The sequence below is a fragment of the Homo sapiens genome, chromosome 21 (genome assembly GCF_000001405.40).
Source record: "Homo sapiens chromosome 21, GRCh38.p14 Primary Assembly".
NCBI lineage: Eukaryota > Metazoa > Chordata > Mammalia > Primates > Hominidae > Homo > Homo sapiens.
Genome location: NC_000021.9, coordinates 39,091,841 through 39,335,800, shown reverse-complemented (window position 1 = coordinate 39,335,800; position 243,960 = coordinate 39,091,841). Strand labels below are relative to the sequence as shown.

The 243,960-nt window shown below is 41.3% G+C and overlaps 2 protein-coding genes, 2 long non-coding RNA genes and 4 pseudogenes across 17 annotated transcripts, besides 15 other annotated features; 4 read left to right on the top strand and 4 right to left on the bottom strand.

Moving 5' to 3' along the window:
- Positions 3,117-3,617: an enhancer, noted in NCBI's record as "H3K4me1 hESC enhancer chr21:40704110-40704610 (GRCh37/hg19 assembly coordinates)". NCBI's record gives its function as "activates a minimal SCP1, AML or CMV promoter by ChIP-STARR-seq in primed H9 embryonic stem cells {active_cell/tissue: H9 hESC(primed)}" and the evidence as "EXISTENCE:reporter gene assay evidence [ECO:0000049][PMID:30033119]".
- BRWD1-AS1 (BRWD1 antisense RNA 1) lies at positions 12,583-20,094 on the bottom strand. The gene is made up of 3 exons (NR_046655.1): positions 19,986-20,094; positions 18,592-18,756; positions 12,583-12,999 (listed from the first exon to the last, which is right to left on the bottom strand). It is a non-coding gene; the product is annotated as a BRWD1 antisense RNA 1 (long non-coding RNA).
- On the top strand, positions 14,589-151,625 carry BRWD1 (bromodomain and WD repeat domain containing 1). 9 transcript variants are annotated; one of them, XM_017028373.2, is made up of 42 exons: positions 14,589-14,775; positions 22,502-22,560; positions 22,700-22,729; positions 22,901-22,960; positions 37,219-37,369; positions 39,438-39,536; positions 39,898-40,058; positions 41,769-41,990; positions 55,553-55,653; positions 56,988-57,058; positions 58,450-58,550; positions 59,588-59,628; positions 61,329-61,427; positions 65,368-65,518; positions 65,768-65,902; positions 70,782-70,910; positions 71,116-71,341; positions 77,129-77,314; positions 79,973-80,156; positions 84,912-85,005; positions 87,969-88,100; positions 97,228-97,322; positions 99,017-99,206; positions 103,303-103,428; positions 103,517-103,624; positions 106,365-106,489; positions 107,219-107,301; positions 110,604-110,715; positions 111,332-111,393; positions 117,141-117,296; positions 117,529-117,649; positions 120,439-120,564; positions 122,248-122,320; positions 123,094-123,135; positions 124,872-125,015; positions 125,654-125,806; positions 129,527-129,693; positions 133,256-133,476; positions 135,415-135,582; positions 136,139-137,038; positions 138,386-139,303; positions 148,384-151,625. In XM_017028373.2, exons 5-42 carry the CDS (start codon positions 37,282-37,284, stop codon positions 148,773-148,775), a joined length of 6,702 nt encoding a protein of 2,233 aa, XP_016883862.1. In that variant the 5' UTR covers positions 14,589-14,775; positions 22,502-22,560; positions 22,700-22,729; positions 22,901-22,960; positions 37,219-37,281; the 3' UTR covers positions 148,776-151,625. The 9 variants fall into 9 exon arrangements, with proteins under 9 accessions (XP_016883862.1, NP_061836.2, XP_011527913.1 ...); NM_018963.5 differs by lacking the exon at positions 14,589-14,775 and adding an exon at positions 22,169-22,358; XM_011529611.2 differs by lacking the exons at positions 14,589-14,775; positions 124,872-125,015 and adding an exon at positions 22,169-22,358.
- Positions 19,986-20,680: an enhancer, noted in NCBI's record as "H3K4me1 hESC enhancer chr21:40687047-40687741 (GRCh37/hg19 assembly coordinates)". NCBI's record gives its function as "activates a minimal SCP1, AML or CMV promoter by ChIP-STARR-seq in primed H9 embryonic stem cells {active_cell/tissue: H9 hESC(primed)}" and the evidence as "EXISTENCE:reporter gene assay evidence [ECO:0000049][PMID:30033119]".
- Positions 20,681-21,376: an enhancer, noted in NCBI's record as "NANOG-H3K27ac-H3K4me1 hESC enhancer chr21:40686351-40687046 (GRCh37/hg19 assembly coordinates)". NCBI's record gives its function as "activates a minimal SCP1, AML or CMV promoter by ChIP-STARR-seq in primed H9 embryonic stem cells {active_cell/tissue: H9 hESC(primed)}" and the evidence as "EXISTENCE:reporter gene assay evidence [ECO:0000049][PMID:30033119]".
- Positions 20,886-21,894, bottom strand: BRWD1-AS2 (BRWD1 antisense RNA 2). The gene has a single exon (NR_111942.1). It is a non-coding gene; the product is annotated as a BRWD1 antisense RNA 2 (long non-coding RNA).
- Positions 21,686-21,855: a silencer, noted in NCBI's record as "silent region_13326". NCBI's record gives its function as "represses an Ori minimal core promoter by ATAC-STARR-seq in GM12878 lymphoblastoid cells {active_cell/tissue: GM12878}" and the evidence as "EXISTENCE:reporter gene assay evidence [ECO:0000049][PMID:35858748]".
- Positions 22,106-22,215: a silencer, noted in NCBI's record as "silent region_13325". NCBI's record gives its function as "represses an Ori minimal core promoter by ATAC-STARR-seq in GM12878 lymphoblastoid cells {active_cell/tissue: GM12878}" and the evidence as "EXISTENCE:reporter gene assay evidence [ECO:0000049][PMID:35858748]".
- Positions 22,286-22,345: a silencer, noted in NCBI's record as "silent region_13324". NCBI's record gives its function as "represses an Ori minimal core promoter by ATAC-STARR-seq in GM12878 lymphoblastoid cells {active_cell/tissue: GM12878}" and the evidence as "EXISTENCE:reporter gene assay evidence [ECO:0000049][PMID:35858748]".
- Positions 22,456-22,705: a silencer, noted in NCBI's record as "silent region_13323". NCBI's record gives its function as "represses an Ori minimal core promoter by ATAC-STARR-seq in GM12878 lymphoblastoid cells {active_cell/tissue: GM12878}" and the evidence as "EXISTENCE:reporter gene assay evidence [ECO:0000049][PMID:35858748]".
- Positions 22,896-22,975: a silencer, noted in NCBI's record as "silent region_13322". NCBI's record gives its function as "represses an Ori minimal core promoter by ATAC-STARR-seq in GM12878 lymphoblastoid cells {active_cell/tissue: GM12878}" and the evidence as "EXISTENCE:reporter gene assay evidence [ECO:0000049][PMID:35858748]".
- Positions 22,996-23,395: a silencer, noted in NCBI's record as "silent region_13321". NCBI's record gives its function as "represses an Ori minimal core promoter by ATAC-STARR-seq in GM12878 lymphoblastoid cells {active_cell/tissue: GM12878}" and the evidence as "EXISTENCE:reporter gene assay evidence [ECO:0000049][PMID:35858748]".
- METTL21AP1 (methyltransferase like 21A pseudogene 1) lies at positions 99,751-100,473 on the top strand (annotated as a pseudogene).
- Positions 119,013-119,147, bottom strand: TIMM9P2 (TIMM9 pseudogene 2; annotated as a pseudogene).
- Positions 146,897-146,946: an enhancer, noted in NCBI's record as "active region_18466". NCBI's record gives its function as "activates an Ori minimal core promoter by ATAC-STARR-seq in GM12878 lymphoblastoid cells {active_cell/tissue: GM12878}" and the evidence as "EXISTENCE:reporter gene assay evidence [ECO:0000049][PMID:35858748]".
- Positions 152,175-152,394: a silencer, noted in NCBI's record as "silent region_13320". NCBI's record gives its function as "represses an Ori minimal core promoter by ATAC-STARR-seq in GM12878 lymphoblastoid cells {active_cell/tissue: GM12878}" and the evidence as "EXISTENCE:reporter gene assay evidence [ECO:0000049][PMID:35858748]".
- Positions 152,287-161,032, top strand: PSMG1 (proteasome assembly chaperone 1). 6 transcript variants are annotated; one of them, XM_024452135.2, is made up of 7 exons: positions 152,287-152,549; positions 153,900-154,029; positions 155,365-155,516; positions 155,815-155,877; positions 157,154-157,352; positions 158,230-158,366; positions 160,137-161,032. In XM_024452135.2, the coding sequence occupies exons 3-7, from the start codon at positions 155,385-155,387 to the stop codon at positions 160,209-160,211; spliced, it is 606 nt and encodes a 201-aa protein (XP_024307903.1). In that variant the 5' UTR covers positions 152,287-152,549; positions 153,900-154,029; positions 155,365-155,384; the 3' UTR covers positions 160,212-161,032. The 6 variants fall into 6 exon arrangements, 5 of the variants coding, with proteins under 5 accessions (XP_024307903.1, NP_001248753.1, NP_001307724.1 ...); NM_001261824.1 differs by having other exon boundaries at positions 153,923-154,029; positions 155,830-155,877; positions 160,137-160,355; NM_001320795.1 differs by having other exon boundaries at positions 152,287-152,737; positions 153,923-154,029; positions 160,137-160,343.
- Positions 152,595-152,674: a silencer, noted in NCBI's record as "silent region_13319". NCBI's record gives its function as "represses an Ori minimal core promoter by ATAC-STARR-seq in GM12878 lymphoblastoid cells {active_cell/tissue: GM12878}" and the evidence as "EXISTENCE:reporter gene assay evidence [ECO:0000049][PMID:35858748]".
- Positions 163,433-165,518, top strand: PCBP2P1 (PCBP2 pseudogene 1; annotated as a pseudogene).
- Positions 177,513-178,308: an enhancer, noted in NCBI's record as "NANOG-H3K27ac hESC enhancer chr21:40529419-40530214 (GRCh37/hg19 assembly coordinates)". NCBI's record gives its function as "activates a minimal SCP1, AML or CMV promoter by ChIP-STARR-seq in naive H9 embryonic stem cells {active_cell/tissue: H9 hESC(naive)}" and the evidence as "EXISTENCE:reporter gene assay evidence [ECO:0000049][PMID:30033119]".
- Positions 197,653-198,560: an enhancer, noted in NCBI's record as "H3K27ac-H3K4me1 hESC enhancer chr21:40509167-40510074 (GRCh37/hg19 assembly coordinates)". NCBI's record gives its function as "activates a minimal SCP1, AML or CMV promoter by ChIP-STARR-seq in naive H9 embryonic stem cells {active_cell/tissue: H9 hESC(naive)}" and the evidence as "EXISTENCE:reporter gene assay evidence [ECO:0000049][PMID:30033119]".
- RPL23AP12 (ribosomal protein L23a pseudogene 12) lies at positions 207,712-208,246 on the bottom strand (annotated as a pseudogene).
- Positions 209,719-209,778: a silencer, noted in NCBI's record as "silent region_13318". NCBI's record gives its function as "represses an Ori minimal core promoter by ATAC-STARR-seq in GM12878 lymphoblastoid cells {active_cell/tissue: GM12878}" and the evidence as "EXISTENCE:reporter gene assay evidence [ECO:0000049][PMID:35858748]".

The window sequence follows — 243,960 nt, the reverse complement described above, 5'->3', positions numbered from 1 at the left end:
ATCCCAGCACTTTGGGAGGCCGAGGTGGGTGGATCACGAGGTCAGGAGATCGAGACCATCCTGGCTAACACGGAGAAACCCCACCTCTACTAAAAATACAACAAATTAGCCGGGGGTGATGGCGGGCGCCTGTAGTCCCAACAACTCGGGAGGCTGAGGCAGGAGAATGGCATGAACCCGGGAGGTGGAACTTGCAGTGAGCCGAGATCCTGCCACTGCACTCCAGCTTGGGCGACAGAGCGAGACTCCGTCTCAAAAAAAAAAAAAAAAAAAAGAGCATTTTTCTCTTCCAAGAAAAATATAAGATGTGACTGAAGTCTTTGACATAAAAAAGATCAGAACAAATGAGAAACACACAATGTTCCTAAAGAAAAGTTAATATTTATTTTTATTTTTATAGTATTATTATTATTTTGCAACGGAGTCTCGCTCTGTCACCAGACTGGAGTGCAGTGGCGCGATCTCGGTTCACTGCAACCTCTGTCTCCCAGGTTCAAGTGATTCTCCTGCCTCAGCCTCCCAAGTAGCTGGGATTACAGGTACTTGCCACCACACCTGGCTACTTTTTGTATTTTTAGTAGACACGGGGTTTCGCCATGTTGGTCAGGCTGGTCTCAAACTCCTGACCTCGTGATTCGCCTGCCTCGGCCTCTGAAAGTGCTGGAATTACAGGCATGAGCCACCTCGCCTGGCCCTATATATTTTTTTAATCTTTGTAAATTCAGGGAGTACATGTGCAGATTTGTTACAGGAATGTACTGGGTAATGGTGAGGTTTAGGCTTCTAGTGTGTGCCCATCACCAGAACAGTGGATGTTATACCTGTTGTGCCCTCCCCTCTTTTGGTGTCCCCAGTGTCCATATGTACCCAAGTTTGGCTCCCACTTATAAGTGAGAACACGAATTATTTGATTTTCTGTTTCTGAGTTATTTCACTTAGGATAATGGACACCAGCTTCATCCACGTTGCTGCAAAAGACATGATTTCATCCTTTTTTATGGCTGTGCAATATTCCACAATGTATGTGTACCACATTTTCTTTATCCAGACATCTGCTGATGGGCACTTAGGTTGATTCCATGACTCTGCTATTGGGAAAGGAGTAACGATTTGAGGGTGTCCGTTTTTTTCTGTGTAAGATGTAATGCAATACCAATCACAATCCCAGTAGAATTTCCATTGGAAATAGGAAAAATTGTGAGACTAGCCAAAAATTTAATATACAATAAAGGTAGCATTTCAGCTTGTTGAGGAAGAGACCACTCAAAAAAGTTTCAGGTCGGGCACGGCAGCTCATGCCTGTAATTCCAGCACTTTGGGAGGTTGAGGCAGGTGGCTCACCTGAGGTCAGGAGTTCGAGACCAGCCTGATCAACATGGTGACACCCTATCTCTACTAAAAATACAAAAATTAGCCGAGCATGGTGGTGTCCACCTGTAATCCCAGCTACGGGGGAGGCTGAGGCAGGAGAATTGCTTGAACCCGGGAGGCAGAGGTTGCAGTGAGCCGAGATCGTGCCATTGCACTCCAGCCTGGGCAACAAGAGTGAAACTCTGTCTGGAAAAAATAAAATAAAATAAAATGTTTCAGTTCAATTGGATATTCATTTTGGAAAATATAAATTAGTTCTCTACTTCACACCACACATAGAAATAAATTCCAGACAGATTTAACAATCCAAATGTAGAAAAACTCTAAAAGCACCAGAGGAAAGTATAGGAGAATAGTTTTATGATTATGAATTGAAGAAGGCCTTCTTTCCTCTGCCAGATAATAAATTCAGAAGCCATAAAGAAAAGGTAGGAGTATTTGACCTCATAACAATTTAAACTTTTATATGGTTTGTTTCTATTTTAGAGAATGGGGTCTTACTCTGTCACCCAGGCTGGAGTACAGTGGGGCAATCATATAGCTCAATACAGTCTCCAATTCCTGGGCTTAAGGAGCCTCAGCCTCTTTCATCCCCAGTAGCTAGGACTAATGGTGCTCACCTGGCTTGATATGATCTTATGTAAACAAATACCTGAGAAATGTTAGATTGGGAGAAAATTTTTGTGACACACATAACAAAGGGCTAGATGTCAAACTATAGAAAGAATTCCTGTCGTCGACCAGGCGCTGTGGCTCACGCCTGTAATCCCAGCACTTTGGGAGGCCGAGGCAGGCGGATCACCTGAGGTCAGGAGTTTGAGACCAGCCTGACCAACATGGAGAAACCCCCGTCTCTACTAAAAATACAAAAATTAGCTGGGCGTGGTGGCAGATGCCTGTAATCCCAGCTACTCAGGAGGCTGAGGCTGGAGAATTGCTTGAACCTGGGAGGTGGAGATTGCAGTGAGCAGAGATCGTACCATTGCACTCCAGCCTGGGCAGAGAAGAGCAAAACTCCATCTCAAAAAAAAAAAAAAAAAGAATTCCTATCGTCAATATGAAAAAGAAAAAATCCAATAGAAATATGACCATCAATATGAAAAAAACCAATAGAAATATTAGCAAATGATATGAAAAGATAATTCACAAAAGAAATATAAATATAAATCCCAATATTTTTGGAGGCCAAGGCGAGAGGATTGCTTGAGCCCAAGAGTTTGAGAATAGCCTGAACAACATGGTGAGATCCCCCCATATCTATGTTTTGAAAAATTTAAATAAATATTTTTCTATTGTGGTAAAATATACATAAAATAAATTGTACCATTTTGGCAGGGCATGGTGGCTCACGCCTATAATCCCGGCACTTTGGGAGGCTGAGGCGGGAGGATCACACAAGGCCAGGAGTTTGAGAGCACCCTGGGTAACATGGCAAAACCCCATCTCTACTAAAAATACAACAATTAGCTGGGTGTGGTGGCAGGCGCGTGTAATCCTAGCTACTCTAGAGGCTGACACACAAGAATTGCTTGAACCCAAGAGGCAGAGGTTGCAGTGAGCCGAGATCATATGTCTGCACTCAAGCCTAGGCGACAGAGCGAGACTGTCTCAAAAATAAAAAAGTTTTAAAAGTACCATTTTAGCCATTTTCAAGTGTGCAGTTAATTGGCATTAAGTACATTTACATTTTGTACAACCATCACCACTATCCATCTCCAGAAGCTCGGGGAGGCTGAGGCAGGAGAATCGCTTGAACCCGGGAGGCAGAGGCTGTAGTGAGCCAAGATCGCACCTTTGCACCCCAGCCTGGGCGACAGAGTGAGACTTCATCTCAAAAAACAAATAAAAACAAAACAAAACAAAACAAATGTGGGGTACTTGGCATGAATGGCAGGCAGGGAAGGGAGAAAGCAGGTGCGGGTACTACGTGACTCATTTCAGTGTCTTATCTACCGGGTGGTCTAGCTGGCGCCATTGGGCAGAGCTAGGTTGTAAAGTAGCCATTGTCTCGAGATGCTCTCCAGGTGGGAGACGGTTCTGTTGCAGGCACATGTTACGTTGTAAATTGACTGTTGTCTCTCAAGGCAATCTCCCAGTGGGAGAAAGTTCCTGCTCTGGAGCTTCTAAGTAAGCACACAGTTAGATAAGCTCGCCCTGTAGGGAGTGTCTGGTGAAGGGAAGGTCAAGGTTATAACTGCATTCCTAAAGACATAAGTAGGAAGTGGGGAACAGGGGAAAAGGAGGAAAGAGAAAAGAAAATAACATTTTAAAAATAACTCATGTTCTTTATCAGAAAAATGGGGGTACTCTGTTACATCACTAATCTGCTGATAATTTGCAAGGTTTCTAAAAAACATTTTTCAGTCAACTCTTGACAATCCATGCCTTTGCAGGCAAGGGGAACAGTATGTCACAAAAAAAGTTTGTAATTAAACCGCAATGTGGCCTCTGCATTTGAATATGGACATCTCACTGTCGGCTGAGTAGCAACTCCTTTTGGATTAAAGGTTCTAGGAAAAGATCTTCAAGTTGCCAAAAAAATGTTGTAAAGGATGAATTGGGAGGCATTCAAGGAGATGGAGGCCACTAGACAAGAATCTGTTGCAATCCCTTGCTGTCATATGCTCACTCTCTCTCCTTTACTCTTTCCTAAATCCCTCCAAGAAATTCCCTTTTTTTTAACCGACAAAAAGCTCTGGGCCGGGTGCGGTGGCTCACACTTGTAATACCAGCACTTTGGGAGGCCGAGGCGGGCAGATCACGAGGTCAGGAGTTCGAGACCAGCCTGGCCAACACAGTGAAACCCCGTCTGTACTAAAAATACAAAAATTAGCTGGATGTGGTGGTGGGCACCTGTAATCCCAGCTACTCGGGAGGCTGAGGCAGGAGAATGGCGTGAACCCGGGAGGCAAAGGTTGCAGTGAGCCAAGATAGTGCCACTGCACACCAGCCTGGGCGACAGAGCTAGACTCTGTCTCCTCTCCAAAAAAAAAAAAAAAAAAAGCTCTGAACTGGCTTCACATGGCTGAGGATGACATGACTTGAGGCTTTTGATCTCCAAAGATTCTTTCTTTTTTTTTTTTTTTGAGATAGAGTCTTGCTCTTGTCACCCAGGTTGGAGTACAATGATGCAATCTCAGCTCACTGCAACCTCACTCTCCCAGGTTCCAGTGATTCTCCTGCCTCAGCTTCTGGAGTAGCTGGAATTACAGGCATCCGCCACCACACCTGGCTAATTTTTTGTGCATTTTTAGTAGAGATGGGGTTTCACTATGTTGGCCAGGCTGGTCTCAAACTCCTGAAATTAAGTGATTCATCCACTTTGGCCTCCCAAAGTGCTGGGATTACAGGTGTGAGCCACTGTGCCTGGCCAAAAGATCCTTTTTTAAATAGAGACACCAGCTAGATTTTACAATTTGTTTTTACTATAGTGGCTTTGTTCCATATATTTCTATCCATCTGCCCATTCCTCATCAATTCACCTATTATTATTATTATTTTTTGAGGAGTCTCGCTCTGTTGCCCAGGCTGGAGTGCAGTGGTGCAATCTCGGCTTACTGCAACCTCTGCCTCCCAGGTTCAAGTGATTCTCCTGCCTCAGCCTCCCGAGTAGCTGGGATTACAGGCACCCACCACCACGTCCAGCTAATGTTCGTATTTTTAGTAGAGACAGGGTTTCACCATCTTGGCCAGGCTGGTCTTGAACTCTTGACCTCATGATCCACCTGCCTTGGCCTCTCAAAGTGCTGGGATTACAAGCGTGAGCCACCGCACCCGGCCCACCTTATTTTTCATTTATTTATCTATTTAATTTTGACATGGAGTCTCACTCTGTCACCCAGGCTGGAGTGCAATGGTGAGATCTTGGCTCACTGCAACCTCCACCTCCCAGGTTCTAGCAATCCTCCTGCCTCAGCCTCCCAAGTAGCTGGGATTACAGGCATCCGCCACCATGCCCAGCTAATTTTTGTATTTTTAGTAGAGACGGGGTTTTCACCATATTGGTCAGGCTGGTCTCAAACTCCTGACCTCAGGTGATCTACCCACCTCAGCATCCCAAAGTGCTGGGATTACAAGGGTGAGCCACTGTGCCTGGCCTATTTTTCATTTATTTTAAAGTAAATCGCAGGCATCAGTACACTTCCCCCTAATAATTCAGCATACACATTATTATTTAAAGCTCGATATTTGTTTATGGTTCTATTTTTTTTCCTTCAGATGTAAAATTTGCATTTGATAAAATGTAAAATCTCAAGCTTCCTGTTTGATAAGATGCACCTGTGGCCGGGCGTGGTAGCTCATGCCTGTAATCCTAGCACTTTGGGAGGCCAAGTCGAGCAGATTACTTGAGGTCAGCAGTTCCAGACCAGCCTGGCCAACATGGCGAAACCCCATCTCTATTAAAAATACAAAAATTAGCCAGGTGTGGTGGGGCATGCCTGTAACCAGCTACTCGGGAGGCTGAGGCAGGAGAATCACTTGAACCCAGGAGGCGGAGGTTGCAGTGAGCTGTGATTGTGTCACTACACTCCAGCCTGGGCAGGAGTGAGACTCTGTCTCAAAAAAAAAAAAAAAAGATGCACCTGTGTACCCAACACCTCATCAAGATAAACTGCCATCACCCTCAGAAGGTCTCCCATGCCCCTACCCACTCGATTCTTGCCCCCATCCCTTGTGGCTTCACGTTTTCCCACCATAGATTAGTTGTGCCTGTTCTAGTCGGGTCTGCATATAGATGGAATCATGATGCAGTGTGTACTCTTCTTTCACTCAGAAGAATGTTTCTGAGACTCACTTATGCCATTTGCTTGCATCAGTGGCTCATTCCTTTTCATTGGTGAATATGCCACAACTTGTTTATCCATTCTCCTATTGATGGATATCTCGGCTGGGGTGTTTTTTTTTTTTTTTTTGGCTATTAGAAATAAAGCTGCAATGAACACTACATTCTGGTACAAAGAGGTTTTTTTGTGAATATGTTTTTATTTCTCTTGGATAAATATGGCACAATTTTGAGCTCCTGAGTTAACATAATTATGGACAAAATTGGACATGGCATATTTTGATGGAAAGTTAAAAATTTGGCTACTATTAATACAAACTATTTGTTATAGCCAAAAAACCAAGAAAGATGATCTTTTTCCAAGCAAGACCAGCATGAATGCATGAACACTGTGTTCCTATTATGGATCAGACACACTTGAGAACAGCCTGAGGTGAAACAGTGAGAATACACCTTCCCGACTAGATTGGAGGGACTTGTCTCCTCTTCCCACTTCTTCATCCTCAGAGCTTGGAACAGCCCTAGCACATAATAGACATTCAATAAACACTTGTTGAGTGAATTAAAGATCTGTGTACCAGTAACTCGAGCAGGCCTGGGAGAGACATAACCTAAATGACGTATTTTAGGAACACCTATCCAAACATGTTTTTAGATCTTCTGGGCCCTAGACAGTGACTGAGACATTGAGATCTTGATCTAAGCATTCCAGAAGTTTTCAGAATCGACAGGGAAATTTGGCAGTACCTATTAAATTAAATGTGGTATTTCCTATGTCCTGGCAATGCCATTCTTCAGTGTTTACCCTAAAGAAGTACAAGAGTTCAAGGAGACACAGACAAAGATGTTAATGGCAGAATTGTTTGTAATGATGGAAATTGAAAATAGTCAAATGTCTCTCAATTGGGGACTGATAAAATTGGCATCATCAACTTCTGCTTCCTAGGCCCAAGACCTCCTTTCCATTCACTATATCTTTAATGCTTTGGGGACTCCTTGGAAAAAAAACATGAAAATAAAAACTTGTACTCTCATTCTCAAGTGAATTCCACAAGAACTGTGAATGCCTTTCTTATAAATAAATCAAGAGGTTGTGACAAGTGGAGCATATTATGTATGTAAAATTCCAGGGAGCGATCTTGGTTTAAAAATCATGCCAGTGGCTGGGCGTGGTGACTTACGCCTATAATCCCAGCACTTTGGGAGACTGAGGTGGGCAGATCATCCGAGGTTGGGAGTTTGAGACCAGCCTGGCCAACATGGCGAAACCTCATCTCTACTAAAAATACAAAAAGTAGCCAGGTGTGGTGGCAAGTACCCGTAATCCCAGCTACTTGGGAGGCTGAGGCAGGAGAATCACTTGAACCTAGGAGGCAGAGGTTGCAGTGAGCCGAGATCACGCCATTGCACTCCAGCCTGGGCAACAGAGCAAGACTCCGTCTCAAAAAAAAAAAAGTATACCAGCTTGCTACTGGTTCAGTTTCACTACTAGAAAAACAGCTGTCCTGGGAATATACTTAATGCCACTGAATCATACACTAGAAATTGTTAAAATGGTAAATGTCTATGTTATGTATACTTAACCATAATAAAAAACAAGATCCGTTGCCTTGTCAATTAATCCTACCTAGAGCAAGGTGAGGTGGCTAGGTCATCTCTGACTGAGGAAAAGCACGAGATATCTCCCACTTTATTTAATTTTATTTATTTATTTATTTATTCATTTATTTATTTATTTATTAAGAGACAGGCTCTTGCTCTGTAGCAAAGGCCGGAGTGCAGTGGCGCGATCATAGCTCACTGCAGCCTTGAACTCCTAGCCTCAAGTCATCCTCCTGCCTCAGTCTCCCAAGGAGACTGGGATTAGAGGCGCATGTTACCATGCCCGGCTAAGTTTTAAAATGTTTTTGTAGAAACAGAGTTTTGGTAGGCTACCTAGGCTGACCTCAAACTCTTGGCCTCAAATGATCCTGCTGCCTCAGCCTCCCAAAATGCTGGGGTTGCAGGCATATACCATATGCCCATCTCTCCCACCTTTGATGGCACTCTTGGTTGTGGGCAAAGGCCTCTTTCCGTTATCTCAGAAACCTTCATACAGTATTCATTTTCATAATTGTAAAAACTAAAAAAAAAAAACAAAAAAAACCCAAAAAGCTAGAAACAACCCAGACATCCAACCACAAGAGAATGGATTAATACATTGTGGTCTTTGTACCCAGTGGCATATTAAACTACTTAAAAATGAATGAATCACAGCCATGCTCAACAGGAATGAACGTTTGAAACAATTCTGTATTGAGTGAGAAAATTTTGAGAAAAGATGCTTCCAACCCCTTCCCTGATCACACTCCGTCCTTTGCTCTGTGCTATGTTCCAACAGTCTGAATCCAACAGACTGCTGCACTAGGGTCTTCCTGCAGCTGAGCTCCAGCCAGATTCTCCCAACAGGAGACACCAGCAGGGCAAAAGAGAGCCTGGAGTATCTCTCCCCTGCTAGAGCTGTGCCGGCAGTGGCTGCACGGCTGTGGCTCCCAGTGGACCTCCTCAGCCAGTGACCTAGTGACCCAGCTCTCAGGGCACAGGTGTTCTCCCTGGCTCCATCAGGCCTAGGGTGGTCATGGCTTTCCACAGCTGCTCATCCCTGGGAGCTTCAATTGCACCTGGTTGGTTTCCTTAACTTTGGCCACAACTTGCAGTTTCTTCAATACAATCTCTTCCTTTGAAGCATAAGAATGAACTTTTGTTTTCAAGCTGACACAATCTACATATGAATGATCCCCAGTACAGTGGCACCATCATAGCTCACCGCAGCCTCGACCTCCCAGGCTCAAGTGATCCTCCTGTCTCAGCCTCCCGAGTAGCTGGCACTGCAGGTGCAGGTCACCAGCCTGGATACATTTTTTGTTTTGTTTTTAATTTTTTGTGTAGATGGGCTCTTGCTATGTTGCCCAGGTTGGTCTCCAAATCCTGACCTCAAGCAGTCCTCCTCCTGCCTTGCTCTCCCAATGCGCTGCAAATACAGGCTTGAGCCACTGCACCTAGCTGATTCCATTTTTACCAAACTCAAAACCAAGGAAGCTAAACAATGTTATAAGGGAATCCTACATATCTAGTAAAACTACTCATAAAAAGCAAAGCGAGATTCTGATATACATAAAGTTCAGGCCAGTGGATGCCTCTGGGGACCAGCAGGGGAGTGCTATAGAAAGGGCAGCTTCAGTCGGGCGAGTGGCTCACGCTTGTAATCCCAGCACTTTGGGAGGCGGAGGTGGGCAGATCACCTGAGGTCAGGAGTTCAAGACCAGCCTAGCCAACATGGTGAAACCCTGTCTCTACTAAAAATACAAAAATTAGCTGGGTGTGGTGGCACACACCTGTCATCCCAGCTACTTGGGAGGCTGAGGCATGAAAACTGCTTGAACCCAGGAGGCGGAGGTTGCAGTGAGCCAAGATCACGCCACTGCACTCCAGCCTGGGTGACTGAGCGAGACTCCGTCTCAAAAAACAAAAAACAAAAGAAAGGGCAGAAGGGCAGCTTCAATGATGTTGATGATGTTTTAATTCTTACATCAGATGCTGGCTTCAAAGCAATTTATTTTAATATTGAGTGTAATACCTTACATCTACATTACATATATTATTTTGGCCAGGAGTGGTGGCTCACACCTGTAATCCCAGCACTTTGGGAGGCAGAGGCTGGAGGATCACTTGAGGCCAAGAGTTTGAAACCAGACTGGTCAACATAGCAAGACCCCTTCTCCTCAAAAGAAAAATTAATAAATTAACCAGGTGTGGTGGCACACACTTGTAGCCCCAGCTGCTTGGGAGGCTGAGGTGGGAGGATGGCAAAAGCCCAGGAGTTTGAGGCTGCAAAGAGCTGTGATCACACCACTGCACTCTAGCCTAGGTGACAGAGCAAGACCGTCTCAAACAAACAAATAAAAAATAAATACATTACAAAATACTAAATACATTACAAAATAATACATGTAAAAAAATACATTACAAAATAATAAACAAAAACAAAATTAAAAATACATTACACATATGCTTTTATATGAATGAATTTTAAAAGTTAAAAAAGTATGAGGGGGTCCAGGCGCGGTGGCTTATGCCTATAATCCCAGTACTTTGGGAGGCCGAGATGGGTGGATCACCTGAGGTCAGGAGTTTGAGACCAGCCTGGCCAACATGGTGAAACCCCATCTCTGTTAAAATTACAAAAATTAGCCGGGCGTGGTGGTGGGCGCCTGCAATCCCAGCTACTCGGGAGGCTGAGGCAGGAGAATCACTTGAACCCAGGAGGTATAGGTTGTAGTGAGCCGAGATCAGCGAAACTCTGTCTCAAAAAAAAAAAAAAAAAAAAAAAACAATCTCACAAGCACAGGACTGAAATGAACCTCATAGCATAATGCTAGGCAATAAAGCATTTGGTAAAGCTGAGAGGCAGGAGAAAAGCCCTTTGACAAATCTCTAGGTTATTTGATTCCTGAAATTTCCAACTCATTGCTATTTTAAAGTCAGGTTTACCGAAGTGTAATTTACATACAATAAAATTCTCTCTTTTTAGTAAACAGGTCGATGAGTTTTGACAAACACATCGATGTCATCACAGTCAAGATATGGAATATTTCAATTACCCCAAAACATTATTTGAAACTACTTTGTACTCAGCCCCTCCTTCCACCTCCAGCCCCTGGCCAGCACTGGTCCGTTCTCTGTCCCTAGAGTTTCGCCTTTGTAAAAATGTCACGTATATGGAATGATTATGTGTGTAGCCTGCTGAGCCTGGCTTCTGTGACATAGCATGCTGCTTTTGAGAGTCATCCAAGTTGCTGTGTGTATCATGGGTTCATTCTATTATAGAGCAGCATTGCCTTATGTGGATGTACCACAATTTATTTATCCATTCACAAGTTAAAGAACATTTTGATTGCTTCCAATTTTTGATGATTTCATGACTAAGACCCTTACAAATAAATATTCATATATAGGTTTTTGTTAAAAGACGTATTTTCATATTTTCCCACTTAGAAGTGAACTATGTATGGGTCCTGTTTCATGTAGGAAATATGGGCCCACCTGTATGAGTGAAGTATATGTGAAACCCCGTCTGTACTAAAAATACAAAAATTAGCCAGGCTTGTAATCCCAGCTACTCGGGAGGCTGAGGCAGGAGAATCGCTTGAGCCCGGGAGGCAGAGGTTGCAGTGAGGCGAGATCGTGCCACTGTATTCCAGCCCAGCCAACAGAGCAAGACTCTGTCTCAAAAAAAAAAAAAAAAAAAAAAAAAAGAGAGAGAGATAAGGATCCACCTCCTGTGATCCAATTACCTCCCACCAGGCTCCACCTGCAACACTGGGGATTACAACTGAACATGAAATTTGGGTGGGAGGCTGGGTGCAGTGGCTCACACCTGTAATCCCAGCACTGTGGGAGGCTGAGGCAGGTGGATCACCTGAGGTCAGGAGCTGACCAACTCCTGAGCCTGACCAATATGGTGAAACCCCGTCTCTACTAAAAATACAAAATTAGCCAGGCGTGGTGGTGCATGTCTGTAATCCCAGCTACTCGGGAGGCTGAGGCAGGAGAATCGCTTGAACCCGGGAGGCGGAGGTTGCAGTGAGCTGAGATCGCGCCATTGCACTACAGCCTGGGCAACAAGAGTGAAACTCCATCTCAAAAAAAGAAAGAAAGAATGAAAGAAAGAAAGAAAGAAAAGAAAAACTAACTGTTGGGTACTATGCTCAGTACCTGGGTGATGGGATCATTCATACCCCAAACCTTAGAATCATGCAATATACTCAGGTAACAAACCTGCACATGTACCCCTGAACCTAAAATAAAAATTAAAAAAAGATTTGTGAATCTGGATTCTCAAGCCAAAAATCATCTTAATCTCATCTAATTACCAATATTCATATATTAACCTTTGGTGGCTTCAATATTTTAACTTTTTAAAAGCTTTTTAATTTTTATTTTTTGAGACAGGGTCTCTCTCAGTCGCCCAGGCTGGAGTGCAACGGCACAAGCTCGGTTCACTGCAACCTCCAGCTCCTGGGCTCAAGCTGTCCTCCCCACCTCAGCCTCCTGAGTGGGTGGGACTATAGGCACGCACCACCATGCCTGGCTAATTTTTGTATTTTTTGTAGAGGTGGGGTTTTTGTATGTGTTCCCAGGCTGGTCTCGAACTTCTGGACTCAAGTGATCCTCCCACCCTGGCTTCCCAGAGTGTTGAGATTACAGATGTGAGCCACTGTTCCTTGCCCTAATTTTTTAATGATAAGGTGGTTTTGTGTTGTAATCACAGCACTTTGGGAGGCTGAAGTGGGAGGACTGCTTGAGGCCAGGCGTTTGAGACCAGTGTAGGCAACACAGTAAGACCCTGTCTCTACAATTAAAAAAATAAAAATAAAAAATGTGGTTTTGTGTTAGACTATGGGTTTCTTCACCCTGCTCTTGGCCAGACTTACCCACAAGTGAAAAAGAGGGGCCAGGAAGCTTTCTCCAGGTGGAAAAGAGGGGTTATTGCTGCAATTAGGTGTTAAATGTCATGGCCAGAATAAGGGCAATCCTTGCCTTAGGTACCCAGATTGCATCTGCCCATTGCATAAGTCTCAAGGCCACAAGGGGACTATCTCCTGGTGGGGTGACCCAGTGACCTGAAGCTCTTCCTTCTTCCCCAGCCTCCTGCTTAGAATTTCTCTCCACGCTTCTGTCCTTTCTTCTGTAGCCTTCCTCTTGGGTCTGCTGGAATTTTTCCCTCCCTCACCACAGATCCGAAGTCTCACCTTGGGGGCAAGCAAGGCCGGTTTTGTCTCTTCATCTTTGGGATCAGCGAGACCCTGAGGAAACCAGAGGGTACTGAGCCAGTCTGAGAGAGAGGCTGGGGGAAGCCAGGGGTGACTGCTGTGTTCTGCGGGGGCTCAGGGAGATGGAGCCTGTGAAACAGGCTGCTGACAGTGGGTTGAAGCAGGCTGGCCACGGAGGGCACGGGGCACCTGGGAAATATATGGACACGATGCCCCGTTCCTGTAGCATGGGGATCCTCTCCTAAAGCAGCCTCCATTGCTCCTCCTGAAAGTGTTTCCTTCCACTCACCCTTCCGCTCCAGAGACTTTGACTATCCTGCTGCCTTTGAGGGGAGCCTTGAGCCAAGGAGGCCGTATCTCCAGGTATGTTATGGGTCAACGAGTTTCTGCAGATTGTCTTCTGATCTTTTTTTTGAGAGAGTCTCGCTCTGTCACCCAGGCTGGAGTGCAGTGGTGCGATCTGGGCTCACTGCAACCTCTGCCTCCCAAGTTCAAGTGATTCTCCTGCCTCATCCTCCTGAGTAGCTGGGATTACAGGTGCCTGTCACCAAGCTCGGCTAATTTTTTTTTGTATTTTTAGTGGAGACAGGAGTTTCACCATGTGGTCAGGCTGGTCTTGAACTCCTGACCTCAAGTGATCGGCCCGCCTCGGCCTCTCAAAGTGCTGGGATTACAGGTGTGAGCCACCGCGCCCAGGCTTGTCTTCAGATCTAACCACCACAGTGGCTGAAAGATTTGAGGAAATGTTGAAAGCATAACTATCTCATATTTGAGGGACTGTCTAGTTGAGCAATTTTTCATTAAACATCCAACAAATATTTATTGCATACCTACCATAAGTATGTCAGGACTCATCATAGCCCTGCAGATGTGTCAGAGAGCAAAACAGACACAGATCTCTGTCTGCCTTCATAGAAGGTCAAGAGATAGACAATAAACAAAATAGACGGGGACATGTTACAGTAGGTTAGAAGATCAACAGTGCTATGGAGGAAAAGAACACAGGAAGAGTAAAAGAGAAATGGGCACAGAGTGAGGATAAGTTTAAATTGTACTTAGGGTGGTTAGGGAAGGTCTCACTGAAAATGTGACATTTGAGCCAAGACTTGAAGGAGGGGAGGGACTCAGCCATGCAGTTTTTCCAGGAGAAGAGCATTCCTGCAGAACAAACAGCAAGTACAAATACCCTGAGGCAGCCGTGGGCCAGGTCACGCCACAGTGAGGCTGGAGCACTATGAGAAGGGGAGCAGTCAGGTGAGAGGTAAGACAAACCAGAGAGAGGCCAGATCGTGTGGACTTGGCCTTTTCCTCTGGGTCTGATGGGAGCCTCTGGAGGATTTTGAGAGAGGAAGGACAAGTCCGTCTTTAGTTTGTTTTTTTTTTTTTCTTGAGATGGAGTTTCGCTCTCGTTGCCCAGGCTGGAGTACAATGGCTCGATCTCGGCTCACTGCAACCTCCACCTCCTGGGTTCAGGCAATTCTCCTGCCTCAGCCTCCTGAGTAGCTGGGATTACAAGCACACGCCACCATACCCGGCTAATTTTTGTATTTTTAGTAGAGACAGGGTTTCACTGTGTTGGTCAGGCTGGTCTCAAACTCCTGACCTCAGGTAATCCACCTGCCCCGGCCTCCCAAAGTGCTGGGATTACAGGCATGAGCCACTACGCCTGGCCCTGTCTTAAGTTTTAACAGGATCCCTCCAGCTGCCTGAGAATACACAGAAATAGGATGAAGGTAGAAGCAGTAAGACATAAGAGGTTGTGGTGCTCTTCCGGATGAGAAGTGCTTAGATTCTGGATACATTTTGAAGGTAAGCTAATTGGATGGTTTACTGATGAGTTGCATGTATGATATAAAAGTTATGACTCTGGCCAGGCATGTGGCTCACGCCTGTAATCCCAGCACTTTGGGAGGCCAAAGCAAGTGGATCACCTGAGGTCAGGAGTTCGAGACCAGCCTGGCCAACATGGTAAAACCCTGTCTTTACTAAAAATACAAAAATTAGCTGGATGTGGTGGTGTGCACCTGTAGTCCCAGCTACTGGGGAGGCTGAGGCAGAATTGCTTGAACCTGGGAGGCGGAGGGTGTAGTGAGCCGAGATCATGCCATTGCACTCCAGCCTGGGCAAGAGAGCAAGATTCTGTCTCAAAAAAAAAAAAAAAAAAAAAGATATGACTCTAAGGTTTTTGAAAAGAGATTAACGGCTTGGGTATGGTAGTCACACCTATAATCCTAGCACTTTGGGAAGCTGAGCCAGAGGATTGCTTGAGCCCAGGAGTTCGAGACCAACCTGGACAACATGGTGAATCCCCGTCTGTAGAAAAAATGCAAAAACTAGCCAGTTGTGGTGGTGGGTGCCTGTAGTCCCAGTTACCTGGGAGGCAGAGGTGGGAGGATCAATTGTGCCTGAAAGATCGAGGCTGCAGTGAGACGTGATTGCACTACTGCACTCCACCCTGGATGACAGACTGAGACACTGTTTCAACAAGAAAAAAAAGGGAAGCCCAACTCCTTAAGGGGCAGGGGAGGCAGTGGTCTTAAAGCCCAGAGAGGGTCTCTATGTGCAAAGAGAGGGTCTCTATATGCACACAAATAGCAGTTACTATCAACCTGTGGCTTGGCAGGAAAGGAGCTGGGAAAATGGAAACTCCAACCTCACTCTCCTCCCACCCTTCCATCTCTGGCTGAGGCCTCTTACCAGATGAATCCCATTGGAAACTCAAGGGCAAGCGAGCCATGGCTTTACTGCACAGTCATCTTTCCTGGGTGTGGAGCAGGGAGGGAGGAGAGTAGAATGTCCTCCACAGTGTTAAAAGCAAGCCAAGGAGTTTGGGTTTGAGGTGACAGCGAATGAGAAAGACGTGAACAGGGAAGCAATATGTTAAGTTGCACTTAAGGTTTTTAAAAGTAGTGACAGGATTATCTCCAAAGAAGATACAGAAGTGGCAAAGAAAATAAAAATAAATAAATGAAAAGAAAAAAATAAAATGACAGGATTAATTAGGTGGAGAGTCAGGGAGAACTTTAAGGAGGATGCTTGTTGATGATTGAGGGCCTGAACTAAGTGGGAATGGAGAGAAAAAGAATTATTCTTATATAACAGGGTCATGTTGAGAGCTGGGCATTGTTCAGCGAGCTTCACAGGCATGCTCTCTGGAAATGCTCACAAACACCTCTAGCTGTCTCATGATCCTTAAATAATGCATGGAAATGATTTAGGACAGTGTCCAGCATACAAACATATCCAATAAATGTTATTAGTTGTCATGCTTATTTTAAAGATTATTAAACAAAACGAACAGAAAAATATCCGAGCCAAGAGGTTGCCCAACTCCGACATCCAAACACAGACACATTCTGATCCCAGCTCCCATGTTCCCAAGGTCTTGTCCAACCACACTGTGTTTTCTCTAGTGCTGTGAGAAATGTTTCAAAGTAAGAACGAGTAAGACTTGGAGACAGACATGGGCCAGCGCCTGCAAGCTGGGAACAAATAGGACAGAAGCCAATGGCAAGGGAGAGGCAGAAGTTGGAGAGGGAAGAGATAAATGTGGAAACAATTTGCTGAGGAAGGCAGGGACAAGTAGCATTAAGGGGACAGCTGGTTGGGTTAGACTTAAAAGGAAGAAAAGGTCCTGTGGGAAAGATGACACCACTAGTAGGTGGAGGAAGGGCATCAGGAATTAAATGCAATATAATATCTACTAGTGACTAAGGGCTTATCAAAAGATCAGATACCTTCTTCATTTTTACTTTGAAAGTCCTCCAAAAATCGATCAAAGTCCAGGTGTGGTGGCTCACGCCTGTAATCCCAGCACTTTGGAAGGCCAAGACAGGAGGGTCACTTAAGGCCAGGCAATGCAGTGAGACCCTGTCTCTAAAAAATAAATAAATAAATAAAATCTATCGAAGTGTTAACTCTCCTCTTCCTAGGGAATTTATCCAACAGAAGTCCAGGAAGATCAAGGCGGGAGGATCACTTGAGGCCAGGAGTTTGAGACCAGCCTGGGCAACAGAGCAAGACCCGCATCTCTAAAAAACAGTAAAAAATTAGCCAGGCATGGTGGTGCACACCTGTAGTCTCAAGTACTCAGCGGTAGGACTGCGAGGCTGCAGTGAGCTCTGACTGTACCACTGCACTCCTGCCTGTGTGACAGAATGACATACTGTCTCTAAAGCGGAAAAAAACAAAACAAAAAACAGCCCAGGAGCCAGGGAAGACTTTTAACACATATTTTGTTGAATGAATGAATGAAGTGATCCAGGTTTTTGTGTGCATTTAATTTCACCTCTAGGTGCTGATCCAGTTTGTGGTATAGTGTTCTGGAGGTCCAACGTCATCTACTTCCTGCCCTTCAGAGGTATGCTGATGTTGTGTGTACATCAACATCAGCACAGCCTCCTGAATGAACCTAAATTCAGTTAACACAAATTTGCATTAAAACTAATATTAGGCTTTGGATTAGGTATCTGAGTTGTTTTGCATGTTCTCCATTGCTCACAGATTTCCTTATCTCATTTTTCAGAGTCTTTTGAAATGGACTCTAATCTACTAATTCATTCCATTTTGACCACTCTCTTATGTGAATTGTTGGAACCAGACTTCTTTGGTCACCATTTTCTAGATATGCATTCATATTTAACGTTGTTGGGCTTCCTAAGTGGTGATTTGGAAGGCCTTACTGAATTTTATTTTCCTCTCATTCACAGACAGATTAAAAAAAAAAGCTTTCCATTTTTAGGCAAATTCTTAAACTTTATTAGCCTTAGTTCCTCATTCTTTTTTGAGACAGGGTCTCGCTCTGTTGCCCAGGCTGGAGCACAGTGGTACCACCATAGCTTGTGACAGCCTTAAACTCCTGGGCTCAAGTGATCTCCTGCCTCAGTCTCCCCAAATAGCTCAAACTACAGTCACCCAACACCATGCATGGACTAAGTTTTTAATTTTTTGTAGAGAGAGGGTCTCACTATGTTTAAGACCAGCCTTGAACTCCTGGGCTCATGCGGTCCTCCTGCCTTGGTCTTCCAAAGTGCTGATAGCACAGACGAGAGCCACTACGCCCAGACTAGTTTCCTCATTCTTAAAATGGGAATAACAGAATCTAAGAGTTGCCTGCGGTAAATGAGATTACACACGTACTTATCACGTGGGCTTCCAAATGTCAGCTCTCTGATGCGCTAGCTGTGCAATCCTGTGTAAGTCTCCTAATTTTCAGGTCCCATTTCCTCTTTTGTGAAACGTGGCCAAGGGAGAATGGACTTTGCAGTGTTTGTGTTTCAGTCTAAGATAATACTGTCTACTTGGGATTGCAGTCCAGCCACCACTTACCAGCTATATGCCCTTGGGCCATACTTCCTCTGCGCCTCAGCTTGAGCCTATCAATGACATCTAAGAGCTGTTTATCCAGTCAGGAGTTGCTTGCCACGGCATAAGATGTTGGTTCCCTTGAAAATGCAACCCTATAGCTTAATGTCACCCACTGTTAAGATTTTCCAACACTTGCTTACCATGTAGCTTTCTTGTGGTGAAACTCTAAAGTTATTTCCATTTACCCAAAAGCAAACCTCAGTGTGTACATATGGAATGGCTGGGATTGAATTGTGTGAGGAATACACAGATTCTTGCCTTGTTTGGAGACCACTTCTGGTGGGTACCCACTAAGGAGTTGCTCCTGGACAGTGTATTTCTTTTTCCTCCTCCTGGCAGGCAAATATGAGTCACATCTGAGTCTCTTGACATATGGGAGTCGAATCGGGAAGATATTCTCTCTCTTGTTAGAAATCTTTGTTCCTATTCAAAATTTAGAAAGAATATTTGTCATGAATGTGATAGTAAGTTGTAAAAGGACTCCCAAGGCTCTTGTAAAGGAAAACTCATGTCATCGTGTCTTTTTTTTGAGACAGGGTCTTGCTCTGCTGCCTAGGCTGGAGAGCAGTGCTGTGATCATGGGTCACTGCAGCGTCAATCCCCCCCGGCTCTAGCCATTCTCATGCCTCAGCCTCTTAAGTAGCTGGGGCTACAGGTACACACCTACCACCCCTGGCTATTTTTTATTTCTTGTAGAGATGGGGTCTTACTATGTTACTCAGGCTGGTCTCGAACTCCTGGGCTCAAGCAGTCCTCTGGCCTTGGCCTCCCAAAGCGCTGGGATTACAGGTGTGAGCCACTGTGTCTGGGCTCGTGTCATCATTTCTGATCTCTTGTAATGGTTATCATGGTGCCAGTATCAGAACGATAATTTTGGACAATGACCAGAGCTTGGGATATAAATTCTTGTAATATCTTTAGGGGGTTTTTAATCTTACGCCCTTGTTACAAAATGAAATGCACAACTCCTTGGTCAATCATTGAAAGTTTAAATTCTCCCCTCTTGATGTCTTTGTCATTTGGTAACACTGGTAATCTTGCAGCATCAGATCACTGTCCCACAGTCATCTATGCACTGTAACTTCAAATAATCAAGTTGTTGCAAGCAGTTACTCATCTTAACAATCTAGCTACCAGCCTGTATGCCCTACCTTATTTGTTGGCACAACCTTGGAAAGCCCCAAACGAGATTTTTGTGGTTTTTATTTCACCCCAACTTCATCTTGCAGATTTACTGTCCTACATACTTCTGATCTTGTCTCTTCTCTATCCTTATGACCAACGCCCTCATGCATCATTTCTTTTCTATTTCAGGGGTATGTTAAGTGCCTCTTGGTCTTAACTTTCTCAAATCCATCCTAAAATAGAAAATGATTCCTTCCTGGCTTAGAATCTTTCAATTGCTCCCAATTTCAACTTCTGACATCATGGTCCCATCCTCTCCAAAGTCACCCCAAGTAGTCATACTAAACTTCTGGTTCCTTAAACTAGAAATCATATTCATGTCTTGGCCCTCTGTTGTTTGTATGTGCGAAATCCCTTTCCACACATTGTAGCCTGGATAACCCAAACTTCCCTAACATTTCCCCCACGCACAGGCAAGCTGATCTTCTGATATATCTCTGCCCTAAATCGTGTCATTATTTGCTTACATCTGTTTCCCCTAAGAGACGCTGAAGTCTTTGATGGCAAAGCTGTGGCTCATTCCTTTTTTTTTTTTAATCTCCATCACTTGTTAGTGCTTGCTGAATTAACAGATGTAAGGAGTTAACTTACTGTTGCACTAGCTCAAACATATTTAGATTGTTACCTCACAAATAGCTTTTTTTTTTTGGAGACGGAGTCTCGCCTTGTCGCCCAGGCTGGAGTGCAGTGGCGCGATCTCGGTTCACTGCAGCCTCCGCCTCCGGGGTTCAAGCGATTCTCCTGCCTCAGCCTCTCAAGTAGCTGGGACTAGAGGCGCGCACTGCCACACCTGGCTAATTTTTTTATTTTTAGTAGAGACGGGGGTTTCACTATGTTGGCCAGGATGGTCTTGATTTCCTGACCTCGTGATCCGCCTGCCTCGGCCTCCCAAAGTGCTTGGGACTACAGGCGTGAGCCACCATACCCGACAGCCTCACAGATATCTATGTCCATTTATAAATATATATAAAAGCTTTTGGCCAGGCGCAGTGGCTCATGCATGTAATCCCCAGCACTTCGGGAGGCCAAGGCGGGTGGATCACCTGAGGCCAGGAGTTCGAGACCAGCCTGGCCAACATGGTGAAACCCGTCCCTACTAAAAATATAAAAATATAAAAATTAGCCGGACGTGGTGGCGCTTGCCTGCAATTCCAGCTACTCGGGAGGCTGAGGCACAAGAATCGCTGGAACCCGGGAGGCAGAGGTTGCAGTGAGGTGAGATCGCGCCACTGCACTCCAGCCTGAGAGCAAGACCCTGTCTCAAAATAAATAAAAGCTTTTGCTATTTGGTGTAAATAAAAGCCAACTTGTACACGGTGCTTACTGTATACCAGGAACACAAATTCATTAAATCCTCACAACTTTGAGACAGGCACAAATATTATCTGTTTACTAGTGAGGAATTACCTACGGTTTACTAGTAAGGAACACTGAGACCCACAGGTTGTGACTTGCTCAAGGTCAAGCTGGTGGAGCCAAGACAAGGTGCAGGCAGTGAGTCCTGCCCTAGAGTCTGACCCGAACCACATTTAACGTCTATGTGGTGTGTAGGTTATTGCCATGAGTAAGAATCAGAATTGTTAACGCGCATTCCAGGAAGGCAGGGACACCACTGAGTGTTACTGCTGTACTTTAGGGGCCAGAGCAGGGCAGGCTGGATGCGCGGAGGAAACTCATAGTTAGGTCAGAAGCCTGGCAAGACAAGGGAATTTTCTGGTCGTCGTCCACCTCTCCAACCTCACATCCTACTAGTCTTCCAAGAGGATTCTAACTGCACATGACTCCCTAGTTTCCGGCTTCTCTTCCTAAGGAGGGTCTGCGGCCCGTCTGCACCACCCTCTCCCCACAGTCCCGTTTTCCTGTCCATGCTTGGATGGATCCAGCCGAGCCGTCAGCCGCAGCTGCGCGCTGCTCCCCCGACTCGCACCCCCTCGGCGAAGCGCTGCATTTTATGTAATTTTCTGCCGGGCTGCTGGCTTGTGGGGGATGTGGCTGGGTCTCGGCAGCCTTCAGCGCCGCAGACGCTCCGGCAACGCCAGCATACGAGGCCCCCGCCCCAGGAGCGCGGGTCCGGGCGGCGTTCCCCTCTGCGGGAGGCGCGGCGAGCCAATCCTCACTTTAAAAGCTTTCCTGTCCTCGAAGCGAGGGGTCTTCCGTGCGGGGCAAGACGCACTGGCCCCAGACGACCGGTCCGTGAAATGACCCTTCCGAGCGACCCGGAGCGGGCGACCTTGCCCAACCCGCGACTCGGGGCCCCTGCGGTCCCGCGTAGAGGACCCAGGTCCCACGGGGGGCGGCGGTGAATCGCCCCCTCTTGTGGCCGCGCTTCCGCCCCCGGCACCCGCCCGCTGCTGGGCCACCCGGCGTCGCGCTGCCGCCTCACAAAGCCCGGGCAGCCGCCTCATTGCGCGCAGGGATTCGGACCACGCGCCCTCCCCTCCCCCACTCGCTGCTGCGGCGCCCAGGTCTTTGCCTCCGCGTCACTTTCTCCTCATCGAGTCCCCGGAGGCAGAGAGCTGAGCGAGGTTCGCCTCCCCGGGCGGGACACGAGCTCCGGTCCTCTCTTGGCGCAAACCCCCGCCCCCCGCGGAGGGACTACTTTTCGTCTCCCGCGGAGGAACTACTTCCTCCCCCGCGGAGGCGTCGGTCCAGGCGGCGCGCACGGTATGGCGGCGGCGGCGGCGGCGGCGGCGCGCGCCTGAGAAGAGGGGACGCCAGCCCGGTCAGGCCTCGGCGCGGCCTACACGCTCCGCTCGCTCGCTCGCTCCCGCCTCCCGCCCCGCGCCCGGCCATGGCGGAGCCGTCGTCCGCCCGACGCCCGGTGCCTCTCATCGAGTCGGGTAAGACGCGAGGCCGTGCCACCCCCGCCCTGGCGCTCCCGGCTGCTTCGGCTTCCCCGGCTCCCCGGGCTCCCCCGGCTCCCCTGGCCCCGTCCCCCTCCCCTCCCCGCCGGGGCTTGACCTGACTCCTTGTCTTCCCGCAGAGCTGTACTTCCTTATCGCCCGGTACCTATCGGCGGGCCCGTGTCGGAGAGCGGCCCAGGTGAGTGCGGGCCCGCGGGCGGCTGCGGACTTGGCGTCCCCAGTGTCCCCGCCGCCGGGGGTCGCGGGTGGTGGGCGGGGGTGAAACGGGAGCGCCCCGGGCCCGACCCCACCCCTGACCGCGCGTCTCTCGGCCGCAGGTGCTGGTGCAGGAGCTGGAGCAGTACCAGGTCTGTGCGCGCCCGTCCCCGCGCTCCCTCGGGTTCCTCCTGCCGACCTTGCCCTGAGGGATGCTCGCCCGCGCCCCCCGCCCGCCGCCCGCCGCCCGCCCCCGGCCCCCCGCCCCCCGCCCCCCCCGCGCCGGAGGGGTGGTCACTCGTGTGCGTTTCGTGTCTTTCCAGTTGTTGCCGAAGAGATTGGACTGGGAGGGCAACGAGCACAACAGGAGCTACGAGGAGTTGGTGAGCATTGGGCACGTTTGCTCCCCGGGTTTTCCGTGCACCGCCCCCCGCCCCCGCCCCTTCCCCTCGCGGGGACCCCGGCCCGTGGGGTGCAAAGTGTGACCCGCACTGGGGGGCGGCCCGGGGATAGCTGCGTTCCCGGCTGAAGATTTTGTTTTGTTTTTGAGGCGGCCAGGTTTGTTTTGGCAGGAAACAGTCATTGGGGGCGGCGCGGGGCGGAGCGGTGGGGGCGACTCGCGGAGGTCCTGCGGCAGGGGTGGGGCTCCAGGTGCGGCCGCCTCTGCGGGGGTGTGGCGTGCGCAGCCAGCCATTCAACTGGGCGGTTTCATTCGCTTCCCCGCTCCACCGCGCTTGTAACTCGCGCTCTGATTGGCCTCGCTGCTCTTGCCCCGCCCGGGTCTGTCCCCCCACTTGTTCCCTAGGAATAGAATCATTGGTCTCTGAAGGTGGAGAAATGTTCTTGTGTTGAGCTTTTTATTTTTTGTTTTGTCAGCAGCGTCATAAAAATCTTGCAGCTGTATGAATATGCCACTGTAGTGCTTGTGCTCCTTTCTACTGTACAATATTTGTTGAACGCAGTAGTTGATTGATGAGTTTCACACTGATCTTGTAGATAACACAATAAAGTGCTTTAAATAGGCACTTTTCTTTTGAGCTCGGTTAATCTTGCATTACAGTCTCATTTCTTTTGTGAACTTGGTTAATGTTTCTATATAACTTGCTTTTATCTATAGTTACAGCAGTTGCAGGGATTCGTTTGTTTTTACTGGAGACATTTTTCAGGAATATATTTTTGCCGTTTCGTTATTAGGATAAAGGAATTCATTAATTGCCAGGCCATATTCAGCATCTTGTATAAGGAAAACAATTGAGAAAGAAAAGAGCTTCTGAGTGATCTTTTACCACAGTTGGAAGACCTGTAACACTTGAGTGGTAGAGTATGGTGGCAAGTGAAAAGAAGAAAAAAAAGTGGTAGAAGATTACTGGTTTTGAATTAGACAACAGAAGAGACCAGAGGATGTGTTATTTCCATGAACAGTTAACACTTGAAGCCTGGTGCAAGTAATAAATAATTTTAATATTTGCTTTCTTAGATTTTGAAGTAAACACTTTAACAGTGGATGTTTTCAAGGGAATGAGTTCTAAAAATTCTGATGGCAATGTGTTGAGTTTGACATTTTGAGATAGTTTATTTTTGTAAACGTTGAGGAAACATTTAAAGGATGCCCTCTTTTAGTTTTCTTCACGGATAATATAGCCTTATCGGTGAAGCGGAAAAGCATTACTGGTTATGACGCTGTTGTCGTGCTACCTGAGAGAAAATAACTTGAAACAAATGTAGTGCTGTAACTACTGGAAAAGTTACTTTTAAAATACATTTATAGGGGCTGGGTGCAGTGGCTCATGGCTGCAATCTCAGCACATTAGGAGGCCGAGGTGGGAGGATCACTTGAGGCCAGGAGTTCAGACCAACTCTTGTCTCCACAAAGAATAAGTAACAGAAAATTAGGCGGCTGTGGTGGTGCGTGCCTGTAGTCCCAGCTATTTCGGAGGCTGAGGCGGAAGGATCACTTGACTCTGGGAGTTTGAGGCTGCATTGAACTATCCTCCTGCCACTGCATTCCAGCCTGGGAGATGGAGCAAGGCCTAGTTTCTTTTTTTTAAAAAAAAAATTTATATAAATTTTTTGGCTTTTGTTGGTAGAATTGCTTAAAACCCTACTTACTATTGTTTAAAATCACTTAAATTCTGTGATAATATGGCTGTGATTTGGCTATGACATATGGCATCTATCATTGCCTCCCTGATTTGGTCTGTCTGGTGGGTGTCCTTTCTTTTTTTACCTTCCTCTCTGCCCTCCAGTCCCCCAGGACTGAGTGATGATGAGCCTCATGTGTAGAGAATTATTCTTTTGTTAATGGTATATGTATCGTTTCTAAACTTTCAAAGTCTTTTAAAAATACCTTATTAAGAAGTATTCCAGGCCAGCTGCGGTGCTAACACCTGTAATCCCAGCACTTTGGCAGGACGCTTGAGGCCAGGAGTTCTAGACCTGCCTAAAGTGAGGTTGAGGATGTAGTGAGCCCTGATCAAGCCACTGTGCTCCAGCCTAGGTGAGCGAGACCCTGTCTCGAAACGCAACAACAAAAAAGAAGTATTTCAGATGTACACAAATGAGAATAATGTAATGCACCGCTGTATATCATCAAATTTGAATAATAATAATTTTTTTTTTTGAGACAGTCTGTTTTGAGGAGCAGCCTCGGCTCACTGCAACCTCTGCCTCCTGGGTTCAAGTGATCCTCCTGCCTCAGCCTCCTCAGTAGCTGGGATTACAGGCACCTGGCTAATTTTTGTATTTTTAGTAGAGATGGGGTTTCACCCTGTTGGCCAGGCTGGTCTCGAACTCCTGACTTCAGGTGATCTGCCTGCCTCTGTGTCCCAAAGTGCTGGGATTACAGGCACCTGGCTAATTTTTATATTTTTAGTGGAGAAGGGGTTTCACCATGTTGGCCAGGCTGGTCTTGAACTCCTAACTTCAGGTGATCTGCCCGCCTCTGTGTCCCAAAGTGCTGGGATTACAGGCGTGAGCCACTGCGCCTGGCCAACAAATTTGAATTTTGAAAGTTACTAACTTGCTATATTTACTTTGGTTTCTGTTTGAGGTATACATATGTTTTAAGAAACTATCAATGGACATCTTCAAACAAAAATAATAGAATAAATGACCCACCCACTAGGTGCCCATTTTCCAACTTCAGTGATTATCAGAGAATGTTGCATATTGTCTGCTCCCTTGTTTTTAAGCAAATTCCAGAAAGCCATTCATTTCACTGGTTAATGTGTTGGAATGTTTTAAGGCAGATTCCAGACACTACATTTCATCTCTAAGTTTGTCAGAGTTCATCTCTAAAAAATAAGGACTGCTTATTATATCATCAAGTGCCAATATCACAGAGTCCATATCCAGATTTTCTTTTTGTTCCCTGGGTGTCTTTTTTTTTTTTTTTTTTTTGAGACGGAGTCTCGCTCTGTCGCCCAGGCTGGAGTGCAGCGGTGCGATCTCGGCTCACTGCAAGCTCCGCCTCCCGGATTCACGCCATTCTCCAGCCTCAGCCTCCCGAGTAGCTGGGACTACAGGCGTCCGCCACCACGCCCGGCTAATTTTTCTGTATTTTTAGTAGAGGCGGGGTTTCACTGTGTTAGCCAGGATGGTCTCGATCTCCTGACCTCATGATCCGCCTGCCTCTGCCTCCCAAAGTGCTGGGATTACAGGCGTGAGCCACCGCGCCCGGCCTCCCTGGGTGTCTTTTTACAATTAGTTTGATTTGGTCTTGAGAAAGGTCCATACATGCATTGACTGATTGATTCTCTCCCCGCCCCACCCTGGGTCTCACTCTATTACCCAGGCTGGGGTGCAGTGGTGTGATCACAGCTCACTGAAGCCTCCATTTCCCAGGCTCAAGCAATCTTCCCACCTCAGCCCTCCACCTCCTGAGTAGCTGGGACCACAGGCATGTGCCACCACACCTGGCTAAGTTTTTTTTTTTTCCCCTAGAGAAAAAGACTCGCTATGTTGTCCAGGCTGGTCTCAAATGCTCCTCCCAAAGTTGGAATTACAGGTGTGAGCCACCACACCTTCCCTGATTTTTGTTTTGTTTTTTTTTGAGATGGAGTCTCACTCTGTCGCCAGGCTGGAGTGCAGTGGTGTGATCTCGGCTCACTGCAACCTCTGCCTCCCGGGTTCAAGCGATTTGCCTGCTTCAGCCTCCCAAGTAGCTGGGACTACAGGCGCACACCACTATGCCCAGCTAATTTTCGTAGTTTTAGTAGAGACGGCTGTTCACCATGTGGGCCAGGATGGTCTCCATCTCTTGACCTTGTGACCTGCCCGCCTCGGCCTCCCAAAGTGCTGGGATTATAGGTGTGACTCACCGCATCCTGCCCCTTCCCTGATTATCTTAAATCTCTTTTTATCTTGAATAGTCTTGTTTCTATGCCATTGATTTACTGGAGACCAAATCATTTATCCTGTAGAATGTTTTACATTCTGTATTTGTCTTATTGTTCCTTATGATGGTAACTTGTTCCTTTTTCTTAGTGGTTTTCATCTTCAGATGAGAATCATCTGGGGAGCTTTATAAAATCTGGTTGCCCAGAGTATGCCCCAAACCAGTTAAATCAGAATCTTTGTGGTGGGACTGGACATCAGTATTTTAAAAAGCTTTTTAGATGATTCTAGTATTAGTGTTTGTAAAGCCACAATTTATCTTAAACTTGTGACCATGCTGTTATTCCAACCTGTATTTGGGGGCAAGAGTATTTTTGGTACTTTTGCTTTTTTTTTTTTTTTTTTTTGAGACAAGGTGTCATTCTGTTGCCCAGGCTGGAGTGCAGTGGTATAATCTTGGCTGACTGCAACCTCTGCCTCACAGGTTCATGCAGTTCTCCTGCCTCAGCCTCCTGAGTAGCTGGGATTACAGACATGTACCACTATGCCTGGCTACTTTTTGTGTTTTTAGTAGAGACGGGGTTTCACCATGTTGGCCCGGCTAGTCTCGAACTCCTGACCTTCAGTGATCCACCTGCATTGGCCTCCCAAAGTGCTGGGATTACAGGCATGAGTCACCTTGCCAGGCCTACTTTTGCTTCTTATAAGAATTGAAGCCAAGTGTGGTGGCTAAGGCTACACAGAGACTTGAGAGTCTGAGGTGGGAGGATCACTTGGTGCCAGGGGTTTGAGAGCAGCCTGGGCAACATAAGCAACACCTCATCTGTAGAAAAAAAGTTTACAAAACCTTGGTTTACAGGTGTGAGCCTCCGTGTCCAGCTCCCAAGTTTCTAGTCTCTACCTGCACTGCTATATTGCTAGACTGTAGCTCATCAATCACACTACCATGATCATTAAGTGTCCCCAAGTTACAAATGAAATACCTATAGAATGATAGATCTCTATAGTCAAGGACAATACAGAATCTATAGAGGAAAGAAATTAGCTACCCTCAGGATGGAAGGGTCTTTTAGAGTTCCACTGTGAAAATTAAATGATAATGGGATTAGTTTCAAGACTTGTGGGAAATACAAAATTGTAAAAGAGGTTTTTGTTTTAAAGGGGTTTTACTATTAAAAAAGGCTCAGCCTAAGACTTAAAGTATCTGGCAGTGCACCCAAGTTCCAAGTCATAGCCTATAATCTTCTATCATAACCTGATTCCTTAATCCTGTAGAGTACTTAAAATGGTAATACCAGTCTCCTCCCAGTTTGGGTAATTAAGTCATAACCCAGGAAGGTTAACAAGCGAAGATGAAGAAAAAGGAAAGTACAAATGTATTCACACAAGTATATATACATATAATATGTGCAATATATACATACAAACATATATACATAAAATATATACATATAATACATTGATATTCATACAAGTACATATTCTGATGTAGTAACAAGTTTTGTAATTACTGAGTTACATTTATTTGTTTGATAGAGTAAAAAAAATTACAAAATAAATTTGAAATCTATTTACAAGTTTAGTCTTAGAAAATTCATGGTTAGGTTTGTCTAAGTTAACCCTGCTGAGGTGATTAAAATAACTGTACGCTTCTAAGTGTAGTGAAAAATGCCCAAGGAAATTTGATTAAATGTGTAAGTGGTATAAAATATTTTATGATTAAATTTTCAATTATAACCAGGCTCAGTGGCTCACACCTGTCATCCCAGCACTTTAGGAGGCTGAGGCAGGTGGATCACCTGAGGTCAGGAGTTCAAGACCAGCCTGGCCAACAGGGTGAAACCCCGTCTCTACTAAAAATACAAAACTTAGCCGGGCGTGGTGGCAGGTGCCTGTAATCCCAGCTACTTGGGAGGCTGAGGCAGGAGAATCACTTGAACCCAGGAGGCAGAGGTTGCAATGGTCTGAGATCAAGCCATTGCACTCCGGCCTAGGCAACAAGAGCAAAACTCCATCTCAAAATAAATAAACAAATTTTCAATTATCAATTAAACAGTAACCAAAGAATAAAAGTAACTATTTGTTTCTGGATTTATAAATAAGATTTGTACTTGAAGGTTTAAGAAAAATGACTACTTGCAATTCTAATAAACCAAATTCTGATTTCAGTATAAATAACTTTTAAGTCTGTTCCTCACACAAAAGGACTACTCCAATATATTTCTTTAAATCTTAATGAGTTTTCTAATGATACACTAAATATAAGGATCTTCTGGTATTTTTTCCGGTCAAAGAAAATGGCCCACAAAAATGTAACACATTATTCAATTATTAAGTCTCTTAATCTCTTTCCCTTTAAATAAACCCCTCTACAAACCTAGTCCTTCCGAATTCTTAGGCTCAGTTCTGTAGTTATATTTCCTTCCTCCTCTGTCTTTACCACTCGTATACATGAAAATTACAATTAAATAACATGGATTTGACAGGCCCAATGCAGGGTGAGATATTTAAAGATATCTAGGCCAGGTGCGGTGGCTCACACTTGTAATCCCAGCACTTGGGGAGGCTGAGGCGGGTGGATCACAAGGTCAAGAGATCGAGACCATCCTGGCCAACATGGTGAAACCTCATCTCTACTAAAAATACAAAAAATTAGCCAGACGTGGTGGCGGGCGCCTGTAGTCCCAGCTACTCGGGAGGCTGAGGCAGGAGAATCACTTGAACCCGGGAAGCAGAGGTTGCAGTGAGCCAAGATTGCACCACTGCACTCCAGCCTGGTGACAGAGTGAGACTCGGTCTCAAAAAAAAAAAAAAAAGATACTTAAAGATAACTAGTCTCAATTCTTTGTTTTTTGAGTTTGGGTCTCTTGTTGTCCAGGCTGGACTGCAGTGACCCAATAATGAATGGCTCACTGCAGCGTCAAACTCCTGGGCACAGGTGATCCTCCCGATTCAGTGTCCCAAGTAGCTGGGACTACAGGAGGGCGCAGCCACACCCCGATAAGGTTTTTTTTTTTTTTTTCTTTTTGAGACAGTCTTGCACCGTCGCCAGGCTGGAGTGCAGTGGCGCAGTCTTGGCTCACTGCAACCTCCGCCTCCTGGGTTCAAGTGATTCTCCTGCCTCAGCCCTCCTGAGTAGCTGGGACTACAGGCACATGCCACCATGCCCAGCTAATTCTTGAATTTTTAGTAGAGACAGGGTTTCACCGTGTTGGCCAGGATGGTCTCTATCTCTTGACCTTGTGATCCACCCACCTCAGCCTCCCAAAGTGCTGGAATTACAGGTGTGAGCCACTGCACCAGGCCTAATTTTTGTATTTTTAGTAGAGATGGGATTTCACCATAATGGTCAGGCTGGTGTCTCAAACTCCTGACCTCAGGTGATCCACCGACCTTGGCCTCCCAAAGTGCTGGGATTACAGGTGTGAACTACTGTGCCTGGCTGGCTGTGCTACCTTAAAAGAGAGTAGTTACTAGTTTCCATAGGCTCACCCAACAAGAAGAAGTTATTTGTATCTAAGGGATAAAAGTTGAGTGACTTGTTTATTTTCAGATCATATGTATCCTTATGGATTTTTGCAAGCTTACTGTATTGATTCCTGAGAAAGATTTGTTAAAATCTCCAACTACGGCCAGATGTGGTGGCTCACGCATGTAATCCCAACACTTTAGGGGGCCAAGGCGGGCAGATCACTTGAGGTCAGGAGTTCAAGACCAGCCTGATCAACCTTGTGAAACCCGTCTCTACTATAAATAGAAAAATTAGCCAGGCATGGTGGTACATGCCTGTAGTCCCAGCTACTTGGGAGGTTGAGGCAGGAGAATTGCTTGAATCCAAGAGGCGGAGGTTACAGTGAGCGGAGATTGTGCCACTGCACTCCAGCCTGGGCGACAGAGCAAGACTCCATCTCAAAAAAAAAAAAAAAAAAAATCTCCAAATATGACTGTGGATTTGTTGCTCTTTTTGTCCTTTTTTGAAGCTGTTATTAGGTACATTCAAATTTAGGATTTTTGTTTTCCTATTGAATTGACCTTAAATATTAGAAAATGCTTTATTCATTATAATCTTCTTGTCTTCCCATCTGCTTTGCCTTACATTAATATAGCCACACCAACTTCTTTTGGTTAGCAATGGCACAGTGTATCTTTTTCTGTCCTTTTCCTTTCAACCTTTTTGTGTTCACATGTTTAAAGTTTATCTCCCGTAAACAGCGTGTAGTTTTATGTGCATTCTTTTAGTGATGTTTTGGTCATTTGTATTTTTTTTTTGTTTTCCAGACAAGTTCTCACTTTGTTGCCCAGGGTGGAGTGCAGTGGCATGATCATGGCACACTGCAGCTTTGACCTCCTGGGTTCAAGGGATCCTCCTGCCTCAGCCTCCTGAGTAGCTGAGTCTATACGTGTATGCCATCATGGCCGGCTAATTAAAAAAAATTTTTTTTTCTAGAGACTGTCTCACTATATGGCCTAGGCTCATCTTGAACTCTTGGACTCAGGCAGTCCTCCCGCCTTGGCTTCCCAAAGTGCTGGGATTATAGGTGTGAGCCACTGTGCCTTGCTCATTTGTATTTAACATAATTAAACATAATTGGGTTTAAGTCTACCTGTTCTTTATCTCATTTTTTCTTTATTCTTTCTCTCACTTTTTTTTTTTGATTAATCAAGTATTAAGATGACAGCAGGATTTCAAAAAGGTAAAAAGTATTCTACTTATTCTGTATTTCTCTTTTTTTTTTTTTTTTTTTTTGAGAAAGAGTTTCACTCTGGTTGCCCAGGCTGGAGTGCAATGGCGAAATCTCGGCTCACTGCAACCTCCGCCTCCCGGGTTCAAGCGATTCTCCTGCCTAAGCCTCCTGAGTAGCTGGGATTACAGGCGCCCGCCACCACGCCTGGCTCATTTTGTATTTTTAATAGAAACAGGGTTTAACCACGTTGGCCAGGCTGGTCTAGAGCTGCTGACCTCAGGTGATCCACCCGCCTCAGGATCCCATAGTGCTGGGATTACAGGTGTGAGCCACTGCGCCTGGCAACTACTCTGTATTTCTTTTCTTTTTCTTTTTTTTTTTGAGACAGGGTCTCACTCTGTCACCCAGGCTGAAGTACAGTGGCATGATCACAGCTCACTGCAGCCTCAGCCTCCTGGGCTCAAGCCGTCTTCCAACCTTAGTCTCCTGAGTAGCTGGAACCACAGGCATGCACCACCACACCTGGCTATTTTTTTTGTAGAGATGGGGTTTTGCCATGTTGCCCAGGCTGGTCTGGAACTCCTGAGCTCAAATGATCTGCCGTCAGTCTCCCAAAGTGGACCTCGCCTGGCCTAACTATTCCTTTTCTTCATTTTTTTAATAATTTTTTTTTTTTTTTTTTTTGGAGATGGAGTCTCGCTCTGTTGCCCAGGCTGGGGCGCAGTTGTGTGATCTTGGCTTACTGCAACCTCTGCCTCCTGGGCTCAAGCGATTCTCCTGCCTCAGCCTCTCAAGTAGCTGAGATTACAGTCACCTGCTACCATGCCCGGCTAATCTTTGTAGTTTTAGTACAAATGGGGTTTCACCACATTTGCCAGGCTGGTCTTGAACTCCTGACCATTAGTGATCCACCTGTCTTGGCCTCTCAAAGTGCTGGGATTACAGGTGTGAGTCACTGCACCCGGCCTCTTTATTTCTTTTTAGTTATATATCCTTTTATTATTCTTTTGGTGGTTTCCCTAGAGGTTTCAATATACATTACCAATATACATTACTTTACATTAGTTCCTTTACCACTTCCCAAATAAATAAAGTTATAACTGTTAGTTGTCACCATCCTGTCGCTTTGAGCTAGTAATCTTTTTTTTTGAGACGGAGTCTCTGTTGTGCAGGATGGAGTGTGGTGGTGTGATCTCGGCTCACTGCAACCTTTGTCTCCTGGGTTCAAGCAGTTCTCTGCCTCAGCCTCCCAAGTAGCTGGAATTGCAGGAGCATGCCACCACACCCAGCTACTTTCTGTATTTTTAGTAGAGATGAGGTTTTGCCATGTTGCCCAGGCTGGTCTTGAACTCTTGGCCTCAAGTGATCCGCCTGTCTGGGCCTCCCAAAGTGCTGGGATTACAGGCATGAGCCACCATGCCTGGCCTTACTTTTTTTTTTTTTTTTTTTAAGACGGAGTCTCACTCTGTCACCTAGGAGTGAGTGCAGTGGTGTGACCTTGGCTCACTGCAACTTTTACCTCCCAGATTCGTGATTCTTGTGCCTCAGCCTCCCAAGTAGCTGGGATTACAAGCATGTGCCACCATGCCTGGCTAATTTTTGTATTTTTAGTAGAGGTGGGGTTTCACCATGTTAGCCAGGCTGGTCTTGAACTCCTGACCTCAGGTGATCTGCCCACTTCAGCTTTCCAAAGTGCTGAGATTACAAGTCTGAGCCACTGCTCTCAGCCCGGCCTTACCACATATTATAAAAGTTTCAAGATGTTGTTACTGTTGTTTTAAAGTCAATAATCACTTGCTTACCTACCTATACATCTTTTCTGGTATTTTAAATTTTTTCCTCCACTTCCATGGGACCTATTTGTGGTAATTTTTCTTCTGTCTGCAGAACTTATTTTGTTATTTCTTTTAATGAAGGTTTGGCTGGGCTTGGTGGCTCACGCCTGTAATCCCAGCACTTTGGGAGGCTGAGGCGGGTGGATTACCTGAGGTCAGGAGTTCGAGACCAGCCTGGCCAACATGGTGAAACCCCTTCTCTACTAAAAATACAAAAATTAGCTGGGTGTGGTGGCGTGTGCTTGTAATCCCAGCTACTTGGGAGGCTGAGGCAGGAGAATCACTTCAACCTGGGAGGTGGAGGTTGCAGTGATCCAGCATTGGGGCCACTACACTCCAGCCTGGACCACGGAGCAAGACTGTCTCAAAAAAAAAAAAAAAAAAAAAAAACACACAAAGCTTTTTAACAAAGGTTTGTTGACAGTGACTTCAGTAGCTATGGAATTCTGATTCATAGTCCTTTTTTTTTTTTTTTCGGCACAGTAAAGATGTTCTACTGCCTTATGCCTTCCTAATGTTGGAAATTTAGCAGTCTTATTGCTCCTTTGAAAATAATGTTGTTTTTGGTCTGGTTGCTTTTAGGATTTTTATTTTGTCTTTGATTTTCAGCAGTTTTACTATGTTGTCCTGTAGTCATGATCTATTGCTGTATAACAAATTACCCCAAAATTTAGCAGCTTAAAACTACACTAATTTGTTGTTATCTGCCAGTTTCTGTAAGTCAGCGGTCCAGACACAGCTCAGATGGGTTCCCTGTCTCCTTTTCTCTGAAGGTGCAGTCAAAATATTGGCAGAACTGGGGTTTTAGCTGAAGGCTTGACGGGAGGAATAGGCTTCCAAGCTCATGTAGTTTTGGCAGGATTCGGTTCCTGGAGGGTTGTTTGACTGAGGGCCTCAGTTTCTACCTGACTATTGGCCACTCTCAGTTCCTCGCCCTTTTGGTCTTTCCAGTGTGATAGCTTGAGTTATCAAAAGATGAAAGCTGACGAGGCAGTAGAGTCTTAGCAAGACAGAAGTCACAATTGTAACCTAATCATAGAAGTAGTATCCTCTCAATGTTACTGTTTTCTGAAGTAAATGAGGAGGGGATTTCACAAGTCTGACTACCAAGAGGTTTGGGCACTATTAGCGGGCATGTCAGAAGCTGCCTTTCACATGTGCACCTAGGTGGTTTCCTTTTTTTTTTTTTTTTGTGGGAGCCTTGCTCTGTCACCCAGGCTGGAGTGCAGTGGCGCCATCTTGGCTCACTGCAAGCTCTGCCTCCTGGGTTCACGCCATTCTCCTGCCTCAGTCTCCCCAGCAGCTGGGACTACAGGCACCTGCCACCACGCCTGGCTAATTTTTTTGTATTTTTAGTAGAGACAGGGTTTTACCGTGTTAGCCAGGATGGTCTCGATCTCCTGACCTCGTAATCTGCCCGCCTTGGCCTCCCAAAGTGGGTTTTCTTTGCATTTATTTTTCTTGGGTTCTCTGAGCTTTTTGAATAAGTGGTATGATATCAAATAGTTTAATGTGTAATTAAAGTCCCAAGTGGAAAGGATAGAGGGGAGAAGTAGTTTGAAGAAATAACAGCTAAGCATTTTTGAACATCTGGGCCATCTCTAGGTCTGCTTCTATTGACCATTTCCCCTCTTGACCATGGGTCATATATCTAGCTTTGTTGTGTATCTCATCATTTTTTTGAGGTATGCTGTAACTTTTTGTGTAAAGAGTAGAGGCTGCAGTAATGTATTTACCTCTGGTAAAGATGTGCTCTTTTCTCAAGCAGTTAGTGTGTGAGACAGGGTCAATCTAATTTGTAATTGATCATCTCTGAGCTTTGTTACATTCAGTAAATCACTGGCTTTCCATGCTTTGAGGGTGGCATCAATACTTTCCCTTCCAGCAGAGTTTGACATTTGGCCCTCATGAAATTTCTGAGATGTCTTATTTTTTACACTGGAGTTGCCACCTTTCCAAACTTTGTGAGATCTTTTTCTACTTTGTACCTGACTGCCAACTTTTTAGGTTGCTACAGAGTTCGCTCTGCCTTGCCGTCCTGCTCTAGGCTTTCCATGTCAGAAGAGATCATTCTCCACCCTGTTGTCCTATCTCTAGCCTTAGGAGGGCCACTACAGTGCATTTCTTCCAGGGCTGCCCTGGCTTTAGTGTTTGGGCCCTATGCAGTTGGTGAAGGCCTATGGGAAAAAATTGTGGTAGGTGTGCAGACTCACTGTAACTGAGGCGCCTTAGGATTCTAATCAGTCATGCCGGCCACAAGTAGCCATTAAGTTTGTTAGAGGTTTGAGTGGTTTTTTCTTATTCTTTTCTGAGGTCAGTTCTTCCTGCCTCTCTGCTAGGGGTGTAAGCAGCTATGAGTCCCTTTTCTTTAACTTTATTTTTTTTAGATGGAGTTTCACTCTTGTCGCCCAGGCTGTGGAGTGCTATAGCATGATCTTGGTTCACTGCAACCTCCGCCTCCCAGGTTCAAGTGATTTCATACCTCAGCCTCCTAAGTAGCTGGGATTACAGGCGCCTACCACCACACCCAGCTAATTTTTGTGTTTTTTTTTTTTTAGTAGAGATGGGATGTCACCATTTCCGCCAGGCTGGTCTCGAGCTCTTGACCTCTAGTGATCCACCTGCCTCGGCCTCCCAAAGTGTTGGGATTACAAGCGTGAGCCACCGTGCCCAGCCTGAGTCCCTTTTCTGTTCCCAGAAAAGCTTGTACTTTGTGGGATTAGTTAATGTAGATTTTTCTTTGTTTCTTCAGCTGTGATGGGTTTATACATTTTTTAAAGTTTATCCAGCCTATTCTCATTGTCGAGATGAGAGCAATATCTTTTATCTCTTACGTTGGAGTAAATAAATGATTATTTTTCATTTAAAATTATAACAGACATATATTTGTCTATAGTAATCCATAGGTATATCCACTTATGGCTCCTGGCACCTAATAGGCTGTCAGTACTTACTGAAAGAATTAATGTTTTTTACTGCCTAGTATGTTGTTGAGAACCAGTTATCCATGATTTAGATACTAAATGATGTCTTATAGGATCTTTGATATCTTAACATCTCTCTCAAAGATGTATGCTTCACTTACAGGCCAGTTAGCATATATATATATTTTTTTTTTTTTGAGACAGGCGAGTTAGCGTAATATGTATATATATTTTTTTCTTGTTGCCCAGGCTAGAGTGCAATGGCACGATCCCAGCTCACTGCAACCTCCACCTCCTGGGTTCAAGTGATTCTCCTGCCTCAGCCTCCCAAGTAGCTGGGACTACAGGTGTGCACCACCATGCCTGGCTAATTTTGTATTTTTAGTAAAGATGGGGTTTCACCATGTTGGTCAGGCTGGTCTCGAACTCCTGATCTCAAGTGATCCACCTGCCTTGGCCTTACAAAGTGCTGAGATTACAGGTGTGAGTCACCATCCCTGGCCCAGTTAGTGCAATTTTGAGTAAAGTCTTGATTTCAAGTCTTGAGATTAAGTTTTGTTAGCTCTGCAACCTTTTTTCTTTTTCAGAGGTGCTTTTCCAGGTCATTTGCATATAAATTTTAGAACAAAATTGTCAATTTCTACAAAAAAAAATGTTGCTGAAGTTTTGAGTGTTACAGGTTTGAATCTGTAGCTCAAATCTGTAGATCAGCTTATTGTTTATTTAAGTCGTCTTTAATTTCTCTCAGCATGTTTTACAGTTTTCAGTGTATGTTTTTCACATTTTGCCAGACTTATCCCTAAGTATTTAATAGTTTTTGATATTATTAAGCTGTTGTCATTAAAACTTGCTCTCCAACTAGGTCTTGTCCAATAAGCATGTGGCTCCTGATCATCTTTTGCAAATCTGCCAGCGCATCGGTCCTATGTTGGATAAAGAAATTCCACCCAGTATTTCAAGAGTCACTTCTTTACTTGGTGCAGGAAGGCAGTCTTTGCTACGTACAGCAAAAGGTACCTTAATTTGAAGAAGTGTTCTGCTTTGTATTAATAGCCTAATAATTATTATAATTGTGAAGTAATGTAAGCATTGTGGAAGAAAGGTGATAATGTAACTATAAATCATGCTGTGGACTATAAAATTCTCTGCATTTAGCATAGAACATTGAATTTTATTACATAAGTGTTTAATGGGTCCTTCTGCATTAAAAAGTTGATAAAGATATAGATGTTAAGCTAAAAAGCTTGAATTTATTCTGAGATGTTGTTTGAGGTTTTATCAATGTGAGTTCTTAATTTTCCATTTTGTAGCTCACTCATAACTTCATTGAATGTAATTGTATGTGTCTAATAAACTCTTTAAATGCTAGAGGTATTTCATTTGATATTTAGCTTCTGAAAGCCCTTTGTTATAAAGGGAAGTGATTTTCTAAATTTGGTAGCAGCTTGAAAACAAGCACCACAAATGTAAAACTGCATGGTTCTTTTTTTACTAATTTAATTTTTTTGCCAAGTTATGTGCTAGCAAAATGTTTGAAATTGCTATTCTTTTTCTGTTAGCTTGGTATATATGACTTAGACTAAGTATATGTATGTGATATAATATATGTGTACATGTGGCTAAACTGCTAATGGGCAAAGATTGTTGGTTCTTCTGATGCTGAGTATACATCAAGTTCATCCCATGATTATTTTTTATTACGAGCTATTGCTGATGTGATGCTACTCTTAGCTGCACCACCAGTATAAAGCTTAACTGAGAAAGAACACCCCTCCCTCTTAGTTCCGTGCCAGACTGGTTTGTTAGCTTTAGTTGTTTCTTAGTGCTCTAGCCATGTCACCCTGTGGCACTAATCAGGACACTGTTTATATTCTTCCTCTTCTGTGTCCCTATTCACTTTGTAATTATTCTATTTTAGCTGGTTATATGGTAGTTAATTGGTAGCCTGTTTTCCTTTGTTTTCTTTACTTGTGTCAAGCTCCATGTCGTTGTTTTGTGATGAGCAGTGATTTAGAACTGGCCAGACCTTAGAAGAGTCTTCAGCAAGCTGCCCTAGGGTAGGGGCGTATTCTCTGTTTGTTTTGTACTGGTACCCCAGGAGGATGCCTTGTAACTGCTCTTTGGTCATGATAGTGGTAATGAATCCATTCATGTAAAATGCAATATGTCTGTTAGTTTGGGGCACCCGAGGCTCAGTAGAGGTTTAGTATGATGCCTTCCCTTTCTTCTTTGAGTTATGAAGAAACTAATTTCTGGCACAGTGTGACTGCTTCAAACCTATGTTCTGCTGCTATCTCCTATAGAGGAGGGCAGACTTTTTTTTCTTAGTGCATTTGCTGGTAGGTCAAGGAGGGATGGACTTTGAATTAGTGTTCAGAGTCACAGATCCTACGTATGTGCTCTTCAGTAGAGGATTTTCTGTGATCCTACAATGAAGGGAAAGCTATATAATTTATTGGTACTTCCTAAAGATAGAGACTAAAGTCATGGTAGTATTGGCCAAATTAATTTTAAAACTGAACAAGTCATGAATTTTCATATAAATCAAAGAACTTTTTCCTTATAAAAGCTTCCATTTTTGAAAAGTTGGATCAGTTGTAAGACCTTTCATCTTTAGTATTGTATGATATAATTCTACATTGAAAAATAAACACTTGGCATTAAATGGGACTTGGAGTCAAAAGATCTGGTTTTATGGTCCATCTTTTACCAATCATTTGCTGTGGATCTCTTTAAAGGTCCTGGAACCTTTGAGCCTCAGTTACCTCACTTGTAAATTGGCAAAAATACCTACCTCACAGGGTTGTTGTGAGGATTCAATGAGCTAATGTATGTTGAAAGCACTTTGTGAATTGTAAAGTGCTACACAAATGTTAGTTGTTGTTGCTGCTGTATCTGAGATGTCTTAATTTTCTTTTTCTTCAGAAATAGTCTAATAAACCTCCAGGGCTTTTCTGTTAAAGTATACTAGTTGGTAAAATGTTGAATAAACAGTTTATTACAATATACGTAAGTATTCTATAAAATCTTTCTTGGGGTTAACTTTCAAGATTTTATGTGTATCTAAAATTCATTTTAAAGACTGCAGGCACACAGTTTGGAAGGGCTCTGCCTTTGCTGCTCTTCATAGAGGAAGACCTCCTGAAATGCCAGTGAATTATGGTTCCCCACCAAATCTTGGTAAGTAAGGTTGGCCTTTGAGATGCCTGAAATAATTGTTTTTAAATTTCTCAACAACCTTTATAAATGCTGTATTAAAATTTAAAAGGAAATACTGGTTGAAATGTTGTTTTAATAGTAATAAGTATCAAATGTCAAATTATTGTTAAAATAATTACTAAAAATAAAATTAATAAAAAATCTTTTTATAGTAAGAAGTCTATGTTACTGAATACAGAAGAATAGAATTGGGAAGAAATTGTGTCATTAGGGCTTCTTGAACATAGATTTTTGTGACCCTCTAGAAATTGTTATTTGAGTTTTTCTTAGATTTTTCCTTATTGGCTCTCCCTTAACCATTTTCATTGTTTTTATTTCCTAGTGGAGATACATCGAGGAAAACAACTCACAGGGTGTTCCACTTTTAGTACAGCATTTCCAGGAACTATGTATCAGCATATAAAAATGCACAGAAGGATTCTCGGACATCTATCTGCTGTTTACTGTGTAGCATTTGATAGGACAGGACATAGAATCTTTACAGTGAGTAAAAATTTTAAACTTGATTTGATGTCATCTAGAGTACTTTAGTGTGCTTCAGAATCATCTAGGAAATCTTAGTTTCTGTTTCCCATCCTCAGAGATTTTGACTCAGTAGGTATGGTGTGGGTCTCACGAATTTGTATTTTTAATAAGTGCTTCAGCTGAAGATAGGACTCTGTGCTGTTTTGAAAGACAGTGATTTAGAGTAGTCGTTCTTAAATGTGATATTTAAGGATGCTTAAAAATAGACATACCTGGCCGGGCGCGGTGGCTCACGCCTGTAATCCCAGCACTTTGGGCGGCCGAGACAGGCGGATCACGAGGTCAGGAGATCGAGACCATCCTGGCTAACACGGTGAAACCCCATCTCTACTAAAAATACAGAAAAATTAGCCGGGTGTGGTGGTGGGCGCCTGTAGTCCCAGCTACTCGGGAGGCTGAGGTAGGAGAATGGCGTGAACCTGGGAGGTGGAGCTTGCAGTGTGCAGAAATCGCCCCACTGCTCTCCAGCCTGGGCGACAGAGCGAGATTCCGTCTCAAAAAAAAAAAAAAAAAAAAAAAAAAAAACATAGACATACCTAACACTTTCCCTCTAGCACATTCTAGACTTACTGAATTAGATTACATTGTAATTAAATATATGTATTAACTGTAAACCCCCCAAAATAAAAAGCTCCTCAGACCTCTACAAGTGATTCATGTTCACATTAATCACTGGTTCAGGAAAATGGGTTGATTATAAAATAACCCATTAGTGTTCAAGTAAGTATTAAAAACCTATCTGAAAAAATTTGGAATTTATCATTTTAATGTTTTAAGCGTAAGTTAGGAGAGGTGAGAAGTTTAACTTTCATTTTGTGGGTGTAAAATTCAAGAGTAGATAATCAAATGTTTCTTGAATGGGTGCTGGCTAGTACTGTAAACTTGAGACTGTGTTCGTGAGGAGGCTATTCCCACCACTTTTGTTTGTTTTTGGGATTGCCACTTAGTCCTGTTTCTCACACTATGAAGTATAGATCTGTTCCAACATTCATCACATTCATCACATTATATAGCTTGATGTGAATAGACTTTTTTTTTTTTTTTTTGAGACGGAGTCTCACTCTGTCACCTAGGCTGGAGTGCAGTGGCGCAATCTCCGCTCACTGCAAGCTCTGTCTCCTGGGTTCACACAATTCTCCTGCCTCAGCCTCTTCAGTAGTTGGGACTACAGGTGCCAGCCACCACGCCCGGCTAATTTTTTGTATTTTTTAGTAGAAAGGTTTCACTGCCTTAGCCAGGATGGTCTCGATCTCCTGACCTTGTGATCCGCCCACCTGGGCCTCCCAAAGTGTTGGGATTACAGGCGTGAGCCACTGTGCCTGGCCTAGACTAACATTTAACCATTGTTAGTTGATATAAGAGAGCCGTGAACTTTGAGTTGGACTTACTACTTTGCAGAGAACTTGGGGGAAAATAGTATTGGTAATGGAGTCTGACCCGTAGAAATGATAACTCGGCAGTATCTTTATGTAGACTGTCTTTGCCTTAAAGAAAAATACTATTATTCCATAGGTGTTCTGACCATAGTCATAATTTATTACATAAATAAGAGAGTATTCTATAGTTGGAAAGAGTTAAAGTTAATTTGGATGGCATATAAAAGGTATTCTTTTAATATTTAAAAGATTTGCTGTACTAACATTAATTTTTGGATATATTTTTTCTTAGGGTTCAGATGACTGTTTGGTAAAGATTTGGTCAACACATAATGGCCGCTTGTTATCTACATTAAGAGGTCATTCTGCAGAAATTTCAGATATGGCAGTAAACTATGAGAATACAATGATTGCTGCGGGGAGCTGTGATAAAATTATTAGAGTGTGGTGCTTGAGAACTTGTGCCCCAGTTGCTGTGCTCCAAGGACACACAGGATCAATTACATCTTTACAGGTAAACTTGTAGCTTAGTGGGCACATTCCTATATGTATTTTCACCTTTTTCTTTAAAACAGTTTCTTTGGAATTGAGAAATAGTAAGATGTGTATTAGTTATGTTTTAAGTAAGAGAAGTGATAATCATTCATACAAATCATACAAATCATGGAAGGCTGATGAAATGAAGATCTAATGCATATTTACATGAAGGCTTATTGATATTTTGGGGTTTATGGTTGAACTGGATGAGTGTCAATTAGAAACTGGTGATAGATTAATTATTTTTCAACTTTAAAACTTGTGGATTTTGCTAAGTTGATTTTTTTTTTTTTTTGAGACTGAGTCTTGTTCTGTTGCCCAGGCTGGAGTGCAGTGGTGTGATCTCAGCTCGCTGCAACCTCTGCCTCCTGGGTTCAAGCGATTCTTGTGCCTCAGCCTCCCGAGTAGCTAGAATTACAGGTGTCCACCACCACACCCGGCTAATTTTTGTATTTTTAGTAGAGACAGGGTTTCACCATGTTGGGCAGGCTGGTCTCGAACTCCTGACCAAGTAACCTGCCCGGCTCAGCCTCCCAAAGTGCTGGGATTACAGGCGTGAGCCACCGTGCCGCTTAGTTGATTTAATTTACCAAAATATTTAAAGTTTTTTTCACAATAAGCAGAGGATAATTTTGAACCTATACAGAGTAGACAGAATTGTATAAACCCCTATGTATCTGTCAACCCATGGCCAATTCTTTCCTAACTGCTTCATCTTGTACCTAAAGCGAATCCTAGGTTTTATATAATTTCTTCTGCAAATATTTCATTCTGTATTTCTAAAAGATAAGGATTCCCCTCCCCACTTTTTTTCATAGTGACGGTTATGATGGAAGGAAAAGATTCCTTTTTAAAAAAACTGCAACACCATTATCACACTATTTATTGATGTTCAAGTTTCCAGTTGTCTCATAATGGTATTTTATTTAGGTTGTTTGAATCAGGAGCAAAACGAAGCCTGCATGTTACAATTGGTTGCTGTAGAATAAAAGAAACTTAAAATATAAATTTCACCTATCTATGCAGTTTAAAAAAAATTCGCTTGCAGTTTCTTCGTTGAAGGACCTAGGTTATCTATAGTTTCCCCACAGTTTGGATGTTGCCCATTGTATCCTGTTGGAGTAGTTTAATATGTTCCTCTGTATTTCTGTTAAGTTGGTTATTGGATGTAGAGCAGTGGTTCTCTTTAATGTGCATGAGAATCACCTGGAGGGCTTGATTAAAACATTGTTAGGCACTACTCCCAAAGTTTCTGATTTCAAAACGTCTGGGGCGAGGGTATGAGTATTTCATCACTGATAGAGAATTGATCATCTTGGGATGTAAGTTCTTCCATCAGAAGGCACAAAATGTCTAGTGTTTTTTGTATTACTCACTGATGATCATTGCCTTACATCCGTTAGTTATTAGGGACAGAAAATGTTACTCTTACTAGTGCACGGTTCTTGGCTGTCAGTGTAACAGAAATTAATAGGAGGCTAGGCAGACTTCCCAGACAAGATTTATTAAGACTTATGCTGAGATTTATTAAGACTTGTGCCTAGCGATGGCTCATGCCTATAATCCCAGCACTTTAGGGAGGCTGAGGTGGGAGGATCACTTGAGCTCACAGGTTTGAGACCCGGCCTGGGCAACTTAGTGAGACCCCCCCCCCCACCCCCACCCACCCCCCACAAAAAATAGTTTGGCAAGGTAGCACACGCCTGTAGTCTCGGTACTCCTGAGGTTGAGGGAGGATTGCTTGAGCCAGGAGGTTGAGGCTGCAGTGAGCCGTTATCGCACCAGTGCATTCCAGCCTGGGTGACAAAGTGAGACTGCCTCAAAAAATAAAAATAAAAAAAGAGACTTATGCCTGAAACATTGGGAATAAGTGAGACAGTGAAGGAAGAAGGGTTCTCTGGCTGGCTCCCCAGGGGAATGCCTTGCCGTGTCTTAAGGAGGGTAATGTGCATAACTCATCAGGTAGGTGAACGTTATTACATGTGTGGGATGGAGCACAGGGTGTGCAGATGCACTAAGGAATCATGCTGACACATATGTCACGTGATGAGAGGGGCAGATAAGCCCCTCTGGGCGAAGGTTTTAGTATTACAATGAGGCTCAGGGTTAGGATTGGTCCTTCTCCTGGCCTTGTGCACATATGGGCGGATAGAGTTAACTCTCCTTAGTAGGATTCATGGTGGAATGCTGCTTGTTTTAGTTTTTTTAGACAACTTACAAGGTCTGGTCAGCGAGTATAGGCCAGTGGGGGTGGTACCAAAATGTCTGGTGGTCAGTGGTCACATATGGAAAAACATGTTGGTGGGGTTGGGCCAAGTGCTGTCCCTACTACCCTGTTTCAGTGCTTTTCTATCATGTTTTGAAACTTAACGTTTGGTTAGACTGAAGTAAATTGTTAGATGATTTGTAAGGCTTTTATTTTATGTTTGATTTATAAGGCTTTTAAAGGTACATTGGTATCTCTCATTAGAATTTGGTGAAAACTGGTGGTGGTTCAATTTTTTTATGCACATTCACCTAGGCTGTGTATTACTGGTCACTTAAATAGATTTGGTGTGAAATTTTATGATAAAAGGTGACTTTTGTTCTAGTCAGTATTCTCAAAGAAAAGAGAGTGAGTAGCTATTTTGGGATGAAGATAGTTATAACTGAGATAGCGGTTTTTGTTTTTGTTTTTTGTTTTTGGCCCAGGCGGAGTGCTGTGGTGCAGTCATGGCTCACTGTAACCTCAGCCTGGGGTCAAGGTCTGCCCATCTCAACCTCTCGAGTAGCTAGGGCCACAGGTGTGTGCTTACCAACCCCGGCTTTTTAAATTCTTTATAGGGATGGAATCTAGCCATGTTGTCCAGGCTGTTCTTGAATTCCTAGGATCAAGCAGTCCTTCTTCCTCCACCTCCCAAAGTGCTGGAATTATAAGCCTGAGCCACCGTGCCTTGCTGAGATAGTGTTTTATTTTGGAAGTTTAAGCAAGATTTTTGGTTTGTGTACTTACTTTTAGTTAAGTATATTGTTCTCTGGAAGATTTTATAGTTTGAAAATTAATTCAAATTCTTGCTAGGTTTCACAGTTAACATTTTATAGTTTGATATGAATGTGTTGACAATATAGCAGCAAATAAGAAAATTTATACTTTGAGAGAGTGCCTGTTTTAAAATCATCTTGGAATTCTTTGAAAGTGGAGTTCTAGTCTTCCCTGAAATGATTCTTCTTGTAACGGGGGCTCACATGCGTTTATCACCTACTGAATATATCTGAACAATCTAATTGGGTAGTAGTACATTTTTTTTTTTTTTTTTTGAGACGGAGTCTTGCTCTGTTGCCCAGGCTGGAGTGCAGTGGCGCAATCTCAGCTCACTGCAATCTCTGCCTCATGGGTTCAAGTGGTTCTTCTGCGCCTCAGCCTCCCGAGTAGCTGGGGCTACAGGCACGTGCCACCACGCCCGGCTAATTTTTTGTATTTTTAGTAGAGATGGGGTTTCACTGTGTTAGCCAGGATTGTCTCGATCTCCTGACCTCGTGATCCACCTGCCTTGGCCTCCCAAAGTGCTGGGATTACAGGTGTGAGCCACCTCGCCCAACCTCAGTGGGTGATTTTAACAGCATCTGAACACAACTGATGAAACTGAAGAGAGAATTAGTGAAGTGGAATTGAGGCCAGAAGAAAATAGATAGAATGGAGTACAATGAGTAATCATTGCAGCCCTAGGGAAAAATTAGAGGACTAATAAGAAGACTGATTGCTAGCTTCTTTTTTTTTTTTTTTGAGATGGAGTCTCACTCTGTCACCCAGGCTGGAGTGCAGTGGCGCGATCTCGGCTCACTGCAAGCTCTGGCTCCCGGGTTCACGCCATTCTCCTGCCTCAGCCTCCCAAGTAGCTGGGACTACAGGCGGCTGCCACCACGTCCGGCTAATTTTTTGTATTTTTTAGTAGAGACGAGGTTTCACCGTGTTAGCCAAGATGGTCTCGATCTCCTGACCTCATGATCCGCCCGCCTCGGCCTCGCAAAGTGCTGGGATTACAGGCGTGAGCCACCGTGCCCGGCCTGATTGCTAGCTTCTTAATAGAAGTAACGGAAGTTGATAGACAAAGAAGTAATATTTTTAAATTGCTAATAGAAAATGCCAGTCAATAATTCTGAACCTATTAAAATATATCATTGAAGAATGAAAGTATATTAAATGCATATTTAGACAAGCTGAGAACTTCTTAGCAATGGAACAACATTAAAGGGAATTCTAAATAATATTCTTTAGGTGGGGATGTGATCCCAGGTGGAAACTTGGAGATGCAAGAAGGAATGAAGACTTAAGACAAAAAAAAAAATGAATGTGTGGGTAAATGGAAATAAACATTGGCTGTATAAGATAAGTAAATTCTGGGCTTCAAAATACATATGGAATTAAAGAATGAATAGTGTGTGTATCAGGAGGCGGTAACTTCAGTATTCTGAGATCTTTGCATTGTTCAAGAAGTGGAAAATAATACAAATTTACATTAGACTTTAAGATGAAGATGCATTTTGAAATCTCTAGAATAACAGCCAAAAGTATAGCAAGAGATTGCATAACTACTAGGCTTAATAGAGGTGGGGAAATATGTACTAATAAAGAAAGTAAAACAAGAAAGGAGAAAAAAACAGTACTAAGATGATACTGGGATAGTAAATGTCAATGTAAACATAATTATATTACTTGCAAGTACATTAAATGGTCTAAAGCAAGTCTCAACTGAAATAATTCTAAGTATATTCTCTGACAACAGTGTAATTAAGCCAGAAATTACTAACAGCCAGAATTAATAACAGATAATCCTCACTTTTTGTAAATTTTATGTATAGTTGACCCTTGAACAATATGGGTTTGAATTGCATGGGTCGACTTATATATAGATTTTCTTCCACCTCTGTCACCCCTGAGATAGCAAGACCAACTCCTCTTATTCCTCCTCCTCCTCTTCAGCCTATTCAACATGAAGACAATGAGGATGAAGACCTTTAAGATGATCACTTCTACTTAATAGTAAATATATTTTCTCTTCCTTACGATTTTCTTGATAACATTTTCTTTTCTCTAGCTTTATTATAAGAATACATTATATAAAACATATACAAAAATATGTGTTAATTGACTGTTCATGCAATTGGTGAGGCTTTATCAATAGTTAAGTTTTTTGGGAGTCAGAAGTTACGTGTGGATTTTCAACTGCCTGGGGGGGTTTGGTACCCTAACCCCTGCGTTGTTCAAGGGTCAACTAACTGTACTTCTAAATAATCCATACATCAAAGAAGAAAAATCACAATAGACATTTAAGAATATTTCAAACTGATTAATAATGAAAACATTACATATTAAAACTTGGGGGAGGTACTCTTTGGGAGCCAGCCTTCAAGGCAGTGCCCAGTGATTCTTGCCTTCTGGCACTTAGGCCACTGTAGTCTCCTTGCTGAATAGGGTTGACCTGTGAACTTGAAGATATTGAGAAAATGGTATAATGTGACTTTCAGTGTTTCTGAAGTTACACTACAACATAATGAAATATCTTTTGTCTTATTCTCTTTAATCACTGGTCTTGGGGGAAGCCAGTTGTTAGGTAGATTGCACACTCAAACTGCCCTATGGAAAGGTCTTCATGGTAATAACTGATGTCTTCTGCTATAGCCATGTGAATAAGCCATTTTGGAAGCAGATCCCCCTATTCCCAGTTAAGCCTTTATGTGACTGTGGCTCAGGTCGACATCTTGACTGCATCTCTCAGCCTTGAGACACTGAGCCAGACCTATCTAGCTAAGCTGCTGTTGAATTCTTGGACCATAGAGACTATGAGATAATGAATATTTATTGTTGTCCAGTGCAGCTAAAAATTTTGGGGTAAGTTGTTTCATAGCAGTATATAATTCTCTTCTGAAGTTGTGCTGAAGGGGAAATTTACACCCAATTCATGTATTAGAAAGAAGCTGAAATTCAGTGATCACAAGTGTATTTCTCAAGAAGTTAGGAGAAGAACAAACAAGAAGAAAGAAATTATGAAGATAAGTACAGAAATTAAGGATAGAAAAAATGTGCATAACGGTAGTGAGGATCAACAAAGCCAGAAGTTCTTTGAAAGACTAAAAATACTGGTAAAAAACACATTGTTCAGGGAACAAAAAAGAAACGTGACAAATAACCATTATCAGATTTGAAAAAGGGGTATCACTACATATCCTTCAGATAATAAAAAGAGGATATTTTAAGCAGCTTTATAAAGGAAAATTGAAGGTTAATACAGAGAAAAACAAGACACAAAAAGAAAATCTGAATTGACTTGTAACTATGAAATGCATTGTATCTGTAGTTAAACATTTTCTCTACCTACTTATTATTTAGGTAAAAAATGTTTGGCGCTAATCTCCCAAGGAAGCAATCAGACAAATCCAAATTGAGAAACAGTCTGTGAAACAAATCTCTTATTCCTCAAAAGTTTGGTTTCAAGAAAGATAGAAAGGTGGAGAGCTTTTCAATAAGGAACCTCAGGAAAAGGGACAAACGTTAGTGTAATGTGTGAGCCTTGATTTGGGTTCTAGATTTAGGAGAGAAAAAAGCTGTAAAGGATGCTTGAGAAATTTGGAAAATTTGAATATGGATTATATAATAATGTTTTATCAATAGTAAGTTTTCGAAGTATTGATAATCATAGTTATGTAGGAGAATGTCATTGTTAGGAGATACACACTAAGGATTTTAGGGTTGAAGTGATGATGTCAGCAAGGTAGATTTGGATGGTTCATGTCAGTGTGATATCTACATCAGGAAGCAAGTGTTGCAAACTATTAACCATTGGTGAATCTTGATGACCAGTGTATGGGTGCTCATGGTACTATTACGACTTTTATCTAGATTAAAAATATTACAAAATTAAGTATTTGCAGAAAATGAACACTATACTATTACTACAACTGTTCATTTTTAGTATTGCTAGGCAAGAACAAAAATGGGCCGGGCGCAGTGGCTCACGTCTGCAATCCTAGCACTTTGGGAGGCCGAGGTGGGCGGATCACGAGGTCAGGAGTTTCAGACCAGCCTGACCAACATAATGAAACCCTGTCTGTATTAAAAATACAAAAAATTAGCCGGGCATGGTGGCGGGCACCTGTAATCCCAGCTACTTGGGAGGCTGAGGCAGGAGAATCGCTTGAAGCCGGGAGGTGGAGGTTGCAGTGAGCAGAGATTGCGCCACTGCACTTCCCACCAGGTGACAGTGTGAGACTCTGTCTCAAAAAAAAAAAAGTACAAATACTGGAAATAAAAAACTTTTATTTTCCAGAAGTTTGGTTGCCTACTTAAAATCCAAGAGAATTGAAAAATGCCTTGACAGGTTGCAGTTTATCTTGTGAAATAGTAGCTATTGACCTTAGGTAGTGGCGATGGCTGCACAGCATTGTGCATGTACTAAATGCCACTGAATTGTTGACTTTAAAATGGTTCATATGGGCCGGGCGCGGTGGCTTACGCCTGTAATCCCAGCACTTTGGGAGGCCGAGGCGGGCAGATCACGAGGTCAGCAGATGGAGACCATCCTGGCTAACATGGTGAAACCCCATCTCTACTAATAATATAAAAACAACATTAGCCGAGCATGGTGGCCAGCGCCTGTAGTCCCAGCTACTCGGGAGACCGAGGCAGGAGAATGGCGTGAACCTGGGAGACGGAGCTTGCAGTGAGCCGAGATCGCACCACTGCACTCTAGCCTGGGCGACAGAGCGAGACTCTTGACTCAAAAAAAAAAAAAAAGTTCATATGGTGAGTTTTATGTTATGTGAATTTTTATCTCCCCTAGGATGCATGAGTGAGCATACAGGAAGAGATTTCATTTTAACAGTTCAGGACAGCTAACTACCTTTGACGAATACATTCTTTTTTTTTTTTTTTTTTTTTTGTTGACTGGGCTCAAGTGATGCTCCCCCCTCACCCTCCTGAGTAGCTGGGAGTAGCTGGGACTACAGGTGTGTGTCACCACACCTGGCTAAGTTTTTTTGTGTGTGTTTTTTGAGTAGAGATGGGGTTTTGCCATGTTGCCTGAACTGGTCACACTCCTAGGCTCGAGCAGTCCTCCTGCCTTGGCCTCCCAAAGTGCTGGGATTATGTGTGTGAGCCACCACACCTAGCCTACATTCTTTTTAAATTTTTTGTTTTTAGTTGACCTATAATACTTGTAGAAAGACAAAGAATACAGTGTGATGTTTCAGTGCATATATGCATTGTATAAGGATCAAATGAGGGTAATTATATCCATCACTAAGCATTTATCATTTATTTGTTGTGGTAATATTCAAAATCTTCTCTTCTAGCTGTCTTGAAATGTCTATCACATTGTTATTTGCTGTACTCACCTTACTGTGTAATGGAACACCAGAACTTATTCTTCCTGTCTGATTGTAACTTAATACCCATTGAAACAACTTCTCATGGTCCCCCCCTTCCCCCATACTCCCCAGCCATAGGTAACCACTGTTCTATTCTCTGCTTCTGTGAAATCAACTTTTAAAATTCAAGGGTGAAATTACACAGTGTTTGCCTTTCTGTGCCTTGCTATTTCACTTAACATAATGGCCTTTAGGTTCATCCATATTACCACAAACGACGGAAGAATATTCTGTTTATAATGTTCCATTTTGTGTGTGTGTATACACGGACACACGGCATTTTCTTTGTTCATTCATCTGTAGATGGGTGTTTAGGTTGATTCATGTCTTGACTATTGTGAATGGCACTGCAGTAAACATGGGAGTGCAATTATCTCTTCAATATACTGATTTCATTTCCCTTTGGATATACACCCAAAAGCATAGGGAACAAAAGCAAAAACAGACAAATGGGATTACATCAAACTACAAAGCTTCTGCACAGCAAAGGAAACAAACAATATAGATCGAAGAGACAACCTGAAGAATAGGAGAAAGTACTTGTAAACTTTATGCATCTGACAAAGAGTTAATATCCAGAACATATAAGGAACTCAACTCAATAGAAAAAAAATTCAGTTAAAAAATGGGCAAAAGACCTGCGTAGACATTTCTAAAAAGAACACATACAAATGGCTGACAGATATATGAAAATATGCTTAACATCACTAATTATCAGGAAAATGCAAATCAAAACCACAGTGAGATACTACCTCACCCCAGTCAGAATGGCTGTTCTCAAAAAGACAAAGGATAACAAATGTTGGGAAGGATGTGGAGAAAGGGGAACTCTTATGCACTTTTGGTGAGAATGTAAATTAGTACAACTATTATGGGAAACAGTATGGAGGTTCTCCCGCCTCCCCCAGAGGCAGGTTCTCTCTCTGTTGCCCAGGCTGGAGTGCAGTGGTGTAATCATAGCTCGCTTGGCCTCAAACTTATGAGCTCAAGTCATCCTCCTGCCTCAGCCTTCTGAGTAGCTGGGACTATAGGTGTGTGCCACGTCATCTAGTTAGTTCTTAATTTTTTGTAGAGACAGTGTCTTGCTATGTTTCACAAGCTGGTCTTGAACTTCTGGCCTCAAGCAATCCTCCTCCATTGGCCTCCCAAAGCACTGGGCTTTATAAGCATGAGCCACCCTACCCAGCTGGAGGTTCTTCACAAAAAAAGATTGGCTATATATCCAAAGAAAATAAATAATACATTCTTTCATAGCAAAAGAGAGGATCAGCATATATTAAAGAGTGCTTATTTTACCACTGAACAAGTTGTAAAAGTAGACGTTCTTAAGCTCATGAGCCTGTGGTAAATACTAGGTAGTCACTCAAAATGTGTAGATTTCAAGCATACTTTGGACTTTGGAAGTAGACACATGAGATTGTAGCACGGAATCCTAAAATCCTAGGCCAAAGAAGACTTTTAGAAATCATAGTTCATACTGTTTCTTTTATGCAGGATTTAGCTAATCCATCTTAGAAAAAAAAAGCAAGACTATTTTTAATATCCAGAAATACATATTATAGTCATTGGCGACTGGCCTTGAGGGGGCATAACAAAACATGGTTGTATGTCAGTGATACTGCAATTGATGAAATGTTGCTATTTAGAAACAGTAAAAGGAAGCCCCCAGAAGTTAAAAATACCTGTTGGACACTAAAAAAACAAAAACAAATCGCAACTCTTAAAACTTCAAGCTTAGAGGCTTCATTAGTGAATTCTGTTAAAACTTGTTAGAACTGCTGAGAGCTTAATACGATGGTTAAATATATATAGGACCCATGTCTTAAAACCAGAACTTTATTGTACACCAGCAATAAAGAAGTAATAAATACAATGGAAGAAGAGTATAATTTGTAATAGCAACAAAACCCCTCAAACACATAGGAATGAATTTAACAGGAAATGTGAAATATGTTTATGAAGAAAGGTCTTAAAAATACTGACCGGAGTCTTGGGTTGGGGAAGGAAATAGTCTAAGTAAGTGAAAATACCTCTACCATGTTCCTGAATCAGAAGATTCAGTATTGTAAATATGTCAGATCTTTCCTGATTATGCTATAAAATCAGCGTATTTACATTTGAAATTCCAATGATTTTGTTTTTATGGAACTGTGCCAGCCAATCAAGCTCATTTAAAAGAGAATTATATAAGCACGGACAGCGAAAGAAGAGCAAAGAATTGTTTAGCCATGCTGGAGATATAAAAATGTTTTAGAGCTGTTATAAAGAAAACAGTATATATCAGTCCATGAATAGATGAAGATATAAGTGGGACAGAAATAGCTACAAATTGCTTATCTGTCTGGAAATTTGATTTAGAACAGGTGACTTAAACATATTCTTTCATGGACAGTTAGGTTTAGAATTCCTTTTTTTTTTTTTTTTTGTGACGGAGTTCCGCTCTTGTTGCCCAGGCTGGAGTACAGTGGTGCGATCTCAGCTCACTGAAATCTCTGCCTTCCAGGTTCAAGCGATTCTCCTGCCTCAGCCTCCCGAGTAGTTGGGATTACAGGCGCCCACCACCATGCATGGCTAATTTTTTGTATTTTTAGTAGAGACAGGGTTTCACCATGTTGATCAGGCTGGTCTTGAACTCCTGACCTCAGGTGATCCACCTGCCTTGGCCTTCCAAAGTGCTGGGATTACAGGCATGAGCAACTGTGCTTGGCCTCTAGAATTCTCAAAGTACTCTGCAAGGTTGCGAGTTTTACTCTGATGTTTTAATTAAAAAAAAATTTTTTTGTCCAATTAGCAATTCAGTGTGGAAGGTGTTTAAATTTTTTTTAAAGTGAAAGCAAGTTTATTAAGAAAGCAAAGGAATAAAAGAATCTTCAATTTTAATTAACAAAAATATCCAACTACTAATATAACTTTAATTATACTACTTTTTCTCATTACTTTTAATGAGATAGCCTGCAAAGCTCAATGTTAGGCCACATTCTGGAACATATCTACTTAGATATAAACAATCACTTTCAACATTAAAAAAAATCCATAATTTCTTCCTTACTTTGCTTTCTGTTAATGGCACTATTAGTCTTTCTTTTCTAAGCTCCTTCTTTGTCTTGAATGTTTCTTGAGTCAGCAAGTTTGTTTGCTTTTTGAGACAGAGTCTCACTCTGTTGCCCAGGCTGAAATGCAGTGGTGTGATCTTGGCTCTTTGCAACCTCAGCCTCCTGGGTAGCTGGGACTACAAGCATGCGCCACCATGCCTGGCTAATTTTTTATTTTATTTTATATATATGTTTATATACGTATGTGTATATGTCCATATATACGTATACGTGTATATATACATATGTACATACATATACTTATACATAGACGTATATGTTGACATATGTGTATATATACATATTTATATACATGTATTTATATGTATACATATATGTCTACATATATACACATGTATATGTATGTATACGTATATATATACATGTATACATACATACATATATATATATATTTTTTTTGGTAGGTGAAGGAGTCTTGCTGTGTTGTCCCGGCTGGAGTGCAGTGGCGCCATCTCAGCCTGCTGCAACCTTTGCCTCCCGGATTCAAGCGATTCTCCTGCCTCAGCCTCCTGAGTAGCTGGGATTATGGGCATCCGCCACCACTCCTGCCTACTTTTTATGTTACAGGCATCCAACATCATGCCCGGCTAATTTTTGTATTTTTAGTAGAGGTGGTGTTTCACCATGTTGGCCAGGCTGGCCTCAAACTTCTGACCTCAAGTGATCTGCCTGCCTTGGCCTCCCATAGTACTGGGATCACAGCCGTGTGTCATCACGCCTGGACAATTTTGTATTTTTTTGTAGAGACAGGGTTTCGCCATGTCACCTAGGCTGGTCTTGAACTCTTGGACTCAAGCAATTCTCACTCCTCGGCCCCACAAAGCGCTGGGATTACAGGCATGAGCCACAGCACTCGGGCGAGTCAGCAAGTTTTGATGCTCCTCTCTTTTGGTCTTTCCTCCCCATTCTAGGGGGAGAAGGGTGGAGCTGTATTCCAGTTAAGCTTCTTGCTTCTTAGATTAACTGGGTTCCCTCTTGGCTTTTTATTACATCTTGCCTCTTCTTTTTCAATCAATACTGTATATTGCTGTAAGACAAATCGTTTGGCTGCTTCTGGTGTTTTTACTTGAAAAGTACAGTTACCCTTTAAGCTGCTTTGATTACATCCAGATTCTCTATTCATTTACCCCATTGCCGCATGACTTTGAGAAATGAACACTTTGTTCATATAGATCTTTGTTTCTATCATATACCATATTCCCCCTCGCTTTTGAACTTGTGCTGATATTATTCCTTTGCTTAGTGTGTGTTTGTTTTCCTTGCATTTTCCTACTATTTAATCCTTCCTAGATGTCTCTAGCTAGTTCATCTTCCTTTCTGTAGCTTGCTTGTTTAGCACTTTTGGTATTTTATTAAGTACAGATGTTAGCCTTATTCTGAAGTTGCGCTGCAGTATAGTTCCTGTGTTTCCTTATTTTATGGCTTTGTTTTCAAAATATTTAAATCATTGACCCATTTCGAATGTATCCTGATGTAGTCTGAAGAATGGACTTAGTTTTTTTCCAGATTACTGCACAATTGTAATACCATTTATGCAGTGATCCATTGTTCGCCCAACAGATTTGAGATAATACCTTAATTGTACTTAAGTCTTAGATTAGGATTCATGTTTTCTCCCATTTTTCCTTCCAGTTTTTCAGTCAGCTTTCCCAGGTTGAATAGGGTCTAGTTTTGGATTGTATTTTTTCCATTGGTCATTCTATCAGTGTACCCTGTTTTGTCTGATCATTTTAATTATTAACACTCTGTGATATGCTTTAATATCTAGTAGGACTAGATCTCCACCTTGTTAAAGTTTTTCTGGCCAGTCTTGTTCATTCTGAAAATAGGCTTATTGAGATCATATTACATATAAATGAATGTGGAGAGGTTATGATTTTTTCACTACGGTAGTATTACCTATATTTTGGATTTCATGTGTTTATTTCCTGAAACTGTCAATTGAAGTTAAGTTTGCAAGACTATTAAACTGTAACTTAAGTAGAAGTTCTGGAAACTGAATTGTATATGTTTTACTTTTTAGTTTAGCCCGATGGCCAAAGGCTCTCAAAGATACATGGTTTCCACTGGTGCTGATGGGACAGTTTGCTTTTGGCAATGGGATTTAGAATCCTTAAAATTTAGGTAAGTGGCTTTAATTATGTAACAGGTTTTGTTTTTTAATGTAGTTACAGTTTAATCTAATGAAATGAAGTTTTATTGTTATGAGAAATTGTGTATTGTTGCTTTTTTTTAACCTTTGAACTTAATTTTTATTATATACAGCATATGTGCCATATTGACTATTTCCTATTTATAATTATGTAGATAGCAGGATTTGTAAAAGAAGCATAGCTTTTCTATCTTAGCACATTTTTGCAAAGACAAAGTAAGGCATTTAAAATAATAGGTATATAATTGGAAATTCAGGCAGGAACATTTGAGAGTCATAAGACCTGTATTGTATACCTGTGCTGTCTAATACAGTAGTCACTAGCCATATATGATCGTTGAGCACTTTAAATGTGGCTAGTGCAATTGAGGAACTGAATTGATAATTTAAATTTAAAACTTACAATTGATTAATGTATTAAAACATTTTTTTTCCTTTTGTTTTCGTTTTCTTTTTTTTTTTCTTTTTTTTTTTTTTTTTTGAGATGGAGTCTCACTCTGTTGCCCAGGCTGGAGTGTGATGGCGTGATCTCGGCTCACTGCAGCCTCTGCCTCCTGGGTTCAAGTGATTCTCCTGCCTCAGCCTCCTGAGTAGCTGGGATTACAGGTGCCCGCCACCACGTCCAGCTAATTTTTGTATTTTTAGTAGAGATGGAGTTTCACCAGGTTGGCCAGGCTAGTCTCAAACTCCTGATCTCAGGTGATCCACCCGCCTTGGCCTCCCAAAGTACTGGGATCACAGGCGTGAGCCACCACGCCTGGCCTGTTAGAAAATTAAGCATATCTTGAATAACGAGTATGTGAAATTTTCAATGAGTTTTGGGAAATCCAAATATAGATAAAATATTTTTGTTAAAAATTGAGTTGTCAAATTGAGATGTATTTTGAGTCTCAAATACACACTGGAAAATTTCAAAGACTTAATATGAAAGTATCTTATAATTTTATTGATTTGGATTACATGTTGATATTTTGGGTGTATTGGGTTAAAGGAAATATGATTAATTTGATCTTTTTATATTTTGTAAAAATACATGGAAATCTGTGGAAATATTTGATATACAATAAGGTATTATAGAAATAAGATTATAGCTGGGTGTTGTGTGCCTGTGGTCCCCAGCCACTAGGGAGGCTGAGGCTGGAGGGTCCCTTGAGCCCAAGAGTTTGTGTCTAGTGTGGGCAACATGGCGAGACCCTGTCTCTTAAAAAATTATAATATTTAAATATGCTAGATTAAAACTAATATTTTAAGCTGTGTTAATGTGGTAAAATAATCTATTTTAAAGCAGCATCTTCTTCTTTTAAAGCCCACGTCCCCTGAAGTTCACTGAAAAGCCTAGGCCAGGCGTTCAAATGCTTTGTTCTTCTTTTAGTGTTGGTAAGAACTTCTTCACATTTTTTTCTTAGTTTTTTTTTTTTAAACATCTATTAAATGACCACTTGGTTGCTAAGAACTTTTATTAGCTACATGGTAAATGACTTCTGGTGTTTATTTCATTAGGTTCAATTTATGATGTTTATTTTGTTAGCCTTGTTCTTCCAGTCCTCCAGTCTGCCTTTCTCTGATTTCTGGTAGTAATCAGTGATATAAGAGATGGCTGGTAAAAGGGAGGCTTGAGGTGTCCACACAAGTGATTCCTATGCCAGTACTATGTGTATGATAATCTAAATTTGTGATTTTCTTTGAATAGGCTAAACTGTGTATGTTTGATAGTTTAAATTTATTTCCCACACATAATATCTTGATGAAATTATTCTTTTTCAGTTTTTGTACAGTGAACTTGTGTGGTAACCTTTCTCTTTTTTCGGATAGGTCAAAGACTTTTCCCTCATAAAATCTGAAAACTTGAACAAGCTAGGGTTAGGTATGTAGAATTGTTTAGAAAGCAGAACTTCTTTTCTTAAAAATATTTTTAGAGCGCTGGTGCTTAATTGGCATTATATTGCCACCCTTAATAATACAGATGGGGAGGCCAGGCACAGTGACTCAATGCCTGTAATCCCAGTCCTTTGGGAGGCCGAGATGGGAGGATTGCTTCAGCCCAGGAATTCGAGCCCAGCCCTGGCAACATAGGGAGAACCCATCTCTAAAAAAAAACAAAACAAAAATTATCTGGGCATGGTGCACACCTGTAGTCCCAGCTACTCAGGAGACTAGGTGGGAGTATTGCTTGTGTCCAGGAGGTTGAGGCTGCAGTGAGCCATGGTCACACCACTGCACTCCAGCCTGGGCGACAGACTGAGACCATGTTCCCCGCCCCACCAGCTGGCTCACGCCTGTAATCCCAACACTTTAGGAGGCTGAGGCGGGTGGATCACCTGAGGTCAGGAGTTCGAGACCATCCTGACCAACATGGTGAGACCCCCATCTCTACTAAAAATACAAAAAATTAGCTGGGCATGCTGGTGTGCTCCTGTAATCCCAGCTACTCAGCAGGCTGAGGCAGTAGAATTACTTGAACCTGGGAGGTAGAAGTTGCAGTGAGCCGAGATCACACCATTGGGCTCCAGACTGGGCGACAGAGTGAGATTCTGTCTCAAAAAAAACAGGAGGAGATTGTGAATGTTTCCAGATTGAATTAATTTTGTTTTTTAAAGCTACAAGTTCAGCTTTATAACCTCTATATAGTGAGTCAGAAAATGTAACTGTTGAGATAAACTTAGTTTTAGGGTAAATGATCTTTCTTTTTTATATTTTAATATGGAAATTTGATTTGTTCAGGTATTTGTTATAAACTGGATGTTTAAACCTTACCATTTTTATTTCAGGTGGTATGTTTTTAGCCACAGGTAGTACTGATCATGTAATCAGAATGTATTTTTTGGGTTTTGAAGCACCCGAAAAAATCGCAGAACTTGAAAGCCACACTGTAAGCATCCACGTTTTAAAATCCTTTAGATTAATTGTTAATACTATTCCTGTTATTGCTAAGGGGCATTGTTATTGGCTCTACTTTTATTTTTAATTTTTTTTCTGTTGAACAAATGAACTGTCATTTATAACTTTTTGATGGTATTAAGTTTTAAAATATTAAATCATAGTTGCATTTCTGAGATAAGTCATTGCTTGTGAATGTTATCTTAAATTTTTGCTGAATTCTATTTGACAGTTAAAATATTGTTAGAGATGTTTGTATATTTATAAAAATGAAAATGTCTAGGTACAATATAGTTTTTGTTAATTCTATTCTAATTTTAATTTAAGCATACAAGCAATTATATTTAAAGGGGAGGTATGTCACTGGCAACTCAGATTAGCACTTGAGAGGCCTAATATTTTACAGTGGTTATTTTAGCTTTATGTTCAAAATCTTGATTATGACAGTTGATCTGGGTGGGTTAACTTTAAGTGAGCCTGTTTATCTAACCAAGCCCATGAAATAAGAATGTGATTTTAATAATGCATAGTAAGATAGAAAACTGTCAGTGTTCTGAAGTACTGGTCAGGGTTGGGCCATCTTTTCTTTTATTTGAAGCTTTTGGGAAGGCAGTCCACATCCAGAGGTTATTTGATAGATACAGATTTAAATAACTTAAAACAACAATTGAAAATGCCTTATTTTTAGCTACTTTAAAGCCTATATTTTGAGCACTTTCCACACATTTCACTTCCATATAAGTCATCTTAAACAGATGTAATTATAAATACTGCTTTAAGTTTAGAAGCAAGGCTTTTTTTCCTGTTAGATGTGCCTTTCTTTGAAATGAAAGCTGTATTTTAGTAGTCTTAGGTTTGTAGTTAGTCTTCACTTAAAATTATAAAACATGTTGAATGACAGGGCTAAGCAACACAAGTGCAAATTTTGCTTGTTAAAGCAAATAGGCTTCTAGCATTAAAACTTCATTTTTTCAAATTCACAGACCATGTAGATGATCATTTTTGTATTTGTCCTTTTCCCCCCTTTAGGATAAAGTAGATAGTATCCAATTTTGTAACAATGGTGATCGGTAAGTGTGTGTTTTGTATGTGTGTGTGTGTGTTATTAGGCAAATATAATGTGCTACATGTTAGTATAGCTAACCTGTCATTTTGTATGTATTTTTTCCCTTTATATTATTATGATTATTTATTTATTTATTTATTTTTTGAGATGGAGTTTCGCTCTCGTTGCCCAGGCTGGAGTGCAGTGGCACAATCTCGGCTCACTGCAACCTCCACCTCTTGGGTTCAAGTTAATCTTCTACCTCAGCCTCCTGAGTAGCTGGGATTACAGGCGCCTGCCACTGTGCCCGGCTAACTTTGTATTTTTAGTAGAGACGGGGTTCCTCCATGTTGGTCAGTCTGGTCTCGAACTCCCGACTTCAGGTGATCTGCCTGCCTCGCCCTCCTAAAGTGCTGGGATTACAGGCGTGAGCCACCTTGCTCAGCCATTATTTTTTATTTTTAGTTGACTAATAATTGTCTATGTTTATGGAGTAAGTACACTGTGGTGTTTTAATATATATTTACATTGTGGGATGATTAAATCAAGCCAATAAACATCTCTGCCACTTCACATACTGAGCATTTTTCTGTAGTCAGAACATCTGAAATCTACTCAGAAATTTTGAAATAATATATAATTAACTGTCACTTTGTATATTGCAGGTATTTATTAGTAAATGTATTAATTGAATGAAAAGTGTCTAGGGCAGGGGTTGGGGGAAGAACACATGAAATGTAAGTTTTTAGAATTGTAGTTTCTGCCAGCTTCTAGCGACCAAAAGTAGTTTTTCTTTGGCTAGATGTCTGATTTACTGAAAAAATTATGTGTAAGGATCATTAAATTTCTTGTTTGGGTAGTTAAAAAAAACTTTTCTAAGAAACCACCGTGATATATCCTGCAAAGAAATTATTACTTAAATCATATACTCCTTCTTTGCCTCCATTGTGTGTCAGGTCCCTTTGCTAAACTAATTGTTGAGAACTTAATTTGTTAATAGATTGATTTATTTTTACACAGTGTCCAACATGAATTAATTTGAATTAACAAGTAAGATGTTTAAAATGGAGCTATTGCTCTTATTTTCCTATACTTCAAAACTTTTTTCTGTTTTTTTTTTCTTCTTGGCATTCTTATTTAATTATTTTTTTTTGAGACGGAGTCTAGCTCTGTTGCCTAGGCTGGAGTGCAGTGGTGCAGCCTCGGCTCACTGCACTGCAACCTCCCCCTCCTGGGTTCAAGCGATTCTCCTGTCTTAGCCTCCTGAGTAGCTGCGATTACAGGCATGTGCCACCACGCCTGGCTAATTTTTGTATTTTTAGTAGAGACGGGGTTTCACCATGTTGGTCAGACTGATCTCGAACTCCTGACCTTGTGATCCACCCACCTTGGCCTCCCAAAGTGCTGGGATTACAGACATGAGCCACTGCAGGTTGCCTCTTCTCAGCATTCTTATACATTGTATTTTCAAAACTTAATCTGTTTGAAAAGCTATTGATTGAGTTTGAGGTGTGTTTTATTTCATAGGGCCGGGCAAATCATAGCAAACCAAATTTTTTTTCCCATCCAGATACGCTCTAAATACCTTGTCTTTTGAATTAACACCTGTGGATTGTCCTGTTGTTAGGACAGCTTCATTACATTCTTTTTTTGCATGTGATTTTAATTGTAGCCCTTGTTGGAAAGTGTGTGAATATAGTAAGATCCTGTTCTGAATGTTTTAAGGTTCCTAAGTGGTAGCAGAGATGGAACAGCACGGATTTGGAGATTTGAGCAGTTAGAATGGAGGAGCATTTTATTGGATATGGCTACCAGAATCTCAGGGTAAGTTGAGATTGTTAGAAGTAGGTGCATCATAGGTGTTCGATCTGTCTCTCTCTCTCTCTCTCTCTCGCTCTCTGTGTCTCTCAGTGGTTATTTTGTTGAGGGGATTATAGCTACCTTCTATTACGAAGAGCTGTGGTATAAGTGAATAGCTGCGTACTGCATATCAGGTGAACAGAGACATCCAGGTAAATTTATCCTTACGTTGTATAGCAAAGAATAACATGTACTTTTTCTATGGTTCAAAGCATTGACCTCCTTCTTAGATGTTGCATTTAAAAGCTTCTACAAGTAAAAAAGATAAAATTAACTCAAGTACGTTAAGAGTGGAAATTATACTTTTCTGTGGATAGGATTTTTGAAAAAATTTAAAAGTAGCTTAGAGCCAAGGCTGGGAAATAGGGTAAGCAAACATACTTTATTATTAAGGTTAAAAAAGAAAATTGAGCTCCAGCCTGGGTGACAGAGCGAGACTCTCTAAAAATAAAAGTCATAGATTTTACTTTAGAGTTTGTTTCCTGATTTTAACTTTGCACTTTTTCATATCAGTTTTTCTGAGAAACGTTTCCACATTTTGTCTTCTGGAAATCATGTCTGCTTTATTTTTATTTAAAAAAAATGGTTTAGGGTCTCACTCCATCGCCCAGGCTGGAGCGCCAGTGGTATGATCGTGACTCACTTCAGCCTTGACATTCCGGCCTCAGGCAGTCCCCCCATCTCAGCCTGTCCCCCCATCTCAGCCTTCCAAGTAGCTGGGACTATGAGCATGAGCCACCATGCCTGGCTAATTTTTATGTTTATTTTTTGTAAAGACTTTTGTTCAGGCTCATCTTGAACTCTTGGGCTCAAGTGATCCTCTTGCCTCTGCCTCCCAAATGCTTTGTTTTTAACAACAGAAATTGACTTATATTCTCTGCTGTAGCTCAAAGAATTGTATTGCATTTTCAAAATAAATTTGATCTTGTTTTTTTGTGGAATTATCTGTGATAGAGAATGAAAAGTATATATACTGGAAATTTGATAACCCTTGCTCATAAACAAATTAAAAAATCTTTATTATATATAAAAATGTTACATCTCAGTATGAAAGTGAATACTGTCAATCCTTGATTAGTTGAAATAAAGGGAATGGGGGTGAAGATAATTTAAAGTCAGTTTCACCTATTATTGTTTTATTAAGGAAAATAGAAACTGTCAAAACTTGAATGAAAATTTTTAAATGAGACTGAAAACTGTTTAGTTTTCTTGCTGACGCACTCGATCCATGAAGGGGACTTTTCCTATAATTTTCTTCATGAGAAAATATCTTCTCATTTTAAGTTTTCTTGCTTTCAAATCTTGAAAAACAGAGTCTTCTGTATGTAAGAATTGATTGATCTGTTTATTTTAGTGTTCTAATATTGGCGAATCAACTTGATGAAATGGAACATATCTGTTAGTAAATTCAAAGTTATTAATTTGTGGCTGGGCATAGTGGCTCATGCCTGTATTCCCAGCACTTTGGGAGGCCAAGGCAGGTGGATCACCTGAGGTCAGGATATCGAGACTAGCCTGGCCAACATGGTGAAACCCTGCCTCTACTAAAAAAAAATAGAAAAATTAGCCGGATATGGTGGCATGCGCCTGTAATCCCAGCTACTCGGGAGGCTAAAGCAGGAGAATCAGTTGAACCCAGGAGATAGAGGTTTCAGTGAGCCTAGATGGAGCCACTACACCCCAGCCTGGGCGACAGAGCTAGACTCCACCTCAAAAAAAAAAAAAAAAAGCAATGTTATTACTTCAAAAGCCTTTTAGTTTAAAGTGAAGAATGGAGTCTTTGCCTTTATTCCATTTTACTTTTTTTTTTGGAGACAGAGTCTTGCTCTGTCGCCCAGGCTGGAGTGCAGTGGTGCGATCTCTGCTCACTGCAAGCCCTGCCTCCTGGGTTCATGCCGTTCTCCTGCCTCAGCCTCACGAGTAGCTGAGACTACAGGCGCCCGCCACATGCCCGGCTAATTTTTTTTGTATTTTTAGTAGAGACGGGGTTTCACCATGTTAGCCAGGATGGTCTTTTTTTTTTTTTTTATTTATTTAAGTTTTAGGGTACATGTGCACAATGTGCAGGTTAGTTACATATGTATACATGTGCAACCAGGATGGTCTTGATCTCCTGACCTCGTGATCCACCCGCGTCGCCCTCCCAAAGATCTGGGATTACAGGCGTGAGCCACCGCGCCCGGCCTCCATTTTACTTCTTAATATTATTCTACCCTCAACACCAATCAATCTAGTTAGAATTATTCTCTCTTCTGTGTGTTTTTTTTTTGTAATTACATAGATAGCTGTTTTATAACACTCATTCTATATTCTTTTTTTTTTTTTTTTTGAAATGGAGTGGCACGGTCTCAGCTCATTGCAACCTTCGCCTCCTGGGTTCAAGTGATTCTCCTTCCTCAGCCTCCCAAGTAGCTGGGATTACAGGAGCCTGTCACTACGCCCAGCTAATTTTTGTATTTTTTATAGAGGCATGATTTCATCCTGTTGGCCAGGTTGGTCTGGAACTCCTGACCTCAAGTGATCCGCCCACCTTGGCCTCTCAAAAGTGCTGGGATTATAGGTGTGAGCTACCATGCCCAGCCTTTGTTAATTAAAACATGTTAGATGCTTGTAATATCTTTTTTTTTTTTTTTTTTTTTTTGAGACGGAGTCTTGCTCTGTTGCCCAGGCTGGAGTGCAGTGGTGCGATCTTGGCTCACTGTAAGTTCCGCCTCCTGGGTTCATGCTATCCTCCCACCTCAGCCTCCCGAGTAGTAGGGACTACAGGTGCCCACCACCACGCCTGGCTAATTTTGCTTTTTTTTGTATTTTTAGTAGAGACGAGGTTTCACCGTGTTAGCCAGGATGGTCTCAATCTCCTGACCTCGTTATCCGCCTGCCTCGGCCTCTCAAAATGCTGGGATTACAGGCATGAGCCACCGTGCCCGGCCGATGCTTGTAATTTCTTAAAACGTATTCTATTATTTCAGAACCATTAGGCCTTCCCTACCCCACTGTTGACTACTGTAATGCAGAGACCCTTTGCATATCACTTTTTTATTTTTTGAGAACGTAGTCTTGCTCTGTCACCCAGGCTGGAGTGCAATGGTGCGGTCTTGGTTCACTGCAGACTCTGTCTCCCAGGTTCCAATGATTCTCCTGCCTCAGCCTTCTGAGTAGCTGGGAATACAGGTGTGTGCCACCACACCTGGCTAATGTTGTATTTTTAGTAGAGACGGGGTTTCACCATGTTGGCCAGGCTAGTCTCAAACCGCTGACCTCGTGATCTGCCTGCCTCGGTCTCCCAAGATGCTGGGATTACAGGCGTGAGCCACCGTGTCTGGCCCTCCATAACACTTTTATAAAGGATGAAAAACATTCTAGGCATGTGTATCCAAGACCGTTCTTGCCAAGGGGCCTGTAGGAGTAGACTGTAGGAAAGTTGTATGAAGAGATGAGAATAGTCCCATTTACAGTTCAGATTGAACATCTGTGTGTCAGTTATTTTTCTAAACATTGGGGATATGAATATGAATTACCTTATTTTTGTGTTCCTAAAATTTTTTTGTCTTCTATGGAGAGAAACAGTTGAAAGTAAGTGTTAGCAATAGGTTTGTATTCAGAAGAAGGAAATAATAGGAAAGAAGTAGGGAGAAAAAGCATTGCTTTCATAAGCAGTAATGGTGTCCTAAAATCTGCCCTTATTCAGTCTCTGTACTGTTTCTAAATTATCCCTCCCTTCTTCAGGTTTTGCCCTCACCTGTTTCTAGACAGTCTGTTCTGGGTCAGCTGTGATGAACTCACTGTAGGGTTGATAAGATAGGCACATGGGTTGGATTTCTTTATTTTTGTATTGATGAGAGATTGTATACATTGTATAGCCAGCCATCTAAATAAGTTTACATGTTGTGTATTTTTTTGTTAGGGACTTATCTTCCGAAGAGGAAAGGTTTATGAAACCTAAAGTAACAATGATAGCTTGGAATCAAAATGATAGCATTGTTGTCACAGCTGTGAATGATCATGTCCTCAAAGTGTGGAATTCTTACACTGGACAACTGCTTCATAACTTAATGGTAGGTAATTTCTGGTACAGTGTAACAAATGAGATTTTTTGAAATATGATTGTAATTTTGAAGCTATAAAAATAATATATTGAACAAGTTGTTTCTCTCATGTAAACTATGAAATGATTAGAAATTTTTATAATTATAAATTATTGTCGAATACATTTCTAAAAGTATATGCTGTAACAGTATGTATTTTTAAATTTTCAATTTGTAACTTGTAAACCCTCCTTAATGTTATGACTTTGTTAAATAAAGGGACATGCTGATGAAGTATTTGTTCTGGAGACACATCCCTTTGATTCCAGAATTATGTTATCTGCAGGACATGATGGCAGCATATTTATATGGGATATTACAAAAGGTACCAAGATGAAACATTATTTTAATATGGTAAGTGAAGTGAGATGTACCTTGATACATGCTTGATAATTTGTTTAGAGTATTTGGGTTATGCGGCTTAGCCAGAAATTGATCTGCTTGTTTTGGCAGTTTGTTTTTACAAATCAGCATATTCAAAGCCTGCTAAATATTAGACAGCTACATGTATATACGTACATACATGAAATTCTCTGTATGACTGATTTATATGAGGGAGACATTTTTAAGTTACCTGTTGAGCATTTTATGTGCCTGTGTGTTTAAACTGGTAAAAGTATGGCAATTGTAAAAACTTTTTCACTACTTGAATTTATTGAAATATTCTATAACAAATTGAAATATTTGATAAATAGAAATATAAAAATAGTAATAAAATAAAATGACATTATTAATATTCAATATTAACCAAATATTACAATATTTGATTACTCCAATTTCAGTAACCTTGGGCTGGGTGTGGTGGCTCTGAACTCCTAACACTTTGGGAGGCTGAGACAGGAGGATTGCTTGAGCCCAGGAATTCAAGTCCAGCCTGGGCAATGTAGTGAGACACTCTCTTAAAAAAAAAAATCCCAAGATGGTTGAAATAGAGATCAAACATCATTAGGTTTTCCCGGCCTTTTTTCTTTATGTACAGGTGTATTCTTAAAAAAAAAAAATTTTTTTTTTTGCATATGTATATTCTAGAACCAAATGAGGATCCTACTGTATCTTTTTAGAATTTCTCCACATAATCATAATTATAGTTACTAATCAGCAAATTTAACATTTATAAGATAGCATTGTCTAGTCAGGTCTATAGTAACATCTTTTTAGATATATTTTGCTCCGTAGACCAGAATCCAGTTCAGGCTCATGCGTTGTGTTTAAGTGGTTGTATCTTTCTAGGTTTCTTTTTTTTCTTTTCTTTTTCTTTTCTTTTTGAGACAGAGTCTCGCTCTGTCGCCCAGGCTGGAGTGCAGTGGCGCAATCTCAACTCACTGCAAGCTCCGCCTCCCGGGTTCACGCTATTCTCCTGCCTCAGCCTCCCAAGTAATTGGAACTACAGGCACCCGCCACCAAACCTGGCTAATTTTTTTGTATTTTTTAGTAGAGACGGGGTTTCACCGTGTTAGCCAGGATGGTCTCCATCTCTTGACCTCATGATCCATCTGCCTTGGCCTCCCAAAGTGTTGGGATTACAGGCGTGAGCCACTGTGCCTGGCCTCTATTTTTCTTTAATTGTCACCAGCCCCTCTCAGCCTTTTTTCTTTTTCCTCTTTCTTGGCCTTTAACTTTTGTTGAATATTAGCAAGTATTGTTACAGAGTGTCCTCAGTTTTGTCTGATATTTTTTCATGATTAGATTGTTATAGTTTTTTAAATGAAATAAAACATAAGTGATATTGTGTCCTTCATGAATCATATTAGGAGGCACATGATATTTATTTGTCCCCTTACTATGGTGATAATTTTTTTTTTTTTTTTTTGGAGATGGAGTTTCTCTCTTGTTGCCCAGGCTGGAGTTCAATGGCACAATCTGGGGTCGCTGCGACCTCCGCCTCCTGGGTTCAAGTGATTCTGCTGCCTCAGCCTCCCGAATAGCTGGGATTTACAGGCACCTGCCATCACATCCAGCTAATTTTTTGTATTTTTAGTAGAGATGGGGTTTCACCATCTTGGCCAGGCTGGTCTTGAACTCCTGACTTCAAGTGATCACCCGCCTCGGCCTCCCAATATAATTATTAAACTAATTTTTTTAGTAGCGCTTTTGAGACTAATCTGAATATCCTGTTTCTCATTAAATTTTTACCCACAAGTATTGGATCCATTGAAGATTTTCCAATGGCATTATTCCTTCCATATTTATTAGTTGGTGTCTTTGCACACAGTGGTATTTTTTTTTCCTCCTCCAACTTCTAAGTTCAGGGGCTACCTGCTGTGTGCAGGATGTGCAGGTTGGTTACGTGGGTAAATGTGCTTGCACATAGTTTTGTAATCTTATTTCATGTAAAACCTTTTTTTTTGAAATTTTTATTTTTAAAGAATTTACAGATGTATTTTTGAGTATAAATTCAGCCTGTCTGAGAAGAAAGTTAACTTTTACACAATTAATTTCTATTGTTGAGTACTTAAGTGGTTTCTAAAATACGTATGACAATAACACTTTGAATAGCCTTGTACATGATTATTTCCCTAAGATAAATTCTGAAGGAATTATTGTGTAAAAGGGTTTTAGCACTGTTAAGGCTTTATATGTTTGAGACATTTTGTGAATTTACTCTTCAGTTTATACTGTTACAATTCAAAGTGCAATTTTTTATTGTTTTGTTTGAGACAGAGTCTCTCTCTGTCGCCCAGGCTGGAGTGCAGTGGTGTGGTCTCGGCTCACTGCAAGCTCCGCCTCCCGGGTTCACGCCATTCTCCCGCCTCAGCCTCTCAAGTAGCTGGGATTACACGCGCCTGCCACCACGCCCGGCTAATTTTATTTTTGTGTTTTTAGTAGAGATGGGGTTTCACCATGTTAGCCAGGATGGTCTCGATCTCCTGACCTTGTGATCCGCCCGCCTCGGCCTCCCAAAGTGCTGGGATTACAGGCTTGAGCCACTGTACCTGGCCTGTGTGATGTATTTTAGAGGCAGTGTAGTAGCATCCTATTGATGCTGATGCATTCTTAGACCTTTGATTCTCAGGTTCTTAGACCTTTGATTCTCAGGTTCTTAGACCTTTGATTAAATGCATTCTAAAACATTTTAAATAGTATGATCAAAGTACAAATAGACAATTAGGCATCTCTGAAAGCTGCGTTTCTGTGTATTCAAATTATTGGAAAAAGAACTAAACATTCTTGGACAATTTTTCTGTCGTTTTAAAATCCGTGGGATACATCCATTACCTTAACTATCCTTTCATACTCAGTAATAATATTACATCCTGAATTTAACTCCTCAAAACAAAAAACTACATTAATTTAGGCTTTAAGCAGAATATAAGCGGAAAAACTCTATGCCAAAGAATAATCTGAAAAAACATTTCACGTGGGCAACAATGATCTTATTTCCAGTTGCATAGCCAAAATTGGCCTTGTTTACTGACATTTCCTTACTGCTCAGCTAAGAGGCTCATAATTCCTAATTCTAGATAGACTAAATAGGGTTGTCAGTTATTAATAGCAACAATATTTCATGAATACGTAATAAACTTTAATGTGACATTTTTCTCCAGACACAGTTGCAGGTTGCGTTTTGTCAGGAATCATTGTATAGGACGCTTCCAGTTACAAGTGAAACCCCAAGTCCTCCTTGCTCTGCTTAGATAGGTCTGCCCACTTGAGAAAACTTTCATCTCAGCAAGTATTTATAGAAAAGCTTTTGGTGCTGTTAAGTCCACATGTATGATGGGCAGAGTTGCTGCCACCATCTTCAGCTTTCCAGCTTTGAGATTTTGCCACTCCCTCCCCACTGGCATCTGCTTTAACCATGACTGAAGGTCCCAGGCCAGGGATGCAAAATGGTACATATATGCAGGTTGTGCTGTGGCACAGGTGGCTCCTAGAAGGACCATGTGGGTGAAACCATGTTCTTATGTTTTAATGATCAGTTGGAGGAAAAAAAATATATAATATATATACACACACAATTTTTTTCCTTTTTATGTTAAGAGAATATGAATTAATATGCACATCTTATTCAGCAATCCTCTGAATATCCGAGTAACTTTATTTTTTCCACGTTTGCTAATTGTCATCCTTTTCATGTGCAACAATAGTGAAGTATCACTATTCAAGCAGTGACTTACTTGGGCGTGGACGTGAGTTTGTTCTGGCAGTTACTGAGTAGATGTCTCATTTCTCCAACACCGAACGCGTAACATTTAGTTACTGGAAAGTTAAAGGTGCAGACAACAAATATGCATAGCTCTACACTGTAGAGTTAACCAAATAACTAACTTAACTATAAATTGATGATATTAAACTAATATAGTTTACAGTTTAAAAGGAAGAATAAAACAGTATAAAAGTAATCTATTTAAGGTTACACTCATGATAGACTTAGAGCATCCTTTCTGAAATCTCTGTTAGGGTAGTTGTGGCTGCAGACTTTTTCATATATATGCTTGAGACCCGGCAGCATTGCCAAATTTTGCATGGTGCTTAGTCATCTTAGTAATGAGCTGAAGTAGAGCCCACCTTAAAATCTAGAAAAGTGTTCGTTTTAGTTCATGAATACCAAATTTGGTTAATCTTTAATCATTTATCTTGTAGCTTATTATCCTTTTATTATATACTAAGACAAAAATTTATGAAATTGTTTATAAGAAGTAAAAGAAGCCTTCACTTTGGATTGGGTTGTTAGCCTTCATTGGAGCACTTGGAGAACTAATGCTTAGAAGAACTTTGAAGACTTTTTTCTAGGCTAGTTGTATCCAAAATCAATTTTATTTTTTTGGAATAGTGATTGATGTATATGCTTAATGAAACATTTGTTTTTATTTTTATTTTACAGAGTCTCACTCTGTCACCCAGGCTTGAGTGCAGTGGAGTACAGTGGTGCAGTCTTGGCTCACTGCAACCCCTGCCTCCCCGGTTCAAACGATTCTCGTGTCTCAGCTTCCTGAGTAGCTGGGACTACAGACGCACACTGCCACGCCCGGCTAATTTTTTGTATTTTTAGTAGAGACAGGGTTTCACCATGTTGCCCAGGGTGGTCTTGAACTCCTGTGCTCAGGCAGTCCACCTGCTTCCACCTCATAAAGTGCTAGGATTACAGGTATGAGCCACCATGCCTGGCTGAAACTTTTTTTTTTTTTTTCAGAAGGGATATATTGTCACAGGTTATCCACATTAAAAAAGTTTACATAGCAAATCACTTGCATAGAATTGGTCCTAACTTTTTTCCTTTTGTGTTTCCTAGATTGAAGGACAAGGACATGGAGCTGTGTTTGACTGTAAGTTTTCACAGGATGGACAGCATTTTGCCTGTACAGATTCTCATGGGCACCTTCTGATATTTGGTTTTGGATGCAGCAAACCATATGAAAAGGTCATTTTTAATACTTTGTTGTAGCATGCAAGTAATAGTTATCAGCTGTGTTTTGGAAATAAGTAGTTATGAGCTATGTTTTGGAAACAGTTTAGCTGAGTGATTTGATTTCCTTGTTTTTCTAGTTTTAATTAACTGTTTAATATTTGTTTCCTTTAAAATGTGTGAACCTTAAAATGTCATCCTGTGAACTTCATTTTTCTAGATTCCTGATCAGATGTTCTTCCATACTGACTATCGACCACTTATTAGAGATTCTAATAATTATGTCTTAGATGAGCAAACTCAGCAGGCTCCTCATCTTATGCCTCCACCATTCTTGGTAGATGTAGATGGAAATCCTCATCCAACCAAGTATCAGAGATTAGTACCAGGCCGAGAAAATTCTGCAGATGAACATTTGATTCCACAGCTGGGCTATGTGGCAACAAGTAAGTGCAGTCTTTTTTTTTTTTTTTTTTTAAAGTTGTACTTGAATATTTTAAAGTATAATATAAATAATTTCCTTACCTTTAGATCCCCAATTATTAATATTTTGCAATATTTGTTTTATTATTTTTTTTCTGTGTATTGTTTTGAACCATTTAACTTCTGGACCTCATGTACCATTTACCTCTAAATAAGAACGACATTCTCTTACATAACTATAGACACTTATGACAATTAGGACGTTTTACACTCAGATAATACTATTATCAAATCTATAGTGTGTAACCAAAAATTTCCAGTTATTCTAGTAATGTTCGTTTATAGCTTCTAAAATTCTCCCAATTTTTATTTGGGACCACATACGAAATACGAAAGTTAGTTGTCATAGTTCCTTAATTTCCTGTAATCTGGAGCAGGTTGTCAGTTTTTGACTTTCATGATGTTGATGTATTTGAAGATTACAGGTCAGGAATTTTGTAGAAGGCCTCAATCTGGGTTTGTCTACTTCTTGATTAGGTTCCGGTTATGCATTTTTGACAGAATACAACATAAATGATGTTCTAGTCTTAATAGAGCATACTGTCAGGATGCTTATGATTGTGGTTTGTCTAATTACTGGTAATGTTGTTTTTGAACACTATAAACTTAGTATTTTTCTCTTTGTAATTAATAGTAATTTGTGGGGAGATATGTCAATAACCTGTTCATTGTCAAAGTTTACCCTCAAGTTTTAGGACCCATTGATGAGTTTTGCCTGAATCGGTTGTTACTGTGAATACTCCAAAGTGGTTATTTTCTAACTTCATCATTGTTCTGTCATTGCATCATATGTATCATTGCTCCCTCATTGCGTCATATGTATCATTGCATATGACTGTCTATTGCTCACCCCTTTATTTATTGATGAGGCTTATTAAGTTTTAGTATGGGCTTCTGGGTGTGGCTAATGGGTTGTATTACTCACATAATCCTTAGGTTTGACTCTCAGAGCCTTTTGAAGCTGTCCTTCCCCAAGTCCTTACACTTTTTCAGTCACTTTTTTCCTTTTCTGGATGTAGGATGTTCCAGGTTTGTCTTGTACTTTTCTCTGTCGTAGCCAAGTGCAAAGTTCTTTTTTGTGTTAATAGCAGGGCAGTGTTTCTCTACAGATGTTAAAGAAAAAATGCTATTTTGTTTGTTTGGATGAGGATTTACTGAAACTAAATCACCAGCTATATATAAAGTAAAAACCTAATGTAGATTACTATATGGTTGCTATTTCAAATGTTATTTTTTATTACTTTTATTGAAGTGTACTTTATATACAAAATTCACCAATTTTAAGTGTACAATTCAAGTGTATGTGTGTTTATTTTTTGAGACAGGGTCTTACTCGTTTCCCCAGGCTGGAGTGCAGTGGTGCGATCTTGGCTGACTGCAGGAGGGTCAAGTGATCCTCCTACCTCAGCCTCCTGAGTAGCTGGGACTGTAGGCGTGTGCTAACACACCTGGCTAATTTTTGTATTTTTAGTAGAGATGGGGTTTTGCCATGTTGCCCAGGCTGTCAAGTATGTTTTGACAGATGTTAAATAATAAGTAACTACCACCACAATCAAGATACAAACCATTTATACTGCCCCCAAAAGTCCCCAGGACCTGTTTGGAGTCAGTCCTCTCCTTTCTCCCAGTCCCTTGTAATCAGTGTTACATTTTCTGTCACTTTAATTTTGTCCTTTAAGAGGGTTTTATATACAAAGTGTAATCTTTTTGAGACGGAGTCTTGCTCCGTCGGCAGACTGGAGTGCAGTGGCATGATCTTGGCTCACTGCAACCTCCGCCACCCGGGTTCAAGTGGTTTTCCTGCCTCAGCCTCCTGAGTAGCTGGGACTACAGGTGTGTGCCACCACACCCAGCTAATTTTTGTATTTTTAGGAGAGATGGGGTTTCACCATGTTGGCCAGGATGGTCTCGATCTCTTGACCTCATGATCCGCCTGCCTCGGCCTCCCAAAGTGGTGGGATTACAGGCATGAGGCTCCGCGCTTGGCCACAAAGTGTAATCTTTTGTGTCTGGCTTCTTTGACTTAGTGTGGTGCTTTTGAGATTCATTAGTGTTGTTGCATGTATCAGTAGTTTGTTCCTGTTTATTCACTGGGGCTGATAATACCCCATGGAATAGATGGGTATATTATCATTTGTTTTTGCATTCACTAATGGTTAAAGGCTTGTTTCCAGTTTGGGGCTATCATCCAGATTGAAATATCCAACTGTCACGTGGAATTTGTCATTTCTCTCTTCAGTTTACTCAGTTTTTACTTTATGTATTTTAAAGTTCATTCATTAGGTGCATACACATTTTGAATTGCTTGTCTTCTGGATGAAATAATTCTTTTCTCATGAAATGTTTCTCTGTATCTCTGAAAATATTTTTTGTTTTGAAGAGTCTTATTTCATATTAATATAGCCAATTCAACTTGTTTTGGATTAGGATTGTCATGGTATATCTTTGTCAGTTCTTCCAGCTGATCTGTGTCTTTATATATCTAATCTGATAACTTTTAATTGGGATTTAAGTATTAAGTACTCTATTAAGTGTAGAGTATTTACACTTAAATGTTCATATGGTATGGGTTTGAACATAAGAGTATTCCTATTTGTTTCCTCTATATTCTTTTCATTCTTTGTGCCTTTTTCCTTTTTCTTTTTTTTTTCTTCTTTGGGATTGATGATTTTTTTTTGTGTTCCATATGACCTCCACTAATGTCTTACTAGCAATACCTGTTTATTTGTATGTAATGGTTGCTTTAGGGCAGAAATTGTCAATGTGTGGTTTGCAGACCCATAGGTGTATCTGCAACCTTTCATGGAGTCTGCAAGGTCACAGCCATCTTCATAACAATACTGAGATATTTATTTTTTTACAGTGTTGACATTTGTACTGATGGATCATGGGTGGGTAGAAATAAACTTCTGGCACTGTAGCACAAATCTTGGTTGTGGCACCAAAATAGTAGGAGTTATTATATTCTTTACTGCTCTGCACATGAATACATGTCTTTTTACTATTCTAGGTATTAAAACTGGAAGTGTACGTAAAGCACTTCTGCTGTGTATTCTGGCTCCTGCGAACTTGAACTATTTTCTGTCCTGTGAGAGCTCTGCAAATTTTTGTGCAACTGCTTTTTTATATTTTCCCCTCAGTAGTGGAGTTCTACCCCATGTGCACACATAACAGTATTTAATTAAAAAAATTTTTTTTGAGACAGAGTCTTGCTCTGTTGCCCAGGCTGGAGTTCATTGGTGTGATCTCGGCTTATTGCAACCTTTGCCTCTGGGGTTCAAGCAGTTTCCCTGCCTCAGCTTCCCACGTAGCTGGGAGTACAGGTGTGCACCACCACACCAGGCTAATTTTTGTATTTTTAGTACAGATGAAGTTTCACCATGCTGGCCAGTCTGGTCTCGAACTCCTGACCTCAGGTGATCCGCCCACCTCAGCCTCCCAAAGTGCAGGGATTACAGACAGGCGTGAGCCACCATGCCCGGCCACGTATCAGTATTTAGTCAAATAATTGATGAGACCTCATTACAGATCTTTGGAGCTTTGTGTGCAGTTCACTCTCCTCTGATATTCAGTCCTGCGTATTTTAACATTCTTCTTCCAGCAAACTCTCACCTCTGTCTCCTCAACTCAGTTAGATCTGTGGATGCTGTTTGGGTTCTCTCTTTTGTTCTGTAACCTGGAGACTACCTCCAGACAGTAATCTGGAGCAATCAGAGGGTTTGTCTCCATTGTTCCCCTTCTCTCAGGGATCACAGTTTTGTGCTGCCTGTTGTCCAGTGTCTGAAAGCTTTTGTTTTACATATATTTTTTCCAGTATTGTAGTTGTTTATGGCAGAAGGACACTTCCTGCGGCAGTTAAGTTTTCATGGGTAGAACCCTCCTTCAATATTTCAGTATCGATTGTATTATTCCATAGAGACAGTTAACATTCTGATATTTGAGAAATTAACAGTTAAGTGTTCTGTGCTATGAAAGAAAAGTTAGGCTGAGTGCAGTGGCTCACGCTTGTAATCTTAGCACTTTGGGAGGCTGAGGCAGGCAGGCGGATTGCTTGAGCTCAGGAGTTCAAGACCAGCCTGGGCAATATAGCAAGACTTTGTGTCTACCAAAAAGAAAAAAAAGAAAAGTTATATAGCCTTAGGTTATTTTGGCTTATGCCGATTAGAAATCTTCTTTGCCGTTTTCCCTTTGGTATCATGTTGTAATCTTAGGAATTTTGTGTTATAAGCAATTCTAATTAAAATCTTCTTATCTTTTTAGATTAAGCCTCTATGTACTGCCTTTTCAACTCATTTTTTGAGACTGATAAAATTTTTAAAGACAAAGTTAATATGAGATATAACATTTAGCTCTTTTAAGTTCTTCTTTGGTTTCCATAGCAAAACAAAGACATTATCAGTGATATGCAAGGGAGTCTTACTCAGGTAGCAGGATGGAAATGTCCTCCCTTGCCCATCCCATAATACTATATGAGGTTTTACAGTTTCTCTATCTGTCTTTATGGTGGCAAGTTATATCTTTGCATTCCTTTTGATTATCACCTTATTAATCTCCTTTATTTTTAATTTTATTTATTTATTTTTTTGAGACACAGTTTGACTCTTGTCACCCAGGCTAGAGTGCAGTGGCATAATCTTGGCTCACTGCAACCTTCGCCTCCTGGGTTCAGGCAATTCTCTAGACTCAGCCTCCTGAGTAGCTGTGACTACAGGCGTGCGCCACCAGGCCCGGCTAATTTTTTTTTGTATTTTCAGTAGAGACTGGTCTTGAACTCTTGACCTCAAGTGATCCACCTGCCTTGGCCTCCAAAAGTGCTGGGATTACAGATGTGAGCCACCACGCCCCGGCTGTAATCCCAGCACTTTGGGAGGTCGAGGTGGGTGGATCATGAGGTCAGGAGATTGAGACCATCCTGGCTAACACGGTGAAACCCTGTCTCTACTGAAAAAAAAGAAATACAAAAAATTAGCCGGGCATGGTGGTGGGCACCTGTAGTCCCAGCTAGTCGGGAGGCCGAGGCAGGAGAATGGCCTGAACCCAGGAGGCAGAGCTTGCAGTAAGCCAAGATCACGCCACTGCACTCCAGCCTGGGCAACAAAAGTGAGACTCCGTCTCAGAAAAACTCTGTACTTGAAGTAAGAATTATGGGTAGTAGCTATGTTAAAAACATATCTAAGAGAGTAATTTGAGATTAGTCGGAGAGGCTTGTGTAATTACCACCATCAATTGCACTGTTCTCCGAGGACTCTTGGGGCAGAGGGAGAGCTAAAGTCTTGTTGAAGGCTTAAAAAAGGTCTTACCTCCCTTTTTTCCCCTTTCTTAAGACATAGAGAAGAAATTAAATCTCAGGGATTTTTCTCCACATTGGAAATGACCCATAGTTGCTCTGTTCCAGTTAGAGACTCTGGGGAATAAGATTTTAGTGAAATATATCGAGTATGGTGAGGGGCATTAGTGTGAAACAGCGTAATAAAGTTTTACAGAAATATGTTTCCATGCTTCCACTTGCAGGAATTTCAGAGGCTGCTTTCAGGTTTTTGTGGTATTTAGTCCTCTACAGGAAGACTTTTGTTGGCTTTGAATCTTTTCTCTGACTTCTTGGTGAATATGTAGAGTATCTTTTTAAACTGGTTATTTTTCAAAAATGGGAAATTCTGACCATTGTTAATGTATTTTAATTTGTACCCTAACGAAATTTTTTTTTGTTTTCTGCTTTTATATGATTATATATTAAATAATTGAATTTGTAGGTGATGGAGAGGTGATTGAACAAATTATAAGCCTGCAAACCAATGATAATGATGAACGCAGCCCAGAATCGAGTATTCTTGATGGAATGATAAGACAGTTGCAGCAGCAGCAAGATCAGAGAATGGGAGCAGATCAGGATACTATTCCAAGAGGACTTTCAAATGGTGAAGAAACACCCCGGAGAGGTAATAAATAGTGATAAATGTTTTACCTGAATATGGCTGCATTGAAATTAAAGAGTAAACGAAGTCTTTGTCAGGTACATGTAATGTGAGAAACTTAAGTAAACAATGTATTTTTACAACTTAATTAGTAGTCTGAAGGTAGCTTTATGAGGTGTGAGATAATGTAGTAACAAATGGGTCTTTGAATTTCAAGTACTGCTGAAGCCTTTTGTACTCTAAAAATACAGTATTTACAAAATTGTATTAAATAGGAGCGAATAACAGATTGGTTTTTAAAATAAAACCATAGTTCTAGCTTTTCTTTGCTTTAACATTGGTAATTTTTGAAAAACTGTATTGGGTAGAGTATGATTTTTCTTATTGAATCAGAAAGTTTGAAAACTTAGTGAGTTTTCAGTGTTGAGTCCTTAAAAGTACAGTGTAGAAGTAAATACATAACAATCACCAGTCTCCCCTCAGTTAGTTCCACTATTTACTTTGTTTCTAGTCCAATATGATTAACAAGTTTCATTATTCATTTAAAATAGTACTTTTTTTCTCTTAAACTTACAGCATAAGACTTTGTTTTTTTATTTTGGAAAGAAAGGTTGGAAGAAGGATACAATGAACAGCCATATATTCTTTACCTAGATTCCTTATATTACTATACTTGCTTTTGCTTTTTTTTGTGTATGTGTGCACACACACATTCCTATGTGTTTTTTTTCAGAAGCATTTGAAAGTAAGACTTGTGACACTTTATATCTTAATGCTTCATCCTGTATCATCCAAGAACCAGAGATATTCTCTTACATAACCATAATACAGTGATCACATTCAACAAGCTGAATATGATAATTGTTGATATAGCACTGCTATCTAATTTTGAGTCCTTACTTACTCTTCCCCAGTTGTCCCAATAACTAACTGTCCTTCCTCATGGCCTTTTTTAAAAAAAAAAAATTTAGGATTTAATTAGCCCTGCTCATTACATTTTAGGATTATGTCTTTTAATCCAGAAAAGTTTCCTCAGAGCACTGGTACTTTGGAAAGCTTCAGGCCTGTTGTTTTCACAAGATTTCTCTCAATTTAGATTTGTCTAATTATTTCCTCATAATTGGGTTCAGGTTAAGCATTTAGACAGGAATACTGAATAGTTGATGCTATGTCCTCAGTCTGTCATGGCAAGAGGCACAAGATACATAAACGCATTCTTCTGGCACCTACTGTATTGCCTTAACAATATATTCTAGAAATCGTATCAGTTCACAGAATTCTTCATCCTATTTTTTTTTTTTTTTTTTTAAATAGCTTCATACTACTCCTCTGTGTGGAGTAATTAACCTTTCTAATCTCTTTATGGGCATTTAGGTTGTTTCTTATGCTTTGCTGTTATAAGTGATGTGATAAATAACTTTATGCATGTTTTCAGATTGTTGGAGAATAATGCTATGACTTGGGCAGTTAAATTTAGAATTTATATTTCTCAGTTCAAAAATGTTTCTTCAATATATAGTATTTTAATATAAATGCTTGGTTTACTAGCGGGGCATTTAATGCCATTTGAAGTTGGTGAAGCATAGTGTGTTCTCTAATGCACATTGGTACACATGTGATTGGTAAATAGAGTGTGGTACATAGAAGAGTGCAGAAGTTGCATTCACTCGTGGATTTTTCCCTAGGCAAGAAGAGCTGGCACAGCTGGAGTACAGCTCCATAGCCTCCCACAAGAATCAATATCACCCTCAGTTTTTCTGTTGTGTTAGTAGCAGGAGCCCCTTCACCTTCTGTTGTAAGAAAATGAGCACTTTGTCTAGGACTTCCTCCTCAGAGGCTAGTCTCTCTGTGGCTTCCAGCTCATGGGAGGTTGCGCAGCCTCCTATACCCACCTTAACAGCCTCTGTGGCTTCCAGCTCATGGGAGGTTGCGCAGCCTCCTATACCCACCTTAACAGCAGCCCCTCAGGCTCAGAGCGTCAGTGTTGTCTTCATTGCCTCATCACCCACCTGCCCAGCTTTAGTTTAAGCACGACTGGCATTTACCCACAACATTTTATTTGTTTGACTTTTTAATAACCATCTTGACAGCTACTTGCCTTGGTGGCTCAGATTATCTCTTGAGAATCATGAGAATCATGATTACTGTTGCAAGAGCTCTTGTAAAACCACTTTGATTTCAGGTATCTGTCTTCAGTGCAAATTTTTCAAAAAGACTTTTTTTAGTGTGCAATTTTTAAGAAGGCACAGTTTTTAGGAATGCATATATAATGTAATGTGAAATGTACATTTTATAATTTCAGAAAGTCTAGTAAAAATTGAAATTGAGGTTTAATAGTTAATGTTTGTTCCGTATTCTACATTTTGATCTTAGTCATGTTAAGATTCTGTCAGGCTGGGTGCAGTGGCTCATGCCTATAATCCCAGCACTTTGGGAAGCCGTGGTTAAGAGGATTGCTTGAGGCCAGGCATTTGCGACTAGCCCGGGCAACATAGCAAGACCTTGTCTGTACAGAAAATAAATTTTAAAAAGATTTTTCTCACAAAGTTTTTTCAGTAGATACTATCTTCTCTTAGTTCTTTATTTTTGGTGCGCATCTTAGGTGAACGTGTGCTTGTTACATGCTAAATGTATATTAGTTTAAAAGTGTATTGGAATCACTTCCCCATCATATTTTCCTAGGTTTTAGAAGGCTGAGCTTAGACATTCAGTCCCCTCCAAATATTGGTCTGCGTCGTAGTGGACAAGTTGAAGGTGTTCGTCAGATGCATCAAAACGCTCCACGCAGTCAGATTGCTACAGAACGTGACCTGCAGGCTTGGAAACGAAGAGTGGTTGTACCAGAGGTACCACTAGGCATATTTAGGTTTGTTTTAGGATATCTATTTATAATGTTTCTATCTGTGAAAATATATTTATATGGTTATTTACACATTCTGTATTCCATTAATTGTGTAAATAATTGTATAAATATATTAGTAATGAGTGGGAATCTTACTATCTTAATTGTGGTAGGAAAATGTCAGAATTATTCTCTAATGTTTTTACTACATTAAAGGTTTTCAGAGCCAGTCTTGCTTCTTTTCTTTTTTTTTTTCGAGACGGAGTTTCGCTCTCGTTGCGCAGGCTGGAGTGCGGTGGCATGATCTCGGCTCACTGCAACCTCCACCTCCCGGGATCAAGCGATTCTCCTGCCTCAGCCTCCTGAGTAGCTGGGCTTACAGGCGCCCGCCACCACACCCAGCTAATTTTTTATATTTTTAGTAGAGACAGGGTTTCACCATGTTGGCCAGGCTGGTCTCGAACTCCTGACCTCAGGCGCTCCACCTGCCTCAGCCTCCCAGTGTGCTGGGATTACAGGCATGAGCCACCACGCCCGGCTCCGTCTTTTTTTGTCCATGCACACACACACCCACTTTTGTCCTTTCAGTATTATTTTGAAAGAAATTCTAGATGTAATATTATTTTTGTCCATAAGCGTATAAGTGTGTATTTCTAAAGATAAGAAATTTTAAAATATATAAAATAATGCTGTTATCACACCTTAAAAAAACCGTACCTTGGTTTCTCAGTATAACCAAATATCCAGGCTGTGTTTAAATTTCCAGTTGTTTCAGGTGTCATAAATGTTTTCAGTTTTTTGCAAGACTGCTTCATAAGTGATAATTCTATCAGAAGGCACACATAAATAGCCTCCTCGGTTTTTGTGATGTTAGCAGCTATCAGTGCTTAATGTGTAGATTCATTAATTTATTAGCTGTTGTATAATCATGATTTTTAACTCTATGAAAACTTCTTCATTTATTATCTTGGACACTTCTGAAAAAGAAATCTAAAAAAGAAACCCAAGTATACTTAGTTTTCAAGTAGCAAAGTTTGTGTAGGAAAGGCAGAGTAGATGGCTTGATTATTTTGCTTTATTTCCCCTCAAAATAAAGATTTATTCCTTTTCATTATTCAACAGCGACCAATTTGTATGTGTGTGTGTTTTAATGTATAAATCAAATAGCTGGGGTTTAACTTATTTCTGATATTCTTTATTGATGTTTAAATCATCTCTTTTCTAGCCATGAGGAGCCTCTTTTCTAAGGCTCCCTGTCCTTTCAAAATGACTAGTAGTTTTCCATAGCATCCTTACTATGAGACAGGGGAAGATATTATAGTTCATCTTGTAAATTTTTGACCTATATCTGAAATTAAGCAGCCCTATTTTCTTTTAGTAAGAAATGTTATTTCTTTTATTTTTTTGAGACAGAGTTTTGCTCTCGTCCAGGCTGGAGTGCAATGGCACGATCTTGGCTCACTGCAACCTCTGCCTCCGGGTTCAAGTGATTCTCCTGCCTCAGCCTCCCGAGTAGCTGGGACTACAGGCATGCGCCACCACGCCTGGCTAATTTTGTATTTTTAGTAGAGACGGGGTTTCTCCATGTTGGTCAGGCTTGTCTTGAACTCCCGACCTCAGGTGATCTGCCTGCCTCGGCCTCCCAAAGTGCTGGGATTACAGGTGTGAGCCACTACGCCCAGCCTAAGAAATGATATTTTATATTGCTTCTTGGCCTTTTGGCTAAGATCAAGTGTAGAAATGATATTTTGTAATTATAATATGGGCAGTAGTGTCCTTGGTGCTGAGTTGTAATGTACTGATTTGAGTTATTGAAATGGAAACAGGAAATACTTTTTAGAATGATATCTAAAATGTTTCAGTATTTTCTCATGTTTGTATGTCATAATAACTTAATAGCTTGAAGATAATTTTGTAAATTTATCTTTGTGTTTTTATATGTTTAACCAGAAGAGTTTCAGTGAATGCTGGAGTGTTATTAGATAGTACTTATATATTGTTCTGTGAATTTGGGAAGGACTAGAAAATAGTGAAAAGCAAAATGTGGAATTGTGATGAGAAATACAGAAAATCAATATGTATATAGTATGCTGTAATTAAGTTTTAAATTGGCGTCTAAGTCTTATGGTCATCAGAACCAAAAGTGTCATTTTGGGATGCTTTTTCAAAACCAAGGGAAGCAAACAGGTGTCAAGAGAGAAAGACCTGAAAAATTAGTTTCTTAAAACACAAGCATTTATTTTCTTATCCGAAGGAAGACTAGAAATAATCTAAGGCTGGAATAGTGGTTCCACAGTTAATCAGGAACTTAGACTCCTGTGTTTCTCATCCCCATCGTGGAGCTTGGCTTCTAGTCCTTTTTTTTTTTTTTTTTTTTTTTTTGAGACAGTTTCGCTTTTGTCACCCAGGCTGGAGTGCAGTGGCATGATCTCAGCTCACTGCAGCCTCTCCTCCTGGGCTCAAGCGATTCTCTTGCCTCAGCCTCCAGAGTAGCTGGGATTACAGTCATGGGTCACCACACCCGGCTAATTTTGTATTTTCAGTAGAGATGGGGTTTCACCATGTTGGCCAGGCTGGTCTCAAACTCCTGTCCTCAGGTGATCCACCTGCCTCGGCCTGCCAAAGTGCTGGGATTACAGGCGTGAGCCACCGCATCCAGCCTTGGCTTCTAGTCTTAAGGTCACCGCATAGTCCAAGATAGCTGCTGAAGCTGTAGCTATTACATATCTGTATTTGTGATGTAGGTTGAAATTTAGAAGAAAAGAAGAAAGATGTTCAGATGTCAAAAAGGGCATTTCTAGTCAAAGGAACTTACTTTAAGTAGCCATGTGGCATTTCTGCTTATAACTCATTGACCAGAATGTTGTCATTTGACCATAATAAGCTAAGGAGGAGAGTAGGTAACACAGTATCTATTTAGAGCAGCAAAGAACCTGGATAAAAATTGGTATTGTGTTTCTAAGGAAGAAAAGGAGAACGGCAGCTAGCTATCTGCCATAATATAATTTTCACAAAAAAGAACATAGCTCTTTCTAGCATTTTATTCTAAAAGAAAGCTCATGTGAAATTTTATAAAGGCGATAATTGATTGAGATGTGGTGATCATTGCCCATGACAACAGTTCCAATAGTGGAAACAAGGGTGAATTTTTCATAACTGTATGTTAGGATATCATTTGATAAGGATGAAGAGTATTTAAAAATTTGTTTTCTGACTATAAAAGTTTGTGTCCAATGTGAAAAATTGGAGTAATAGATATAAAAGCATAAAGGTAAATGACAGCTGTGCAGAGCTATGAGCATATAATGTTGCTTGCCAGTATAAGTAATTCTTTTTGTGCCTAGGATTCAGGCACGTAGTTTGTCTTGATCCAATAACGGTAGAAATTCTATTCATTATAAATTTTTTTTTTTTTTTTTGAGACGGAGTTCTGCTTTTGTTGCCCAGGCTGGAGTGTAATGGTGTGATCTTGGCTCACTTCAGCCTCCACCTCCCTGGTTCAAGCGATTCTCCTGCCTCAGCCTCCAGAGTAGCTGGCAAGCCCAGCTAATTTTTTGTATTTTTAGTAGAGACGGGGTTTCATCATGTTGGCCAGGCTGGTCGTGAACTCCTGACCTCAGGTGATCCATGTACCTTGGCCTCCTAAAGTGCTGGGATTACAGGTGTGGGCCACTGCGCCCGGCCGTATAAAAATTCTTTTATATACACTCTATGATCTTTGCTAATACCACTTTTCTTAGCTGACCATCTCATTAGGAGTAAAATTGCATGCAGCTGAAAATGATACCTATGTCAAGTGTTCCTTTGTTTTATTGATTGAGAATCAATTGTATGTATTGCTTTATTGTCAAAGGGAAACATACAGATATCAGGTGGGACTTTCATTTGGCTGCAAGCTGAAAATCTCGTTATATGGTTCCTTAAACACACATAAAGCAGTGAAATTGACAACCTGTGAAAGGTTGAGTCTGCTTTAGAAATCCCCGCTGGATAAAATAATGTTCTACTGTAATCTTGAGTGTGGGCTGTCTGGCGTACTTAGAGAAAAATGCAGTGTTCTTAAAAATCAGTTTTTATCCTTACAGCATTTACTCTTACACTCTGTTGAGTGTCTAGTTATACCTTGGAACATGGCCAAGATTTCAGTATAAATCTTTTTCCTTTGAGATGTTAAAGTAAACAAAAACATAAAAGCCACGTGTTTTTAATAATGTTCCAGTTGGAGAAAAGGGACAGTCAGTCTTTTCCAGAGAAGAAAAATGATTTTTAGTACCTTCTTCTTGGTGGCAGGTCCTTTGCTTTGAAATTGGTCACAATAACATAATCTTTTTGTTGTATCATGTGAGTGAAATATAGGTGATTAGAAAAACCAGTAACATTGCTATTCTTGTTTTCTATAAATTATCAAACATAGCTTGAATAAATGTGGAGAAGGCAGACTCTGCTTATTTTTTCTTTAGAGAAAGGAATTGCAATCTTGGAAAATCATGAAGACGTTTTGAAAAGCTATTATGGGAGATTCTGTTTGAATTGGTCCTGATAGTACCAATCAGAAAACGAATGAATATTTTTGCCTCTGATATGAAAAATAGGTTTAACTGCCTCTGAGATTTTATTTATATTCATATAAATTTTTAACATGTTTTAACTTCAGAGATTTTGTGTATTTTTAAAGTACATAAACTTATGATTTATAGAATCACACTGGTTTTTATTCTTTATATCCTTTAGTTATCCATCAGTTCAGTAGTTAATATAACTGGGTATTTAAATTTGTAGGAAGCTGGAAGACTTCCGATTAGAGAAAGGTGAAGAGGAAAGAAATCTTTATATAATAGGAAGAAAAAGAAAGACTCTTCAGCTCTCACATAAGGTAACCTAAATTCTGTTTTCTTAGCAAATTAGAAATTACATTGAAATATAGAGTTTTCTTTTTGATTTATAAAACTATCAGTAACTTTCATCTGAAGTGGAGTATTTCTTGCTTAAGGTTTTCTGTTTGAGATTTAAAATAGTAGACTTAAGGTTATATAGCTGTTAGAAAGGAGTAGTTTGAAAACTTGAGAAAAATTGCCTAGTGCCTAACAATGGTATTGAGTTCTTAATTTTAGTTACTAAATTATTTGATTCTGAATTGTCATTTGGTTCTTCTTTTTTTTTTTTAAGGGCTCTCAGTTTTCTACTAAAATTCTCATTGTTTTAATTACTTGGAAAGCAGCCATAGCTATTTTAAAAACAGGTCTGGTAATTTCATTTTTTTCAATGTCTTGCTTCCCTGTGGACCATTTTCTATTGCCTGTTGATTTTTCTCCTTTTTTATCATCATATTTTTGTTTCTTTTTTGATTGTTAAATGTTAGAAAAGATTTGAAGCACAGGATGGCTTTATTCCCAGAGACGATTTACATTGACTTCTGGCAGCCTTCTGGGGCCACTCTCAAGCCTTATTGCCTTATCCGAACAAGAATGGGCCTTAGTTCCTTGGGATTACTGTTCTATCTGTAGTTTACCTACAGGTCTAGGCTGTAGCCTTTTGGGCTAACAGCCAAAGCCCGAGGGAGTCCCCTACATATAGGAGGCCATGAATTGCAAGTTTATTAGCCTAACTCATGAGTTAGTCTGTGATTTTGCTTACTTGCTAAACCTTCCAGCTTCCTCTTCCAGAATGAAATTCTAGGGTTAAAATATATATATATCTATGTGTGTGTGTATACACACACACACACACACACACACACACACACACACACACACCCCCCTTCTTTTTTTGATCTTGGTTCTGTGATTCTTCATAACCTTTTAAGGCATAAAGTGCCTTTAAACAGATTTGTTAAAAAATATGTTTTACCAGATTTTCTAGTTTTTCTTAGTGAAAGTTTGGCCCACCTACATGTTAACCTATTATCACTCGTGAAACTCATTAATACGAGTTTTTGCCAAAATCAGTACTGACAAATTAAGGAACATTCAGTTCATTTTAAGATCATCCAGTGATAATGTTGAAATTCTAAAACTGACCAGTGCTCATTAGACAGATGGCCACTCATGTGAAAATTGATTTGTGCATAAATGTAAGGAATATGTGCTCTCATTGGGTAATCTCATCTGCTTTTGTGGTTGGGGAATGGCATGCCTTTTAAAAAAACTAAAACCAATATAGTTACTTTATTTGGCTGATTTTGAATGATTATTCTGTTTTGATAAAAATATATTTAAAACATTCAGAACTGAAAAGCACAGACAACAAATTATGTAAACATTAAAAACCTGAAAATACACATACTTACAGTTAATATTTGAACATTAAAAAGAAAACTTTTAGCTTCAGGGGTATATGTGCAAGTTTGTTATATAGGTAAATTGCGAGTCATAGGGTTTTGGTGTATGGATTATTTTGTTACCCAGATAATAAGCATTGTACTTGATAGGTAGTTTCCCGGTCCTCACCCTTTTTCCACGTTGTGCCCTCAGGTAGGTTCTGATGTCTGTTGTTCCCTTCTGTACTCAATGCTTGGCTCTCACTTGTAAGTTAGAATATGTGGTACTTGGTTTTCTATTCTGATGTTAGTTCACTTGGGATAGTGGCCTCCAGCTTCACCCATGTTGCTGCAAAGGACATGATCTCGTTTTTTTTTTATGGCTGGGTAGTATTCCATAGTTTATATATACCATATTTTCTTTATCCAGTCTACCATTGATGGGCATTTAGGCTGATTCCATGTCTTATACTATTGTGAATAGTGCTGCAGTGAACATAGGTGTATATATGTCGTTATGGTAGAATGAGTTCTTTTCCTTTGGGTATATACCCAGTAATGGGATTATTCGGTGGAATGGTAATTCTGTTTTAAGTTCTTTGAGGGATCATCAAACTGCTTTCCACAGTGGTTGAATTAAGTTACAGTTTCACTAGCAGTGTATAACCATTCTCTTTTCTCTGCAACTTCACCAGCATCTGCTATTTTTTGATGCCCTCCACCCCCCAGTGTTTTTTTTTTTTTTTTTTTTTTTTTTTTTTTTTTTTTTTTGGGAGATAGGGTCTCACTCTTGCCCAGGCTGGAGTGTTGTGGTGCAATCATGGCTCACTCACTGCAGCGTCAACCTCCTGGGCTTGAGTGATCCTCCCCCCTCAGCCTCCCTAGTAGCTGGGACTGTAGCTGTGTACCACCATGCCCAGCTAATTTTTCGTTTTTTGTTTGTTTGTTCTTGTTTTTGTTGTTTTTTAGGGGCAGGTTTCTCCATGTTGCCTGGGTTGGTCTCGAACTCCTGGGCTCAAGTGATCTGCCTGCCTTGTCCTCCCAAAGTGCTGGAATTACAGGTGTAAGCCCCCGCGTCTGGCCTTGACTTTTTAATAATAGCCATTCTGACTAGTGTGAGATGGTATCTCATTGTGGTTTTGATTTGCATTTCTCTAATGATTAGTATGTTGAACATTTTTTCTTTACACCTATGTATAGAGATAGTGAGAAATTCCTTGAGAAGTTGCTTACTGCATCATAATGTACGAATATGTATTTTTCATTTCTGAGATGTATACTTTTAAGGTGACATCCTTTTCAGATTATTGTTATTTTCCCTCATTCGTGGTAAACCAGTTAACTTACAGCATAGTTTGGAAAATGCCCATCTAATGTGCATTTTCTCATGTTTTCTAAGGACCTTAAAAGTAAAACTACTAAGCTTGAGTTAAAACTGTATGGCAAAAATGCTACCTTCTTTTTAAGCCTTTTTTTCTTTTTGCTTTAAATCCTTCTGGAAACTTGACGGAATGCCCATTTTGTTGATATTGTCCTTATTTAGGTGTTGATTTTCATTCGCATGTTTTTCTGTGTTTCAGTCGGATTCAGTGGTTTTGGTATCACAGTCTAGACAAAGGACATGTAGGCGTAAATATCCAAATTATGGTAGAAGAAATCGTAGCTGGCGTGAGTTATCTTCTGGAAATGAGTCTTCAAGCTCTGTAAGACATGTGAGTGGAAAACTTTAAAATGTTATAAGATAATCTTAAATGAATTTGGCTTAATTCTTTACTTTGAATGAATATACCCCAAATTTATATGAAAACACAGCATTCTGCAGAGATTAATATGAAATTTCACATTTTGAATGTTAACAAAAACTTTTAATGGCTAAGATAGTCACATACTGTATACTTGTGCAATCCAGTGGTTTTACATGTTGAGCATCCCAACTCAGAATTTTGAAATGCACCAAAATCTGAAACTTTCTGTATATAAACATGATGTTCTAGTGTGCATTTCAGATTTTGGATTTTTGGATTTGGCATGCTCAACCTGTAAGTGCAAATGCAAATTTTCCAAAATCTGGAAAAATACGAAATCTGAAACAATTCTATTCCCCAGCGTTCTGGATAAGGGGTATATAACCTGTAGTATATTGACAGAGTTGGGCCATCGTCACCTCTATTAAATTTTAATACATTTCATCATCCCTAAAAGAAACCCTATTCCCATTTACAGTCACTTGCCAGTCCCTCCCTCTCCCCCAGCCCCTCACAATCACTGATACATTTTCTTTTTCTGCATTTGCCTGTTCTGGACATTTTATATGAATGGGCCCTTTTTTTTTTTTTGAGACGGAGTCTCGTTGTCTTGCCTGGCTGCAGTGCAGTGGCGCGATCTCGGCTCACTGCAACCTCTGCCTCCCGGGTTCAAGCGATTCTTCTGCCTCAGCCTCCCGAGTAGCTGGGGCTACAGGTGAGTGGTGGCCCAGCTAATTTTTGTATTTTTAGTAGAGAAGGGGTTTTCACCATGTTGGCTAGGATGGTCTGGATCTCTTGACCTTGTGATCCACCTGCCTCGGCCTCCCAGAGTGCTGGGATTACAGGCGTGAGCCACCACGCCCAGCCGGACGGGCTCTTAAAATATGATTTTGTGACTGGCTTCTTTGACATTGCATAATGTTTTCTCTAATGATTAGTATGTTGAGCATTTGTGTAGCATGTATCAATACTTCATTCTTTTTTTACTTTTTATTGCCTAGTAATTCTCCCATTGGATGTACCACATTTTGTTTATCCATTTATCAGTTGATGGACATTTGTATTGTTTCCACTTTTTGGCTGTTATGAATAGTGCTGCTTATCAACATTCATGACAGGTTTTTGTTTAGACATATGTTTTCATTTCTTTTGGGTCACGCTAGGAGATGGTATGCTGGGTCGTATGGCAAGTTTTATGTTTTAACTTTTTGAGGACCCTCCAGACTCCTTCAGATTGGCTCTACCATTTTATATTCCCACCAGAAATATGAGAGTTCCAGTTTCTCTACATCCTCACCAATGATTGTTATTATTCCATTTTATTTATGCTATCTTAATGGGCGTGAAGTGGTATCTCTTGGTTTCAGTTTGCATTTCCCTAATGACCAGTAATGTTGAACATGTTTGATGCTTCTTCAGATCTTTTGCTTATTTTTCACTTTTTTTGGGGGGTCTTTTTATTGTTGTAAGAATTCTTTATATGTTCTGGATACAGTCCTTTATGACTTGTAGATATATTACTTGTAGAATTTTTCTCCCATTCTGTGGGTTGTCTTTTCACTTCTTTGGTGGTGTCTTTTGAGGATGAAAGTTTTAAATATTGATGACATTCATTTTATTTTTTCCTTAGTAGCTTCTTTTACTGTTGTGTCTAAGTCTTTGTTTAATATCTTTGATTGATTTTTAATAATCATATGTAAGCTATTTGTCTTCATTTTGATTTGTTTGAGGGAGAAACCAACTTTTTTGGTAAAGAGTATTTAATAGGCCGGGCACGGTGGCTCATGCCTGTAATCCCAGGACTTTGCGAGGCCAAGGTGGGCAGATGACTCCTGAGGTCAGGACTTCAAGACCAGCTTGGCCAACATGGTGAAACCCTGTCTCTACTAAAAAGACAAAATTTAGTTTGACGTGGTGGTAGGTGCATGTGATCCCAGCTATTTGGGAGGCTGAGGCAGGAGAATAGCTTGAACCCGGGAGGTGGATGTTGCAGTGAGCCGAGACTGCGCCACGGCACTCCAGCCTGAGCATCAGAGCGAGACTCTTGTTTCAAAAAAAAAAAAAAACCAAAAAAAAAAGTATTTAATACTACAGTGTTAAAATTTCCTGACTGAGTAATGTTTTGAGGAATGAAGTATTAGATATGACTGAAAAGTTCATTTAATTGTCTTATGATGCAGTAGGTTAATAATTAAGCATGGGGTTTGAGTTTAAATCCAAATTCTTTTACTTTGTCATGTTGCTTAGCTTTTCTGTGCCTCTGCCTATGTAATATGTACTTCAGAGGCGTGGTAACATGTACCTCAGAGGTGTGGTGAGAATTAATTTAATCAGTAATGCAATGTGTTTAAATAGTGCCTAATACACAATAATGTTAGCTACGATTATGATTAAAACCATCTGTTTAAACTGTTTTTATTTTTTTGAGACAGGGTCTTGCTCTGTTGCGTAGGCTGTAGTGCATGGTGCAGTCATGGCTCACTGTAGCCTCAAACTCCTGGGCTCAAGCTGTCCTCCTCCTTCAGCCTCCCAAGTAGCTGGGATTAACAGGCACCAGCCACCCTGCCTGGCTAAACTATTATATTATGTAATGAGAATGTTTTTACATTCTTTTTTTTTTGAGATGGGGTCTTGCTCTGTCCCCCAGGATATAATAGGAAATAATTATTTTATTATCTGTCATTTTTATGCTGGTTGACCTTTTTCTCTTTTCTTTTTCTGCATATATATATATATATATATATATTTCTTCCAAAGTTTCTATATGTAACTTACATTGTATGACTTAAGCAATTGGATAGTCAGGTTGTATCATGGTTTGGAATAAAGGGTTATATATAGACTTTGCCTTTGGGAGGAAGGTGTAGTATCCTAGTCTGGAAATAACTATTTTACCATGCAGCTCTGTTCCAACCTCTCCGCCTCAAGTACCTTGAATTTGCCCAACACAGTAGACATGGGATGGTTTCCTTTGGGAAAACTGTTACGTAAGGTCATTCTAGAAAGGCTAGGGTGGTATGTAGTGCCATTATCATTATTGATGTGGAAATACATTAATTACTGTCAAGGATATACAAAATCATACAATCAATATGTAAAAAGTGCTATAAAAGGGCTAAACATTAATGCATTTTATTATGCCTGGGAGGCACTATTCTAAATGGTTTACACGTTATCTAATTTCATCATTCCAACAAGTAGGAATTCAGGCACTCTTATAATCTCTTTTAAAAATGAGGAAACTGAGGTACAGATATGGAGGTTCAGTAACTTTCCCACATTTATATAAAAAGTTAGCAGCATGGGCCGGGTGCAGTGGCTCATGCCTGTAATCCCAGCACTCTGGGAGGCCGAGGTGGGTGGATCACAAGGGCAGGAGATCAAGACCATCCTGGGTAACACGGTGAAACCCCATCTCTACTAAAAATACAAAAAATTAGCCAGGCATGGTGGTGGGCACCTGTAGTCCCAGCTGCTAGGGAGGCTGAGGCAGGAGAATGGCATTGAACCCAGGAGGCAGAACTTGCAGTGAGCCGAGATCGCGCCACTGCACTCCAGCCTGGGCGACAGATCTCAAAAAAAGAAAAAAAAAAGTTAGCAGCATGATCTCAGAGCAGAAACCCTGCCTTACCGAAGCATCAGTTCACTTGAGGATTTGGGGAAATTAAACTTAAAAAAAAATTTATTGAATGCCTCCTATCTGTCAGGTGTAAATTTTTTATTTTGATGTAATTTCAGACTTGAAAGTTCTAAGAATAATAAAAATTCCTTTGTGTTTACCACCCTGACTGTTATCACTCTCCTGTATGTATGAATATGTTTTAATCCTTTTGAGAGTGAGTTGTACATATGCCTCTTGATATCTACATATTTCCTTGTGTATTTTCAAAAACAAGTGATATAATTATCAAAATCAGGCTGGGTGCAGTGTCTCATGCCTGTAATTCTCAGCACTTTGGGAGACTGAGGTGGGAGGATGGCTTGAGCCCAGGAGTTCGAGACCAGCCTGGGCAATACGGGGCAAGCCCTCCTCCACAAAAAAATGAGAAAAAAAAAATTAGCTGGGTGTGGTGACACACCTGTAGTCCCAGCTTCTCTGGAATCTGAGGCAGGATAATCACTTGAGCCTAGGAGGTTGAGGCTGCAATGAGCCTTGGTTGCGCCAGTGTAACTCTAGCCTGGGTGACACAGTGAGACACTGTGTCAAAAAAACAAAAAATGAGGCAATAAACAACAATATAATGTCATTATCAGATCTGCAGATCTTACTCAAATTTTACCAGTCAATGGTCCTGATAATTTTCATAGCAAAATAAAATCCTGGATCACGTGTTACATTTTGTTGTGTCTGTTTAGTAACCTGAATCTAGTCTAGTTCCTTGATTTTTGTTTTAATGTTGATATTTTTTGATGATTTATGACTGGTAATTTTGATGATTAGGGTCATGCATTTTTGGCAGTAATATGACAGAAAATATACTGTTCTTCTCAGTGCATCACATCAGAAAGCACATGATTTGTTTTGTCCCACTACTGGTGATACGTGCTTTGATCACTTCCTAAGGTGGTGGTGTTTGCAGGTTTCTCTATGGTAAAATTACAGTCTTGATTGTTGGATTTACTCCTTGATCCATGGGCTGCAGAATGGATGTGGTGTTAGCAGGCATGAAAACAACATTAATCTCCTTTGATGTGCCCATCAGAGGTCTTGGATGGCTAGGTCTATTGTCCACAAGCAGTAATATTTGGAAAGGAGTCTTCTTTTTCTGCTCAGTAGGTCTGAACAGTGGGCTTACAATATCTGGTAAACCATGCTGTAAATGATGCTGTAAATAGATGTGCTGTCACCTAGGCTTTGTTGTTCCATTTCTTATGCTCAGGCAGAGCAGATTTAACATAATTCTTAAGGGGCCTGAGATTTTTGAAAAGGTAAAAATGAACAGTGGCTTCAGTTGAAAGTTACCAGCTGCATTAGCCCTAACAAGAGAGTGAGCCTGTCCTAGAAGCTTTGAAGCCATAAGTCCCTCTAGCTGTGAAAGTCTTAGATGTCATCCTCTTCCAATAGAAGGCTATTTATTTCATCTGCATTTAAAATCTGTTATTGTAGCCACTTTCCTTGATTATCTTAGCTAGATCTTCTGGATCACTTGCTGCAGGTTCTCCATTAAAGCACTTGCTGCTTCACCTTACACTTTTATGTTATGGACATGCCTTCTTTCCCTAAACCTCATGAACCAACCTCTGCAAGTTTCCATCTTTTCTTCTGCAGCTTTGTCACCTCTCAGCCTTCATAGAATTAAAGAGAGTTAGGGCCTTGCTCTGGGTTAAGCTTTGGCTTAAGGGAATGTTATTGCTGGTTTGACCCTCTATCCAGACACCAAAACTTTCTCTATATTAGCCGTATGGCTATTTTGCTTTCTTACCATTTGTGTGTTCACTGGAATAGCATTTTATATTTCTTGGAAGAACTTTTCCTTTGCATTCACAACTTGGCTACTTGGTGCAAGAGGCCTAGCTTTTAGCCTGTGTTGGCTTTCACCATGCTTTCCTTACTAAGCTTAATCATTTCTACATTGCGAGTTAAAGTAAGATATGTGTGACTCTTTCATTTTTGAATACTTAGAAGCTATTGTATGGTTATTAGTAGGTCTAATTGCAATATTGTATCTCAGGGAATAGACTGGAGCAGTCAGAACACACATGGTATTCATTAAGTGTGCTATCTTATATGAGTATTGTTCCTAGTGCCCCCAAAACAATTAGAATAGTAACATCAAAGATCATTAATCACAAATCACAGTAACAGATACAATAAAAATGAAAAAGTTTGAAATATGGTAATTACTAAAATGTGACATAGAGACAAGAATGAGCTCATGCTGTTTAAAAATGGCACCAATAAATTTACTGGGTTCAGGGTTGTCACAAAACTTCAATTTGTAAAAAACACAACTGTGAAGCACAATAAAGTAAAGCACGATAAAAAGTATGCCTGTGTATACATATTATATGCAGACACATGTATTTTTTTGTCTGTATATCTGTCATTGTTATGCACGACTTCACATTATTCTGATTTTAATGATACCCGTTTGTACTTCCCTTCTGTACAGAGAAACCTGGCTCCTGTTATTTATTTAGATTTTTAAATCTTTTTTTTTTTTTTTTTTTTTTTTTTTTTTTTTTTTTTTTTTACTTTGGAGATGGAATCTTGCTCTGTTGCCCAGGCTGGAGTGCAGTGGCACAGTCTTGGCTCACTGCTACCTTCACCTCCTGGGTTCAAGCGATTCTCCTGCCTCAGCCTCCCAAGTAGCAGGGATTACAGGCATGCATCACCACACCCGGCTAATTTTTTTATGTTTTTGGTAGAGACAGGGTTTCACCATGTTGGCCATGCTGGTCTTGAACTCCTGACCTCAAGTGATCTGCCCGACTTGGTCTCCCAAAATGCTGGGATTACAGGCGTGAGCCACCATGCCCAGCCCTGTTATTTATCATAAACTTATTTGTTTAATTCTACATACACAGAAAGTAGTTTAAGATTTACTAGGCTGGGTGGCTGAAGGCTGTCTCTACAAAAAATACAAAAAAAAAAAAAAATTAGCTGGGCGTGGTGGCGGGTGCCTGTAATCCCAGCTACTTGGGAGGCTGAGACAGGAGAATCGTTTGAACCCACGAAGTGGAGGTTGCAGTGAGCCGAGACAGTGCCACTGCCCTCCAGCCTGGGTGACAGAGTGAAACTCTGTCTCAAAAAACAAAAAAAAAAAGATTTACTTACCCTGTGGTAAAAACCCTAGTATGTAGAGTTTAGTTATTTACTTACTGTTCTTTTTTTGTCGTTAACCAAATTGTATTTAGTACAAATATTTCAAAAGTTATTTATCCTTCTTATACAAAATACAGCATACTACAGATAGTCCCACACTTGACATTTTTCACTTAAAATATCTTTGAGATCACTCCATATGATCCTTATTTGTTTTAAGAGTTATGTAGTACTTTATGGCATGATTGAAACAGTTTATTGAATCGTTCTCCTGGTTATGGGCAGTTAGGTTGTTTCCAATGTTTACATTATAAATAATGCTACAGTGAATAATATTTTGTATACGTATTTTTGTACTGCTAGAAGTGTCATTTGGGGATATATTTATTTGATTTTTTCTTTTTCTTAGGGACAGGGTCTTGCCCTATGGCCCAGGCTGGAGTGCAGTGGTGCAATCATAGCTCACTGCAACCTCGAACTCCTAGGCTCAAGTGATTTCCCAGCTTCTGACTCTTGAGTAGCTAGGACTACAGGCATGTGCTACCATGCCCAGTTAATTTTTTAACAAATTTATAATGACATGTATCCACCATTATAATATCACACAGAATGATTTTACTGCCCTAAAAATCCTCTGTGCTCCATCTGTTCATCTTTCTCTTCCCAACAGCCCCTGACAATCACTGATTTTTTGTCTTCATAGTTTTATCTTTGTAGAATGCCATGTAATTGGAATCATATAGCTAGTAGCCTTTGCAGATTGGCTTCGTTCATTTATTAATATGCATTTACATTTCCTACATGCCTTCTCATGGCTTGATTTTTTTGTTTGTTTGTTTGTTTTTTTTAGCACAGAATAATATTTCATTGTCTGGATATACCATAGTTTTATCAGTTTACCTACTGAAGGATGTGTTGGTTGCTTCCAAGATTTGGCCATTATAAAGTTGGTATAAACATCTGGGTGTAGGTTTTTGTGCGGACATAATTTTTCACCTCATTTGGGTAAACATCAAGTGTGATTGCTGGATCTTATTATGTTTAGTTTTATAAGAAACTGCTAAACTGTCTTCCAAAGTAGCTGTACCATTTTGCATTCCTATCAGTAATGAATGAGAGTTCCTGCTGATCCACACCCTTGTTAAAAAATTCTTTCCAGCATCATCTGTAGATTCACAATCCCAAACAAAATCCCAGCAAATTAATTTTACTGACAAACTGATTTTTCGAGTTTATATAGAGAGGAAGAAGATCCAGTATAGCCAGCACAACACTGAAGAAGAATAAAACTGAAAGACTGACACTCTACTTGGCATTAAGACTTACTGTAAATCTGCAGTTTTCAAGACAGTGATGCTGGTGAAAGAACAGATCAATGGAACAACATAAAGAGCCCAGAAACAGACTGACACAAATATATTCAAACGATCTTTGGCAAAGGAGCAAAGAGAACTTGGTGGACAAATTTATCATTTTCAGCCAGTGGTAGAATAACTGGACATTCACATACAAAATAAATCCTAGACACCAGTCTTTCACAAAAATTAACTCAAAATGAATCATAAGCTTAATGTAAATGTAAAACAAAAAAACCATAAAACTTCTAGAAGATAACAAAGGGCAAAATCTATGTGTCCATGAGTGTGGCATTGACCTTTTTAGATACAATATCAAAAGCACAATCATGAAAGAAAAAATATAAAAAATTTGGACTACACTGAAATGAAAACTGCTTTGGGAAAGACACTATTAAAAGAATGAAAAGATAAGCCACAAACCAGGATAAAATATTAGTAAAACTTATATCTGATAAATGACTTATATTCACAATATACAAAGAACTCTTAAAACCAAGCAATAAGAAGGCAGCCTAATTTAAAAATGGGCAGAAGATCTAACAGACACCTCACCAAAGAAGATAAACAGATGACAAATAACCATATGAAAAGCTACCAAAATATGTCACAGGGAATTGAAAACTAGAACAACAATTAGATACATCTATTAGAATAGCTAAAGTCCAAAATGGAAAACATTTACATTGACTTTTTATTAACTTTACTCAGAATGGCCTGTTGTATCACTTTCTTTGCTAATGGTGGTAGTGTTAAATCTTACGGATGTTCTCTTTTTGTCTTATGCTTTGATAAGAAAGGGATGTAGTGAAGAAGTTTGCTTTTTAAGTTTATCTGATTATATATTTACTGATTACTGTTCATTTTTCTTAGATGATTTAATCTTACTGGGGAGGATTGTGTACAGCTTTTTTCTGGACATGTGTTGTTTAACTTCAGGGATCAAGATTTTTTTCCCCCCTTCACAAATTAGGAGACTTCCTGTGATCAGAGTGAAGGTTCTGGTTCTTCAGAAGAGGATGAATGGAGAAGTGACAGAAAAAGTGAGAGTTACAGCGAAAGTTCAAGGTATCTGTTTTTATTGTTGTGGTCTTTTAAGCATTTTAGTCATAGTCTTGGATGGAATCATACTTGAATTTTATTCAAGAGGCAAGAATTTGCAACTGTGGAACAGTTTTTAATACACTTAAAAGGAGACAAAAACTAGATCCAACAGCTGTTCCTATAGGAGTATTTCAGGAGTTTTTTTTTTTTTTTTTTTGACTTTAAGCAGTTGACCCAGCACTGTTGAACATGCATACTGAAAATATAAATTTAATCTTGGTTGCACTTAAAAAGACTAGTATCTAAAGTATGTGTGGTAAAACCACAGTATATTCATTATTATTGCATGTGTTGAATTTTTGTTAGTTTTGAGATCCAGATTTCCTGGGTCCAAAATGTCAGCCTCTGGTTCTTGGTGCACGTCACCTTCATCTCAACAGATCCTCAATCCAGAAAACTGGACCTTAATCTCTCTTGTCCACCTATCCGTAACATGGCTAGAAAATTCTCCTTCCTATCACTCAGATCATCTTTCTTTTTTTTTTAATTGGTACTGTTTGGTTCAAACCATTATCACATACTCTCTGCTTCCTTTCTTGTCTTGTTTTACTTCATTATGATAAGGAGCTAGAATGATTTTTTTAAGAACATAATGTATTATCTTTTTTTAAACAAATTTAATTGTGGTAAAATACACATAACAGAAATATAACCATTTAAAGCATGCAGTTCAGTACTGTTACGTACATTGACATAGTTGTGCAGCCAGTCTCCAGAACCTTGTTTATCTTGCAAAACGGAAATTCTATACCAATTAAAGAATGATTCTTTTCTTTACCCTTCCTCATGTCCCTGGCAACCACTATTCTACCTTCCGTGTTTTCATTCATTGTCTTCTAATTCAACTTTTCTTGAATTTTATTTATCTAAAACAGATGCTTTTATAATTTTCATAAATAAGCTCTTTTTCTAATAAATACCTTTTTGTAATGTGTTTACCTGTGTATTTGATAGAGACGAAAAGGTGTGTGGTTGGTTGAAGTTGGGCCAAGGATGGCCCAAGTAGAGTCCTTTATTTTTATTATTATTTCTGTTTGGTGAAGCTAGTAGTGGACCAGGGACTAGTTTTCTATAACTAGTTTCCTCTTTGACTCTGATTTTGCTAAGGACTAGGACTAGTCTCTTTCTATCAGGGAGACTCCTCTTGGCAAGAAACTGACTACTTAAGGCTTTCAGTTTGGTGTAGCTATGCTTCCCTTGGGCTTCTCAGTGTGTTCATTGATGGCTTGTGATTCCAGTTGAAATTCCTGGTCTATACCTCAGCTTCCTCCAACATGGGGGTAGTGGTGGGGCCTATTTTTGGGGTTTTGTATGATTCTTATGTTTCTATAAGTCTGTGTTTTGTTTCCTTGAAGGGGTAATTGCTAGTTGTCTTCCATCATATTTTATCTACAATATACCTAAATTTTTTTTTTCGGGTTTACATCCTTTCCTAATTTCTAGTGTTAGTGAAGATTTCTCTTTTTCTCTTATGTTTGTCATGATCTTTAGTCACTTCAGTACTTGCTGGTAGTGAGGGGAGAATGCTCAAGTTAAGTCTTTCTGGTATCTTCCCTTCCCTTTTTCTCCTCTCTCTGTTCCCTCAATTTTATATGATTGACTTGCTATCAGTGCTTATATTCTGGCTCCATTCAACTGAAAGCACTCCCCTTTTCTAGTGACTCTTCATCTAGATATTCCGATTGGACAGCTGATGCGGGCATCAATTTGCAGCCTCCTTTAAGAACATCATGTCGTCGACGAATTACTCGATTTTGTAGTAGTTCAGAAGATGAAATATCTACTGAGAATTTATCTCCTCCAAAAAGAAGACGAAAGAGAAAGAAAGAAAATAAGCCTAAGAAGGAGGTAAGAAAAACGTATCTTTAAAAATAGCATGTATCATGATACCCCAGCTTTACCCCATTTCAAATGTTGTTTTAACATTTCTCGTGATACTGGCATAGTGGTGCCTTGGGTGTCTTGGGCCCTGCTCTGGGGCTGGTCTGGGCGAGCTGTCAGCCCTCCTTGGGGAAGCTCACTGCACTCCCAGGGTGCAGCAGGTACCCTGTGTGTCTTGGGGATTCTGAAGGGCACTGTGGACTCCTCTGTCTCCTACTTTCAACCCCTGTGGATAGCAGGAGCTCTGGGGCCTGTGGGAAGGAAGGGAGCATCTGTCAGTCCTTTGGAGGGATGGGTGGGGGCAGATATAGTGGGACTTATGGGGGAGGCCTTTGCTTCACAGATGCGGAGTCCTTTGCAGGACTGGGGCCCTGGTCTCCCCGCGAGAGACTTGAAGTCCACCAGTGTCGTTCACTTCAGTCTTGAGGAGATGGAACTGCCATGACTGCATGTTTCTGGCTGTGTCAAAAGGCAGGATAATCTCAAACCGTTAACATCCAGTCTAAGTGCAGGTCTGGTCAGAGGGCTGGGTGCAGGCAGATTGGCCCTGTTGCCCTATGAGGAGACCGTGGGATTGGGGTTGCAGAAATTCCATAAGCCTCTTGCCACCTTTGTGAACCACATGACACAGATCTGGCAGGACCGGAGACAACTGGGAATTGCCACAGTGGTTTGGGATGTGGCCATGGTTCTCTCCACACATCTGGAGATGGGAGCTGTGGAGCTCTTGGGCTGCCCCGCAGTGAAACTGGGTGCTGGCATAGGGCTGATGGGCATAGTGGCTGCCCTGCTGGGTGCTCATGTGACTGTCATAGATCGAAAAGTAGCATTAGAGTTTTGTAAATCAAATGTTCAAGGCAATTTACCTCCTTGTATCCAACCCAGAGCTTTTGTTAAGGAGCCGACTTGGGGAAAGAATTTGGGGAGTTTTTCTCCTAGAGATTTTGACCTGATACTTGGAGCCGATATCATATATTTAGAAGAAACATTCACAGATCTTCTCCAAACACTGGACCATCTCTGTAGCAATCACTCCATGATTCTTTTACCTTGCTTAATTCACTATGAACGGAGTAACTTTTGAGCAATGCTGGAGAGGCAGTTTACTGTAGGGTTCACTATGATACTGAGAAAGACGTACATACTTACACAGAAGAGAAGCCACAGCAAGGACCTACAGTTGGCTATCATTTATAAGAATGCTGTCATTGAGGGTGTTGATTAAGGTCTTGGAGACAAAACACACATGCAGTTTTAAAACAAAGCAGTGCTTTATGCCATCGCTGTGATTTATTTATTTATTTATTTTTTATTTTTTGAGAGGAGTCTCTGTTGCCTAGCCTGGAGTGCAGTGGTGCAATCTTGGCTCACTGCAGCCTCTGCCTCCTGGGTTCAAGTGATTATCCTGCCTCAGCTTCCCAAGTAGCTGGGACTACAGGCCCACGCAACCACGCCTGGCTAAGTTTCGTATTTTTAGTAGAGACATGGTTTTGTCATGTTGGCCAGGCTGGTCTCGAACTTCTGACCTCAGGTGATCTGCCCACCTTAGCCTCCCAAAGTGCTGGGATTACAGGTGACCCACTGTGCCTGGCCATTGCTGTAATTTTTAGTCATATTTACTTACTCTGAAATTCCATTAATGTTAAAAGATTAAGTGTGAGATTTTGGTTCATGCTGTTTCTGTACTCCATACTGCTCCCTCTTGATAAACAGTTTTCACTGATGATGTGAAGCATTGGTATAAAGGTGTCTTTAAACTAGCAAGCTTGTTTTGGCGAGGTTAAATCATGCAAATAATTTTAAACACCTTCTGAAATACATCGTGTTTAGCCCAGTTTTCTGATTTTCTGGATATAAGACAAGAGGTTTAACATGTTCCCTGAGCTGTTGGTGCTATTGAAATCTTTTGCCCCATTTAAATTGTAAAAACTCTGGGTTGGTTGAGTGGGGTGTGAGTTTTCTGGGGTCTCATATTATGCTTTTTGGCTTAATTTCAGGTTTAAGTATCTAAACAAAGGGTTAAGTAAAAATAAAGTTTTAGTTACTTTTTGAGAGTACCTTAAGTCTTGGACTCGAATATAGGTTATCTTTATCAAAGCAAAAGCTGTGGTTTTCCCCCTCAGCTTTACCTTGTCTCAAATGTTGCTTTAATGTAATTGTTTCTTAAGCTTTCCATGCCTTCTTAATAATATATAGGATAACAGTAAAAAAGATTCTAAATCCCATCCCTCCATTAAGAGGTTAGCTTCCCAAACATAAGCTCCTTCTGTATTGTACTTGTAATTGTTCATTCAGCGTCTGTATTACCCAGTAGACTGTAAGCTTCTTCAGGGCCAGGAATGCTTCTGCATCTCTCATTGTTGCTTCCCCAGGATCTGGTATTAATATATCATAACCAAATAATGAAAAAGATACATTCCAGTTAGAGGCTTTTGATTGTTGGTTTAAATGATTGTTATATTGTTTTATGATTGACTTTGATACACTTCATGAAGTCACACATAAACTTTTTAAAAATTATTTTTATTTATTTATTTATTTAGAGACAGAGTCTTACTCTGTCACCCAGGCTGGAGCGCAGTGGGGCAATCTCGGCTCACTGCAACCTCCACCTCCCGTGTTCAAGCAGTTCTTCTGCCTCAGCCTCCCAAGTAGCTGGGACTACAGGCACACACCACCACGCTCGGTTAGTTTTTGTATTTTTCATAGAGACGGGGTTTCACCATGTTGACCAGGGTGGTCTCGAACTTCTGACCTCAAGTGATCCACCTGCCTCAGCCTCCCAGAGTGCTGGGATTACAGGCGTGAGCCATGGCGCCCGGCCAAGCTACTTTATTATTAACACTTCTCCATCTCCACTGTTCTGAGTAGTGGGCTTGACAGTTAAACCTTTCCAAATCTGAAACTTAAAGAGAAAGCTCTATTTTGCTCAGAATCTCACGGCAACACTTATTTTCTCCTGTCAATTTCAACACTAGTAGTAGACTTCAAGGAATTTTAAGGTGCTTTTTTTTTGTGTGTGTGTGTTATTGCTACGTTTACCATTTTCATTTTACATGTCTGTCTTCATACTTGTCTCTTCATTTAATAACATCCCTATTTATTTGTGTACACTGTGCTGATTTCAAGCAGGTAGTCATTGTTTAAAGATGTTAAGTCTTTGTATTTATCTATTGCTGTATATAACAAACCACCCTAAAATTTAGGTGTTTACATGGCAAACGTTGCATATTTCATGTATTGGTTGATCAGGAACTGGGAGCTGATTTGACTGGGTGATTTTGGCTCATGAGGTTACAACATGTTGACTGGGGCTGCAGTCATCTGAGGACTTGATGAGGGTTGGATGATATTCTTTCCGAGCTTATTCATATGGCTTTTGGCCTCAGTTCCTTGCCACACAGGTCTCTCCTTAGCTGGCTGCTTGAGTGTTGATTTTCAACTCAAGCTGGCTGCTTGAGTTATGATTTTCCTCAGAGTGAATGATTTAACAGTAGCCAGGGATAAGCCCCCATTTATGACCTAGTCTTAGAAGTTGCACATAGTCTCATCGGCTTTATTATATTTGGTAGAAGTGAGTCATTAAGTGTAGTCCACACTTAAGAGGAGGAGACTTCCACTTCTTGAAAAGGAGAGAACTATTGGGGAATTTGTAGGCATATTTTGAAATCACCGGTCTTACAACCTAAAATCAAGAGGAGACTCCTTGTGATGATTAGCCTGTGGCCAAACTCAGAGTGGAGTCTTGGCAGAACAGGCTATGGGTAAAAGAGGATTTAGGCTGGGTATTAGCCCCCTAAAATGGGATGTAAAATAGCATGAAGAATCTATCAGAAATTTAGGAGATGATGCTAGGAAAATGTTAGGTAGATTTACAATGCTTTTTTAAGTGATATATTCCTGTGTAAAGGAACTAAATATATATGCTGTGTGAAAACTAATCATTAGATGGACATGGCAAAAATAGTCATTCTGAATGGTGAAAGTTTCTTTTATTTTTCATTCAGACAGTGCATGCTGCCCCTTTCTAATCTAAGAAACTTTGTTCTCTTCCCCTTGGTAGAATTTGCGGAGGATGACTCCAGCAGAGCTTGCAAATATGGAGCATTTATATGAATTTCACCCTCCAGTTTGGATTACTGACACCACACTTAGAAAATCTCCTTTTGTTCCTCAAATGGGTGATGAGGTGAGAGTAATACAAATTTAAAAACACGAATATGGAACATAAAGTTTATATTGCTCTTAATTTTTAAATGCATATTTCCCTTTTGTAGGTAATATATTTTCGACAGGGTCATGAAGCTTATATTGAGGCTGTAAGAAGAAATAATATTTATGAACTGAACCCTAATAAGGAGCCATGGAGAAAAATGGATCTTAGGGTAGGATGATGGCATTATTAAATCATTAAACATTTTAGCACATACATAGTTAAATTACTTACAAATCTATTTAAAAACCTGTTGGAAACATATTTTATTACTTTCTTTCCTACTTGATAACATTTCTGCTGTAACCAAACCTTAAGATCCTGTGGGAATGGCTTGTTTGTCAGTGGGCAAAATTTGTATGTTGCTGATTGGTGTGTAAAATGTTAAATGCAACAACCTAGAGTTTCAGAAAGGCAGCTTGGCAATATATATATTATCACTCTTAAAAATGTTTATGTATCCAAGACAGATTTTCAGAGGAAGAAATGCAAGTTTTCAAAAGAAGAAATAAAAACTGGAAGAAGGGTTTAACCTCATGGATAATAAAATAAGGAAATAATAATTTTTCCTTTTCAATACTTAGCCAATTTTGTGATTTCGTTTGTTTTTAGCTCAAGAAAGAATTCCACATTTTAGCAAGTGGCAAAGATGTTGGTTTGTTAACAGTTATTCAGATTGCTGGTGGGGTGTGTGAAGTGGTCCAGGCTTTCTAGGGGATATTTTGTTAATAGTAGTTGAAACTGAAAAATATTTGGAACTTTTAATTCTGTGATTTTACTCTTCTGGTAATTTGGAAAACAAGCAGAAATGCTTGTAAATATATGAGTATTGTAGTTCACTCACTGTTGACAGAAACAAAGCTGGAAAAAAAAAATTCAGATATTCCACAATAGTGAATGAACCAAATCATGGTGCATTCACACAGTCACTTACTATGTACAGCCCATCTTGTACTTGAAGGTTGAAAAATATTTGTTGAATGAATGATGGATACATTTTCACAGTGTATTACTAATAGGAAAAATGGGGTGTGAAGTGGTATTTCTGGTTATGGTAGCAAAATTTTGAAAACATTTGCAGCCAATCAAAAGAACAACATCAAAATGTCAATGGTGATGATCTGTGGGGTAGTAGTACACGTGTTTTTTTATTTTTTATATTTTTATTCTACAGATTTTGATACTTTTAAAAACTTAGAAAATGAAGAAAATGCTAGTTATTTTAACAAATATAGCTGTTTTTAACACTTATATTCAACTTAATGGCTCTGCTTGTATAAGTTAGGCTTTATATACATTGGCGGTTTTATTTATGTCTGTTTAACTTAGGACTGTGTACCTAAGTACAGTCCATCCTCATTATTCTTGGATTCTGTATTTGTGAACTGCGTACTTGCTTTATTTGTAATCCCCCAAACAGTACTCTCAGAGCCTTTTGGTCATTTCTGGACATGCTCAGGGTGGTGAAAAATTTGACTTGCCTGACGAGCATGTTTCTAGTTGAGGTTGAACAAGGTGTTGCTCTGCCTTTTTTTTTTTTTAAGCTCTCGCACTGCAAACAAGTGTCCTTTTCATGGTCTATTCAGTGCCACATGTTTTCCATTTTTGTGCTTTTTCTGGTGACTTTGCTGTTTAAAATGGCCCCTAAGCGTAGTGCTGACATGCTCTCTAGTGTTCTTAAGTGCTAGAAGGCTGAGATGTGCCTTATGGAGAAGGTATGTTAGATAAGCTTCATTCAGGTATCAGTTAAATGTTTGCAAATCAACAACATATTAAATAAGGTACCTTTAAACGGAAACACGCATAAAACCAAGTTACGTATGCACTGGTTTACTACAGTGTTGTGACCAGAATTTTGCAGGAACCTATCCCTATATATTCTCTATAGCACTGATTTAGTATTTTATTTCAGTGTTCTAGGTGACTATAGAACATAACTGCTGTGAATAATGAAAACTATGCTTAGCACTTTGTTTGGTACATTATAATAATAACATTTGTTCAGTGAATAAGTGGATGAATGATCTGTTGTATTCCTAGTATCAGAGAAGCAGACACTGGGGGGAAGGTTGACTATGGCAAATCCATTTGATGGATACTCCATCCAGGTAGGGACTTTCACTTGTTTACCGTCCTGTCCCTACTGCCTAGAAGAGGTCATAGCATATGGTAGATTCTCAACAAATATTACTTACTGAATGTATTAGGCAGAAACTTAATATCAAGATTTTGAAGAACACTTATGAATAAGTAGAATGCTTACACATTTTCACTGTATAATATAAAGCTATATAAATAAAAATGTGCATTGACTGGGTGTGGCAGGCCACACCTATAATCCCAGCACTTTGGGAAGCTGTTGTGGGAGCATCACTTGAGCCCAGGAGTTCGAGACTAGTCTGGACAACATAGGGAGACCTGTCTCTACAAATAATAAAAAATTAGCTTGGTGTGGTGGCATGTTGTACCTGTAGTCAGTCCCAGGTACTCGGGAAGCTGATGTGGGAGGATTGATTGAGCTCAGGAGTTTGAGATTGCAGTGAGCCATGATTGTGCTACTGCCCTCCAGCCTAGGCAACATGGTGAGATCCTGTTTCCAAAACAAAGCCAGAAGGAAATATGTTAGATTTTTAACAGTGATTGTCGTTAGATATTGCGCTAATCCGAGATTTGTGTTTTCAATCTTACACTTTTGTAATGTATTTTCTAAAGGATGTTCTTTGTATTAGAAACTGTATTAAATATGTGGAGATTAACTTTAGCAAAATTGAATGTAATTAATGGTATTAATTAAACTTGTCTGCGGGTTTGGAAGCCTAAATTATGAGTTTACTTAATATAACAGTATGTGGAGAATTATAGTATTAAGGAATTGCTTTTATTTTAACCATTAAAAAATATGTCTGTTAAAGGATCAAGAATTGGTTAAAATAGTTGGAATACGATATGAAGTTGGGCCCCCTACACTCTGTTGCCTAAAACTAGCATTTATAGATCCAGCAACTGGAAAACTTATGGACAAATCTTTCTCTATTAGGTATGTATTATTTTTTAAAATGGAATTACTTAAATTTAAATTTGCCATTTTGCTGATTGAATGATTAGCATGCCCTTCCCATTTAACTCCAGGGTAACTGGTAGAGCACTGTGGATAGCCTAAGATGTGGCTCGAGCTTCTGATGGCTAGGAAACCCATCCCTGACCCTGAAGTCATAGTAGGCATGTCACAGTTATAGTTAAGTGTGGGCAGTCTGTTTTATATGGTTTTCATGCTGCTTATGTGGGTGGGGAATTCTGACATACGGGCCAAATTTTTTCTGCCCTTTGTTTTTGAAAAAATTCAGAATAAATAATTTCCTACACCTGTGCTGTCTAATAAGGTTACCACTAGTCACATGTGGCTACTGCTCACTTGAAATATGGATGGTTTGATTGAATGTCTTAATATGTGACTTGGCAGAGTATGAGGCATAAACATTTTTTTTTAAAGAAATGAATGTGTTGTGAATGTACACACTGCATTTTGAAGAGTAGTTATGAAGAAAAAATATGTCAGATCTCTATTTTGTTTTGATAACATATTGAAATAATATTTTGGATATATTTAAAATATGCTATGAAGTTTACTGTTTTACCTTTTAAAATATAGCTGGTTGAAAATTAAAAATTACATTCGTAGATCTCATGTTTCTTTTGGACAGTGCTGCTTTTAGACTATATAACCTGCTATGTAGAGAGTTTAACAATTTTTTAAATTTTTGTCTAGATATCATGATATGCCAGATGTTATTGACTTTCTTGTATTGCGTCAATTTTATGATGAAGCAAGACAGAGGAATTGGCAGTCTTGTAAGTCTATCCTTACTAAGTTTTATATACCCTTAAAAATTAATCTGTTTTATTGGTCTACCTTTTTGGCTGTGGGACTCTTAATTATAGTATATACAAACATGTAAATTCCAGAAGAGATATAAGTGACCTATAAATATATTTTGCTTACGGCTTGGTACTTACTGATTATGCAGACTTTCTTGGTAGGGGCCGGGGGACGGTGGGCATGGCACGCATTTTCTCCCTAGGTCACCCAGGCTGGAGTGCAATGGTGTGATCTCAGCTCACTGCAACCTCTGCCTCCAAAGTTCAAGCGATTCTCTTGCCTCAGCCTCCTGAGTAGCTAGGATTACAGGTGTGCGCCACTACGCCCGGCTAATTTTTGTATTTTTAGTAGAGACAGAGTTTCACCATGTTGGTCAGGCTGGACTCGAACTCCTGACCTCATGATCCACTCACCTCTGCCTCCCAAACTGCTGGGATTAGAGGTGTGAGCCACCGTGCCCAGCCCTATTATGTAGACTTTTTTAGACGAGCAACTTTTCTTCTGTTCTTTTGGTTCATGACGTTTGGAAAAGATTATTTTCACTCCTTGACTATAGGCTAGGGTAGACTTACTTCCTTTTAGACTTCCCTGTACTATATTGTATATAATTATCTTTGATGTAACATTGGCATAATTTACACAATTATACTAGGATCTAAAATGATCAGAAGGTTGAAGAGTAATTTCAGATTTCACACTGAAAATGTTCTGGTATACCCAATTATTTTACCCTTGATATCATAACAACGTAGACTTAAATGGGAAGACTTGACACTGTTTTGTTAAGAAATAAAAAATTCATATACACTTTGCTTTATAACCATGTAATGTATAGGTGGGCAGAAAAATTAAAAAATTAAAATTACCTCAATGTAATTTTACACATTCGAGTAAAATTACACATTGGAGTAATTTTAGTACCTCAATGTAGGTACTAAATTACTCGAATGTGATTTTTGTGATGATCATTTAAGGAGGGCTCACTTATTCAGAGTTGTGTAGATTATTAATCTCAGGATATAATTGATGATTGAATGACTGTCATTAGGCTGGGTAGTAATAGCAACTGTTAATAGTAACTGTAGTACCTGTTTTCACAGGTGTACAAATATATGTTCAGTGTGTAATGCTATCCAGGGAGCTTGTGTATTGAGTTAGAAGTAGGATGGTTCGTTCTTTTATCAGTTCTTGGATTTTTGTTAGAAATACTAAGTTTTACCCAGGCTGTGTCATCTGGTGTACACATTCATAAATGATGTTAAGACATTGATCTTTCTAGTTACTGCAGTTTCTTTCTTTCTTTCCTTCTTTTTTTGGACACAAGGTCTTGCTCTGTTGCCCGGGCTGAAGGGCAGTGGTGCAATCAGAGCTCACTGCAGCCTCAACTTCCTGGGCTCAAGCGATCCTCCCACCTCAGCCTCCTTTTTGGCTGTGGGACTCTTAATTATAGTGCATACAAACATGTAAATTCTGGAAGCTGCACCATGTGCAGCTAATTTTTAATTTTTTTTGTGGAGACAGGGTCTTGCTGTATTGCCCAGGCTGGTTTTGAATTCCTGGGCTCAAGCAATCCTCTTGCCTCAGCCTGCCTAAAGTGTAGGAATTACAGGTGTGAGCCACCATATCTGGCCACTGCTGCCTTTTTGTGTGGTACTACAAGAAGGTAAATTTTAGATAAAGTCCCTAATCATCCTCATCTGACGTGAAAGATTGTCAGGGCGTGTGGCTCCTCTTTATAGATTATTCTCCTGGTAACATCTACACAAGTAATCAAGATTATTTTGGGAGTAGATGCAGAGAAAATTTTTCTTGAAGAAAAACATACAGCCACAAAAATAACATGAAGCAACATTAGCAGGTTGTATAGTTGTGTTCCAAATAACTTTAAAGCTTCCCAGCTATTATGATTTTTCAGCTCCCATGAGGTGTAAGAGGCTCTCATTTTTGCCAACATGTCCATTAATTTTTTTAAAACTGAATTATCTACAGTTAAACTCTAGAGATGGAGTCCCAGATGCCTCCTGTAATTTAGTGGTTTTTGTTTTATTTTTGTGGTTGAGAAATTATTGGACCAGACCTGTTATACTACACTTTAATTCATTTTGCTTCCCCATTTTTGCGTGGAATTTGAGTAGTATGGCAAGAAGAAGTTGCTTGTTTTCATTTTTACAGTGGATTTTTATCCTTCTCTTGAAAGGCCAAAGTAGGTTTATTTGAAAAGCCTTAACATAAGATTACCAGGGTGATCAGCTAGCAAAAACATAGAAAAGACACTTTTATTATGAGAAAACTTAATTTTTTCAGGCTCCTTTTTATTTAAAGGGTTGTTTTTGTATGAAGAAATATTTTTATCTAAACTGAAATTATCTTCTAGTATTAGGTAAATAGCAAGAAAAATATACACTTAATTTTTTATATCAAAGACTCTCTTCTAACATGTTTTTATGTTTGGCCTCTCAAAATTGAGGCAGCTGATTTTATGACAATAATTTATTATTATTACATTCAGTTGTAATTAATGTTTATGTTAAATTAGGGTATTAGAGATTTGGATAAAATCATGGTGTGGTTTGTCTTAAATTGTAAGTTTAAAGCTATACTAGTCTCCTTAGATTTCTTTCAGGGGCTATGGTTTCAAGTGATTTTGAAGTAAAATATATGTAAAACTCATGTTTACATAAGTTTGAAAATATGCTAAAGACTAAAACATGTAGGTCTAGTAGTTATGGCATTATTTTTTTTCAAACCTTTGAAGAATTCACTGTAAGCATACTTTAATTATTCAAGACTGTTTGCCAGGTATATTATATTCTTTCTTGGGGATAAATTGTAGCTTTAATTTTGATTATTTCTATAAAACTTTCCTTGAGAAAAGAACTGTTGATCTATATCCCGAAGAATCATCAGTGCTGGATAGGTGACTTTTATTGTTTCATTGGTTTTGTTTTGTAAATGGTGGGAAGGGTAAGAAGGAAGAGATATGGTTACTGCAGCAGTTCATGTTTCTATTGTAATGAATGTTAAACACAGATCTAGTGCAGTTTATTTCACTGGTTGAAGTGTTAGAGTTGTAAAATACATCTAGAAATGCATTTAATCTAAAAGTTAAATTTTTTATGCCATATTTTTCTTGGTTTGTTTAGGAGCGCTGCTTGCCTGTTTTTGTATTGTGCTTTTGGCTTTTTTATCTGTATCATATGGTATTTTGTAGATTAAAAAAATGTTAATGAATGTTAGCAGAGAAATGCCTCAGACTTGATCATTTCTCTCCTAGGTGACAGATTCCGCTCTATTATTGATGATGCTTGGTGGTTTGGAACAGTGTTAAGTCAAGAGCCATATCAACCACAGTATCCTGATAGTCATTTCCAGTGTTATATTGTTAGGTTTGTATACAGATGAAAACTAATCATTTCCCAGTAATTCAGTGTGGCAGGTTGCTGTATAAATAATACATTTCTGGTTTTTAAAAAAACATGGTTTTTATCTGTCATTAAGTCATGTCAGGCTGACCCGAAATGTCTCTCAGACATGCACCTACTCTTTGTTTCCTATTCACCAGTACTCCCCTTGGTTCAGGTTCTGCTTGCTTTCCTGGAACTATTTCTGTAGCCACCTAATATTTCCTTTACCTCGTATTGTCAGTGTCCTAGTTCAGAAGCAGATACTATATCATTAATCTTCTTCAAAGAAACCTTTGACGCCTCTTCATTGGCAATGGGATAAAAACCATTGACTGTGGCTGTAGTGGAATTCAAGGGCTTCATGCCTTGTCTTTCAGTTATTGTTCACTTTGGGTGCAGGCCACATAGGATTTCTGGTTTTGTTCTTAAACCTGTTATTTTAATAATATATCCTTCTTAAAAAAATTTACTGTTAATATTTAAAATTGTACTGCTGCAGTGAGGTTAATTTTCACATTTTGTATTTTTATAATGGATACCTATTATCCACATTTTGTTTTTATGAAAGGCTAACCAGAGATTTGTTGTTTTTTAACAGGTGGGATAATACTGAAATTGAAAAACTTAGCCCATGGGACATGGAACCAATTCCTGATAATGGTATATATATTTGTTAAATAATGAAAACATTTTATTTTTATAATATGTACATTTGCCAGTGCACATGGAACAAACATATTTGTATTCTATGATCAATATATTCAAATTATTACAGTAACTGAACTTTACTGAAAGAAGACAACAGCATCGTGTTTATCTGTTTTGTTAATTCTTGACCTTAGATTCCAGCTTGATTTTGGCTGTACCTTAATAGCTTGCTGTCGTTTCTCATGTAACCCTGCATTAAACTTAACTCCTGGCTGGGCGCCATGGCTCACGCCTGTAATCTCAGCACTTTGGGAGGCCAAAGCAGATGGATCACCTGAGATCAGGAGTTCGAGACCAGCCTGGCCAACATGGTGAAACCCTGTGTCTACTAAAAATACAAAAAATTAGGCGGGCATGGTGGCGTGTGCCTGTAATCCCAGCTACTTGGGAGGCTGAGGCAGGAGAATTGTTTGAACCCGGGAGGCAGAGGTTTCACTGAGCCAAGATTGCGGCTACTGCACTCCAGCCTAGGCGACAGCGAGACTCCATCTCAGAAAAACAAAACAAAAAATTTACATCCTTCATGTAGCCTCTACTTTTCCTACCTCATTCTTAATCTTTTACCCTTGGTCTTCCTTCAAGGAAAAGATTGAACTTGACTTCCATCTGTCTTCTGCTTTACCTCAAGTTGTCTTATTATGGATTTTCTACTGAAATAGACAACTATTTAAAGCCAGCCTGTCCTCCAGTGCTAGCATCCCACTGCTGTTGGCCTTCCAAGGGCCTGGTACCTACACTTAGCTCATCCCCTCCAACAATTTTAATTTCCTCCTACCTTTCTCCAGTCAGGTTTGAATATGTCTCTTAGACCTTACATTTGACTTCATGAAGCATTTTTGTTACTGAATTATTTCCCTTTTGCGAAACTTTTTGAAAGGGTACTCTATATCTCTTGTGTCCATTGTTTTCACCACCAAGCTTTCTTTATGTGTTTTTACTGATTTGTAACATCCTTTGATGTTTTTCTCTTTTTATAATTTTCAAGAAAATCTCTGAATATCTGCATTTTGATATTTCTCTTCAATATGTACTCTCCATTTTTTATAGCACTTTAAAAAACTTGATTTCAAGATAATTTCAGACTTAAAAAAAGTTAAAAAAAATAGTACAAGGATTTTCTGAATACCTATATTTCCCTTCTTATACAGCTAGCACATTGCAGTGATCAAAATCAGGAAATTATTAATACGATACTATTGTCTATAGACTTTATTCAGATTTTGTCTGTTTCACTAATATCCTTTCACATTTTGGATTTGTCATGTCATCTTAGTCTTTAATCCAGGATCCCTCCGTTTTTCACTGTCTTTCATGACTTTAAGGCTTTTGAAGATTACTGGGCAGTTATTTTATAGAATTTCCATTAGTTTGGGTTTGATGTTTTTCTGGATTAAATTTAGGTTTTGCATTTTTGGCAAAAATGTCAGAAAGGTAATGTGTCTTTCTCAGTGCAATTATTTTAGGATTTTAATAATTTGATTTAGGGGGTATGTGTCAGGTTTCTCCAGTGTAAAGTAAATACTTTTTCCATTATAATTAGTGTCCCATGGGGATATATTTATGTGCTGCAAAAATCTTGTTTCTTATGCTGTTTCCACTCACTAATTGTAGCATCCGTTGATAATTCTTGCCTCAAATAATGATTTTTTGTTTTCATTGTCTTACATGTGTTAGTTGGAATTCTACTATAAGATACATCTTCTCCTTTCCCATTTATTTATATTAGTATGTACTCAGATTTTTGTGAAATAAAATCAGTGTTCAATTGTTGTCATTATTTTGTTGCTACCTTATTGCAGATTTGGCCACTGGGAACCCCTTCATGTTGGCTCCTATGTCCATTTGACATTTTCTTTTGAATCGCCTTTGAGTGTTTTCATAGCTTCTGGCAATATGCAGTGTTCAAGGCTCACCTTGTACTTTCCTTACCTCAGCTGTGGAATCAGGCAGTTTTTCAGGGGCCATGGCCTGTTTGATTGGAGAATGGCATTTAGAAACCAAGATATTTCTTGTTATTGATGAATCATATTCCATTGTATGGATATAACACATTTTTATCCATTCATCAGTTGATGGGCATTTGGATTGCTTCCATTATTTGGCGGTGAATAGTCCTCCTGTGAATATCATGTGCAAGTTTTTTTTTCTTTTGGGTACATATGTAGGAGTGGCATTGCTGGGTTACGTGGTAACTCTGTTTAACCTTTTGAGGGCTGACAAATGGTTTTTTTGGAGCAGGTATACCATTTTACATTTCCAGCAACAGTGTATGTGGGTTCCAATTTTTTCACATCCTGGATACTTTTGTTTTTTTTAACTTATAGGAAGTATTATTGTGATTTCGATTTGCCTTTCTCTGATGCCTAATGATACTGAACATTTTTTCCTTTGTTTATTGGTCATTTTTATATCTTTGTAGAAATGTTCAATTTCTTTTTTCTTTCTTTCTTTTTTTTTTTGAGACAGTCTCCCTCTTTGCCCAGGTTGAAGTGCAGTGGTGCAATCGCGACTCACTGCAACCTCCACCTGCCAGGGTCAAGTGGTTCTTGTGCCTCAGCCTGCTGAGTAGCTGGAACTATAGGCATGTGCCACCCAGCTATTTTGCCATGTTGGCCATACTAGACTTGAACTCCTGGCCTCAAGTGATATGCCTGCGTTGGCCTCCCAAAGTGGTGGGATTACAGGCGTGAGCCACGGAGCCTGGCTGAGAAATATTCAGATTCTTTCCTCATTTTTAACTGTTATCCATTAGTTTGGGATATCATAATTTCTTCTGTTCCCTTAAATGGTCTCTGTATTTCGGGGCTTTTCTGGATTTTTTTTGTTTTTTTGCTTTATTTTCTTTTACTGTTTCATTAGGATAATTTTTATTGCTGTGTCTTCAGTTTTTATTGCTGTGTCTACACTATGTTAGTGTAAAATTTGTTACATATGCATCTTTTTAGTTTTATGTTTGGAAAATATTAGTTATTATTGCTTTGTTTTATGAAATATTAGCTATGCTTATAGAGTAAATCATATAACTACATCACATATTTGTTTCATACACATTTCTTGAATGCCTACCGTTTGGGGGGCATCAAGTTAGGCACTAAATAGACATTATGAGAAAAGATTTAGTTTTTTCCCCTCAATGATGATATACATTCAGAAATGAATAACACATATTGTGCTCTTTTGAATTTTTTTTTTTTTTTTTTTTTTTAAGATGTAGTTTTGCTTTGTTGCCCAGGCTGGAGTGCAGTGGCGCAATCTCCACTCATTGCAACCTCCACCTCCCAGGTTCAAGTGATTCTCTTGCCTCAGCCTGTTTAGTAGCTGGGACTACAGGTGTGTGCCACCATGCCTGGCTAGTTTTTGTATTTTTAGTAGAGATAGGCTTTTGCCATGGCCAGGCTGGTCTTGAATTCCTGACCTCAAGTGATCCCCCTGCCTCGGCATCCCAAAGTGCTAGGATTACAGGCATGAGCCACCATTCCTGGTGTTGAGTCTTTTTATATTTTTATCTTATATATTTATATTTTCTTTCGGAATATCTTATGTATCACCAGCCAATGTGTTTATAGTATTCACCTTACTGCTTGTTGTTTTCATCTCTAAAAGTTGGATTTGGGTGTGTGTTTCATGTCTTCCATTTATATATGTTTTTAATGAACATGCGTAATATAATAACTGCATTCATGTCTTTGCTAATTCTAACATATGTGCCAATTCTGGTTGGTTGATTAATAAATCTCTTCATTATGGGTATTTCCTAATATATTACCTGTGTTATAATTTTACATTTTATGTCAGACATTGTGAATTTTTACCTTGTTGGGTGCTGTATATTTTTGTATTCCTGTAAGTGTTACACTTTGTTCTGTCACACAATTAAGCTAGTCGGAAACAATTTTATCTTTTTAAGATATGGTAGATGGGTTTGGAGCAGTGCTCAGCCTAGAACTGATTTACTTTTGACTTCTAAGGCAAGGCCCTTTTATGCAGTGTATCCACTGCTCTATGTATCATGCAGCTTTTTCAGTCTGGCTGAGGGAACAGGCGTGGGTGCTGGCCTTTTTGTGCATCAGGCCTTTGTTATCACAGAACTTTCATTTGGTTCTTTTCCTGGCTTCCTGTCATTTCTTCACACGTGTGGGTTGATCAGTATTCACCAGAATACCTGAGGAGACCAGCCCAGGCAACATAGTGAGACCCCCTTTCTCCCCATTAAAACAGACACACCCACACACCCACCCACCCACACCCCTTGCCCAAAGTCATAGTTTTTAGGTGGTATAGATGTGATTTGAACTTAGATCCCGGCTTTGATAAACCAGTGTTTTTTAAAGCACTTTATGTTGCCTGCCTGTACAGCGTCTTTCCTCTTCCTTTTGATGAGATAAAATACTGAAAGCATAACTCTGAATTACAGTATAAAAATACACATTTTGGCTTATTAGGGCAGTGGGATGTCTCTGCCCTCTTCCCCCACATTTCTTTTATGTTCATGCAGAAAATAAAATGGAAATCCTTTTTCTTTTTGCAAGAACATGAATTATAAGCTTATAGGAATCATTTATCATCCATGTTTAAAAAATTCCCATCTCTCAGCTAAAAGACTACATCATATGACTTAATTCTAATAGGTCAACTCTACTGAAGTTAAGAGCATTCCCAAAGAATGCTCTATATAAAACTTGTGTGTATGTTTGCAGGAATCTTAATGGATATGTTTCTAGAGGAAATGCTCCCATGAGCATTCTCTCCATCATTTAGCAGCTGTTAAAATGATGCTCTTCCCAATGCCCTTGTTCCCTCATTGTAAACGTGCTCTGAGTTAACCTGGTAGCCAGTACACAGTACACAGTAAATGACATTTCTTATCTGTATGTTAGAACTACTATTCAATAAGCTAAAATATTTTGAGCTTCCTCAGATTTTCTCCTTTTTTTTTTTTTGAGACAGAGTCTTGCCCTGTTGCCCAGGCTGGAGTGCAATGGCACAATCTCGGCTCACTGCAACCTCCACCTCCGGGTTCAAGCTATTCTCCTGCCTCAGTCTCCTTAGTAGCTGGGATTACAGGTGTGCCCCACCACAGCTGGCTAAGTTTTGTATTTTTAGTAGAGATGGGGTTTTGCCACGTTGGCCAGGCTGGTCTCAAACTCCTGACCTCAGGCGATCCACCCACCTCGGCCTCTGAAAGTGCTAGGATTACAGGCGTCAGCCACCCTGCCTGCTTCTCCTTATTTTTTCAAGAAATACCAGTCTGTTTCATTTGCGCTCCCTTAAAATTTAAGAAAATTAGCCATTTGTCATGTGGGATTATTTATCCATTTTGACTTGACTTTTTAAAAATTTTAATTTAAAAATTTTAACTGTATGTAAGCTTAAAATTTTGAATATTGTCAGGTTCAATTTGTGTTTTCAGAGGCCTCAGGGTTAAGTTTGCCTCCTTGAAGAAATAGACTGAAAACTGCAATACTGGCACTCTTATTTTTAATTTTTAATTTGTTAGGGTAGGTAGATTGTGTTTTTACCTGAATTTAAGCAATTTGTTAATCTCAATGAGTAATTTTAAAAGAGTTGCACATTTGAACTCTATTTTTGACTGTGGAGATAACCTAGTTTTATAAGCTATGAAAATTGAATTTTAATACCGTATATATTTATTTTTTGTGTTTTTTTCTTCCTCTCATTGTTTTTTATGGTATTCATAGTTGATCCACCTGAAGAATTAGGAGCTAGTATTTCTGTCACAACAGATGAGCTAGAGAAATTGCTCTATAAACCACAAGCTGGTGAATGGGGTCAGAAATCAAGAGATGAAGAATGTGATAGAATTATCAGTGGTATAGATCAACTTTTGAATCTTGGTAAGTTTTTTATTTTTTAGGATGAAAAGTTTTTTTTTCAATTTTTTTCATAAAGGTATTTAAAAATACTAGCATAATTGAGGTTTCTGTTCTTTTCTACACTTTGTATTGGTTATCTTTTAATTTAGCCTGTAATGTTAAATGTAGCCATATCTTATGAATGATTTCTAGAGAAGTACCACTTAGAGGCAATGGATTTATTGATTAAAAACTCTCCTGTCTTCCCTAACAGATATAGCAGCAGCTTTTGCAGGCCCTGTTGATTTGTGTACATACCCGAAGTACTGTACTGTAGTAGCTTATCCAACCGATCTTTACACAATTCGAATGAGACTTGTTAATCGATTTTACAGGTTAGTAGAAACCTGCTTTCAAAATGTTTAAAAAGCTATATTTGGCAATATTGACTAGGGTAAACAAAGAAAGAGATAGTGGTAGAATTGGGGGCTGATTAGCATTTTCTGTTTCATTATTCTCTTTCATTGTCAGATGGTGTTAGATGCCTATGGGTAGGTGTGGGTAGGGCCAGGCAGAAGATTGACTACCATATTTCACCCTCGTTTTTTTTTCAGTGATTATTTCCATATCACTGAAATTTTACTTTTATTCCACTTATTTCAGTAAACTTTCACTGGTACTTTAGTAATGAGAATTTTTCTATCCTCATACATGATTGAAGACATAATTTGTTTTAAAATTAATAGCCATAATTGAAGAAACAGTTGTTTGTTTTTCTAATCAGGTAACCAAGGTGCAGAATCTTAAGGCCTCAGTAAATGTTGTGTTTTATTATTTGAACAATAAGACCTTCTATTTTAATTATTCTTGGTAAATAGTGGTTTTGTTTCTCCAGTGGTTTTCATTTGCCAAACTCATGACAGATGGTTTAACAGGGGGGCTACTGCTCCCAGGGAACTGTCAGATAAATCCTCATTTCCAGTGCAGCAGCTGTTGGCAGTCTTTCATCAAAAGTCCATCCATCTGGAGTTACCTATTGTGATTGGCCAAGTAGTTTTGCTTTGGCTACCAGGGCTTCGTTCTGTTGAATATGATATTCCTGAAATCTCTTGGATATTCTTTGTGTCATTTAAAAATAATTTTTGTGGGAGGCCAGGCGCATTGGCTTATGCCTGTAATCCCAGCACTTTCATGAGGCCCAGGCGGGTAGATCACCTGAGGTCAGGAGTTTGAGACCAGCCTGGCCAACATGGTGAAACCCCTTCTCTACTGAAAATACAAAAATTAGCCAGGCACGGTGGCACGTGCCTGTAATCGCAGGTACTTGGGAGGCTGAGGCAGGAGAATTGCTTGAACCTGGGAGGTGGAGGTTGCAGTGAGCTGAGATCACGCCACTACACTCCATCCTGGGTGGTGGAGTGAGACCCTGTCTAAGCAATTAAAAAAAAAAAAAAAAAAAAAAATATATATATATATATATATATATATATATATAAATATATATATATATTTATATATATATATATATATATATATTTGTGGGAGCTAAATGATAAGACCACATGGACACACAGAGGGGAACAACACACACTAGGGCCTTTTGGAGGGTGACAGGAAGGAGAGAATCAAGAAAAACAACTAATGGGTACTAGGCTTAATACGTGGGTGATGAAATAATCTGTATAGCCAACCCCTGTGGCACAAGTTTCCCTGTGTAACAATCCTGTACTTGTACCCTTGAACTTAAAAGTTAAAAAAAATATATTTCTGTAAGCAATGGTCTGAACAGGTGGTCTCTTCAGGCTTTACTTTTGTTGTGAAGTCTTTAACACAGTCCAAAAAGCAGGTTTCTCTAAGTTTATTGTAGGTCCCAAGAAATTCCTTAAACTGTTCTGAGTAGATTCTGTTATTTATACAGTCATATACTTCTGGCCTTTCTGATGCATGAGTTTCCTTTCTGCTCTGGAAAAATAGTTGTTCAACCTATCCTTGAGTGTCTCCAGTAAGGCCTGATATCTTATTTAAGCACAGGCTCTCACAGCCGACATGAGTAGGAGGCTGAGAGTTGCAGGGATGGTCAGGCCTGGCTGGAGAAGGGAGGTCCGAGTCAGGGCCTCAACCCTCAATCTTTAGTAATCTGTTTTTCTTAGAAATTTTGTTAAGTTGTTAGATAACTTTATTTTTTTTCTTTGTATGTTTAAATTTCTATTTAACTACATTTAAAAATAATATTTATATAGTTAATACTTGGTCTTTTTGGCCTTTGGAAGATTAATTTCCCAGAGGCACTGACTTTTTATCTTTGGCTTCTAGAGCACTGGTAAGTATAAAATTTCCTATTCTTAATGATTTTTACAGCAGTTGATTGTATTTTAACTTTTATAATTCAACTACTTTAAGAAATTATAAAAAGTCATCTTGAGTCCACATTATCGACGTAATTTATCTCTGTAATTTAACACTGGAATGTGCATTCCCATCAGAAACCACTTGATTGTTTACAGTGAAACTGAAGCTCTTAGTTTTTGTTTGTTTTTTTGTTTGTTTTTGAGAGAGTCTTGCTCTGTCACCCAGGCTGGAGTGCAGTGGCATGATGATAGCTCACTGTAGCCTCGACCTGCCAGGCTCAAGCAATCCTCCCACCTCAGCCTCTTGAATAGCTGGGGCTACAGGTGCGCACCAGTACGCCTGGCTAATTTTTTAATTTTAATTTTTGGTAAATTTGGGGTTTTGCCATGTTGTCCAGGCTGATCTTGAACCCCTGGGCTCATGCTGTCCTCCTGCCCTGTCCTCCCAAAGTGCTGGGATTACAGGTGTAATCCCAGCTTGCTGGGCCAGCTTTTAGGGTTGATGATATTTAACATATTTTCTTTATTGAGATTCAACAATTTTAAAAGGTACCTATATGCAGTATGAAAAGGGAGGGTAGTTTTGTTGGTTTTCTGTATGTGATTAAGTAATTTGTTAAGATTTTTGTCCTCTTCAGTTCAATATAATTGCTTCGGTGTCCAATGTATTGCCTATGACTATGATCAAGTTGAGAGCATTAGAAGGTTATTCATTATAACTTTGCACTTATGGTTTAATTATTATTTCACAGTTGTTTAATTCACATGCTGCATTTTTTCACTTGGTTTCTATCTTCTCATTTTCTAAGCCCTAAATTGTCTACTTTATTTTGAAGGAGGCTGTCTGCGTTAGTTTGGGAAGTCAGATATATAGAACATAATGCCAGAACATTTAACGAACCTGAGAGTGTAATTGCAAGATCAGCTAAAAAGATAACTGACCAACTTTTAAAATTTATCAAGTAAGTAATTTCATAGATGTTGTGTAAAAGTGACTGCATATTGTGCTATTAACAATCATCTAGTTTTGCCGGGCGTGGTGGCTCATGCCTGTTAATCCCAGCACTTTGGGAAGTGAAGGCCGTCAGATCACTTGCGGTCAGGCATTTGAGACCAGCGTACCAACATGGTGAAACCCCGGCTCTACTAAAAAAAATACAAAAATTAGCCGGGCGTGGTGGCGGGTGGCTGAGGTGGGAGAATTGCTTGAACCCAGGAGGTGGTGGTTACAGTGAGCCCAATCGTGTGTGGATCGTGCCATTGCACTCCAGCCTGAGTAACAAGAGCAAAACTCTGTCTCCAGAAAAAAAAAAAAAAAGGAAAAAAAAATCATCTAGTTTTGTTTTTTACTCAGAACTATACTTTTTTAATGCTTTACTTTAGATGACATTTCTTTACATACATAATTTAAGTAAAAGTCTGAGAAACTGAATAATTCAGTTTTTCAACTTTTTAAAATTTTGAAATAATTTTATACTCCAGAAAGTTGCCATTTGCCTTTCATCTAGTCTCCCCTTAGGTTAACATTTTATATAACTACGGTATACTTATGAAATGTTAAAAAAAAAATCTTGGTACCATGCTATTGACAGAAAGTGTAGAATTTATTTGGATTTCACTAGTTTTTACACCCTTTTATGTTTCAGAATCTAATCCAGAATCCCCATCAAATTTAGCGTTTTGTTTTCTTAGTCTCCTTCAGTTTTTTCTTGTCTTTATCACCTCATCATTTTTATGAATGTTACTTATTTTATAGAGTATAGTTATGTTACTTATTTTATAGAGTATATTTAATTGGATTTTGTTTGGTATTTTCCCATGATTATGTTGTTTTAATGTTTCAGATTATGTCCTGTGAAAATGTTTGTATACGTGTGAATATTCTGTAGATTTTCTTAAATTCAGAAGTATTCAGAATCAAAGAATGTAAACTGACTTGGAAATTCAGACCCAGGTTCTAGTCTGCTCTATTCTAGTGAGCATTCTTAATTTAGAAACAGTGCCATCGTTTTCAGCATCTAGCTGAAAACTGGGGAGTAACTGATTCTTGTCAGCTTTCTTGGTTTGATTCTGTCCTAAGTCTTGGAGACTCATACGTAAGTTACCTCCTCCCCAGAATCACCTTCTTGTTCTTACTTCAGGAAAATTATCTACCCATTTTTGTCTCCTTTATGCTTAGATATCCATATTTCAGCATTCTTTTTTTCTCCTGTGTGTACAGTAAGATACTATTTGCTTTAATTTCAATTCCTTTTTCCCTTATATATATATGTATATATATATATTTTTTTTACCTTAAATCAACTGTTTTCCTGGTACTTATTGTGTGAATACTGCTATTGATGATACTTAGAAAAACTCATCCATGTATTCATCCAATTGAGGCCATACATATATTATTTTTGGATTACCTGCTTAATTTGGATACATACTTAACGGAAAACAAGAAAAACCTTCAAGATTCTAAATTAGGATTTAAGATGGCTAGTTACGTTTACAAAGGGTTGGGGGAAAACCTGATATTCCTCTGTTTGAAATTAGGCACGTATAGGTTGGTGAACTGTTTATATTTTAATGTATAATTTGAATCCTTGCCAACAAGTCACTACATCTGCATACTATTAAAGTGAAAATTTGTTTTTTAGGAATCAACACTGTACAAATATCTCAGAACTTTCTAACACATCTGAAAATGATGAGCAAAATGCTGAGGATTTGGTATGAAGTTTGTTGATTTTATAATGGTTTTTGTTAATTTCAAATGGTATTTTTAAAGTGAAGAAAATGTTGGCTTTGTAGTACCAACTCTTGTAGTAGTCCAATGAACAAATAGGGCATTTGATAAAATTATATTTTTGAATTTTCTAGATGATTTATGAGGTAATTTGTTTTAGCTAATATCAAAATATATCTAAGTGAATAACTTTAGGTGTGGAATATATTCTCTTTCTATATTTTAGCTAGTGAAAGGTGTATTATATAAAGTACCTTGGAGGCTGGGCACAGTGGCTCACACCTGTAATTCCAGTGCTTTAGCAGGCTGAGATGGGAAGATTGCTTGAGCCAGGAGTTTGAGACCCTGTCTCTACAATAAATAAAAAAGTTAGATGGGGGTGGTAGTGCATGCCTGTACTATAGAACACAAAATGCAGAAACTATAGGAATCTGTATGTTTCTGGGGATTTGTGGATAGAGGTAAAACACAAGTTTTCTATTTAGGAAATGCATGAAGCGTCTTTTTATAGCTGTAATTTCAAATTTTAGAATTAGTTCATGTTCTTAGGGAATGAAAAAGGATTATTAAGAATGATTTTTTTTTTTCAAGCCTGGGTGCCACAAAGATCATCTGGTAGTCTTTCTTTGGAGATTTTGATAATAACATGTTATAACTCTGGTAATACCAAATGTCTTTGATATGTTATTTATTAAGATTATGTTATTATTTTCTAATGAGACTCTAAATACTTAAGGTGCTCTGATTTTATTCCTAGGATGATAGTGATCTTCCTAAAACATCTTCTGGAAGGAGGAGAGTAAGTTACTCTGCATGGTTGACTTTTGTAGTTTCTTTTTCTTTGTTTTAAAATCAATTCAGGATTTTAGTTTTTGTCTTTGAAAAGTTATATCAGTGTAGATACTGAATATTTTATTAGCAAAATGGGAGAAATTACTGGAAAGATTTAGTGGGAGAGTTGGAATTTGTACTGTATTATCAGAGTGAGATGGAGTAAGAAGAGGCCATTCAAAAAATAGAGGCTACCACAGGAAAGACAAAAAAAGTAGAGAAATATGGCATGGCATGTCCATAGACTGTTAAGGGAACTACACCTGACTGGTGTAGAGGTTGGATGTTGAAGTGATCAAAGTGGCTGTGTCTGGCTGTTATGATTGGGGTAGATTATGGTGATATTGAAATCCAAGGATTTCATTTAAAGTAGAGAATCAATTGAACAGCCAAAATAGATAATACAATTTGAAGGATAAGAAGATGTGTATTAAAGGAGATGAATTAGGAGTTTATTCCAAGAATATAGGGTGAAGGACGGGTACCTAGTCAAGGATATTTGCTTGGAATGGAGAGGAAAGGAAAATTATGACACCTTTTTAGGGAAAACTAACTAGGATTTGGTGACTGAACTTTTTTTAACAATGGAGATATGTTGGGATGATGAGGTTGAGGGGTAAGGAGAAGGGTCTATGGAACTAAGTTTATGAAAGTGGGTAATCATAATGGAGTATCGGCAGGCTTTGAAGTTCAAATATAGAGTAATTAAAATTAAAGGTTATTAATATGAAAATGCTTAAGACATTTTAGCCCAGATCATTTTAAATTTCCTCCAAATGCTCCTTAAATTTAAGCTTTTTATGAAATATTAATTTATACCATGTGCTTGCCTTCCAGAACACTGAAAAGTTATACCTAAAATACTCTAATTTGATTAGTCATTTTCGTTTAATTTTATTTCTAGACTCCCAAGTGTTTAGTATTTGTATTTATTTGCTATGTCTGCTGCAGCAAATGACAAATTTAGTTGCTTAAATAATAAAAATGTATTACCTGATAGTTCTGTAGATTAGAAGTTTTCATGGGTCTCTAGGTCAGAATCATGGTCTTGGTGTGGCCAGAAGCTCCAGGGAGAGTTATGTGCATTTTCCAGCTTCTAGTGGGTGTCCTCACCTTGGCTCCAGGTCACCTTGTTCCATCTTTCAAGCCAACAATGTAGCATTTTTCAGTCTCTCTCTGACTCTGACCTTTCTGCCTCCCTCTTATAATAACTTTTGTGGCTATACTGGGTCCAAGCAATCAATTCAAGATAATCTTTCATCTCAAGGTCTATACCCTTAATGCAAAATACCTTTTCTCATGTAAGGCAACATAGTCATAGGTTATGAGGATTATGATGTGGACATCTTTGGTGGGGCCATTATTCTGCCTATCATATTATCAGATGTGCTTCATATTCTGCGAAAACAAATATTATAAACCTGGGAGGTGAGAGGTCATGGAATAGCCTTTCACTAGATAATGTGCTCTTGTTAGAGTATGCTTTTCATAGCTAACTTTGTAATATTTCTGAAATTGGTTAAGTTATATGAAAATAACTTACGTTTCATGCATAGTTTAAAAATTTCATTTCTGGAAAAATGTGTTGAGAGCAACATATATGACATTATTGTATTTTTATAGAAGACAGTAGATCAGTTACATTTTTACCACAGTCTTACACCAATAGTGTGATTTTTCTTAAGACTGTGAATGTATTTTTAGGTCCATGATGGGAAAAAAAGCATCAGAGCTACGAACTATGTTGAAAGCAACTGGAAGAAACAGTGTAAGGAACTAGTGAACTTAATTTTTCAGTGTGAAGATTCTGAACCATTTAGACAACCTGTTGATTTGGTTGAATATCCAGTAAGTTTCCATTGTTTAAATGTTTGGGGCTTTTCTTGTTTTGCAGTGAGGAAACTGGGGTAGAGTTATTAAACTTTAAAGAGAAAGATACCCAGGCTTTATGTTAACTTTTTTGCTCCTATCACTAAGTTAGTGGTAGAAGTATTGTTTTTACATAGTTTTCTTCAATTTATAGACACCCTTGTGAGCTCATTTAAGAATTTAGACTTAGATAATCAGTATTACATAACAGTGGGATGGATCTACTTAGATTTCTATCTAAGTAGGCCCAGCACTAGGAGAACTGTGAATTGGATAAACGTGTCTGTTTGCACTCTTTAAAAAGGGAAATTGAAAGATGACTTTATAAAAAAAGTTGGATTATAACAGCACAGAGTGACTGTAGGATGCTTGGAGTACATACAGCAGGAAATAAAACCATCCCATGTGTCACTAACAATAAATAGACATTAACATTTTGGTATATTTCTATCTTTTCTTTGTTTTTATACCTCTTTTTAAACATTACTAATGAATTTTAAGAGTCCTCTAACCTTTTCCTCTCTTCCATCATTTCACATTTTTTAGAGATCTGATGCATTTACATTTCTAAAAGCAAGAAATGAATCTATGAATTAAATATTGTGTTTAAAACCTAGGACTACAGAGATATTATAGATACCCCAATGGATTTTGGAACAGTAAGGGAAACTCTAGATGCGGGAAATTATGACAGCCCTTTGGAGTTTTGCAAAGACATCCGGCTGATATTTAGCAATGCAAAAGCGTATACACCAAACAAAAGATCAAAGGTAATTTTTTATGTGGTTTATTGAAAAAAACTGCCTGATCTGTGTAGATAATTTTCCAATGTAATAGTAATTTTTTCCAGTGTAATTTTCCACTGTGTAATAGAGGTTAGAACATTAAAGATAAGTGAATAAATTAAGACTATTATAAAGAAAAGAGCTTCTGCTACTGCTCATATAGCTTCAGTTTTTGCCTTTCATCAGTTGATGTTTATCATAATCTCCTCAAATTTTATAAGCAAGTGGGGATTAATGGGAGTAGGCATCAATAGAAAGTGAACAAATTTGATACACAGAGTAAGAGTCTCTGTGTTTTGTATGTATAAGGATCTTAAGTGGATTGGAAACATAGATCGAGACTGTAAGAATATTAAAAGTAAAAAGGAAAATCTGATTGTGAGACTGCTGACAGCATAAGAACATTTGGATTTGAAGAAGGAACACATGAGCTATCAGATTAAGACCACAAATAATGTTACAGAGCCAGTGGAGGCTCTTTGCTTGATGTGTTAGAAGCTAATATTATGACACAGGGTTTTTCTTTTTCTTTTTTTTTTTTTTCTAGCCTACTCAAGTGAAGTGGTGACACTGGGTTTTTGAGAATAAGCTTTATATTGAAAGTTGACTCCTAAGGAGACAGGAGTGAATTTCAAATCTGACTCCGGTGCTGGCTTTAAAGCAGTATTTTTATTTTTTATTTTTTTTTAAAGAAAAGGTTCAGGGCATGGATTCTGAGATTAGCAGGTGATTAATGGAAGGAAAGGAGAGGTCTGGAAAGTCTTTGGGCATGTATAGTTATTTCTTTATGTTATCTGATGGGTTGCGTGTGCAAATTTGGGGGAAGTTAGTGTGAAGCATGCTGGAAATTCAGGCTCTGATGTCAGCAGGCTCATTCTTTGCAGACTCCACTTGGCCATACTGGTTTTAACCAGTTTCAGCCAGTTCTTCTTATCTCATAAGCAGAGGGAGTTTTAGTGTTTTATAGTAGGTTGGGTTTCTTTCTTTCTTTTTTTTTTTTTGTCATTTTGTAAACTTAAGAATTTTTGTTAATTGACTTCTTTAACTCTTTGGGGCATGCAGTTTCAGTAGAAGGTTACTAAAGTTTTGTTAACATGTTACACATTGGGTAACTTTTCAAAACTTGATGAGGCCTGTAATCCCTGGAATTTGGGAGGCCAAGGTAGGCAGATCACTTGAGGTCAGGAGTTCGAGACCAGCCTGGTCAACATGGTGAGCCCCCTTCTCTACTAGAGATAAAAAAATTAGCCCGTGTTGGCGCTTGCCTGTAATCCCACCTATAGGCACGAGGCATGAGAACCGCTTGAAATGAGGCATGAGAGCCACTTGAACCTGGGAGGCAGAGGTTGCAGTGAGCTGAGATCATGCCACTGCACTCTAGCCTGGGCAACAGAGCAAGACTCCAGGTAGCTCATGTGTTGAATAATTGTAAAAAGTCATATTTAAAGTAAAATACTTGTTTGATCTTACAACATTTTTTGGTGTCTACAATCAGTGACATTTAACTGTTTTGCTTTAACTGCATTTCCCTGTCATTACTTAATATTAGACTCCTCCTGCATTACTGCCTCTGGTCTCAATTTGAGAACTCTTTCTTGGATTCAGGATCCACACTGCTTGCTGGATCAGTTTAACGTTCAAGGCTAACGTTTCCAAGCTTGGATTTTTGTCAAAGTCACCATTTGTAAGACTGTTTTTTTTCAGCGACAAAATAAATTTCATTCAAGTCTTCCCTGCGCCCCTCAAATACATGTTTGAGGACACATACCATACAGTTCACCATTGAAAGCTTATAGTTCAGTGGTTTTTGGTATAGTACATTGTCAGTTGTTCAAAACTATGGTTAACTATATATAACATAACATTTGCCATTTTAGCCATTTTTATGAGTACAATTCAGTGGCATCGTTTATAATCTTTCTAAAACCTTTTCATCATTCCACACAGAAGCTCTGTAACCATCAAGCAGTAATTTCCCCTCACCCCCAGTCCTTGGAAACCTCTAACTTTCGGTGTCTGAATTTGCCTGTCCTAGATAATTTCATATAAAAATTGAGATCTTACCATATTTGTCCTTTGTGTCCAGCTTATTTATTTCACTTAGTGTAATGCCTTAAAGGCTTATGCATGTTGTAGCATGTATCAGAACTTTATTCCATTTTATGGCTGAATAATATTAAAGTGTGTGGTTATACCATATCTTATTCATTCATCTATCGATGGCCAGCTCGGCTGTTTCTATTTCTTGACCATTACGAGTAATGCTGCAGCAAATTTTGGAATACACGTATCTCTCAGAAACCCTGCTCAATTCCCTTGGGTATAGACCTAAGAGTAGAATTGCTGGGTCATGGGATAATTCATGTTTACCTTTTCCAGGAACCACTACACTGTTTTCCATATTGGCTGCACCTTTTTACATTCCCGCTGGCAGTGTATAAAAGCCACAGTTTGTTCACATCCTTGCCAACACTTGTTGTTTTTGGAGTTTTGTTTGTGTGTGTGTGTGTGTGTGTGTGTGTGTGTGTTTTCTTTTTTTTCTTTTTTTTTTTTGAGCCTGTCTCACTCTGTTGCCCAGGCTGGAGAGCAGTGGTGAGATCTTGGCTCACTGCAACCTCCAACTCCTGAGCAATTTGCCTGCTTCAGCCTCCCGGGTAGCTGGGACTACAGGCTTGCGCCACCATGCCCGGCTAATTATTGTATTTTTAGTAGAGATGGGGTTTCACCATATTGGCCAAGCTAGTCTTGAACCCTTGACCTCAAGTGATCTGCCTGCCTCGGCCTCCCAAAGTACTGGGATTATAGGCATGAGCCACTGTGCCTGGCAGAATAAAATTTATATATATGAAATACTGAAAATAACTGTCAAAGATCATTTCAGATTAAGTATAACAAATTTCACATTCATTTGTGAGCATATATATATGTATATGAGAAGCATGTAAGAAATTCGTATATCTCACATACTTTTTAAAAAAGTTTTCTGGTATTGGAGTGTCTTCGCCATCCACTGCCATGCACAAGAATTATATTTAAGTTTTGAGCATTAGACTTTTGCACTTATTTTCAGGAAAAGTCGTGGAGGAGGATAGAGTAGTTCTGTACATACATAGCTGTATCCAAAAGTATTTAAGATTTGATGTTATTTAATTGTAAACATTGTTAAAACAAATCTTTCATATGCATTAACGTTCTAGGTTATACTTTCTGCTACTGGATGCAAGGTATTTTTGTTTCATTTTTAGAATTAGGTGGCATTGAAAACAGATTGCAGACAGAGATGGGTATATAAAAGTGCTTTTGTTCCCTTGCCCCAAAGAAAGACAGCGCTTTTGTAGCCTAAATAGCAGCCTTAAAACCATTCAACTTCCCATCTAACTTTGGGAGAAGGGTATATTTTGGGGTTTGTACATACAGATGTTAGAATAGGCAAAAACAGTTGAGATTCACTGACATATAGACACAAGTCCTGAATATAGATGCTTGACTTCAAACTACTTTCTTATCATCTGAGAGGTATGTATTTGATACTTCTTACTTCCAGATGTCATTAAGGGAAGGGGGTTGGAAACAGAAGAAGTGGGTGACAGCCATTACCTATAAGCAGTGATATAATACATTGCAAGGGATCTCAATGATTACAATTATTTCTTAAGTACTTTTAAGGCTATTTTGTAATTCTACTTTGTTTTTATATCCTTGCAGATTTATAGTATGACCTTGAGATTATCTGCCTTATTTGAAGAAAAAATGAAGAAAATCTCTTCTGATTTTAAAATTGGTCAAAAATTCAATGAAAAACTTCGAAGAAGCCAGAGGTTCAAGCAACGGCAAAATTGTAAAGGTGACAGTCAGCCTAACAAAAGTATCAGGTAAACTGGTTATGGCAAGCTTGCTTTATTTATTTATTTAATTTTGGAGAGAGTCTCACTGTGTCACCCAGGCTGGAGTGCAGTGGCATGATCTCTGCCTCCCGGGTTCAAGTGATTTTCCTGCCTCAGCCTCCCAAGTAGCTGGGACTACAGGCGCACACCATCACATCTGGCTAATTTTTGTATGTTTAGAAGAGACAGGGTTTCACCATGTTGGCCACGCTGGTCTCGAACTCCTGACCGCAGGTGATCCACCCACCTTGGCCTCCCACAATGTTGGGATTACAGGTGTGAGCCACCACGCCCAGCCTATTTATTTATTTTTTATTTATTTTTGGAGACGGAGTCTCTCTCTGTTACCTAGGTTGGAGTGCAGTGGCATGATCTTGGCTGACTGCAACCTCTGCCTCCCGGGTCAAGCAGTTCTCCTGCCTCAGCCTCCTGAGTAGTTGGGACTACAGGTACATGCTGCCATGCCTGGCTAATTTTTTGTATTTTAGTAGAGACAGGGTTTCACCGTGTTGCCCAGGCTGGTCTCGAACTCCTGAGCTCAGGCAATCCGCCTGCCTCAGCCTCCTAAAGTGCTAGGATTGCAGGTGTGAGCCACCGCGCTCAGCCCTATTTATTTTTTAAGACAGGGTTTCACTATGTTGCCCAGGCTGGGGTCTAGTGATATGATCATGACCACTGCAGCTGCAACTTTCTGGTCTCAAGCAGTCCCTCTCACCTCAGCTTCCCGAGTAGTTGGGATAACAGGGGTGTGTCACCAAGCCTGGCTAATTTTTAAAAATTATTTTTTGTATAGATGGGGTCTTGCTATGGTGCCCACGCTGGTCTTGAACTCCTGGGATCAAGATCCTTCCACCTTGGCCTCCCAATATGTTGGGATTACAGGCGTGAGCCACTGCGCCCAGCCTGTATGCATTTTTTTAAAAATTTAAGACTGTGTTATTTAATCTTTAGAGTACTGTACATTCTGAAAAGACTAGTCATGGGTTTTATAGCTTGAAAGCATTTCTGTGAATATAGAGCTGTTGTATTGGTTTGTAATTCTATAAATATGTAAAATTATAGATTTTTTCAAATCTTATTAAGGATTATTTAAAGTGTCATTTGTATTTTGCATAAGAATTGGCTCTTTAATATAGAGTCGGAGTCCCCAGCACCTGCTCCCTGTGTAGACTGGGCCACACAGTAGGATGTGATTGGCTGGCAAACAAGCATTACCACCTGAGTTCTGTCTGCTGTCAGATCCGTGGGGGCATTCGATTTTCATAGGAGCAGGAACCTTTTTGTAACTGCATGCGAGGGATCCAGGTTGTGTGCTCCTTATGAGGATCTAATGCCTGATGATCTGAGGTGGAACAGTTTTGTCTTGAACTCTGCCCACTCACTGGCCCCAGTCCCAGTCCATGGAAAAACTGTCTTCCACAAAACCGGTCCCTGGTGCCAGAAAGCTTGGGGACTGCTATGTAGAGAATAATGTGATTTTTATGTATGGTCTTTTGAGCATTTGATTGTGTAAGGGAAAATGTACCCTTGATACAATGTACCTCAGTATTACTGAGGATTATTTGTAAAGAAATGTAAAATGAAGGATTTATTAACTTTCTCAGTAATTGTATATTAATTTACATTCTATATTCTTTGACTATGTAGTTTAGATTAATATCACATTTATAGGTACTTTATGTTGTTACAGTATAAAAATTGAGTTGTGCAATGTTTAGTTTGTTTCCATTTATATTTTCAACTGTGCAGTATATCCCTTGATGGGATTTCCTTGTGGTTGCTCTGGGGACTACACTATGCATCTCAATCTATTGCAAACAATCGATTTTATATTAATACTATTTTTATTACAGTACATATAGGAACTTGGCTCTAGTATAGCTTCCTTCCATCCCCTTCCTAGGTGGTGGTGGTATCAGATCACTTTTTTTTTTTTTTTTTTGAGATGGAGTTTTGCTCTTGTTGTCCAGGCTGGAGTGTGTTGTTGTGCTATCTGTTTTCTGTGCCCTCTCCATCTCCGGTTTTCGCGCTTTTTTTGTGTCTGCGTCTCGCGTGTCTGTGGTTTTAGGGGCCCGCGCCCCCGCGCCGATGTTTTTTTTTGTTTTTTTTGTAGACGGGGTTTTTCCCCATTTTGGCGGCTTGTCTCAAACTCCTGACCTCAAATAACCCACCTGCCTCGGGCTTCCAAAGTGCTGGGATTACATGCATAAGCCACTGTGCCCAGCCTTATATTTACTTTTGTTCTCTCCCTTGATTATTAACGGCATTTAAAATTTTTGATATTACAGCCTTGACAATTATTGCTTTAAAGAATTGTGATTAACTTTAAGCTTCAATGTCTAGATACCACTTAAAAGGCTGTTTTGCTTTTGTTTTAAGAAGCAGGGTCGGCTGGGCGCGGTGGCTCACGCTTGTAATCCCAGCACTTTGGGAGGCCGAGGTGGGTGGATCACGAGGTCAGGAGATCGAGACCATCCTGGCTAACATGGTGAAACCTTGTCTCTACTAAAAATTACAAAAAATTAGCCGGGCGTGGTGGTGGGCGCCTGTAGTCCCAGCTACTCAGGAGGCTGAGGCAGGAGAATGGCGTGAACTCGGGAGGCGGAGCTTGCAGTGAGCAGAGACTCTGTCTCAAAAAAAAAAAAAAAAAAAAAAAAGAACCAGGGTCTTGCTCTGTTGCCCAGGCTGGAGTGCATGGTGTGATCATAATGTCATCGTAATGTCAAGCTCCTGGGCTAAAACAAGTCTCCTGAGTAGCTGCGATCATAGATGTGCACAACTATGCCCAGCTAATTTTTAAATTTTTTGTAGGCATGGGGTCATGCTATGTTGCCCAGGCTAGTGTTTGAACTCCTGGCTTCAATTTATCCACCTGCCTTGGCCTCCTAAAGTGCTGGGATTACAGGCATGTTCGGCCATTTCTTAGCTGTTTTAAAGGAAAATAGGATTATCTCAATATTCATTCACCCATATTTCTCACATGCCTTAAACTTCCATTCTCCTTTCTCATAATTCCTGGCCTAGTGGCCAACCATGGTGAATGGGTGCAGTTAGATGTAAATAGTCTGGTCTTGGGACAAAAATCATTTTGTTCTGATGCCTTTTTTTAACTTTTCCTGTTTAGGTTTTGTTGATTTCTCCTCTTAACCATATTCTGTCTTTAGGGACATAGAAATAAGAGAGGAGAAAGTTGGGTCCTATTGAGGCTTACATTGGTAGTATGAATGAATACCTATATTACGTAAATGTTGGTTCCTCTTAGCATTTAATCCAAAGAATGTAAGGTATTCAAATAATTTTCTGTAACTCTTACTTGGAACATTGATTCATTACTCCAAATTTGAATAACAGTACGTTAAATTTAGAGTTAGGAAATACTACTACTAATCAGTGCCAGAATAAAATGTTAATAGTGAATATTTTAATGTTTTGATGATAAAATTACTCTCAGTTTAAGAAATATGATATACTTCTATTTAGTCATTCTCTGTGAACCAATTATCTTTGTATTTTGTTAAATACTGTTTCCTTTGTTCATATGTTTGGCCAGAAACCTCAAGCCGAAGAGGTTAAAATCTCAGACAAAAATAATTCCTGAGTTGGTAGGTTCTCCTACCCAGTCTACCTCAAGTAGGACAGCTTATCTTGGAACCCACAAGACAAGTGCTGGTATCTCTTCAGGTGTTACTTCTGGTGACTCTTCAGATTCAGCAGAATCATCAGAAAGGAGGAAAAGAAATAGACCTATAACAAATGGTTCTACATTATCTGGTGAGAAGTGAAATACTATGTTATTTCTTTGCTGAGCACCCAAATGTGTAACACTGGCCGTTACTAGAGATTTAGAGGAAAATATAAAGATGTGGCCTTGACACTGAAAGAACTTACAGTTTAATGGAAGAGATAAACATAATAAACATGGAACAATTCGGTTATCTTCTGTAAGTGCCATGCTTTGTGAATGGTACATTTATATTGAATTGTCAATTACATGATACATAGATTCTTCACACTTGGTGTGCAGCATTTGAAGTTTTTGTATCTTTTTAATTTAAAAATTAAGAAGTACTAAGAATCAATGAAGTTCAAAGCTGATGACGTAGTAAATTCTAAACTGTTCATGTTGTTGCCATCTGGTAGCATAACTGTAGCTGATGCTAACTTTGTTAACATTGTACAAATGAGGCTGTGGTGTGTATCTATTTCTGTACTGCTCTGAGTGGTTTTGCTGAATTATGACAATAGCATACTATTTACTGTTATAATTGAATCATTTATACATATCTTTTACCTAGTATTTCAATAAATAGTATTGACAGCATTGAAAAATATACATACAGATAAAAGTTTGGAATGGAAGTGGACTGTGATAAAACGTGGAGAAAGACAAGCAAGTTCATGTGTATCACATTAGAACTGTACAGTGTTTTAAGGGATACATTCATAGCATGGAATGTCCAATCAGAGTATGCTGGAGTAATTGAAAATGGCACTAGTGATAAGTGGACACATTACAGCCTAGTAGCAACTATGAGAAAATGCACTGAAGGAAAGAAGGATGCATTTTGTGCAAATGAAAAGACCGTTTTGGGGAATGTTACAAACAATGGGATCAAACAGATAGAGTACAGTCAAAGTTTAGCAACTTTCGAGCCTTGCAGAAGAGTTTGGATTACTGAACTGGGTTCCTTATTGAGTGACAGAGTCACATTATGTTTCAGGAAGATTAAGTTTGGCAGTGATGTGCAGAGGGAGGGGAAGAGCCTGGAAAAACAGGGAGTCAAGGTGATGGATGGTAGAGTTGACAGGAGTAGCTGAGGTGGGCAAACAGTAGAACAAGTTCAAAGGATGAACCACAATTTGGTGTCTAGTATTTTGGTATCACAGCCAGTTTTCTTTTCTTCCCTCTCACACTCTTTCTCTCGTGTAGCTGTTATGTAAGAAATGACCTTACTGTGCTGTTAGGAATGGGTAAAAGGATGGTGAGACATGCAAACTATGTCTTCTGAAATGCTGGAATTGAAATGATGGTGTCTTTTTTATATGAAATACCTATCTGATATCACAGAAGGGAGTAGACATGGATCCAATTAATTTAACTAATTTATTTTTGAGACAGAGTCTCTTTCTGTCGCCCAGGCTGGAGTGCAGTGGCACGATCTTGGCTCACTGCTACCTTCCCCTCCTGGGTTCAAGTGATTCTTCTGCCTCAGCCTCCCCAGTAGCTGGGATTTCAGGGTCCTGCCACCACGCCTGGCTAATTTTGTATTTTCAGTAGAGATGGGGTTTCACTATTTGGCCAGGCTAGTTTTGAACTCCTGGCCTCAAGTGATCCACCCACCTCAGCCTCCCAAAATGCTAGGATTACTGGAGTGAGTCACCGTGCCCGGCCTGCAGCTAATTAAATTTTTAATTGGAAGTCTGTTTATAAAATACATAAACTATATTTTGTAAATCTACACTAGGATTAATCTGTTATTTTTAGAAATATAATTAAAAACTATTTGGAATGCTGATTATGTACCTTTTAATACTCCAAATTTCATCAGCTTTTTTTGGGAATGGTTTTTAAAAAATATATTCTAAGCATTTTAGGAATCTGCTTTTGTAGTAATGTTATGTAATGTTCAGAGTAATGTTATGAACTGCTTGCTTATGTGTGTAAAGACAGGAGAATATATGTAACTATTTACACTTTATTTTTCCTAGAAAGTGAAGTGGAAGATTCTTTAGCTACCTCTTTGTCATCGTCAGCTTCCAGTAGTTCTGAGGAAAGCAAAGAGAGTTCCAGAGCTCGTGAATCCTCCTCACGCAGTGGGCTATCCAGAAGCAGCAATCTCAGGGTAACCAGAACTAGAGCTGCTCAAAGAAAAACTGGTAAGAGACTCAGTAGTACTTTTATGGAATGTATATCAAAAGAATCCAAAAGTTATAAATTGAATAGATTCTCGATTTAATGCATCTACGTAAGATTAAGTTAATGTCCTTTAGGTTCCTTAGATTTAGGAAGGAAATGAATTTTGGCATTAAAAAGTGAAGAAAAGGCTGGGTGCGGTGGCTCACGCCTATAATCCCAGCACTTTGGGAGGCTGAGGTGGGCGGATCACCTGAGGTCAGGAGTTTCGAGACCAGCCTGGCCACCATGGCGAAGCCTTGTCTCTACTAAAAATACAAAAAATTAGCCAGGCATGGTGACTGGTGCTTGTAATCCCAGCTACTCAGGAGGCTGAGGTAGGAGAATCGCTTGCACCCAGGAGGCAGAGGTTGCAGTGAGCCAAAATTGCACCATTGCACTCCAGCCTGGGCAACAAGAGCGAAACTCCGTCTCCTCCCCGCCCCCCAAAAAAGTGAAGAAAATCATTAAAATAATAGTCATTTAAAAATGTTGAAATAAGGAAAATCTTTTTAATCTTATTGTTAACCTTATTTCTAGGTCCCGTTTCATTAGCAAATGGATGTGGCAGAAAAGCCACTCGAAAGAGAGTCTATTTAAGTGATTCTGATAACAATTCATTGGAGACTGGTGAAATTCTAAAAGCCAGAGCTGGAAATAACCGAAAAGTCTTAAGGAAGTGTGCTGCTGTGGCTGCCAATAAAATAAAGCTAATGAGTGATGTAGAAGAGAATTCTAGCTCTGAAAGTGTCTGTTCTGGTCGGAAGCTGCCTCACCGCAATGCTTCTGCTGTAGCTAGAAAAAAGTTATTACATAATTCTGAAGATGAACAGAGCTTAAAGTCAGAAATTGAAGAAGAGGAGCTAAAAGATGAAAATCAACTATTACCAGTGTCCAGTTCTCACACTGCCCAGAGCAATGTTGATGAATCTGAAAACAGAGACTCAGAGTCAGAAAGTGATTTGCGGGTAGCCCGGAAAAATTGGCATGCTAATGGTTACAAGTCCCATACTCCAGCACCTTCAAAGACAAAATTTCTTAAAATAGAGTCTTCTGAGGAAGACTCTAAAAGTCATGATTCAGATCATGCATGTAACAGAACTGCTGGCCCATCAACGTCTGTGCAGAAACTTAAGGCAGAGAGCATCTCAGAGGAAGCAGATTCTGAACCAGGAAGATCTGGTGGTAGGAAATACAATACATTTCACAAGAATGCGAGTTTCTTTAAAAAAACCAAGATTCTGAGTGACTCAGAAGACTCTGAATCTGAAGAGCAAGATAGAGAAGATGGGAAATGTCATAAAATGGAAATGAACCCAATTTCAGGAAATCTGAACTGTGACCCTATTGCTATGTCCCAGTGTTCCTCAGATCATGGATGTGAAACTGATTTAGATTCAGATGATGACAAAATAGAAAAACCAAACAATTTTATGAAAGGTAATTCAAAACATTTATCTTTGTTCACTGATTGACTCTCACCATCCTTTTCTCTTACACACATTGGTTTTTTCCCCCCGAAAAAGTTTCCCTTGAAACTTTTTTCTCTTTGCTGTTTCTCTCCCTCCCATGCATTCTGTGTTAGCCTTCTCTGTTCATCCTTTATATTCTTATGTGCATGCGTAACTTTTTATTGAGTATAATTTTATTCACCTAACAGGCAATCTTGGCCTTAAGAACTATGCCTATTGAAGATTTCACTTCTTGTATTGATGATGGGGATATATTATATTAGAGATGGGCTTGAATAAAGCAGAGAGGGGCACATTTATAAGCTGTGATGTTGATAGCTTAAGTAGTAGACAAAAAGGGTAGGACTGTTTAATAAAAAGAGATGTTAGTAATAGCAAATAAAACAGTTACTGAGCTGTTTCTATTAGGAAGTTTTTCTAAATGTTTTCCATTAATAAGCAGTTTAGTCTTCATTTCTTTTATGAAGTAGGTACTAGCATTATTGTTCATTTTACAGGTAATAACTGGAGCACAAAGTGGTGAAATAACTTGTTGAATTAAGATTGTACCCCTGGTACATGGGGATTGATAAAATACTGTAGAGCAGAAGACAGCTAAAACTAAGATGAAAAGTAATTGTGTGATTGGAGCTTGGGGAGTTACGGGGAGTTTCAGAGAGGCTGAGTGTTAAGTGATTACTTTGCATATGCTAGTGCTATGGTAAACAGTTTAGTTGTATTCATGTTAATATTATAGTGTCAAGATCATGGGATGTTATTGAGAATGTGTTGAATTTGTGAATGGTGCTGAGGATGAAAAAGTTACTGCTTTAAAGTACAGTCATGTGCTGCATAACAGTGGTGGTCTCATAAGATTATAATGAAGGTTAAAAATTTCCATTGCTTAGTGAAGTAATCATAGCTGTCCTCAAGTCCTAGTGCAGTGCATTACCTTTTCTGTTTGGATACACAGACACAGACTTACCATTGTGTGACAACTGCCTGCAGGATTCAGAACAGTAGCATGTCATACAGGTTTGTAGCCTAGGAGTAATAGGCTATACCATATAACCTAGATGTGTAGTAGGGTGTACTGTAAGGTTTGTGTAAGCACACTCTGTGATGTTTGCTTAAGACGAAATAGCCTAACGATGCATTTCTCAGAACGTATCCTTGCTGTTGAGCAACATATGACTATACTAATAGGTGTGTACCATTCCATTCACTGCAATACCCCCTTCAAATTAATACGAATTCTGAACTTGTTTTTAATATTGAACATATAATTCCTTTAGACTTACAAAAGATTAATAGAAATCTGCTCTTTAACTTTTAGATTCTGCATCACAAGACAATGGACTAAGCAGAAAAATTTCCAGGAAAAGGGTCTGTTCCAGTGACTCAGACAGTAGTTTACAGGTGGTTAAGAAATCATCAAAAGCCAGAACAGGTCTCCTGAGGATTACTCGAAGATGTGCAGCTACGGCTGCCAATAAGATCAAGCTCATGAGTGATGTAGAAGATGTCAGTTTAGAAAATGTGCACACTAGAAGCAAAAATGGAAGGAAAAAACCTCTCCATCTTGCTTGTACTACAGCTAAGAAGAAATTGAGTGATTGTGAAGGAAGTGTACATTGTGAAGTACCAAGTGAACAGTATGCCTGTGAAGGCAAGCCACCTGATCCTGACTCCGAAGGTAGTACAAAAGTGCTTAGTCAGGCTCTAAATGGAGACTCAGACTCTGAAGATATGTTGAATTCAGAACACAAGCACAGGCATACCAATATTCACAAAATAGATGCACCTTCTAAAAGAAAAAGTTCCTCTGTTACATCTTCAGGAGAAGATTCAAAAAGTCATATTCCAGGGAGTGAGACTGATAGGACATTTTCTTCAGAGTCAACCTTGGCACAAAAAGCTACTGCAGAGAATAATTTTGAAGTGGAACTGAATTATGGGCTGCGCAGGTGGAATGGCAGAAGACTCAGGACCTATGGAAAGGCTCCTTTTAGTAAGACAAAAGTGATTCATGATTCACAGGAAACAGCAGAGAAGGAAGTAAAAAGGAAGAGATCGCATCCTGAATTGGAAAATGTGAAAATCTCTGAAACAACTGGGAATTCAAAGTTTAGACCTGATACTAGTTCCAAATCATCAGATTTGGGATCTGTAACTGAATCAGATATTGACTGTACTGATAATACAAAAACCAAAAGGAGGAAAACGAAAGGAAAAGCAAAAGTAGTTAGAAAAGGTAAAACTTTTACAGCTAACATATCTAAAACTGTGAGACGTCAAAGACAAAGCAAACGCCCTAGGTTAAGTGTGGATGATAATGACTGGGAGGATTTGGACTATGCAAAATCTAAAAGAGTTCTTCGACGTTCAAAAATAAAAACGAGAAATCAGGGTAGAAGGACTGTGAGATACCATGATGGGGATGATGACAGAAGTTTAGAAAATGTGTTAGATTTCAATGGTTGCACCTTATGACCTTGAGGGAAAGCCAGTTCATTTAAGAGGAAATGGACTGGCATTTATGGTGAAAGCTGGCTGTTAAAATTATTTTTTTGTCTTACAATTCAGGGAATATATTTATATTTTTCTATGAAAAGTTATGAATGTGACTAAATCATGACTGTTATTTTTATTTGCACTTGCTGGTCTTTGTAGCAGCATTCAGCACAGGTGCCAAAATATGCTTCATTTTGGGGGCAGATCTATTTTGACAGTATTTGACTACATATAGCAAGAGTTTGAAATATGTTAAACACTAGACATCCTGGTTATCAAAACCAATGAGCATTACTTTCATGGCAGCAAGTGTCATGCAGTTATTTTCTGAATTTGTCAAAGAGGCAGTAGTTTCTAACCCCTGTTCTATAGTAGTTACAACAATTTCACAACCTATGTTTACAGATTCTTCATAAATACATGCATACTGACACTATAATCATGGGAGGTGTAACCATGATTAGTAGGCGAGGTACCTACCACTTTTTTTTTTTTCTTCCCCTGGCTACTTGAGTAGAATGCATTATACCAGATCTGGTCACTTTCATTGAAATGGTTTCTAATTTTCTTCCCAAGTGCTGTTGGGTTTTTTTCTTCTTAAGGAAAACGTTGTCACTTTTATGTTATAAACTTGAATTTATAAAGTGCTGGTAAATTATTTTTAATGATTTGAGTGCATGTTTTAAACCTCTAGGACCAGAGCATAGTCAGAGCATTTTCTTTTAAATTGTGCACTAACAAAATGCTATATAATCTGTCTTCTGTCCAAGATCTCCTGGTTTCCATTGTAAGGGATTTAACCAAAATCTTGCTCTTCCATAATCTTACTCTGTGAAATAGAGGAATTCGTGTGCCTTAGATTTAGAAGTGTGTTCTTTAATAGAGTGTACAGGGCTAAAAGAGTATTTAAGTTAATATGTAGGTTTCCCCCATCTGTATTCCAATTGTAGAGGTGAGTTTTGTTAAGAGTACAATTGCAAATCTTATCTATATAGGAAAATAGCTAAATGTCATTCTCCATCTCTTTGTTTTAGTTTACTGCTTCCATGTGCAATCCTAAGCATTCTTTGCTGGGGCAACTAAATGTATCTTTATTAGTGACTTCTAGTCCAAATATAAGAAACTGTCATGTTTTGTGGGAAAATAATTTTATAATCCATTTAAAGTGAAAGTTTATCACACAAATAGTACACTTATTTTCTAACCAAATACTTGATAGGTTATGCTACTCCAGTGTAGATGGCCATTCCTAACTTGTTTGTGCCTGAAGATGGACTTGATTCAAATGGTTTACATATTTAGTGGGTAAGGGATATGTTACAGTACCCCACCTGTAAGTTATTTATTAGCCCTAATTGTGTTTGATTTCAGACAAAATTAACCCTTTTCTCCTGTGTATCTTTGAAGTGGCAGATAAGGTGAAGCATCAGACTGGTATCAATATTAGACAATGTTATTTATTAGCCCTAATTGTGTTTGGTTTCAGACAAAACCTTTTCTCCTGTGTATCTTTGAAGTGGCAGACAAGGCGAAGCATCAGACTGGTATTAATGTTAGAGAATGTTCTGAAGTGTTCCTATTTTGTAGTTATCTATTCCATTTGACATAGTAGAAGGTACATTTTCTTTCTACTCTGATGCATGGGGAAGGATGTTTTTGGACATTATCAACTGAGATAGGTGGGAAACCTCCTCTCATTTGTGGCTTAGAGAGCTATCACCATTTCAGAACTATGATGCTTTTCTTCTCAGAACTTGTGTTAAGTAGATAGTAAACAGATTGATTCATGATAATTGTCCTTGACTAAGACTGAAAAGACTAATGGGATGCCTTTTACTTTGCTAATTTTAAAAACTGGTGATAGATGTCAAATCCATTAATTTATTTAAACTCTTCTTAACCTTCTCTTTTATAATCTGTTCTCAGGTTTTAACTCCATGTTTACCATCATTTGCAAAAAGGTACCAAAAAAATCCATAAATAAATATGGAATACATTCATAAGTACATACATTCTTTTGGTATAAAACAATATTTTGACAGTTTAGGCTTCATTAATAGAACTATTCTGATTATTTGGACTGCATTAATTGGTCATTGACTGGCCATCCAATTACCATTTTTTCTTTCAGTCCAAAATAGTTAGACCCTTGCATACAGAAGTGGTATTTTGGTTTTTAATCAGATTTGGTTTCATCAGAAGCAGCAAGAATGGACCTGATGTCTTTAAAAGCATAGCCGACAATGGTAGCTTCTCAAGTTATGAAATAAAACTGAGAGATAATGGAGAAAATAATTTTTATGGGTTTTTTTGGTTATGGTGCTATTCCTAAGGTTAACTTTGAATATGTGACACACACACTCCTAAGTACCTTTAAGGAAAATTAATAAATCATTAATAGTTAAAATGTTTACATTGAGCACTAGAACATGTTTGGCCTTTTTTTTCTACGTTATGCAAAATGCCCAGGGATTTAATGCACAGGTGTACTTTAATGTTTAGGGTCAGTTTGTAGTATTCTTGAGAAAAAGATAAAGGGTTATAATTTGAATGTGAACTGATCCAGAAATAAGTGCTGTACCTTTCCACTGCACTTGAAGTTCAACTTAATGGTGTATGTGAAAAACAAAAACTACTTTGGTTGTGTATGTCCAAAGTCCTATGGTTTTATTCATTTATGGTTTTACAGGCTTTGAAGTACTCAGATTTGATTTTTGCTTTCTTGGAAAGACTCACTTTACCAAGCATATAAAGGAAAAATGATTTCAAACATTGACAAGATAGATGAGTGTTAACAAAGCTTTCTTTTTTCGTGTCCTCCTTATTTAAAAAGGTATACTTACAATGTGAAGTAACTTATGAATAAAAGGAAAAGTTTATCCCATATTCAAATAATTCCTAAGGTCAGCCTCCCTTTTTGTAAGTGGCAAATATCTGATTAAATCATTTCTCAGTTTATTAATCCTTGGAAACAATGATATAGCAGTTACTCACAGCTTGTAAATTACAACAGAAAGGTTCCTTTCAAATAGTAGAGCTGCACCTAAAGAGGAAATTGGGTTTATAAGAAAATGGAGGCAAAGAACTTAAGTTTTAAGAAAAAGCACTTCAAAACAGAAGGGCAAATGGAAAAGGGGAATATAAAACAAACCAATAAAAATACCATCTGAGGGTGTTACTGTCCAAAAGTAAAGAATAAGATGCATCACTAAGCCCTTTGCACTCGTTATGACCTCGTAAGTAAAAATTATCACTTAGAATAAGGGGTGCACACTACATTCCCTCTGTCTTCTAGACTTTTTTTTTTGTAGAAGAATCAGAAAACAATTTACTAACCTCCCTGTTTGATATTAAAAATAGGAAGAATTTTAATATTTTCTGTTAGTACAAGTTGAACTTGATTGTGCCAACTGAAACCCCAGAGGTTTGTATATCAGTAGAATGCAAGAACATTGTTAAAGGTGCTTACGATCTTTTTTGTTTTCCTTTCCACTCCATTGTATCAATTTTTTGAGTAACTTTTAAATGGCTAGAAAATGGTCTTTTTGCTTTGCCCTTTTAAAGCTGAAATAACCAGCTCCATTCTTTTCATGAATAGTAAGTTGATATATTTATTTATCAGGTATCTTGCAGTTGTCACCAAATACTGTAGTTTTCTTATGTTGTATGGAAATTATAGTTCAATTATTTTAATGTGATAGAGTGCAACAAGTCATTGTAGAACTTTTCACCTGTTAATGTTGAAGTTATACCTCTGAATTTCTGCTGTGGATATCAAGGAAATAATAAAGCAGAAACCCCAAGAAATTTGCAACTTAACAGTTTGAGACTGTCTCTTATCCTAGTATTTGGGAAGAGAAGGAATAAATTTGTCAAAACTAGGTGAGAAAATAGAGCATTGTGGGAAAAACTGAGTCCAACTAGATTAGCAAATGTTAATTCCTAGCTCAAACTGTGAATAGTAAGGATTGAAAAGTAAAGTATGTAATGCTAAGGGCTGTGTTGTCTTTTCTTACGATTTTAAGTTTTAAAGGCTGTTAAATTACAGAGATGTTGCCCAAGGATACATGGGGATTCTCAAAAGTAAGAGATTTTTACCTTTTTCATAATCTGCCAAGCTGGTTCCTAATATATTGTTAAATTGGTAGAAAAATATCTTTAAATTGGTGTCTGCTCAAGAATTGCTTTTCTAGATTTGATGGAGGGAGGGGGAGAGTCACATCATTTGGATTCTACCAATCTGCAGGCTCTATCTTTGGCAACATGTAAATAATTAGACTATACATCTGTTTCTCAAGTATGGCAAGACCAATAGTTTGAATTTAATTATCAATGCTATGGTATACTTTCTGGTCATATTTTAGTTATGTCAGTTTTAAGGTAAGTTTTTTCATTTATTAAAGCCCTTAAATGAGATTTTAGACTGCCAAAGAGAAGAGGCAGTCCAATTGACCTAACTGAAATGAGATGACCAGTATATAGAGCCTAGATGGACTGTAGCAGCTCTACCCCTTTGTTTTACAAGGTAAATCATTTTAAAAATTACCTTTTTTGATCAGTGGGTAAAAGTTAAAGGGATCTTTAATTTTTGATATATTCAAGTTAATTTTCTAAATGTGAATCAGTCCTTGGACTGCAACTATATATTCACCTACAAAATCCCAATCAAAAAATTACATGAGCCTGTCAAGCAGATCTTTAGTTTTCCACTTCACATAAGATCGTTAATGTTCTAAATTAATCTATTCATTTAGATGATTTTTGTCAGTTCTTAAATGGGATATAATAAATTTAGCATTTTCATCTTAACAAGCAAAAGAGTTAAAAAACAAAACAAAACACTACTCCAAGCCAAATACATTCTAGCTGGTTAATTCCAGACTTGTCCCAAGTGGTTCCCCAACCTCTTTTCCACTGGTAATTTCTTTTCATGCAGGCAGAATATAGGGGTGCGAGCGCTGTGAGTTTTACATATGAGCTTGGATAGGGGAACTGAAGCGAGTCAGGAGCCCTGCTGGAAAAGGGGTTTGCCATTGGATTGTCTGTGGCCTGGTTTCTTTCCAGTAGTACAGTAATAGGGTAGATTGAAAACAAGTATTTACTTCTGATTCTGCCTGCATTTAGTGTGAAATGCTCTTAAGGTATTGCTTCTAAAAAGCAAATTAAGCAGTTAAGTATAAAGTCCCTGAATTCATATTTCAAAATAAGGCTTTTATGAGATTTTTATTAAAAATTGCAATAGCCATCACAAATCTGAGTTTTTCTAGGGGTGAGAGAAAACTGTATTGTGATGAGCTAGATTAGTTGTAGTTCCAGAATAAGAACAAAAATTCAGAGTTGTGTGGTGCCCATCATTGAGTAAATGAACCCTAAAAATGAATAAGCTAATGAACTAGTTCATGGAATTATTTCTGATGGTCTTTTGACCTGATGCTGCCATACTGCAGTGTTACCAGCTCCCCCTAGAAAACGGAACTGTTTAAAAACACAGCAAGTTACAGAAACCATTTTATTCTACAGCCATTGGGGTACTTCAGTTTATGGGATGTTTTTGGAAACTTCTGCTTTGGGAGGGATGAAGATCATTGATAAATGTTATTTGCTTTCTGAGTTTTGGGGTCATTTCATTGCTTATCAATGAAGGGCAGACAGAGGAGAGAATATCTCAAGTCTTTTCTGATAAAAGGCTTGCTTGAGGGAGCTTATAACTTGCACCTAGAGGGTTTACCCACTTTGTGGATTTGATTTATCCACCAACCACAGCAACCAATAATGTCAAGATTCTAGGAGTTTATGAAAGAGGCTAGTATGTTTTCATTTTGAGTCAGACATTCTTTTCTCATTCTCAAATCTGTTTTAAATGCTCCAATTTTAAAAATGCCAATGAAAATTTTATAATGCTTCTGTAGTAACCATATGCAGTTTACTTTGAATTTAGGAAAACAGTTTTGTATGATGAAATATTGTGCAGAATCTGTAAATAAGGTAGCTTAAAAATTAAAAAAAAGTCTAATTAGAATATGATTAATCCTTGAAATGTAGAAACTAGAGATTGTGTTGAGTCAGAACTGTTATGTTTGTATCCAGGTTTCTATTCACCACATATACCATCTTAGAATACACACATATCTGTGAGTTATAATTTAAAGTGGTCATCCAGGGAAATGATCATGGAGTGCTACTACAGATGTACAGTTTTACACTACTGATGTGTTCTTGCCATACCCAAGTAGGGAATCACTTCCAGGAAAACAAGTCCTCAAGCACTCAATGACTTTGTAAACCCATGACTGAAACAAGACTCATCTGAGGCAGTAGGACTGGTGGGATTCTACTGACTTCTTAGTATCACATGGCACCATCACAAATGCATTGTTAGAGCAGCAACATCCAGAGTTCTTAAGCTTGTACCCTAACACACAAATTTGACTTCTAACCCTGAAATATCCTATATATATTTCTAAAACTGTTTGTAGTTTTCTTGAGAAAAAGCACTTTATAATTTACTCAGTTTTCAGTAATAAAATTAACACTGACTTGAATGTATTTAAAAAAATTCTCCACAGTTTTGTCTTCCTCAGATTGTTTTTATCCTTATTCTCTGAAATTCCTGTTTTATTGTCTAAGACTTAAGAGATTCAGCTTTATCAAGTTAGAGTACAGTGTAATTCAAATTCTCCCTCCCTTGGGCATAGTTACTGAAGTTCAAATTTCCTTAAGTATTTTTTAAAAACCTGATTTTAGTTTTTTTTTTCCTGCAGAATCTTAACTTTTCCATTATTCTGGATGACAAATAAACATTTATTAAAATGTGTTAGAATTAGTATTTACTAGGTTCCTAAATTGTCAGTATAGGTACTTTGATCACACATCAAAATGGAATTTCTGCAACTTAAAGCATTTTGTTACAAATTGTAGTTGAAATAGAATTTTATCTATTTGTCTGGATGAATAGGTTGTTGGGAATGAACCAGTTATCTGTTCTTTTCTTCCAAATGCAAATGGTGCAGCTAGTTGATAATAGTATATTCTCATCCTACTATAAAGTGCAAATTTCACCTTAATTTTGCATATTTTAAAATTTTTGTTTACCCTTTGTAGCATATTTACATTTTAGCATTTGCTAACATTGATTTAATGTGTTAAAGATTCATTTTGGATATAGGGTTGACTTGTTGGAGATACTAGTTCATAATTTTAAAATTCCCAAGAGAAGTGTCTTTGAAGTGGTAAACACAGTGCACTTTAAGCCACTTCTCTTCCCACAGAGTCCAGCTGAAGGAGGTAAGGGCATGCTGCATGAGAGTAATGCCGTGATGAGTGTCTTACTCTGGTAAAATGCCATTTACAATGCCTGGAGACTGAACACTGAACAAAACATAGTGCCCTTAGAATTTCACTGGAAAAACATGTGAATCACATAAGTTAGTTGGCAAAAGGAACTGATGTGTATGTGGTGGGGTTGCTTTGAATAAAGTATTTCCTAACCTATTCTGGGGAGAACGCTCAACTGATCTTAGAGAAGTGTGAAATCAGTTTCATAGACTTAGGGAAAAATCTGAAGTGCTTGCACTGTGAGGGCAGAGGCCTGCCTCATTAGTCTAGCTGTATGAACATGTCAGTCCACAGAAGCAGTTTTTACCTGTACTCATCTGCCCTTCAGTCAGCTTTGTGACAGAAGGGCAAACATCTTCACAGAAGAAAAAGTTCAGAAGGTTGGCATTGGTGGTTTCATTGCTACAGAATAATAGTGTTACTTGATAGTATCTGACTAAAAGAGCTCTCATTTTCTAGTACTTAGTAGTAAAAAGAATGTGGTGGAGTCCTCCAGATGTCTAGTGTGGGTGGAGGATATCAACTGGTTATTTCAGTGATCTACAGCCTTACCTTTTGAATGCTAAATGTCTGGAAACTTCAGGCAGGGTCCTACAAAACAAACTGCCATCAAGATTGGTGTGTACCATGAAGGCAGTTTTAGATAGTTTGACTGTTCATGGCTGCAAGAAAGACCTAAAATTCAAGGGCCCGTGAACTTCAGATACGTAAAAGGAATATCACTTCTGTTCTAGAAGAGTACTAATTAGACTTGTTTGTGAAATTTGAAAATTTGGCTTTGAGACACTGGTAACAAACATATCTGAGCCCTCCTAAGTTTGGTCAGCACGGAGTAGTAGCTCTGGCATCATGTGGCTGTGTAGAGCTCCAGTGTGATTTCAAGCCCCCTCTAAAAACTGCCTTAGTCTGCATGAAGTAGTTAACTCTCCAAAGTGCTTTTTGTCTGGCAAATCCCTTCACAATTTTCACCTCTCGTCTAAAAGCTTCCTTAAAGGAAGCCTTCCTTGATCCCTTAGGCTAGGTTAGGTTTCCAGTCTGTGTTCTCATAGCACTCTGCACTTTTTGGTTCCTTAAAGCAACTCTGTGTTATTTTTTAGAATTTTAATCTGAATCTCGTGTGTCACATACCTAGGTCAGAAAATACTGGAACAATGAAGTTAAGATTTAGTAATTCAAATTATGTAAAATGCTCATATATATGTTTTTAGATTAGCAGCTTTATGATGCCGATGCTGAAGGAACTTTTCACCCCATTCTTACAAGTCTGCTACTGTTTTAAGTGACATCCTTATAGTTGTAGATAAGCAAATGTAAGGTTATATCAATGTGAAGAAGCCCTTAGTATCACATTTTAAAATTTATCATTTAGCAATATGACTTTTAAATTTATTGTTTCCGAATGAGTGTTGTTGAGGAATGTTAGCAGTAGTAAAATCTTGTGTTACAAGATTTTTGCATTTACATGAACTTTCACTCATTTTTCAGAATTTGTTCCTAGAGACAGAGAACCCAATACAAAAGTGAGAACATGTATGCATAATCAGAAGGATGCAGTGCAGATGCCTAGTGAAACTCTGAAAGCAAAAATGGTACCTGAGAAAGTTCCCCGCAGATGTGCTACTGTTGCTGCAAATAAAATAAAGATAATGAGTAATCTAAAAGAAACGATCTCAGGACCAGAAAATGTCTGGATTAGGAAGAGTAGCAGAAAACTGCCCCATCGAAATGCTTCTGCTGCGGCTAAGAAAAAATTACTGAATGTTTATAAAGAGGATGATACAACCATAAATTCTGAAAGTGAAAAAGAGCTAGAAGATATTAATAGAAAAATGCTTTTTTTAAGGGGGTTCAGATCCTGGAAAGAAAATGCACAATAGTGACTATGAGAATGTAGAAGTGGCATCTGAAAACAATTGGTACACAAGTAAACTGGCAGTTACATTCTGCTCCCAGCTCTAAAATTACTCCCTTATTGGCATCTTTGGAGGAATTTTCTAAAAGCCATAATCCAGTGGGTTCCTCCCAGTCAGCTCTTGTACAGACATGTGCTCTGGGGAATTCTGAGGAGGAAATAAATTGCAGAGTCTGTAGGTGGAGAGGTGGAAAGAAAAGACAAATGGCCTGCTATAAGACTACTATTCCTTTCCAGAATGCAAGGCCTTGAAGACATGATTCCTTAGAGGAAGAATATAATGGGAAGTGTACAGGCTAGGAAGAACTTGAAGTGAACAAATTTCAAAATCTTAACCTGATGCTAATTTTCAGGGTTCTCCATTACAGTGTAAAAATTCAGACCACGACAACTATGGTGTCATGAGGAAAAAAAATCAGGCATTTTTCCAAAGGAAGTGCTAATGGGCCTATTTGACTTCTGAGTGAAGCAAAAACTACCCAGATCCATTCCCTACAATTCACATCCCCAAAGGTCAAAAACAAACTAGGAGGACCTGGGAATTTCAGCTGGAGATACTGATTATTGAGTTCTGAAGTAGAGTGTTGGAAATAGGCAATTAGAGAAAGTCCATTGATGTCATTTTGTTTATAATATTGCAGTTCATACTGAATGACCACTTGATATGACTAATTCAGGGAATATATATTTTTCTATGAAAGCTATGAATGTTACTATCACGGCTTTTCCTTATTTTTACTTGTATGTAGCAGCATTTACAGAAATGCCAAAAATGTGCCTCATTAAGAGGCAGGTCTTAATCAGTTAGATAAAAATAAAATGTATAGCTTAAGATCAAAACAGTCATATTTTTAGATACAGTGAAATCTTTTATGTTTCTCTACAGCACCTTAAAAATTAGAACTTGAATACTTTGAGTAAACTTACTACAATCTCATCCCAACAAACTTTAATGGTAGCATGTTTGGCCTATTTCATTGTGGCCTGTACTAGGATTAGAAAATTTGGTCGTGGTATAACAAAGAAGTGTATTTACAATAGGATTTAATTTGTTGTTAATATGTATTTGTTGAAATTAAAATTGCCAGATTAAATGAATATACTGTCGCATCTTTTTAACATAGTAACGTGTTACTGGAAAAATTAAGTTGTTGAAAGTAAGTTGTTTTCCCATTTAAAAATATCTGAATATATGATTTGCATGTGTAAATCTGAAAAACTAAACTACAGAAACCTAGGGTTTTCTATTTCTTTTTTAAGTCAAATGCATTTTTTTTTTTTTGTTATACAGATGAACCAAGTGTCTAAAATACTTGAGAAATTTGTGGTTGCATGTCTGTTTTAAAAAAAAGGCTTTTTGTTTTTTAGCATAAGCCAGAATATTCTAACCTACTAAGTCTGTGTCCTTTGCTCCTTTTGTAGTATACTTTCATCTAAATTACTGATCCCCAATATGTTGATACACAGGTGAGAAAGGGAAGAATTCCTAATAAACTGCTATTACTTTTAGGTGCATGGGGTTTGATTTTTGAGCTCTAATGAAATGCTTAAACTTCTTTCCAGTTCAAATTTTACACTTAATTTATAATATTTATTGAGTATATTATGTCCTCAACAAGTAACTATAAAATGAAATACTTAACTCGGTGAAGACTATTTTATGCAAAGTTTTTTTTTTTTTTTTTTTTTTTTTTTAGCAATTTCAGTGTAATGAAAGAATTTAAGCTTTGAATTTATAATTTGCTGTGGTGGGGTTAATTTCTGTCAGTATTTGAGATTGTATTATCAGTCTTGCATAATGAAATCCTTTTTTGGCTAAGTATTTAATTCGAACATATTTGCCTTTTTAAAAAGTGCTTGGCCTAAACTTATTGTAACTGCATGAAATAAGCATTTGCTTAAAACTTAACATTGTAAAATTGTTCTCTCTGAAATGTGTGCAGAATTTAAATCATGGCCAAATGTATTACTATTACCCTATTTACAGTAATTTGCTTTGCAGAAAATATTTCTTCATCATGGAACTGTGAAATCAAATTGAAGATCTTACTGGTAAAAATGACAAATTAACAAAAGGACTAAGACAAGTGGTGCCCAAACAACCTTTTTATTCTGCAGTTCCATCATCATAATAGACCAGTTAACCCAGGAGTCCTAATGTTTTAAAACATCATTGTGGTGATCTTGTTTATTCTATCTCACTAAGGATATCCAGTTTCCTAAGCTCTTACTGGCTAGCAATTTCGTCTTAATTTTATTGCTAAATGTTCAAATTTTGCTTCCAAACTCACTTTATTTTTGCAGATGTGTACATCTGCTAAGTACTAATTTTATGTAAATGATTTTGTTGATTATCTTTCCACATCTTAAAATGTTTCTAACAGCTTTGAGATTTTATCTCAACAGGCTCTCTCTGACCCCAAAGTAGTACTTACCTTCGTGACTACTGACAAAGTCACAAAATGCAGGCGATGTCATGTATTTCGGTACAACTAAATCTAGGAAACGGTTTTTTCATTGCATTACTGCATATTTTCATTTTCATTTAAATTATGTCCCCTTTTTCTCTTGCTTGAAACAGTGCTCCTCGAACTTTGTCTTCCAGCACATTTTAAAGAGAACCAATTAAAGAACAATCACACATTCTGCTTATTAAAGGCTATTTAAAAAGAAACATTTTGTATTAGAAAATGGCCAACTTTAAAACACTATTTTTTACACTCATAAAAATGTTTTTTAAATCGCCTTGACAATCATCAGCTTTTGAAATGTGAATTCCTATTGCCAGAGTAAAGGTCTCGTTTTTATACCACCACGAAGCGCTGTATTTCTTGCTGCCCTTGCGTCCGCCCGTGCCCGCTGTCTGAGGGCGCGCCTGGCTACGGGGGCCCTCAGTACCACCGCGCCGCCACCTACCTGGGCAGTCGAAATTTGGAGCGGGTGCTCAGTACACTAATGCTACCCCAGTCTCTCCTAACGCAGAAGGAAAATGGAAACGGACGATGAGGGGACGGCCCCACAGCTCCCGGACGCCACGGCCAGCGGCGCTGGCTCCGCCCCTGCACCCCTGGTTCCGCTACCGCCACGAACGGAGGCCCCGCCCTCCTCTCGCCCCCTGCCCCTCTAGCCCGCAGTCCTCCCACCTCCTGGCGCCCGCAGGGCTCAAGCTGCGAATGAAAGCCTTTGGGGGCCGGACGCGGTGGCTGAGGCCTGTAATCCAAGCACTTTGGGAGGTCTAAGGAGGACGATCGCTAGAGTCCTGGAGTTCGAGACCAGTCTGGGCAACATAGCGAGACCCCCTCCCCCAATCTGTAATTTAAAAACAAAAAAGCTGCGGGGACTGCTGGCCCAGGGCATGACAGCGCGGGCGGGCGGTGTAGAGGGCGTGGCCGCGAGCTCAGGGTGTGCCTGGGAGCGAGCCCTGTGCGGGGCGGGACGTAGCGCCCGCGCGGTGGGGGTGTGGCCGCGAGCTTGGGCTGTGCGCGGAGGGCGTGGCCTGTGCGGGGCGGGACTTATTGCCCGCGCGGTGAGGGAGCGTGGTCTCGCGCAAGCCGGCGTGCGGTCCCGCGGCGCTGCAGTTGTGTCCAGCCGGTCACGGGGCGGCTATGGCGGCCACGTTCTTCGGAGAGGTGGTGAAGGCGCCGTGCCGAGCTGGGACTGAGGACGAAGAGGAGGAGGAGGAGGGGCGGAGGGAGACGCCCGAGGACAGGGAGGTGCGTCTGCAGCTGGCGCGGAAGAGGTGAGGCACCGGGATAAGGGCAGCGCGCTCACCGCAGCTGGAAGGTGCGCGGGCCTGGCAGCCGCGACGGCGCCTAAGGCCGGGGCTCCGCGGTCTTCCGAGTGGCCCCCGCGGTTGCCGCCGCTCCTTGGCTCTGCTTGGGCCCTGGGTCTCCGTGAAGCCGCGGCGTCCAGCGGCGCCAGCCCCAGGTGTGTGTGGTTCTCGCGTGGATCTGCTGGCGTTTCGTGGAGTCCAGGGTGAAGCCGCTGTGGGAGGGCTGGGTTCAAATCCGTTCTTTAAAGGCTTTCTGGAGCGTTTCTGGAGCATTTCTGGAGGCTTGGTGTCTTGCGGACTCGTGATCTTCCCGCTTGTCACACTGTCTTGGGCCGCAGCGCTCCCGCGGGCCCCACCACGTTTGTCGTGGATTGTTCACGGACACACCAATTCCCTCGAAACTTTTTAAACCTGCACCCAACACTTCAATTAGCATGATGTGTCAGTAGCCGATGAACACGCTTTAAAAAAATTGTTTCCAAACACAAAAAAGTGGGAGAAAATAGTCAAGTGAGCCCTGACCCCTACACAACCGGGTAAATTCAACAGGAAGATTTTGCCACGTTTATTTTCTCTCCCGCCACTCCTAAGCGAATTCCAGTCATCATGGCCTTTCACCTCTACATTTTTCAGAATACATCTCAAACGTTTTAGGGATTTTCTTACATATGCTATTATCACCCCTAACAACACTAATACTAATTTTCCAGTATCATTTTGTAGTCCATGCTCACTCACGTTTACCTAGTTTTTTCAAACATGACATTTTACAGTGGTCTGCGTGAATGAGAATCCTAACAGGGTCCACAGGTTACATTTAGACGTGTCACTTCATTTAGAGCAACCTCCTCTTACCCCTCCTAAGAGACAGGACTGATTGTCTTGTCCAGTGCCCCCACACTCTGAATTTGTCTGATAGCTTCGTTGTGGTGTCACTTAACGTTTGTATCACCTGCATGTCCTGTAAAATGAATGTTCATTTGGAGGCTTGGTCAGATTCTCATTCAAAGTTTTGTCGGCAAGAATGCTTCTACTAAGTGGTGCTTTCTGTTTCTTATTGCAGGCTATCCCCAGCTGTCTCACTTTTAGGGATGCTAAGATTGGTTCTTGGGTCAGGTGGACAGCCTGATCACTATTTTAGAGTTCTCCGTAAACACGTATGCAATAGTTTTATCTGTTGGTTATCATTGTCCGAGTCCATCGTTTTCTGAGGATATTAGTTATATTCTTTATAAAACTAACGTGCATTTTATTTATTGTAAATCATACATATAGTGCCCTTTTGCCATGATACTGTTTATATTGAAGTTGCTTTAGTTTCATCTTGTTTCTTGTGTTAGGGAAGTGCGGCTCCTTCGAAGACAAACAAAAACATCTTTGGAAGTTTCTTTGCTAGAAAAATATCCGTGCTCCAAGTTTATAATTGCTATAGGAAATAATGCAGTAGGTAAGTGAAAATGCAGAAGACTTAGTCATTTTGTTGAAAGAATGAAATATACTTATTTTCTTCCATCATAAAAGATTTAAAATGTTTAGTACTTTAAAAAGCCACAGTAGAGTGATTGTATTTCTGAGTAAAATCTCTCTCCTGTTCCTGTTGCATCATTTTTTTTTGTTTTGTTTTTGGTAGAGATGGTTTCTTGCTGTGTTGCCCAGGCTGGTCTTGCACTCCTGTCCTCAAGTGATCCTCCTGCCTCAGCTTCCCAAAGAGCTGGGATTACAGGTGTGAGCCACAGCACCTGGTCTGCACTATCTTTTTAATAAACTGAAAAAATCAGATTTAGGCTGGGTGCAGTGGCTCACATCTGTAACCCCAGCTCTTTGGGAGGCCGAGGCGGGAGGATCACTTGAGGCCAGGATTTGAGACCAGCCTGGGCAACATAGTGAGACCGTATCTCTACAAAAAATAAAAAAATGAAGCCAGGCATGGTGGTGCTTGCCTGTAGTCCTGGCTACTCAGGAGCCTGAGATGGGAGGATTGCTTGAGCCCAGGATTTTGAGGCTGCAGTGAGCCACGATCCTCCCACTGATCGTGCTCCAGCTTGGGTAACAAAGCAAGACCCCAACTCAGAGAAAAGCTTTAAAGAAAATGTTTTTAGCTTCAGGAACTTAAAACTCAAGGAGCTGTTTCTAGTGTGTTGAGGTATCCGGGTTTATGTTAATGTTTTTGAGTTAATAGACTCCTTTGAGAACACAAAACTCTAAAGACAGTAATAATTATCAACATGTTTAAGTACTTAAGTTTTAAGGTCCTTGCATGTATTAATTCTCTTGGTGGATTAAAGTAAAAACAGTGTAGAGTGCAGCTAGGACAATGTACATTTACAAATACACACATAGACCTTTATATTTTTAGGGTGTTCACAGGTTGTGATGAGAACATTCAGGAAACCCAGTTAAGATCCCTTCCTCTGTAAGGTACCCCTAGTGGTTGTAGAACATAGTAAGTACATGATGGCAAGTAACTATGGACTCATTTATATAAAGTTCTGCTGGCCTAAAGTTTTTCAGAAGAGTATTACCCCGTGAGCATGTGGTAGAAAGTCTGTCAACAAACCTGCCTTCTTGATCCCTAGCTCTAGGATTGTCTTACTCAGGGTGTGTGGCCTTTTACTTCTTGGGGGCCTCAGTTTCTTTTTCTGTATAATGGTGGTATTAGGTAGACGGTCTTGAATGGCTCTTTCAGCTCTCAAATTCTACAGTAACTTGAGCTTACTTTTTATTGAATAGAAAATATAGCTTGCAGAGCCAAACACTAACTTATGTGAATTGTTTTTTACAGCATTTCTGTCATCATTTGTTATGAATTCAGGAGTCTGGGAGGAAGTTGGTTGTGCTAAACTCTGGAATGAATGGTGTAGAACAACAGACACTACACATCTGTCCTCCACAGAGGCTTTTTGTGTGTTTTATCATCTAAAATCCAATCCCTCGGTAGGTGGGACTTGTATGTTTGAAAAGCAGTTATTTAAGTATCACTTACATGTTATTTACTGGTAGTATACTTTAGTATGGCAAATCTTTCAGTTGCTCTGTCAGTGTGCACTTTTTCTGATACTAATCACCAGTAGTGGTTTGACTGTTAAATTTTAAAGAGAAATAAGTAGGTCAATAGTGGAGCCAGGAAAATAAGTATTACCTAAGTGTTGTCATTCACATGTTACATATATGGTGATAGTTTGTGGTGTGTATAAAACTTACTTGACAAAAAGCGTGGAACTTGACTTTTCAGGTTTTTCTCTGTCAGTGCAGTTGCTATGTTGCAGAAGATCAACAGTATCAGTGGCTGGAAAAGGTAAGAGAGAAATGAAAACCTGTGAATGGTTAGTCTACAGGAGTTTTCATTTTTTAAGGGTTCGATGTCTTTTAACTTAAACTTATGCAGTCAGATATTTATTTCTTTAAAATATTGTGGGAATTTCTTTTGGAATATAAAGAATAAAAGAACTTGCTTATTTAACGTGACCAACCAGTTGTGTTTTATACTTCTGTGTCCTCCCGTCCTCAATGCTGAGGTACAGAAGTATAAAACACAGTTGGTCCTCAGCATTGAGGATGGTAGGTCACAGAAGTATAAAACACAATTGGATTCCTCCCGCCCATCTTTCTTTGTTTACATCACTTTAGATCTTATTAAAAGGTAAAAGGGTTCTTAGAAATCTATCAAATCCAGACTCTTCTACTTATAGAAGAGGACATTTAGAACCACAGTGATTGAAGCTTACCTATAAGTGTAGTAATTCCAAAAATGAATTTCATGAGAGTTATTTTTAAGGTGTCAGTGGTAGGTGGGAGAGGGAATGAATGTCAGGTGTGTACCTGTGACTTTTTTTCTCTGGACGGCAGACCTGTAGTCGCTATTCTGGCACTCTGACTTCATTTACTCCACATCGCAGGCCCCTTAAGTAGGTAGTGCTGGCATTACGTGTTCATCTATTCTTGTGTTGCTATAAAGAATACCTGAGGCTGGGTAATTTATAAAGAACAGAGGTTTAAGTGATTGACAGTTCTGCAGGCTGTATAGGAAGCATGGTGCTGGCATCTGCTTGGCTTCTGCTGAGGCCTCAGGAGCCTCCAATCATGGTGGAAGGTGAAGGGGGAGCAGGCAGATCACATGGCGAGAGCATGAGAGAGGGGAGGAGCCAGCCTCTTTTGAACTACCAGCTCTAGCATGAACTGAGCGAGAAGTGAGAAGTCACGTATCACCAACAGGGTGGTGCTAGGCCATTCATGAGGGATCTACCCCCATATCCAGTCACCTCCCACCAAGTCCGGCCTCCAACATTGGGAATCACATTTTAACATGAGATTTGGAGGGGACAGGCATCTAAACTATATCACCTTAGTTCACTAATGAGGAGAGTGACTTGGAAAAATTGCCCACCTAGAAAGCAGAACCAAGATCAAACCCAGGTTGTGACAGCAGGTGTGTTCTGTTTCTCCAAGGCACACTCCCACCCCTGCTAGGCATGCTATTATTGTCTGTGGTGTTAGGTGAATACCTAGAGGAATGTTTCCATTCTGTAACAAAATTATATGTTTTTTTTAATTTGAAATAAATTTTATGTTAGGTTTTTGGCTCTTGTCCAAGGAAGAACATGCAGATAACTATTCTCACATGTCGACATGTTACCGATTATAAAACCTCAGAATCCACCGGCAGCCTTCCTTCTCCTTTCCTGAGAGCCCTAAAAACACAGAATTTCAAAGACTCGGCGTGTTGTCCATTGCTAGAACAACCGAATATAGTACACGACCTTCCTGCAGCAGGTGGTATTAAAATTTGTAACATTTACATTCTATCTTATTGCTTTATTGATACTACTTTTCACCATTAGAGGTCTTTTTGAGGTAGTTTATTAATGATGATTGATACCAATATATTGCTGTTAGTCCTCAATATCTGTAGTTACAAGTGCAGTATATTTAGTTTGAGTTTTCAGATTTTCCAGACACAGTTATTTGAGGAGCTCATGTTTCTTAACTGTTGGGCTTCAGACATGCTGTGTTTCTTTTTGGTCTTTGATTATTCAGAATGCAAGCCAGTGTTAAATATAAATTATTGGTGCATCAAAAGTTGATAAAGTACATTTTAATTATCAAAACAGAAGTTTTGAATATTGAATCTTGATAGTTGCTTTAATTTTTTTATTACCATCACACACATCTGCCATCATATGACAAAGAGACTGCCATTTACTTTTCAGTGGGTAATATATTACATAATTGTTATTTATTATATGAACTGTATTAAAATAGGGTTTGGTTGGGGTTTCTTTTTGCTTTCAATGTTTACTAGAATGAGAAGTGGCTAAATATTTCACTTTATGCATTTTGTACTTATTTGTTATTTATATGCTTTATTATAGTCAGTAGAATTTTAATCTTTCAGCTACTTAAATCATCTCAGCTGTATTTTCAGGAAATATAAAATTAATATTTGCAAAAGAAGAGATTATTAGGAAAATAAATTGACTTTGAAAGAAAATCTTCATTATAATTGGTTCAAAATTGCAGTAAATACCTTGATTGAAAGAGGCAGCTGAGATAACTACTTTTAACAACAGCCTTTATTATTTAAAGGTGTTTAATTTAAAAGTAACATAATAGAAAACTTACATCGTTTTTTTTTCTTGTGTATTCATAGTTCTAAGCTACTGTCAAGTATGGAAAATCCCAGCAATTCTGTACTTGTGTTATACTGATGTGATGAAATTAGACCTAATCACAGTGGAAGCTTTTAAGCCTATACTTTCTACCAGAAGCTTGAAGGGTTTGGTTAAGGTAAGGTTTTAACTCATTTAAATTAATAGCTGCATTGTTATAATCAGCTTAGTAACAAACATAAATGTATACTGTCATTTTAAACCCTAAGCAATGCTTGGAGATCCATTCTTCTCAAAGCGAAGCTTTCTAGTCTGGCAGTTTGAATTTGATTGTCATCATCTCTTCTGTATACGTCTGTAACTTGACGAATGCTTTGTTCTTGTATGATAGATTAATGCAGTGCAATTAAATCCCAAATGTCTATGTGGACAGATGGTTTTACTGTTCAATAAGCTTCTATAACTACTTTGCAAGGTTTTTTAAAAAATTTTTATTTAATTTTTGAGACGGTTATTTTTGAGTATAGTGTGGATCAAATTATTATAATATTTATTTACCCAATTTTACAGAGAACTGTATATGTGAAGATGAGAGAATTACATAATGAACCTCTTCCTTACCCTTGGTTTATACCTTTGGTCTCATTTTCTAAAAAAATTGGAACACGTACATGAAAATGTTTGCCTGTAATCTCAGGTAGTTTAGGGATTCCATTGTTTTCTCTTAAGAGACTTTTTTGGAAGTCCACAGCCTCTGGTTTAAGCATGGTTTCTTTAAAGGAAAGAGGTTGTAACAACATTGTCCCTCAGCCCGGTTTTATTCTGGAATGGCCATTAGTTTTAAGACTTTTGTGGTAAGTTGTTGGAAGTAGCTCATTTCCCAGGTCTCATAAATTAGTTTGTTACTAGATTGTCAGCTCCTTGTGGTAATGGACCACGATTTTTAATTTTGGTATCCCAAGTTTACCACATACCTGGCATGTTGAATAAAGCCATCAATAACCATTTGTTGAAGAGTACAGCTGTAAAACTCTGATTTAGTATACTGCAAGCTTATCTTGCAAATTAGCTAGAATCCAGGGTAATCTTTCTGACACATGGAGTTAATTTATTTTTAGCATCTCTTTCAAAGTATATGCTGATCGTCTTGTTTGTTTAAATAGCCAATTGCCTCATCCCACTTAACTCAGAGATGAGTTCCCATGGGCAGGGGCTGGGCTGTTTTGTTTACTGCTGTAGGACTGTGTGTAGCACACAGGTGTGTCATAAACGCTTGGACTTGTTCAGAGACTTGGAAATCATCTGTCATATGGGGCTTAAGGAAACTCAGCTTTTATGAATATACTTTCAAGGGGAAATTTAACTCAGCATTTTCATTTTTGCTTTGGAGATAATGATTAGCAGGAGGGTAAGATGGTGGTTCTGCAGGGTGCTGTTTTCTTAATGACCAATTACATCAGCCTGAGTCAGTTCGTTGTTTCTGACCTTTTAAAAGTGGTATTTTCAATAAGGTGGAATTATTTTGAGTTCTTCCTGTGTGGCAGTTTAGTTGGATTTGAAAGATGGATGAATCTTGGGTAGAAGTGTGCAGAGGGAAGCAGTGTGAGCAGAGTGGGAAAGTGTGAGGAGAGCCGTGAGGAGTGTGGTGTTGGTGGAGAGGGGAGGAAGACATCTTGTGGGGAAGGTCGGGCGGGTTAGAGCATAGACTTCCTCCAGAGGCCAGGAGACCATCGGAGGCCAGGAGATCATCGGCGAGTGTGGCAGGGAAAGGGCCTGTTGAACTGACTTTCCCACTTGCCTTTTCGTTGAGAAGGAGAGTAAAGGCCACGCCTGTCCCATGGCTGTTTTTAAGTCTCGAGTGTGGAGATTGTTGGTCGTGGAGGGAGGGGTGTTGCCTCTGCCTGAATCCCTGGGGTCTCACTGTATTCACTTTTTTCTCTCCTTTCAGAATATTCCCCAAAGCACTGAGATACTAAAGAAATTGATGACAACAAATGAGATTCAGAGTAACATTTATACATGATCTTAAACATTGTTTTGTAGTGTATATTACTTGTCCATTCCTTTAAGGGGAGCAGCCTGCACTCTTTTGTAGATTACTTTTGGGGGATATATTTTGAGAATGATGAAACGGAATAAAATTGTAAAAAATTAATTGTAGTTTTAATTCCTTATTTATGGTGGTATTATTCACAACCAAAATAAGCCAAGCATTTTCCTTTTATCCACTAGGTGGGAGTATTGTTGTATTTGAATATTTTAAGGTACTATAGTTAAATTTTTATCTTATTTATTTATTTATTTATTTTTTGAGGCTGGGTCTTGCTCTGTTGCCCAGGCTGAAGTGCAGTGTGCTATCATGGTTCACTGCATCCTCGACCTCCTGGGCTCAAGCATTTCCCCCGCCTCGGCCTCCCAAAATGCTGGGATTACAGGTGTGAGCCACTGTGCCCAACTTTAGTTAAATTTTTCAAAGCTACAGATATCAGCAGATGGTATTCATGTGGCAAAGTGTAGTTAATTAGGTGTAACTATTCATTGACCTGTTGGTGATTCTTAATATGTGGAAAGTTTCTGGATATTTTAGGAGTCCTGCAGTTTTTTTTATCTTGTGGGTAAAAATTGATGACAAAGTAACAAAATTATATATTTACTAAAAATGAAACAGAAATGTGTATGTCCTCACTTTTTAGTAATATCTGACAGATAGCCTCTTCACCCAGACTTTCCCAGGGCTCTCTTTCAAGGCTGGCTCTGCGCGTGTCAGCAGTTCTCTTACAGTCATGTGTTATCATTAGGAGTGTGAATGGAATCATGAACCCGGAGTAGCCACACAACTTCACAGGACCACAAACTGAACTGCATTCATGAAAATAAATTTTAAAATGGTGGAGTTAAATGCTTCTTATCTCTTCTGCTTTCTTTTTCACCTTTTTAGTTATTGAATCATTTACATACTATAGATTTAGAGTACTTACCCATTTATATTTTCTAGTTCCAGTTCATTTACTGTTTTTGGTAATGATTAGAAGTATGGTAAGGAGATACTGTGTTCTAACTCCTTCTTGAGTAAACTTGGTTTCCTTTACATAATCAAGAATTGGAAGTCTTGTGCATAGTATGCTTATGAATATATCCCGAAGGCAGAAATCTAAGCATTTCCCTTGTTGCAAAAAAAGTTTTCATTCATTCAGAAATGTGCCTGCAGAGCCCTGAGGTAACATCATATGACCTGGAATCTGGTCCTAGCTGGAGCTAATCCTCTTCTTGTGCTGAGGGTCAGTGTGGTAAGTAAGGAAGAGTGATCTTGGAAAAGCAGACTATGTTCAATCCCAGGCCAGCCCTTACAGGCCAGGTGACTTTGGGCAGATGCCTTGAAGCTTCCTGAGCAACAGTTTTCTCAGCTGTAAACTACAGATAATACTGGTGACAGTACTCCCTGGGTGGTTATCTACTTCCCTTGGGGTCCAGGTTTTCATCTGCTTAATGAAGGAAATTCTCTGCTTGCTTTGCTGAATTGTGAGAATAATGATATAAGAATGCTTTTGAAGAACTGTAAGGTGGTATTTCCATGTTGACACACCTTTGTGTGCCCCACCTCAAAGATGCTGACGGTGATGTGGTAAGAAAGGAGTGGGGAGCTGCTCTGGGGGCAGCTGGAGCTGTCAGTCTTCATTCCTTCTTGTACTTCCTCTTGCTAACTTGAGAACCACAGAGCTTGGCAGTGTCAAATGGCTAAGAGTGGAAGTAGTTGGGGGACAAGTTTTGCATCGGCAGTAATCCTGGGAGAACCCTAGAAGCAGATAACTCTGGGCATTGTAGTTTTTAATAATTTTGGTAAGGAAAGAATCATAATTGCTTCAGACTGTCCAGGAGTAAACCTCTTCTTGTGATAAGAAGCAGGCAGCAGGTGCAGGAGGTTGGCTGTCAGTGCAGCAGAGCCACGTTAGGGCCAGATACCAAGCCAGGCACAGCGGTGCTTATCCGTAGTCCCAGCTACCTGGGATGCTGGGGCAGGAGGATCGCTTGAGCCCAGGAGTTCGAGTCTAGCCGGAGCAGACATCAGGCCTGGGTAGGTTTCCCATTCAAAGGAGAGTAGCTGAAGAAAACAAGCAATACGAAGGATAGAAACAGCATTAAAAATGCAGAAGAAGAGCATTCTGTTGAAAAACATGACTGTAGGAAACAGCTATTTTTTAAAAGTCAGGAACCCCTGCTTTTTCCAAAAGCAAATAATGAGATGTATGAGAAGCAGCAGCTAGCTGAAAGGAAATTTAAAAAATTTCATGGAAAAGATTTTAACAGAAGCAAAACTTCAACTTTAAAATCTGTATTATATAAAATAACAACAAATAGTATGTGATCTAAGTTGTATATATATTACATATATATAAAATAGGGTATAATACAAAGCCATTATGTGGAGGACTAACTTGAGTTGGTGTCCTAAGATGCAGGACAGAAATAGAGAAGTAACAGATGACACAGACAAGACAGTATATGCCCAGTATATTAGAGCAGTCCAGAGAGAACCAGTAGGATGTGTATAGTCATGCACCACATAAGGACATACCACTGGCGGACCGCATGTAGACAGGGGTCCATAAGATCGTATGGAACTGAAAAATTCCTATCGCCTAGGCTGTGGTAGCCATCCTAAGGTCAGACCTCATGTGTTACTTGTGTTTGTGGTGTTGCTGGTGAAAACACGCCTACTGTGCTGCCAGTTTAAAGGTCCAGCACATACAACTATGAACAGTACATAATACTTACAATAAATGACTATGCTACTGGTTTATGTACATCCTATTTTTTGCTATTTTAGAGTGTATTCCTTCTACTCGTAACAAAAAAGCGAACTGTAAAACAGTCTCAGGCAGGCCCTTCCAGAGGTATCCAGAAGCAGACATTGTCATCACAGGAGATGACAGTTCCATGTGTGTTACTGTCCCTGAAGACCTTCTAGCGGGACAAGATATGGAGGCGGAAGACAGTGAGATATTGATGATTCTGACCCTGTGTAGGCCTAGGCTAATGTGTGTGCTGTGTCTCAGTTTTTAACAAAAAGCAAAAAACAAAACTTTTGAATGGAAAAAAGCTTATGGAATAAGGATATAAAGAAAAAATATTTCTGTACAGCTGTACAGTGTATTTGTGTTTTAAGCTAAGTTATTAGAAAAGAGTCAAAAAGTTAAAAAAATAAAAGTTTAGAAAGCAGAAAAGTTACAGGAAGCTGAGATTGACACCAGCAGAGGCAGCAGCCTGAGCAGCTACAGGCTGTGCTCTCTCCCACCTGCCCTGAGGTCTCTCCCTTCTTTCTCTTCCTCCACCACCTTTTCTCCTCCTTCTCGTTGCCTTTCTGCCCACCCCTGTTGTTCCACCCCTGCCCCACCCTGCCTGCTCTCCTTTTTCCCTGAGTTGCCTCCTGCCTGGAGTTCTTGGTTTTCATCCCCACTGGCCAAAGACTTGACCACTCCAAGTCCAGCTCCCCATAGCCCTGCTTGATATGGACACTGGTATGATTGAAATTGGATTAAATGTCATTCTCACCACCTGGCTACTTATGCATGGAAAGGAAGTTGGCAGTATCATCAGAAAGAGGAGAATCAGTTAAGATGCATGAGGAGAGTGGTGCATGTATCAGCATCTCAGAAGGGAGTTGTTCTGAGAGAATTATCATCTTGGCTGGACCCACTAGCGCCATCTTCAAAGCAAGATTGGAAGAGGATATCAGTAGCTCTGTGACCACTAGCACAGCTGCCAGTGGACCCCCTGGTCACCCTGATGCTGGTGGTCCCTGCTAGTCACTGTGGCTCATTGGAAAAGGTGGTTGCAAGATCAAGGCAATACGAGAGAGTACAGGGCTCAGGTCCAGGTGGCAGGGGATATGCTCCCCAACGCTGCTGACTGAGCCATCACTATCGCTGGGATTCCGCAGTCCATCATTGAGTGTGTTGGACAGGTCTGTGTGGTGTTGGAGTCTTCCCCCAAACGCATGGCCATCCCATACTGGTCCAAGCTGTCCAATTCTCCGGTGATCTTTGCAGGTGATCAGGACAGGTACAGCACAGGCAGCGACAGTGTGAGCTTGCTTTCTCCACACCACTTCGTCCATGTGCCTCAACTGTGACCTGGAGGGACCACTTCTAGAGTTGACCAAGCTGCACCAGTTGACAATGCAACAATCTAGTTTTCCTACAGTAGATAGCAACGCTGGGGTTCAGTGCAGGTTTGGATGCATCTGCTCAGACCACTTCTCATAAACACCATTCCAAATGATACTGGCTGCATAATCAGGTGTCAAGGCACCAGAATAAATGAGATCTATCAGATGTCTGCAGCGTAGATCAAAATTGTGAACCCAGTGGAAGGATCTATTGATAGGCAGGTTACCATCACTGGATCTGCTGCCAGCATTAGCCTGGCTCAATGGCTAATCAATGTCCGGCTCACCTTAGGATGAGTGGCATGGGGAACAGCTAGAACAATGCAGATTCACGTACTATAACCCCTTTCTGCTGTTCACCACCACCCATCATCCATCTGTAGTTTCTGAACAAGCAGCCATGTCAGGTTTTAAATAGTTTTAAATTTTTGGTTTTTAACACTCATCCATTCCTTTATTTTTTATTTTTTAAAAAAATGAGATGGAATCTCACTTCATTGCCCAGGCTGGTCTTGAACTCCTGAGCTCAAATGATCCTCCCACTTCGGCCTCCCAAAGTGTTGGGATTACAGGCGTGAGCCACTGTGCCAGCCTGTCATCCACCCTTTTTTTTTTAATTAAGGTGTTTTAATTCCTTTCTCTGTTCCAGTGTTGACGCTGAGATTGTATTTAGCAATATAAGTTTCCCCCTGTTTTTGTAGTTGTTTGTTTTTTGAGAAAGGGTCTTGCTCTGTCGCCCAGGCTGGAGTACAGTGGGGCAAACATGGCTCACTGCAGCCTTGACCGCTCAGGCTCAAGCAGTCCTCTCACCTCAGACCCCCAAGTAGCTGGGACCACAGGTGCATGCCACCACACCCGGCTAATTTTTGTATTTTTCAGAGAGACAGGATTTCATTATGTTGTCCAGGCTGGTCTTAAACTCCTGAGCTGAAGCGATCCACCTACCTCAGCCTTTCGAAGTGCCGGTATTACAGGCATGAACCACTGTGACCAGCACTCCCTGTTTTTGTTTTTTGGCTTATGAATTTTTCTGTTTATTATGAAAATGTAAGAGTGAGATGTTAATACATTTCAATTTAGTTCTGTAATATCAGGAATTTTTCAAAAAATTAAAAGGTGCATTGGAGCTTTTTCTTTGTGGGTAGAAACTGGATGCCACAGTGAACAACAAAAAAAGGATGCGAAGATTAATTTATTATTGGAGAGCAAATTTTTAAAAAATAAATTTAGTGTAGCCTGTGTACAGTGTTGATAAAGTCTACCGTAGTGGACAGTAATAACCTAGGCCTTCACGTTCGCTCACTGACTCACCCTGAGTGACTTCTAGTCCTGCAAGCTGCATTTATGGTAAGTGCCCTATATAGGTGTGCCGGTTTTTGTCTTTTATACCTTATGTTTACTGTATCTTTTTAATGATAAGATATGTTTAAATATGCAAATATTCACCATTGTGTTACAGTTGCCTACAATATTCAGTACAGTAACATGCTGTACATGTTTATAGACTAGGTGTGTAGTAGGCTATAGAATCTAGGTTTGTGTAAGTACACTATGATGTTTATGCAATGACAGACTCATCTAGCGATACATTTTTCAGGCTGGTAAGCAAAACATGATTGTATATCTATATAGATACCAGGGAAATTGGCTTACTTGATTATGGAGGCTGAAAAGTCCCACAACAGGCTCTCTGCAAGCTGGAGACCCTGGGATGCTGGTAGTATGGCCCAGTGCAAGTCCAGAAGCCTCAGAACCAGGGAAGCTGATGGTGTAAGTCTCAATCCTAGGCCAAAGGCCTGAGGGCCTGGGGTAATTGGGGAGGGGCACTGGTGTCAGTCTTGGAGTCCAAAGGCTGGAGAGCCTGGAGTTGTGATGTCCTGTTCAAGGGCAGAAGAAGGGTGACCCAGCTCCAGGAGAGAGAGAGAATTCACCATTTCTTCATCTTTTTCTACCTGGGCCCCCAGTGGATGGATGGTTCCTGCTGACATTGAGGGAGAATCTTCCCACTCACTCCACAGACTCATGCTAAACTCTTCTCAAAACACCTTCACACAGACACCCAGAAATCATGCTTTACCAACTCTCTATGCATCCCTTTGTCAACATGGTACTAAACTCAAGCAGGAATGGCTGTACTTACATAAAACAGACTTTATGCCAGAAGCAGTAAACAGTTATTATATAATAGTAAAGAGATCAATCTAATGAGGAAATAACAACTAAATATATGCACCCAACACTAGACCACCCGGATTTATAAAGCAAATATTTCTAGATTTAAAAAGAGAGGTAGACTCCAACACGATAATTGTTGGGGACTTCACCTCAGTCTCAGATCATGATCATCTAGACAAAATTAACAAAAACTCATTGGATTTAAACTAGACTTTAGACCAAATGGATCTAACAGATATTTGTAGAACATGTTACTCAACAACTGCTGAGTACACATTTTTCTCATCAGCACATGGAACATTCTCCAGGATAGACCATATGTTAGGACAAAAAACAAGTCTTGACAAATTTTTAAAAATTGAAATCATATGAAGTATCTTCTCAGACCACAATGGAGTAAAAATAGAAATAAGAGGAACTTTGGAAACTATACAAATACATGGGAATTAAATAATATGCTCCTCCTGAATGATAAAAATTAATATGGAAATAAAATGTTTGAAACAAATGAAAATAGAAACAACATACCAAGACCTATGGGACACAACAAAAGGAGCTCTAGGAGGGGAGAGTGTATAGCAATAAACACCTACATCAAATGAGTAGATAGATATCAAAGAAACAATTCAATGATGCACCTCAAGGAACTAGAAAAGAACAAACCAAACCCAAAATTAGAAGGAAAGACATAGTAAAGTTCAGAGCAAATCTAAATGAAATAAAGACTAAAGACGTAGAAAGGGTCAATGAAACAAAAAGTTGGTTCTTCAAAAAGATAAAATAGATAAACCCCTTGCTAGACTAAACAAGAAAAGACCCAAATAAAATAGGAAATGAAAAAGACATTACAACTGATATCACAGAAATACAAAAGATCATCAGAGACTATTATGAATAGCTATATACTACCAAACTAGAAAACCTAGAGGAAATGGATAAATTGCTGGAAACATACAACTACTGAGATTCCAGAAGAAATAGAAAATCTGAACAGATCAGTAATGAGCAGTGTGATTAACTCAGTAATGAGAACCCTCCCAAAAAAAGAAAAGCTCATGACTGAATGAATTCACTGCCAATTTGACCAACCACATAAAGAAGAACTAATACCCATTCTCCTCAAACTCTTGCAAAAAAATCAAAGAAAAAACAACTCATTCTACAAGACCACCATTTCCCTGACACCAAACTAGACAAGGACACACACACAAAAAGAGAACTACAGGCCAGTGTTTCTAAGGAACCTAGACATAAAAATTCTCAAAAAGAACAAAACAAAAAGCTAGCAAACAATTCGACAGGATGCCAAAAAGATAATACACCATGACCAAGTATAATTTATACCAAGGACACAAGGATGGTTTAACATACACAAATCAATAAACATGATACATCACAACAGTAGAAGGAATGACAAAAACCATATGATTATCTCAACAGATGCAGAAAAAACATTTGATAAAATTCTACATCCTTTTATGATAAAAAGCTGTCAACAAACCAGGTACAGAAGAAACATATCTTAACATAATAAAGGCTATATATGACCCACAGCTAACATCATACTGAGTGGGGAAAAACTGAAAGTATTTCCTCTAAGAACTAGAGCAAGACAAGGAAGGATGCTCACTTTTACCACTTTTATTCAGTATAGTACTGGAGGTAGAGCCAGAGCAATCAGGCAAGAGAAAGGAATAAAAGGCATACAGATTTTTAAGAGGAAGTCAAATTGTCCCCGTTTGCAGATGACATCGTCTTACATTTAGAGAAACCAGAAGACTCTACAAGCAAAGCAAAATACACACTTAAAGCTGATAAGCAAATTTGGTAATGTTGCAGGATAGAAAATGAACATACAAAAATAGGGTTTCTATGCACCAAAAATGAACTAGCTGAGAAAGAAGGCAGTCCCATTTACAGTAGCTACAAAAAAATACCTAGGAATTAATTTAACCAAGGAGGTGAAAGGCCTGTAGAAGGGAGATTATGAAACACCAATGAAAGAAATTGAAGAGGACACAAACAAGTGGGAAGACGTCTCATACTCATAGATTAGAAGAATTAATATTGTTAAAATGACCATGTTGTCCAGGACAATATACAGATCCAGTGCAATTCCTATCAAAATACTAATGCCATTTTTCACAGAAATACAAAAATCCTGAAATTTGTATGTAACCAAAAAGCCAGAGTATGCACAGCAATCCTGAGCAAAAAGAACAAAGCTGGAGGCATCACACTACCTGACTTCAAAATATATTACAAGGCTATGGTAATCAAAACAGCATGATATTGGTATAAAAATAGACACATAGACTAATGGAACCACATAGAGAACCCAGAAATAAATTCACATATTTATAGCCAACTGAATTTTGACAAAGGCACCAAGAACATACAATAGGGAAGGACACCTTCAATAAATGGTGCTGAGAAAATTAAATATCTATATGCAGAGGAATGAAACAAGGCCCCTATCTCACCATATACAAAAATCAACTCACAATGGATTATAGACTTAAATATAAGACATGAAACAATAAAACTACTAGAAGAAAATATAGGGGAAACACTTTAGGACTGGTCTAGGCAAAGATTTTGTGGCTGAGACCTTAAATGCATAGACTACTAAAAAATAGACAAATGGGACTGTATATAAAGTGCTTCTGCACAGCAAAGGAAACAGTCAACAGAATGAAGAGACAACCTGTTGAATGGGAGAAAATATTGGCAAACTCTTCATCAGATAAGAGACTAATATCCAGGATATGCACTAAACTCAACAACAACAAAAAATAAATCTTTTAAAAAGCCAAAAATGAGTAGACAATTCTCAAAAAAAAAAAAAAAAAAAAAAAAGACACACAAATGGCCAATAGGTTATATGAAGAAATGCTCAATATCATTAAATATCAGGGAAATGCAAATCAAAACCATAGCGAGATATCCTCTCACCCCAGTTAGAATGACTATTATTAAAAAGACAAAAAATAGCAGATGCTGGTGAGGATGTGGAGGAAAGGGAAATCTTATACATTGTTGATGGGAATGTAAATTAATACAAACACTGGAAAAGTATGGAAATGTCTCAAAAACTAAAAGTAGAACTACCGTATGATCCAGCAATCTCACTACTGGGTATTTATCCAAAGGAAAATAAATCAGTGTATCAAAGGGATAACTGCACGTGCATGTTTATTGCAGCACCATTCACAATAGCAAAGATATGGAATCAACGTAAGTGTTCATCAATGGATGAATGGATAAAGAAAATGTAGTATATATACACAATGAAATACTGTTTGGCCACAAAAAGAATGAAATCCTGTCATTTATAGTAACATGGATGGAAATGGAGGTCATAAGTGAAATAAACCGGGCACAGAAAGACAAACATCATATGTTTTTGCTCATATGTGGGAGCTAAAGAAGTTGATCTCATGGAGATATAGAATAGGATGATACATGTTAGAGGTTGGGAAGAGTGAGTGGGTAGGAGGGGGCAGGGATAAAGAGAACTAGCTTAATAGATACAAACATACAGTTAGATAAAAGGTACAAGTCCTGTCATTCAATAAAAAAGACTACAGTTAACAATGTATTGTATATTTTAAAATAACTAGAAGAGACGACTTGAATTGTTCCCAACACACAGAAGTGAGAAATTCTCAAAGTGATGGACACCTCAGATATCCTGACTGGATCATTACACATTCTATGTATGTAGCAAAATGTCACATGTACCCCAGCAATATGTAAAATATTATGTATCAATAAAAAATAGAAATCATTGTATAAGTATCCAGACAGATAAAATGATTATCTGTCTTATTCATTAACTGTTACTACCTAATGCTCACACTGAAACTTGGAAGCTTAAGACAACTAGTATTTATTTCTCAGAGTCTGTAGGTTGGATGGGTGCTGCTGCTAGTCTGGGCCATACACAACTAATCTTGGTTCGTGCAACTATGTTCATGTGTCTTGAACCATGAACTGGGGCCTGGCTGGTCTAGGATCGTCTTGGTTGGGACAATGTGACCCTCTTCCATGTGCCATTCTTCTTCCATGGCAGATGAGCCTGGGCCTGCTCAGACCTGCCTAGACATTTCTTGTGATTGTAGAGGAACAAGAGAGGAGACAGAAACATGCAAGTGCTTTTTCCAGCCTCTGCATCAAGTTTCCCATGGTCACAATGGCCAAAGCCATTTGTGTGGCCACCTCCAGAGGCAGTTTGGGAAGGCACCATGAAAAGGAATAGGTGTGAGGGACAGTCTGCCCTCTAACCGCAATTACTCACGCCCTCCCACCGGCAAAATATGTTCATCCCAATTCTAGGACAGTCAAAGTCTCATCCAGTCATTATATCAGACTTGAAGTCCAGGATCCTGTAATCTAGGTTAGGCCCACACACATCTTCTCTTGATACAGAAACCTACAAACTAAAAAGGCAAGTTGTCTACACTCTACAAACCTAATACACAATGGTGGGACAGAGGCAGGTCGTCTGCAATAAATGCTTCCATTTGAAAAGGGAACAAATTGAACACATAGAGCAGTCACTGGTCCATAACAATTCTGAAATTTCAGTGAGAAAATATTGCCAGCCTCCTACTCTGGGAACAAGAGATGTTCCTTGATTAAGCCCAGTTTCTGTTCTCTGACAGTGGCTCTCCAGTCTTATTCTTGGCTCTTTTCTGAGATGTCTTTTTTTCGTCACATGCCATGCCTGCTTCCAAAGAAATGGCCTTTGTTGCCACCTGAGGAGCTTTCTTATCCATAGAAAGAAGAAAGCCTGAAATACAATACCCTTAAAAACATTGTGAGCTTTCTTTGTATCTAATTATAAGCCCACTCTGTGCTCCGAAAGTCATAGAACTGAAGGGTCTGGGGTTGTGCCTTACTTGCAAACTGACTGACAGATTTCACCCATTTCTGGGTTAGAGACAGAGAATTTTCTTACAGGACAGCAAGAAGTGTGTGCTTCATGTTTTTGTCAGCATCCTTTGTCCCCTAAGTCCTACAGGGATGATGAAGAGTCCAGGTGGGAGCTCTGTGTCACAGCTGAGGAACCTTGAACTTAGGGAATTCAAATCTTTTATGATGGACAAGCAAACCTGCCCTTTTCTCTCTTATTTTACCACATAGCAAATCTGCCCTTTGATCTAGGAGATAGCATCTCTATCTTCTAAGACTGTTTGCTATACAAACAGCCTTGAAGAGAGAGTACTTCTGCTCTCAAGAAATGCAGAAATGTGAGTGACCCATGAAGAGTTGTATTCCAATAGTATTCACCCCTTGTATCTATACCATTCCATTAACCACTCTGATTAATCTGGCCAATAGGATTTGCTAACAGCTCAGATGTAGGTATGAATGGGAGGAACCAAATTGATATCAAATGTGTGGTCTGAGCAACTGGAATGGAGTTATTTTAGCTGAGATGGGGGTATGCTGTAGACAGAAACCCAGACATTCTGATTTGTATACATCAAGTTTGAGAAGTCAACTAGACATTCAAGTGAAGTTGTTGAGTAGGCAGTTGGGGAGGCTAAAAATGGGAGTTGTCTGAAGAGATCGCATACAGTGCTGTGGGCTTGGTAGAGATAAGCAGGCAATGAGTACAGAGGGAGGACCAAGGGATGAACCCTGGGGCTCTGCAGTGTCACATGGTCAGGGAGATGACAGGAGATGGAGAAGAGCCCATGGGAGGTAGGATGAAACCATGGTTTCCTAGTTTCCTGGAAGCCTGGTGAAGAATGTGTTGAAGCAGGAAGGATGGCTCACCTGGGTTTAGTGCAACTGATACACCAAGGAAAATGAGGATTGATGCTCAATCATTGGACTTAGCATGTACTGGTTGGTCAAATGAGTTGTATATTGCATACTTTATACTGAAATCATGAGTAACAGATCAATAATTATTTAGAGGTATATAATTTGTAATTATATTCATGCCAGTAAATTACTAATTTGAAGGCCAGTAGTTTCTGGAGAAAACTAAAAAGCAGAATGAACACAAATGGCACTGTGGTTTGAATGTCTGTCCCCTCCAAAACTCATGTCGAAACTTAATTGCCATTGTGATGATATTAAGAGCTGGAAGCTTTAAGAGGCGGTTAGGCCATAAGGGTTACCCCTTCATCGGTGGGATTGGTGGTGTTATGAAAGGGCAATTTCGGCCCCCTCTTGCTCTTTCTTGGCTCTTCTGCCATGTGAGGAAAAGAGTTAATTCCTCACCACCTTGGAAGTGGATGCCAAGCCCTCACCAGATACCAAACCTGCTGGCACCTTGATCTTGGACTTCCCAGCCTCCAGAACTGTGAGCCAGGACATTTATGCAGAATTCCATTCATGATAAATTACCCAATCCAGTTTCTATCTTGTTTTTGCCAATGGAGACTCGTTCCTGAGTTGTGTTCAAGTCTTGCAGTCTTTTAGTTTTTATTTTATTAATTAATTGAAGACAGTCTCTGTTGCCAAGGCTGGAGTGCCATGGCGCCATCATAGCTCACTGCAGCCTTGAACTCTTGGACTCCAGTGATCCTGCCACCTCAGCCTCCTGAGTAGCTAGGACTGCACGTGTGCCACCATGCTGAGATGCCACCATAGTGAGATGGTGTCTCACTATGTTGCCCAGGCTGGCCTCAAACTCCTGGCCTCAAGTGATCCTCTCACTTTGGCCTCCCAAAGTGCTGTGATTGCAGGTGTGAGCCACCAGCCTTGGTCAAATCTTGCAGTCTTAATTTGGGTTGGAAGAGGGTCAAAGAGAAGGAGGATGTAGAGAAAGATGAAAGGAGAAAGAGAAGGAGAGCACCGATGACTGCCTGGAATTCTGGGTTTTGGGTAGAGAAATGGGTCCAGCATTGGAACTCTCTTGATAAATCAAGCTTCAAGAAAAGCTTAGATAGATGAGACTGGGCTGGGAGCCTTTGGTGGCAGAAGGAACTCAATTTGCATGCCATGCCATCTAATTCTGGGTAGCTTCTTGATTTAATAATCTGACTTTAGAATACCTCCGTACTGGTTATCCAATTTGTGGTCCACTCCTATCACATTATATACAATTACCACAAACATTTTGAACATGAAAAATATCACCAGCCCCTATTTGGTGACCTCTTTAACTCAAGAACAATCTGGCGCTGTTTAAATGAACTCCATTAACCACAAATAGAAGCCTTGTCTCAGTATAATCTGTAAATTATATTTTATCTTTAGTGAAATTCCAGGGTGATGTCACTCCTCATTAACACCTTAGAAAAGGAAACGAAGGGAGATGAAAGTGCGATCATTTTGATTACTGTTAACAATAAAAGTAATCCAGGGTTATCGGCAGATTTATTTGTATTGCCTTTGGTTTCGTTATAACAAATCTGTGAGAGAAAGTGCACATAAAAGGTTTTCAATGAAGCCAATTCAGTGTAGTTACTTGTAGGAAATGATAATTTTAGAAGCCAGAAATGTCAGTTTTACTTATTTGGAAAAAGGACAAACAATATAAACAAAATCTCCCTCTCCTTCCTGCATCTTCATTGCCATTTGTGGATGCCACCATCCTAAAAAGGAGCTACTGAGATTAACCAGGAGAGAAGGAAACTGATGCTTTTTAATTCCCTGCAGTGCACTAGACATAGTGTCTAGACAGTTTTAGATTTGTCCTTTCATATTGTAGGGGAAGCAAAACTACTTCCATCCTCTTAGGGTCCCCGGCTAGGCCTTGAAATCAGATTGGCACAAGAAGGATTAACACGAGGAAAGCACACAGATTTTTACACATACACGAGAGTCCCCATAGGAAAATGAAGACCCAAAGAAGTGGCAAAACCCAAGTGCTTAGCTACTGGGTTGAACAAAGAGAGGCAATTGTGAAAAGTAAGATAAGTGGGGAAATGAAAGGAAGATAAGAGTTATTTCACGAAGTCTGTTTGTTCAAAATACTCTGGAGCTTTGACTCCCTGCTTCTAGTGATAAGAATCATCCTTTCCTCCCGCTAAAGGGAGGGTGCCTTTCACATGGAAGTTTTATTTCCTACCTCTAGGGAAAAAAAAGAGTGGTAAGTGGGTGGGGTTGGGGTCAGAGTGCTCTTCTTGGACCTGCGGTTTTTCTAAGTTCCTTTGAGTCAATGTTCCTTGTGCCAAAGTGGCATATTGGGATGGTGCATTCTGCCATCCTTTGATATCATCCTTGAAACAGGCCTAGAGATGAGGCCTGTTGTTCAAACGAGGGCACCAAGGCTCATGGATGTTAAGAAAGAAGTGGATTCAGACTCAGCTCTGTGTTCAGAGCTTGCAGAGCCAGCTGGTTGATTTGACTTTGCCCAAGGCTAGTTGGACCCTCTAGGAATTATGGCAGCAGACGTCGGCATAGAAGACCACCTATGGGCACATGGAGTCCCCCCTGGCCCTGATGGCACAGAGGATGCCATGGTTCTGGGGCCCTACAGCTGGAATAACCCAGAAGGAACAGAAACCCTGGGGCTCCTGGAGGAAACAACTTTGCAGGGAGGGAAATGGCCGCAAAGAACAAGATTCCTTGCCTCAGCAGATACCGGCATCACAAATCTCTGCATCTCAAGTCACTGTGGGTGGGCTCAGCATAGAGGGCCAGACGTTGGCCAGCCCAGTTTGCACCAGGCCAACCAGACTGGCGTTAGACAAGGTTGTTGAGTTGTGATCTCTCCAAGTCCTGCGGATGTGTTCTGATCACAGCTTCTGTGAACTTCGTACCTGGCTCTCTGGACACTCATCGCCCTTGTCTGAATTCAAAAGTCTTCGTCCAGAACGTGTTTCCTGCTGCATCAATTTCAAAACTGAGTGGGAGCCTTCATAGAGCATGGCTCTAAGTTCTACTCTCAAGTTGTACTGGAAAGGAAATTCAAGGTCATGTGGGCTGTGGCTCAGAGCATGTTAGACTAAGGATTTTGGGAGTTGTTTTGCTAAGAGTAAGATACACCGAAAGTTGCAGAACTTGTCACAGAAATGTGCTTTAGACAGCAAAATGGTACTTGGAAGCTGGTCTTCTGGGAGTGTCAGTTCCTCTGACTGAGGCTGCTGAGGGCCAAGGAGCCATCCAGTGCACGCAGTGTCTACCTGCTGCATCAGGTTAGACTCCAGACGGCTCTACCTGCTAGGCCTGACTGATAATCCCGATGGCAAACACTTCGTGCCAACCCACCCACCCAAGAAAAACCCCTGCCTTCAGGCAGGCCTGGCAGTTCTGGCAGTCCAGGTTGGTTTCTCGGCTCACCCCTGGAGATGTTGGACTTCTCTCTTTGGCCCCAGAATGCCTCCAACTTCAGGAGATACTGGGCCTGGCAGGGGCCCCAGAATGGGCAGGCAGCATGGCCTGCCCTGTCTGTTAGGCTCAAGCCCCAGGGACTGAGCCAGAGCTGGCCTGCGGTGGGGTCCATGGGCAGGTGGAGCTTGGGCACCTCCAGGGCCTTCTGAGGGGCCATGGGCCACTGCTGGACTCTGAGCTCGCACATGTTGGTCTTGCCTTGCAAGTACTCTGAACAGGGGTGTCTCCATTGGGTCAGATGTGGGGCTTTGATGTTTATAACAAGCACCTGCTTCTTGGGCCACCATGTGGCAGCCAGCCTGCTGAGCATTGCTGTGACGCCTCAGGAATCCAATGCGTGTTCTCAGATGTCTGAGTGCTGGGTTTAAGCCACATATTAATAACTTGGCCATCTGTTCAATCTCTTAATAGGAACTGGGAGATTGTTCATATATTTATGTCTATACATTGTGAAACCCATATGAAACATTACTGATACCAAAATAGCTCAAAGTGTACTTGTTCCAAAGGAAATACAGCCATTTACATCTGATTGCTCATAGCCACAGCGAGCTTTAAAGGATTAAAATGTGCAATTGTTATTGCAAGTTCGCAGAAAGAGTTGAACTTTTGAGATAAGAAATCCTTATTCAGCAATCGTAGATGTTATTTATAACCCCAAAAGCATTTCTACTTTTTAATTCATGATCTGTTTAGATTTTTGACTGAAACTTAATTCTCTTTCTCTCCATGGGACTCTTTCTTCTTTCCTTTCTAGAAACCCCTAGCCTTCTTTCTACCTTGCTAGTCCTTTAAGTTGCTGTCCTGTCTCTTGTCCTTCTGCTCCAGCACTTCTGGAAGAATATTCTGTAAAGGTGGGTGAGGCAGGCCTAACTCACCAGAGGCCATTTCCTCCTAAATATCCAACCACTTCTTCTCAGCTTAGCCCCATCATAGAGAATTTTATTTTACTTTATTTTTTGAGATGGAGTCTCACTCTGTTGCCCACACTGGAGTGCAGTGGCATGATCTTGGCTCATTGCAACCTCTACCTCCTGGGTTCAAGCGATTCTTCTGCTTCAGCCTCCTGAGTAGCTGGGATTACAGGCATGTGCCACCACACCCAGCTAATTTTTTTTTTTTTTTTTTTTTTGAGACCAAGTTTCACTCTTGTTGCCCAGGCTGGAGTGCAGTGGCGCAATCTCGGCTCACTGCAACCTCCGCTTCCTGGGTTCAGGCGATTCTCCTGCCTCAGCCTTCCTGAGTAGCTGGGATTACAGGCATGCACCACCACGCCCGGCTAATTTTGTATTTTTAGTAGAGACGGGGGTTTCTCCATGTTGGTCAGGCTGGTCTTGAACTCCCAACCTCAGATGATCCATCTGCCTTGGCCTCCCGAAGTGCTGGGATTACAGGCGTGAGCCACCACGCCTGGCTGAATTTTTCTATTTTTAGTAGAGATGGGGTTTCGCCATGTTGGCCAGGCTGGTATCAAACTCCTGACCTCAAGTGATCCACCCGCCTTGGCCTCCCAAAGTGCTGGGATTACAGATGTGAGCCACCTAAAATTTTCTTTCTTTTTTTTTTTTTTTTTTTTAGCGAAGACAAACACAAATATACTGATATAAATGTATCATGTTTAGTAAATTTCCATCTGTGTAAACTTTATTGAGTTATTAATCTGAAATAAAATGTTAAATTATTGTAGTAGTTATGAAGAAGATCCTCTAACTTTTTTCTTTTAACTTTTTAACATGACAATTATATTAATCCATTTTCTTTTTTTTTTTTTAATTTTATTTATTTATTTTTTTATTGATCATTCTTGGGTGTTTCTCACAGAGGGGTATTTGGCAGGGTCATAGGACACTAGTGGAGGGAAGGTCAGCAGACAAACAAGTGAACAAAGGTCTCTGGTTTTCCTAGGCAGAGTGTTTGTGTCCCTGGGTACTTGAGATTAGGGAGTGGTGATGACTCTTAACGAGCATGTTGCCTTCAGGCATCTGTTTAACAAAGCACATCTTGCACCGCCCTTAATCCATTTAACCCTGAGTGGACACAGCACATGTTTCAGAGAGCATGGGGTTGGGGGTAAGGTCACAGATCAACAGGATCCCAAGGCAGAAGAATCTTTCCTAGTACAGAACAAAATGAAAAGTCTCCCATGTCTACTTCTTTCTACACAGACACGGCAACCATCCGACTTCTCAATCTTTTCCCCACCTTGCCCCTCTTTCTATTCCAGAAAACCGCCATCGTCATCATGGCCCATTCTCAATGAGCTGTTGGGCACACCTCCCAGACGGGGCGGCTGGCCGGGAGGGGGCGCTGACCCCCCCCCACCTCCCTCCCGGACGGAGCGGCTGGCCGGGCGGGGGGCTGAGCCCCCCACCTCCCTCCCGGACGGGGCGGCTGGCCGGGCAGAGGGGCTCCTGGCTGGGCAGAGGGGCTCCTCACTTCCCAGCAGGGGCGGCCGGGCAGAGGCGCCCCCCACCTCCCGGACGGGGCGGCTGGCCGTGCGGGGGGCTGACCCCCACCTCCCTCCCGGACGGGGTGGCTGCTGGGCGGAGACGCTCCTCACTTCCCAGACGGGGTGGCAGCCAGGCGGAGGAGATCCTCACTTCTCAGACGGGGCGGTTGCCAGGCGGATGGTCTCCTCACTTCTCAGACGGGGCGGCCGGGCGGAGGCGCTCCTCACATCCCAGACGGGGCGGCGGGGCAGAGGCGCTCCCCACATCTCAGATGATGGGCTGCCGGGCAGAGACGCTCCTCACTTCCTAGATGGGATAGCGGCCGGGACGAGGCGCTCCTCACTTCCCAGGTGGGACGGCGGCTGGGCAGAGACGCTCCTCACTTTCCAGACTGGGCAGCCAGGCAGAGGGGCTCCTCACATCCCAGACAATGGGCAGCCAGGCAGAGACGCTCCTCACTTCCCAGACAGGGTGGCGGCCAGGCAGAGGCTGCAATCTCCGCACTTTGGGGGGCCAAGGCAGGCGGCTGGGAGGTGGAGGCCGTAGCGAGCCGAGATCACGCCCCTGCACTCCAGCCTGGGCACCATTGAGCACTGAGTGAATGAGACTCCGTCTGCAATCCCGGCACCTCCGGAGGCCGAGGCTGGCGGATCACTCGCGGCTAGGAGCTGGAGACCAGTCCGGCCAACACAGCGAAACCCCGTCCCCACCAAAAAAACATGAAAACCAGTCAGGCGTGGTGGCGCACGCCTGCAATCGCAGGCACTCGGCAGGCTGAGGCAGGAGAATCAGGCAGGGAGGCTGCAGCGAGCCGAGATGGCAGCAGTACAGTCCAGCTTTGGCCCGGCATGAGAGGGAGACCGTGGAAAGGAGAGGGAGAGGGAGACGGGAGAGGGAGAGGGAGAGGGAGACGGGAGAGGGAGAGGGAGACGGGAGAGGGAGAGGGAGAGGGAGACGGGAGAGGGAGAGGGAGAGGGAGACGGGAGAGGGAGCTAAAATTTTCTTTTAAAATAAAAAAATTAGCTGGGTGTAGTGGTGTGTGCCTGTAGCCCTACCTACTTAGGAGGCTGAGGCAGGAGGATGGCTTGAGCCCAGGAGTTTTAAGCAGTGAGCTATGACCACGCTACTGCTCTCCAGCCTGGGAGACAGAGCGAGACCCCCACTCTAAAAACAGAAAACAAAAAAACCCTCAGCCTTGGAAGACTTTGCCTTCCATGTGCCTCCAAGCAAAGGTAAGGGCTCTCTGCAGTTGGGAGTCGGGCCCAAAACAAGACGCTGACACATGCGGAGAACATGAGAAAAGAAAACAAGCCCAGGGGATTCCCACGGTTTAGAAGCAGAATTTTAGCCCCAGCACTTCAGGATTTTCAGGAATTTATCAGCAAGTAGGAATTAGAACTATCAGAACACACTGTGTCTAAGGAGGGTACCATCTTTGAAAAGCAGAAAGGTCATGTGTTTGGATACGTGAGTAGTGGGTGCAAATCTCAGCCCCCAGACCCGAGGGCCTATACATGTGCTTTACTTTTCTGTAACTGGATTTTAGCTTCTCTTTCGGGCCCACGTTGCACCATGACAGGAAGAGATTTCTGCCAGTTCAGAAATGGCCCCTTTCCCTGGGTGTGCTCCCATGTCAGGGACTGACCCAGGGCAATAGTCTTGAGGAAGCTACAGTGGGAAGGCTCATTTTCAACCTTTTGTGTTGGCATCTATGGACACAGCCTTGTGGCCATTCTTGCCACTGTGGTGACTGATCCATGTTCTCCAAGTGCTGACCTCAGGGACCTCTTAGGGCTATTTCTGCCACAGAGGGATGCATTCAGATGTGCTTGGCTTGCTGAGGGGTGTCCAGGGACAGTGAGGACCATTTCAGGCTTAGCTTCTTGACACCACAGGAAGGTATTTCTTCTGCTCCCACTGCAGGGAGCCCATTCTGTTTCTTGTATAATTCAATTATAAGCATGTCTGATGCAAATTCTGGGGTCAGACACTTTGCTGGGCTCTGTCCTCTGATCATGGGATTCTATGATCTCACCCTCTGCCTAGTCCTGGCTTCCAAAGTGGGGTATACTCAGGGACCCCAGCAACACACCTGTGCTCTTTGTCTCCCTATTCTTTGTCCAGACATCCTTTAATTCCATCTCTGGGGATGGGAAGAACTGGTTCAGGCTGATCTTGTATTTCTCATCTTTCTGAGTAGACCAAGACCTCACATCTTGGGACTGTAAGTGCCCAGAGTTTAACTCCTATTCTCCAGACTTTGGGGTGTCATCTGTTTACATGGCATGGGGATCGGGGATTTATGAGGAAAACAGGCCTCAGTCACCACTGCAAACGCTGTGGGCAAAAAAACATTGAAAGAATATTTGCTTAAATTTTAGTCGTTGTTTTTAGGTGATAGGGAACTCATTAAACAGGAGCAAAAGATGTAAGAAGTCAGAAGTTAAAAAAAGCTTTGGTAGTTTTTTGTTTTTACTTTTTTTTAAAAAAAGTTTTCAATATTGAGAGTGGATTACTTACATACTTAGGGGGAAAAGACTCTGATACGGTTTGGCTCTGTGTCCCCACCTAAATCTCATGTCAAATTGTAAACCCTAGGTGTTGAAGAATAGACCTGGTGGGAGGTGATTGAATCATGGGGATGGACTTCCCCCTTACTGTTCTCATGATAGTGAGTGACTTCTCATGAGATCTGGTTGTTTGAAAGTATGTAGCACTTCCCCCTTCTCCCTCTTTCTCTCTTTCCCCTGCTCCACCATGGTAAGACATGCTTTCTTCCCCTGCACCTTCTGCCATGATTGTAAGTTTCTTGAGGCCTCCCAGCCATGCTTCCTGTATAGCCTGTGGAACTATGAGTCAATTAAACCTCTTTTCTTCATAAATTAACCTGTCATAGGTAGTTCTTTATAGCAGTGTGAGAATGGACTAATACAGACTCCAAATGAATGAATTATGAAAAGGAGACCCACTCTGTTTCATTCTTAGATGTGTCTGCCTTGGATCTCAATTTAGAATGAGCAGTCAGGTATGCTCATCAAATCTTTTGTTAATCTTTATAACAAGGATTAAAGATCTGAGTTAAAGATTTGGATCCTTCATTTTCCTCTGTCTGCTCTTTGGCATGTGCTTACTTCCAATTGCTCAGGAGGCAGTGATGGGCAAGGGATGCAGTTTCTGTCCTTGTATTTTGTGGTCAGTGAGCGTCTTAGTCTATCTTCTGTTGCTATAACTGAATATCTGAGAGTGGGTAATTTATAAAAGCAATTTATTTCTTACAGTTCTGGAGGCTGGGAAGTCCAAAGTTGAAGGGCTGCATCTGGTGAGAGCCTTCTTGCTGGTGGGGCCTCTGCAGAGGCCCAAGGCAGCTCAGAGTATCACATGAAAAAGGGGCTGAGAGTGCTTGCTCAGATCTGTTCCTCTTTTTATACAGCCACCTGTCCACTCCCATGATAACCCACAAATCCTTCAATCCATAAATGGGTGAATCATGACCCAGTCACCTCTTAAAGGCCCCACCTCCTAATACTGTTACACTGGGGATTAAGTTTCAACACGGGTTTTAGAAGGGACAGACATTCAAGCTATAGCAGTGAGGAACCAACCTGGTAGATGCCTGGGTCTAACACCCAGGTCCTAGCTTTGAATGAGCAAACTCGGGGCAGCCACCCTTACAGATTGTCCATCCTGACGAGGCTGATTTTTGTTCAGGCTATGACATGGTGGCAGAAAAGTACAGTTGCACGTTCCATATTTGAAAATTTACCTATTTGCTAAAATTTATTTGTAACCTCCAAATCAATACTTTGGGGCAATTAGTGGTCATTTGAGTAGACACACACAGAACAGTGAAAATTCTGAGGTCCCCAATACGCATGTTTCCACCTGAGGTTGAAGCAGGCCATACTCTGCCCAGTTGTTTCAGCCTCATACACAGATGGCCTGTAGGGGGAGATGGGAGGGAAGCTCCAGCTCTGGGCCAGTTGGACAGGGTCAAATCCTAATTCTGGCACCTGTTAGTGGGGCAGCTTCTGCTGAGTCACTTAACTCTTCTGAACCTCATTTTTTTTTCTCTTGTAAAATAAAATAGAATCTACTTGGGTGCGTTGTCTTAGGATTTAATCTTGACTCTATGTGTGTGAGATATGTGTATACTGAATATACGCACATATTTTCCTGTGGAGCAGAGGTTCAGTGTTTCCTAATTCAGTGTCCGTGGTGACTTCTACACGGTCACTATGATGAATAGTGAGAATCTACACTACCTGGCTTGGACGTCTCCAGCCACAGAGGCTCCTGTCGGGTGGACATCTCTCAGGGTGACAGTTCTGTTCCCTGAGGCCTCTGGGAGGCTGGGAGTTGTGTGGACAGCAGGATGGTGACGCGTCGAGGAGGAAGAACCATTGTCCTGCAGGGCAAGCCTGGATAAGGAGGTGTGGAGAGATTTCTGCAGTCAGGGAAGGATACATCCTGCATTCAGCACTTGGGGAGAATGGGGAAGAAGATGCCGAGAGAGGGGGTGGGGGCTGTATGGGATCCATGCTTCCGTGATGTGGAGAACAGTCCTTGGGGCTAACACGTCAACACATTGCAGGAGGGAAAGTCCAATCATATTTATAAGTTCCTATTTCCTGGATTTAATATTGGGTTATTCTTTATTCTTTACTTTTTGTTTTTTATAGAGAGGGTCTCACTCTGCCACCCAGGCTGGAGTGCAGTGGTGCAATCATGGCTCACTGCAGCCTGGACCTCCCGGGCTCAAGCAATCCTCCTGCCTCAGCCTCCCAAGTAGCTGAGACTACAGGCACATATCACTACACCTGGTTAATTTTTAAAATTTTTTGTAGAGAGGGAGTCTTACTATGTTACTCAGGATGGTCTGGAAACCCTGGCCTCATGTGAGCCTCCTGCCTCTGCAGTGGGATTACAGGAGTAAGGCACTGCACCGGGTCTGGGTTATTTTTCAGACATAGTTTTATTTTTCATTTTCAATGACCATTTTTCCCTGACTTTGATTGCTTTGGAGCTTAAAAGCACAGTTCTTGGGATGTGGCCACTGCATTTGCGTCATAGCAGACAACCACTATCCTAATCCTTTCATTACCAATGAGACAGTTATTTTTCCAAGTCTTCCATCTTAGCTGAGTGGGATATATAATAGAACTGCTGGGGTGTGTGACCCTCCCTTCTCTCCTTTCCTGTCAGGGCCAGTGCAGAACCTTTGGGCTGGAGTTCAGTCTCATCAGTGATCTTTCTGCAGCTCTGCTGGCTAGAACTGAGTAGGGCAGGCGGAGTTGCAAAGCTTTGCCCCTTTTCTGGTGTTATGGACTGAATTATGTCCCCCACCACACCCACTGTGACAGTATTTGAAGGAAAGGCCTGTAAGGAGGTAACAAAGGTTACATGAGGTCATAAGGGTGGGACTCTCATCCAACAGGACTGATATCCTTAGAAGAAGAAGGAGAGACACCAGAGCCCTTTCTCTGCAGGCGCGCAGAGAAAACACTATGTGAGGTCACAGGGAGAAGGTGCGCTCTGCCAATGAGGAGAGAGGCCTCACCGTAAACCAGCCCTGCTGGTACCTCGATCCTGGAATTCCAGCCTCCAGAATTATGAGAAAATAATTTTCTGTTTGTTTAAGGCACCCAGTGCTTGGAATTTCATTAGGTTAGCCCGAGCCACCTGCTACATTTAGTAATGAAGAGTGAGATCAGGGCTCCTCTCTTGTGCCCTGGAGCAGGCCTCCCAGACCACCTCCTCAGCCTCCATGCAGCCGCTCCCCTTTCCTAACAGGACCCAGACATTCCTAGTTACGGGGCTTGAGTGGGCTCGAACCTGAGCAGCGAAAGCCAGTCTGCACATTGAATTCCTTGGGCCATGGTGATGAGTTCAGGAGTGAGCATATCAGTCCAAGCAGAGGCAAGCCCAAGGCTTTCGTTCAGTGGCTGAGGAAAGAGAAGTTCCCTCTCCTTGGATGTAAGTGAGGAAGCCTCTAGAGTCTAGAAGCTACTGACAGACCTCTCACTACCACGAGGGCTTGAGGACCAAGACAGTACCGTGAGACAGATCCAGTGGCACCTCAGAGCTGCTGTTCTGAAGGATGTCATGAATATCTCGCCCAAGCTGCACAGGACTTTTCAGTTACTTGACAACGTATCTCTTTCATTGCTTCCTGGGACCTACCGCTGAAAGCCTCTAACTGGAACTCTCTCCTACCAACTGACGCTCCCACAGTAGGCACAGTGAGCACATAGGAATAGAAAGCTGATTCCTGGTACTTTGCAGCTTGACTCCTTTTAGTGGCTTCCTGGTCTAGATGGAGTAAAACCTGGGGGATCTACTTCTGGTATTGGTTGTATGAGGAAGTCAAGGGATTTCCCTTGGCAGAAAGTAAGTAAAAAAAATGGACAAAATGATTAAAGACAGTCATTTCAGGCCATTAGAAAATGATGAAAGACAAGGCAACATTTGAGAAGAGTTTACTCATGAAACTGCTACAGCATTTGCTAAGAATGGTGATCTGTGGGCTTCCTGCCTGGAGGTATTCTGTGATTTTGGATATAATAAGAAATATATATTTGGTCTTCATCCCTGGGCTCCTGACACAGACCTCCTAAAACCTTTATGATTTCCTGAATAGTAAGGGTGCTAGGAGCATCTTCTGTCCTACCATTTTGTCTTTGACCCCAGTTCCTGACACAGAGCTCATAAGTCCCTTCGATTTGCCTGGGTGATAGAAGCCTCTTTTGTTCTAATGAGGTGACTCTTGGTGGGCTCCTGGATAGCTTTAGGATTGGGAGTGGTCACCAGAAAGACCAAGCCATGATGAGAAGCTTTGAACTTTTAGCTTCAATCCCCGTCCTTTGGGGAGGAGAGAGTGGCTGGAGATTGAGTTAATTGTTCATGCCTGTGTGATGAAGCTTCCATAAAAATACTAAACAGACGGGATTTGGAGAGCTTCTCAGTTGGTGAACACATGGAGGTGCTGGGAGCGTGGTGCACCCATAGAGGGCACGGGAGCTCTGTGCCGCTCCCCCACACTTTGCCTTCGGCATCTCTTCCATCTGGTTGTTCCTGGCTTGTACCTTTTATAATAAACTGGTAAACATAGGCAAATGTTTCCTTTTTGTGAGCTTTGTGAACAGTTTTAGCAAATTATGTAAGCCAAGGAAGGGGTTGTGGGAACCCCTGATTGATAGCTGGTTGGTCAGAAGTTTGGGCCGCTCAGACTTGTGACTGACATCTGAAATGGGACAGTCTTGTGTAACAGAGCCCTAAAAGGGTCTATACTAGCTCCAGGCCTCTCAAAATTCATTTGTTTGTCACAGGAAAAATGCATTCATTCCATCCCTGTAACCCCAAAAGTCTTAAATAATTCCAGCCTTAACTCAAAAGTCTAAAGTCCAAAGTCCAAAGTCTCATCTAAATATCATCTAAAGCAGATATGAGTGAGACTCAAACTATGATTCATCCTGAAGCACATATGAGCCTATGAAATTAAACAAGTTATGTGTTCCCAAATACAATGGCAGGGCAGGCATAGGACAGACATTCTCATTCCAAAAGGGAGACACAGTAAGGAAGAAAGGGATAACAAAGTCCTAAGTAAATCCAAAACCTAACAAGGCAAACAACAAGTAGAAAATAGAATTCATAGTCGGGCGCAGTGGCTCACGCCTGTAATCCCAGCACTTTGGGAGCCTCAGGTGGGTGGATCATGAGGTCAAGAGTTCAAGACCAGCCTGGCCTACATGGTGAAATCCTGTCTCTACTAAAAATACAAAAATTAGCCAGGTGTGGTGGTGGGCGCCTGTAATCCCAGATATACGGGAGGCTGAGGCAGAGAATTGCTTGAACCTGGGAAGCGGAGGTTGCAGTGAGCCGAGATCGCACCACTGTACTCCAGCCTGGGCAACAGAGCGAGACTGTCTCAAAAAAAAAAAAAAATAGAATTCATGAAGAAATAGAAATATGAATAGCCCTATAATTAAAAAAAAATTGAATTCATATTTAAAAACCTTCCCACAAAGAAAAGTTCAGGTTCAGATGGCTTTATGGGTGAGTCCTGTCAAGCATATCAAACATGTAAGGAACAACCAATGCTAATCTCACCCAGAGTCTCTCAAAAAACAGGGGGAAGGAAAAATTCCCAACTCATTTTTTGTTAGTATTATCTTGATAACAAAGTCAGACAAGGGCATCACAATAAAAGAAAACTACAACTCATTGTCCCTCTTGAACACTGCTATAGTCTGAATGTTCTTGTCTGTCCAAAGTTTGTGTTGAAATCTAATCCCCAATGTATTGGTATGAAGAGATAGGGCCTTTGGGAGGTGACTAGGTCATGAGATTAACGTCCTTATCAAACAGGCTTGAGGAGGGAGTCTTTTGCCCTTCTGCCATATGAGAACACAGAAGGCGCCATCTATGAGGAATGGCTCCTCTCCAAACATTGCAAGGCACATCTGCTGGTGCCTTAATCTTGAACTTTCCAGCCTCCAGAACTGTGAGCAATAAATTTCTGTTGTTTATAAATTCCCCAGTCTAAGGTATTTTGTTATAGCAGCTGAACAGACTAAGACAAATATGATATAAAAATTCTTAACAAAGTATTAGCAACTTGAATCTAGCAACACATAAAAAGTATAATATACAGTCACCAAGTGGTGTATATCCCAGAAATAAAATTCATGCAATACACCGTATTAATACAATAAAGGAGATAAAACATGCGATCATCTTAATAGATGCCGAGAATGTATTTGATAAAATTCAACATCTATTTATGACAAAAACTCTCAGCAAACAACCAATAGAAGATAAGTCCCTCATAGTAGAGGATTTGTAGATAATAAAAAGCATCCACCAAAAAGCTATGGGTAACACAAAACTTAAAGGTGAAAGGCTGATTGCTTTCTCCCTAAGATGAGTAACAAGACAAAGATGTCCACTGTTGCCATGTCTATGCATATTGTACTGGATATCCTAGCAAGTGCAATAAAGAAAGAGAGAAATAAAGGACATACAGATTGGAAAGAAGTAAAATTGTCTTATTAGTGGATAACATGATTATCTATGTAGAAATTCCTAATGTATCTACCAAACAGCTACCAGGACTAATGAGTGAATTTAGCCAGGTTATAGGATACAAGCTCAATATACACAAATTAATTGTATTTCTATATATTGATAGTAAACACTCCTAAAATACAATAAAACAATTCCATTTGCAATAGCATTCAAACAAAAAAACTGAGGAATAAATTTAACAAAAAGAAGTTCAAGATCTATGTTCTGAAATCTAAAACACATTGATGAAAGAAATTTTAAAAGATCTAAATAAAATGGGGGATATATCATATTTATGAACTAGAATACTCAATATTATTAAGATGGCAGTCATCCTCAAATTTGTCTGTAGATTCAATACAATCCCAATGAAAATCCCAGCAAGAATTTCTTTAGAAATTATAAGCTGGTTCTAAAATTTATACGGAGAAGCAAAGAATAGCTAAAACAATTGCAAAAAGAAAAAGTCAGAGGACTTAAATTATATGATTTTAAAGGTTTACTCTAAACCTATTGTAAATAAGAAAGCATGGGATTGTCATAAGGGTAAACATAGATGAAAGGAACAGAATAGAACATCTAAAACTAGATACATATATGGTCAGTTGATTTTTGACAAAGGTGCCAAGGTAATTCAACAGGAAAAAGGATAATCTTTTCAATAAATGGTGCTGGAATAATAAAATATTCACATGGGAAAAATAAGCCTTTACCCATATCTCACACTAGGCACAAGAATACATTCAAAATGGATTATGAAACTAAACAAATTGCCGGGGCGCCGTGGCTCATGCCTGTAATCCCAGCACTTTGAGAGGCCGAGGTGGGTGGATCACCTGAGGTCAGGAATTCGAAACCAGCCTGGCCAACATGGTGAAACCCCCTCTCAATTAAAAATACAAAAATTAGCCAGGCGTGGTGGTGCTCACCTGTAGTCTCAGCTACTCGGGGGCTGAGGCAGGAGAATCACTTGAACCCTGGAGGTGGAGGCTGCAGTGAGCTGCGATCGTGCCATTGCACTCCAGCCTGGATGACAGAGCGAGACTCCATCTCAAAATAAAAAAATAAATAATAAATAATAAATAAACTAAACAAATTATGCATAAGAGATACATAATAAACCTTTAAGAAGAAAACATAGGATAAAATCTATGATTTGGGGGATAAGATGAGTTTTTTTGGATAAGATATAAAAAGCATGTAGCCATAAAAAAGAACAAAATAACGTCCATTGCAGCAACATGGATGCAGGTAGAGGCCATTATCTTAAGTGAGTTCATGCAGAAACAGAAAAACAGATACTGTATGTTCTCACTTATTAGTGGGAGCCAAATATTGGGTACACACAGACACAAAGATGGGAAAAATAAACACTGGGGATTCCAAAAGAGGAGAGGGAGGGAGAGGGGAAGAGTTTGAAAAACTACCTATTGGATGCTTTGTTCACTGCTTGGGCAGTGGTATCATTAGAAGACCAAACCTCAGCAACATGCAATGTATCTATGTAACAAACCTGCACATGTACTCCCTGGACCAAAAATAAAAATAAAAAATAACGTAAAATAAAGCAACAAAAAAACCACTGTAATCACCTTGCATGGTTCTTCAAAAACTGACAATAGTAATTAAAACGTGAATTCTAAAGGAAAACAATGGATACATTAGACTTCAAAAGCAAACAATAAAAAGGTAAGCTTTTTATAACTCAATAAGAAAAATAACCCAATAGAAATGGAGAAATGATTTGAAGAGGCATGTCACAAAACAAGATATGGGAATGTCCAGTAAACACATGAAAAGAAAAGCTCAATACCATTGGTCTTTAGAAAATGCAAATTATGACCACAAATGAGAAACTACTACAGACCTAGTAGAGTAGCAACAATTAAAATGAATTAAAATATCAAGTTGTGACAAGAATGTGGGACAACTGGAACCCTCAAACATTGCTGCTAGGAATGCAAAATTGTCAGAAAAACAGTTTTGTAGTTTCTTACATAGTTAGACTTATCATATGACCCAGCAGTTCCACTTCTAGGTATCTATCCAAGAGAAATAAAAACATATATTCATAAAAAGACTTGTACATAAATGCATATAGTAGCATTCCAAAAAGCAGAAACAATCCAAATGTCCATTAACTGGTGCATGAACAAACTAAATGTCACATGTCCATATGATGGAATACTACTCAGCAATAGAAGGGGAAAAAGTGCTGATACGCACAACAATATGGATGAATCTAAACAGTTATTTTGCTGAGTAAAAGAGCCAGGCATAAAAACTACATGCTGTATCAATCTATTTTATTAAATTCTAGAAAAGGCTGAATTAGGCAGAAAGCAGACCTTTGTTTGCCTGGGGTCAGGTAGGGATCTGGACTGAATGCAAAAGAGCATAAAGGAAACTTTGAGGGTAATTCAAGTTCTAAAACTTGATTGTGTTGGTGGTTGCATGACAGTATACATTTATCAAAACTCATTGAACTGTACACTTAAAGTGGATAAGCTTTTTTTTTTTAGCATGTAGACTATACCTCAACAAAGCTGTTAAAACATAAATCTAACCTGGCCTACAGGGATCTATGTAACAGATCCTATCTACTGTTCTCGCCATCTTATCCCACTTCTTTCACTCACCATGGTCTGGCCATGCTGGTCTTCTGTTGCTCTAACTCAGCAGCAGGCTCTTTATATTTCAGGGCCTTTGCCTAAGCTATTTCCCTTGCCTCAAAGCGTCTCTCACTCTACTATTTATTCATTGGCTCCCTACTGCCCTCCTTTCCTTCTCCCTCCTTCAGCTCTTGGCTTAAGTGTTACTTCCTCAGAGATAACTTTTCTGATCCCCCCTTTTATAGTCTTTCCTGGCTCCTTAAACTTTCCTTCACAGTTCGTATCAACATTTGTAATTAAATATTGACTTGTGCTTATGAATTCAGCAACAACTTATTAAACCCTTATTTTGTGCCTTACATTGAGCAGAGGGCTGCAGATGCAATTGTATGCAAAATAGATATGGCTTCCTTCTCCTCCTGGAGCCTGCAGTGGGATTATTTGTTTAGTGACTGTCCTCCCCTCCTTAGCCTGCTACTAGACTACAAGTGCCTTAAGGACAGGGACCACTCTTGTCTTGGCTGCTGGCACCAGGTGATTGGCATTTCTTAGCAATTAGTATTTATTGAATGAATGTATGGAAAAGTGAATGAGAGTTACACAGAGGCTGCACAGAGTCAAGTCTTGAGGATGAGGATTCTTCTTAGCTACCAGTGGCGGTAGTCTGGGAATATGGACCATTCCACAAGTGTGTTGGCAGATTTCAGTTTCTAGGAAGTGGGTAGTACATTAACCAAGTAGACTGACTGCTATAACAGAGTATCCTCAAATTTCAGGGCCTTGACACAATCCAAGTTATTCCTTGCTCATGTTATATTTCTGTGTGAGTTGGGGGCGTGGGGGAGAAAAAGGGACACTCTGCTCCACACAGTCACTCAGGGACTAGGCTTTTTTCATGTTTTAGCTCTTCCCTCCCCCAGATCTTCAGAGTTTTTTCTCTGCAGATGGGGAAGGAGCAAACATAGAAGATTGTGCAGGAGTTTTTTATGGCTATTTTGCTGTTCATTAAACTACCCCTAACTTGGTGGCTTAAAACAATAAATACATAATGTTTCTCACAATTTTGTGGACTTCCTGGGTGATTGCTGTGGTCAGGCTGGCTGAGCTGAGGCTGGCTGGTCTAGAATGAATCTGCTCACTTATCCAGGGCTTCAGCAGGGATGGCTGGGCTTCTGTCCCTGTGCTTCCTGTTCCAGAATGCCAGCCTCCACTTGTTCACATGGAGGAGAAGAATTCCAGCCACAAAAGAGGGCAAGCCCAAAGAAAAAAATTGGAAAATTTTTTCAATTTCTGCTTCTAACACAGTTACTGTTATCCCATTGGCCAAAACAAATCACATGGTTAAACCAGGACCTGTGTGGGAGGAAACAGGAAGAGGAATTATGGAAGCCATTTTGCAAACAATCTGCCGATGTCCCAAGCTGGGCAGCACTGTACCTCACTTCCTCCCTCATTCCATTGGCTGGACATAGACACGTGCTCCCCCAGTGCAGAGGAGGATGGGAAACGCAGGCTTGTTCTATGCCCAGGAGGCAAAGGCAGTGGAGCTGAGGGATTTGACAGTTTCTACCCCACTGGTACTTCTAAACAGTTTTTTTTTTGTTGTTGTTTCTTGCCACATCCAACAGTGGAGATATTAGACTCTACCTAGGATTTTAGAGTCCCCAGCTCTATCTGATTGTTTATTGTCCTCTCTGTCCAGCAAATTGAATATAACATCTCCCCAAATGATGGAAACAGTGTGTCTGACTCTCTCCTTTCTCCTGATTGGGGGAATCTTCACCAGTGCATTTCCTCTGGGCTGCTGTTCTAGGTGCTTGAGGAGACCCTTTGGGCCTTATGTGTGGTATCTGCTGACAGCACCTCGTTCTCAGCATCTTGATGACCCTGCATTCACAAAGAGCAGCTCTCTGAGTGCTATCTCACATGCTTATCTGAACCTTATAGCCACATTCCTGGTCTTTCTCTGGTGCATCTGGAAGTTCCATTTCTTAAACTTTCGGTGCTGGCCACTAAAATGCAAACATTTTATAAAGAAATCTAACCAAAGGGAAGCACTGCTTAGGGCTACTCCTGTTTCTTTAGGCCCTTGGTGTGTTTTCCCTGATGGTGAGGAAGAACCGTGTTGCGTCTGCATGACTTACCACTCCGGGTAAAAAACCGGGATGAGGAAGCAAATTGCCTTCAGGGGCTGGGCTGACAAACCAGAAGCAAGGCTTACTGCTTTTACAGATCTGTTCTTAAGTTACCCCCAGGAGGTTAGGATCAGAAGCCAGCCTGACGTCTTCTATTCTTAGGTCCACAGCAAACTGATCTTCTTCTCCTCTTCCCTACTATCTAAAAATACATACTATCTAAAAACCTGTTACAGGCTGAATTGTGCCCCCTACCCCCACAAAAAAATCATAATGTTGAAGTTTTGACCCCTAGTAGCTCAAACTGTAACAATATTTGGAGATAGTCTATAAAAGGGTGATTAAGTTCAAATGAGGCCATTGGGGTAGGCCCTCACCCAATATGAGTGGCGTTCCTTGTAAGAAGAGGAAGAGACACAAAGGGATAATCATGGAAACAGCAAGGGCATGGCCATCTGCCAGCCAAGGTATGAGTCCATTCTCACACTGCTCTAAAGAATTAGCTGAGACTGGGTAATTTATGAAGAAAAGAGGTTTAGTTGACTCACAATTCCACAGGCTGTACAGGAAGCATGACTGGGAGGCCTCAAACATAGAATCGTGGCAGAAGGTGAAGGGGAAGCAAGCACGTCTTACCATGGTGGAGCAGGAGAGAGAGAGAATGGGGAGGTGCCACACACTTTTAAATAATCAGATCTCATGAGAACACACTCACTATCATGAGACCAGCAAGGGGCAAATCTGCCCCCATGATCCAGTTATCTCCCACCAGGACCCCCCACCTCAACATGTGGGGACTACAATTGGAGATGAGATTTGGGTGGGGACACAGAGCCAAACCATGTCAATATCAGTGTCAGCATTTTGGTCAAAACCACTCAACAAGTCTCTAGGAAGTTCTAGACTTTCCCACATCTTCCTGTCTTCTTCTGAGCCCTCAAAACTGTTCCGACCTCTGCCTATTACTCAGTTCCAAAGTTGTTTCCACATTTTCAGGTATCTTTATATAGCAGTACCCCACTCTCCTGGTACCAATTTTTTTATATTAGTCTGTTCTCACGCTGCTATAAAGAACTAGCTGAGACTGGGTAATTTATGAAGAAAAGAGGTTTAATTGACTCACAGTTCCACAGGCTGTACAGGAAGCGTGACTGGGAGGCCTCAGGAAACTTAGAATCAAGGTGGAGGGTGAAGGGGAAGCAAGCACGTCTTACCATGGCAGAGCAGGACAGAGAGAGAGAGAGAATGGGGAGGTGCCACACACTTTTAAATGATCAGATATTGTGAGAACTCACTCACTATTATGAGACCAGCAAGGGGGAAATCTGTCTCCATGATCCAATCACCTCCCACCAGGTCCCTCCTCCAATTCAACATGAGATTTGGGCAGGGACGCGAATCCAAACCATATCATAAGGACAGAGGCCACAGAGGACACCAGTCCTTCCAGCACCTTGATCTTCCCACCTGACCCAGTCATTCTCTGTCACACTGGCCAACTTTATTTTCATTGTAATCGCTGCCTTGAATTCATTATTTGTTTGCTTGTTTGTTGTCAGTCCCGCCCCTTACCCCAGGACAAAGGTTCACGAAAGTGGACACCCAGTCTGTGCTGCTCGTCCTCAAGACATCACTACCTGGAACAGTGACTATGCCACTGCCTGCAACAGTTTCTATACATGCTTAGCACACAAGACAAGCTGAAAGCATCAATGACTCTTTGCTAAATGCAAAGAGAAGAGCCTTCTGCTTCATAGCTGGTAACCAGTTGTTTTTAAAGAAAGTAAAATCTTGCCATTGCTCTAGTCCCTGAGAAGCAGATCCTGCCCTGAGCCAGCCCAGGAAGGCCACACAGGCCATGGCTCTGATGAAGGATGCCGTGCTGTCAGACCGTCCCCAATCTCTTCATCAGTGAGCAAGTTTCTATTTTCCAGCAGCTCCAAGCTGCAGCCCTCATGATAGCCAGCTGCAGAGCAGATGGCAGAGGCTGAAACATCAAAGCACTGAGCGTGTAGGGTTTGACTCATGGGAGTGTGTTTGTGTGTGTATTGTGGGTGGGCATGTGACATATGGAACAATGAAGAGAGAAACAAAAACATAGTTTAGACACAATTACCTAATAAATAGAGAAGGGCTCAGCTGTAACTTGGGTTGATGTCCAATCAGGGCTGTTTGCTTTATAAAAGTGTAAAAACAAATATTTGTCTTAACTCCATAATCCCGGCTAGGTGTTGGCATCTTATATGGAGGTCGTTCTGGATACTACCCATGTGATCTGGCAGCTCTTGATCTGCTTAGTTTAATTAACGTTGGGCTGTCCTTGCTTGGGATGAGTCTGATGCTTGTAATGAACCATGTGGTCTCTAAGACTGAGCTGTGCGGTACAGTAGCCGCTGGTCATATGTGGCACTTATACTCAAATTACTTAGAATTAAAATAAAATGTTAGTTCCTCCAGGTTCTTGCCATATTTATAGTACAAGTGCTTAGTAGCCTCACAAGGCTATTGGACAGTGAAGATACAGAACATTTCCAGGATTTCAGAAAGTTCTATTCCTTTTGGGACAGACAGCAGTCAGGGCTGGCAGAAATCACTTCAGGCGTGTAGAACAGGTTGAGAGGGGAGTGGCCTAGGCTTGGAAAGATTCTGTGAGAGATGTTCTCACTCTCAGAAATGCTGGTTGGTTGTCTGCTCACTTTGTCATCAGCAAGTCGGGAAAAGCTCTACTTTAATCGAGTTCCTACTATGGGCCAAGCTCTAGGCATTTTAGATGTGTTTAACACTCGTGTTTAAGCAACTAGACCGACTGCTATAACAAAGTATCCTCAAATTTCAGGGCCTTGACACAATCCAAGTTATTCCTTGCTCATGTTGTATTTCTGCGTGATTTGGGGGGTGGTGGGGGAGAAAAAGGGACACCCTGCTCCACACAGTCACGCAGGGACTAGGCTTTTTTCATGTTTTAGCTCTTCCCTCCCCCAGATCTTCAGAGTTTTTTCTCTGCAGATGGGGAAGGGGCAAACATAGAAGATTGTGCAGGAGGTTTTTATGGTTATTTTGCTGTTCGTTAAACCACCCCTAACTTGGTGGCTTGGCTCCAAGCTAAGTATTACCTCCTTTTCATGATTGAGAAAACTGCAGATCAGGGAACTAATGTATCCATCACCAGTTAGTGAGTAACTGAGTCAGGATTTGAACTTGGATTTAGATAGCCCCGAGTCTTCCTGCCTTCCTGTGTCCCCAGGCTCTGGCAGAAAACTGGGAATGATGAGGATGATTGCATCCCTCTCTAGGCCTTCCTCCCCTCCATCGGGTACCCTCACTCACAAAAGATGTCTGAGTCTCCTCCTACCTGGTTGGAAACCTGGAGGCTCTGAGGAGTCCATGCGGCTCTCCTGAGGGTTCTGGGTGTGAAGCATGAGCATTTTCCTGTATCTCCAGGCAGGTAGAAACAGACAAAGTCACCTATAGCATAATAGTACACAGCCACGTTGCAAGCAGAAAATCTTGAGCCAGCTCATCCAGCCCTGTGGTATTGCAGTTCCTCTAGATGAAGGGCTGTGCCCCTCTACCTGGGGCCACCTGCTGTGTAATTTGGGCTCACAAATATTATGGAGTTCTGCAGCTGGTGGCCACAGGCTGTGGTGACGTCTGACTGTGGGTATACATGGGAGACTGATGCCGGTGACTTGCAAGTAGTACTCAAACCCTGTTTTTTTTTTTTTTTTACCTCAGTTTTCCTACTCATAAAATGGGAATAGAAGTAGGTCACACAGCAGCCTGATTTGCAGATTATATGTGAAGTCATTCTACATTTCGGTTTATAAATTCTTTGCTAGAACTTTTATGGTATGTATGTCTCTTTAAGAAGACTTAAAAAAATAGGGATTTTAATTCTGACTTTACTAGAAAAATCTATTTTTGATTTCTGGTGCTTTTGTGAGATTTTGGTACTTAATTACCATATGTTCCTGTCATGCGAATCCAGATCATCTTAATTAGGCACAGCGAGAAGAGCAGTAAGTACCAGACACTTCAGGGGACCCCAGCGGAGAGATTTTAGGATTTAGAGACCAGAGGCCTTAGGTACAAAACAGATTCTGCTCTTTCACAAAGCACAAAATATTTTAGCCATCTTGCAGAGGAGAATGTGGCTTGAGGCAGGAATCTCCAGAGTGTCCCACCTTTCCCAAGTCCCGCATACAGAAAAGAGCACAATGGTTTGGATGGGTGCAGTGGCTCATGCCTGTAATCTCAGCACTTTGAGAGGCTGAGGTGAGTGGATCGCTTGAGGTCAGGAGTTCGAGACCAGCATGGCCAACATGGCGAAACCCTGTCTCTACTAAAAACACAAAAATTAGCTGGGCGTGGTGCCTGTAATCCCAGCTACTCAGGAGGTTGAGGCAGGAGAATAGCTTGAACCTGGGAAGCAGAGGTTGCAGTGAGCCAAGATCACGCCATTGCAGTCCAGCCTGGGTGACGAGTGAATAAATAAATAAATAAATAATAATCTGTCTCAAAAATAAATAAGTAAACCCCTGTTGGATAAATATTTGCTGAATATCAGGATTAAGACACTGTGGGGACAGTGCCAATGATTATACATCATAAACAGCACAAAAATGACCAACGCGAACTTTTCTTTTCTTTTTTTTTTTTTTTTGAGACGGAGTCTTGTTCTGTCGCCCAGGCTGGAGTGCAGTGGCCAGATCTCGGCTCACTGCAAGCTCCGCCTCCCGGGTTCATGCCATTCTCCTGCCTCAGCCTCCCGAGTAGCTGGGACTACAGGCGCTCACCACTACGCCCGGCTAATTTTTTGTATTTTTAGTAGAGACGGGCTTTCTCCGTGTTAGCCAGGATGGTCTCGATCTCCTGACCTCGTGATCCGCCCGCCTCGGCTCCAAAAGTGCTGGGATTACAGGCGTGAGTCACTGCGCCCGGCCCGAACTTCTCTTTATAGGTAGTCTTAAAATGTCACTGGAAATGTTTTGAACAGCAGTCTTTTGTTACTGCAAAAATTCAGCAAGTCAATTATATGGGCCGGGAGGAATTTACACTTTAACTCCCTTGCACATTTGCCGTTCACTTACTTACTCGTGGGGAACAGTGAAAAAGCTGGGATGGAAGTGAGGCTTTCTTCACCACATCGATGGCCCACATTTTCCCATGCTGTGAACTCCATCATGAATACCTGAGGCCAATTTTCTTAAATCAGATTTCCCCTTACTTAGAATTGGTATTGCATATGCATGTTTCCTGCAGGAATGCAAGTCTTAAAGGGCAGCAAAATGTAGAAGTCGTTTACTACTGCAGAATGTCCCATCAAGCAGCTGTACTTAACTTAGGAAAGCATTAAGTGAAGATTGGACACAAGGGGACAGTATTGCTCAACAAAGGTTCTTTGCTGCTGCTGGTGAAGTTGGAGTTTTTAACCTGCTCTCTTCTAAATATGTAAATGTATAAATAATGCTCTTTGCTCATTTTTCTACAAAGACCCTTAAGCAATTAAAAACACATCAAAGAAATCAGTATGCATGAGCTTTTTAGTGTGTCTATTGATTGTTTTTTAAGTAAATATTTTTAAGGATTTTTTTTCCCTCCCAGTTTTTATGAGACTGGCTGGTTATTAGCAAAGATAAAAAACTGCTCCTTTTCCTGGAAGAGGCTGTTCTTTATCAGTAGTGCTGGGACATTCAGCCCTGGAGATATTAATATTCTTAAGATTCAGGAGGTTCTGTTCTCCGAGGAGAAACTGATCTGTGGGGAACCTATTGAATCAGGATCTCAAAATTGTCACCCGTTTCTTCTGGGTGGAAATTGTCACCACTTAAAGGGGCCACTGAGTGGTCTCAGATCACACTGCCAGTTTTTCATGTCCACACTGGTGTGCTCCACATTTAGGCCTCAGTGTTCTGGGCCCTGCCTCATCCTCGCGTTGCTCTGAGCCAGCCTCCTGTTGCGTTGTTGCATTGATTAAAACCACAAGCGCGTGGATTTCTCCGTTTTTTTAAGATTTCTTACTAGAAGTTGTTGGAATGCTGAGTATTTTCCTCCTTCCACTGAGCTGTGTCTGCCATGGGCCTCCCTTCAACAAGGCTTTCCTTCTTGTATTCATGGCCGGACCCCCTGGTGTGGCCTCATTTCCAGATTCCCGCTCTCCCTCCCCAGAAATGGTTTCCATATGTGACCCCACGCGCTCTGGGCAGGCACCTTTGGAGGGGCTGACCTCCCAGCTCTCTTCTCTGCAATCATCAACTCACACCTCCTGGGTTTCCTTCCAGGCTGCAGAGCTGAGAGCTGAGAGCTAAGAGCCCACAGGCAGAGGGCCCTCTCCAGGCAGGTTTTATCTGCGACCTCTGCTGACTCAGGAGTGTGGGAGGTGATGGCCTTAGGGTTCTGTCTGGTGCTTTCTGTCTGATCTGCTGCCAGCTCTCTTCTTCCAGCCGAGGCCATGAGGGTTTTCATGGATAGCTGGGAGCTGGATTCTAGGAGACTGGATGCTGTCACAAAGAAAAGACCGTTTGAGGCTGGGTGCTGTGGCTCACACCTGTAATCCCAGCACTTTGGGAGGCCGAGGAGGGTGGGTCACTTGAGGTCAGGAGATTGAAACTAGCCTGGACAACACAGTGAGACCCCTTCTCTTAAAAAAAAAAAAAGAAAAAAAAAGAAAAAGAAACACTAAGGGAATTCCTGTGTGGGTCCAGGTCCAGCGTGAAGCCCTAAGGCCCCACAAAGGGATGTGAGCAGCCTCTGCCTGCCCTCCAGGGCTGACAGTCACATAACTAACCTCGTTATGACTCAGTGAGCCAGGCCTGGCAAATGCCTGCGGCAGATGACTGACCCATCCTGCAGAGTTCAGGTTTCAGCTGAGAATTGAGCCCAGGGTCTCTTGGACTCATGTGCACACACAGGACCTGAGTGGGGGCCATCCGGCCTGGGGCCAACTGACTCCCAGGTCCATCAAACCCAAGTCCGTGTCAGGGCCATGAAGGCAATGTGGGTGCACCAGAGGCAGTGGCATGCTGGTGGACACAGGTGGTTTGTTTTCCGGATTTTCAGCTTGGGAAGGAATTGGGATGTGTTTTGTGAGTTCACAATGGGGTGGATGAGAAGTGGCAGGAAGGCAGATGGTATCTGTTGGAAGTGTACATGGTTGCAAGTGTCTCCTGACTGCAGAGGCAGAAACAAATAACATGAATAGTCATATATATATATATATATATATATGCGTATATATTTTAAATTCATAGACTTTACTTTTTAGAGAAGTTTTAGGTTCACAGCAAAATTGAGTGGAAGGTACAGAGGTTTCTCAGCCCCTACACATGCACAGCCTCCGCCATTATCAACATCCTCCACCAGAGGGTACATTTGTTACAATGGATGAACCTGCATTGGTGCATCACCGTCGCCCAGAGCCCAGAGTTTACACAGGGCTCACTCTTGGAGTTGTATGTTCTACGGGCCTGGACAAACGTGTAATGACATGGATTCACCAGAGCCAGAGTTTACACAGGGCTCACTCTTGGAGTTGTATGTTCTACGGGCCTGGACAAACGTGTAATGACATGGATTCACCAGAGCCAGAGTTTACACAGGGCTCACTCTTGGGGTTGTATGTTCTACGGGCCTGGACAAACGTGTAATGACATGGATCCACCATTGTAGCATCATACGGAACAGTTTCACTGCCCTAAAAATCCTCTGTGCTCCACCTATTTATCCCTTCCTCCCCTTAACCCCTGACAACCACTGACTTTTCACTGTCTCCATAGTTTTGCCTTTTCCTGAATGTCACATGGTTGGACTTACGCAGCGTGTAGCTTTTTCAGACTGGCTTCTTTCCCTTAGCAGTGTGCATTTGAGGTTCCTCTACGCCTTTTCGTGGCTCCACAGCTCATTTCTTTTCTAGCACTGAATAATTGAATGGTCATATTTGTCCAGAAGTCTGGAGTGGACAGTCCCGGGATGCTGCAGGGGCTCAACAAGGTTATCAAGGACCTGGTCCCACTGCTCTTTCGGTTCCACAATCTCCATCTGGTCGCCTGATCCCCTCATAGCTGCAGAGGCAGCTGCACCTCCAGGAACCGAGACCTCCAAGACTGAAGCTGGAGGAAGGGGAAAGGTAGGGGAAAGGTGATGCCAGCCCAGGCTGACCCCTGTTGGTGCAAAAGCAAGAGGTTTCCTAGAAGGTCCCTGCAGAGAACATCCACTTACATCTCACTAGCCAGACATGGGTCATGTGGCCATCTCTGGACAGCAAAGGGAAAACAAATGGCCACATCTGGTCTAGACCAATCATGGCTCACCACAGTGCTGGGTAGGGGCGTCCTCTCCACTGCCTCGGAACACACTGGGGCTCTGTTAGTAAAGAAGTGTGTGCATGTGTATGTGTGTGTGTTAGTGTGTATGTGTGTTAAGGGAGGAGACCACCCCTCATATTGTCTTATGCCCAATTTCTGCCTCCAAAGAAAGAAGAAGTAAAAACTAAAAGGCAGAAATGAAATCCACAAGCAGACAGCCCGGTGCCACCCCCTGGGCCTGGTAGTTAAAGATCGACTCCTGACCTAATGCGTTATGTTATCTGTGGATTACAGACATTGTATAGAAAAGCACTGTGAAAATCCCCATCCTGTTCTGTTCCGTCCTAATTACTGGTGCATGCAGCCCCCAGTCACGTACCCCCTGCTTGCTCAATCCATCACGACCCTCTCACGATCACGACCCACTCATGCGGACCCCCTTAGAGTTGTGAGCCATTAAAAGGGACAGGAATTGCTCACTCGGGGAGCTCTGTTGTTGGAGACGTGAGTCTTGCCGAAGCTCCCGGCCGAATAAAGCCCTTCCTTCTTTAACTCAGTGTCTGAGAGGTTTTGTCTGCAGCTTGTCCTGCTACAGTGTGAGTGTGTTAGTGAATGTGCATGTATGTGTTAGTGTGCATGTGTGTTAGTGTGCATGTGTGTTACTGAGTGCGTGTGTGTACACGTGTGTGTTAGTGAATGTACATGTAGTGTGTTAGTATATACATGTGTTAGTAGGTGTGCATGTGTGAATGTGTGAGTGTGTACATGTTAGTGAATGTGCATGTGTGTGTGAATGTGTTCGTGTGTATGTATGAGTGTATTAGTGTGTACATGTTAGCACGTGTTCGTGAGTTTGTGTGTGTTAGTGAATGTATACATGTTTGTGTTAGTGAGTTTGTGTGTGACTGTGTACATGTGTGGGTGTGCGTGTATATGTGTACATGTGGGAGTGTGTGCGAGTGTGTACGTGTGTGTGTGCGCGAGTGTGTGTTAATGTGTGTGTATTGAAACAATGCTGAGAGGTAACGGACGGTGTCTGTCAGCCACAAAGTGCAATACAAAGACCATTTTCGCGGCAAGAAACTGAAGGAGCTAGGCAGGAAAGCGGAGCCCCCTTAGCGGAGGTGGGCGCTGTCACGCTGGATGTAGAGGAGATTCAGGGGTCAGCCTGTGGGAGACAGGCCATGTGAGGGTAATCATCACATGAATGGTACAGATAAAGTTTGGAGATGGAAGGAATCACTGTTAGTTCAGAGAACTAACGGTGTTGGTGATGCTGGAGCTGGGCATTGGAGAATGGATATAGAACTGTTTAGCTGTTTTATTATATAAGAGTGACAAATATTGCTCCTTGTTCTTTAATCTTTATTTGTTCCTTCTCTGTAGTTAAAGCAGCCACAGTTTTCGGCAACATAAGGGCTGCCTTTCCCATCTTCCCTTGTGGCCAGGAATGGCCCCGGGGAGGGAAGGAAAGCATTCAGGCACCTTTTGGGTTGTGGCCCCCAGGGGAACAGGCCCCTTCCCTTTTCCCCACTCCTACCTGCAGGCCTGCAGCCTAGGTGGCAGGACAAGGAGATAGAAGGAAACTGAACTTGTGCAGCTCTGTAAGAGAAAATAAAAGGTTTTCTTGTTTAAATCAGTATTATTTTGGGTGTCTTTGTTAATATGAGCCTGTATTATAATTAAAGTCATAAGCTTTTAGTGTCTCCTGAAAGCTGCTTTAATCATACTTATCTAAATCAAGGCTTACCTTGCCTTGCAGTGTTAAGGAGCAATTTATAGCTTCCTTTTTAAGAAGGCCTTTCCTGCACTATGATCGGTTGATGGTCCATTTGTGTCTTGGGTCTGAATCTTCTGGTTGCCCTCCAGCCTTGTGGACTGGCGTGGTGGGTATTACTTGGAAATGCCAATTGGTGCTTCCCTTTTTGCCCTCTAACCTTTCACTTGGGAAGGGTTTGGTTGTCTCAGGGAAGAGATGGGACAGCAGAAAGAGAATCAACTGGGGTCAGGTCTAGGCTTTCCATTTCCAGGGCTGTCAGAAAGAACAGCTGTGCACAGACACTGGGTGGGGAGGCAGATGTGAGGGACCCATTGCCAGCACATGCAGAGACAGTTCAGGACTGTGGGGGCCTTCAATGGGGGAGTGGGGGTGCCTCACCAGGATCGATGGCAATGAGGTCTCCTCAGAGGGGCAGGCATGGATATCAACCCCCTCGGCTCACCTCAGCCCCTCCCCAAGGCAAGAATGAGGCAAGTCCCCTAAACCTCAGCTGCAGCTCGGCCAGTGGACTGAGCTTTAGCCTCTGCCATTGATAGGGTGAGGGCTTATGGTGGAAATTAAGCCATGCTATGGAGGAATGCACAGAGCTGAATTTCTCACACACCTCCATTCACTGACAGAGACTGATACCTGCTACACAAGTACTTATGGAGATCAGTTCTGAAGGGCCTGGCAAAACACTGGGTATTGCAGATTGAAAAACTGTGGCTGATGCAGGGATGCATGGGTCGGCCCCTCCCCTCCCTTCCATCTTTTTTCTGTCTAGTCTAGTCACAAGGGCTCTAGGTGACCATGCTGGAAGGTCTTGATGCTACTTGGTCATCTGAAGACTATTGGAATATTATCACAAATGTAGAATCTGTAGAACTAAAAGATGAGTCGCCTTTCCTGGTGGCAATTTTGAAAGGGGGTATTTTTTTTTTTTTTTTTTTTTGCCAGCAGCTACCCACTTTGCACAGAGTGCTTGGCCCATTGTAGAAGGTGCACTGAATATTTGCTGATGGAAAAGAAGAAACTCTGTGTTTCTTTGGGATTTCCAAATAATTTAGCCTTTGTTTGAGAGGCAAGTGATTGTAAGTAAATGGATCCTATTGGCACAATCATCGTTTTGTATTTGGAAGGAAACAGTCAGCACCAGAGTGACCTCTGAGGGCAAACACCTGAGAGAGACCACAAAAATGTGTCCCCTGTAGAAGAAAGGTCGAAGAGAGCTGGAAAGAACTGTATCGTTGACTCAACATGAATGATGCTGATTTTGCATAAAAAAGCTGCTTTCCATGAAATTTTATTGCTTATCTTAGAGCTGTACTAAGAATTGTAAACTAAAGGGTGAAAATAATTTGCTGAAATCCCACTTCTTTACCTTAAAAAGTCACTGATGAGCAAAACTGTGAACAAATAGCTTTCAAGCAAGTCAGCAGCAAAATAGTTTATACAAACAAATTATCCTGGTAGTGAAGAAAACGTTCTGAAAAATGGGATGCTTGGCCATAATAATATGAGTTATTTTAGGAGCCAACATGGGTGGAATTTCACATAATCTTAGGGGAGGTCTTTCATGAAATGCCATAAATCATAACAAAATCCAGAAGCAGTAAAGGAAAATATTGATAAATTTGACTTCACACAAACTAAAAGCTTTTGTAAGTCAAGAATGCCATAAGCACATTTAAAATACCAACCACAAAATAACCATCAAATTAAAGTATGAAGCCAATTTTCAACCTAGCACTTTTCTGAGCATTTTTCTTTGCTAAGAAAAATATTTGCAACACATTTTGTGGTGGAAGCTGACAGCTAGATATCCACTGAAATCTATTTTCCTTCTTTAATTGTCATGGGATTCTAGAGAGGCCTACATAGCACTCTTGGGTGGCCTTCACAATCCCTAGTACCTGGTGTTCATGCCCTTATGTTGCTTCCTCCCCTTGAGTATGGGTAGGACATATGACTTCTAATCAATAGTGCATGGAAAAGGTATCAGGATTGACATGATTGTGTGTATGTAATTATATATATAGCATTGTCATATCCATCTTGCTGGATTTTCTCTCTCCCCATTGGCCTTGAGGAAACCCTACATGGCAAGGAACTGAGGGCTTCTAAGAGCTGAGGATAACAGGGCAGGGCTGATGGATAACAAGGCAAGACGTTGAAGCCTCCAGTCCAATTGAGTTCTGCCAACCTGCCTGGACTTGAAAGTGTATCCTTCCCCAGTCAAACCTCAGATGAGACTACAGCCTAGCCAGTGCTTTGACTGCCATCTTGCAAAGGACCCAGTTGAGCCAAACCAAACTCCTGACTCACAGATTCTGTAAGATAAGAAATGTTTAGTTTTAAGCCCTAAGTTATTAGTGGTAATATTGTTAGGCAGAATAGAGTAGATAGTTAATACATAGCCCAACTATACTCTATCTTTCAGCTGTCCTGGCAGTTAGATGTGGCCATATGACCAAATTCTAACCCATAGGATATGAGCAGAGCAATGTGGGTCACTTCTGGGCCAGGGGTTTGAAGGAGTTGGTATGACTCTTGCCCATGTTCTTCCCCCTTCTCCATAGCTAGAACACAGATGTGCCCCTACCCCAGTATTGACATTGCGGAAGAGAACAACATCTTGAGTCATGGTGGAAAAATAAGATGGAAGGAACCTGGGTACCTGAATGTGATTTTAGTGTATCATATGAGTGGCCATGTGTAGCAGTATGAGACATTCACTTCAGACTGTCATAGGTGAGAGAAACAACCATTTATTTCATTTAAGACACATATTTTGTTGGCTATTTTTGTTATAGCAGCTAGCCTAACTAATTTCCATAAGAAATAAAACATACAATTCCAGAAGAAAAAGCAATAAAATAATAAAAACTGGGCAAAAGACAAATAAAGACCCTTCACAAGAAAATAAGTATAAAAAGATGGAAAGTTTTTCCATCTTGTTCTCCTCCCACCTCCTGGCTCCTAGAACAGAAACCATATTATTCTTAAGAAAAGTAATATCTATTTTCTCTGAGACATACTTTTTACCTATCTAACTGTCAATGTTAAAATGTTGATGGTTTCCCATGATGACACTGGCGTAAGGAAACTTTCCTTCTAATATACAATTCTGTTGGTAGAAAGCTAATTATGTGTAACTTTTCCAGAAGACACACACACACATACAAAACAAGCAGAGTACTAGAATATATTTGGGATGTATAGTAATGTCTATAGTCTGCCTACTCATGCAAATAAAAATATACAAGTACATATTTCTGAGTATATGCATAATCATTTCTTTCTGGAAGGAAATTGCAAGGAATTGTTAACCAGTGGGTAGAATGACTGGGGCTGAGGTGAAAATGTCATTTTTCATTTCATGTCTCTCTTGACTGCTTCAATTTTATTACAATGAATTTTTATTTAAAAAACACAAATGGATTATCTGGTGGTGGGTTGGATGATTCTGCCTTTTCAGCCAGAATAATCTGTTTTTTTTGTTTTTTTTTTTTTTACTGCAAATAATTTATGCCAAGAATTTTACTTCCAAGAATTTATGTGTGTGTGTATATATACAAACACACACACACACATCTGCACATAAATAAAAATGTATACTCTATCATTTTTACAAAATCAACACAGTAGAAAGGAATTTAGGGCTTTAGCAGGGGACAGGTTGGAAAGGGATGGTACCTCTATATGATGGAATATGACTGAGCCATGAAAGGAATGAGGGAATTCTGTATGGGCCCACATGGACAGATCAACAAGACAACAGGGAAAGAACGGTTTTTCAACAAATGGTGCTGGGAAAACTGGATCTCCACAAACAGAAGAATAGAGTTGGACCTTTTCTAACACCATATACAAAAATTAACTCAAATTGGATCAAAGACCTAAATGTCTTTGAAAACTATAAAAGTCTTAGAAGAAAACAGGGCAAAATCTTCATGACATTGGATTTGGTGAGGATTTCTTAGATAAGGCACAAAAGGCATGAACAACAGAAGAAGAAAATAGGCAAACTGGACTCCATGAGGGTGAGAAACTTTTGTGCATCAAAAAGACACTTTCAACAGAGTAAAAAGGCAACCCATAGAATGGGAGAAAATATTTGCAAATCATATGTTTGAGAAGGGATTAATATCCAGTATATATAGAGGACTAAAAATCAACAACAAAAAGACAAACAACCCAATTGAAAAAGGGGCAAAGGACTTGAATAAACATTTCTGTAAAGAAGATGTATAAATGGCTGGTAAGCACATGAAAAGATGTTCAACATCATTAATCATTAAGGAAATGCAAATCAAAACTGTAATGAGATACCACCTCACACCCATTAGGATGCCTACTGTAACAAAAACAGAAAATAACAAGTGTTGGTGAGGATGTGGAAAAACTGGAACTCTTGTGCATGGTTGATGGGAAAGTAACTTGTTGGAGCTGCTGTGCAAAACAGTATGGCAGTTTCTAAAAAAATTAAACATAGAATTACCATATAATCAAGAAATTCCGCTTCTAGATATAGATCCAAAAGAATTGGAAGCAGGGTCTTGAAGAGATATTTGTACACCACATTTACAGCATTATTCACAACATCCAAAAGGTGGAAGCAATCCAAGTGTCCGTCAGTGATGAACGGATAAGCGAAGTGTGCTACATGTAACAATGGAATATTATCCAACCTCAAAAGGGAAGATTCTGACACACGCTCCAACATGAATGAACCTTGAGGACATTAGGCTGAATGAAATAAGCCAGTCCCCAAAAGACAAACACTATGATTCCACTTATATGAGGTATCTAGAGTAGTCAGATTCATAGAGACTGAAAGAATGATGGTTGCCAGGGGGTGGAGGGAGAGAGATATGGGAAGTTGTTTAATGGGTACAGAGTTTCAATTTTGCAAGATAAAAAAAGTTCCAGAGATGGATAATGGTGATGGCTGTACAAATATGTGAATGTACTGAATACTGCTTAACTATACGCTTAAAAATAGTTAAGAGGGTACATTTTATTTTATGTGCATTTTACCACAGGAAAAAAGGAAGAAAAAGCAACCAGCAGCAACAATGTGTATATAGCACAACTATAATTTATCAAAATATATATTGTTTGTTGTACGTGTAAAGAATTTCTGAAAGAACACACAAAAAAACTGTTGACAGTAGGGAGATTGGGAAATCAGATGACAGGGAGACCTTTTTTATTGTATACCTTCTGATAGTGTTTGGAATTTTAGTTTGTGATGTACACATCTTTTTGAATTTAAAGCAAATTATTGATTACATTTACTTTGAGGTTGATTTCCTAAATGACTCTGGGGGCAGCCAATGAGGATTATACTGATTCCTTATGTTGGTTTCTGCTGAGATATTTTGAGTTGTTGGATTTTGGTTTCTTTTATCAAACTCAGTTTTCCAAAGGATAATACTTAATTATTTAAGAGGAGAACAGTGAGACAAATTAAAAATTTAGTTGGATTGCATTTGAACAACTTGAATTAATATATAAAACAGTAAAGGAGCCTTCAGCATTTCTTTTTTTTTATGGTGAAAAGGTATACATATATTTAGAATTAGCCAGCTGGACTCAGTTTAGATGATCCCAATTTTGTTGGCAACATCCAAAGCATCGTAATCAGGAGCCAGTGGAACATATGCCTTCTTCTCTCCATCAGGCCAAATCAGGGTGTTGACCTTGATCATGTCAATATCATAGAGCCTCTTCACAGCCTGTTTGATCTGGTGCTTGTTGGCTTTAACATCCACCATGAACACACGTGTGTTATTGTCTCCTGTCTTCTTCATGGCCGACTCAGTGGTCAGCGGAAACTTGATGATAGCATAGTGGTCAAGCTTGTTTCTCCTGGGGGTGCTCTTCCAAGGATATTTGGGCTGCCTCCGGAGTTGCAGTGTCTTGGGCCGCCGGAAGGTGGGGGACGTGTGGATCTTCTTTTTTTTGTGGTTGTGAACACCTTTCAACACTGCCTTCTTGGCCTTTAAAGCCTTTGCTTTGGCTTTGGCTTTAGGAGGGGCAGGAACTTCTTTCTTCGCTTTCAGCACTGTCTTGTGAAAAGGGTCAGCATTTCTTAAACAACAAATAGGGCAACAATCTAGAAAGCATTTGGCAAAAAAAACAAAACAAAACAAAAAAAAAACAATGAATATATATAATCACTAATTTGTAGGGAATGTGCTTCTGTGATGTCTAGTAGAATCCAGGCACTATGAAGGAAATGTGAATACATCTGTGCTGGGTAGCGAGTAGTTCCATAAACAATTTTCACAGCTAATGTTGATTATTGTAGATCATCTGGCTAGTTCATTTTGATTAAATTATCTATTTAGAGACAAGGAAGGATAAACAAGACATTGCCTTTAGGGAAGAAAAGAATGAGTAGAAATGTATTTTTATCCCTTTGAGTGATCCAGCATAAGAACTTTGGATTTCAGTGCACTCACAGGTCCATGGGGGAACAGTCATTAGGTAGTAAGTGGTGTTCGCTGGAGAATGGAACAGCTTCCCAGGCTGGGAAAAAGATGCATCTAAAGCCCAGGAAGTGCATGGTCTCACTCTGCCGTTTTCATTAGGCAGCTTTGTTCTTTTAAAATGCAAGATAAATGCATCTGCCTTAGAACTGAATTCTCCTGTAATAGAATTTTTTAATTCTAAATCTTTAGCTGAAATGCCCAATTATTTAAAATAAGTAATAATTTACACCCACTCTTCCGCCATTGAGAACTTAAGGCACAATATCTTGGCTTCATTGCTATTGCCGTTTGGAGCCGGATGCTCCTTCACGTGGGGCTGCCCAATGCACCGTAGGATGCTGCACAGAACCCCTGGCCTCTACCCACCAGCTGCCAGTACATCCTCTTCCCCGGGTATGCCAAGCAAAAATGTCTCCAGATATTGCCAAATGTCCCCAGGGGACAAAATCATCCCTGGCTAAGAACCGCTGCTTCAGAGGGTGGGGACCGAGAGGGGGCAGGATGGAGGGAGCCATCCACACTTGCGATGCTGCTGGGCCTGGGAGCAACATGAGCTCCCAGCTTCCTCCAGCCCTTTCCCTGCAAGGGGGAATGGCCCAGCTGAGGGGCTGGGATTTTCAGGGGCCTTATTTCAGTGAGCTGGGGTGGGCAGGAGTTTTATATGCACATATATGTTGGGTATAGATCAGGAGTGTGACTGCTGTGCCGAGGGGCTGCACATGCTCAACTCAAATAGATATTGCCAGATAGTTTCCAGAAGTGATTGACCAGTTTGCACTCTGAGTAGAGTGGCAAAATTGCGAGGGGATACTGAGCACTTCCAGGTCTTGGGGACCTGGCCAGCAGCTCGGACAGGCAGCCCCAATCTCTCAAGTCCTCATAAGAAATATGAGTGCCTTCTTTGGACATTACAGGCTCATGGGACCACCTCCTGTTTCATGAGGCCAGTGGCTGGGCCTGTCTTTTCACTCAGAATTGAGAAATCATGCAACAGAGGAGCCTCTAGGTGGCACTGAATTCTGAGGCTTAGAGGACTTGGGCCTTTCCTATCCATGCTGCGAGTTCATTGTGACCTGATGCTGGCCTGGTTGGCCAGCTGAGCCCTGCCCTGCACCTGGGCTCAGAAATGCTGCGGGAGGGGTCTCAGCGGGTGGTGAAAGGCTCTTTCCTGACAAATGCATGTGTGTGTGTGTGTGTGTGTGTCAGTGTGGTGTGTGTGTCTGGTGTGTATGGCCTATGTGTGTTCATACATTTGTGCTGTGTGGGTGTGTGGCATGCATGTGTGTGAGTACATGTGTGCTGTGTGGGTGTGTGGCATACATGTGTGAATACATGTGTGCTGTGTGGGTGTATGGCATGCATGTGTGTGAGTACATGTGTGTTGCGTGGGTGTGTGTGTGACATGCATGTGTGTGAGTACATGTGTGTTGTGTGGGTGTGTGACATGCATGTGTGTGAGTACATGTGTGTTGGGGATGGGTGGGGAGGGGAGGGCTTGCTGAGCTCCTGAAAAAGTTTTGGTCCCTGCTGGAGATTAGGAAGTCAAGCAGAAATTTTTTAGAAGACAACAGTTTACCTGCAGGACACACACACACAAATTAATTTTTTCAAGTACAAAATTCAAAGCCACAAAAAGTTACACAGTGTAAAAGCAAGTGACCCTTCCGTCCTGCCGCAGCCTCTATTTGTCCCTTTTCTACAGTGAAAATAGTGTAAGCACAGTGAAACAGAATATATATAACATATCATCTATCTCTATAATCACTATATAAAATTAATGTATACATATCAAATACAAATTTGTATATATTTGAATATATTATGTATATTATATATATATCATTTTCTTTGGTATGTGGTGAGTGACAGCGTCTTATCTGGGCCCTCAGGAGTGATATTTGCTGCCTGGGCTCCTGTTGGTCTGCAGGCCCTTATGCTACAGAGTAGGCAGTAGCAGTGGCAGGACAAGTGGGAGGAGGGAGGTTCTGGAAGGAGAAGGTCCCTCACCCCCATACACACTTAGATGCACTGATGTGCATGCGTGCACACGTGCAAACACACACACACACACACACACTTGATCCTTTGGTGTTTATTCTACGATTGGTTATTAACAGATTTGGGTGGATTCCTTAAAAGGAATTCCTTTATAGAGTTAGGAGTCTCTATTTAGAGCTCTGTGTACATGCAGGATGTGAGTTGAACAAGCTCTCCCAGGAGCACAGATCTGGAGTGTGTGTGTTTTAAAAGCTCGGCTGCTATTTTTGGGAACGATGCTGGGGAAAGCGATCTTCGCAGGGAAGGGCAAGAGAGAAACTCCTCCTCTACTCCACTTCTTTGTTGACCACAACACTGAAGTGTTGCTAGCAGCATCCCTTGTGCAGTTCTTGGAGGTATATCACATCTTTTTGGCTGTAACTTTAGAGGAGTCTTAGGTTTCTCCAGCATCTTCAGTTTTGACAGATGGGCTGACTGGAGTTCATTAAAAAATGTCCATGTGTGTTCAATTTGCTGGAAACACGTTGGTTCTATTTTCTTAAAATGGGACACGTAAGAGTATTTGAAGATGGTTCAGGTCTCTTCCCATCCACGGTGAGACCTCCTGCTGGGGGGCTGCACTCCCAGCCTTTCTCCAGCTTCTGTCACTGTCTCCAATGAGACTGATACCCCTAAGGACCTCTCAGATGTGTGACTTTCAGATGTAGTGTTGCTTGAAGAGATGTCTGGGGGTCTCAGGAGCCCCTCAAACTCAGTGGTACATCAAAGCCAAGGGGGACCTGTTTCTGGTGGGATGGTGGTTGTATTTGAGGCCTGCAGAGCTGGGAGAGGGGCTTGACTCTGAGCTCCTCCACTTAAAAGCTTGAAGCTCTGGGAAACTCACTGACCCACCTTAAGCCACTCAGTCCTATCCCTGACTATCATTTTATTAAAGTCTATCTCTCCCTTTAGATCTAATAATATTTGCCTTATATATCTGGTGGTCCAGTGTTGGATGCATATATGTTTAGAATTGTTATATCTTCTTGCTGAATTGATCCCTTTATCATTATATAATGACCTTCTTTGTCTCTTTTTACTGTTTATGACTCAAAGTCTGTTTTATTGGATATGAGTGTAGCTAATCCTGCTTGGTTTTGGGTTTCTGTTTGTGTGGGATGTCTTTTTTCATCCCTTTACTTTAGGTCAATATGTGTCTTTGGAGGTGAAATGAGTTTCATTTATACAGCATATAGTTGGATCATTTGAAAAATTCATTCAGTCTATATCTTTTAAGTGGAGTGGTTAATACATTTTCCTGTCATTTTATTAATTGATATCTGATTGTTTTGTATATCCATTGTTCCTTTCTCTCTTATTTATGATTGTGGTTTGGTAATTTTCTGTAGTAGTAATATTTGAGTCTTTGCTCTTCCTTATTTGTGTGTTTGCTTTTCCAATGGGTTTTTATATTTTTGTGTATTTTAATTATGGTAGATACTGTCCTTTTGCTTCCAAATGTGGGACTGCCTTAAGCATTTCTTGTAGGAATGGTCTAGTGGTGATGAATTCCTTTAGCTTTTGCTTGTCTGGGAAAGACTTTATTTCTCATTCATTTATAAAGAAAAACTTTACTGGGTATAGTATCATTTCCTTGGACAGCAGTTTTCTTTTCTTTCAGCTCTGTGAATATATTATTCCACACTGTCCTGGCCTATAAAGTTTCTGCTGAGAAATCTACTGTTAGTCTGACTGAGGTTCCCTCATAAGTGACTAGATGCTTTCCTCTTGTGTTTAGAATTCTCTTTGTCTTTGATTTTTGACAGTTTGACTATAATGTGACATAGAAAAGACCTTTTTTTGCATTTTATTTGTTTGGGGGTCACTGAGATTCCTGTATCCAGATGTATACATCTCTTGCTAAACTTGGGAAATTTTTCAGCTCTTATTTTGTTAAATAAGTTTTCTATTCTTTTAGTTTTCTCTTTACCTTCTGGGACACCAAAAATTAGAATATTTTGTCACTTTATAGTGTCCTATATGTCATGTAAGCTTTGTTCATTTTTTTTAAGATAGAGTTTTGCTCTGTCGCCGAGGCTGGAGTGCAGTGGTGTGATCTCAGCTCACTGCAACCTCTGCCTCCCAGGTTCACAAGCAATTCTCTGCCTCAGCCTCCCGAGTAGCTGGGATTAAAGACGCCCACCACTATGCCCAGCTAATTTTTTTCATATTTTTAGTAGAGATGGTGTCTCACCATCTTGACCAGGCTGATCTTGAACTCTTGACCTCGTGATCCACCCGCCCCGGCCTCCCAAAGTGCTGGGATTACAGGCATGAGCCACCGCACCTGGCCTAGCCTTGTTCATTTTTATTCTTTTTTCTTATTTTTATCTGACTGGTTTATTTCAAAAGACCTCTCTTCAAGTTCTGAAATCCTTTTTCTGCTTGATCTAGTTTATCGTTGAAGCTTTCAAATGTATTTTATATTTTATTTAATGCATTCTTTGGTACTAGAATTTTTATTTGGTCCTTTTTTTATGATACTCATTTCTTTGGTAATTTCTCATTCATATCCTGAATTATGTTTCTGATTTCTTTGAACTATTTTTCTGTATTCACTTGTATCTTACTCTCCTTCTTTAATATCATTATTTTGAATTTCTTTCCCTGAGATTTCATAAGTTCTTTTTGATTTGGATCTGTTGCTGGAGAATTATTGTGTTCCTTTGGTGGTGTTATATTTCCTTGCTTTTTCATGTTTTTTTCTCCTCACATTGATATCTGCACATCTAGTGTAACAGTCACTTCTTCCAATTTCTTGAATTTGCTTTCATGGGTGGGAACTTTTTTCTGAAGATGTATCTGTAGTGTTGAGTAGGGCACTTTGGTTTCGATTGTGGGTACAGTAGCATAGTTTCTGTGTGATTTCTTTGGCCTAACAGTGTCAGTGGTGTTTGATTTCCTCAGTGGCTTAGGATGTGGTTATTAGTGGAGGCTGTGGTCAAATTTTGCCGGGGGAAAGATGCCAGGTTGGCCTGTCCTCAGGTCCCAGTGGTAGTAGCAGTGTGCCAAGTGTGCCTGTCCTTCGGCTTCAGGGATGTGTACGCTGGCGCCAGTGTTAGCAGGTTAAAGAGAGCTGATTTTTGGGACTCCAGGCAGCTTACTCAGATACCAGTAGTGGTGGGCCAGGCAGGTGGGCAGGTTCTTTGGCCCCTAGGCAACAAGCATAGTGTGGGTGATGGCAGTAGCAGTGGCAGGACAAATCTCTGGCTCCCAAGCAGTTTGTGCTGGTGTTGGTGGTGGCTACAACATGCTAGGTGGGCCAGTTGCCAGGCCTGCATGTGGCATGTGCAGGTGGGTGCCCACTGTTGCAGGGATGGCAGGTTGGATGGGCCTAACTTGAAGCCCCTGGGAGGAGGGCTCAGGTGTCAGCGGTGGGGACTAGGCTAGGCAGTCCTCAGTCCTCTGGTTGGCATGCCTGGACACTGGGGGTGCAGAGCCAGGCTGGGTGGACCTGTCCTCAGACCCCCAGTGGTGCTTGCAGGTCCTCGTTGTGGTGGGCAGAGGTGGGGTGATCCCCAGGCCCAAGATGTGCTGCAGCCCTGCTTCTGGGGAGGGCTAAGTAGCTTTCAGTGGCAGCAGCCACAGGTGGCTGAGGAGTGCACACTTTGCGTGTGCATTGGCATCTGTGACTGCTGTGGGCAGGGGGGTTTGTTTTTAAGGTGCATGAAAATGCGTGGCAGCATCACTGCCAGGGGCAGTGGGCTCTTTGTTACTGACTCGCACTTCAGCCCTGGGGGCAGCCGTCAGTCATGGTAGCATCTGTGGGCAGGGGATGTCAGTGGGGCTCCAGGGATGTGGAGATCCAGGGGCTATTGGGTCCAGGATGCAGTCTGGTGAGGGCTAGGCTCTTATTGTGACACCCTGCTGTAGCTGCCTAGGGTGGGGGTGAGGTGGGACCTGGCACGAGTTCCCCTCTGGAGCAAAGCCATCACATGGTCTGTAGGCAGCATCCTAGATAAGTCTTTGGGGCTGTGAGAGTCTAGGGGCTTTCCCGTGGCTAGGATGCAGGAGTCTGCAGTGGAAGTGTGGACCTCTGGGGGTCACTCACTCACCCTTTCCCTGCACTGGGAGCCTCTCCAGGATCCCAGCTGACCCCTGCCAAGCAGGCTGCCTTGCTTTTCTCGCCTTCCTGGCTTTAGGTGTTTCTTTTCACTCTCTGTTGAATTCTAGCGTTCTCTTAGATGATCTGTTCAGAGTGTGACCATCTACTCGCTATTTTCGGTCTTTGTTGTGGAGGGGGTGAGTACCAGAAGCCTGCAGTTAGCCATGCTGAAGCCCTGCTGAGAACCTAATATTTTTGACTCCTTGCTAATTTTGACAACAAAACTTTCTTTCGCTAACTTTATACTGATCCTTACTTATATCTTTTTCTTGGATTCGTCTTTTTTCTTCTGCCAGAGGAAACCCTTTAAGAATTTTCTCAAATAGTGCTTTATGGAACAAGTTCTTTGAAACCATCTATATATGAGCCCGGAGCTATTACTTTTTTGTGTTAAATAATAATCTAACCAGATGCACTGTTCTAAGTTAAAATGCTTTTCTTTAAAATATCTAAGGTATGACTCCATAGTTTTCTTGTATCCTGTTGTTATTGAAAGGCCTGATAAAAATCTTATTTTTGTTCTTTTGTAGGTGTGGTGGGCTGAACTGGGTCGTCTAAAAGGATGTTGAAATCCTAATGCCTTTGGAACTAGGGTAATTGCAGATGTAATTAGTTAAGAGATGAGGTCCTACTGGAGTAGGCTGGGTCCCTAATCCAACATATTGATGTCCCTCTAAGAAGAGGGGAAGAGACACAGAGATGCAGACACTCAGGGGGAAGGCTGTATGAGCAGGGAGGCAGAAGCTGGGAGTGTTGTGTCTACAAGTTGAGGACAGTGGCAAAACCAGAAGCTACGAGGGGCATAGAATGGAATCTCTCCTAGAGCTTTCCGAGGGAGCGTGGCCCTGCTGGTATCTTGATTTTGCATTCGTAGCCTCCAGAACCATGACAGAATGCATTTTTGCTGTTTTAAGTCACCCATTTGTAGTGCCACATTTTGTTCTGGAAGACCTAGGAGACAAATCCAGCAGGTCACCGACTTTTTCTCCTGGAAGATATAACCTCTCATGTTTTTCTTTGCTCTTCCTTCCTGCTGCCTGGCTGGCGTGGGTTCTGCCTGTCCTGTTCACTGCCCCATGAATCCTGTCAGTCTGAGGATTTATAAATGCATGTGACTTTTTCATTTTAGTTTTGGGAGACTTTCAGTTATTGTTTCTTGAGCAACCTCTCCCCCGTGCCCTTTTTCCGCTTCTCTCTCCCTTTAGGGAGCTGTTGCCGCCCCTCTTGTTCTCTGCCTCACCTGACTGTTCTGCCCTTTCGGCTTCTCCTCCCTTCCTGACCCCGGACCCCCAGTGCACTCTTTTTTTTTTTTTTTTTGAGATGGAGTCTTGGTCTGTCACCCAGGCTGGAGTGCAGTGGCATGATCTCAGCTCGCTGCAACCTCCACCTCCCTGGTTCAAGTGATTCTCCTGCCTCAGCCTCCCGAGTAGCTGGGATTATAGGCGCCCACCACCACGCCCAGCTAATTTTTGTATTTTTAGTAGAGATGGGGTTTCACCATGTTGACCAGGCTGGTCTCAAACTCCTGACCTCAGATGATCCGCCAGCCTCGACCTCCCAAAGTGCTGTGATTACAGGCGTGAGCCACCGCGCCCCACCCCCCAGTGCACTCTTCAATGGGTCTGTCCTGCTTCTTAGCCCATCCCTCCTGTCCTTTATTTCATCAATTCTGTTTCATATCTAGCATCAGCAAGTGTTTCTTCTTTCTGTTTGCTTCTGCTTTGTGTTTCCCAAATCCTCTGTTCTCGCACTGGGGGCGTCGCTCGTGTTCACTATGGATTTTCGCTGCCCTAGCTTGGTTCTGTTTCCTCAGGAAAAGGTGATTCTGTGGCTCTTTCCTCTCACTAGGGACTGTGCTCCTGGTCACCTCCCTGCGGGCTTGACCGTGATTCTGCTGGGATGATTGAGGGGTGTAGCTGGAATTGTCTCCCTGGGTATTGGGTAAAAGACTAGGCCTAATGTGGGGTCCCTCGGGTGAGTTTCAGGAAGACAGCAGGTTCTAGTGTGTACAGGGCCCACAGCCCCTGTCCCTCAATCCCTTTTTGTTCCAGGTACTTCTCTCTGTGGGGAAGCCACCCTCCACCCATTTCCCTGGGTAGGGCCGGGGAGGGCAGCCTTTGCTCAGGGGTCTACCAGGGCCTGGCTCCAGAGCTGCTGGGAGTCACCCTGACTGGCACTGAAGCCGCCTCCCCATGGCGGGGCTGGCCTGGATGCTGGCCGAGGCCCCATCTGTGGGTGTGCACAGAGGTTGTTTCCTCCTCCGCCTTCTCTTTTATGGGGTCCTGAGAACCCTGAGGTCCCTGCCCAGCCTGTGGTCTTTGGCTGAGCAATGCAAATGTAATGGGAACCAGGAGGTGTCTTCCAGGTCCCATCCAGGCCTGGTCTGTCCTGGCTACTCCTAGGGGAGAGAACAGGCCTTTCCAACCCCATCCGAGACCCTGCTGGGACCTCTGCATCCACGCTACCTTCCTTCCCTGCTATGCACACCACCCCCAGCAGAATAGTTTGGATGTCGTCTCCTGTAAATCTCGAGTTGAATTGCAATCCCCACTGTCGGAGGCGGGGCTTGGTGGGAGGTGGTTGGATCATGCGGGCGGATTTCTCATGAGTGGTTTAGTGCCATCTCCTTGGTCTTGTCCTCGTGATAGTGAGTGCTTGGGAGATCTGGTTGTTTAAAAGTGTGCGACACCTCCCCTCCATTCTTTCTCTTGCTCCTGTTCTAGCCATGTGACATGCCTGCCCTTGCTTCGCCTTCTGCCATGAGTAAAAGCTCCCTGAGGCCTCCCCAGAAGCTGAGCAGATGCCCTGCGCCATGCTTGTACAGCCTGCAGAACCGGGAACTAGTTAAACCTGTTCTTTATAAATGATGCAACCTTAGGTATTTCTTTATAGCAATGCAAGAATGGCCCAATACACCCAGTGACGCTCCTGGGTTCCTCAGAGCTATTTTGTCAGCTGATGAAGAGGCTCGTAGGTCCAGCCACTTCTGTGATTGCTTGTTTTATCTCCGTGGATGGGGAGGGGGTCCCTGTCAGGGAGCTGGCAGCCCGTACTTGTTTTCCGTTTTGTGTGGACATCACACAGCTTTTTGAACAAAGCAAGAGTCTCACTCATGGCTTCTTGTGTTCTGAGATGTACTTAAATCCTTAAGCAGCGTCCGTGTGAACATGGGACAGCGAGAAGGCATTTGGACTCCTCTTCTGGGCCTTGTGTATTTTGTGGTGCTGAGGGGAGGGCAGGGCGAAATGGGGATGCTGTCTTTGACATGCTGCACAGGCCATGAGGCTGGCTCAGCCTACACTGTAGCGCAGGGACCAGGGCAGGGGAAGCCCTTTTATCTGTTGCTCCTGACTTGGCGGTTCTGTCCTAACAGCAGCAGGGTGGGGACTGCTGAGGATTCAAGAAAAACCAAAGCTCCAGGAAGGATCTGGGCCGATGTGAGGCCCAGCCAGGGGCTGTGTATTGACAAACAAGGACCTTCAGGGACTATCTGGTGGGGCGAGCTTTGCATGGTGGGGTCCTGGGGTGCGCTGGGGTTTTGATCACCACCCAAAGTCTTCATGCATTTGAAGTTTTATAGCCCAGTAATCCAAGGGGGCTGTTTCCTCCCACACAGTCTGCACATTTAGGGCTTCCTGGGGGAGCAGCCCTGTGGCAGAACAGCCCTGTGGCAGAACAACGCCGGCCCCTTCCTCTGGGCCACGCGTTACAAGGGAAAGGCTGAGCCGCCATCTGGGCACGATGCTCGGAGGGATTCCTTCTGCTCATGGCTGCGCTTGACGGTCCAAAATGAGCACCAGCCTTTCAGCATAACAGTGCACAGCCCAGGGTTCTGGAAGGTTCTGATTCTCATGAACCCCAGACCTTGTTCACGCCAAGTGAGCGCTTCAAGATTTTTCCGTGGTGCCAACCAGGCCCTTGAGCTTGCGGAGTGTGAGTCCCAGAGGCCGGCAGGGTCATTGCATGTAGACCAATGACTTCTCCCTGCAGACCACACGGGCAGGGCCCGGGACCTGGGCTGCAAACTCAAGGAGGCCCTCACATTCAGGGTGTGCACCTCTGCACTTCCCTGCTTCCTACACCTCACCCCTTCCCGGCCTAGACCATGTGCTGTCCACTCAGCATGCGTTTACTGAGGGTCCATTCTGTGGCTGGCTATGGGCTAGGCACTGCTGGGGTCATGGAAGTGGAGGAAACTCAGTTTCGGCCTCTGCATGACTTACAATCCATTTGGGGAGCCCATATGTCTACCAGCATATTAGGGTGTTCCAGAGAAACAGAACAAATAGGATATCTCTCTCCTTTCTCTCTCTCTCTCTTTTAACGAATTGGATCATGCAATTATGAGAGCTGGCAAGTCTGAAATCTTCAGGGCAGGCCCATTGGCTGGAGAGCCAGGGAAGAGTTGATGTCTGAAGATGATTGCCTGGCAGAATTCCGTCTTCCTCCAGGGACCTCCATCTTTTCTCTTATGACCTTCAATGGATTGAATGAGGCCCACTCTCATTATGGAGGGTAATTTGCTTTACTCAAAGCCTGTTGACTTAAATGTTAATCCCATCTAAAACATATCTTCACAGTAACGTCTAGACTGGTGTTTGACCTAACAACTGGTCACCACGGCCTAGCCAAGTTGACATATAAAATCAACCATTGCAACCAGTAACTACTAAAAAAAGTCAAATGCAATAAATGCATAATTGCACTGGAAGTATGCAGTGGCCCAAGGACCAGTGACTCTGGGGACTGGGAAAAGCTGCATGGAAGAGAAGATAACTTGGAGAAGGAGGAGGAGATTCCATTAGGCCTAATGTGGTGTGTGGTGGGGAGGCGCTCCTGGCCTCTGTCCTTCATCCCCAGCCCTTGTCTTTGGCATGGGCCTCCAAGAGAGTTGGGAGCAGGAAAGACCCTGGGTGGGCTGTTGTGCGTGAGGGGCCCAGAGGTCCTCGTGAAGCTGTGCTATGCATGAAAAATCCACAGTCAGCTCCAGTGCTGGGCTGTTGAGCCTGGACCTGGAGGGTTGAGGTCGCAGCATCTTGAGCCCAGGTCAAGCTCCTTGCAGGAGAGGCACTGAACTCTTCTGAGACATCCTCAGGAAACATGCGGTGCAGCCCTGCTGGAGTCCAGGGTTGGGGTAAGGCTTGTAGAAAGCTGCCACAACTCCCCACAAAGCCTGACAATGTTCTGACAGCTCTGCTGCCTCCGCAGGGGCTGGAACGCACCACTCCTGGTGGGGGTGGAGACTTAGGAATAATATTGACGTTGATTGATGGCATATTGGCCTGCATGGGTGGCTCATTCCTGCTGCACTGTCCTCAGCGAGCAAGGCACCAGAGGGATCATCTCCAGATGCCCAAAACCAGAGAGATGGAAAACATCATTCCGGGGCAAAGTGTGGTATGGGTTTCTCACTTCCCCTGGGAGCTGGTTGTGGGTCACACGACGTGTGCACAGAAAACACTCTGGCTTTCTGGGCTGGTCCTGCCGTGTTATTTGGAGGCCATTCAATACCTTCACAGTGAGGTTTCATTTTCCACTCACGAAGGGCCCAGAGCTCCCCAAGCTGCAGGGTAACACGTCTGCTATTGTTGAAAGGACAAGACACTCATTGAACACTCAACCCTTGGGTAGAAACACTACCTCACAGGCTGCGGGTGGAGCACAGGGGCAGGCCCCAGCAGGAGGTCCCATCCCAAGCATGGTGTTTAGAATGACAGTTCCCTGGCAGGGGGCTGTGCTGAGGTTGGCAAGCTTGGCTGTGGTACTCACTGACTTGGAATGTCAACCTCCCAAGGGGGGCTGTGCCTCCCAGCACACACAGGGGGGTCGGCAGTGTGGGGAGGGGAGGAGAGACCTGTGGAAATGACCACATGGCTGAGCTGGCCTGGTGCGTCTTGGGTTCAGGGTTCACTCGTGGGGGCATCTGACATCTGCTCTGTTATCCCTCCTGGGGGTGCCTTTGGCAGCTAAAAAACACTACCTGAACAGTCTTCTCGTGTTCAGGTCTTATGGTCTGCAGAGGGCAATTTATATCTATGAAGCAATAGTGACTCATGAGAATGCATTCAGTGCATTCAATGTCCAAGCCCAGCGTCTGGTCTCACTGTGTCCTGGGTTATGTGCAAAGCTTGGGATGCAGGTGGCTGAGTGGTCTGTGATGGACCCTGTCTGTGTTGAAGGAATGTTTGCCTTATTCTGGAAACTTCTTGAATCTGCAATGACCCTTAATGATCCCCTACAGAAGAAATCATTGTTCCCCTGAGAGCTGTGTTCTAAGATCTTTGTCAATGACTTTCATTTTTGATGAATTTTAGCTGAATATACAGAGTATTTGCCATGACATTTTCCTAGGAGTGGGATAAACTTGTTCCAAGCCATCTCTGGTAGACTCATCTGTTCCTTCTTGTGCCTATCATAGTGCGTCCAAGGTGGTTTATGCACGTCCCTTACTGACTCTTAATGTCCCTCTCAGAAATTAGCCAGGTCAATATGACCATCTTCAGGAGAACACTCTTTTATTTACACCGGGCCCTTATCTAGAAACCTAAAGTAGCACAGAGTGGTTTCCTGTGTCCAGTTCAATCCCCCAGTGCAGTGCCTGGCCCGGGTGCTACTGGCAGAATGCACTTCAGTTTCCGTAACCAGGCGTTCCTCTTTCAAGGAACACGCTGAAATTCAGGGCATATTCTGAATCATTTTGAGAGAGGGAAAAAATCCTACCTGAATGAGGAGACCTAGTTTGAGTCCTGCTCCTGCTGTAGAAGACCTCAGAGAAGTTAGTTTTTTGCCTTCCCTGTGCCTCAGTTTCTTCACTATAAAGGAGTGGCCAGTACCTGTACCATGAGGTCATTGTGAGAATTGGACAAAAGGATATGTAAGAAATAGTATCAACTGGTAGAAATGTTGTAAGAGGTTATTTTTCTTCTCATGGTCTTATCTCCTCTGACAGCACAACTTTTTTTTTCTGGAAAAGTTTTTCTTGGCCGGGTGTGGTGGCTTATGATGGTAATCCCAGCACTCTGGGAGGCTGAGGTGGGTGGATAATTTGAGGTCAGGAGTTTGAGACCAGCCTGGCCAACATGGTGAAATCCACCTCTACTAAAAATATAAAAATTAGCCGGGCATGGTGGTGGGCGACTGTAATCCCAGCTACTTGGGAGGCTGAGGCAGGAGAATCGCTTAAACCTGGGAGGTGGAGGTTGCAGTGAGCTGAGATGGCACCATTGCTCTCCAGCCTGGGCAACAGAGCAAGGCTCTGTCTCAAAACAAAAAAACAGAAACATTTTTCTTATGTTGAGCAGAAATCAGCTTCCTTATGTCTTATATCCGGCAGACCTAGTTGTTAGCTTTGGAGCAAAAAAAAGTAACTCCTAACTCTTATTCCAAGTGACATTCTTATAGATGTATAAGAACCTTCCTGTCCATCCACATTACCTCTGTCCATACTAACGCTTGACCCCCTCCACTATCACAGTGCCATTTCAATGCCTGGCATTATCTGGGCTGTCTTAAGAGGCTGTGCCCAGAAGAGAGGAGAATTCTCCAAACAGATGTAGTATATGCAGCTGTGTTCTCAGAGGCCTTTACTGTGTATTTTCCCTGCCTGTTCAATTGTAGGATTCTGAATGGCAGAGCCCCTTTCTGTCATTTGTCTTTTCTCTTGCATTCCAATGCCAGGTAAAGTTATTTTTATATATTGGATAAATAAAACATGTCATGGGCAATAATAATAATTTGCTTCAAGAGAGTGGTAAGTTGAAGCTAGTTTCTGAGAAAGGATTGTTGAATATTTGGAAATTTTGAGATCTGGTTGTTAAATGACTGAGAACTTCAAATTAGCCATGGTGGGATTATTTACACTTTGGAAATTGGCAAATGCTACAAATGAAGATTTTGTTTTTCCTCCCAGAGAGCTGGTTTGCCAGCACAGCACTGCTTTAAGATGAGAAAACCTCCTGTCATTCATTCCCGGAGAAAAATGACATTGACTCCCCCCTGCCCGTTGTTCAGAGGATAAAATTTAACTATGTTTTTTTGTGTTTGTTTTTGTTTTTTTTGGTTCCTGGAATATTTTTTTCTCAAGAAAGAATAAAAAGTAACCCTGGGCTAAAGATGGGCAACTGGAAAGAATGATAATGTTTCCAGGCACATGGAACCCATCCTCCTTCTCCTCCTTTTCTCAGGAAAGCTTTGGTTCAGCCAGAAAATCTGGCTGAGAAAAATATAAGACTTTGCAGACACTCCTCAGAATTTTAAACCATAAGTTTTACTGTCATCATTTTAGACACTTATTTGCTTTAAAGAAACTGTGGAGTAAGAATGTGAAATTCAGTTAACATTCAGGTCTGTTTTTTTTTTTTTTTAAATAACTTGCCATTTGGGAAGGCGATAAAGAGTGTTAATCTCAATTGCTTGGCTGAATGTCTTAGCAAAGTTTTTACTCTGCCAGTTCCAAGATTAGGTGCAGTGTTTCTCAAGGCATAATTTATTTTTGAAATGTTCCTTGGGTTCTGAAATTTCAGCATGCCAATGCTAAACTATTCCTTGAGGGAGAACGACTCTCCCTGAAGAGTCTCCAAGGCCTAATGTTGCTGAGCTTGACTGATAGGCAAAACATCGACAGCCTTAATTTTTTCTTTTCAAAACATGTTTAACTTCAGTAAACCTTAAGCCAAGCCTCTTGCAGATGGCAGACAGCTTAATTGCTGTGGTAACCTTGTCTGACGTTTTTTGGAAAACTTTGGGTGTTATAATAATCCATCGAACCCAGAGAAAATAGATTTCAACCCACACAAAGACATGCATATGGCTCAGAGTCTCAACTTGGCTGCTGAGGTTTTGTCCAAGGGTGTTTCTTTTTTTCCCTCCCTTTCCAGGCTTTCTGGTACAGCTTGCAAGTCCAGCATGTATTGTTTGGGCAGCAAATCAAGAGAGGCCCAAGATGAAATGAATCAGCGTTACTGTTTCTTCCCCTACCCCATCTGCCTTCCCGGAAAGTCTGAGATGTGGATGGTAAGAACAGTTGACTGTATCAATATATTATCTTTATTTTTTTGCCCATTTTTAGCCCATTTTGAAAAGCTTTATTGATATATAATTGATATACAAAAATTGCATATAATGTGTACATTTGGATGAGTTTGGACAAATCCATGTACCCAGGATATCATCACCACAATCAAGGTACTAAGCATATCCATCACCTCCAGAAATCTCTCTGTGGTGTTGTGTGTGCATGTGTGTGTGTGTGTGTTAACACTTAACCTGAGGTCTGTCCTTTTAATATATTGTAACGTGTGCAATACAGTATTGTTAACTCTAGGTGCTATGCTGTATAGCAGGTCTCCAGAACATATTCATCTTGTGTAACTAAAAATTTTACCTGTTGATGTTGGCTATTTTTGCAATTGGGTTTTACATCCTTTTCTTATTTGTTTGCAAGATAGCTTTACATTTTCTGAATATGTCCTTTCTTGGATATATGAATTTCAAAATCTTCCAGTTTGTGGCTTGCCTTTTGTTTCTCTTAATAGTTTTTTTTATGTATATGTCATCTCTCTCTATTTAAGTCTTCTTTGATTTTTCTCAGCAATGTTTATGAGTTGAGGAGGTTTTACACATCTTTTATTAGATTTATTCCTAGACGTGATAGTTTACTTATTTTTAAATTTCACGGATGGTTTGTGCCTCTAGGTTAATGTACATTGTCAATCCTTGAGGCGGCACCAGTTGTGTATTGCAATAATGCATTAGTTGTGCATTATAATAGTGCACTGGCGGTGTATTGCCATAGTGCACTGGCTGTGTATCACAGTAGTGCACTGGCTATGTATTGCCATAGTGCACTGGCTATGTATCACAGTAGTGCACTGGTGGTGTATTGCCATAGTGCACTGGCTATGTATCACAGTAGTGCACTGGCTATGTATTGCCATAGTGCACTGGCTATGTATCACAGTAGTGCACTGGCTATGTACTGCCATAGTGCACTGGCTATGTATCACAGTAGTGCACTGGCTGTGTATCACAATTGCAGTCTACATCTTCCTTGATCATGATCCATGGGCCAGACACCCACAGGCACGTTTTCTTGGGCAATGCATTTTTTCTTCCGTATCCTTGTATAATACGTAGGATGTTTTCTGAATGAATGATTTCTGGTTCAACACAGAATTTGTAATTTTGGGGATATGAGAAAAAAATTCAGCATGAAATCTGCAATTAGTTCTTGCAACTAAGATCGCTGCCATCTTAATGGCAAAGTTAAAAGTAAAACTCAGTGGAGAGTATCTTTGTTTATGTCAACGACCATGGGCTATGAAGTTTGATGACTTTTTCTCAACTGTGTTTATAAACACTGGCAAACACACTGTAGCATGGAGAGTGGCCAACTGAAACATGTTTGTACTTCAAATGGATTTATTTTCACCAGTTCCCCACACATGGGACATGTGACACCGTACCTCCTGAAGAGGTCTCAGTTTAGACCAGAGCTTCTCAACTTTGAACGGACAGCAGCCACCAGAGAGCTCATGAGAATCCATAGTCCTGGGCCCCTTATCCAGAGATGGACTGATCAGTATTCATGGGGCCAGTTAATCTACTTTTTAAACATGTATCCCAAATGATTGTGAGGGAGATAGTATGGGGACCGCACACTGTGAACTCCTGGCATTATTATGGAAGCTCAGTTTTGTCACATATTAGCTGTGTGACCTTGAGCAAGTCACTCTATTTCACTAAGCCCTAGTTTCTACATTTTAAAGAAGTGACAATACTGTATGAGTTAGGTTGCTTTCAGCTGCAACTAACAAAAAACCTGATTTCATCTGGCTTCAACAATCACGGGATTTTACTGGTCTTGGCAATTTAGGAGTCCTGATTTTAGAAGAACAGTAGATGTATTAATCAGCATTGTGAGCACCAGAAGCATGGAGGCATAACGCCACGATGTACACCTCTTGCTCACCGACAATTCAGTGCCGCTAGCTGGGCCCCTCCTCCATTCCTGATGCAGAGATCCACGTTCCTGCCCTCTTGTTTTCCCCATCTCGGCACCTGGCTACTAAGAGCATCATGGGATCAGGAGAGAGGAAAGCACACTGGCTCTTACCTGCCTTAGCCAAGAAGTGACACATACCACTGTCATTTACAATTTAGTGGCCAGACCTAGACATATGGCTCCAATTTAACTGCAAGGACATCCAGCCTCCAGAGCTGAGACAATAACCTACCGCATCTGGGGCACTTCAGTATGGCAGCCCTAGTGGCTCAAGGCACGTGGCAAGCACATGGAATATTTCATGAGTACTAACTGCTTCTGCCAAGCTGAGCTTGAGGTATAACTGCACCAGGCTCTGGTTCTGTTTCTCTGTGGTTCTTTTGCCTCTGCCTTGTCCTACATCATGAATTGGCTTTGTTGGATGAATTGGCTCAGGCTGGCTTCCCTCCTGGTTGCAAGAGGATGTCCAAGGGCATCCAGGCTTCACATCTTCCTATTAATATTTGGGGAGAGAGGTGGTGTTTCCTCCTCCATCTGAAACAGAGCTCTTGAGCTCTTGAGACTGACTTAGGACACACACTGTCCACCCTGGACACAGTCGGGGTCCATCTTTGGTGCTAAGGATAGGGCCAACCTCATCCTAATCAGAATGCAGCGCTTGGGAAGGAATGGAATGGATGTGGGGAGGCTGCAACGATCCCCACACCACACACCTGCATCCCAGGGGTGGTCATGAGCTCTAAAAAATCAGATCCTGACAAAGCACTTGGCTAGTGGCTGGAACTCGAAGGTCTCGGTAAATATCAGCTGTGATGATGATTATTTAACGAAAAGTGTTGTTAGACATTGGGGCACAAACAATATTGTCCTAAACCCTGAGTTGGTGAAGGCGATGCCAGCTGCTAGAACACATAGTTCCCACATTTGGGATCTTTCATGCTGAGAGGCGGAACTGAGAGAGCGGCTCAGGGACCCAGGGGCCTGTGTCATTCATCCTGTGGTCCACCGTGGCGCCCCGGGCTCCCTTGCTTCCTGCTGGGTGGTGGAGGAAGGGAGGAGGAAGGGTTCTGTAGCAGCTTCTTATGGGCCAGCATGGATATGGCTTCCTTGCTTTCACCCCATTCCATCAAGAGGAGCCTGCCCTCATCTGCCAGGGAGGCTGGGAGATGAAGTCTGGCCTGTACCCAGGAAGTAGAGGGCAGAGTTTGAGGACGCAAGGGAGCGGAGAGGTTCTCTCTCGACTCTGCAGACCTGGGCTTCCAAAGCCCCTCCTTCACTCATTCAGCAAGGGCTTAGCGAGAGGATGAGGAGCGCGGCCCGCCCTTGGGGAGCTCCCGTTCTCAGCCCACACCTGGTTAGGGCCCCTGGAGCCCGGGCCTTGTTGGGCAGACACAGGTCTCCCCGCTACCTTGCACACCTGTGGGAACAGAAGAATCTATGGAAGGTGGTACCTGGTGGGGGCAGGGGTAGGAGGAGCTGAGGAAGGAACCAGCTCATGCCAAGAGGTAGAGATTGGACTTTTGACCAGACTTGGGCCCGATATGAGCCAAGACAGCCCCCAAGAGCCCCCTGAAGCCTCAGTTGGGGGAAGGCCACGAGTGGGGTTGTGCCTCAGTGGACAGGGTGGGCTATGAGACAGTGCGCGGCTGGAGCGGGCGCCCGAGGAGGCATTTATTAGTGGCTTCCCTCCTCCATCCTGTTTCTCATCCAAGTGGTTTTGTGCATACACACCCCATGGCTGTTGGGTCACTAGATTGGGATTGATGGCCTGGACTCAAATTAGTAGTTCCATATTCATAGGCTCTGAGAAAAACCTTTTCTTTTTGTTATGTTGTATTTACTCACGTGCTGTAGACGGCACCAGTTCAACGCAGATGGAACCCCAAGGCTCAGAGCTTGCTGTACTTGCTTCGGCCTCCGCAGCACCTTGGTGCCAGGATTCTGAAGGAAAACCACACCATCAACAGCACTCGCCCCTGGGGCTGGGTCCCCGTGGGCGGCCCCACCTTCATCCTCTTCGTTTCTTCACCACCCATCTCTTGCTGCCTCCGTCAAAGCCGCTGTGTAACCAGATGTCCTTTATTTCCTTAAATACTCTCAAGTATTTGTTCTCATTCAGAACTGTCCCTGCAGAAATGACTTCTCCCAGGGCGCAGTGGTGGGTGTTGGCGACCTGCTTGCCTTCCCACTGCCTTCTCCAGGAAAGGCAAGGACGTGGAGTCCCTTCGCAGAAAAGAAACTCTCCACATAGGAGCAGGAAAAGGTTCATTTTCATTTGGAAGCTTTGGACTGAGAGCCAGGAAGAGTCCCAGGAAAAAAGACTTAAGTAGCAAGAAACCACATTTTAAAGCATAGAGGCAGCCTTTCTGGGGTTCAGGGGTTCAGAGGCGTCTTCCAGCATCAGGCTGCCTTCCCTCTTTCTGCTTGGCCACCTCTGTGGGATGGGTGCTTCCTAGGCCTATCTTCTGCTGGTTGAAAGAAGGCTGCTGCTGCTCCATCCATCACCTCCACACTCAGCCGGTTTAGAGTCAGACCTATTTCTCCTCACATGCCTGTCTTTATCAGGGAAGAAAACTTTTCTAGATATCACTGCCACTACCCAGGTTTCTTCCAGCCCGCCCACCACGCTCACCCAATCCACACCCCCTTGACTTGACTCCCTGCATGCTGTACACAGGCCAAGGCGGATTCTTCCTCAGGTTCGCCCAGGTTCACATCTCCTAGGTGCCTTCCTCTTCCTCTTCCGCCTTTTCTGAGCTGAAGGCTGGGGCTCTCCCTGGGGCTTGCAATTTCCTCTACTCTATGCCCGGGAGAGCAGGCTACAGGCCCCGATGCTCCAGGGCTCTCAGGTATCTTTCTGGATATGGTTAAAAGCTCTGTGCTCCAACCATCGAGGTGTGGGCTGCAGGGGGTCAGGTTTTCACTTGCTCCTGCTCTCCATTCTTCTGTCTCGGATCCCCTGGATCAGCCAAGGCAGAGGCTTGGGTTTCTAACATCCTTTGACCTTCTGGCGTCCTACCTGCGGCTGGGCCGTTCCCGTGGGAGGAAGTCCTCCTACCCCAGGGAAGAGCCTCGCTGAGCTGGTGCTTCTCTGCTTGCTCCCCGTGTGCTAAGGAACTTAGAAAATCCTCCTCCTCAGTGAGAACTGGCTTTCATGTGACAGTCGTGCCAAGATGCAAACAGATTCCCACTTGACAGCCCCAGTTGAGGAAGACTTTGTTATTAAGTAAAGTAAGTGCGAGGCACGTAGAAGAGTGGCTGGCACGCAGGAGCACTCGACACACGGTTGCTGCTGTCACTGTAGTGATTATTAGTGAGATAACTGAGCTTCAGGTCAGAATCAGTCCTGTCCTGAGGCCTGGACAAGAAGGGCCTCACCTTGTCCTACCATGGGGCCAGGAGCCTGTGGGGCTCAGAGGACATACCCCACCCTCACTTCCCTTCTAGACCATGCTTCTGGCACCTGGGACTCTGGAATTCCCACTCAAATGGTCCAAAGTCAGCTTCTTCCCAGGATCCCTCCCAAGAGCAAACCTGCAGCTGGTTGTGTACTGTTAGGCCCAAGGGGTAGCCAAGGAGTGGCCAAAGGGTGGCAATGAAGTGGAGATGGCTGTGTGTGTGGAGAGTGTTTGGAGTTTGGCCATGTGAGCTGCACAACCACAGGTGCCTATTTCTTAGGAGGTGAGACAGAACTGGGCAGGGGAAAAAGAAAGGGAGAAAGGAGGGGGTGGGATGCCAGCTAGTGGACAGAGCCACTTCCTCCCAGACCACCATATTCCAGCACTGTCTTGGGAGCCCAAGACCTCCAAATTCAAACCAGGTTTTCCAGGTTGTTATAAGGCATATTTATCAAGCAGGCGGCTAGAACACAACTGAACAGCTTGTTAACTTGATTTATTACTTTTCAGTGTTTAGCCGTGTGGTTTGTGGGCCTCCATTTTTATACATGCCTTGGGCCTCACCAATGCTAGGACGGGCCTGACCAGAAGGGTGTGCATAACTTGCTGATATAGCACCTTAACCACTGACAAAGCAGTTTTTATTTATATTATCTTGTTCCATTCCTCCACTCAACTTTCAAAACAACCACAGACTGGGGTATTACTATTATTCCCAGCTGACAGCGTTGAATGCTCTGAAGCTAATATACCATGTAATTCAATCGTGTAGTTTAAATTTCTTTCCTAAAAGAAAAATGATCAAGACACTGTATACATAAAAGCCAGTGTTCACTCAATGCTGTTTTTTTTTTTTTTCCCATGCAGCAGACCCGTCCTTGCTTGTCCTAAGTAACACAGAGTGGCTTTGTCTCCCCAGGAGATATTTTCTCAAAGCTACCATTCTCCACGTGCCTCCCAATGACCTTCTTTGAAAAGTGTCACCTCCCAATAAATACCTGATGCTTGGCAAGAAGGCCACTACAGAGATATTCGAGCACTGTCCTTGTGCTCAGCACTGTGCCAGATTCTGCCAGAAACAGAAAATTATAGGGCATGGTTCCTGCTTGCAGAGTAGTGAATAGAGCTGAGGAAATAAGAGTTAACAGTGAAGAAATACAGAATGACAATGCATATTTTAATGCTACGTTGTGTGGGAAGTCTAAGAGCAGGGGTCGGCAGACCTTTTCTGTAAAGAGCCAGATTGTAAATATTTTAGGCTTTGAGGGACAAATGGTCTCTGCTGCAAGCTACTCAACTCTGCTGTTGTAGCTCAAAAGCAACCACAGATGATAGGTAAGTGAATGAGCATGGCTGTTGCTGTGGACTCAGTGTGTCTCCCTCAAATCCATGTATTGAAGCCCTTTGAGAGGTAATTAGGTTTAGATGAGATCATGCGGGTGGAGCCCCCCATGGTGGGATTAGTGACTTTGTAAGAAGATGAAGAGACCAGAGCTCTCCTTTTCGTCACAGCAAGAAGGCAGCCACCTGCAAACCAGGAAGTGAGCCCTCACCAGAACCCCAGCCATGCTGGCACCCTAGACTCAAATTTCCAACCTCTAGAACTGTAAGAAATAAATATTTGTTGTTTAAGTCACCCAGCTGATGGTATTCTGTTATATTAGCCTGAGCTGACGAAGACGGTATTCCAATAAAAATAAAGGGACACTGAAATCTGAACTTTATATAATTTTCATCTGTCATGAAGTTTTGTTTTTCTTTTTAAATTTTTCCAACCATTTAAAAATGTTGCAAGTATCCTTAGCTTTCTGGCAATACAAAAACAAATGGCAGGCTGACGTTAGCCTTTGGGCTATAGTTGTTGACCTGGGGTCTACAGCAATGTCTCCTGAATTGTTCAGCAGAACAAAATTACTCATGAGCTATTAATAAGCATTCAGAGCCAATAAGTCAGGGAATGGCTACGTACTCTGCATCCTGGTTAGAGAGTCATATTGTGCAATAGCATATTAAAGGCTCTGAGGAGTCCCACAGTAAGGAAAGATGTTCATCATGTGCATGTTGTTTATTGCAGCATTTTCCAAACTTGGTCATGAGAATCCTCCTGCTCCTCCATCTTCCCTTCTTCTGCCCTCCCTTCCTCCCCTTCCTCTTAGACTTCTTCTCTTTCATTCTCTTCTTCCCCTTCTTCTTTTTCCTATCTTTCTCTCTTCTGCTCCGTCTTTCTCTCCTCCTCCTTTTCCTCCTTCTTTCTGTTTCTCTATTCCTCCTTTCCTGTCTTCCTTCTTCTCCTTTCCTCTCACTTCTTCTCCTTCCTTCCTTCCTCCCTTCCTCCCTTTCTCTCTCTCTTTCTTTTCTTTTCTTTTCCTTCCTTCCTTTCTTTCTTTCCCTCCCTCTTTCTTTCTTTTCTCTTTCTTTCTTTCTTTCTTTCTTTCTTTCTTTCTTTCTTTCTTTCTTTCTTTCTCCTTCCTTCCTTCCCTCCTTCCTTCCTTCTTTCCATCTTTCTTTCTTTTTCCTTTTCTTCCTTCTTCCTCACTTTCCAGCTTCTCCTTCTCCTTCTTTCTTCTCCTCCTCCTCTGCCACAGGATAGGTATTAACTCGTACACTGGATACTCTGAAGAGCCCAGATTGGGAAACGTCCAGATGCACTAAAGCTGTTGCTAGCACAGTTTGGAAGTGGTGGGAAGAGTTTGAGGAATGTTTATGGAAGAGCTGGAATTTAAAATTACACAACTTTCTTATGAGTTCAATTTCAGTGGGAGAGAAGTTATTTTTTTCCTTGACAAACAATCCTGCCCTCTTGAGGGACACGTGTCCTCTGCTGTGTCCCTGGGAAGCTCCATCCCTGGAATGGAAGGGATCTTTGGGGGGAAAACCTGCTACTGACTTGGATTTCAGGGTCTGTAACGTGCCAGTGTGGACCATAGACTCGTGATCCCCAGTGCAGCCTGATCCTTCCCATCTCAGGCAATGGCCAGAAACATAGGATTCATCCTTGACTCCTCTCTTGCTTTTATACCAACATCCAATTCATCAGCAAACCTTTTGAATTCTACCTTCAAAATACATTCTGAATTAACACTTCTTATCACCTCTAGCCCAGTCCACCTGCCCCACAATAGTTAGTGCTCCAGCCCCCCAAGTGTTCCCAGACCAGAGGTCTTCAGAGTGTGGAGGTACAGAAACCATTAAACATTTTATTTATATTAACTCATTCCCCATCCTTCTGTCATTTAATAATGTGCACATTGTACATTTTATGGGGTATATATTATATTATTAAAACAGAACATGTTTACAATTTATAATGTAGTGTTGAAGAGGGAAGCTTTTCCTCTGCCCTTTGACGATTCACTGATATGAACTAATAACAGATTAACAGGAGGAAAGGCAGGCATATTTATTAACATGCCTAAGCATGGGAGCCATACAAAATATGAGGACCAACGAAAGGCTGGATGGTTGAAGCTTTGATACCCTCATCATAGCAGGGAGGGAAGTGAGGAGCTGCAGGCAATTTTAGAGGGTAGTCAGTGATTTTAGGGTGCATGAATGGGCCTGAAGACCAGACAATGGTTTGTAAATTATTTTCTTAGGATGCTGAATGGGACCAAAGGACAAACAGCAGCTTGGGGACAAGTTATAGGAAATTAAGGGAGGGAACTGAAGTGTGAGCAAAGGCCGCCTTGTTATGTACGTACAGTCCCTCAGGTAATCTCTCAGAGCTGCCCTTAGAAGAATAGATGGAAAGTCTGTCTGGATGTGGAGACTTTGAGTCTCTTCTCTAGGGGTTAATCTTTCTTCGTTGTTCAATAAGATTCCTAGGGAGGGAGTTTAAGACAATTGAATTCCTTTTTTTTTCTTTTTGAGATGGAGTCTCACTCTGTCACCCAAGCTGTGGGGGCATGATCTTGGCTCACTGCAACCTCCACCTCCTAGGTTCAAACAATTCTCCTGCCTCAGCCTCCCAAGTAGCTGGGATTACAGGAATGCACCACCATGCCCGGCTAATTTTTGTATTTTTAGTAGAGACAGGGTTTTGCCATGTTGGCCAGGCTGGTCTTGAACTCCTGACCTCAAGTGATCCACCTGCTTTGGCCTCCCAAAGTGCTGGGGTTACAGGTGTGATCTACCGTGCCCTGCTGACAATTGAATTTCTTTTAGCAAGAAGTTTCCTCAATCATAAGAAGATTCCAGAGAGAGCCCCTCTCTGCATTTGGTTGTTGTGGGGAGGGGACAATTGTGGAGAGAAACAAGAGAAGGTTAGAAAGTCTATGGTTCTGCGGTAGCTTTTGAGGCTTTCCAATTTCCTTTAATTAAGATGTGCTCAGCATATCAAAGCACGATACTTTGGGGTATTGTCCTCTGAGCCCCAGCAATAAATAATGTGTGTGTGTGTGTGTGTGTGTGTGTGTGTGTGTGTGTGTAGATGGAGGGGTGGAGAATTTGGGTAATTTTTGCGAGCAATTTTTTCTGCACACATACAATAAAAGCCAATCCTTTTCCTGAGAATAGCTAGAAAAGAAGAAAATATTAAAAATATCTGAAGGCACTGGACAGTTCACAAGGCAGTCAATAATTTTAGGGACAAGATCTGGGAGAGAAATAAAATACAGAAAGGTGAGCCAGCATTGTGACCACTTTCCCCTAGGTATCCTTTTTCCAGAAGAGGTGCCTGAGAGAGTGAGAAGCTAATAGAGCTGTTGATAGACAACAGGGATAGGAGAACAGACATGGGCATTCAGGGTCTGCAAGGAACTTGAGACCCAGAGTCCCCTCCCCCACAACTATCTCAGTATTTGTGTTGGGAAAACCACGTAAGGGTACAGCCTAGGAGTAAAAATTGATCTAAAATAGTCTGGCATTTGCAATAAATTAAGCCAGGTTTGAATTGGTTCAACCCCAGATTGGATTAAGGAGGTTAGGGATTGTTAGGGCCCATAGATTCCAGACATAAGTAACTGTAATTTCTGTCTGGAAAAAGGTAACATTCTTCCATATCTCCATGTATTTCATGTACATTGTCTGGCATGCAACCAAAATAACCTGGTGCATGAGGAGACAAGACAGTGTTGAGAGAGAGACATATATCTAAATTTGTGGATTTAAAATAACCATGCTTAATATGGTCAAGGAAATAAATACAAATTGGGGATTTTGGCAGAGAACTAGAAAGTATAAAACAGAATCAAAAGAAAATTTTAGAAATGAAAAAAAATATCGAATTCAGACCCCAAGGTTTAATACAGATTAGACACAGCTGAGGAGAAAGTGAACTGGAATAAGAAAAATATCTAGAATAAGCACAAAGTGAGGAAATCAGAAAAGAGCAAGAGACATAAGGATGCAAAGTAAAAGGTCTAACAAGGAGAAGAAGGGAGAAAATGAGAGAGTGGTAATATCTGAAGAGATAATAATGAAAAATTTTCCCAAACAGATGACAGGCTTTAAACTACTTATTCCAAAAAGACTCTGAACCCCAAGCAAGATAGATATGAGGAAAACCACACTTAAGTGCATTGTAGTAAAGAGGGAAGACAGAGGGAAAACTTCATTAAAAAAAGATCAAATCCAATTTCCTGAGAATGGCTGGCAAAAACTACGTGACCTGGCCTTATCTTCTCAGCTTCATTTCTCACCACCTGCTACCTTGTTTCTTTAACCTTTATTGGATGCTCCTTTAATGCAACAACCTTATTTCCTGGTCAGGACTGCTGTTTCCTTGGTCTAGAAAAATCTTCCCAGATATTTATTTGGCTTCCTCCCTCGCTTCATTCAGGTCTCTGCTCAAATTCAGGGTCCTCAGAAAGGTTTCTTTGCTGACCCTCAACCTGCCCAGGACTCTATCTGTCTCCTTTCATGGCATTATTTTTCTTCCCTACCTGATGTGATATTCCAGGTGTATTTATGCAGTGGTCCCCAACCTTCTTGGCACCAGAGGGTGGTTTCATGGAAGACAGTTTTTCCACGGCGTGGGGGATGGTTTTGGGATGATTCAAGTGCATTCCATTTCTTATGCCCTTTATTTCTATTATTATTACATTGTAATATATATAATAAAACAATTATACAACTCACCATAATGTAGAATTAGTGGGATCCCTGAGCTCGTTTTCCTGCAACTAGCTGGTTCCATCTGGGGGTGATGGAGACAGTAACACCTGAAGTGTGGTGCTTATGTCCAGTCTACTTTGTGATCTCGTTTTGGTTGCTGTCACTGCAGAAAACCCTGCTTCACAAAGATAGGATGTTGGAAATGGAAGCAGGCTTTCCAGTGCTTTTCTGGCAACCGCAGGATATTCTGCCTTGACTTTAATCCAGAATGTATGGAGATGGGAAGTTGTCTCAGACCTACCTTTATTGCCACTTGATGCAGCTGTACAACTGAAGCTCACTTGCCACCATGAAGCCTGCAGCTTAATTGTGTCTTGCCACTCACTGAGAGGGTTTTGTTATGAGTCTGAAAGCAGTTGACTTATTATGGTCTCTGTGCAGTCAAACCTCTTGGCTAACAAAAGTCTGTATGTGCAGCTGCTCCCCAGCACTAGCATCACTACCTCAGCTCCATCTCAGATCATCAGGCATTAGATTCTCATAAGGAGCATGCAACTAGATCCCTCGCCTGCACAGTTCACAATGGAGTTTGCGCTCCTATGAGAATCGTGTGCTGCTGATCTGACAGGAGGTGGAGCTTATGCAGTAGTGCTCGCTTACCTGCTGCTCACCTCCTCCTGTGTGGCCCTGTTCCTAACAGGCCACAGACCAGTACCAGGCTGTGGCCCAGTGGGTGGAGACCCCTGTATTTATGTATTATTTGGTCTGTGTCAGTAGCATGTGAGCTCCATGAGGGCAGGGACTTTGTGAAGGCCACTACTGTATTCAGAGCACCTAGCACAGTGCTTGGCAAAGATAAGCCCTCAATAAATCTTGCTGGATGCATTAATGAAGAAAAGAATGAAAGAGGGAAAGCCTGGCCCTTGCTAGGTGCTCTAGGCAGGCAAAAGAATTCTGCATCATCCTGCACACTGAGACAGGGCACTTCCTTCCGATGGATCCACCGAGGGGCGGACGCATCCCCAGGTTACCAAGGAAAGCAGTTCTTTGCAGGTGGTAGAAGACTTGTCACTTCCCCTCCCTATAAAAGCAAAAAAGTGTAATGGCAAATTCTGAGAGCCTCTGAGAAAGTCAGGCAGGTCCCTTTCCAGAAAGCCACCAATTGCTCTGGCTAGGATTACATGTTCTGTGAATTTTGAGTCTAACTTTGAAAAATTTATCATAGCCAATTAATCTGTTTAAGAAGACCTAGTCAATGCAATAGAGACCTTTTTTCCCCTAAGATAATTGAGATGAAACCTAAAAGAGATTAATAAAAAAAATTTAAAGCCCTTTTATTTACTGAGCAGTTAAAGATGAAGCCATCTGTTACCATAATGATAGTCTTTAGGGAAAAGCTGTAAAGACGCCAACAACAAGTAAATATGCCCATAAAATGTCCACCAAGATCCTAAAAAGCTGTTCCTTCATTCCTTTTTTCTCTTTTAGATACCCTTGGGTAACCTAGGAGTAAATGGCTGTTTGCTGGTGTTGTTTGATAAGTTCAGAGGTTAAGTGGCACTCAGGGTTCATGGTGCTAATATCTGATTTGTTAGACGAGAGTTTCCTGGAGACAGAGAGAGGAGGCCTTGGGTGCTGGGGCCAGATTTCCTCTTGGGATGACTTTTGACCCTGTCCTTTTCCTAGGGGTAACTGACACACAAAGCCTTCCTGTGTGGGGCTGGGTCAGTTTACACCAAGCATCATTATGCAGGGGCTGCTGCTGGAAACCCCAAGGACAATTTGGGGCAAATGTGTGCTGCGTTGGCCTCTAATCAGAGACTCTAGTCTCCATCATGTACCAGCATTGACAGACTTCTGAGAACCCAAGGTGGGAACAGTAATGTGAGGATGTTATAACACGGATTGAGAGTTAGGCTTTGTAGAGAAGACGCGCCAAAGAGGGACTTAAAAATTCTACGCCACGCTGTGCCTGTGCTGGCCGCCTGGCTGCCTCTCCCTGAGAAGCTCTCCTTTTCCTCCGCAGGACTTCGGGGAACCTTCAGGCTGTCGCCCTGCCTCTTTTGATGTTTCTCGCAGGTTGCAGATGGAGACAGGTTTTGTACTGAGGATCATTTTCACTTTGCAAATCAGTGTGCAGGAGATGGGACGGGAGCATAATGTCAGAGACACTTTAATTCCTGCACCCCGGCTTAGGTGAATGTGGAAGATCTCCAGACAGTGTTATATTAGATTTTCACCCCAGTTATGCAGGGACCATCCTGGAGTGGTTAGCGCAGACACTGTAATTAGGAGGAAAGATTGCTGGGTGTCCCTGACGGCTCTGTTCCCAGGCAAAGTGACCTGCTGGCCCCAGTGGAAAAGGGCTGACACTTCTGCCTCTGATGAAAAACAGATGCAAATGAGACGCTGTGATTGCAGGAGCGCTCGTTAACGGGAAGGGCTCTGCAAGGGAGGGCACCAAGGGTAGAAAGCAGGTTTTATTGGTTTCGTTTTTCAATGAAGGTGATTCCTTCGTGGACACTTTGAAATGCTGACAGTGACCTGCAGGCTGTGGTTGGAGAAATCACACAGCAATCTCTGTGTTGTGAGGCCTCCTTACTCTGCAGAAGAAGAGCATCATCGGAGGGGGCTGTCTTTGTGGAGGGGCTGACTTTGCTTTGGAACAAGTGTCTAATGGTGGCCGTTGCGATGTGTGTCGTGTGTGGACTGGGGACCACCACCGCCACCAGGGGACATAGCTTCCTGCCCTCAAAGGCATGCAGCCCATAGGCAGGACCAGGCCACTGTTGCCAGGGAGGAAAGCGCCCTGTCACGTTCACTGCTTATGGTGTGAGCCTTCTAAGTCTTGCATAGTTCCCCTCAACGTTTACTTCCACTTCATTGCCCGACTGTGTTTCTCACTTCCCTGATATCTTGTTAAGGCCAAAGGAAAAGGAACAAATTGTTTTTTTGCCAAAGGTCATCTTCTGAAAAAGCACATGTGGCTTTCAAAGGCAGCAGGAGCTCTGGCCTCAATGGAGGAATAAACTGATCTGATGAACTTTGAGTTGAAAGATACAGGCAGAGGAAACAGATTCTAGAGAGGCCTTGGGAAGTGGGACAGGCCTGGGCGTCGGGGAGGCAGCACAGAGGCGACGGGAGGGAGGCAGTCAGCAGGAAGGCCCTACGCAGGCCCAGGGCAGGGAGGCCGTGGGGAGGAAGAGGCTGAAGTTAGGAAGTGGGAGAAAGGACCCACCTTGGCAGACTTCAGTTATCTTGGTGTTTGACACGATGGCATCAGTGCCCCCTTTTCTAACTGCTGCAGGGAGGGGATGAACTGATCTATGACAGTGGGTCCCTGTTCTGCTTGGAGCATGACATCCTCAGGCCAATACTTATCCTGACTTTTAAGCAATTCTTTTTCACAGTCCAGGGCCTCCACGGGGAAGGTGGGTGCAGCCCATGGCTTGTAAACAGGCTCGGAGGGCACGGGCTCCCAGCACCACCTGGGACTTACCCTGGGTGGGACTCACCCCCTTGGCCTTGCACGTGCAGCCTGAGGTCTGCCCACGGGCTCCTGTGCACCCTCTCCCACTCCCTCCTCCATGGTTTCTGTGCTGCAGCTATGGGCCCTGGGGCTTTCTGGACACACCCGTCTCTCCGCTGCCCCCTCCAGGTGGAACGCCTGTTACCTGGAGGGATGAGTGGCTTTTGTGGTGGGATTCTCTTCCAGATTTTCAAGAATCTGAAAACAAAAGTTCACTTTCAAAGAACAGTAGGTGAAGGCTGTGTCAAAAAAGAAGTATCTGGGAGCTTCAGCTGTCACATCAGAAGCAGTAGGTGACCCGTACCCTGGCTGGTGAGACCTGGGTGAGCTTTGCTGCTGGTTGGACCTCTCTGGACCCCCTGGCATGGTCTCTGCTTGCCAGAAGCCTGGAGAGGAGCCCAAAGACTTCAAGTCAGCCGCTGTCTCCTCACCTTGTGGGCCACACACCCCTCAAGTTTCTTCCTCTGGGGGAAGGGATGAAAAGGCCTGTTTATAAACATTAATTGAACTGTTTGCCTATTTCCATTGACTGAATCATACTTTCCTTGGCTGATATTAGCTCATGGTGTTTATCTGGGCTTCAAATCCTTTGCAATTTAATATTATTCAATGTCACAATTTCTCTGTGGGCACTTTTCACCGTGTGTCTCTTGAACCTCTCATTTTATCCACTGTCCTTCCCTGGTGGGTGGTTCTGTGCATTAAATTACCTCCCCTCTGAAGTTTGTGCCATAATTTGAGGGGACACATTTTTGTTGGCGGTCTCTGCATAGAGTAAGATTTTGAGGGCTCTTGACAAGCTCCAAGGGATTCGAATGTGGTTCTACTGCTTGGAAAAGACAGTGACTTCTCTGGCAACCAAGGTCTGCGGTTACCTCTTTGCAGTTGGCTCAAACCTCAACACCTTCAGATCTGGCCAATGAAAGCTTTCAGGGTGGCTTTTCCAGGAGAGCAGGTCCCCTCCGATTGCATACTGTCCCATCTGATGTGTGCTTTTGGCTCTCGTGCAGTGACCGGGCCTTGGGAAGCATCTGCTTTTGGGTGGGCCTCCTCCAGCCTTTTCCCGGGCCAAGGTTAGTCCTCAGCATGGGCACAACCAATGGTTAGAGTCCTGCCCTGGGCCAGAAAGCACGGTCAGTGCTTTATATGCATTTATCTCCTTAATCTCAGCAGCCCAGATGAGAAAACAGAGGAAACACTCAGGAAGGGGTGGGTCTGCCTGGCTCCCAGGCCTTCCTTCACCCTTCACCTCTTTGCTAGCCCACTGCTGCCCCTCACTCTGCCTGTTACTGCATCGCACAAGATATCCCCGCATCCTGAATTCATATGCTATTGGTTTTTAAAGAGAAGGACAGCAAGGAAAATAGCAGTGGAAAATCGCCTGCCAGAGAAGCTCTGGTGGTCAAAGTAGAAAGTTCCCAGCTTTTGGATTGAAAAGAAGAACCAGGGGACATGGGAATAGTCAACATGAAACGTGCCTCGTCCAACAGAGAGCAAGGGTTTTGGGAAAATGTCCAAATGTGACAGATTTTAAAATGCAGTTACTTTAAGCTCATAAAGACTCAGTGAGGAGGGATTAGAGCTTGGCGTCATTCTTGAAAAAGAAGGTAACTGACACCAGGAGGCTCATTTGTGGTTCTGGGTGAGATTGTGATCTACTCCCTCGTAGGCTGTGTGGTCATGGAGTGTGGAATTCCATCAACCAAAGCTCTCCGGGAAATTACTGTCTTATCTGCACCCACACTGTCATTGTGTACACGGCCCTTGCACTGCTTCTGTTTGCATATCTAGGCCTGGGAAGAATTCTATGTCATCATTTGCATCTGATGACTTGCATTTTTTTTTTTTTTTTTTGCTAAATATGTTCTTGCTGATCTATTTTTGAATCATGTTGAGATGTTGTAAACTACTACATCAGATGTGGTCCTCTTCATAGGGAGGATCCATCATTCACACCCAAAGCCTTCAGAAAGTTCGAAGTCCTACCGGGGGCAGAGAAAGCATAGGACTATGATGGTGGCACTGACCTCTTGTCAGTCGGCTGCGTTCTAGGCTGATGGGGACTTGGATGCCCTCCTCCTGCCATTGACTAGTGACTTTCTGTTCTTCAGCTTTCCATGTCCTTAGGATAAGCCTTGGGATTTCTTCCAGGTGACAAAGCCCCCAAGCGACCTCTTCCCTGTCTCTGTTATGTGCTGCCCGGCTCATGGGCATGTCTTTAGAGACTGGCTCTCATTCTGGGGACAAGCTGGACAATAATGCGGGAGCAACAATGACAGGCCATGGCTTCCCAAATCTCATAGCAGGTACATGTCATCACCTAATGGAGCCAGCCTCTTATTCTTCACTTTTCATGTACTCATACTTGAACTGACGCACTTCTAATACCAGGAAAAAAGGAACTCATGTTCCTTGGGAACCCCAAAGAGGAAGTGAAACAAATGAACAAAACAATTCCATTAAAGAAAAGAACAGACACTGCTTTGAGAAATGACTTGCACCCACAGTTAGCCAGCCTTCTAAAATGAGAACAGCACTCCGCCGGAACCTGGGAGAAGTACTTTTTAAGAATAAAAAGGGGAAATAAGGAGTTATCTGGGTTCCTTGGGGGTAGGGTTTGCCTTGTTCTTTGGGTTTGAACATGACTCCCCAACAAACAGATTCACGAGCTGTGGCCCACGGTTGGAGGGCCCACTCGCCAACGGCCTGTAAAGAGAAGCTGAGAAAAGTTAGCTTATGAGTGGTGTGCCTTGTACGGGACTCAGATGAGATCGTGGCTTTGCTTATTCAGTTTAAACTAAGGCAGGTAACCTGCCATTTTTATTACTCTTGGCTCCTTCCAAAATGGTTTTGTCCTTTCCACTGGCCTCCTCCCCAGGACAGGGCCCCTCCCAGCTAGGGAAACGGGGCTTCCTAAATGGATGTTGGCCACTTTCTACACCTGGGCTATGCCGTGTGGGGAATGAGGAGCAGTATCCCTTCCCTCTCTCTATATGGGCAGCTTCTTCTTCCCCTGATGGGTCCTGAGGCTTTTCTTGGGGTTGTAGGGAAAGGGGGCTGATTCATTTGATAGCAGGTGTGGGGTGAAGGCAGCAGGCCATACCTGCTGTGCAGCCCCAACTCACCGAGGGTCCGTTCTCCCTCAGCTGGAGTTGGCTGCAGAGGATGCACACGGTGGAAAACTTTGCAAAAGACACCGACTGCACGGAGCCACTGTCCAGTCACCGTCATCCCATAGTGACTGTTTTACAGAAGATGTGGCTGAAGATGTGTCTCTGCAGTCTCCCCCAGGCCTGTGTGTGCGTTCAGCCAGGCCCGTGGAGGAAACGCGAGGCAGCCAGGAGGATGCGAAGGCTGGGAGAGGAGATGAGGACGCGCAGCCCGGCCTCTCGCTCTGCTCCTGGATGAGCCGTTCTTAACTATGGACAAATTCAAGAGTCCTTGTGCCTGGACGGGAACAAACTGCATCTTCCTTTTCACTGACCTCTAATGCGTAACGGAATTTAGCATCTCCTTCCACTGTGGGGCGAGCATCAGACAGCAGTGGCAGCAGCTCCTGCCACGTGGTCACGACAGAAACCCCAGATACCTGCACACAGTGTTACAGCTATCCAGAGATACTGCTATGCTCATCACTGCTTCCAAGTGCCCAGTTCACTAGACTTGCTGCTAGCTCTTGCTGTTTAATATGTGAAAGTAGCCCATCTATTCTTATAACAGAAGCATAAACACTGTTTGATAATTCTGTATGTTTTAGTATCACTGGCTTCCTTTGGAACTCTCCCCACCTCATGCTTTATTTAATGCATTTAAAAACATTCTTCTGAGAAGGAGTTCATGGCTTGCCACACAGACACAGAAGATTAGGAGATTTTTTTGGGGGGGGAAGGGAGTCTTGCGCTGTCAACCAGGCTGGAGTGCAGTGGCGCAATCTCAGCTCACTCCAACCTCCACCTCCTGGGTTCAAGCGGTTCTCCTGACTCAGTCTCCCAGGTTCAAGCGATTCTCCTGCCTCAGCCTCCTGACTAGCTGGGATTACAGGCACCCATCACCACGCCTGGCTAATTTTTGTATTTTAGTGGAGACGGGGTTTCATCATGTTGGTCAGGCTGGTCTTGAACTCCCGACCTCATGATCCACCCGCCTCGGCCTCCCAAAGTGCTGGGATTACAGTGGGATTACAGGCGTAAGCCACCGTGCTGGTCTTTTTTGCTTTTTTTTTTTTTTTTTTAAACATTTTATATTTTATTTTTTTAGAGATGGGATCTCACTGTTACCCAGGCTGGAGTGCAGTGGCACGATCATAGCTCACCGCAGCTTTGAACTGCTGGGCTCAAATGATCCTCCTGCCTCAGCCTCCTGAGTAGTGGGGACTACAGGTGCTTGCCACCATGTCCAGCTAATTTTTTGCTGTCGTTTTGTAGAAATGGGGTCTTGCTATGTTGCCCAGGTGCATCTCAAACTCCTGGCCTCAAGAGATCCTCCTGCCTTAGCCTCTCAAATAACTGGGATTATAGCCATGAGCCACTACACCTTGCTTAGCTTTATTTAAATAAAGTTATTTTGTTTTGAAAGTACTATGGTTTGCTCATCATAGGAGATACAGATCAATTAAAAGGTAAAACACGCACATTACTCTCTGCACTCAAGTATACTGCTAAGGATTTGGGGTAGATCTTTCCTAACTTGAAGGGGCCTAGTATACATAGTGTTTGTCGCCATTTTATTATGAACATCTTCCCATGTTAAAGAGTTTCTGCTCTACTATTACTTCAAAATGACCTACTTTTCCTTTTCCTTTTTCTTTCTTTCTTTTTTTGTTTTTTTGTTGAGATGGAGTCTCACTCTGTCACCCAGGCCGGAGTGCAGTGGCGCAGTCTCGGCTCACTGCAAGCTCTGCCTCCTGGGTTCAAACGATTCTCCTACCTCAGCCTCCCGAGTGGCTGGGACTACAGGCACGTGCCACCACGCCCGGCTAATTTTTTGTATTTTTAGTAGAGACGGGGTTTCACCATGTTAGCCAGGATGGTCTCAATTTCCTGACCTCGTGATCCACCCGCCTCGGCCTCCCAAAGTGCTGGGATTACAGGCCTGAGCCACAGTGCACTGCCAAAATGACCTACTTTTTCAACACAGGGAGTTAGCTTGCGTCTCTAATGTATATGTTCAACCTCTTGT

What these genes read in the sequence shown, in the direction of transcription:
- BRWD1 (NM_018963.5), top strand. Translation starts at nt 22,310, where the DNA reads ATGGCGGAGCCGTCGTCCGCCCGACGCCCGGTGCCTCTCATCGAGTCG. An exon ending in AGGAGCTGGAGCAGTACCAG is followed by an intron (nt 22,730 to 22,900) that starts GTCTGTGCGCGC and finishes GTGTCTTTCCAG; the next exon opens with TTGTTGCCGAAGAGATTGGA. An exon ending in AGCTGCTCAAAGAAAAACTG is followed by an intron (nt 135,583 to 136,138) that starts GTAAGAGACTCA and finishes CCTTATTTCTAG; the next exon opens with GTCCCGTTTCATTAGCAAAT.
- PSMG1 (NM_003720.4), top strand. Translation starts at nt 152,416, where the DNA reads ATGGCGGCCACGTTCTTCGGAGAGGTGGTGAAGGCGCCGTGCCGAGCT. An exon ending in TATAGGAAATAATGCAGTAG is followed by an intron (nt 154,030 to 155,364) that starts GTAAGTGAAAAT and finishes TGTTTTTTACAG; the next exon opens with CATTTCTGTCATCATTTGTT. An exon ending in GCTTGAAGGGTTTGGTTAAG is followed by an intron (nt 158,367 to 160,136) that starts GTAAGGTTTTAA and finishes CTCTCCTTTCAG; the next exon opens with AATATTCCCCAAAGCACTGA.